Source organism: Ranitomeya imitator, chromosome 3, assembly GCF_032444005.1.
Source record: "Ranitomeya imitator isolate aRanImi1 chromosome 3, aRanImi1.pri, whole genome shotgun sequence".
In the NCBI taxonomy this organism is placed as follows: Eukaryota; Metazoa; Chordata; class Amphibia; order Anura; family Dendrobatidae; genus Ranitomeya; species Ranitomeya imitator.
This window is the reverse complement of record NC_091284.1, coordinates 44,258,583-44,546,940: the sequence shown is the minus strand read 5'-3', so window position 1 is coordinate 44,546,940 and position 288,358 is coordinate 44,258,583. Positions and strand designations below refer to the sequence as shown.

Here is a 288,358-nt window from a genome sequence, read left to right as displayed (position 1 = left end):
AACAGTCCTACAGGGGGAGCTGGGCCTACTGGCACTACAGAACCAGCCTTGACTACCAGTTCACGCAGCCCACATAGGAAGCTCCTAAACTGGAGGCACCCTGGAGTTGGCTAACCCGACAGCACCACGACGGGGCAAGCATAGGCGTCTCAGTGAGCTTGACACAACCCGGAAACAGCTGACGGTGCTGAAACCAGGCTTGGCACGAGGGAGTACCTGTGTCAAAAACACTGCCGAGAACCAGCTGGCGTTGCTGGAACCCAGATGCGTTGCCCCAGTGTGCAAGAGCCAATGGCACGACCGAGGACCAGCTGGCGGTGCTGGAACCCGGTTACTAAGCTGTAGGTGCCCGCGCTTAAAAGCACTACCAAGGACCGCCTGACGTTGGCGGAACTCGGATACCCAGGAGGAGGCACCTAAGCCAAAGGCTCGGCCTGGAACCAGCTGACGGTGCTGGAACCAGGTGGTGGACCCGAAGGTCCACAGGAGAGGAGAGAACAGCTAGGCCGCGAGGCAGCCGCAGTTACCGAACCCCAACAGTCCTACAGGGGGAGCTGGGCCTACTGGCACTACAGAACCAGCCTTGACTACCAGTTCACACAGCCCACATAGGAAGCTCCAAAACTGGAGGCACCCTGGAGTTGGCTAACCCGACCGCAACACGACGGGGCAAGCATAGGCGTCTCAGTGAGCTTGACACAACCCGGAAACAGCTGACGGTGCTGAAACCAGGCTTGGCACGAGGGAGTACCTGTGACAAGAACACTGCCGAGAACCAGCTGGCGGTGCTGGAACCCAGATGCGTTGCCCCAGTGTGCAAGAGCCAATGGCACGACCGAGGACCAGCTGGCGGTGCTGGAACCCGGTTACTAAGCTGTAGGTGCCCACGCGTAAAAGCACTACCAAGGACCGCCTGGCGTTGGCGGAACTCGGATACCCAGGAGGAGGCACCTAAGCCAAAGGCTCGGCCTGGAAACAGCTGACGGTGCTGGAACCAGGTGGTGGACCCGAAGGTCCACAGGAGAGGAGAGAACAGCTAGGCCGCGAGGCAGCCGCAGTTACAGAACCCCAACAGTCCTACAGGGGGAGCTGGGCCTACTGGCACTACCGAACCAGCCTTGACTACCAGTTCACGCAGCCCACATAGGAAGCTCCAAAACTGGAGGCACCCTGGAGTTGGCTAACCCGACCGCAACACGACGGGGCAAGCATAGGCGTCTCAGTGAGCTTGACACAACCCGGAAACAGCTGACGGTGCTGAAACCAGGCTTGGCACGAGGGAGTACCTGTGACAAGAACACTGCCGAGAACCAGCTGGCGGTGCTGGAACCAAGATGCGTTGCCCCAGTGTGCAAGAGCCAATGGCACCGAGGACCAGCTGGCGGTGCTGAAACCCGGTTACTAAGCTGTAGGTGCCCGCGCGTAAAAGCACTACCAAGGACCGCCTGGCGTTGGCGGAACTCGGATACCCAGGAGGAGGCACCTAAGCCAAAGGCTCGGCCTGGAACCCGCTGACGGTGCTGGAACCAGGTGGTGGACCGGAAGGTCCACAGGAGAGGAGAGAACAGCTAGGCCGCGAGGCAGCCGCAGTTACCGAACCCCAACAGTCCTACAGGGAGAGCTGGGCCTACTGGCACTACAGAACCAGCCTTGACTACCAGTTCACGCAGCCCACATAGGAAGCTCCTAAACTGGAGGCACCCTGGAGTTGGCTAACCCGACCGCAACACGACGGGGCAAGCATAGGCGTCTCAGTGAGCTTGACACAACCCGGAAACAGCTGACGGTGCTGAAACCAGGCTTGGCACGAGGGAGTACCTGTGACAAGAACACTGCCGAGAACCAGCTGGCGGTGCTGGAACCCAGATGCGTTGCCCCAGTGTGCAAGAGCCAATGGCACGACCGAGGACCAGCTGGCGGTACTGGAACCCGGCTACTAAGCTGTAGGTGCCCGCGCTTAAAAGCACTACCAAGGACCGCCTGACGTTGGCGGAACTCGGATACCCATTAGGAGGCACCTAAGCCAAAGGCTCGGCCTGGAACCAGCTGACGGTGCTGGAACCAGGTGGTGGACCCCAAGGCCCACAGGAGAGGAGAGAACAGCTAGGCCGCGAGGCAGCCGCAGTTACCGAACCCCAACAGTCCTACAGGGGGAGCTGGGCCTACTGGCACTACAGAACCAGCCTTGACTACCAGTTCACGCAGCCCACATAGGAAGCTCCTAAACTGGAGGCACCCTGGAGTTGGCTAACCCGACAGCACCACGACGGGGCAATCATAGGCGTCTCAGCGAGTTTGACACAACCCGGAAACAGCTGACGGTGCTAAAACCAGGTTTGGCACGAGGGAGTACCTGTGACAAAAACACTGCCGAGAACCAGCTGGCGGTGCTGGAACCCAGATGCGTTGCCCCAGTGTGCAAGAGCCAATGGCACGACCGAGGAACAGCTGGCGGTGCTGGAACCCGGTTACTAAGCTGTAGGTGCCCGCGCTTAAAAGCACTACCAAGGACCGCCTGACGTTGGCGGAACTCGGATACCCAGGAGGAGGCACCTAAGCCAAAGGCTCGGCCTGGAACCAGCTGACGGTGCTGGAACCAGGTGGTGGACCCCAAGGCCCACAGGAGAGGAGAGAACAGCTAGGCCGCGAGGCAGCCGCAGTTACCGAACCCCAACAGTCCTACAGGGGGAGCTGGGCCTACTGGCACTACAGAACCAGCCTTGACTACCAGTTCACGCAGCCCACATAGGAAGCTCCTAAACTGGAGGCACCCTGGAGTTGGCTAACCCGACCGCAACACGACGGGGCAAGCATAGGCGTCTCAGTGAGCCTGACACTACCCGGAAACAGCTGACGGTGCTGGAACCAGGTTTGGCACGAGGGAGTACCAGTGACAAAAACACTGCCGAGAACCAGCTGGCGGTGCTGGAACCCAGATGCGTTGCCTATTAAAGATTGTCTTCCTAGAGCCCCAACTAGCGGTGCTGGAGCAAAGGGTAAGCAGGGGGAGCAGAGTGTAGGCCGAAGCCTGCACTGGAGGCAGCTTTGTGTCAGCGTTGCGTTTGCAGGACACTTTGCCGGCTACACAGTGTGGGAACAGCTGGCGTTGCTGAACCCCACTAACACAATGGCGGGTGTTTTTCTCTGTGCAGCTAGCACTTGCGGGCAAAAACTTGCGATGTTAGAGCCCGTGGTGAAGCAGGAGGAGGAGGAGAGGAGCAGAGTGTAGGCCGAAGCCTAGTTGAACCAATTTCAAAGGAAACCTTTAACCCCCCCTCAGGTGTTACAAACTACAAGAGACACACCTTGTGCAGTATTAATGCTGCACAAGTGAAAGGTTGCTCTATTAATTTGTCTACTTGCACACGCTGAATGAAAGACGTACACAATTTAGCCCATTCTACAGTCAAACTGTAGTGGATGCGTGACTTGGCTTTTTAAGGAGACGCAGCACAGGTGTCCCAAATAACGCCTTGGTGCTTGGCGCAGCTTCCTGAGCGTTGTTATTTGCTGTACAGGAGTCTGCGCTCTTGTGTTATCCCTTGGCAATGCCCTGTTAGAGCTGCCCGTCTTATGACCTCATTTCATGTTGGCCGCTGCGGTTAACGATGGCCATAAATCCCAGACCCACAGTGCCTTTTCATAAAGTCACACTGCGGTGCTGGGATTCGTTGCCTTGAGCAGTAAATATTTTGGCCGCTCACACACGTCCTTACACCTGCTTCAGACTGGGCGGCCTCTGCTGATCCCTTCTCGCATGCCGCGGCCATGAGGCTGCACAGTCTGAAGAAGGCGGAAGGAGATGAGTTAAGACAGGCGAAGATATGCACTGCTCGTGCCCATCAAAACTAGTGGTGTTAGAGCCCAGGGTCAGCAGGAGGAGGAGATGAGCAGAGTGTAGTCCGAAGCCTCCACTGGTGGCAGCTTTTGGTTGGTTGTGCCAGCGTGGCTTGTGCTGGACACGATGCCGGCTACACAGCAGGGGAACAGCTGGCGGTGCTGAACCCCACTAACACATTGGCTGGTGTTTTTCTCTGTGCAGCTAGCACTTCCAGGCTACAACTGGCGGTGTTATAGCCCAGGGTCAGCAGGAGGAGGAGAGGAGCAGAGTGTAGGCCGAAGCCTAGTTGAACCAATTTCAAAGGTAACCTTTAACCCCCCCTCAGGTGTTGCAAGGTACAAGAGCCACACCTTGAACTGCATTAATGATGCACAAGTCAAAGGTTGCTCTCTTAATTTTGCTCCTTGCACACGCTGAATAAAACACGTACACTATTTAGCCCATTATACTGTCAAACAGTAGTGGAGGCGTGATTTGTCTTTTTAAGGAGACGCAGCACAGGTGTACAAATTTACACCTAGGTGCTGGGCGCAGATTCCTTACCGTTGTTATTTGCAGTACAGGAAACTGCGCTCTTGTGTTATCCCTTGGCAATACCCTGTTAGTGCAGGCCGTCTCAAGACCTCATTTCATGTTGGCCGGTGCGGTTAACGATGGCCATAAATCCCAGACCCACAGTGCCTTTTCCTAAAGTCACACTGCGGTGCTGGGATTCGTGGCCTTGTGCAGTAAATATGTCCGCCGCTCACACATGTCCTTACACCTGCTTCAGACTGGGCGGCCTCAGCTGATCCCTTATCGCATGCCGCGGCCATGAGGCCGCACAGTCAGAAGAAGGCGGAAGGAGGTGAGTGAAGACAGGGGAACATATGCACTGCTCGTGCCCATCAATCACACCCTCGCAGTCAAAATATATGAGACAACGAGGGGCGTTGTGTCGGGCAGGGCGGACGCACAGGCACAGCCAGCCAACCAATGATGTCAGAAGACGGGCAGCGCTAACAATGGGGGTGCTGCGTGTCATTAGAAAGGAAAGTCACACCTCAGGGACAGTGGAATGGTCTCTAATGAGACACATTTTGTACGTGTTGAGTTCCACGTGGGCAAGGAGAAAAAGTCAGCCACCTTGTACAAATGCAGCAGTACTGCTGTACAAGGTGGCTGTTATACATAGAAACACCAGGGGGGGGTGGGGCCAGGTTCCCTTTAATTTCAGTTCATGTGCCTGCGTGGCGTTTGCAGGTCACGTTGCCGGCTACACAGCAGGGGAACAGCTGGCGGTGCTGAACCCCACTGACACATTGGCTGGTGTTTTTCTCTGTGCAGCTAGCACTTCCGGGCAGAAACTGGAGGTGTTTGAGCCCAGGGTCAGCAGGAGGAGGAGAGGAGCAGAGTGTAGGCCGAAGCCTGCACTAGTGGCAGCTTTTGGTCGGTTGTGCCAGCGTGGCTTGTGCTGGACACGATGTCGGCTACACAGCAGGGGAACAGCTGGCGGTGCTGAACCCCACTAACACACTGGCTGGTGTTTTTCTCTGTGCAGCTAGCATGTCCGGGCAGAAACTGGCGGTGTTTGAGCCCAGGGTCAGCAGGAGGAGGAGAGGAGCAGAGTGTAGGCCGAAGCCTGCACTGGTGGCAGCTTTTGGTCGGTTGTGCCAGCGTGGCTTGTGCTGGACACGATGTCGGCTACACAGCAGGGGAACAGCTGGCGGTGCTGAACCCCACTAACACATTGGCTGGTGTTTTTCTCTGTGCAGCTAGCAGTTCCGGGCAAAAACTAGCGGTGTTTGAGCCCAGGGTCAGCAGGAGAGGAGCAGAGTGTAGGCCGAAGCCTAGTTGAACCAATTTCAAAGGTTACCTTTAACCCCCCCTCAGGTGTTGCAAGGTGCAAGAGCCACACCTTGTGCAGCATTAATGCTGCACAAGTAAAAGGTTGCTCTATTTAATTTGCTCCTTGCACATGCTGAATAAAACACGTACACTATTTAGCCCACTATACTGTCAAACAGTAGTGGAGGCGTGACTTGTCTTTTTAAGGAGATGCAGCACAGGTGTCAAAATTTACACCTAGCTGCTGGGCGCAGATTCCTGAGCGTTGTTATTTGCTGTACAGGAGTCTGCGCTATTGTGATCCCTTGGTCATGCGCTGTGAGCGCTTCCTGTCTTCTGACCTCATTTCATGTCGGCCGTTGCGGTTAGCGATGGACATGAATCCCAGACCCACAGTGTGTTTTCAAAAATTCACACTGCGTGTCTGGGATTCGTGGCCTTGTGCAGTAAATATGTTTGACACTCACACATGTCCTTACACCAGCTTCAGACTGGGCGACCTCATCTGATCCCTTATCGCCTGCCGCGGCCATGAGGACACCCAGTCTGAAGAAGGCGGAAGGAGATGAGTGAACACAGGCAAACATATGCACTGCACATGCCCATCAATCACACCCTCGCTGTCCAAAAAAATAAGACACCGAGGGGCGTTGTTTCGAGCAGGGCAGACGCACAGGCGCAGCCAGCTAACCAATGATGTCAAAAGACGGGCAGCGCTAACAAGGGTGGTGCTGCGTATCATTAGAAAGGAAAGTCACACCTCAGGGACAGTGGAATGGTCTCAATGAGACACATTTTGTACGTGTTGAGTTCCACGTGGGCAAGGAGAAAAAGTCAGCCACCTTGTACAAATGCAGCAGTACTGCTGCACAAGGTGGCTGTTATACATAGAAACACCTGGGGGTGGGGGGCAGGCTCCCTTCAATTTCAGTTCATGTGCCTGCGTGGCGTTTGCAGGTCACGTTGCAAGCTACACAGCAGGGGAACAGCTGGCGTTGCTGAACCCCACTGACACATTGACTGGTGTTTTTCTCTGTGCAGCTCGCATGTCCGGGCAAAAACTGGCGGTGTTAGAGCCCAGGGTCAGCAGGAGGAGGAGAGGAGCAATGTGTAGGCCGAAGCCTGCACTGTTGGCAGCTTTTGGTCGGTTGTGCCAGCGTGGCTTGTGCTGGACACGATGCAAGCTACACAGCAGGGGAACAGCTGGCGTTGCTGAACCCCACTGACACATTGACTGGTGTTTTTCTCTGTGCAGATCGCATGTCCGGGCAAAAACTGGCGGTGTTAGAGCCCAGGGTCAGCAGGAGGAGGAGAGGAGCAGAGTGTAGGCCGAAGCCTAGTTGAACCAATTTCAAAGGTTACCTTTAACCCCCCCTCAGGTGTTGCAAGGTACAAGAGCCACACCTTGTGCAGCATTAATGCTGCACAAGTAAAAGGTTGCTCTAATTAGTTTGCTCCTTGCACACGCTGAATAAAACACGTACACTATTTAGCCCATTATACTGTCAAACAGTTGTGGAGGCGTGACTTGTCTTTTTAAGGAGACGCAGCACAGGTGTCAAAATTTGCACCTAGGTACTGGGCGCAGATTCCTGAGCGTTGTTATTTGCTGTACAGGAGTCTGCGCTATTGTGATCCCTTGGCCATGCGCTGTGAGCGCTTCCTGTCTTCTGACCTCATTTCATGTCGGCCATTGCGGTTAGCGATGGACATGAATCCCAGACCCACAGTGTGTTTTCAAAAAATCACACTGCGTGGCTGGGATTCGTGGCCTTGTGCAGTAAATATGTTTGACACTCACACATGTCCTTACACCAGCTTCAGACTGGGCGACCTCATCTGATCCCTTATCGCCTGCCGCGGCCATGAGGACACCCAGTCTGAAGAAGGCGGAAGGAGATGAGTGAACACAGGCAAACATATGCACTGCACATGCCCATCAATCACACCCTCGCTGTCCAAAAAAATAAGACACCGAGGGGCGTTGTTTCGAGCAGGGCAGACGCACAGGCGCAGCCAGCTAACCAATGATGTCAAAAGACGGGCAGCGCTAACAAGGATGGTGCTGCGTATCATTAGAAAGGAAAGTCACACCTCAGGGACAGTGGAATGGTCTCAATGAGACACATTTTGTACGTGTTGAGTTCCACGTGGGCAAGGAGAAAAAGTCAGCCACCTTGTACAAATGCAGCAGTACTGCTGTACAAGGTGGCTGTTATACATAGAAACACCTTGGGGTGGGGGGCAGGCTCCCTTCAATTTCAGTTCATGTGCCTGCGTGGCATTTGCAGGTCACGTTGCAAGCTACACAGCAGGGGAACAGCTGGCGTTGCTGAACCCCACTGACACATTGACTGGTGTTTTTCTCTGTGCAGCTCACATGTCCGGGCAAAAACTGGCGGTGTTAGAGCCCAGGGTCAGCAGGAGGAGGAGAGGAGCAATGTGTAGGCCGAAGCCTGCACTGGTGGCAGCTTTTGGTTGGTTGTGCCAGCGTGGCTTGTGCTGGACACGATGCAAGCTACACAGCAGGGGAACAGCTGGCATTGCTGAACCCCACTGACACATTGACTGGTGTTTTTCTCTGTGCAGCTCGCATGTCCGGGCAAAAACTGGCGGTGTTAGAGCCCAGGGTCAGCAGGAGGAGGAGAGGAGCAATGTGTAGGCCGAAGCCTGCACTGGTGGCAGCTTTTGGTTGGTTGTGCCAGCGTGGCTTGTGCTGGACACGATGCAAGCTACACAGCAGGGGAACAGCTGGCGTTGCTGAACCCCACTGACACATTGACTGGTGTTTTTCTCTGTGCAGATCGCATGTCCGGGCAAAAACTGGCGGTGTTAGAGCCCAGGGTCAGCAGGAGGAGGAGAGGAGCAGAGTGTAGGCCGAAGCCTAGTTGAACCAATTTCAAAGGTTACCTTTAACCCCCCCTCAGGTGTTGCAAGGTACAAGAGCCACACCTTGTGCAGCATTAATGCTGCACAAGTAAAAGGTTGCTCTATTTAGTTTGCTCCTTGCACACGCTGAATAAAACACGTACACTATTTAGCCCATTATACTGTCAAACAGTTGTGGAGGCGTGACTTGTCTTTTTAAGGAGACGCAGCACAGTTGTCAAAATTTGCACCTAGGTACTGGGTGCAGATTCCTGAGCGTTGTTATTTGCTGTACAGGAGTCTGCGCTATTGTGATCCCTTGGCCATGCGCTGTGAGCGCTTCCTGTCTTCTGACCTCATTTCATGTCTGCCGTTGCGGTTAGCGATGGACATGAATCCCAGACCCACAGTGTGTTTTCAAAAAATCACACTGCGTGGCTGGGATTCGTGGCCTTGTGCAGTAAATAGGTTTGCCGCTCACACATGTTCTTACACCTGCTTCAGACTGGGCGGCCTCAGCTGATCCCTTATCACCTACCAAGGCCAGGAGGCCGCACAGTCTGAAGAAGGCGGAAGGAGATGAGTTAAGACAGGCGAACATATGCACTGCTCGTGCCCATAAACCACACCCTCGCTGACAAAATAAATATGACAACGAGGGGCGTTGTTTCTAGCAGGGCGGATGCACAGGCGCAGCCAGCTAACCATGATGACAAAAGACGGGAAACGCTACCAAGGGGGGTGCTGCGTATCATTAGAAAGGAAAGTCACACCTCAGGGACATTGGAATGGTCTCAATGAGACACATTTTGTACGTGTTGAGTTCCACGTGGGCAAGGAGAAAAAGTCAGCCACCTTGTACAAATGCAGCAGTACTGCTGTACAAGGTGGCTGTTATACATAGAAACACCTGGGGGGGTGGGGCCAGGTTCCCTTTAATTTCAGTTCATGTGCCTGCGTGGCGTTTGCAGGTCACGTTGCCGGCTACACAGCAGGGGAACAGCTGGCGGTGCTGAACCCCACTAACACATTGGCTGGTGTTTTTCTCTGTGCAGCTAGCACTTCCGGGCAAAAACTAGCGGTGTTTGAGCCCAGGGTCAGCAGGAGGAGGAGAGGAGCAGAGTGTAGGCCGAAGCCTGCACTGGTGGCAGCTTTTGTTCTGTTGTGCCAGCGTGGCTTGTGCTGGACACGTTGCCGACTACACAGCAGGGGAACAGCTGGCTGTGCTGAACCCCACTGACACATCACCTAGTGTTTTTTCTGTGTAGACAACACTTCCAGGTGGCAACTGACAGTGTTGAAACCCAGGAAATCAAAGAGGAGCAGAGTGTAGGCCGAAGCCTGCAGTGGAGCAAGTTGAAAGTGAACCTTTAACCCCCCCCCCAGGCATTTGTTGCTGAAAGAGCCATCTTGTACAGCAGTAATACTGCACATGGAAAATGGTGGCTCCGAAAATTATGCTCCTTGCAAACGCTGAAGTACACACTCATATAATGTGTCCCCTCACACCGTCAAACCATCCCGGAAGTGGGACTTTCCTTTGTAATGTGACACAGCACAGCCGTCATTCCAACCCCCTTGGTGCCGGGCGCCACCTCCTCAACGTTGTTTGGTTCTGTCACGGAGCCCGCGCTGTAATGTTATCCCTTGGCCATGCACAGTTAGCGGTGCCCGTCTTCTGACATCATGTAGGTGTCAGGCTGGCAGTGCCTGTGCGTCCAAGCTGCCCTAGATCCAACCTTGCAGTGTCATCTAATGTAGTCCCACTGCGGGCCAGGGATCCATGGGCATGCGAAGTGCATATCATCGCCTCTCACTCACCTCCTTCCTGCTTCTTCAGACTGTGCGGCGTCACGGCCGTGGCATGCTATTAGGGATCAGCTGACGCCGCCTAGTCTGAAGAAGCGTGAAGAAGGGGAGTGAGAGGCTAGTATATGCACTGCGCATGGCCATGGATACCAGGCCCACTGTGGGATCACATTAGACGACACTGCGAGGTGTGATTTCGGGCAGCGTGGACGCACAGGCGCAGCCAGGACGACAACAAATGATGTCAGAGGACGGGCAGCGCAAACTGTGCATGGCCAAGGGATAACATAATAGCGCAGGGTCCATGACGGAATCAAACAACGCTAAGGAGGCAGCGCACGGTGCCAAGGGGGTAGCAATGACGGCTGTGCTGCGTCACATTACAAAGGAAAGTCCCACCTCCGGGACGGTTGGACGGTGTGAGGGGACACATTACATGAGTGTGTAGTTCAGCGTTTGCAAGGAGCATAATTTCAAGAGCGACCTTTCCCTTGTGCAGTATTAGTGCTGCACATGGTGGCTCTTTCAGTAACAAACGCCTAGGGGGGGGGGGGACAGGTCCCCTTACATTTTAGTTGTGCCAGCGTGGCGGTCGCATGACACGTTGCTGGATACACAGCTGGGGATCAGCTGACGTTACTGAACCCCAATAACAGAGGAGCGGCTGTTGACTGTGCACACAGCACTTCCAGGCACCAACTGGCGGTGTTAGAGCCCAGGGACAGCAGGAGGAGCAGATTGGAGGTATTGCCGCACACACAGCTGGGGATCAGCTGACGTTACTGAACCCCAATAACAGAGGAGCGACTGTTGAATGTGCACACAGCACTTCCAGGCACCAACTGGCGGTGTTAGAGCCCAGGGACAGCAGGAGGAGCAGAGGAACAGAGTGTAGGCCGAAGCCTGATTGGAGCAAGTTGAAAGGGAACCTTTAACCCCCCCCCAAGACGTTTGTAGCTGAAATAGCCATCTTGTGCAGCACTAACGATGCAAAAGGAAAAGGTGGTTCTTTTAATTATGCTCCTTGCAAACACCGAAGTAAACACTAAAAATGTGTCCCCTTATACCGTTAAACCGTCCCGGAGGTGCGAATTTCCTTCGTAATGGGACACAGCACAGCTGACATTCCTATCCCCTTGGTGCCGTGCGCTGCCTCCTCAGCGTTGTTTTAAGCTGTCACGGAGCCTGCGCTGTTCTGTTAGCCCTTGGCCATGCCCAATTAGCGCTGCCTGTCTTCTGACATAATTTGGTGTCAGGCTGTTACTGCCTGTGCGTCCACGCTGCTCCAGATCCCACCTCGCAGTCTCGTCCAACGTAATCCCACTGCGGGCCTTGGAACCATGGACATGCACAGTGCATATCCTCGACTCTCACTCCCCTCCTTCCCTCTTCTTCAGACTGTGCGGTGTCACGGCCGTGGCATGCTATTAGGGATCAGCTGACGGCGCACAGTCTAAAGAAGGCGGAGGGAAATGAGCGAGAGCCCGAGGGGAAGATATGCACTGCGCATGGCCATGGATCCCAGGCCCGCAGTGTGACTCAATCAGAAGACACAGCGAGGCGGGATCTCGGGCAGCGCGGCCGCACAGGCGCAGCCAGCCTGACACCAAATTATGTCAGAAGACAGGCAGCGCAAATAGGGCATGCCCAAGGGATAACAGAACAGCGCAGGCTCCGTGACAGCTTAAAACAACGCTGAGGAGGCAGCGCATGGCACCAAGGGGGTAGGAATAACGGCTGTGCTGCGTCACATTGCGAAGGGAAGTCCCAGCTCCGGGACAGTATAACGGTATCAGTGAACACATTTTATAAGTGTTAAGTTCTGCGTGTGCAAGGAGCTAAAAAAAAAGAGCTACCTTTTCCTTGTGCAGCATTACTGCTGCACAAGATGGCTCTTTCAGTAACAAATGACGGGGGGGGGGGGACAGGTTCCCTTACATTTAGGTTGTTGTGCCAGCGTGGCGGTCGCAGGACACATTGCCGGCTACACAGCTGGGGATCAGCTGACGTTACTGAAACCCAATAACACTGGGTCGTATGTTTTTACTGTGCAGCCTGCACTTCTGAGCCGCAACTGGCGGTGTTGGAGCCCAGGAATAGCAGTTCAGGTGGTAGAAAGATGAACACAGCAGGAGACCTGGATGACACCCAATTACTTAATCAGGCAGAGGAGTGGCAAATTCCTGCGAGATCCAGGCCTGGTTCATTTTCAGGAAAGTAAGCCGGTCAACGTTATCGGAGGATAGTCGCATGCGACGGTCTGTTAGTACACCACCTGCGGCACTAAAGACACGTTCCGATAAGACACTAGCCGCAGGGCAAGCCAGCACCTCCAATGCATACTGGCTTAGCTCTGGCCATGTATCCAGCTTAGAGACCCAAAACTTGAACGGGGAAGAGCCGTCTGGGAGTACAGTAAGAGGGCAAGCCATGTAGTCTGTCACCATCTGACGGAACCGTTGCCTCCTGCTGACTGGAGCTGCCGGTGATGGTGTAGACATTTGGGGCGGGCACACAAAAGTGTGCCAGAGTTGTGCCATACTGGGCTTGCCTTGGGCAGAGGCACTGCTTCTGCTCCCTCTTTGGGCAGAGCCTCCCCCACTGCCTCGACGCACTGAGCTGCTTTGTTAAGCACTAGCAGCACTCCTCTCAGTTGGACAGGAGAAGATGATGGAATTCACCAGTGTGTCGTGGTACTCCCGCAATTTACGCTCCCGGGTCAACGCAGGGATGAGGTTTTGGACGTTGCCCGGTAGCGAGGATCGAGGAGGGTGAACACCCAATAATCAGGCATGTTGAGAATGTGGTCGATGCGGCGGTCGTTTCTCAGGCACTGCAGCATGAAATCCACCATGTGCTGCAGAGTGCCAACTGGCCCAGAAACGCTGTCCCCTGCTTGAGACATGATCTCTGCCCGCTCGTCATCACCCCACCCTCGCTGTACACACTGACCACTGGACAATTGTGTCGCTCCCTCCTCTGGACGGAGCTCTTCCTCCTCCATTGACTCCTCCTCATCCTCCTCACAAATTGGCCCCTGCGTACCCCTTTGTGAGGAACCACGTGGCGCTGACTCTCCAGAAGCTGATGGAAAAGGTGACTCCTCATCCTCCACCTCTTCCACAACATCATCCCTTAACCCTTGCAAAGTTTGCTGAAGCAGGCAGATAAGGGGGACAGTCATGCTGAGTAGTGCATCATCTGCACTTGCCATCCGCGTGGAATAATCAAAAGGACGCAAAACCTGGCAGACGTCCTTCATAGTGGCCCACTCTGTGGTTGTGAAGTCTGATCGGCGCTGACTGCGACTTCTTTGCGCCTGATGCAGCTGGTACTCCATAACTGCTTGCTGCTGCTCACACAACCGCTCCAACATATGTAACGTGGAATTCCACCGGGTAGGTAGGTCACATATGATACGGTGTTCCGGAAGGCGGAATCGGCGCTGCAGAGCAGCAATGCGGGATCTGGCCAAGCTGGAACGCCGCAAGTGAGCACACTCTAGGCGGACCTTGTGCAGCAGGGCATCAAGATCCGGATAGTCCCTCAGAAAACTCTGCACAACCAAATTGAGCACATGTGCCAGACATGGGATGTGAGTGAGGTTGCCAAGGGCCAAAGCTGCCACCAGATTTCGGCCATTGTCACACACTACCATGCCTGGCTGGAGATTCGCTGGCAGTAACCACACATCGCTCTCCTGCTTGATGGCATTCCAGAGCTCCTGCGCTGTGTGGCTTCGATGCCCCAATGAAACTAGTTTCAAGATGGCCTGCTGACGTTTGGCCACGGCTGTGCTCATGTCGGTCATAGGTAAATGTTCACGGGTCCATGTGGAGGTGGACTGTGACGGATCCTGCAGAGAGGAATCTGAGGAACTGGTGTAAGAGGAGGAGTCGATGCGTACAGACTGGATTCCTGCAATCCTTGGAGTGGGCAGGACACGTCCTGCGCCACTCGCACGATCTGTACCTGGCTCAACAACATTAACACAATGGGCAGTGAGGGAAACATATCGCCCCTGTCCATGCTGACTGGTCCACGCATCGGTGGTGAGGTGGAACTTGCTACTGACGGCGTTCAGTAGCGCATGTTTTATGTTTGCCTCAACATGCCTGTGCAGGGCAGGGACAGCCTGCCTGCTGAAGTAAAAGCGGCTGGGCACCTTGTACTGTGGGACTGCCAATGCCATCAAGTCACGGAAGCTGTCAGTCTCCACCAGCCTGAACGAGAGCATTTCCAGGGACAACAGTTTGGCAATGCCTGCATTCAGAGCCTGTGCTCGGGGGTGGTTGGCCGAGAATGCCCGCCTTTTCTCCCATGCCTGTACTACCGATGGCTGTAGAGTAGACTGGGAGTGTGAGGATGACTGGGAAGGTGGTGCTGTGGGTGGAATTACACTAGGTCTCTGGACAACAGTGGAGGAAGAGGCAACACGAGATGAAGAGGTGGTAGCTGCCGCTGTTGGTTGGCCTACGTCTTCACTGTGTTTCTGTAACTCCACCGCGTGCCTGGTCCGCACATGTTTCCACATATTTGTGGTATTGAGGTTGCTGACACTTTTACCTCTTTTTACTTTCTGATGACACAGCTTGCATTTGACAAAACAAATGTCATCTGCAACTGTGTCAAAAAAGGACCAGGCGCTGCAAGTCTTGGGAGCGCCCTTTTTGGCTTTGGAAAGAGACAGGCTCCTAACGGGTGCCAAAGTGGAGGCTACAGGCTCCGCAGTCTTCCCCCTCCCTCTCCCTCTTTGGCCCGTAAGGGGAAGCTCTTCCTCAGAGCTGCTCCCACCACCTTCCTGTTCCTCACGCCACGATGGGTCAAGGACCTCATCATCTCCACTACCCTCTGCCACCAACTGCTCCTCCTGGGTAGTCTCGGCAGCACAGTACGCATCAGAAAGCGGCACCTGAGTTTCATCATCAGATGTGTACTGCGCTGTGGTCACCGGAGGCACTGGCCCACCTGCCTCTTCAGAGTCAGAGAGAAAAAGCTGTTGGGCATCACTGCACACTGCCTCTTCTTCCATTTCTCCAATGCTGCTTGGCAGGCCCCCTGTTTCCAAGCCAAGAGATTCAGAGAACAGAAGTAGAGACGGCTCCTGTCCTGGGCTCTCTGACTGCCTGGCCAATTTGGCAGGTGGTGAAGAGACAGATGGCTGCTCTCCAGTGCTCTGTGCCTGAGAGGATGTGGCACTAACTGAAGTCGATGCCGAGGCGTTAGCTGCCATCCACCCGACAACGGCTTCAATTTGGTCTTCACGCAGCAGCGGTGCACGGCGCTCTCCGACAAAGCTGCGCATGAAGGACTGTTCCCTGCTGAAACTGAGTGACGACGAGTCACCGGCGCCTGCAGCAGGCACAGAATCACCACGTCCTCTCCCTGCTCCTCTCCCTGCTCCGCGCCCACGCCCACGTGCCTTACTCCCTGCCCTCTTCATCTTGGTTGACAGATAAAGATAAGCAGAAAAGTACTAAGGCCTTAGCGTGCTTATTCCTGAAATGCTCCTTCTAACAGGTGTAAGAAACACTAATGTTGTAAAGTGTGGACTAAACTTTATTATTTTTCAAATGTGGCCTACACAAGTGTTAAGTTGTGTTTGGTGAACTTTACTTTTTTTTTTGTGCAGATCGGGCTACAGAGCTAGTTTAAATCACACGGAGACCGTGCAGACAGCCGTAAACGGCGCTGCAAGGCCAAAAAACCCCCCTCTAGGTTATCCTATGTAGTGTTTTTCCACTATTTAGCTGGAGACGGGTGGAAAAACACTAATAGGGATTTTTTTTTTTTAATTTTAAACAGGCTGCACTATTTGAAAAAAAGGAAATTGTTTTTCAAGGTATGAGGCAGTAACGCACCCTGAGCTGAATCCAACCGGCTATGGCTGCACACAGACTACAGGGCGAGCTGCGCTCACACAGAGACCGTGCAGACAGCCGTAAACGGCGCTGCAAGGCCAAAAAACCCTCCTCTAGGTTATCCTATGTAGTGTTTTTCCACTATTTAGCTGGAGACGGGTGGAAAGACACTAATAGGAATTTTTTTTTTAAATTTTAAACAGGCTGCACTATTTGAAAAAAAGGAAATTGTTTTTCAAGGTATGAGGCAGTAACGCACCCTGAGCTGAATCCAACCGGCTATGGCTGCACACAGACTACAGGGCGAGCTGGGCTCACACGGAGACCGTGCAGACAGCCGTAAACGGCGCTGCAAGGCCCAAAAACCCCCCTCTAGGTTATCCTATGTAGTGTTTTTCCACTATTTAGCTGGAGACGGGTGGAAAAACACTAATAGGAAATTTGAGAAAAAATGTGCAGCAGGCTGCACTATGAGCAAAAAAGGACAACTGTGTGAGGCAGTGTGAACCCCCCCTGAGCTGAATACAACCGGGTATATGGCTGCACACAGACTACAGAGTGAGCTGCACACACACACACACAGAGACCTTGCAGAACACTGTTAAAACAGCGCTGCAAGGCAAGAGCAAGGTGAACAGTGAAGAACACACAGCGTTTTGCTAAATTAGCCTTTGGAAAGGAAAATAAAGCAATTAGCTAGCTCAACTGGCCCTCAGTTAGAACACAGCGTCCTGTCCCTAACTGAAATCACAGCAGAGTGAGCGCAAAATGGCGGCAGCGTTTTTTATAGTGCAGAGTGACATCATTTCAGCAGCCAATCACAGCCTTGCCAGTACTTACATGCCCACCATGCTAAACAGGATGTGCCCACACTTCCAATCATTCCTCATTGGCTGCTGCGTTCTGTTTGAATTCTGGGAACTTCCGATTCCGGTATCCGATACGCGGGAAGTATCGGAATTCGGTATCGGAATTCCGATACCGCAAATATCGGCCGATACTTGCGGTATCGGAATGCTCAACACTAGTAACGAGTAGTGGCGAGTACGTTCGCTCATCACTAATTATTATCACAAATGATTTTGATAATGAAATGAGATCTGGTGCCTGCACCAGACTATTATTCCAAACAATTTGGATTCTGAAATTAAGTCTGGTGCTTACAACACATTAGTAACACACAGGATTGATATTATGAAATGAAACATGGTGACTGCACCACAGAATTATCCCAAACAATTTTGATTATGAAATGAGGTCTGGTGCCTGCCCAGATTACTATTGCAAATGATTTGGATTATGAAATCAAGTCTGATGCCTGCATCAAATTTTTATCCCAAACGAATTGTATTATAAAATGTTGCCTGGTGCCTGTTTAAGTCTGTTATCCCACATGATTTGGATAATGAAATTACATTTTTTGCCTACGCCAGAGTATTATCTTAAATTATTTCAATTATGAAATGAGGCCTGGTGCCTTCACCTGAGTATTAGGCAAAATAATTTGGATTATGAAATGAGACCTGGTGCCTGCAATACATTATAAGCACAAATGATTTATAATATGAAATGAGGCCTAGTGCCTGCACCACAGTATTATCTAAAATGATTTAGATTATGAAATGATGTATGGTGCCTGCACCAGACTATTATCCCAAACTATTTGGATTATGAAATGAGGTCTGGTATCTGTATCACACTATTATCCCAAACAATTTTGATTATGAAATGAGGTCTTGTGCTGGCACCAGACTATTATTTCAAATGATTTGAATTATGATATGAGGTCTGGTGCCTGCGCCAGACTATTATTCCAAACAGTTTGGATTTTGAGGTCTAGTGCCTGCGCTTGAGTATTAGGTCAAACAATTTGGATTAACGAATTAAACCTGGTGCCTGCAACACATTATTAGCACAAAGGATTTATATTTTGAAATGAGGTCTGATGCGTGCACCAGAGTATTATCCCAAATTATTTCAATTATGAAATGAGGTCTCTTTCCTCTACCTGAGCATTAGACTAAGGGATTTGGTTGTTAAAATGAGGACTGGTGCCTGCAACACCTTATAAGTGGAGATTAGCAAATTTGATCGGGTCAGGGCTTATTCGGCAAGCTATAGTGCTTACTAAATAAGCTGCAGAGGAAACCCGGCTTCCAGGAATGCTCCGGCTTATCAGCTGTTCGGCTCCACAGCTGCATGTGTCGCAGCTGTATGACACTCATGACACATGCAAGCCTGTATGTTGGGACTATTATCCCAAATGATTTGAATTAAGAAATGAGGTTTGTTGCCTGCATCAGAGTAATATCTCAAACAATTTCAATTATTAAAAAATTAAACTCCGCTACTCCTCTTACCTAGACACACCTCCTCTCCTCACAAAACACATCCCCCTGCTCATCATACAGCACCACTATCCTAGACAAAGTGAAAACAAAAGCACTCATGGAAATGTGATCATTTACCAAACTGTGACTGAATTTTGCTGACTTGGAGGAAAAATGCTGAAGAAACCAAACTTGAATCCGAGTGTTCTACATTCGTGCTAAATTTGAGATTGGCGAATGTTTTCCATGTTCGCTCATCTATATAAATGGATAATAGCACCAGTAATAGGAATAAGATGATGTTTTTGTTACCATAGGCAATTTGACTGACCTTAAATTATGATGATGCAGGGATGGATGAAAGTTCAGGCATGTTCCATATATATGACCATTCTCATGGCTACCTCTATAGAAAACAATATGTATCTATCTACAAATTTAATTTATTTTAAATTGTTAAAAGTGATATTTGCATTGCCTGACTCAGTGTGGAGACTAAGATGATTCATAACATTGTGGCTCTACTTATTTTCTTGGTAATGTGAACCAACGAAACTGGATAGTGCATAGAACTCTGAAAGGCAGTAAAATTTTAGGCTTCACTGTCCTTTTTTGCTGTGGGGTATGTATACTTAATGAAAGCAATTTCATGCAGACAGTGTGAAACAGCAGGGGTTTAAGGCTATTTTAATTGCTAAGATAGAAAAAGACTGTTTTTATAGCTTTAAGTCTACATTTTGTGAAACTAGTTGTATAATCAACATGCATTTTTAAAAAGTCAATGATTGCTATGTTGGACACCACTGCTTCATAAACAGAAACATCTTGCTAAGAACTTTTGTATACTGTACACAAAATCTTTCCAAGGGCTTTAGACTTTGTAAAGAAGACACCACAATATGGCTGAACTAATTTGCCAATAATTTTGAGTTATTTGAATCCTATACATCTCATTGATGACTATGGCTTACAGCCAATGAAAACCCCAAAGTAATTATCTCAGTAAAATAGCATACTTTATAATACTAGCTTGAAAAATGATTTTAAAATCCAAAATGTTGACCTACTGAAATGTATGTTCAGTAAATGAATTCAATAATTGGTAAGGAATCCTTTTGCATCAATTGCTGCATCAGTGTGGTGTGGCATAGAGGCAATCAGCCTGTGGCACTGCTGAGGTGGTATGGAAGCCTAGGTTGCATTGATAGCAGACTCTTGCATTATTAACATTTTTGGTGACATTCCTTACTGGTTGGCGACACCTCTAGACCCACGCTACAAAAATAACTTTCAATCTCTTCTTCCAGAGGCAGACAGGTGTACTAAAATGGTGCACTACAAGAGGGCCATTGTTGTAGAATTGGTAATAAAATTCCCATCTCAAAATGATGGCGGCAGACATAACAGTTCGTTGGAAAACCAAGGAGTTCAGGTGAGAGAGAAACAACTCCAATCCAGCAGAGGCAGGAGAACACTGCCAAAGTTCTGGGGCAGTTTTCTCAGACTCTCGCATCGCCCTTGCCCTGAGGTGCGGGGTAATATCACAAGGAATGAAATGTTTTCTAAGATGGTGAGGGAGTACCTTGCTGACCATACCAAAATCCTCCGTGATTCCTCTGTGCCTTTTAATTATTGGGTATCCAAGCTCGACACATGGCATGAACTGTCCCTTTACACCTTGGAGGTCCTGGCCTGCCTTGCCGCTAGTGTTTTGTCAGAGGGGGGTTTTAGTGTCGCTGGTGGAATTATCACAGATAAGCGCATTCACCTGTCAACAGAAAATGCAGACAGGCTGACTCTTATGAAAATGAACAAGGGCTGAATGAGGCCAGACTTCTCTACACCACCAAATGACAGCAAAACATAACCTCCAATACAGTGTCTTTTTGTGAGATATATTCCCATGCAACTCTTCATAACCACACATGGGTATACGCTTCCTGATTTGGGCTATTTTGTGTACTCCTCCTCCTTCTCCTCATCGTCATCATCCATCACCACTCGAACGATGGGGTGAACGAGTTCTGTGATGCTACAGCCAGACTATTTTTTTGCAAGAGTGTCTTTGAGGTCCATAAAAATATTTTAAAAATGTACAACACATGGGTGAACGTGTTCTATGCTGCTACAGCCAGTCAATTTTTTTTGGCAAGGGTGTCTATGATTCCCATAGAAAAATATTTGGAATTGAGAGTCCTCAGTGGTTGATACCTTTTAATGGCTAACTAAAAAGATGGTAACAAATTGCAAGCTTTTGAGACTACTACACAGCACAGAAAAATGCCATAGATAACACAGGTGACGTGAAGCAGAATTACCATTATGTGAGTGATAACATAGTAACATAGTAACATAGTTAGTAAGGCCGAAAAAAGACATTTGTCCATCCAGTTCAGCCTATATTCCATCATAATAAATACCCAGATCTACGTCCTTCTACAGAACCTAATAATTGTATGATACAATATTGTTCTGCTCCAGGAAGACATCCAGGCCTCTCTTGAACCCCTCGACTGAGTTCGCCATCACCACCTCCTCAGGCAAGCAATTCCAGATTCTCACTGCCCTAACAGTAAAGAATCCTCTTCTATGTTGGTGGAAAAACCTTCTCTCCTCCAGACGCAAAGAATGCCCCCTTGTGCCCGTCACCTTCCTTGGTATAAACAGATCCTCAGCGAGATATTTGTATTGTCCCCTTATATACTTATACATGGTTATTAGATCGCCCCTCAGTCGTCTTTTTTCTAGACTAAATAATCCTAATTTCGCTAATCTATCTGGGTATTGTAGTTCTCCCATCCCCTTTATTAATTTTGTTGCCCTCCTTTGTACTCTCTCTAGTTCCATTATATCCTTCCTGAGCACCGGTGCCCAAAACTGGACACAGTACTCCATGTGCGGTCTAACTAGGGATTTGTACAGAGGCAGTATAATGCTCTCATCATGTGTATCCAGACCTCTTTTAATGCACCCCATGATCCTGTTTGCCTTGGCAGCTGCTGCCTGGCACTGGCTGCTCCAGGTAAGTTTATCATTAACTAGGATCCCCAAGTCCTTCTCCCTGTCAGATTTACCCAGTGATTTCCCATTCAGTGTGTAATGGTGATATTGATTCCCTCTTCCCATGTGTATAACCTTACATTTATCATTGTTAAACCTCATCTGCCACCTTTCAGCCCAAGTTTCCAACTTATCCAGATCCATCTGTAGCAGAATACTATCTTCTCTTGTATTAACTGCTTTACATAGTTTTGTATCATCTGCAAATATCGATATTTTACTGTGTAAACCTTCTACCAGATCATTAATGAATATGTTGAAGAGAACAGGTCCCAATACTGACCCCTGCGGTACCCCACTGGTCACAGCGACCCAGTTAGAGACTATATCATTTATAACCACCCTCTGCTTTCTATCACTAAGCCAGTTACTAACCCATTTACACACATTTTCCCCCAGACCAAGCATTCTCATTTTGTGTACCAACCTCTTGTGCGGCACGGTATCAAACGCTTTGGAAAGATCGAGATATACCACGTCCAATGACTCACCGTGGTCCAGTCTATAGCTTACCTCTTCATAAAAACTGATTAGATTGGTTTGACAGGAGCGATTTCTCATAAACCCATGCTGATATGGAGTTAAACAGTTATTCTCATTGAGATAATCCAGAATAACATCCCTCAGAAACCCTTCAAATATTTTACCAACAATAGAGGTTAGACTTACTGGCCTATAATTTCCAGGTTCACTTTTAGAGCCCTTTTTGAATATTGGCACCACATTTGCTATGCGCCAGTCCTGCGGAACAGACCCTGTCGCTATAGAGTCACTAAAAATAAGAAATAATGGTTTATCTATTACATTACTTAGTTCCCTTAGTACTCGTGGGTGTATGCCATCCGGACCCGGAGATTTATCTATTTTAATCTTATTTAGCCGATTTCGCACCTCTTCTTGGGTTAGATTGGTGACCCTTAATATAGGGTTTTCATTGTTTCTTGGGATTTCACCTAGCATTTCATTTTCCACCGTGAATACCGTGGAGAAGAAGGTGTTTAATATGTTAGCTTTTTCCTCGTCATCTACAACCATTCTTTCCTCACTATTTTTTAAGGGGCCTACATTTTCAGTTTTTATTCTTTTACTATTGATATAGTTGAAGAACAGTTTGGGATTAGTTTTACTCTCCTTAGCAATGTGCTTCTCTGTTTCCTTTTTGGCAGCTTTAATTAGTTTTTTAGATAAAGTATTTTTCTCCCTATAGTTTTTTAGAGCTTCAATGGTGCCATCCTGCTTTAGTAGTGCAAATGCTTTCTTTTTACTGTTAATTGCCTGTCTTACTTCTTTGTTTAGCCACATTGGGTTTTTCCTATTTCTAGTCCTTTTATTCCCACAAGGTATAAACCGCTTACACTGCCTATTTAGGATGTTCTTAAACATTTCCCATTTATTATCTGTATTCTCATTTCTGAGGATATTGTCCCAGTCTACCAGATTAAGGGCATCTCTAAGCTGTTCAAACTTTGCCTTCCTAAAGTTCAATGTTTTTGTGACTCCCTGACAAGTCCCCCTAGTGAAAGACAGGTGAAACTGCACAATATTGTGGTCGCTATTTCCTAAATGCCCAACCACCTGCAGATTTGTTATTCTGTCAGGTCTATTAGATAGTATTAGGTCTAAAAGTGCTGCTCCTCTGGTTGGATTTTGCACCAATTGTGAAAGATAATTTTTCTTGGTTATTAGCAGAAACCTGTTGCCTTTATGGGTTTCACAGGTTTCTGTTTCCCAGTTAATATCCGGGTAGTTAAAGTCCCCCATAACCAGGACCTCATTATGGGTTGCAGCTTCATCTATCTGCTTTAGAAGTAGACTTTCCATGCTTTCTGTTATATTTGGGGGTTTGTAACAGACCCCAATGAGAATTTTGTTACCATTTTTCCCTCCATGAATTTCAACCCATATGGACTCGACATCCTCATTCCCTTCGCTAATATCCTCCCTTAAAGTGGACTTTAGACAAGACTTTACATAGAGACAAACCCCTCCTCCTCTCCGATTTTTACGATCCTTTCTAAACAGACTGTAACCCTGTAAGTTAACTGCCCAGTCATAGCTTTCATCTAACCATGTCTCGGTTATTCCCACTATGTCAAAGTTACCTGTAGATATTTCTGCTTCTAGTTCTTCCATCTTGTTTGTCAGGCTTCTGGCGTTTGCGAGCATGCAGTTTAGAGGATTTTGTTTTGTTCCAATCTCCTCACTGTGGATTGTTTTAGAAATGTTCTTACCTCCCTTCTGATAAAAACAGTTATGTCCATAAATATTGGAACAGTTCATAGATAAGGAGTGTGAATGCTTTACTGTCCTCTGATTGGGGTCTGGTTGTATGTTATGATGCCCCCACATGGTCTGAGGAGCAAATTCTTTAATCGATGTAAAAAGACATAAATCTATGCGACACATTTATTCCTGCACTGAGAGTGTCTAACACTGTACCAAGATATATATATATATAAGATATGATCCCCATAAATTTTTTTTAAAAAAATTTACCCCCTATGGGGAAATGTTTGTCAGCCCATGCACTTAGTATATGGGCATTACAAGTATAGGAGACCTGCTCCTTTAAATTGGACTTATTTTTTAATGAGGCCTTCCTCCATGTCTAATCATCCACCTCCACTAGATCACCAGGGTTAACGTGTTCCATGCTGCTACAACCACCCTAGTTTTTTGCAAGGGTATTTATGATGCCCGTAAACAATTTTTTTTAAAAATTTACCCCCCATGGGGAAATGTTTGTCAGCCCATACATTTAGTGTACGGGCATTACAAGTCTAGGAGACCCGCTCCTTTAAATTGGGCCTATTTTTTAATGAGGTTTAACTTGTTCAATGCTGGAAATAAGGAGAAAAGAAAATAAACCACTTATCAAGTATGCACACCACCTGTAGTAATGTAGAAAAGGAAAACTTTATTGACAACAATGCTAAAAACAATTAAAAACAATGTATCAAGAACCCTCAAGAAACCTGCTTTTGTATACATCAATAATAGTGTAGACACTTATAACTGGATAAAGCGCATTGCAATCAAAATATAACATATGGTATTTAGTATGCAAAAACATGCAAACCATGGCCAGGCAAGATCAGCAATTGAGCATACAACAACACCCAACCAAAGATAAAGTGAAAGAATAGCCCCCAATGATATAGAGGTATTTGACTGTGGCCAGGGATGTAGTAAAGAGAGCCACAAGACAATGTACGTGCAAGCCAAAGATGGGGTTGCATGGTGGTTATCACTGATCTCAATGATCAAGATAAAAAAAAAATCAAACACCCCTTTATCACTCACTTAGGCAAAAGTAATAAAGTTTAAAAAAAGTATTTATTTCCATTTTTCCATTAGGGTTAGTTAAAGTGTTGGGGCTAGGGTTAGGGTTGGGGCTAGGTTATGGTTGGGGCTGGAGCTATGGTTAGGCTTGTGATAGAGTTAGGGTTGGTCTAGGATTAGGACTGGGGCTAGGCCGCTAGGGTTAGGGTTGGGGCAAGAGTTAGGGTAAGTCTCCTCCTAGCCTTATTTTTTGCAAGCTGAACTTTTCTAAATCCTGTAACCATTCCTTGTAGGACATACTTTGCAGTCTGTTCACCATCCTGGTAGCTCTTCTCTGAACTTGCTTCAGTTTTTCAATGTCTTTTTTAAAATGTGGTGCCCAAATTTGGACTCAGCATTCCAGATAAGGCCAGAATAATGAGAAGTAGAGGGGGATAATTACTTCACGTGATACTTCTCTTTATACATCCTTGGACTTTGTTTGCCTTTTTTGCTGCTGCATCACACTGACTCATGTGCAGTCTGTGATCTATTAGAATACTCAAGTCTATTTCACATGTGCTTTTGCTTAGTTCTGTTTCTCCCATTCTGTAAATGTAACTGCTGTTTTTCTTGCCCAGATGTAGAATCTTGCAATTCTCCCTGATAAATACTATTCGTAGTCACTGCACATTGTTCAACCTTATCTAGATCCTTCTGAATCCTTTCTCTGTCTTCTCTAGTGTTAAGGTACCGTTACACTAAGCGACGCTGCGGCGATATAGACATCGAGCCGATCGCTGCAGCGTCGCTGTTTAGGTCGCTAGGAGACGTCAAACACGGCAACAGCAGAGCGATCCAGTGACGTACTTATCGTTCTCGCTGGTTGTTAGCTCCATGAAAAAACATTGCAGGCATCGTTGCTTTTGCTGTCAAACATGACGAATCACGCCGACCTGACGACCAAATAAAGTTCCGGACTTCTAGCTCCGACCAGCGATGTCACAGCAGGATCCTGATCACTGCTGCGTGTCAAACACAGCGATATCACTATCCAGGACGCTGCAACGTCACGGATCGTTGTCATTCTCGTTGGAAAGTTGCTCAGTGTGAAGGTACCTTTAGCTATCCCTCAGTACTGCCACAGGCAGGAGAGTGCAGAGAACACACAGCAATTAAAGGCCTTACTCCCACAGGCGGGGTGAGGAATACAAATAGCAGCTTAAAGGAACAGTACTTCTACAGGTGGAGTGCTGTAGAGTAAGCACAGTGGCTTGAAGGCCATAACTCCCACAGCTGGGGAGTGCAGAGTTCACGCAGCAGCTTTTAGCACAGTACTTTCACAGATATGGGTTGCAAAATACACACTGTGTAATTTTTTTGCAGAGTGCGCAGTAAGAATCTGTCCCTCACTCCAGCTGTGTTCTATCCCTTCACTAATGAGAGAAATTCCAAAGACATACTGATAGGAATTCTAGATTGTGAGCCCAATCGGGGACAGTGATGATAATGTGTGTAAAGCGCTGCGGAATATGTTAGCGCTATATAAAAATAAAGATTATTATTATTGTTAATAATGGTGGTGGCACTCGTGATCCGGCTTTTATAAAGGCAGGGTCACGTGCTGCACCGACTAATCACAGCCTTGCCAATACTTGCCATGGCTGTGATATCTCAGAAGTTCTCACAGTCTGAAAGCATATTGATTGGGTGCACTGCTGCCTTTCAACAAGCTCTTAGGCCATGTTCACACAGTGCGTTTTTTACCGCGGAACCGCGGCGGTTTTGCCGCTGCGGTTCCGCAGCTGTTTTCCATGCAGGGTACAGTACACTGTACCCTATGGAAAACAGGACACACTGTGCACATGGTCCGGAAATTGTAAAAAAAAAGACGCGCTGAATAGCTCCCGGAAAAAAGAAGGAGCATGTCAATTCTTTTTCCGGAGCCGCAGCGGTTCTGCACCCATAGACCTCCATTGTGAGGTCCAAACCGCAGTAAAACCCGCAGATCAAAAATATATCTGCGGGTTTTACTGCGGTTTGATGTGCAGAACTGCTGCAGCAGGAAGTGCGGGGAGCGGGCGGAAGTGCGTGGGCGGAGTGTGGCTGCCCCCCCCGTGTTCCGATCCCGCCCCCCCGTGCTCCGATGCCCCCCCCCAGTGCTCCGATGCCCCCCCCAGTGCTCCGATGCCCCCCCCGTGCCCTAATCTCCCCCCCTTATACTCACCCGGCGTCCCGGTGTCCGTCCGGCCGTCTTCTCCCTGGGCGCCGCCATCTTGCAAAATGGCGGGCGCATGCGCAGTGCGCCCGCCGAATCAGATTCGTTCCAAAGTGCATTTTGATCACTGAGATATAATCTATCTCAGTGATCAAAATAAAAAAATAGTAAATGACACCCCCCCCCCCTTTGTCACCCCCATAGGTAGGGACAATAAAAAAAATAAAGAATTTTTTTTTTTTTTTTTCACTAAGGTTAGAATAGGGGTAGGGTTAGGGTTAGGGGTAGGGTTAGGGTTAGGGTTAGGGTTAGGGTTAGGGGTAGGGTTAGGGGTAGGGTTAGGGGTAGGGTTAGGGGTAGGGGTAGGGTTAGGGGTAGGGTTAGGGGTAGGGTTAGGGGTAGGGTTAGGGTATTTTCAGCCATTTTAACCCTAAAAAAATTCCTAGAAAACACACAGACTCTGGCTAGAAAACTGCATCAAAAAAACGCATCAAAAAACGCATCAAAAAACGCATCAAAAACGGACCAAAAAAGGACCAAAAAAAGGACCTGCGTTTTCTGCCAAGAGCTGCAGTTTTTTAAAAAACAGTCAGGAAAAAAAAAGGATGGAAATCCTGAACGTGTGAACATACCCTTAGACTGGCGAACTCAAACAGGAAAATAGACATACAGTAAAAAGTCCATGTTCAAGGTTCAGTAATGGACACTAGATGTATGGTACGGAACCCGAATTTTCCAGTTTTGGGTTCGGTCATCCCTAGTTTTTATCAAAATTATTTCTACTTTAGAGCCATTGAAATCTTTTTTCTAACTTCCAGGCAAAGTATAAAGATTCTCATAGCATTTGCCATCCCACTTCCAGACTTCCATCTCTCCAGACACACTTACTTGTCTCTTGTGTGTATACTATGATTATCTCTACTTCTTGTTTTATAATGATTTCTATGGAATTATATTCCACTATCCATCACATTTCTGGTCTCACAGGCATTGACCTATTTTACAAGTATTGAGAGATTAATTTTTAAATGCTAGAATTTGCTTCTCATTTTTCTTAAACATTTCTAGACTTATTTCTTTCATGAATGCTACATGGTTTTCAGGACATGTCACTGAATTAAATAAAATTAACCCACATTTTTAGATTGGAATTATTTTTACATTTTTAATATTGTTTGACCAACAAGGTCAAGTTGATGTGAATTTGCTCATGAGCTGTGTGAATTGCAATACATTTTAAGCATAATGTATTGTATGAAATAACGCCAAGAGACGATTCTTGTAGAATCTTGCAGAATACTCAAATCTATATTAATACATAGAGCTAAAATTTACACTATAATTCTTTCAATTAGGTATCTGGTAACTCATTGTTAAGCTAGATTGTGCGTCATGTTTCCTAAACAAAAAGATGTAACTTTAAGCTAATGTAAAATGACAAAAGACCAGAAGCAGAAAACGCTTCTCTGAGAATGAATTATAAAACTACTATAACATGTAAGAGACGTTCCCAAATAAGTCACAAAAGTTATAAGCAAACCTATTTTTTTAAATTTGATGTCACGACTAAGTGATATGGGCTTGGAGATTTCAATTTCACAGGAAATCCAACCAGATCAGGCTTGTGTCAAAGTGACTACAATAAGCAGCCTATACTACCATGCTGCAGTAGGTCTAAACTGCTCACCCTCTGCAACCCACCCTTAACAACAGCTTGATATGACTATAGTCTTGCAATAAGTGCACAAGTCACTTTGCAAGCAGCTATGTGCCTTCGTGGTTTTTCATGGCTCCTTCATCACTACTTTTCATGGAGTACAACCTTCTTTTTTCATAGCATCATCTCTCCGGGTCATGCAATATAAAATACTCTACAATTGGTTATTTTTCCATCTTTTCAAAAATCTTCTCTGGTCCCCATAGTGTCCTCCATTCAGGTCCACATATACTGATAAACAGGGCTGGCATCAGCACCTGAGAAAGTGCCGGGGCCCTGAGCAGGTGGGGGGCCCATTCAGTGTTGGGGCCCCAAATTTACTAGAATTTGGTACATTATAAGTATACAAGGAACATTGTAATTGCATGGGGATGAGAATAGTGACATTTAAAGTGTATAGGGGCCCAGAATGGAAACATTATACGTATATGGGGAGCTACAGTTAGGGCACATTATAAGCATATGAAAGCCAGAATGGAGGACATTATAGGTATATTGAGACCAGACTGGCTATTATTGTCAGATTATGTGAGACAAAATGGGTGACATAATTAGTGTATGGGGACACAATAGGGGACATCATTAGTACATGAGGCACATTGAAGGAAATTGTTAATGTATAGGATTACAGATGGGAACCTTATTTGAAGGTGCAATGAAGGAAGACATTAATGTATTAATAGTTTTACCCATTGTGACCCTAAACATTAATTTTGTCTTACATTGTGGCAATATAATTAATGTGCCCATTGTGGCTCTTTACCTTAAAGTACCATAATGCAGGTATTACAACTATAAAAGAAAATAAAAGATGGATGATATTACTGTATGAGAGCACTGAATTGGCGAAGAGATAGCCATTCTCTATTTTGGCATAAAGCCAGATATTACTAATATATAGGGAGTACAAAAAGGAAATGTATTATTGTTTGGTGGACAAAAAAGGGTGCAAGAGCATTAATACTGCATGGGGACCAAAGTGAAGGACATTTTTACTTTGAAAGAGTCACAAGGTAAGACATCATTAATGTGATATATTTTATTTTTCAGGATACTGTTAATTTGTAGGAAAAAAGTGAGATACTCTAACTGTGTAGGGCACCAGGACATCACTTTCACTTTTCTGTTTTTGGTCCGAAGTGGGGAAAATGGGCTAGATATGTTCAATAAGTGATCAGCCACAAATGTTTGTGTTATGTTTTTCAGAGATAAATCACTACTGGAAGAAGTCATATAATTTTTTGCTTGGTGAAGAAGAAAATGATTAACTGCAACTGGCGATGTCACTAGAGAATCATTTGATATACCTGTACTGCATAGACTATATCTATAATATAACGCTGGGAGCGTCACTCTGTCCGAAGCCTTAATAGACTGCGCAGGCGCGACGCTCCCAGCGTTACATTATAGATGCCGCCGAGAGCAGGGGGTCGGGAGTACGGGGAGATGCCGCCGAGAGCAGGGGGTCTGGAGCACGGGGGCGCCGTATGTGCGCCCGGCACAGAAAGTTTTTACTTACGCCAGTTCCGGCGCCATTGTCTTTCTCCTCCTGGTGCCGGAATCGGCGCCTGCGCAGTACGCGCTTTCCGGCGCCATTTTATTGAAGACACACTGCAGTGTCTTCAATAAAATGGTGCCGGAAAGCGCGTACTGCGCAGGCGCCGATTCCGGCACCAGGAGAAGCAAGACAATGGCGCCGGAACTGGCGTAAGTAACAAATTGCTGTGCCATGAGGCTGTGGCACTTCATGCCACAGCCATTTGTTACTTACGGCATTTCCGCCGCCATTCTCTTTCTCCTCCTGGTGCCGGAATCGGCGCCTGCGCAGTACGCGCTTTCCGGCAGTGTCTCCAATAAAATGGCGCCGGAAAGCGCGTACTGCGCAGGCGCCGATTCCTGCTGCCGAAATCGGCGCCTGCGCAGTCCGCGCTTTCCGGCGCCATTTTCTTGAAGACACACCTGCAGTGGAGCCGGATGATAGGTGAGTATGGTATTTTTTTTTTTTTATATGGCAGCAGCATACGGGGGCATATAATACAATAGTGGCGCAGGATGGGAGCAGCACATGACAGAACGGGCGCAGGATGGCAGCAGCACATGACAGAACGGGCGCAGGATGTCAGCAGCACATGACAGAACGGGCGCAGGATGGCAACAGAGCATGACAGAACGGGCGCAGGATGGCAGCAGCACATGACAGAACGGGCGCAGGATGGCAGCAGCACATGACGGAACGGGCGCAGGATGGCAGCAGCACATGACAGAACGGGCGCAGGATGGCAGCAGCGCATGACAGAACGGGCGCAGGATGGGAGCAGCACATGACAGAACGGGCGCAGGATGGCAGCTGCGCATGACAGAACAGGGGCGCAGGATGGGAGCAGCACATGACAGAACGGGCGCAGGATGGCAGCAGCACATGACAAAACGGGCGCAGGATGGCAGCAGCGCATGACAGAACGGGCGCAGGACGGCAGCAGCACATGACATAACGGGCGCAGGATGGGAGCAGCACATGACAGAACGGGCGCAGGATGGCAGCTGCGCATGACAGAACGGGGGCGCAGGATGGGAGCAGCACATGACAGAACGGGCGCAGGATGGCAGCAGCACATGACAAAACGGGCGCAGGATGGCAGCAGCGCATGACAGAACGGGCGCAGGATGGCAGCAGCACATGACAGAACGGGCGCAGGATGGCAGCAGCACATGACAGAACGGGCGCAGGATGGCAGCAGCACATGACAGAACGGGCGCAGGATGGCAGCAGCGCATGACATAACGGGCGCAGGATGGCAGCAGGATGGGAGCAGCACATGACAGAACGGGCGCAGGATGGCAGCAGCACATGACAAAACGGGCGCAGGATGGCAGCAGCGCATGACAGAACGGGCGCAGGACGGCAGCAGCACATGACATAACGGGCGCAGGATGGGAGCAGCACATGACAGAACGGGCGCAGGATGGCAGCTGCGCATGACAGAACGGGGGCGCAGGATGGGAGCAGCACATGACAGAACGGGCGCAGGATGGCAGCAGCACATGACAAAATGGGCGCAGGATGGCAGCAGCGCATGACAGAACGGGCGCAGGATGGCAGCAGCGCATGACAGAACGGGCGCAGGATGGCAGCAGCGCATGACAGAATGGGCGCAGGATGGCAGCAGCTCATGACAGAACGGGCGCAGGATGGCAGCAGCACATGACAGAACGGGCGCAGGATGGCAGCAGCACATGACAGAACGGGCGCAGGATGGCAGCAGCACATGACAGAACAGGCGCAGGATGGCAGCAGCACATGATGGAGACCATATACCAATATAAATGCTCGCCACCCGGGCGTAGAACGGGTTCAATAGCTAGTACTATATAAAGAGCTTTAGTGTATAATGTCACTGGGGATAGCTTAATTAACCCCTTCTCGACATGCGCCGTATATGTTTTGCGCAAGGTGTGTCTCTCCCTTTGATGTGGGCTCCGTCGTTGAGCCCACTTCTTTCCCGGCACATGTCAGCTGTTTTGAACAGGCACATATAATTTTTTTTATTTTCATGGCTCAACAGTATAAACTTCTGTGAAGCACCTGGAGTTTCAAGGTGCTCAATACACATTTAGATAAGTTCCCTGAGGGGTCTATTTTCCCAAATTGTGTCATTTGTTCGGGTTTCCACTGTTTAGGCACATCAGGTGCTCTCCAAACACGACATGGTGGCCGCTAATTATGGTGCTACTTCCCTTCTGAGCTCTGCTGTGTGCCCAAAAAGTAGTTTTATCTCATACTATAGGCATGCTCAAGAGCAATTGACAAAAGTAGTCATGTTGGAAATGTTACTGTATTTATTAACTATTTTGTGATGTGACTCTGTGATTTAAGGGCATATAAATTAAAAGTTTGAAAACTGCAAAATTTTCAATATTTTCGCCAAATTTTTGATTTTTCTCACAAGTAAATGCAAATCACATCAAAGAGATTTTACCACTATTATTAACCCCTTCATGACCCAGCCTATTTTGACATTAAAGACCTTGCCGTTTTTTGCAATTCTGACCAGTGTCCCTTTATGAGGTAATAACTCAGGAACGCTTCAACGGATCCTAGCGGTTCTGAGAATGTTTTTTCGTGACATATTGGGCTTCATGTTAGTGGTAAATTTAGGTCAATAAATTCTGCGTTTATTTGTGATAAAAACGGAAATTTGGCGAAAATTTTGAAAATTTCGCAATTTTCACAATTTGAATTTTTATTCTGTTAAACCAGAGAGATATGTGACACAAAATAGTTAATAAATAACATTTCCCACATGTTTACTTTACATCAGCACAATTTTGGAAACAACATTTTTTTTTGTTAGATAGTTATAAGGGTTAAAATTTGACCAGCGATTTGTCATTTTTACAACGAAATTTACAAAACCATTTTTTTTAGGGACCACCTCACATTTGAAGTCAGTTTGAGGGGTCTATATGGCTGAAAATACCCAAAAGTGACACCATTCTAAAAACTGCACCCCTCAAGGTACTCAAAACCACATTCAAGAAGTTTATTAACCCTTCAGGTGCTTCACAGCAGCAGAAGCAACATGGAAGGAAAAAATGAACATTTAACTTTATAGTCACAAAAACTATCTTTTAGCAACAATTTTTTTATTTTCCCAATGGTAAAAGGAGAAACTGAACCACGAAAGTTGTTGTCCAATTTGTCCTGAGTACGCTGATACCTCATGTGTGGGGGTAAACCACTGTTTGGGCGCACGGCAGGGCTTGGAAGGGAAGGAGCGCCATTTGACTTTTTGAATCAAAAATTGGCTGCACTCTTTAGCGGACACCATGTCACGTTTGGAGAGCCCCCGTGTGCCTAAAAATTGGAGCTCCCCCACAAGTGACCCCATTTTGGAAACTAGACGCCCCAAGGAACTTATCTAGATGCATAGTGAGCACTTTGAACCCCCAGGTGCTTCACAAATTGATCCGTAAAAATGAAAAAGTACTTTTTTTTCACAAAAAAATTCTTTTAGGCTCAATTTTTTCATTTTCACATGGGCAACAGGATAAAATGGATCCTAAAATGTGTTGGGCAATTTCTCCTGAGTACGCCGATACCTCATATGTGGGGGTAAACCACTGTTTGGGCACATGGTAAGGCTCGGAAGGGAAGGAGCGCCATTTGACTTTTTGAATGAAAAATTATTTCCATCGTTAGCGGACACCATGTCGCGTTTGGAGAGCTCCTGTGTGCCTAAAAATTGGAGCTCCCCCACAAGTGACCCCATTTTGGAAACTAGACCCCCCAAGGAACTTATTTAGATGCCTAGTGAGCACTTTAAACCCTCAGGTGCTTCACAAATTGATCTGTAAAAATGAAAAAGTACTTTTTTTTCACAAAAAAATTCTTTTCGCCTCAATTTTTTCATTTTCACATGGGCAGTAGGATAAAATGGATCATAACATTTGTTGGGCAATTTCTACCGAGTACGCCGATACCTCATTTGTGGGGGTAAACCACTGTTTGGGCACACGGCAGGGCTCGGAAGGGAAGGCGCGCCATTTGACTTTTTGAATGGAAAATTAGCTCCAATTGTTAGCGGACACCATGTCGCGTTTGGAGAGCCCCTGTGTGCCTATGCATTGGAGCTCCCCCACAAGTGACCCCATTTTAGAAACTAGACCCCCCAAGGAACTTATCTAGATGCATATTGAGCACTTTAAACCCCTAGGTGCTTCACAGAAGTTTATAACGCAGAGCCATGAAAATAAAAAATAATTTTTCTTTCCTCAAAAATGATCTTTTAGCCTGCAATTTTTTATTTTACAAAGGGTAACAGGAGAAATTTGACCCCAAAAGTTGTTGTCCAGTTTCTCCTGAGTACGCTGATACCCCATATTTGGGGGTAAACCACTGTTTGGGCACATGCCAGGGCTCGGAATTGAAGTAGTGACGTTTTGAAATGCAGACTTTGATGGAATGCTCTGGGGGCGTCACGTTGCGTTTGCAGAGCCCCTGATGTGCCTAAACAGTAGAAACCCCCCACAAGTGACCCCATTTTGGAAACTAGACCCCGAAAGGAACTTATCTAGATGTGTGGTGAGCACTTTGAACCCCCAAGTGCTTCATAGAAGTTTATAATGCAGAGCCGTGAAAATAATAAATAAGTTTTCTTTCCTCAAAAATAATTATTTAGCCCAGAATTTTTTATTTTCCCAAGGGTTACAGGAGAAATTGGACCCCAAAAGTTGTTGTCCAGTTTCTCCTGAGTACGCTGATACCCCATGTGTGGGGGTAAACCACTGTTTGGGCACACGTCGGGGCTCAGAAGGGAAGTAGTGACTTTTGAAATGCAGACTTTGATGGAATGGTCTGCGGGCGTCACATTGCGTTTGCAGAGCCCCTGGTGTGCCTAAACAGTAGAAACCCCCCACAAGTGACCCCATTTTAGAAACTAGACCCCCCAAGGAACATATCTAGATATGTGGTGAGCACTTTGAACCCCCAAGTGCTTCACAGACGTTTACAACGCAGAGCCGTGAAAATAAAAAATCATTTTTCTTTCCTCAAAAATGATGTTTTAGCAAGCATTTCTTTATTTTCACAAGGGTAACAGGAGAAATTGGACCCCAATAATTGTTGCGCAGTTTGTCCTGAGTATGCTGGTACCCCATATGTGGGGGTAAACCACTGTTTGGGTGCACGTCGGGGCTCGGAAGTGAGGGAGCACCATTTGACTTTTTGAATACAAGATTGGCTGGAATCAATGGTGGCGCCATGTTGCGTTTGGAGACCCCCTGATGTGCCTAAACAGTGGAAACCCCTCAATTCTAACTCCAACACACCCCTAACCCTTATCCCAACTGTAGCCGTAACCCAAATCACAACCCTAACCCCAACACACCCGTAACCCCAACACACCCCTAACCCTAACCACAACCCTAATTCCAACCCAACCCTAGCCCTAAGGCTATGTGCCAACGTTGCGGATTCGTATGAGATTTTTCAGCACCATTTTTGAAAAATCCGCGGGTAAAAGGCACTGCGTTTTACCTGCGGATTTACCGCGGATTGCCAGTGTTTTTTGTCCGGATTTCACCTGCGGATTCCTATTGAGGAACAGGTGTAAAACGCTGCGGAATCCGCACAAAGAATTGACATGCTGCGGAAAATACAACGCAGCGTTCCCGCGCGGTATTTTCCGCACCATGGGCACAGCGGATTTGGTTTTCCATATGTTTACATGGTACTGTAAACCTGATGGAACACTGCTGCGGATCCGCAGCCAAATTTGCACCGTGTGCACATAGCCTAATTCTAAAGGTATGTGCACACGCTGCGGAAAACGCTGCGGATCCGCAGCAGTTTCCCATGAGTTTACAGTTCAATGCAAACCTATGGAAAACAAAAATCGCTGTACACATGCTGCAGAAAAACTGAACGGAAACGCAGCGGTTTACATTCCGCAGCATGTCACTTCTTTCTGCGGATTCCGCAGCGGTTTTACAACTGCTCAAATAGAAAATCGCTGTTGTAAAACCGCATTGAAATGCGCAGAAAAAACATGGTAAATCCGCCATAAATCCGCAGCGGTTTAGCACTGTGGATTTATCAAATCCGCAGCGGAAAAATCCGCAGAGGACCAGAATATGTGTGCACATTCCTAACCCTACCCCTAACCCTAACCCTACCCCTAACCCTAACCCTACACCTAACCCTACCCCTAACCCTACCCCTAACCCTACCCCTAACCCTACCCCTAACCCTACCCCTAACCCTAACCCTACCCCTAACCCTACCCCTAACCCTAGTTCTTACCCCAACCTTAGTGGAAAAAAAAAAATATTTTTTTTATTGTCCCTACCTATGGGGGTGACAAGGGGGGGGGGTCATTTACTTTTTTTTTTATTTTGATCACTGAGATATAACCTATCTCAGTGATCAAAATTCACTCTGGAACGAATCTGCCGGCCGGCAGATTCGGCGGGCGCACTGCACATGCGCCCGCCATTTTGGAAGATGGCGGCGCCCAGGAAAGAAGACAGACAGTCCCCGGGAGGCCAGGTAAGTATAAGGGGGGGGAGATCAGGGCACGGGGGGGGCGTCGGAGCACGGGGGGTGGATCGGAACAAGGGGGGGTGGATTGGAGCACGGAGTGGGGGATCGCTGTGCGGGCAGGTGGATCGGAGCACGGGGGGGATCGCTGTGCGGGGTGGGGGGATCGCTGTGCGGGGGTGGGATCGGAGTGCGGGGGGTTTGTTTGGAGCACGGGGGTGTGATTGGAGCACGGGGGAGCGGGCAGGAGGACGGGGGAGCGGAGCACAGGACCGAGGGGAGCGGACCACAGATCGGGGGTCTGGGGGGGGCTATCGGAGGGGTGGGGTGGGTGCACATTAGTGTGTCCAGCCATGGCCGATGTTATTGCAGCATCGGCCATGGCTGGATTGTAATATTTCACCATTTTTTTAGGTGAAATATTACAAATCGCTCTGATTGGCAGTTTCACTTTCAACAGCCAATCAGAGCGATCGTAGCCACGAGGGGGTGAAGCCACCCCCCTGGGCTAAACTACCACTCCCCCTGTCCCTGCAGATCGGGTGAAATGAGAGTTAACCCTTTCACCTGGCCTGCAGGGACGCGATCTTTCCATGACGCATATGCTGCATCATGGGTCGGAATGGCACCGACTTTCATGACGCAGCGTATGCGTCAAAGGTCGGGAAGGGGTTAAGGAAAATAGTCATCCCCACTATCATCATGGGTGACTTCAACATCCCCATTGACACTTCCCTCTCAGCTGCCACTAAACTTCTAACTCTCACTTCCTCCTTCGGCCTCACTCAATGGTCTTCTGCAGCCACTCACAAAGATGCAGGGGCTGGCTGGCACTTTTCAGCCTGGGGGGCAATCACAAGGCAGTGGCCCTTCAGTTGCGGTGGCCCTCCTTTTCCCTGCTTACCTCTGGCCATTGCATTAAAGCAGCAGACATAACAGGCTTTAAAAACATGCTGGTACAGAGATATGGAAACAGAACTGAGCTTGCTGCATAGATATGGGAGCAGAACGGAGATTACTCCAGACATATGGGAGCAGAACGGAGCTTACTATGAGATATGGAAGCAGAACTGATCTTACTCCAGAGATAAGTGAGCAGAACAGAGCTTACTACAGAGATATGGGAGCAGAACGGAGCTTACTACAGAGATAAGGGAGCAGAACAGAGCTTACTACAGAGATATGGGAGCAGAACAGAGTTTACTGCAGAGATATGGGAGCAGAACAGAGCTTACTATGAGATATGGGAGCAGAACTGATCTTACTCCAGAGATATGGGAGCAGAACAGAGCTTACTACAGAGATATGGGAGCAGAACGGAGCTTACTACAGAGATATGGGAGCAGAACGGAGCTTACTACAGACATATGGGAACAGAACGGAGCTTACTACAGAGCAGTGGCGTAACTACTAAAGTTATGGGCCCCACTGCAAACTGTCAAATGGGGTCCCCCCATGCCAAAATATATAGATGAATTAGAAATGGCGACACACGCAAACGTCATCTGCATTAGTAATACATGCACCATTACATAATTAGTTGTAGGCTGGGTTCACAAGGTGAAGTTTACATTCTGTATACACACCACAACCTCCAGCCTAGCGGAGGGTATCCCTCCTGTAAACCCAGCCTGACGGGGTCAACCCCTTATAAATGGAAGTGTGCTCCTCTAAACCATGTAATCACTGCCAATCCTCCAACCGTAAGTGGTGAAATTCCAGAGCTGGGAAATGGGAGCTCAATATTAGAACACGTCAACTTGAGTTCCCATCCCGCCTCAAGGAAGTATGGCAGACAGGTGTGATAAGACTATTAGAAAAACTACTGCCACACACACAGCAGTACATACTGGCAGAAGTGTGAGGGCATTAGTGCCTGTGTATGGACATGTTAGTGCCTCTTAGCTTCTGGCAATGTTTTACCTCAGCTCACATTTGGCCATACCATTGTAAAACAGGTAGACACATTTACCCACTGACCCAACTATTCATAAGGAACTGCTGTCTACCCCTTAGTTGCCCACTGTATATAGTCAGGGTGGGAATGTGGGCTACAGAACAACACAGGGCGATGACACTGCTACCTGAACCCTTCAGCTGCCCTACTATGTGCAGGGAATAAAACCAGTACAAAGTAAGGCAGCCTCCCTGCAGAGCTGTCCAGGGCCGTACTGGAACAAAAAAGGAGCAATGCCACACAAACCCCACCAGCCCACAGACTATAACACTGCCCCCACACCCGATCAGTGGATTTTCCTATACTGTGTTGTGCCCTTCAACGCTCCTCTTAAAGGCATTATTTGAAGAGCTATGTGTGAATGCCGTCGCAGTGCGCACGATTGATCGCTTCCTTAGAGCGCCGCTTCTCGAGATCATGGGGGTCCCAGCGGTCGGACCCCAGCAACTACAAAGTTCTCGGGAAAGGGGATTACTTGGTATAATCCATTTAAATGTGTTTTCCAATATATATATATATATATATATATATATATATATATATATATTTATTTATTTATTTTTTTTTTTTCCCATAGTATTCCTGAAAATAATAAACCAATATTAACCCTCCCAAAGACCAATGTTGCCTATCCAAGAACAGGACAGGAGAAGTGGTACCGTGCATTGTATATATACAGGACAGCAGGAGTGGTACGATGCAGAGTGTATATATATATATATATATATATATATATATATATATATATACACAGGACAGGAGAAGTGGTACTGTGCATTGTATATATACAGGACAGGAGGAGTGGTACTGTGCAGTGTATATACAGGACAGGAGGAAGGGTACTGTGCAGTGTATATATACAGGACAGGAGGAGTGGTACTGTGCAGTGTATATATACAGGACAGGAGAAGTGGTACTGTGCCTTGTATATATACAGGACAGGAGGAGTGGTACTGTGCAGTGTATATATAGGACAGGATAAATGGTACTGTGCAGTGTATATACAGGACAGGAGGAAGGGTACTGTGCAGTGTATATATACAGGACAGGAGGAGTAGTACTGTGCAGTGTATATATACAGGACAGGAGAAGTGGTACTGTGCCTTGTATATATACAGGACAGGAGGAGTGGTACTGTGCAGTGTATATATAGAACAGGATAAATGGTACTGTGCAGTGTATATACAGGACAGGAGGAAGGGTACTGTGCAGTGTATATATACAGGACAGGAGGAGCGGTACTGTGCAGTGTATATATACAGGACAGGAGGAGTGGTACTGTGCAGTGTATATATACAGGACAGGAGGAGTGGTACTGTGCAGTGTATATATAGGACAGAATAAATGGTACTGTGCAGTGTATATATACAGGACAGGAGGAGTGGTACGATGCAGAGTGTGTATATATATATAGAAAGGAGAGGAGAAGTGGTACTGTGCAGTGTATATATAGGACAGGATAAATGGTACTGTGCAGTGTATATATACAGGACAGGAGAAGTGGTATTGTGCAGTGTATATATACAGGACAGGAGGAGTGGTACTGTGCAGTGTATATATACAGGACAGGAGGAGTGGTACGATGCAGAGTGTGTATATATATATAGAAAGGACAGGAGAAGTGGTACTGTGCAGTGTATATATAGGACAGGATAAATGGTACTGTGCAGTGTATATATACAGGACAGGAGAAGTGGTATTGTGCAGTGTATATATACAGGACAGGAGGAGTGGTACTGTGCAGTGTATATATACAGGACAGGAGGAGTGGTACTGTGCAGTGTATATATACAGGACAGGAGGAGTGGTACTGTGCAATGTATATATACAGATACTTAGATTTACACCATGCAGGCAATATATATCATAACTGAGCAGCACCAAATATTTAAAGGACCATTGTCACCCCTCTCCAGCGGTTATAAACTAAAAGAGCCACCTTGTGCAGCAGTAATGCTGCAGTCTAACAAGGTGACTCTTTTAGTTTTTGTTTCTGTTATTGCCCCAATAAATGTATTTATAATTCTGCTGAAATACCTATCTTTGTACCTGGAGGCGGGACTGAAGCCTCCTCTTAGAAGCGCCCAACTGCCGTCAGTCATCTGTTGGGTTGATATTTGCCGCCCCCTAAGCGCTATTATTGTGTGAAATCCGGTGCCTGCGCTCTGCTCTTCTGCCTTGCGCAGGCGCAAAGAGCATTATCCGTCCGAGCACTGGTGCCGGGTTCCTTTCTGCGCCTGTGCGGTCAGTGTGGTCATTGCGGCCAGCCTGTTACTGAATCCCCGCCCCGCACTGTGTTATGCAGTATGCACAGTGCGGGGCTGGGATTCCTGGGCATGCGCACTGCTGTTATGTTTGCTAATGACAGGTGTTATGAAGGCAATCCAGAAACACAGTGTGCTTAGCGATCAGAGCGCACACAGTGATCTGACAAATACCCAAAAATACAAGAACGAGCTCTGAGACGTGGAAACTCTGTAGACTGCACACCTGATCCTATCCTAAACACAACTAAAAGCGGCTGTGGATTGCGCCTAACAACTACCTAGGCAACTCGGCACAGCCTAAGAAACTAGCTAGCCTGAAGATAGAAAAATAGGACTGACTTGCCCCAGAGAAATTCCCCAAAGGAAAAGGCAGCCCCCCACATATAATGACTGTGAGTAAGATGAAAAGACAAAACGTAGGGATGAAATAGATTCAGCAAAGTGGGGCCCGATATTCTAGGACAGAGCGAGGACAGTAAAGCGAACTTTGCAGTCTACAAAAGACCCTAAAGCAAAACCACGCAAAGGGGGCAAAAAAAACCCACCATGCCGAACTAACGGCACGGCGGTACACCCTTTGCGTCTCAGAGCTTCCAGCAAAACAAAAGACAAGCTGGACAGAAAAAAAGCAACAAAAAAACAAAAAGCACTTAGCTATACAGAGCAGCAGGTCACAGGAACAATCAGGAGAAGCTCAGATCCAACACTGAAACATTGACAAGGAGCAAGGATAGCAGCATCAGGCGGAGTTAAGTAATGAAGCAGTTAACGAGCTCACCAGAACACCTGAGGGAGGAAGCTCAGAAGCTGCAGTACCACTTGTGACCACAGGAGTGAATTCAGCCACAGAATTCACAACAGTACCCCCCCCTTGAGGAGGGGTCACCGAACCCTCACCAGAGCCCCTAGGCCAACCAGGATGAGCCGCATGAAAGGCACGAACAAGATCGGAAGCATGAACATCAGAGGCAAAAACCCAGGAATTATCTTCCTGAGCATAACCCTTCCATTTAACCAGATACTGGAGTTTCCGTCTAGAAACACGAGAATCCAAAATCTTCTCCACAATATACTCCAATTCCCCCTCCACCAAAACCGGGGCAGGAGGCTCAACAGATGGAACCATAGGTGCCACGTATCTCCGCAACAACGACCTATGGAATACATTATGTATGGAAAAGGAGTCTGGGAGGGTCAAACGAAAAGACACAGGATTGAGAACCTCAGAAATCCTATACGGACCAATAAAACGAGGTTTAAATTTAGGAGAGGAAACCTTCATAGGAATATGACGAGAAGATAACCAAACCAGATCCCCAACACGAAGTCGGGGACCCACACGGCGTCTGCGATTAGCGAAAAGTTGAGCTTTCTCCTGGGACAAGATCAAATTGTCCACTACCTGAGTCCAGATCTGCTGCAACCTATCCACCACAGAATCCACACCAGGACAGTCCGAAGACTCAACCTGTCCTGAAGAGAAACGAGGATGGAACCCAGAATTGCAAAAAAATGGAGAAACCAAGGTAGCCGAGCTGGCCCGATTATTAAGGGCAAACTCAGCCAACGGCAAAAAGGACACCCAATCATCCTGGTCTGCAGAAACAAAACATCTCAGATATGTTTCCAAGGTCTGATTGGTTCGTTCGGTCTGGCCATTAGTCTGAGGATGGAAAGCCGAGGAAAAGGATAGGTCAATGCCCATCCTACCACAAAAGGCTCGCCAAAACCTCGAAACAAACTGGGAACCTCTGTCAGAAACAATATTCTCAGGAATGCCATGCAACCGAACCACATGCTGAAAGAACAAAGGTACCAAATCAGAGGAGGAAGGCAATTTAGCCAAGGGCACCAGATGGACCATTTTAGAAAAGCGATCACAGACCACCCAAATGACTGACATCTTTTGAGAAACGGGAAGGTCAGAAATGAAATCCATCGAAATATGTGTCCAAGGCCTCTTTGGGACCGGCAAGGGCAAAAGCAACCCACTGGCACGAGAACAGCAGGGCTTAGCCCTAGCACAAATCCCACAGGACTGCACAAAAGTACGTACATCCCGTGACAGAGATGGCCACCAGAAGGATCTAGCCACTAACTCTCTGGTACCAAAGATTCCAGGATGACCAGCCAACACCGAACAATGAAGTTCAGAGATAAGTTTATTAGTCCACCTATCAGGGACGAACAGTTTCTCTGCTGGACAGCGATCAGGTTTATTCGCCTGAAATTTTTGCAGCACCCGCCGCAAATCAGGGGAGATGGCAGACACAATGACTCCTTCCTTGAGGATACCCGCTGGCTCAGATAAACCCGGAGAGTCGGGCACAAAACTCCTAGACAGAGCATCCGCCTTCACATTTTTAGAGCCCGGAAGGTACGAAATCACAAAGTCGAAGCGGGCAAAAAATAACAACCAACGGGCCTGTCTAGGATTCAAGCGCTTGGCAGACTCGAGATAAGTCAAGTTCTTATGATCAGTCAATACCACCACGCGATGCTTAGCTCCTTCAAGCCAATGACGCCACTCCTCGAATGCCCACTTCATGGCCAGCAACTCTCGATTGCCCACATCATAATTACGCTCAGCGGGCGAAAACTTCCTGGAAAAGAAAGCACATGGTTTCATCACTGAGCAATCAGAACCTCTCTGTGACAAAACCGCCCCTGCTCCAATCTCAGAAGCATCAACCTCGACCTGGAACGGAAGAGAAACATCTGGCTGACACAACACAGGGGCAGAACAAAAACGACGCTTCAACTCCTGAAAAGCTTCCACAGCAGCAGAAGACCAATTAACCAAATCAGCACCCTTCTTGGTCAAATCGGTCAATGGTTTGGCAATGCTAGAAAAATTACAGATGAAGCGACGATAAAAATTAGCAAAGCCCAGGAACTTTTGCAGACTTTTCAGAGATGTCGGCTGAATCCAATCCTGGATGGCTTGGACCTTAACTGGATCCATCTCGATAGTAGAAGGGGTAAAGATGAACCCCAAAAATGAAACTTTCTGCACACCGAAGAGACACTTTGATCCCTTCACAAACAAAGAGTTAGCACGCAGGACCTGAAAATCCATTCTGACCTGCTTCACATGAGACTCCCAATCATCTGAGAAGATCAAAATGTCATCCAAGTAAACAATCAGGAATTTATCCAGATACTCACGGAAGATGTCATGCATAAAAGACTGAAACACAGATGGAGCATTGGCAAGTCCGAACGGCATCACTAGATACTCAAAATGACCCTCGGGCGTATTGAATGCAGTTTTCCATTCATCTCCTTGCCTGATTCTCACCAGATTATACGCACCACGAAGATCTATCTTAGTGAACCAACTAGCCCCCTTAATCCGAGCAAACAAGTCAGATAACAATGGCAAGGGATACTGAAATTTAACAGTGATCTTATTAAGAAGGCGGTAATCAATACACGGTCTCAGCGAACCATCCTTCTTGGCTACAAAGAAGAACCCTGCTCCCAGTGGTGATGACGATGGGCGAATATGTCCCTTCTCCAGGGATTCCTTCACATAACTGCGCATAGCGGCGTGTTCGGGCACGGATAAATTAAATAATCGACCTTTAGGGAATTTACTACCAGGAATCAACTTGATAGCACAATCACAATCCCTATGCGGAGGTAGAGCATCGGACTTGGGCTCTTCAAATACATCCTGATAATCAGACAAGAACTCTGGGACCTCAGAAGGGGTGGATGACGAAATCGACAAAAATGGAACATCACCATGTACCCCCTGACAACCCCAGCTGGATACCGACATGGAATTCCAATCCAATACTGGATTATGGGTTTGTAGCCATGGCAACCCCAACACGACCACATCATGCAGATTATGCAACACCAGAAAGCGAATAACTTCCTGATGTGCAGGAGCCATGCACATGGTCAGCTGGGCCCAGTATTGAGGTTTATTCTTGGCCAAAGGTGTAGCATCAATTCCTCTCAATGGAATAGGACACCGCAAAGGCTCCAAGAAAAACCCACAACGTTTAGCATAATCCAAATCCATCAGATTCAGGGCAGCGCCCGAATCCACAAACGCCATGACAGAAAACGACGACAAAGAGCATATCAAGGTAATGGACAGAAGGAATTTGGACTGTACAGTACCAATGACGGCAGACCTAGCGGACCGCTTAGTGCGCTTAGGACAATCAGAAATAGCATGAGTGGAATCACCACAGTAGAAACACAAACCATTCAGACGTCTGTATTCCTGCCGTTCAACTCTGGTCATAGTCCTATCGCACTGCATAGGCTCAGGTTTAACCTCAGGCAGTACCGCCAAATGGTGCACAGATTTACGCTCGCGCAAGCGTCGACCGATCTGAATGGCCAAAGACAAAGACTCATTCAAACCAGCAGGCATAGGAAATCCCACCATGACATCCTTAAGAGCCTCAGAGAGACCCTTTCTGAACAAAGCTGCCAGCGCAGATTCATTCCACTGAGTGAGTACTGACCATTTCCTAAATTTCTGACAATATACTTCTATATCATCCTGACCCTGGCACAAAGCCAGCAAATTTTTCTCAGCCTGATCCACTGAATTAGGCTCATCGTACAGCAATCCGAGCGCCAGGAAAAACGCATCGACACTACTCAATGCAGGGTCTCCTGGCGCAAGAGAAAATGCCCAGTCTTGAGGGTCGCCGCGCAAAAAAGAAATAATAATCAAAACCTGTTGAATAGGATTACCAGAAGAATGAGGTTTCAAGGCCAGAAATAGCTTACAATTATTTTTGAAACTTAGAAACTTAGTTCTATCTCCAAAAAACAAATCAGGAATAGGAATTCTTGGTTCTAACATAGATTTCTGATCAATAGTATCTTGAATTTTTTGTACATTTATAACGAGATTATCCATTGAAGAGCACAGACCCTGAATATCCATGTCCACACCTGTGTCCAGAATCACCCAAATGTCTAGGGGAAAAAAAAAATGAACACAGAGCAGAAAAAAAAAAAAAAATGATGTCAGAACTTTTTCTTTCCCTCTATTGAGAATCATTAGTTAGGCTCCTTGTACTGTTATGTTTGCTAATGACAGGTGTTATGAAGGCAATCCAGAAACACAGTGTGCTTAGCGATCAGAGCGCACACAGTGATCTGACAAATACCCAAAAATACAAGAACGAGCTCTGAGACGTGGAAACTCTGTAGACTGCACACCTGATCCTATCCTAAACACAACTAAAAGCGGCTGTGGATTGCGCCTAACAACTACCTGGGCAACTAGGCACAGCCTAAGAAACTAGCTAGCCTGAAGATAGAAAAATAGGCCTGACTTGACCCAGAGAAATTCCCCAAAGGAAAAGGCAGCCCCCCACATATAATGACTGTGAGTAAGATGAAAAGACAAAACGTAGGGATGAAATAGATTCAGCAAAGTGGGGCCCGATATTCTAGGACAGAGCGAGGACAGTAAAGCGAACTTTGCAGTCTACAAAAAACCCTAAAGCAAAACCACGCAAAGGGGGCAAAAAAAACCCACCGTGCCGAACTAACGGCATGGCGGTACACCCTTTGCGTCTCAGAGCTTCCAGCAAAACAAAAGACAAGCTGGACAGAAAAAAAGCAACAAAAAAACAAAAAGCACTTAGCTATACAGAGCAGCAGGTCACAGGAACAATCAGGAGAAGCTCAGATCCAACACTGAAACATTGACAAGGAGCAAGGATAGCAGCATCAGGCGGAGTTAAGTAATGAAGCAGTTAACGAGCTCACCAGAACACCTGAGGGAGGAAGCTCAGAAGCTGCAGTACCACTTGTGACCACAGGAGTGAATTCAGCCACAGAATTCACAACAGTCCCCTCTCTACCTCAGCAGCCGGCCGCACACAGGGAACAGGGGGCGTGTCTGCAGCTCCACTGTGAGGCAGCTGCCAGGACATAGAGAACACAGCGCCGGCCACCACAGCCCGAATCAGCTGCTGGGTGACCGGCCCGGGGGGCACATGCCCCTTTGCCACCTGGCCCAGCCCGCACCTGCAAAGATGGTCACACACTGGACCTCATCTTCACTCGCCTCTGCTCTCTATCTAACCTCTCTAACTCACCTCTTCCACTCTCTGACCACAACCTTCTCACATTCTCATCTCTTTCCACTCCATGCCTACAATCCCCACTCCACAAACTTTCACACCCTCGCAGAAATCTTAAACATCTTGATCTAGATTCATTCTCTGAATCCCTCCTCCCTCTCACAGACATAAGTTCCATACACAATGCGGATGACGCTGCCGCTCTATATAACACCACAATAGCTGTAGCTTTGGAATCTGCTGCCCCACTTACACATACCAAAGCTCTCAAAATCAACAGACAGCCCTGGTACACCAGCCTGACCAAAGAACTGAGGCGAGCTTCCAGGGCTGCTGAGCGCAGATGGAAAAGATCCCACTCCAACGAGCACTTCATCGCATTAAAACAGTCCCTCACTACTTTCAAGACCACACTCGCCACAGCTAAACAAACCTACTTCTCATCTCTCATATCCTATTTGTCTCACAACCCTAAACAGTTATTCAACACCTTCAATTCTCTCCTCCGTCCCCCAGCACCTCCTCCCTCCCCACTTATCTCCGCTGAAGACTTTGCCTCATTTTTCAAGCAGAAGATTGATAGCATCAGAGACAGTTTTGGTCAACAACCCCCAGAGCCCTTCCTCCCGACTTCCTAGCCCTCCACCTCCAAAACCAACTTCTCCACCATTACAGAAGATCAACTCTCCACTCTACTCTCAAGATCGCATCTCACCACCTGTGCACTTGATCCACTCCCATCCCACCTCATCCCAAACCTCACCACAGTCTTCATCCCAACCCTAACCCATCTCTTCAACCTATCACTAACAACTGGTGTTTTCCCCTCAAGCTTTAAACATGCCTCCATCACAACTATCCTCAAGACGCCCGCTCTTGACCCATCCTCTTTATCTAGCTATCGCCCTATATCACTTCTCCCTTATGCCCCCAAACTACTGGAACAACATGTTTACCTTGAACTGTCCTCCCATCTCTCTTCTTGCTCCCTCTTTGACCGCTTACAATCTGGCTTCCGGTCACACCATTCCACTGAAACTGCCCAAACTAAGGTCACCAATGACCTCTTAACTGCCAAGAGCAAGCAACACTACTCTGTCCTCCTCCTCCTGGACCTGTCGGCTGCCTTTGACACAGTGGACCATTCCCTATTATTACAGACCCTCTCATCCCTTGGCATCACAGACTTGGCCCTATCCTGGATCTCATCATACCTAACAAACCAGATATTCAGCGTCTCCCACTCACACACCACCTCCTCATCTCGCCCCCTATCTGTTGGAGTCCCACAAGGTTCAGTCCTAGGGCCCCTGCTCTTCTCCATTTACACCTTTGGCCTGGGACAGCTCATAGAATCTCATGGCTTTCAGTATCATCTCTATGCTGATGACACACAGATCTACATCTCTGGACCAGATATCACCACCCTACTAACCAGAATCCCTCAGTGTCTGTCCGCTATTTCAACCTTCTTCTCCGCTAGATTTCTGAAACTTAACATGGACAAAACAGAATTCATCATCTTTCCCGCATCTCACGCGACCCCCCCAACGAACCTATCCATTACAGTAAATGGCTGCTCACTCTCCCCAGTCCCACAAGCTTGCGGCCTCGGGGTAATCCTTGACGCTGATCTCTCCTTCAAACCACATATCCAAGCCCTTTCCACTTCCTGCCGACTTCAACTAAAAAATATTTCATGAATCCGTTCATTCCTCAACCACGAATCTGCAAAAACCCTAATCCATGCCCTCATCATCTTTCACCTTGACTACTGCAACCTCCTTCTCTGTGGCCTCCCCTCTAACACTCTCGCACCCCTCCAATCTATTCTAACCTCTGCTGCCCGACTAATCCACCTGTCCCCCCGCTATTCCCCAGCCTCTCCCCTCTGTCAATCCCTTCACTGGCTCCCCATTGCCCAGAGACTCCACTACAAAACCCTAACCATGACGTACAAAGCCATCCACAACCTGTCTCCTCCATACATCTGTGACCTCGTCTCCCGGTACTTACCTACATGCAACCTCCGATCCTCACAAGATCTCCTTCTCTACTCCCCTCTTATCTCCTCTTCCCACAATCGTATACAAGATTTCTCTCGCGTATCACCCCTACTCTGGAACCCTCTACCACAACACATCAGACTCTCGCCTACCATCGAAACCTTCAAAAAGAACCTGAAGACCCACCTCTTCCGACAAGCCTACAACCTGCAGTAACCACCGATCGACCAAACCGCTGCATGACCAGCTCTATCCTCACCTACTGTATTCTCACCCATCCCTTGTAGATTGTGAGCCTTCGTGGGCAGGGTCCTCACTCCTCCTTTACCAGTTATGACTTGTATTGTTTAAGATTATTGTACTTGGTTTTATTATGTATACCCCTCCTCGCATGTAAAGTGCCATGGAATGAATGGCGCTATAACAATAAATAATTATAATAATAATAATAATAATAAAAAAGAAAGAAATCTATTTCAGAATCAGTGGGATCCATTGAAGCATTCCAGAGTTCATAAAGTGACAGTGGTCAGAATTGAAAAAATTGGCCTGAAGATTAAAACAGTCTTTGGGGTGAACGGGTTAATTAATTAAATTGCATTTTATTGCATGAAATAAGTATTTCCTCATCTACTAACCAGCAAGAATTCTGGCTCTCACATAGATTTTCTTTAAGAACTCTCCTCTGTATTAATTACCTGTATTAATTGCACCAGTTTGAACTCATTTCCTGTATAAAAGAAACCAATCCACACACTCAATCAATCACACTCCAACCTCTTCACCATTGCCAAGACCAAAAATTAGTTTAAGGAAACCATGGACAAAATTGTAGACCTACACAAGGCTGGTATGAGCTACAGTACAATAGGCAAGCAGTTTGGTGAGAAGGAGTGTTGAGCGATACCTTCCGATACCCAGAAGTATCGGTATCGGATTGGATCGGCCGATATCCAAAAAATATCGGATATCGCCGATACCGATACCCGATACCAATGCAAGTCAATGGGACACAAATATTGGAATGTAAATAAGCCCTTTCTGTCCTTAAACATCCTGTTCCGAAGAGGGGAAGAGTGTGGGCGGTGCGTAGGCGGACACTGTGCGTGTGTGTGTGTGCAGGCGGAGTCTGTCTGGGCATGCCAGGGATGTGTACCTGCCCACCGGGGCTCTCTGGGGCTCTGCGCGGCGTGCAGGGTGTCTCTGTGCAGCGTTCAGGGTGTCTCTGCTGTGGGTGGGGTGTCTCTGCGGTGGGCAGGGTGTCTCTGCGGCAGGCCGGGTCTCTGTGCGGCGGGCGTGGTCTCTGTACGGTGGGCGGGGTCCCTGTGGGGTGTGCGGGGTGTCTCTGTGGGGCGTGCGGGGTGTCTGTGCGGCATGTCTCTGTGCGGGGTCTCTCTGTGGGATGTCTCTGTGTGACATGTCTCTGTGGGGTGTCTCTGTGTGGGGTCTCTGTGGGGTGTCTCTGTGCGGGGACTCTGCGGGGTGTCTCTGTGCGGGGTGTCTCTGTGCGGGGTGTCTCTGTGTGGGGTGTCTCTGTGCGGCGTGTCTCTGTGCGGGGTCTCTGCGGCGTGTCTTTGTGTGGGGTCTCTGCAGCATGTCTCTGTGTGGGATCTCTCTGCGGGGTGTCTCTGTGCGACATGTCTCTGTGGGGTGTCTCTGTGCGGGGTCTCTGCAGGGTGTCTCTGTGTGGGGTCTCTGTGGGGTGTCTCTGTGTGGGGAGTCTCTGTGCGGCATGTCTCTTTGCGGGGTCTCTGCGGCGTGTTTTTGTGTGGGGTCTCTGCCGGGTGTCTCTGTGCGGGGTCTCTGTGGCGTGCGGGGTGTCTCAGTGTGGTCATCGTCCAATGGGACTGCAAGTCCCATCGGACGATGCCTACTAGACTGACAGTGATTGACACATTAGCCAATGATGGGACAGTAGTAGTCCCATCATCCAGCTAATGTGTTGAATGAAAAAAAAATACTCTACATACTTCATACATACTCCATACATACTCCATACATACTCCACACAATACATTCATAAATTACATACATGACATACATATAGACATACAGTACATTAAACATAGAGTTCATACTCACCATTACTTGTCATTTTGATCCCCAAAGCCAGTGTCATCTGTAGGGTTGAGCGAAATGGGTCGGCCATTTTCAGAAGTCACCGACTTTTGGCAAAGTCGGGTTTCATGAAACCCGACCCCTGTGTGGGGTCGGCCATGAGGTCGGCGATCTTCTGAATCTGGTATCGGAATTCCGATACCAAGTTCCGATATGTTTGCAATATCGGAAATCGGTATCGGAATCCATATTTAAGTGTAAAATAAAGAATTAAAATAAAAAATATTGCTATACTTACCCTCTGACGCGCCCTGGTACTAACCGGCAGCCTTCCTTCCTTAGAATCAGCGCGTGAAGGACCTTAGATGACGTCGCGGCTTGTGATTGGTCGCGCGACCGCCCATGTGACCGCTCACGCGACCAATCACAAGCCGCTACGTCACCGAAGGTCCTTCAAGCGCTGATTCTTAGGAAGGAAGGCTGCCGGAAAGAAGCAGGGCACATCCGAGGGTGAGTATATACCTAATAGGAATATACTCACCCTCGGACGCGCCATGCTTCTTTACAGCAGCCTTCCTTCCTAAGAATCAGCGCTTGAAGGACCTTCGATGACGTCGCGCACAGAGACACGCTGCAGAGAGACACCCCGCACAGACAGACCCCGCACAGAGACACGCCACACAGAGACACCCCGCACGCCCCACAGAGATCCCGCCTTCTGCACAGATACCACGCCCACTGCACAGAGACCCTGCCCACCGTAGAGACACCCCGCCTGCCGCAGAGGCACCCCACCTGCCGCAGAGACACCTCGCCTGCCGCAGAGACACCCCGCACGCTCCACAGAGACCCCTCACGCCGCATAGAGCCCCAGCACACACGCAGAGAGCCCCATGGTCATGCACAGACACCGCCCGCACACACACACACACACACGCAGTCTCCCCTTGTTCACACTTGCACATATCCAGGCCAGTTTGAAGTTTGCCAATTGCCATCTGGATGATCCAGAGGAAGCATGAGACATCATTTGGTCAGATAAAGCCGTAATAGAGCTTTTTAGTATCAACTCCAGGTGCTGTGTTAGGAGGAAGAAGTATGAGTCCAACCCCAAGAAAACCAACCCAACCATGAGGCATTTTGGGGGAAACTACTTCATTCAGAAAGAGATTGAAGAAGTGTCATGGCTGGGTATTCTAGCATGTCAATAACCTGAAGCACGCCGCCAGGGCAACTAAGGAGTGGTTCTGTGAGAAGCATTTCAAGGTCCTGGAGCGGCCTCATCAGTCTACAGGCCTGAACCCAGTAGAAAATCTTTGGAGGAAGCTGATACTCAATGTTCCTCAGCGAATGCACCAAAACCTGAAAGATCTGGAGAAGATCTATATGGAGGAGTGGGACAAAATCCCTGTTGCAGTGTATTCAAATTTTGTCAAAAACTAGAGGAAAAGTCTAACCTCCGTAATTACAAACAACGGTTTCTGTAACAAATATTAAGTTCTGTTATAAAATATTTAATACATAATATATACTTATTTCATGCAATAAAATTTTGATCAATTATATAAAATCATGGAATGTGATTGTCCAGATTTTTTTTAGATTCTGTCTCTCACAGTTGAAGTGTACCTATGAAAAAAATTACTGATCTCTTCATTCTTTGTAGGATAGAAATCTTACAAAATCAGCATGATCAGTATGGTGGTATTCTTTAGACACCACTATATATGATGGAATTATGTTGACATGGTGTCATTTGACAATATTTGTCCCTTTCTTTGTGGTGTTATTGGTGTATTTGTCTTGATATAGTGGATTTGTTCAGTTACAAAAATGGTTGTTATATTCAAACACTATATGGTAGTAATACTGTATATGGGAATGGTGTGGCAGCTTTATTTTGCCCGTTGCTCAGGAACAGAATAGTGATGATAATATTTGTAATTTGTATCTATATACTGATATTTAGAAGTATTACATAAAATAAGATTTTATTACTACATTTTCTGTTACATTTTATCAGTTTTTTTTTTAATTTATGGAAGGGAGCTTGCATGCAGATGTGCTCAAAAGTTTACATATCCCGGCAGAATTTTTGCTTTCTTGGCCTTTTTTCAGAGAATATGAATGATAACACCAAAACTATTTCTCCACTCATGGTTAATTGTTGGGTGAAGTCATTTACTGTCAAATTACTGTGTTTTCTCTTTTCAAATCATAATGATAACCCAAAACATCCAAATGACCCTGATTAAAAGTTCACATACCCCATTTCTTAATACCATGTATTGCCCCCTCTAACATCAATGAGAGCTTGAAGACTTTTGTGGTAGTTGTGGATGAGGTTCTTTATTTTCTCAGATAGTAAAGCTGCCCTCTTTTCTTGGCAAAAAGCCTCCAGTTCCTGTAGAAGCCTGAGCTGTCTAGCATGAACTGCGTGCATGAGATCTCCCCAGAGTAGCTCAATGATATTAAGGTCAGGAGAACGAGATGGCCACTCCAGAACCTTCACTTTGTTCTGGTGTAGCCAGCGACAGGTCGACTTGGCCTTGTGTTTTGGAATAACACTAGAAATGGTGTTTCTTTCATCATTGGTCTTGTTAACCTCTCTCTAAATGTAACATTTATGGTTGTGGCCAAAAGTTACATTTTGGTCTCATCACTCCAAATTACCTTGTTCCAGATGTTTTCAGGCTTGTCTCTGTGCTGTTTTACTTATTGTATGTGAGATACTTTTTAGCATTTGCGCAGTAATGGCTTTCTTCTAGTGACTCGACTATGCAGCCCTTTTTTTAGTGCCTCCTTATTGTGCATCCTGACACAGCCACACCGCTAGTTTTCAGAGAGTCCAGTATTTCAGGTGATATTATTTGTGGGTTTTTCTTTGCATCCCGAACAATTTTCCTGGCAGTTGTGTATGAAATTTTTGCTGGTCTACCTGACCGTGGTTTTGTTTTTACAGAACTCCTGATTTTCCATTTTTTAATCACAATTTGAACACTGCTGACTGGCATTATCAATTCCTTGGATTTCTTTTTGTATCCCTTTCCTGTTTTATACAGTTCAACTACCTTTTCCCGTAGATCCGTTGACAATTCTTTTGCATTCCCATGACTCACAATCCAGTAACATCAGTGGCTGGATGAAAGATGGAAGAGTCTGTCTGGATCTCAGAAACTCACTCAGCTTTCATGCACACACACTTATTACAGGGAAACATGTCACCGGTGTGGATGTTACCTTTAGTAGCCATTCAAGCCCATTTGTGTCAAATTCTGTGCATGTTATCAGGCCAAAATTACCAGGGTATGTGAACTTTTGATCACGATCATTTGGATGTTTTGGGTTGTCATTATGATTTAAAAAGAGAAAACACAGTAGAATCATAGAATCATAGAATAGTAGAGTTGGAAAGGACCTCCTGGGTCATCTGGTCCAATCCCCTGCTCAAAGCAGGATTCACTAAATCTTCCCAGACAGATGTCTGGCCAGCCTCTGTTTGAAAACTTCCATTGAAGGAGAACTCACCACTCGTGGCAGCCTGTTCCACTCATTGATCACCCTAACTGTCAAAAAGTTTTTTTCTAATATCTCCTTCCATTCAGTTTCATCCCATTGCTTCTAGTCTTTCCTTATGCAAATGAGAATAAACAACCCTTGAGATATTTGTAGACAGCTATTAAGTCTCCTCTCAGTCTGCTTTTTTCCTCTCAGTCTTCTTTTTTTTTTACAATAAATGGCTTCACCCAACCATAACCATGAGTGTAGAAATAGTTTTGGTGTTATCATTCATATACTCTCAAAAAAGGCCAAGAAAGAAAAAATTCTGCTGGGGTATGTAAACTTTGGAGCACAACTGTATGTCTCTTTTGGCTCTGGCAATGCCATTGGGAGTCATGTGTTTGAGCAACATGCTGCAGTGGGGTCAATAATGCTTATGCCACTGCGAGAGACTGTTCATATCATGCTGGAATATGAGTGTATTACACAAATTTAATCTACTATTTCTTAGACCTCTTGTCTTACCCATCATTTGTTGTAGCATTACAAACTGCTTTTTAGAGACTGTTCACATTACACTGTAATCACTGCTGCAGACTCCTAAGGTTACTGCAACGCACATCTAAGTTCTGTTTCAGACCTACAATTTTCCCCTTTAACTGTTCTCTTGTGCTCATCTGCCCTTCTTGTTCTGTGACTTTTGGTGTGACATACTACACTTGATTGTCTAACGTCCAGTATAGCCAACCATTGCTGTTCAATGTGCTTATAAGCCTGCTGTACTAAAGGCCTTGGTGCATCTGTCCATCTTGACCTGTGGCTCTGTGAATCACCTCACTGATAAGCCCTAACTTTTATCTTCTACTATATAATTGTCTAAGGGTCACTTCCATCTTTCTGTCTGTCCTTCTTTCTGTCACGGATATTCATTGGTCGCGGCCTCTGTCTGTCATGGAAATCCAAGTCACTGATTGGTCGCGGCTAGTGTTGAGCGATACCTTCCGATATTCAAAGGTATCAGTATTGGATGGTATCGGCCGATATCCAAAAAATATCGGATATCGCCGATACCGATACCCGATACCAATGCAAGTCAATGGGACACAAATATCGGAAGGTATCCTGGATGGTTCCCAGGGTCTGAAGGAGAGGAAACTCTCCTTCAGGCCCTGGGATCCATATTCATGTAAAAAATAAAGAATTAACATAAAAAATATGGATATACTCACCCCTCCGACGAACCCTGGCTGTCACCGCTGCGAGCGTCTGCCTCCGTTCCTTAGAATGCACTGAGTGAAGGACCTTCGATGACATCGCGATCAGGTGTCTGGTCACCTGACCACTCCCATGACCGTGACGTCATCGAAGGTCCTTCACTCACTGTATTCTAAGGAACGGAGGCAGACGCTCGCAGCGGTGACAGCCAGGGTTCATCGGAGGGGTGAGTATATCCATATTTTTTATTTTTATTCTTTTTTTTTACATGAATATGGATCCCAGGGCCTGAAGGAGAGTTTCCTCTTCTTCAGACCCTGGGAACCATACGCACCACACACGCCGAAGATGACTGGGAACACTTCCGATTTCCGATATTGCAAAAATATCGGAACTCGGTATCGGAATTCCGATACAGCAAATATCGGCCGATACCTGATATTTGCAGTATCGGAATGCTCAACACTAGTCACGGCAAAACAGCCACAACCAATCAGCGACGGGTACAGTCCGGAAGAAAATGGCCGCTCTTTACTCCCTGCAGTCAGTGCCCGGCGCCCGCATACTCCCCTCAAGTCACCGCTCACACAGGGTTAATGCTGGTGGTAACGGACCCCGTTATGCTGCAGGCAACGCACTCCGTAACCGCTGCTATTAAACCTGTGTCCCCAACTTTTTACTATTGATGCTGCCTATGCGGCTCTTTTTTTTAGACTTTTAGGCTGTGTGCACACGTTGCTGATTTTTCACGTTTTTTTCACGTTTTTTCACAATAAAAATGCTATAAAACCACAAAAAAAGCATACAATATGCATCCCATCATTTAGAATGAATTCCGCATATTTTGTGCACATGACTCGTTTTTTTCCGTGAAAAAAATGCATTGCGGTAAAAAACACAGCATGTTCATTAATTTTGTGTTTTTTTGCGGATTTCTCACTATAAAATGTATTGGGAAATGTCTGGAAAAAAACGCATCAAAAACGCACCAAAAACGCATCAAAAACGCGGCAAAAACGTGCAAAAAAAGCCTGCAGATTTCTTGCAGATTTTTTGCAGAAAATTTCAGGTTTTTCTCAGGAATTTTCTGCAAGAAATCCTGAACGTGTGCACATAGCCTTAGAGATCATTTTCAAAGTGCTTAACTGTTCACACTAAAAATAATTTTGATCAAACATTTACATGTCACAGTATTTATATGTTATATACACAGGTGCTCAAAAAGTTAATTTATTAACTGCTGCTTAGATGCCAGAACTCATAGGGTATGTGCACACGTCCGGATTCTTAGCGGTTTTTTTGCAGAATTTCGCTATAAAAACGTTATAAATCCGGTAAAAAAACGCTAACATTATGCATCCTATCTTTTAGAATGCATTCCGCATTTTTGTGCATATGTTAGCGTTTTTTTCTGCAAAAAAAACGCATTCCGCAAAAAGAACGGACATGCTTATTCTTTTTGCGGATTTTTTGCAGATTCCCTATCAAAAAGGACATTCCGGAAAAAAAAAAATCTGCAAAAAATCCACGCAAAATCCACGCAAAAAACATGCAAATTCCGCGAGAAATCCGCACGAAAAAAGACACGGATTTCTGGCAGAATTCTCAGGATTTTTTCAGGAAAAAATCCTGACGTGTGCACATACCCATAGTATTTCCTAAAAAAAATTGTTTATTGGTCATATTAAAAACATGAGTGGTAAACAGCAGTAACCAAAATAATTAAAAATACATGTGACAAACTCATTTCTGGACAGTGCATTAAGTATGGCTCAGAAATTAGTTGATCGTCTCAGTAACTTCACAGGTAGAATTGTAATGACAGAAAGCAACTCAATTCACTGCTTCAATGATTATATGCCTTAATACATAAGAGAGGGTCATTTTCACTCTTTAGCTGCTGATGTGGATTTTCTGAAATAACAGAAAGCATGCATCTAGAATAGACCCAGTGACAAGAGTGAAAATTGCAAGATTTACTTTTATTTTTTTCTTATAGATTGTGATATATAAAATAAAAAAATTATTATTTTTTTTTTTACAAAATACAATGAACATAAAAGCCTGATTTAAACTGTAGGCCATTTTCTGATGATCCATTACATTTAACCCCTTTCTGACCTCGGACGGGATAGTACGTCCGAGGTCAGAAGCCCCGCTTTGATGCAGGGCTCCGCGGTGAGCCCGCATCAAAGCCGGGACATGTCAGCTGTTTTGAACAGCTGACATGTGCCCGTAATAGGCGCGGGCAGAATCGCGATCTGCCCGCACCTATTAACTAGTTAAATGCCGCTGTCAAATGTAGACAGCGGCATTTAACTACCGCTTCCGGCCGGGCAGCCGGAAATGACGTCATCGCCGACCCGCGTCACATGATCGGGGGTCGGCGATGCGTCAGGATGGTAACCATAGAGGTCCTAGAGACCTCTATGGTTACTGATCACCGGTGGCTGTGAGCGCCACCCTGTGGTTGGCGCTCACAGCACACCTCCATTTCTGCTACATAGCAGCGATCAGCAGATCGCTGCTATGTAGCAGAGGCGATCGAGTTGTGCCTGCTTCTAGCCTCCCATGGAGGCTTTTGAAGCATGGCAAAAGTAAAAAAAAAAAAAGTTAAAAAAAATGTGAAAAAAATATAAAAAATATAAAAGTTTAAATCACCCCCCTTTCGCCCCAATCAAAATAAATCAATAAAAAAAAACAAATCTACACATATTTGGTATCGCCGCGCTCAGAATCGCCCGATCTATCACATAAAAAAAGCATTAACCTGATCGCTAAACGGCGTAGCGAGAAAAAAATTCGAAACGCCAGAATTACGTTTTTAGGTCGCCGCGACATTGCATTAAAATGCTATAACGGCCGATCAAAAGAACGTACCTGCACCAAAATGCTATCATTAAAAACATCATCTCGGCACGCAAAAAATAAGCCCTCAACCGACCCCAGATCACGAAAAATGGAGACGCTACGAGTATCGGAAAATGGCGCAATTTATTTTTTTTTTTTTAGCAAAGTTTGGAATTTTTTTTTCACCACTTAGATAAAAAATAACCTAGTCATATTAGGTGTCTATGAACTCGTACTGACCTGGAGAATCATAATGTCAGGTCAGTTTTAGCATTTAGTGAACCTAGCAAAAAAGCCAAACAAAAAACAAGTGTGGGATTGCACTTTTTTTGCAATTTCACCGCACTTGGAATTTTTTCCCCGTTTTCTAGTACACGACATGCTAAAACCAATGATGTCGTTCAAAAGTACAACTCGTCCTGCAAAAAATAAGCCCTCACATGGCCAAATTAACGGAAAAATAAAAAAGTTATGGCTCTGGGAAGGAGGGGAGTGAAAAACGAACACGGAAAAACGAAAAATCCCAAGGTCATGAAGGGGTTAAAAGCCAACTTTTTATCTGGCTGCCAAACATCCTCACTTCAATTACAAGCAATACAGTAAAACACATGCCAAATGATGCACTAAGCCTCTGATTATTCTTAGCATATGCTTGTTTTAGCCTGTGGCTTGTTGTTAGTATTTCATAAATTAATGCAGCTTGTCCCCTCTACCATCATACCTTTTGCTTGAAGCTCAAAACACAAACAGCCAAAGGGTTTTAATGGTCGAAACCTCACAAACATTATTACACCTCTGCGCTTTGACACAGCTCCACAAACTTCTATTAAGAATTGCAGTGCATCCTGTTTTAGGCCTGGTGTAAAGGCATTGTTCTGGCATATTTTAATAGAATTATCTTTCAGAACAAATCCCACAAAGTTTTAACAGTGTCATTTTTCTTCTTAGTCTCTGCAGATACTATTCAGAATTTTAAAGAATACATTTACATGAGAATGCCTTCCCCGATGGTGTTGTAGTAATCATATGAATATTTTTCTGCAAATAAATCATAACAAAGTATTTCATAGTATGCTCGGCATGAATTGCAGTGTGTCCTTCTAAAGACAGGAGAGACAGCCATCTGTGTCATTTATTTGCTCAGAAAATATATATTTATTCTATCAATTAGGATATTTTTCATGAAATAACTGTAATTATAGTACATTGTTGACAATTACCAATCAGGAATCATTTCTTCCAGGTCTTCTGCTCCAAATAAAATCTGATTCATAAAATAGCTAGTTAATCATAGCTAGAGATGAGTTTATTATTTTTTCCCAAAAATTTGACTTGTGGTGAAACATTTTGCTTCGAATTTCAAGTATTGCAAAGACTCCACCAGACTCAACAGATATAGACAAGCGAAAAAAGAAGCATACAATTTTCCACCATCTTCATTGCTATTGCTGTGTTTGATTCTCCATGATTATAATCTGTGGGCTCGGGATGCTCATTAATCAGCAAGTATTTTTTTAATTCTTGAGCAGGACCTCAATTTCCCACCCTGCATGTTTAGCGCTTTTTAAAAACAGCCAATGAACATGTGGCGATCGCCGGCAAATTTTGCTGGCATTGTAATACTGTCTGAAATGTTTTGTTTTTTTTAACAGGGATATACAGTGGGGCAAAAAAGTATTTAGTCAGTCAGCAATAGTGCAAGTTCCACCACTTAAAAAGATGAGAGGCGTCTGTAATTTACATCATAGGTAGACCTCAACTATGGGAGACAAACTGAGAAAAAAAAATCCAGAAAATCACATTGTCTGTTTTTTTTTAGCAATCTATTTGCATATTATGGTGGAAAATAAGTATTTGGTCAGAAACAAACAATCAAGATTTCTGGCTCTCACAGACCTGTAACTTCTTCTTTAAGAGTCTCCTCTTTCCTCCACTCATTACCTGTAGTAATGACACCTGTTTAAACTTGTTATCAGTATAAAAAGACACCTGTGCACACCCTCAAACAGTCTGACTCCAAACTCCACTATGGTGAAGACCAAAGAGCTGTCAAAGGACACCAGAAACAAAATTGTAGCCCTGCACCAGGCTGGGAAGACTGAATCTGCAATAGCCAACCAGCTTGGAGTGAAGAAATCAACAGTGGGAGCAATAATTAGAAAATGGAAGACATACAAGACCACTGATAATCTCCCTCGATCTGGGGCTCCACGCAAAATCCCACCCTGTGGGGTCAGAATGATCACAAGAACGGTAAGCAAAAATCCCAGAACCACGCGGGGGGACCTAGTGAATGAACTGCAGAGAGCTGGGACCAATGTAACAAGGCCTACCATAAGTAACACACTACGCCACCATGGACTCAGATCCTGCAGTGCCAGACATGTCCCACTGCTTAAGCCAGTACATGTCCGGGCCTGTCTGAAGTTTGCTAGAGAGCATTTGGATGATCCAGAGGAGTTTTGGGAGAATGTCCTATGGTCTGATGAAACCAAACTGGAACTGTTTGGTAGAAACACAACTTGTCGTGTTTGGAGGAAAAAGAATACTGAGTTGCATCCATCAAACACCATACCTACTGTAAAGCATGGTGGTGGAAACATCATGCTTTGGGGCTGTTTCTCTGCAAAGGGGCCAGAACGACTGATCCGGGTACATGAAAGAATGAATGGGGCCATGTATCGTGAGATTTTGAGTGCAAACCTCCTTCCATCAGCAAGGGCATTGAAGATGAAACGTGGCTGGGTCTTTCAACATGACAATGATCCAAAGCACACTGCCAGGACAACGAAGGAGTGGCTTCGTAAGAAGCATTTCAAGGTCCTGGAGTGGCCTAGCCAGTCTCCAGATCTCAACCCTATAGAAAACCTTTGGAGGGAGTTCAAAGTCCGTGTTGCCAAGCGAAAAGCCAAAAACATCACTGCTCTAGAGGAGATCTGCATGGAGGAATGGGCCAACATACCAACAACAGTGTGTGGCAACCTTGTGAAGACTTACAGAAAACGTTTGACCTCTGTCATTGCCAACAAAGGATATATTACAAAGTATTGAGATGAAATTTTGTTTCTGACCAAATACTTATTTTCCACCATAATATGCAAATAAATTGTTAAAAAAACAGACAATGTGATTTTCTGGATTTTTTTTTCTCAGTTTGTCTCCCATAGTTGAGGTCTACCTATGATGTAAATTACAGACGCCTCTCATCTTTTTAAGTGGTGGAACTTGCACTATTGCTGACTGACTAAATACTTTTTTGCCCCACTGTATCATATGTAATTTAAAATGGGCACGGCACGTGTTAATGGACGAAGAAGTGGATCTGATACTGATGGTGAGCAAAGAGGCCAAGGCCGTGGGCAAGGTGAAACTGTGCCTGCTGTGGGAGAACAGCACACACATCATGTCAATCTAGCTTCTTGTCGTACTTTGTAGGGGAGCACTCGAAACACCACTCTTGAAGCTAAACCAGTGTGAAAAGGTTGTTGGATGGATAGCAGATAATGCTTCCTGTAACTATGCCGGCACCGTCCTGTCTACCACACGGTCCAGTCTCTAGCAAGTTGGTCTGGTAACATGAGCCCCCCTTGATCGCTCGAGATCATAAGAGGGCGCCCTCTGCTGGTTGTCCTCATATGAACTCGAGCCAGGGAGCTTTCTAGGAAAGTTCCCACGATCTAGGAACAGCCAGCAGAGGGCGCCTCACCGCAAATGAAGCTAAATATAGGTCATTGACCTACTTTACCTTCATTCGCTGGGGTTTTGCAGGCAGGAGTAGCGCTGCATTAGCAAAGCTCGTGGCTGCAAAATATTTTAACCCCTTCAGATGGATTTACATCGTTGGATCTTACAGATCCTCGGAAGGTATGTATATTCTTGGTTTATTATTTTTTTTTTATTTACAGATCGAGGGTCTTCAGTGAGTGGATTGAGAGTAGAATAAATTAATACAACAACCTTTGTGTTTTTTTCATTAAATTTATTTTTAATAATGTGTGTGTGTTTTTTTTTAACCCTTTACTAGTATTGGATTAATAATGGATAGGTGTCATAATTGACGCCTCTCCATTATTAATTTGGCTTAATGTCACCTTACAATAGCAAGGTGGCATTAACCCTTCATTACCCCATATCCCACCGCTACACGGGAATGGGAAGAGAGTGGCCAAGTGCCAGAATAGGCGCATCTTCCAGATGTTCCTTTTCTGGGGTGGCTGGGGGCAGATGTTTTTAGCCGGGGAGGGGCCAATAACCGTGGACCCTCTCCAGGCTATTAATATCTGCCCTCAGTCACTGGCTTTACTACTCTGGCGGAGAAAATTGTGCGGGAGCCCACGCCAATTTTTTCCGCCATTTAACCCCTTAATTTACTAGCTAGAACAGGCAAATTTTGCACATACACACTACTAACATTAGTAGTGTGGAATATGCAAAAAAAATGGGGATATGAGATGGTTTACTGTATGTAAATCATGTCTCAAATCATGTCGGGTTTAGGAAGGAGAAAGCAAAAGCCGGCAATTGAATTACCGGCTTTCTGCTATATCGCGCTGGATGAATTATTAATATATATACATATATGTGTCTCAATGACATATAAATCTATATATATATACATATACCTATTCTATGTGTACATATTTATTCTACCTATTCTACTGTAAGCTGTCAGTGTGATTTTACTGTACACCACACTGAATTGCCGGCTTTTCTCTCTAACACCGTTGCGTATTCCTCACAAGTCACACTGCTGGTCCGTGTGTAATCCGTATTTTTGGGGCTTCCATAGACTTTCATTGACGTTTTATTTGCGCAATACGGTGACAAACGCAGCATGCTGCGATTTTCTAAGGCCGTAGAAAGCCGTATAATACTGATCAGTTTAATACGGCAGATAGGAGCAGGGGCATAGAGAATAATTGTGCCGTATTTTTTGCGAGTTTTACGGACGTAGTTTCTGCGCTCTTACGTCCGTAAAACTCGCAAGTGTGACGCCGGCCTAAAGATGATAAGCTGTCCACAGTTCTTGAGCTGTGTGACTGTGATCACCAAGGCATATTATTTTAACCCTTTTACCCCCAAGGAGTGTTTACATGTTAATGACCAGGCCAATTTTTACAATTCTGATCACTGTCCATTTCTAACTCTGGAACACTTCAACGGATCCTGGTGATTCTGACATTATTTTCTCATACCATATTGTTCTTCATGATATTGGCAAAACTTATTTGATATGACGTGTTTTTTTGTGAAAAAAACTGGAAAAAATGTTGAAAATGTTGCAATTTTCCAACTTTGAATATACATGCCCTTCAGTCAAACAGATATGTCACACAAAATACTTGATAAGTAACATTTCCCACATGTCTACGTTACATCAGCACAATTTTGGAACCAATTTTTTTTTTATTAGGAAGTTATAAGGGTTAAAAGTTGACCAACAGTTTCTCATTTTTACAACACCTTTTTTTTAGGGACTGCATCACATTTGAAGTCACTTTGAGGGGTCTATATTATAGAAAATACCCAAAAGTGACACATTCTAAAAACTGCATTGCTCAAGGTATGCAAAACCACATTCAAGAAGTTTATTAACCCTTCTGGTGCTTCACAGGAATTTCTGGAAGGTTTAAAAAAAAAATTTAACTTTTTTCAAAATTTTTTTTATTCAGATCCATTTTTTTTTATTTTCCCCAGGGTAACAGGAGAAATTTGACCCCAAACGTTATTGTGAAATTTGTCCTGAGTATGCTGATACCTCATATGTGGGGGTAAACCACTGTTTGGGTGCATGGCAGAGCTCGGAAGGGAAGGAGCACAGTTTGACTTTTTCAATGCAGAATTGGCTGGAATTGAGATGCTATGTCGTGTTTGGAGAGCCCCTGATGTGCCTAAACAGGGGAAACCCACCAATTCTAACTCCAACCCTAACCCCAACACACACCTAACTCTAATCCAAACCCTAAACATAACCCTAACCACAAACCTAAACCTAGCAAACCCCTAACCCTAATCCCAACCCTAACCCTAATCCCAACCGTAACCGTAATTCTAACGTTAGCCCCAACCCTAACCCTAATTCTAATGGGAAAATGGAAAAAAAATATGTTTTTAACTTTATTATTTTTCCCTAACTAAGAAGGGGATAAAGGGTGGTTTGATTTACTATTTATAGTGGGTTTTTATAGCAGGTTTTTATGTTTGCCAGCTGTTACACACTAATAGATGCTTTTTAATGCAAAAAATAATTTTTGCCTCATATTTTGAGACCTGTAATTTTTCCATATTTTGCCCACAGAGTCATGTGAGGTTTTGTTTTTGTAGGATGAGTTGATTGGGATTTTTTGTACCATTTTTTGGGCACATAACATTTTTTGATCGCTTTTTATTAGATAGAAAGAAAAAAAACAGCAATTCATGAATTTCTTTTGGGGGGGTTATATCGTTCCACATCTGGCAAAATTGATAAAGGAGTTTTATTCTTTGGGTCAGTATGATGACAGCGATACTTTATTTATATCTTTTTTATGTTTTGGTGCTTTTATACAATAAAAACTATTTTACATAAAAAATAATTATTTTTGCATCACTTTATTCTGAGAGCTATAACTTTTCTATTTTTCCATTGATGGAGCTATGCAGCAGCTTCTTTTTTTGTTGGACAAGATAATGTTTTCAGTGGTACCACGTTTATTTGTATCCATCTTTTTGATCGTGTGTTATTCCACTTTTTGTTCATCGGTATGATGATAAAGCATTGCTTTTTTGCCTTGTGTTTTTTTTTTTTAATGGTGTTCACTAAAATGGTTAACTAGTGGGACAGTTTTATAGGTCGGGTCGTTAAGGACGCGGCTATACTAAATATGTGTACTTTTATTGTTTAGATTTTTTCATTCAAATATTTATTTATAGATGGAATAAATATAAATTTTTTATGATTATTTTTTATTGTTTTTTAAATATTTCTACAATTATTTTTTTTTTTAAATTAATTCTGACTTTTACACTTTTAATCATTTTTTGCAGGCTGATTTCTTATATGGCATGCACATCAGCATGCCATATAAGCTGTCAGCACTGCACTCTGTGCACACTGACCTCAGAGACTTCCTGACATGCACTGCGCATGACAGGAAGTCTCTTAGCTCTGGTAACCCAGATGTTGTAATGACGACATCGGGTTAACATGGGAGCGATTGGGACACGGCGTCATGCTGCAGGGTCTCTTATCCAAAGGCAGGGGGGTTAAAGTGCCGAGAGCGGCCCGTGACCACTCCTGGCACTTACAGTAGTGCAGGGTGTCAACTGTGAGAATCAGCTGACACCCAGCCGCGATCAGCCACGCTTCCTCCAGGAGAGCGGCTGATCGCATGTGAAGTGCTATTCCGTCCATGGGAATTAAGTCCCAGGTCACATGGACAGAATAGTATATCCAATGCCAGAAAGGGGTTAAACACTGTTTGATTGCAATGATCCCTGGCTATGCAGTAAAAGGTGGGGGGATTCTCACTGCACTGTTGGAACGCTTGTCTCATTAAGCGAGAGGATGAGAGTGCAGGTGGAGGTCCAAGAGAAGGTGTAGAGTGCAGAAATTCCAAATCCAGTATGTATCCAGAGACACCAGTGGGTCATTCACAGAGACGGACATGCGACGCATCTCTCCAGATCACTACATGTCAATTTTTCTTGTGGAGACTTTGCAAGAGAAATTTCGGGAATACAGTTTATTGGTCTTGGGAAATCCACAAGTTTCAGTAAAAACATGTGGATTCACCTGCGTTCAATAAAGGGCAGCGCTTTGAATGCAGCGAACATGCATCCAAAGTGTTGCCAGTTCAGGATAGTCAGCATATATCCATGCCCCTTACCAGTCTGAAAATACCAGCCCCCAGTTGTTTGCCTTAGGTTGGCTGGTTGTCAAAATGGAGGGACCCCGCTATTATGTAATTTTAATTTTAAATAGATAAAAAAAATGGTGTGGGACCCCTGTATTCTTGATAACCAGTTACGATAAAGCTGAAAGTTGAAGGTTGCAGGCTTAGGCTGATGGGAGCACTACTCTCTCATCAGCTGATGCATGTGACCGGAGGTTACCATTTTTCTGCCAGTCGCAGCTGATGGCTCTCCCTGTCATCTGACATCATGGGAATTGCAGTTCTCTAACCAGCACTAACAATCTAACTGCTTATCAGAGCCTGTGTTCACTGTGCTATCATGCAGTTGACAGAATAGTAAACAGCTGAGGTTACCATTTTTCCACCGGTAGCAGCTGATGGCTCGTACTGCCATCTGATAGCGTGGGAATTGCAGTTTTCAATCCAGCAGTAATGATCTAACTGCTGATCAGAACCTGTGTTCACTGTGCTGTCATGCAGATGTCAGAGTGGCAAACAACTGATGTTCGGGCCCCCCCATTCATCAGAATGTGGTCCAGGTTTGGGTACAGTTCTGTTACCCAAACCAAATTTTTCTTTAAATGTTCAGAAACCCCCACAAATGACACCATTTTAGAAATTAGACCACTCAAGGAACTTATCTAAATGTGTGCTGAGTACCTTGATCCCCCAGGTGCTTGAAAGAAGTTTATAACATTGAGCAGTGAAAATAAAAGATTACATTTTTTCCACAAAAATTATTTTTGGCCCCAATAATTTTATTTTCACAAGAGTAAAGAGAATAAATGGATTACAAAAATGTTTTGCAATTTCTCTGGAGTACGCTGATACTGCATATGTGGGGAAAAAACACTGGGTACACGGCATGTCTCGGAATTTAAAAAGCACTTTACTTTCTGAATGCAGCATTGTCTGCAAACAAGACCCGAAGTCATGACGCGTTTTTAGAGCCCTTGATGTGCCTAAACAGTGGAAATCCCCACAACTGACCCCATCTTGGAAACTAGATTCCCCCAAGGAATTTTGCTAGATGTGTGGTTTTCACCTTTATCCCCCAGGTGTTTAACAGAAAAGTATAACATTGAGTCGTGAAAATAAGAAAAATCAAATTTTTTCAATAAAAATGTTATTTTAGCCCTCAAATTGTACATTTTCACAAGGGTAACAAGAGAAAATGGACCACAAAATTTGTAGTGCAATTTTTCCTGAGTATGCTGATACCCCATATTTAGGAGAAAATTACTGTTTTGGCACATGTCAGGGCTCAGAAAGGAAGTAGTAATGTTCTGGGATGCAGTCTTTGATGGAATGGTTTGCGAGTGTCATGATGGATTTTAAGAGTCCCTGATGTGCCTAAACAGTGGAAGCCTCCCTCATGTGACCCCATTTTGGAAACTAGACCCCTTTACAAATACATCTAGATGTGTTGGTGAGCATCTTGACTCCACAGGTGCTTCACAGAATTTTGTAACGCTGAACTGTGGAAATGAAAAATGTTATTTTAGTCTCAATTTATTACCTTTTCCACAAGGATTGCAGGAGAAAATGGCCCTTAAAATTGTTTGATCATTTTTCTCCTGTGTACACAGATACCCATATGTGGTTAAAAACTACTTTTAAGGCAAAATGCAAAGCTCAGAAGGGAAGAAGCACCAAATGGGAGATCAGATTTTGCTGCACAGGATTGAGGGTGGCATTTCCAGCACGTTGTTGTGCCCAGTACATTGTAGTGACCAGTACATGAGAGTGCCCAGCTCATGCTTTTGGAGACATGCAGCCATAAATTAAGCTGGTTGTCATCACTACAGAAGTGCCAAACATATGGATGCTAAATGTGGTTTAGGCATACTGAAGCTAAAGGTACCTTCACACATAACGATATCGTTAACGATATCGTTGCTTTTTGTGACGTAGCAACGATATCGTTAAGGAAATCGTTATGTGTGACAGCGACCAACGATCAGGCCCCTGCTGGGAGATCGTTGGTCGCTGAACAAAGTCCAGAACTTTAATTCGTCGCTGGATCTCCCGTGGACATCGCTGGATCGGCATGTGTGACACCGATCCAGCGATGTCTTCACTGGTAACCAGGGTAAAGATCGGGTTACTAAGCGCAGGGCCGCGCTTAGTAACCCGATGTTTACCCTGGTTACCAGCGTAAAAGTATAAAAAAACAAACACTACATACTTACCTACCGCTGTCTGTCCCCGGCGCTGTGCTCTGCACTCCTCCTGTACTGGCTGTGAGCGTCGGGCAGCCGGAAAGCAGAGCGGTGATGTCACCGCTCTGCTTTCCGGCCGCTGTGCTCACAGCCAGACCAGAGAAGCAGAGCGCCGGGGACAGACAGTGGTAGGTAAGTATGTAGTGTTTGTTTTTTTTAACTTTTACGCTGGTAACCAGGGTAAACATCGGGTTACTAAGCGCGGCCCTGCGCTTAGTTACCCGATGTTTACCCTGGTTACCCGGCGACTTCGGGATCGTTGGTCGCTGGGGAGCTGTCTGTGTGACAGCTCTCCAGCGACCAAACAGCGACGCTGCAGCGATCCGGATCGTTGTCGGTATCGCTGCAGCATCGCTTAATGTGAAGGGGCCTTAAGAAGGGAGTGAGGGAAATTGGATTAGGGAGTGCAGAATTTGCAGAATTTTTCTGGAGGGATGAGGAGCCATGTCAACTTTCTAGAGCCTTTGTACTGCCAGTAATGTGGAAGCCTTCTCTATTTCTGCTAACAGATGATGGCATTAATGGGGGCATTTTTGGGAATTGATGCTTTTATTGGAACCATTTTACATTACATTTTGAATCACATTTATCTGGCGCTCTACGCTAAGCACTAACATCAGGTTTGCATCTAAATTGACACGATTCAGAATAATTTCCTGGGGTATCCATTTACTAAAGTGAGACGGAAGAGTTATTTTGGACTCTGTATGACCACTGTTTAGCGGATCCCTTTTCAGATTTGCACCAAACTGTGGTGGACTATGCTTTAATGTGCTCCTAAAAGGACAGACACCACCAGATAAAAAGCCAGACAGAGCCCACAGTGCCTTCATCTGCCTCACTATAGGCAGTCTTCCAATGGGTGTTCCGTCAAAATCATGTATTTCAGAGATTTACACAGAAATTCCGGCGTAAGCGCTTAGCTCCAGGGGTAAGGCTAAGTACAGCCTAGTCCTTGCAGATACTGGGCTGCATGTACAGATCCAACAGTCCAACAATTTTTGTCCTTCCACGTCCTTTATAAGAAGAGCATGATGTTGAATAAGTATGTTGTCCCTGTCAACATTTAAAAAGTTTATCCAGTGTCTCTGCAGAGTGCAATATTCTGGCCACTGCCAGCAAGGTGATTAGGACAACAGTCATTCTGCTGGTGAAAAGATCTTTTTGCATTGACTGGCATGGATCCAGGTGGGCTTTCCCTCAGGTTTCACTCAGGTGAATGTGGTCAGCTGGACTGGGCCGTCAAGCCGTGCATCTAGGCTCCTTCTCGCGTGTCTGTGTATGACCACCCAATCACCTGGATTCAGCAGATGTACATCTGCACTGGCATTAGGTTCTGGAAGGGATCAGAACACATGTTTATGTACCACATTAAGTTTTTTCTGCAAGGCCTGGACATAGGCTGTCATAGCACTGTGTTGCATTTGTAGCACCTGTGGGAAGTACAGACCAGTCTTTGGGGCACTACCAAACAGGACTTCAAAAGGAGACAACCTTATCTTCCTATTGAGAGTATATCTGACCGAAAAGAGTGCAAGAAGCAAGCACTCTACTCCGTCCTTTCCTGTGTCTGCCATGGCCTTAGAATTTCCAGTTAAAGTGTCCCATGTAGTCTTTCCACTTTCCCACTACTTTGTGGTCTACATAGTGTATGAAATGCCTGCTGCATTCTGAGGGCCTGCATGACTTCACTCATTATTTCTCCCGTGAAGTGTGTACCCCTATCGCATTCTATGGTTGCAGATCAGTTTTTTTTTTTAATTTTTAGAAAGTTTTTTTGGGGGAATTTTTTTTAGAACTTTTTTTGTATCTTTTTTTTTTGTTTTGCTTTTTAATGGGATGAATTGATTCATGTAGAGACGATAGTAGCATTTTTTTTATAAAGCATTTGAGTGAATTATACTGTATTTATAATTATATTTATACTTATACCTAAACTTATTGTTACGTTTGTTCACAAAAATGTAACTCCATGTATTTAAAAGCTCATTTTGGATAGAATTCAAGTACTATACTGTTATTTTATTTATATATAAGAAAAATGAGTCTCTTTAGACTCTACCATGTAGATATGAGTCAAGGAGGAGACCCTGATTTCATGTCCCGCCCTACTAATCCCTTCTAGGAACCCTCATAAGGCCGGAGTCACACTACAGTGAGATACAGCCGAGTCTTGCAGGTTAAAAACAAGCTCTGGCACCAACACTCCGGAGTGGAGCGTGCGGCTCCATGTATTGCTATGCGGCCGCACGCTCTGCTCCGGAGTGTCGCTGCCAGAGCTTGGTTTTAACCTGCAAGATTCGACCGTATATCGCTGTGTGTGTGATCCCAGCCTAAATAAGGAAACTTGCAAGTTGCAACAACACTTTATAGTGTTTTTGTATGTTTGTTTGTTTTTTTGTTTGTTACCTGATGAAGGCTGCACTGTAAAAATAGCAGCCGAAACGCGTTGTACTGTATTTTAAAAATATTTTAAAAATATTTTATTCTTTTTTTGTTTGTTTTGAGAAAATAAATTAAATTTAGGATTTTTTTTTTCTAGTTATGCCATTCAGCGTGTGATAAAATTGATAAAACTATTTTTATAGAAAAAAATACTTTATTCTGCGAACTAGAACTTTTACTTTTTGCTGATGGAGTTTTATGGTGGCTTGTGCTTTTGCAGGACAAGATGTTGTTTTCAGGTAAACCATATTTTTTTACATTAGTCTTTTTGATCGCATTTGTTCCACTTGTTGTTCTGCAGTTTGATGATAAAACATCATTTTTGCCTCGTTTTTTCTTTTTTGACGTTCATTAAAGGGGTTAACTAGTGGTACAGTTTTTATAGATCAGGTCATTCCAGACGTGGCTTTAGCAAACATGCATATTTTTTAATTTATGTTTTCTTAAAAATATTTATTTATAATGCATATTCTATTTTGTGATTTTTTTTTTTTCAATTTTACATTTTTTCACTTTTTTGCTTAGTCCCCCTATGGGACTTTCACTTTTTGCAGTCTGATTGCTTATAAAGCATGGCAATGATTTGCTATGCTTTTTAACCTGTCAGTGCTGCATTGACGCACAAGCTTGACACACCATGCTCTGAGCATGGTGTTACCAGCATGCTAGCTCTGGTGACCCAGATTGTCATCATGACAATATCGGATCTTCATGGCAATTCTTAGGCACCCACAAAGACGTCGCGGGGACACCGATTGGAGGGCTAAAGGGGCTCATTCCCTCTGATGACTTCAAAATACTATGACTGATATCGATTTCAGCATTTAGTGGGTTAAATTGGCAGGTGTCAGCTGTCAGAATCAGCTGGCACTCAGCAGTGATCGCCAGCGCACATCCTCCTGTGTGCGGGTGATTGTCATGATGTATATATACTGAATTGGTTGGTAACTCCTTCCTGAGCATGGCATATATATACTGCAAATGTTGTGAAGTTTTAATGTTGGGCAATTATATTAACCATGACAACATACAAATTAGTATGTCTTTAAACCCTTAAGCCCAAGGGTGGTTTGCACGTTAATGACCGGGCCAATTTTTAGAATTCTAACCACTGTCCATTTATGAGGTTATAACTCTGGAATACTTCAAAGGATCCTGATGATTCTGACAATATTTTCTTGTGACAAACGGATAAACGCACACAATGGGAGGAATACCTCATAATCACTCAACGTAACTACCACTGTAATAAGTTAGAGGCACTCTCACCTACGTTATAGGACAATAAGGACCCACCAAGAACTAGATACAACCACAGAGATAGAGGTGGAAAAAATGTCCACAATTACAAAAGTAGAAACAACTTTATTAATAAAAACTACATACAAAGGTATCAGACAGGGACAAGACTGAAACAGGCAGCAAAGCTCATCACCACATAGTTAGCGAGAGCCCACACATTGGGGTAAGGATAGGTCATAAACGCAAGTGCGCAGCAAAGTCATATAGAGGCATAAAGACATAGTGTAAACCTACCCAGTAGTATATAAACCCGGCAAGTGTGGGCTCCCGCCCTCCCCGACGTGCATTTCGGAAGCGCGAGACTTCCTTCCTCAGGGGGCGTGCCATACAGGACGGCCGAGCGGTATAAGAGCACCCGCGACCGGAAGTTATCACGCCTGTGCGACGCCGATGATCCATACCCCCGCCTCCATACACTGACGTCACCGCTGCCGCAGGATCACATGGGGCCCCATGTGATCAAGACAACAAGCGGCGAGCAGCGACGGGCAAGGGGAGGGACCCTCACAGCGCCACAGCAAACAGCGGCCATATTAACTCTGGGAAACATGCCAGCACCTTACTGCAAAATGCAGATAGGTGCTGCACCGCCATCCAGGGGAACAGGATACATAACAAAAGAAAAACCACATACTAAAAAATACAAAGCAACCCCAAACACAAAGTGACGGAGATGTGAAGCAAATAAAACACACACCACATTAACCCAAACAACTATACAGTACGATGGATGCATAAGCGCAAAAATATACGATTAATCTATACTGTACATCAATCGGCCAACATGGCTCAATACAAGATAACATCATAATTAGAAGATGAGTGGTAATTAGTGTTGAGCATTCCGATACCGCAAGTATCGGGTATCGGCCGATACTTGCGGTATCGGAATTCCGATACCGAGATCCGATACTTTTGTGGTATCGGGTATCGGTATCGGATACATAGAGATGTGTAAAATAAAGAATTAAAATAAAAAATATTGATATATTTACCTCTCCGGCGGCCCCTGGTGAGTCCGCGGGTAACCGGCTGGCTTCGTTGTTCAAAATCAGCGCTTTTAGGACCTGAGAAACACGTCCCGGCTTCTGATTGGTCGCGGGCCGCCCATGTGACCGCCACGCGACCAATCACAAGCCGCGACGTCACCGCAAGCTATTAGCGCGCTCATTTTTGAAAAATGAGCGCGTTAATGACTTTCAAAGACGTAGCGGCTTGTGATTGGTCGCGGCCACGCGACCAATCACAAGCCGCGACGTCACCGCAAGCTATTAACGCGCTCATTTTTAAAAATGAGCGCGTTAATGGCTTTCAAAGACGTAGCGGGTTGTGATTGGTCGCGGCCGCGACCAATCACAAGCCGCGACGTCACCGCAAGCTATTAATGCGCTCATTTTTAAAAATGAGCGCGTTAATGGCTTTCAAAGACGTAGCGGGTTGTGATTGGTCGCGGCCGCGACCAATCACAAGCCGCGACGTCACCGCAAGCTATTGACGCGCTCATTTTTAAAAATGAGCGCGTTAATGGCTTTGTAAGACATAGCGGCTTGTGATTGGTCGCGTGGCCGCGACCAATCACAAGCCGCGACGTCACCGCAAGCTATTGACGCGCTCATTTTTAAAAATGAGCGCGTTAATGGCTTTGAAAGACATAGCGGCTTGTGATTGGTCGCGTGGCCGCGACCAATCACAAGCCGCTACGTCTTTGAAAGTCATTAACGCGCTCATTTTTCAAAAATGAGCGCGCTAATAGCTTGCGGTGACGTCGCGGCTTGTGATTGGTCGCGGCCACGTGACCAATCACAAGCCGCTATGTCTTTCAAAGCCATTAACGCGCTCATTTTTAAAAATGAGCGCGTCAATAGCTTGCGGTGACGTCGCGGCTTGTGATTGGTCGCGGCCACGCGACCAATCACAAGCCGCTATGTCTTTCAAAGCCATTAACGCGCTCATTTTTAAAAATGAGCGCGTCAATAGCTTGCGGTGACGTCGCGGCTTGTGATTGGTCGCGGCCGCGACCAATCACAACCCGCTACGTCTTTGAAAGCCATTAACGCGCTCATTTTTAAAAATGAGCGCGTTAATAGCTTGCGGCGACGTCGCGGCTTGTGATTGGTCGCGTGGCCGCGACCAATCACAAGCCGCTACGTCTTTGAAAGTCATTAACGCGCTCATTTTTCAAAAATGAGCGCGCTAATAGCTTGCGGTGACGTCGCGGCTTGTGATTGGTCGCGTGGCGGTCACATGGGCGGCCCGCGACCAATCAGAAGCCGGGACGTGTTTCTCAGGTCCTAAAAGCGCTGATTTTGAACAACGAAGCCTGCCGGTTACCCGCGCTGAGTTCAGGGGCCGCCGGAGAGGTAAATATATCAATATTTTTTATTTGTATTCTTTATTTTACACCTCCCTATGGATCCCAGGGCCTGAAGGAGAGTATAATATACATTATAACCGCTCCGTACATAAATGAGACAACAACTAAATGCATAAGGTAAGTAGCATATAGATATCCAAGCAGATGCATATACGAAAATTTGCACGGAATGCACCCCATCTTCATCTTGATAGCTCAACAATCCTTCAGAGGCACCACAATAACGAACAGAAGATCACTAAAAAATAAGACACAATTAATAAAACAAACTAAAAACATATAGGTAAATGTACAATGCAACCCGCAATATACATCAACAGGGGGACGCCAGGAAAGGGACAAACGAGAGACACTCATTTAGCCCATTGGGATGAACAGTGTTCAGAGCCCAAATCCATCTTGTCTCAAGCTGAGACAGACGTTTAGATAATCCACCACCACGAATGTTTATATTCAAAGACTCAATACCACGTACCCTCAACAGCGTACCATCGCAATTGTGGAAATCCTTGAAATGACGTGGTATTGTTTTTAAGGTGGAGGCGTCCGCGTGACCGACTGCCGCATGAATACCCAATACGTGTTCCCTTATTCTGACCTTGAGCTGGCGAGTAGTCAGCCCAACATAAATAAGGTTACACGGGCACGTAGCATAGTAAATAACGTATCTTGTGGTGCATGTGATACGGTACAGACACTGGTTTTCTTTTGTATGGATGGTAGGCATGGTAGACAAATCTCGAAAAATCAACAGACGATCTGGTTAAGAGAATACAAAACACTCAAAAGACCAAATATACGAGAGATCTTAAAGACTATCAATCTAAAAATGTCTATTTATGGAGGAAAAAGAATAACTCCATTTTACAGAGGAGTGGCTCGAACCTCTCTATTTCATCCCTGAGTGGCCAGTCAGATATGTCATCTGTTTCGGGAACAATGGTTGAAAGCTCTGGGGCTGTGAGACTTCGAGATCATGCCTACCATCCATACAAAAGAAATCCAGTGTCTGTACCGTACAAAGACAACAAGGTGATTAATTTGACCCAACATGTATTGTCTGCCACTGACCTATCTTTACTCGGGAGAGGCCTGTCCTTCGCGCCCACCTCGGGTTTCAATTTATTTTCCACTATCAAGGATTTGCACATTTTCGCGAGGTCATTGCTGTTCAAAAGGTATTTTAAAACCAATAACCTTAACTCTCTTTTTCCCACAGAAGAGGAACAGGAGGCCCTAAGGATACTCGAGGAGTTGGCTAGTGAGCATATTGGTGAAGGAGGTAAGATTCCGCCTTCCATTCGTCCACGGTCCACGAAGTTCCCTCCACTGTCATCGTGTTAAAGTATCGATTTGTTTGTCCGGGTGGTGATGGAGGACTTATATAAAATACCACAGTTTCGTGTCAATGATAATCTTACAAGGGAGGAGAGGTTGAGGTTGAGTTTTCGACAGGAACTTCCAAATACAGTGATTAAACCTGCTGATAAAGGTGGCAATGTCGTCCTGTGGCCCACCAATATGTATGAGAGGGAGGCATATCGTCAATTAACAATACGACCTGTTATAGACGTTTGACATATAACCCCCTCTCGGCATATTGTGGTCAATTAGATAAGATTCTTAAATGGGCCCTCCAGGACGGCATTGTCACCAAAGAGCTTGTATCGGCTTTGGTGGTCCCTGAGCCAACTGTGGCTACTCTATACCTTCTCCCTAAGATACACAAAAATACCTCCACACCGCCCGGCAGACCTATTGTGTCTGGTAGAGGGAACTTCCTGGACCATATCAATAAGTGGATTGATTACCATCTCCAACCTCTTGTGACGAGCCTCCCTTCCTTTCTGCGGGATACGGGTGATCTCTTGCGCAGGGTCGACGGGTTGTGTTTGGAGGGTGATTCTCTTTTGGTTTCAGCGGATGTTAAATCGTTATATACTAACATTAGGCATAAGGACGGCATTGCGGCCGTACGCTATTTTTTAGGTACATCATCATTACCATTTGGCCTACGAGAACTTCTGCTGGAACTTTTGGAGTTCACCCTCGCCCATAATTTTTTTGTATTTAAGGGGTCCTTCTACCTACAGCTCCAGGGGACCGCTATGGGTGCGGCCTTTGCGCCCGCCTATGCCGGTCTTTTCCTGGGGCTGTGGGAGAGGGACCTTTTCCTGTCTAATGAACAGGGGTTAATGGACCGTGTCCCCTTTTGGACACGGTACATTGACGATATATTCTTCATTTGGCAGGGCACCCCCGTCGACCTTGGGCAATTGATGCAGACCCTGAACAGCAATGACCTCAATGTGCATTTGACTTTTGTTTTTGATTATCAGTCACTTGATTTTTTGGATGTCACCATCAGACGAGATAATTCTGGCTGTTTACAAACGGATATTTTTAGAAAGGAGACGGCTACCAATACACTACTTTTTGCCTCCTCGGGTCATCCTAAGCACATGATTCGCTCTGTGCCAGTGGGGCAATTTCTCCATCTTCGCAGAATATGCTCGTCTGATGGTGACTCCGAGATTCGAGCTGAGGAGCTTAGGCAGCGCTTCTACGCACGAGGTTATAGTCATAGGATGGTTAAGATGGCATACCATCGAGCTAAACATGCTTCTCGCCACAACCTCCTATACAATAACACACCTAGGCAGAAGGCGGATGATACTGTGAGATTTGTAACTACTTTTAGTTCCCGTGCTGATATGGTTCGCTCCAGTTTGCAAAGGGCATGGCCGATTCTAAAGGTTGATCCTGTTTTGAAAAAATTGATTCCACCGGCACCAATGATGTCCTTTAGGAGGGCAAAGAATTTGAAAGATCATTTGGTCTCTAGTCACTATTCCGAACAAGTGATGCCTACTTTTTTGGATAGATTTCCAATTCGTGGTGGGTGCGTTCCGTGTGGCCGATGTGTCGCCTGTCCCAATGTGGTGCGATGTGATAGGTTTTTGAACGCTGATGGTACTAAATCGTTTACCATTCGTCAGCGTATCACATGCACCACAAGATACGTTATTTACTATGCTACGTGCCCGTGTAACCTTATTTATGTTGGGCTGACTACTCGCCAGCTCAAGGTCAGAATAAGGGAACACGTATTGGGTATTCATGCGGCAGTCGGTCACGCGGACGCCTCCACCTTAAAAACAATACCACGTCATTTCAAGGATTTCCACAATTGCGATGGTACGCTGTTGAGGGTACGTGGTATTGAGTCTTTGAATATAAACATTCGTGGTGGTGGATTATCTAAACGTCTGTCTCAGCTTGAGACAAGATGGATTTGGGCTCTGAACACTGTTCATCCCAATGGGCTAAATGAGTGTCTCTCATTACATTTACCTATATGTTTTTAGTTTGTTTTATTAATTGTGTCTTATTTTTTAATGATCTTCTGTTCGTTATTGTGGTGCCTCGGAAGGATTGTTGAGCTATCAAGATGAAGATGGGGTGCATTCCGTGCAAATTTTCGTATATGCATCTGCTTGGATATCTATATGCTACTTACCTTATGCATTTAGTTGTTGTCTCATTTATGTACGGAGCGGTTATAATGTATATTGATATATAATGATGCATAATTATGTATTACCACTCATCTTCTAATTATGATGTTATCTTGTATTGAGCCATGTTGGCCGATTGATGTACAGTATAGATTAATCGTATATTTTTGCGCTTATGCATACATCGTACTGTATAGTTGTTTGGGTTAATGTGGTGTGTGTTTTATTTGCTTCACATCTCCGTCACTTTGTGTTTGGGGTTGCTTTGTATTTTTTAGTATGTGGTTTTTCTTTTGTTATGTATCCTGTTCCCCTGGATGGCGGTGCAGCACCTATCTGCATTTTGCAGTAAGGTGCTGGCATGTTTCCCAGAGTTAATATGGCCGCTGTTTGCTGTGGCGCTGTGAGGGTCCCTCCCCTTGCCCGTCGCTGCTCGCCGCTTGTTGTCTTGATCACATGGGGCCCCATGTGATCCTGCGGCAGCGGTGACGTCAGTGTATGGAGGCGGGGGTATGGATCATCGGCGTCGCACAGGCGTGATAACTTCCGGTCGCGGGTGCTCTTATACCGCTCGGCCGTCCTGTATGGCACGCCCCCTGAGGAAGGAAGTCTCGCGCTTCCGAAACGCACGTCGGGGAGGGCGGGAGCCCACACTTGCCGGGTTTATATACTACTGGGTAGGTTTACACTATGTCTTTATGCCTCTATATGACTTTGCTGCGCACTTGCGTTTATGACCTATCCTTACCCCAATGTGTGGGCTCTCGCTAACTATGTGGTGATGAGCTTTGCTGCCTGTTTCAGTCTTGTCCCCGTCTGATACCTTTGTATGTAGTTTTTATTAATAAAGTTGTTTCTACTTTTGTAATTGTGGACATTTTTTCCACCTCTATCTCTGTGGTTGTATGTAATATTTTCTTGTGACATATTGCACTTCATGGCAGTCATAAAAATTATTTGATATTACCTGAATTTATTTGTGAAAAACCAGAAATTTGGCAAAAAAATTTAAATTTTCGCAATTTTCCAAATTTGAATTTTTATGCCCTTATATCACAAAGATATGTCACACAAAATACTTAATTAGTAACATTTTCCACATGTCTAAAGTTGACCAGCAATTTCTCATTTTTACAACACCATTTTTAGGGACCACATCACATTTGAAGTCATTTTGAGGGGTCTATATGATAGAAAATAACCAAGTGTGACACCATTCTAAAAACTGCACCCCTCGAGGTGCTCAAAACTGCATTCAAGAAGTTTATTAACCATCCTGGTGTTTCACAGGAATTTTTGGAATGTTTAAAAAAAAATTAACATTTAAGTTTTTTCACAAAAAAATTATTTCAGCTCCAATTTGTTTTATTTTACCAAGGGTAACAGGAGAAAATGGACCCCAAAAGTTGTTTTACAATTTGTCCTGAGTACCATTTTGGAAAGTAGACCCCCTAAGGAACTAATCTAGATGTATGTTTTGCACTTTGAAGCCCTTGGTACTTCAAATAAGTTTATAACGTAGAGCCGTAAAAAAAAAAAAAAAACATTTTTTTCACAAAAATGATTTTTCACCCCAAATTTTTTATTTTCTCCTTAGTAACAGGACAAATTGTACCCCCAAATTTGTTGCTCAATTCGTCCTGAGTACGCTGATACCCCATAAATGGGGGTACACTGTTATGATCTGGTGATTAAGGAGCGACATGCGTCTAGCTCTGAGCAGGTGGCAACTATACTGACCGCAGTCCCTAAGCTCAACACAACACTAGAAGTAACGTGGAATGCTCCTAACTCTGCCTAGGCATCTCGTCACAGCCTAAGAGCTAACTACCCCTAAAGATAGAAGCAGGAAAACTATCTTGCCTCAGAGAAAATTCCCAAAGGATAGATTAGCCCCCCACAAATAATGACTGTGAGAGGAGAAGGAAATGACATACGTAGTATGAAACAAGATTTAGCACAGGACGCCACTTCTAGCTAGATAGAAATAGTACAGAACAGAACGCTGTGCGGTCAGTAATAAAAACTAGAAAAAGTCCACCGCAAAGAAATGCAAAAATCTCCACACCTGACTAAAGGTGTGGAGGGCAAACTCTACTGCCCAGAGCTTCCAGCTTAACTAAATAGATCCGTGCTGAAAAGCTGGACAAATGAACAAAAACAAAGAAAGAGCTGAACAACAAAGTCCACAACAAGAGAACCGCAAAAGGACAAGCAAGGACTTAGCTTTGATGAACTAGTCAGAGTGTCAGGAAAGTCCTAAGAGCAATGACTCCAGGCAGGAACAATTGACAACTGGCATTGAATGAGGGATAAGGCCAGACTAATATAGCCGAGCCAGAAAGACGATCAGTGAAAACAGCTGCTGAAGCTAAATCCAAAAAGCAGCCATACCACTCACAACCACAGGAGGGAGCCAAAGAGCAGAACTCACAAAAATGCTACTTACAACCACTGGAGGGAGCCCAAGAGCGGAATTCACAACAGTACCCCCTCCTTAAGGAGGGGTCACCGAACCCTCACTAAAGCCCCCAGGCTGATCAGGATGAGCCAAATGAAAAGCACGAACCAAATTGGCGACATGAACATCGGAGGCAACAACCCAAGAATTATCCTCCTGGCCATAACCCTTCCACTTGACAAGATACTGAAGCTTCCGCCTCGAAAAACGAGAATCCAAAATTTTCTCAACCACATATTCCAACTCCCCCTCAACCAACACCGGGGCAGGAGGATCAACAGATGGAACAACGGGCACCACATATCTCCGCAACAAAGATCTATGTAAAACTTTGTGGATGGCAAAAGATGCTGGAAGGGCCAAACGAAAAGACACAGGATTGATAATCTCAGAAATCTCATAAGGACCAATAAACTGAGGCTTGAACTTAGGGGAAGAAACCTTCATAGGAACATGACGAGAGGACAACCAAACCAAATCCCCCACACGAAGCCGAGGACCAACACACCGACGGCGGTTAGCAAAACGCTGAACCTTTTCCTGGGACAACGTCAAATTGTCTACCACATGAGTCCAAATCTGCTGTAACCTGTCCATCACAGAATCAACACCAGGACTATCAGAAGGCTCACCTGCCCTGAAGAAAAACAAGGATGGAAACCAAAATTACAAAAGAAAGGCGAAACCAAAGTAGCTGAATTTGCCCGATTATTAAGGGCAAACTTGGCCAATGGCAAGAAAGTCACCCAATCATCCTGATCAGCAGACACAAAGCATCTCAAATAGGTTTCCAAGGTCTGATTAGTTCGCTCAGTTTGGCCATTGGTCTGAGGATGGAATGCCGAAGAAAAAGACAAATCAATACACATCCTAGCACAAAAGGCCCGCCAAAACCTGGAAACAAACTGGGAACCTCTGTCAGACACAATATTCTCAGGAATGCCATGCAAATGAACCACATGCTGAAAAAACAATGGAACCAAATCAGAGGAGGAAGGCAATTTAGGCAAAGGTACCAAATGGACCATTTTAGAGAACCGGTCACAAACCACCCAGATAACAGACATCCTCTGGGACACAGGAAGATCTGAAATAAAATCCATGGAAATATGCGTCCAAGGCCTCTCCGGGACGGGCAAAGGCAAAAGCAACCCACTAGCGCGGGAACAGCAAGGCTTGGCTCGGGCGCAAGTCCCACAGGACTGCACAAAAGCACGGACATCGCGCGACAAGGAAGGCCACCAAAAGGACCTAGCAACCAAATCTCTGGTACCAAAAATCCCAGGATGACCAGCCAACACTGAACAATGGACCTCAGAAATCACCTTACTCGTCCATCTATCAGGAACAAACAGTTTCCCCACAGGACAGTGGTCAGGCCTATCAGCCTGAAATTCCTGAAGCACCCGCCGCAAATCAGGGGAGATGGCAGAGAGAATCACCCCTTCCTTAAGAATGCCAACCGGCTCAAGGACTCCAGGAGAATCCGGCAAAAAACTCCTAGAGAGGGCATCCACCTTAACATTCTTAGATCCTGGAAGATATGAGACCACAAAATCAAAACGGGAGAAAAACAGGGACCACCGAGCTTGTCTAGGGTTCAGCCGCTTGGCCGACTCAAGGTAAATCAAATTCATATGATCGGTCAAGACCACAATGCGGTGCTTGGCTCCCTCAAGCCAATGTCGCCACTCCTCAAATGCCCACTTCATAGCCAACAACTCCCGATTGCCGACATCATAATTGCGTTCCGCATGCGAAAACTTTCGGGAAAAGAAGGCACATGGCTTCATCAAGGAACCATCAGAATGCCTCTGTGACAAAACGGCCCCTGCCCCAATCTCAGAAGCGTCAACCTCAACCTGAAAAGGAAGAGAAACATCCGGTTGACGCAACACAGGGGCAGAAGCAAATCGGCGTTTAAGCTCCTGAAAGGCCTCAACAGCCTCAGAGGACCAATTAGTCACATCAGCGTCTTTATTCGTCAAATCGGTCAGGGGTTTAACCACACTAGAGAAGTTGGCAATGGAACGGCGATAAAAATTAGCAAAGCCCAAAAATTTCTGAAGGCTCTTCACAGATGTGGGTCGAATCCAGTCATGAATGGCTTGGACCTTAACAGGATCCATTTCTATAGACGAAGGAGAAAAAATAAACCCCAAAAAAGAGACCTTCTGAACTCCAAATAGGCACTTAGACCCCTTCACAAATAGAGCATTATCACAAAGGATCTGGAATACCATCCTGACCTGCTTCACATGAGACTCCCAATCATCGGAAAAAATCAAAATATCATCCAAATACACAATCAAGAATTTGTCAAGATATTTGCGGAAAATATCATGCATGAAAGACTGGAACACAGATGGAGCATTAGAGAGCCCAAATGGCATCACAAGGTATTCAAAATGGCCTTCGGGCGTATTAAATGCAGTCTTCCATTCGTCACCCTGTTTAATACGAACAAGATTATATGCGCCTCGAAGGTCAATCTTGGTAAACCAACTAGCCCCCTTAATCCTAGCAAACAAATCAGAGAGAAAAGGTAAAGGGTATTGGAATTTGACCGTGATCTTATTAAGAAGGCGATAATCAATACAGGGTCTTAAGGAGCCATCCTTCTTAGCAACAAAAAAGAATCCCGCTCCCAATGGTGACGAAGACGGCCGAATATGCCCCTTCTCTAAAGACTCCTTAACATAGCTCCGCATGGCGGCATGCTCTGGCACAGACAAGTTGAAAAGTCATCCCTTAGGGAACTTACAGCCAGGAATCAAGTCAATAGCACAATCACAGTCCCTATGTGGAGGAAGGGAACTGGACTTGGGCTCCTCGAATACATCCTGGAAATCTAACAAAAATTCAGGAACATCAGAAGAGGGGGAAGAGGAAATTGACATCAAAGGAATGTCACTATGTACCCCTTGACAACCCCAACTAGTCACAGACATTGATTTCCAATCCAGCACTGGATTGTGTACTTGTAACCATGGAAAACCCAGTACAACAACATCATGTAAATTATGCAACACCAGAAAACGGCAATGTTCCTGATGTGCAGGAGCCGTGTACATAGTCATCTGCGTCCAGTACTGAGGTTGATTCTTGGCCAATGGTGTAGCATCAATACCCCTCAAGGGTATGGGACTCTGCAAAGGCTGCAAAGAAAAACCACAGCGCCTAGCGAATTCTAAGTCTATTAAGTTCAGAGCAGCGCCTGAATCCACAAATGCCATGACAGAAAAATATTACAATGAGCAAATCAGGGTCACAGACAAGAGAAACTTAGGCTGCACAGTACTAATGGTAACAGATCTAGCGACCCTCTTAATACGCTTAGGGCAATCAGAAATAGTATGAGCAGAATCACCACAGTAAAAACACAGCCCATTCTGACGTCTGTATCCCCTCTGTTCCGCTCTAGTCAAAATCCTATCACATTGCATGGGCTCAGGACTTTGCTCAGAGGACACTGCCATATGGTGCACCACTTTGCGTTCGCGCAGGCGCCGATCAATCTGAATGGCCAGAGACATAGATTCGCTCAAACCAACAGGCGTGGGAAATCCCACCATAACATGTTTAAGGGCTTCAGAAAGACCCTTTCTGAAAATTGCTGCCAGAGCGTCCTCATTCCATTTAATGAGCACAGACCATTTTCTAAATTTCTGGCAGTATAATTCTGCCGCTTCCTGACCCTGACACATGGCCAACAGTGTTTTCTCAGCATGCTCTACAGAGTTAGGTTCGTCATACAATAATCCGAGCGATCGAAAAAATGCATCTACATTAAGCAATGCCGGATTCCCTGACTCAAGTGAGAATGCCCAGTCCTGAGGGTCGCCACGCAGTAGAGAAATAACTATCTTTACTTGCTGAATGGGGTCACCAGAGGAACGGGGTTTCAGAGCAAAAAACAATTTGCAGTTATTTTTAAAGTTCAAAAACTTAGATCTATCCCCGTAAAACAAATCCGGAGTAGGAATTCTAGGCTCTAAGGCCAGAGTCTGAACCACATAATCTTGAATACTCTGTACTCTTGCAGCAAGCTGATCCACACGAGAAAACAAACCCTGAACATCCATGCCTGCATTCAAATCCCGAATCACCCAGAGATCAAGAGGAAGGAAAAAGACAAAACAAACTAAAGAAAAAAAAATGGCTCAGAACTCTTTTTCTCTTCCTTCTTTTGAGAGGCATTCTGCTCATTTTTGGCCAGTTGTACTGTTATGATCTGGTGATTAAGGAGCGACATGCGTCTAGCTCTGAGCAGGTGGCAACTATACTGACCGCAGTCCCTAAGCTCAACACAACACTAGAAGTAGCCGTGGAATGCTCCTAACTCTGCCTAGGCATCTCGTCACAGCCTAAGAGCTAACTACCCCTAAAGATAGAAGCAGGAAAACTATCTTGCCTCAGAGAAAATTCCCAAAGGATAGATTAGCCCCCCACAAATAATGACTGTGAGAGGAGAAGGAAATGACATACGTAGTATGAAACAAGATTTAGCACAGGACGCCACTTCTAGCTAGATAGAAATAGTACAGAACAGAACGCTGTGCGGTCAGTAATAAAAACTAGAAAAAGTCCACCGCAGAGAAATGCAAAAATCTCCACACCTGACTAAAGGTGTGGAGGGCAAACTCTACTGCCCAGAGCTTCCAGCTTAACTGAATAGATCCATACTGAAAAGCTGGACAAATGAACAAAAACAAAGAAAGAGCTGAACAACAAAGTCCACAACAAGAGAACCGCAAATGGACAAGCAAGGACTTAGCTTTGATGAACTGGTCAGAGTGTCAGGAAAGTCCTAAGAGCAATGACTCCAGGCAGGAACAATTGACAACTGGCATTGAATGAGGGATAAGGCCAGACTAATATAGCCGAGCCAGAAAGACGATCAGTGAAAACAGCTGCTGAAGCTAAATCCAAGAAGCAGCCATACCACTCGAAACCACAGGAGGGAGCCACAGAGCAGAACTCACAAAAATGCTACTTACAACCACCGGAGGGAGCACAAGAGCGGAATTCACAACAGTACACCACTGTTTGAGCGCATGGCAGAGCTCGGAAGGGAAGGAGTGCCATTTGACTTTTCAATGCAAAATTGGCTGGAATTGAGATCAGAAGAACCCATGTCACATTTGGAGAGCCCCTGATGTGTCTAAACAGTGGAAACACCCACAAGTGACCCCATTTTGGAAAGAAGACACCCTAAGAAACTTATGTAGATGTGTGGTGAGCACTTTTATCCCCCAATTGTTTCACGAAAGTTTAGAATATAGAGCCGTGAAAATTAAAAAATCATTTTTTCTATCCACAAAATGATCTTGTAGCCCGCAATTTTGTTTCCCAAGGGTAACAGGAGAAATTGGACAGCAAAAGTTGTTGTTCAATATGTCCTGAGTATGCTGATACCCCATATGTGGGGGGAACCACTGTTTGGGCGCACGGCAGAGCTCGGAAGGGAAGGAGTGCCGTTTGGAATGCAGACTTTGATGGATTGATAGAGAGAAAATGTAACCGGCACTGAACCGCTCTCCCAATTCCTAGACTGGTTATTAAAACCGTTGCTCTCAAAAATTCCTTATTTTGTAAAAGATTCAGGGGACTTTCTATTGGCTCTGAAAGATTTTCAGTGGCAACCGACCTTTGCGCTAGCCTCCATTGATATAGTCAATCTCTACACAAGAATTCCACAGAAAAAGGGACTAGAGGCAATTCATCGGATCTTGGCAAATACGGAAAAAGATCATGATTTCATTTAGTTCGTAATGGACGGATTAGAGTTTGTACTTTCGCACAATGCGTTCAAATTTTTAGACAGATTGTACCTCCAAAAGACCAGTACTGCAATGGGTACTCCGGTGGCATGCGTTTTCGCGAACCTGTTTTTGGCAGCGTTCGAGGAAAGGCATGTCACCGGACCCCAAAACCTGTATCTTAGTGTACGTTCACATTAGCGTTACGCTAATGTGCGTCGCTGTTGCGTCGGCGACGCAGCGGCGACGCGCCCCTATGTTTAACATAGGGGACGCATGCGTTTTTTTTGGTCGCGTTTTTCGACACGTGCGTCGTTTCCGACGCTAGCGTCGGATGCAATAAAATGCAACAAGTTGCATTTTTCGTGCGTCCGATTTTCGTCAAAAAACGACGCACGCGTCGCAAAACGCAGCGTTTTTGCACGCGTTTTGCACGCGTTTTTTGTGCGTCGTGCGTTGCGTCGCCGACGCACCGGCGCGCAACGCAAATGTGAACGTAGCTTTAAACATATACGGCTATACCTACGATTTGCCGACGATATTTTTTTCTAATATGGGATGGAGGAGAGCAGACTTTCAATGAATTTATATAGTTTTTAAACAAGAACAACAATGAAAACATGAAATTTACGGCGGTTTTCGGTTAAAACCAATTGGAATTTTTAGACGTGAAGGTTGAAATCAAAGAGGAATTAATTAAAACAAGTGGTCACAGAAAAACAACCGCTACGAATAATATTTTACATTTTCAGAGCGCCCACCCCAGCCACACCAAACAAAGTATCCCGTACAGCCAGATGGTAAGGCTGAGAAAATCAATAATGATGAGGTCAGTTATAAAAAACAAATTAAAGAATTAAAAACACGACTCACTAATAGAGGGTACCCTGATCATATCCTGCAACAGGCGGAACGTCGCGCAGGGAATTTATCCCAGACAAAACTCTTGGAGAAAGGCAAAAAAGTAAAAATAAAAATAAAATAAAAAATACCGCAGAAAATAGGGTGGAGAATCCGAGTAACAACGGGCGTTTTACCTTTACATTTAAACAGAGCCCAATGGACAGGGAAATCCACGTGGCCATACGAAGAAATTGGCATGTACTTCAAAGAGATGCGGATTTCAGCAATCTAACTGCATCAGCTCCTTTATTTGCCTATAAATGTTCGAGAAATATAGGTGACTTGGTAGTTAAAAATCACCTCTCCCAGATTGATAATAATTGGATTAAAAAAACATCGCCACACGGTAACTTTAAATGTGGTATTGTAGTTTCTGCCACTTGCATAAAACTGACAATCCCCTAAAATTGGGATCTACAGAGCACTTATAACGTGCAAAAGTAAATTCATTGTATACATTATTTTTTGCCCATGCAACCGGTTTTATATCGGTAAAACCATAAGACCTTTAATGGTCCGGTTTCACGAACACTTTAATTCGGTGTCCACTGGGAAGGGGTGGGTGTGTTTTGTGAAGCACATGCAGGAGGAACACTGCGGTGACCCCAATCTCCTACGGTTTGCTGGGCTTGAGATGGTTAATTTCCCTGAGCAGGGGGGTAATCATGGCAAGTTTTTTTTGCAGCGTGAAGCTAAGTGGATTCTAAAGACTAATGCGCAAGGTCCCATAGGACTAAATGATAAGCTAGACATGGCGATCTTTATCTAACTCGTGTGTAGAAAGCAGTCTGTAATTAGAGTTTGTTGTTTTTAACATTGTATATTAAAAAAAAAATAAATTGTGGTGAGTCTGTTTCTATAAAAGGAAATGACATCACCGTTGCAACACACATGGACCCGTAGAAGCGCCTGTGCGCGAAACGGCCGTCATCCTCTCCTGTCACTCCCCCGCTTCCTCGTATACTCCTGCCGATGCTGCATCATATTTGTGAAGGCTTAAGTGCTAAATAAAGGGCATTTTTAGCTGAAGACAGATGGTGAGTGCCGCATTTCTTTCTTATACCTGTTCACTTTGATGGATTGGTCTGCAGGCGTCACATTGCATTTGCAGAGCCCCTGATGTACCTAAACAGTAGAAACCCCCACAAGTGACCCCATATTAGAAACTACACCCCCCAAGCAACTTATCTAGATGTGTTGTGAGACCTTTTAACTCCCAAGTGTTTCACTACAGTTTATAACGCAGAGCCGTGAAAATAAAAAATATATTTTTTTCCATGAAAATTATATTTTAGCCCCCAAATTTTTATTTTCCCAAGGGTAACAGGAAAAGTTGGACCCCAAAAGTTGTTGTCCAATTTGTCCTGAGTATGCTGATACCCCATATGTGGGGGAAACCACTGTTTGGGCGCACAGCAGAGCTCAGAAGGGAAGGAGCGCCGTTTGGATTGCAGACTTAGATGGATTGGTCTGCAGGCGTCACGTTGCATTTGCGAGCCCCTGATGTACCTAAACAGTAGAAACCCCCCACAAGTGACCATATATTGGAAACTAGATCCACCAAGGAACTTAACTAGATGCGATGTGAAAACTTTGAACCCTCAAGTGTTTTACTACAGTTTATAACGCAGAGCCATGAAAGTAAAAAATCTTTTTTTTTTCACAAAAATTATTTTTTAGACCCCGGTTTTGTATTTTCCCAAGGGTAACAGGAGAAATTTGACCCCAAAATTTGTTGTTCAATTTATCTTGAGTACGCTGATACTCCTTATATGGGGTAAACCCCTGTTTGGGCGCTCGGGAGAGCTCAGAAGGGAAGGAGCACTGTTTTAGTTTTTCAATGCAGAATTGGCTGGAATTGAGATCGGACGCCTTGCCACGTTTGGAGAGCCCCAGATGTGCCAAAACAGTGGAAACCCCCCAATTCTAACTGAAACCTCAACCCAAACACACCCCTAACCCTAATACCAACCATAACCCTAACCACACCTCTCGAGGCATGTGTAGGTGGTTGCTGCTAGACATCCGCCATCTATCTAGATATAAAAACACTGATTATTTGGTTTGGTGCATGAATCAATCAAAATTTTGTAGAACCTCTGGCCCGCAGCCTGAGCTCACTGGGAATTGTGCACAGATACCGTGCAAGACTCCAAGCATATGACTCCTCACCATCACCATTTACAGTGTGTGATAGATAATCCAGTGTCTATTTGGCGCCTGTTAGGCTACTTTCACACTAGCGATTTCTGCAATCCGTCACAATGCGTCGTTTTGCAGAAAAAACGCATCCTGTAAAAGTGCTTGCAGGATGCGTTTTTTCCCCATAGACTTGTATTGACGACGGATTGCCACACGTCGCATCCGTCGTGCGACGGATGCGTCATGCTTCTGCGGACCGTCGGGAGCAAAAAACGCTACATGTAACGTTTTTTGCTCCTGACGGACCGCTTTTTCCGACCGCGCATGCGCGGCCGGAACTCCGCCCCCACCTCCCCGCACCTTACAATGGGGCAGCGGATGCGCCGGAGAAATGCATCCGCTGCCTCCATTGTGCAATGCGCTAAACGCTAGCGTCGGAATCTCTCCCCGACGCACTGCGACGGGGAGATTCCGACGCTAGTGTGAAAGAAGCCTTACTGGCTTTTGTAAGCTCCCTCCTACATCGGCCCCGGCGAGGGATGGCTGCAGCCTGGGGTGAAGAATCCAGGGGTAGAGTAGGACTACTACATTGTCCACAATCATCTTTTTCTTGATTGGTCTCACTTCCTGCAGAACATTGTGTTGGTAATGGTGGTTGGTTTGTTGATGCTGCTGCAGATGAAGGTCCAGCCACCTCTTCAACATCCACAACAGTGCCCAAGTTGACTTCGGAGTCAGATGCTGTTTCTCGTTCTGTAAGGTTGGAGTCAGTTCTGTTTATTTATGCAAAGTTCAAAAATAAATATTAATCTTGGATGTTAAGGCCATGGGGAAAATGTGGGCTCACGCATGCACTTACAAACGTAGATCCATAATGGAAGCAAGGAAATTCAATCTGTCATAACAGATATATTTTCGCTTTTTAGTGGCCGCTGCATCACTCTTGCTCCGCTGCTGACACGGCACTGGTCATGGCAGCTGAGCCACCGTCTAGTGACATCACACACTGCAAAGTAACACAACATATTTTTAAAAATTTGAGCACCGTGTTTGCATTTCAAAATATAGGTTATATTTTAAAGTGGCATGCTGCTTCGCAAGTGTAGAGGGAGAAACATGCCGGATATTACAGAGAACATCATGTATGATGATGTTATTATGTTAATTTGTTGCCTCCTTATTACTAAATAAAAACTGTGTTTTTTTTCTTTTACTTACTAATTTCCTGCTGCACCTTATGTGGGCTTTCCTCATGGCCTCACAAGGCCCATTCATACAATAAATAGACTCGACAAACCATTAGTGGAAAGAAATGGCCGTGTTATTTATTTTTGAGTTACTTGAAAATTCCATAACATACATTTTTAATCTTAAAATTTAACTCTTCAAATAACCAAAAGTTTAACCATCATCATCACAACCAATCCACCCATAAGGGCGATTTCCCACACGCCAGGGTTCAAAGAAGCCTGGCCCCCCCACTACCACACAGCCATCTTTCCACCATCGTTTGAAGATTTAAATTGTCTAAACCTTTAAAAATGTCTAAACCTATATCCAAAAGGTGAACTAAATCACGCCTGTAAAAACCTGGCAAAAAACCTTCCAAGTCTTCATGCCTGAAGGAAAACCCGTTAATTATTGGGAGAAATTTTGACATCGCACGGTTGACCCTTTTCCGAATCTTTTCTAAAAAGGAAAGTTCCAAATTCTTCCATAATAACCTAGGAATGATCTCGGAAAAAACAAGCTGGGAAAGAGGAGAAAACTGCTTGAAATAAACCAAATCTGATCTCAACAGAGCCAACAATTCCAAGGTCTTGGTTTTTCCGAGATCATTCCCTCCCAAATGAAATATTACTAAATCGGGAGAGGGAAATTTATAAAAACATTTATTAAACTCTAACGAAAGATTAAACTAAGACATTCCTCTGACGCTATGCCAGAAAACTTGAACACAATCCTGGCTGAAAGAAAGGTTTTCAGAATAGGAACGTTGCTTAGCCCTCTTCTGAGCCCAGAACACATAGGAATGTCCTACGATCCAAACAACCTTGCAATCTGAAATAGAATCAAAATCAATTATCATATACAGTTAGGGCCAGAAATATTTGGACAGTGACACAAGTTTTGTTATTTTAGCTGTTTACAAAAACATGTTCAGAAATACAATTATATATATATAATATGGGCTGAAAGTGCACACTCCCAGCTGCAATATGATAGTTTCCACATCCAAATCAGAGAAAGGGTTTAGGAATCATAGCTCTGTAATGCATAGCGTCCTCTTTTTCAAGGGACCAAAAGTAATTGGACAATGGACTCTAAGGGCTGCAATTAACTCTGAAGGCGTCTCCCTCGTTAACCTGTAATCAATGAAGTAGTTAAAAGATCAGGGGTGGATTCCAGGTGTGTGGTTTTGCATTTGGAAGCTGTTGCTGTGAGCAGACAACATGCGGTCAAAGGAACTCTCAATTGAGGTGAAGCAGAACATCCTGAGGCTGAAAAAAAAGAAAAAATCCATCAGAGAGATAGCAGACATGCTTGGAGTAGCAAAATCAACAGTTGGGTACATTCTGAGAAAAAAGGAATTGACTGGTGAGCTTGGGAACTCAAAAAGGCCTGGGCGTCCACGGATGACAACAGTGGTGGATGATCGCCGCATACTTAATTTGGTGAAGAAGAACCTGTTCACAACATCAACTGAAGTCCAGAACACTCTCAGTGAAGTAGGTGTATCTGTCTCTAAGTCAACAGTAAAGAGAAGACTCCATGACAGTAAATACAAAGGGTTCACATCTAGATGCAAACCATTCATCAATACCAAAAATAGACAGGCCAGAGTTAAATTTGCAGAAAAACACCTCAAGAAGCCAGCTCAGTTCTGGAAAAGTATTCTATGGACAGATGAGACAAAGATCAACCTGTACCAGAATGATGGGAAGAAAAAAGTTTGGAGAAGAAAGGGAACGGCACATGATCCAAGGCACACCACGTCCTCTGTAAAACATGGTGGAGGCAACGTGATGACATAGGCATGCATGGCTTTCAATGGCACTGGGTCACTTGTGTTTATTGATGACATAAGAGCAGACAAGAGTAGCCGGATGAATTCTGAAGTGTACCGGGATATACTTTCAGCCCAGATTCAGCCAAATGCTGCAAAGTTGATTGGACGGCGCTTCATAGTACAGATGGACAATGACCCCAAGCATACAGCCAAAGCTACCCAGGAGTTCATGAGTGCCAAAAAGTGGCACATTCTGCAATGGCCAAGTCAATCTCCAGATCTAAACCCAATTGAGCATGCATTTCACTTGCTCAAATCCAGACTAAAGACGGAAAGACCCACAAACAAGAAAGACCTGAAGGCTGCGGCTGTAAAGGCCTGGCAAAGCATTAAGAAGGAGGAAACCCAGCGTTTGGTGATGTCCATGGGTTCCAGACTTAAGGCAGTGATTGCCTCCAAAGGATTTGCAACAAAATATTGAAAATAAAAATATTTTGTTTGGGTTATGTTTATTTGTCCAATTACTTTTGACCTCCTAAAATGTGGAGTGTTTGTAAAGAAATATGTACAATTCCTACATTTTCTATCAGATATTTTTGTTCAACCCTTCAAATTAAACGTTACAATCTGCACTTGAATTCTGTTGTAGAGGTTTCATTTCAAATCCAATGTGGTGGCATGCAGAGCCCAACTCGTGAAAATTGTGTCACTGTCCAAATATTTCTGGCCCTAACTGTAAATCATGTCTTACATAAAGCTTGAATCTACCCGATTCCCATCTGCTCATACGCATAATCTGAGAATCTTGCACACCGGCTCTAGCCGCCTCCGTTGCCGCTCCTATACGAATGGAATGAGAGGTAATTCTCAAATGATCTTTGTTTAATAACCGTAAACACTTTTTTAATACTGGATTAAATTGAAAAATGGTTGCTGGGATGCCATCCGAATGAATAAACAAAAGCCCTGACAAATTAGGCCTAACCCGCAACCAGTTTCTCAGATTAGAAACTGGGCAAAAAATTTTTTCTGGAATAGAATCAATTTTTAATCTGAAGCCTCGGCCTAACTGATCTGTTTTTGATCTTCTTATAAATAAAATTAAATGAGAATCGAAAAGAGAAACATCAGAAACCATAATACCCGAGAAAACATCCTTTTTAGCCGAAACTAATTCCCCGACCCTAAGAGCTCCAAAAAATGCTAAGGAAAAAGCCGAAGAAAATAAAGAGGACTCAAAAGAATTACTACAAACATTTGAAAGAGATAGACAAAGGTCGTTTAACAGCGGGAGGGAAATAGGGCGCCTAGAGTCCGGTTTGAAGTTGATTCTCTTAAACCCCTTTAAAAATTGCTTGATAGGGAATAGACCAGTTAACGGAACCCTACCAAACAATTTCAAAAAGAACTACACCCAATGATTTCGCAACTGCCGAATATGACAATCCTTTGCTACATAAAAATTCCGCAAACCTCAAACCAGAAATGGGACTAGACACATTAAAATCAAAATCATTCAACCTACAAAAATTGATCCACTGTTGCCATGCGGCTGAATAATCAGCCCATGATCGCGCCGACAATGAATTCTCAATAAACTGTGGAATTAACTCAGAATTATGTCCCAAAGTTCACGTGGGCAAGGCGTTGGATCCGGATCTGCAGAAGGTACCTGTTGGCGAAAAATTTCCCGTTGTTGAAAGCACAAAGAATCCGTAACTGCTTGCAGCCTATTTACTCCTGATTTGGCTCTCAGCCAAATATTTAAATTTAAACAAAGCAGAACTAATTGCCTAAGAATACTCATAGCCCATACATTTTTTGAAGAAAGTGTGTTAATCCCGAGAATGACGCCTTTATTATTGGACAAGATTAGAATTCTTTTATCCCTCATTTGGTGACCCCACAGGTAAAGACCTAAAAAAATTGAAAACAATTCCAAGACCATAGAATTACCAACTACGCCATTATGGCACCAAGAATCAGGCCATTTGTGAGATATCCAATGAGGAGAACACAAAATACCGAGACCTATCTCAGAATTGTTAGAAAAAGAAAAATTAAGCGCCTCTGCTGAAACAAAAGCAGATTGCCAACAGGATTTGCCATTGTAACTCGCCAAAAAGGCCTGCCAAATCTTGGCATCCTCTTTCAAATCCAATGAGACTCTGATATGAGATTCAGCAGAAGAAACTCCAATGGTGGAATTATAAAGTCGCCTAGAAAAAATCCTGCCCATTGGGATCACCCTTAACGCAAAGTTCAAAAGTCCAAGCAGAGATTGCATGTCTTTCAAAGTCACTTTTTTGCTAGACAAGAATTTATTAAAGCAATTACTCAATTTCAAAATTTTTTCCACTGGCAGTCTACACTCCATTTTAACTGAATCAAGGGTTATGCCCAAAAATTCGATAACATTCGTAGGTAAGCAGGTTTTATCATGAGCCAACGGGACCCCGAATTTATCACATAAGGATATAAAACTGTTTAAAGTATCCAAACAAGAGTCAGAAGACGGAGGACTGATAAAAAGGAAATCGTCTAAGTAATGTAGAATTCCAGTGTTCTGACAGCTGGATTCCAAAACCCAATGGAGAAAAGAAGAGAAACTTTCAAAGTAAAAGCAGGATAGGGAAAAACCCATGGGTAAACACATATCGAAGAAAAATTGATCTTCGAAGTGAAAACCCAAAGAGTTAAAGCCGGAAGGATTAACCGGAAGCAACCTGAAAGCCGATTTAATGTCAGATTTTGACATTAATGAAAACCTACCGAATTTCCTCAAAATGTCAATAGCAGAATCGAACGAAGAATAAGAAACCGAACATAGGGATTTATCCACTTCATCATCTAATGAGGAACCTGAAGGGTATGATAGATGATGAATCATTTGAAAACTACCTACTTCTTTCTTGGGTACAATCCCGAGAGGAGAAATTCGAAAATTAACAAATGGTGGAGAAGAAAAGGGGCCCGCAATTCTACCCAGGCCCAATTCTTCCCAGATATTTTGCCTAGCTACATCCTGATGCAGATATAAAGATGCCAAATTTTTAACTATAACACAACCTGGGCCTTTAAATTGAGGAACGTCAAACCCATAACAAAACCCTTAAACAGTAAATTACTGCTCGCTTGGTTTGGGTAAATGCTTAACCACCATAGCATTTCTGAGAGTTTCACCGGAGTCTGTGCTCTTTGAAACTTTGCTCTCTGGTAGATGACTGAGTTGATTGTTTACAAAAACACTTAAACATGGAGTGTGAGTTCCCGCAAAATGAGCATTCATGCCGAAACCTGCATGAATTACCCCATTTGCATGATGACTCATTAAATGAAAAACATACCCCTTTTCTCGGGAAGTTAGAAACTGGCTGTCTATTAGCATACTGTCGTTGTGGGAGCATCAAATTAATCCATAAACCCAGGTCCTTAACACCCCATGAGATGTCGGGATGAACTGCCAATTTTTGCCTAAAGGCTTCGTCGTAATGGAGCCACGCAACGCCTCCAAAATTGCGAAAAGCTTCCAGAATAATGTCTATATGTTGGAACAGCCTACTACACAGGCTGGGAGATTTCTCCCCCAATACTGCTGCGTAAATTGAAAAAGCCTGCAGCCAATTATTAAAAGACTTTCCAGCGCCGCGTTTAAGATCGTCATCAGATTTAGCGTCCTTGTCGGACCTAATAGCGTTGTCTTTGCAGGGAAGTAAAGAAAATATATCGACATAATTATTATTCCAAATGAGTTCTTTCACTGAAGAGCTCAAGTGGAATCCAAGGGGCGTAAGTTCACAAGTTAAAGCCTCCTTGTAGGGATTCTGTGGTGCTGGATTAGCCTCTGCAATAGTGGATGGGGCAATTGTGACACCACAAGAATCACCCAAAGATTCAGCTAACACACTCTTAATCATATCCCTAAGCTGGTTAGGATGCACAGACAGGGGCACATTGCTTATCTCACCCCCTCTGGAAGATCCTCCTCTGGTCATCTGCTCTGACAGCAAGGTAACGCTCGAGTTCAGCATTGAAGGCGAGCGCAGCTGTGGATTCTGCGGTGCTGACGCGGTCAGCTCTTCATCCGATTCTTCAAGCTGTAAACTGCTCGTGGACACTGTCTTCTGAGGGCCGGCAACACCAGCTGTAGAAGCCGCCGCAACCCGGCGGGATGATGCTGCCACAGCTCTTTTACGGCTGCTGGCAGCAGGGGACCTGCCGACGGCTTGTGACGTCGATGGCGCCGCTTGATAATGGCGCTGGCAGTCTTGTACCGGGCTTCGGGACTTGCTAGTAGATGGGCATTGCGTCTTCTTGCGCACATCCGGTGCGCGGCTACTGGGACATGGAGGCGGAAGGGGCGGTAATACCGACCTCTGTGGTGTCTTCCTCCTTGAACGTCTAGCCGGATTCTCCGTCGCACACGGCTCCTGTACCAACGGTTGAACCGAAGTGCTCTGCATAGCAGCGGGAGGAACGGCGTCAGAAGCTGCAGGTAACAATTCAGCAGCCAAGCAGCTCTTCAGCCAGTCCACCCCGTCCTCTCTGCTGGCTCTCGATAAGAGTTGCTGAAATAGATCTTCCATCCTTAATAGCCGTATCTTCAATTCCTCAGGATATGTGATGACTGAGGAGAAAATTCAAATACTGGGCTTTTTATAGCCCGCAAAAAGCCCGCCAAAAACCAACTGTCCAATGAGGAGCTGTTGCTATGCCAGTTAAAACCCTTCCAGCAAACAGCTCCCCCCGCTTCTGGCACGAAACAGCCAAAGCTTACCCAAATACAAATAGCTCCACAACCTTAACAAATAACTTTAATAAATTTCCTTCCTGGCCTGTGAAGCCATGAGACCCCCCCTATAATTTCAATATTATGGGCGGGGGAGGGCTAACATTATTTGGGAGCATCTGGCTGCATATTCGCCACCAAGCTGCATCCTTTCGATGACGGTCCGTATAATGGGCATCACGTTGGTCCCATATTTCCAGCCTCTCCTGCACCAGAACTGTAAGCATCTCCACATTAATGTGTCTGGCCCTGTTGCCGGTATCCATGGAGGCATGTTCCGGACTTGAAAAGGTTGCCAGGGAAATTTGCATGCTAAAGCATCCTGATAATGGATAAGGCAATTTCTTGTCACCTGGAACATGGATTCGTATTTCTCACAAGCAACATTGATGGTCCGTGCGGTGTCAGATTTTTTTATCGCACCCATAGATTTGCATTGTCGAGACTCTGGCAATATACGAGTACAATCGCAGCATTCTGAATACGCCCGAGAAAAAAAAAAGTGATGTGAGTGGCCCCATAGATTAACAGTGGTCCGAGTGCTATTTTTTCTCGCATAGCACTTGTCTGTATTCTACGCCAGTGTGACCCCGGCCTTAGTCAAATATTATACTCAAAAATCTCTGCTATGTGCCCGTCAATGGTTTCCAGGACATCTTTTGTCTTTCTGAGGCTTTCAGGCCCTCTGCTACCTGTCAGCAGTACCTTTGCTACCAGTCATCGGTATCCAGGACATCTCTTGTCAGTCTGTGGCTTCCAGTTCCCCTGCTGCCTATCTGTGGTCTCCAGAAACGCAGCCATCTGTTTGCAGTACCTTTGCTACCTGTCTGTGATCCCCAGTATGTGTCCTGTCTGCTTGCGACTTGCAGTACCTCTGCTGCCTGTCTCCAGTACCTCTGTTACCTATCTGTCTGTGGTCACCAGGCCATTCATTGTCTGCCTGCGACTTCCAGTACCTCAGCCACCTGTTCCCAATCTCTTGTACCTCTGCTGTCTCACGCATGCCTCACCTGCCTGTTGCACTGAAGCCCTTGGCTCATGAGCCCACGCACCCATACCTTTGGCTTGGAGGATCCACCTCACCAGGTAAGCCTAACATTGTGGAATGACATTACCACCAAGAAAAGAGATGACTATTGGATAGCTGTGTTTTTAGATACTCGCTAAAGTAAAATGGGGTATTTTTTTTTACCTGGCTTCGGTTTATTGTCCAAAATAGCTTAGTAACCAAGATAAGATATGTTGCTTGCTCTGATAATCTTTTTCTGAATGGACTTTTGCTGACTGCATAAATGACCAGCAGACCTCTATACAATCTTAGTTGTCCCAATGCTCCCTCACCTGTACCAGCGTAAGCCCTACAACAAATAGCCAAGGCAGCAACAACAGCTTCATTGTCTTTAACATGATGCACTAGATGTTTTATCTGCCATTACAGATGTCTTATCTGCCATTGCAACAACCTGACACAATTCAGCAAACAGTGAAGTACTTGTTAGACAGCCAAGTTCAGGCATAGATTGTGTCATTTCTTAGATCTATACTCTCAGCCCCAATCCCATAGACTGTTGTGTCAGAAGATTGGACAAGTGGCAAGAACTGGTCCAGTTTGCAATCCGCATACTGTTTAGCCTCTATAATAGTGTCATAGAAGGAACTCAGCACATCTGGTGTTTTGTAGCACATATATGGACCTGGTTATACTCTGTGAGCTCGGAAAATAATTAATTTATCACAATAAATCAGACATGGATCAGTGCTGAGTTTTATTCACCTACAACTTATGTCAATAATTAAATCGGCCAGCCAATGTGCCTGACTGATTGTCTGTTGTTTGTTTCATACATCTTTCTGCCTCCAGTGCCAATGGCTCACATAAATTCTCTTTCCATCATAACCTTTATATTGTAATACTGATGCTGTGGTGTTGCCATTGCTGGTCCAACAGTGCCATATACCACCTTTCTGCCACTGTCCAATCTTCTGGCTGTCCATTGTGTTTTATAGTGCTAAAATACATAGTAACATAGTAACATAGTTAGTAAGGCCGAAAAAAGACATTTGTCCATCCAGTTCAGCCTATATTCCATCATAATAAATCCCCAGATCTACGTCCTTCTACAGAACCTAATAATTGTATGATACAATATTGTTCTGCTCCAGGAAGACATACAGGCCTCTCTTGAACCCCTCGACTGAGTTCGCCATCACCACCTCCTCAGGCAAGCAATTCCAGATTCTCACCGCCCTAACAGTAAAGAATCCTCTTCTATGTTGGTGGAAAAACCTTCTCTCCTCCAGACGCAAAGAATGCCCCCTTGTGCCCGTCACCTTCCTTGGTATAAACAGATCCTCAGCGAGATATTTGTATTGTCCCCTTATATACTTATACATGGTTATTAGATCGCCCCTTGGTCGTCTTTTTTCTAGACTAAATAATCCTAATTTCGCTAATCTATCTGGGTATTGTAGTTCTCCCATCCCCTTTACTAATTTTGTTGCCCTCCTTTGTACTCTCTCTAGTTCCATTATATCCTTCCTGAGCACCGGTGCCCAAAACTGGACACAGTACTCCATGTGTATTGGCATTGCTGCCTTTTAAGGCTCTACACTTCTAGACATCTCTATGCTTGCTCCATACTAATTTTCAACCATGTGACTTTTGATGCCCACACTACACAGCCACACCAGCCACACATTGCTTGACTGCATTCCCAATGAGTTTTACAATGAGTCCTCGTGCATCAGTCATTATTAGTACCAGTTTGAAACCTAGGTCCACTAATGTGATACTGGTATCATAGCCATTTAATATTTTTTCATATTTTAATAAGTGAAATACCATCCCTTGATGATCTTGAATGGAAGAAATGTGTCAGGAGACACATAGGGCGAGAGTAGGGCCATGTCTGCTTAGGGAAAGTCATGGACTGCCCTTATAAGAACACTACTTTTGGGGGTATTTAGGGCATATTTAGTGTTATGAGGGCTCAATTAGGTTTTCCTCCAAGCCCTGCTCTTCAGGATTGATTAGTCTTTGCAATGGTGACTGACGTGCAAGTACTCTCTCTCCTTTGGACTCGATAGATGGGTGAAGCAGTTCCATTAATTTATCAATACCTTCTTCTAAGTCACTAATGGTGTACTAGACAGCAAACTTTGGGCCCTTCTTTAATATTTGGACTCGGTATGGTATTATGATATGCTAACCATTGTCCGTGTTTATCTGTCTTGGTATCTACTATATAATTGTCTAAGGGTCACTTCCGTCTTTCTGTCTTTCTGTCTGTCTGTCACGGATATTCATTGGTCGCGGCCTCTGTCTGTCATGGAAATCCAAGTCGCTGATTGGTCACGGCAGAACAGCCATGACCAATCAGCGACGGGCATAGTCCGGAAGAAAATGGCCGCTCCTTACTCCCTGGAATCAGTGCCCGGTGCCCGCATACTCCCCTCCAGTCACTGCTCACACTGGGTTAATGCTGGCGGTAACGGACCGCGTTATGCTGCAGGTAATGCACTCCGTAACCGCTGCTATTAACTATGTGTGTCCCCAACTTTTTACTATTGATGCTGCCTATGCAGCATCAATAGTAAAAAAAAGTAATGTTAAAAATAATAAAAAAAACAAATAACCTGCTATTCTCACCCTCTGTAGTCCGCTAAGCCGCTCGCGCCTGCCGCCATCTTCCGTTCCCGGCGATGCATTGCGAAATTACCCAGAACACTTACCGGTATCGCGAGACCGCTAAGTCATCTGGGTAATTTCGCAGTGCATCCTGGGAATGGAAGATGGCGGCAGCCGCAAGCATATCGCCGGAGCTCCGCTGGATCCCAGGGGTGAGTATATCACAATTTTTTATTTTAAATATTTTTTTAACAGGGATATGGTGCCCACACTGCTGTATATTTTGTGGGCTGTGTTAGATACCGCGTTGCTCTGTGCTGTATACTACATCGCTGTGCAATATACTACGTGGCTGGGCAATATACTACGTAACTGGGCAATATACTGCGTGGATGGGCAATATACTATGTGACTGTGCAATATACTACGTGGCTGGGCAATATACTATGTGGGCTGTGCAATATGCTACGTGACTGGACAAATTACTACGTGACTGGGCAATATACTACGTGACTGGGCAATATACTACGTGGCTGGGCAATATACTACGTGGGCTGTGCAATATACTACGTCACTGGGTAATATACTACGTGGGCTGGGCAATATACCATGTGACTAGGCAGTATACTATGTGTCTGTGCTGTATACTACTTGGCTCTGTGCTGTATACTACGTCGCTGTGCAATATACTACGTAGCTGGGCAATATACTATGTGGCTGGGCAATATACTACGTGGCTGGGCAATATACTACGTGGCTGGGCAATATACTACGTGACTGGGCAATATACTACGTGACTGGGCAATATACTACGTGACTGGGCAATATACTATGTGGCTGGGCAATATACTATGTGGCTGGGCAATATACTATGTGGCTGGGCAATATACTAAGTGGCTGGGCAATATACTATGCGGCTGGGCAATATACTTTGTGGCTGGGCAATATACTATGTGACTGGGCAATATACTAAGTGGCTGGGCAATATACTATGTGGCTGGGCAATATACTTTGTGGCTGGGCAATATACTACTATGTGGCTAGTGTAGCATGGCTAAAGGTTGTATAGTCGAAGGGAGGTATGTATCACAGAGAAGGCTTGTAGCTGTGATGTAACCCGGAGTGTTTTTTTTTAATACACATAAAGCAATAAGGAATTGTTTAGTATATTTGGGTCCGGGTTGCGGGTAGCTGTGAGAGATGGGAGGGTCTGGCTACCCATATACCTCACCCCTGGGTAAGGGGCATAAACATGCCTATCTATGTTTGTTTCAGGACCTGTGGTGATGTCATAACCACATGTCTAATCATGTGACCTTACCTCACCAATGCGTGTGGTTTCAGGCTACATAATGGAGGTGTGTAGCACATGGTGAGAGTGTTTTGGGAGTCTGTCAGGGTGGACAGACTTTCATGTGTCCTGGCTGGACACTGCAGAGTGGCCTGTGTGTTGGACAGTTCCACATGGGGACAGACGTCCTGAACAGCACACAGAGACCATATTTAGGCTGGAGAGCCTACGTGCTGGACATAGCACAGTCTGTGCGCCCACAGACCTGAAAGAGCGGAGCTCTACTATGGACATTGATGATTCATCTGTCTGATGTAAGACTGTTTACCTGTTGTTCCTGTTGCTATGTGGTTTATGGAGTAATAAACCTGTGAACTTTTAATGGAACGTGTCTCCAGAGTGATATCCGCCGCATCTGAATGAGTACAACCCCTACACTAGGCAAAATACTACGTCGCTGGACAATACACTATGTAGTTGTGCAATATACTATGTGGCTGTGCAATATACTACGTGGACATGCATATTCTAGAATATTCGATGCGTTAGAATCGGGCCACCATCTAGTATTTATATAAGATGCCATCTTTCATACCTCTTTTCATTACTGTGGATTAGACATTTGGGCTTTTTGTGTGTTTTTATGGGCATTTTTATTATGTGTGAATTATCTTTTTAATAATTATGTAAGTTATGTCTTAATCTTTAGTAAAACTTGAGCTATAATGAGCTATTGGGGAGTTTAATTGGAAACAGCACTGTACGCTTCTCTCTGCATTTGCTTCTATATATATATATGCTCCAACTGGCAGCTTTAAATTCCACTATGTTGCAACATTATAAATCAGCTGGTGCCCATGCAGATCATTCTATCTTTCAATTCCTGGAAGCCATGCTTTGTCATGTAAGAACATTTGAAATGTAAAGAACAGATGAAATGCAATGATCATCACCTTCTTCATGCAGATATATATTTTTTAAAAAACATTTTGCACTAAATTTATGACCATGCATAGTTGCTGTTTATGAGGGGTGCCATTCAGCATGAATGTTGCTGCTTGATGTCTAAACGCATCTCTTCTTTTACAACTCTTTTGTTGCCAGTACTCATAAACTTTAATAGCTCAGAAGTGCTTAGGTTTGCTAGAATGCTTGAACTTAAGGGCAGAGAGTGGAGAGTGGATTGATATTGTGTGTTTGTGACCTGTTGCTGTTGGGTTTAAAGTGACAACTAGGGTTGAGCGACCTTGACCTTTTTAGAGTCGAGCCGTGTTTCGCGAAACCCGACTATCTTAGAAGTCGAGTCGAGTGGAATCGGCCGATTATCGCGAAAAGTCGGGTATCGACCGAAACACGAAACCCAATGCAAGTCACTGGGGGAGCATAGTCGGCAGTGAGTGGAGGCCAGGAAAACACCTACACTGCCCGTTTTAATGGCAAAAACATCCATTCTTGTTACAGAAGCTTGTCAATCGTAATTTACCTTATAATAATTGGAAGGCATTTGAAATTGGGGGTCATTTGGCTAAAGTTGTGGGGGGTAGGGCTGGTTCAAGTAATTAGTGGGCCCAGGAAATCTGGAACACGTCACGGCAGTGGAGCAGGGAGAGGTAAGTATTTAAACTTTGCAAGTGCTGTGATCCTGAGCAAGCAGGGGGGGCCCACTCGTTGGCATTGGCACTGGCACAGGGCCCCTCAAAGTACAGCGGTGTGTTTGCATGGCGGGGGCGCCTCCCACCGGCAGCAACACTTTTGCGTACTATGAGAGGCCCTGTGCCAGTGACGTCGCCAACTAGTATTCCTCCCCCCACCTGATGAAGGAACCTGCACTTTCATCTGCACCTTCCTCTTTGTCCCCGTGTAAGGTGGTATGGTATGCGGGAAGAGGAACCTGACTTTCAGCAGGGTCACAATCTTGTTGTGTAGCATGCACGGGGAATGTTGCGTTATGGGTCAATGTACCAGCAGACTCATCTATCACTGCCTGGGCAATGGGCAGGATGAGGAGGAAACACAGATATAGGCCCAAAGAATAAAGTTGGCTAAATGCAGTTCAAAATTGGTAACACAGGACTAACCAGGGGGCATTGCAGTGGAGGACAACTGGAATGAGAGGCTGACACAGAGAGTAGGCCCAAATCAGTAAGTAGTCGAAATGCAGTTCAAAATTGGCAACCGTAGTAAACAGGCGGCACAGCTTTGTTCAGTGGAGGAGAACAGCAAGGAGTGGCAGACACCGATAGTAGGCCCCAACCCAACTAGTAGGCCAAATGCAGTCTAACATTAACAACTACTTAACGAGAGCCTGAAAATGGAATTTCAGGACAGGAAACCAGGAGAACAGCAAGGAGCGGCAGACACTGTTAGTAGGCCCCAAACCAACTAGTACGCCAAATGCAGTTGTTCCATTTAACCACTATTTAACAAGAGCCTGAAGATAGAAGCTCAGGAAAGGCAACCTGGAGAACACCTTGGAGTGGAAGATACCGTCTCCACACCCCATACCCAATTTCTAGGCCTAATGCAGTGTAGTTTCCAACAACTACTAAACGAGAGCATTAAGATTGAAGCAATGGAGAGAAAACCTGGGGAACACCTTGGAGTGGAACACACCGTCTCTACACCCCATACCCAATTTGTAGGCCTTATGCAGTGTAGTTTTCACCAACTACTAAATGAGAGTAGGAAGATCGAAGCAATGTGGACGAAACCTGGGGAACACCTTGGAGTGTAACACACCGTCTCTCTACACCCCATACCCAATTTGTAGGCCTAATGCAGTGTAGTTTCCAACAACTACTAAACGAGAGCATTAAGATTGAAGCAATGGAGAGGAAACCTGGGGAACACCTTGGAGTGGAACACACCGTCTCTCTCCACCCCATACCCAATTTGTAGGCCTAATGCAGTGTAGTTTCCAACAACTACTAAACGAGAGCATTAAGATTGAAGCAATGGAGAGGAAACCTGGGGAACACCTTGGAGTGGAACACACCGTCTCTCTACACCCCATACCCAATTTGTAGGCCTAATGCAGTGTAGTTTCCAACAACTACTAAACGAGAGCATTAAGATTGAAGCAATGGAGAGGAAATCTGGGGAACACCTTGGAGTGGAACACACCGTCTCTACACCCCATACCCAATTTGTAGGCCTAATGCAGTGTAGTTTCCAACAACTGCTAAACGAGAGCATTAAGATTGAAGCAATGGAGAGGAAACCTGGGGAACACCTTGGAGTGGAACACACCGTCTCTCTACACCCCATACCCAATTTGTAGGCCTAATGCAGTGTAGTTTCCAACAACTACTAAACGAGAGCATTAAGATTGAAGCAATGGAGAGGAAACCTGGGGAACACCTTGGAGTGGAACACACCGTCTCTACACCCCATACCAAACTTGTAGGCCTAATGCAGTGTAGTTTGCAACAACTACTAAACGAGAGTAGGAAGATCGAAGCAATGTGGACGAAACCTGGGGCACACCTTGGGGCGGCAGACACCGTTAGTAGGCCCTACCAAAGTTGTAGCCCCAATGCAGTTTTAAAATTCCTAGAGGCTGAAAACAAGACTATTGACGCTCAGCTTTTTTCAAAGGAACACAGCTGTATTGAGTGGCGCAGACAGACACAGGTAGTAGGCCTTAAACCAAAAATGTGGCTCACTGCAGCTTAAAAAAGGTTACAGGGGTACACAGGCAGCATTGCTCTGGGCAGTGGAGGACAATTTCAATAGTGGACCGCAGACAGACTTTGTACGCCTACTATTAAAAAAAGGATGCTCTATGCAATTAAAAATAGGTTCCAGGGGTACACGGGCAGCAGTGGTCTGGTCAGTGTAGGAGTAGTAGAAAGAACGGGCCACAGACAGGCTTCGAAGGCCTAACATAATAAAATATTGGGCTGTAGGCACTTTTAAATAGGTTCCAGGGGTACACAGGCAGCAGTAGACTGGTCAGTGTAGTAGTAGTAGAAAGAACGGGCCGCAGACAGGCTTCGAAGGCCTAACATAAAAAAAATTGGGCTGTAGGCACTTTTAAATAGGTTCCAGAGGTACACAGGCAGCAGTGGTCTGGTCAGTATAGGAGTAGTAGAAAGAACGGGCCGCAGACAGGCTTCGAAGGCCTAACATAAAAAAATATTGGGCTGTAGGCACTTTTAAATAGGTTCCAGGGGTACACGGGCAGCAGTGGTCTGGTCAGTGTAGGAGTAGTAAAAAGAACGGGCCACAGACAGGCTTCGAAGGCCTAACATAAAAAAATATTGGGCTGTAGGCACTTTTAAATAGGTTCCAGGGGTACACGGGCAGCAGTAGACTGGTCAGTGTAGTAGTAGTAGAAAGAACGGGCCGCAGACAGGCTTCGAAGGCCTAACATAAAAAAATATTGGGCTGTAGGCACCAGGGGTACACAGGCAGCAGTGGTCTGGTCAGTGCAGGAGTAGTAGAAAGAACGGGCCGCAGACAGGCTTCGAAGGCCTAACATAATAAAATTGGACAGGCTGTAGGCACTTTATAATTGGTTCCAGGGGTACACGGGCAGCAGTAGACAGGTCAGTGGAGGCCTAGTGGAAGGAGGGACCGCAGACAGGCTTCGAAGGCCTAACATAATAAATTGGGCTAGCTGTAGGCAATTTAAAATTGGTTCCAGGGGTACACGGGCAGCAGTGGTCTGGTCAGTGGAGGCCTAGTGGAAGGAGGGACCGCAGACAGGCTTCGAAGGCCTAACATAATAAAATTGGACAGGCTGTAGGCACTTTATAATTGGTTCCAGGGGTACACGGGCAGCAGTAGACAGGTCAGTGGAGGCCTAGTGGAAGGAGGGACCGCAGACAGGCTTCGAAGGCCTAACATAATAAATTGGGCTGGCTGTAGGCAATTTAAAATTGGTTCCAGGAGTACACGGGCAGCAGTGGTCTGGTCAGTGGAGGCCTAGTGGAAGGAGGGACCGCAGACAGGCTTCGAAGGCCTAACATAATAAAATTGGACAGGCTGTAGGCACTTTATAATTGGTTCCAGGGGTACACGGGCAGCAGTAGACAGGTCAGTGGAGGCCTAGTGGAAGGAGGGACCGCAGACAGGCTTCGAAGGCCTAACATAATAAATTGGACAGGCTGTAGGCAATTTAAAATTGGTTCCAGGGGTACATGGGCAGCAGTGGTCTGGTCAGTGGAGGCCTAGTGGAAGGAGGGACCGCAGACAGGCTTCGAAGGCCTAACATAATAAAATTGGACAGGCTGTAGGCACTTTATAATTGGTTCCAGGGGTACACGGGCAGCAGTGGTCTGGTCAGTGGAGGCCTAGTGGAAGGAGGGACCGCAGACAGGCTTCAAAGGCCTAACATAATAAAATTGGACAGGCTGTAGGCACTTTATAATTGGTTCCAGGGGTACATGGGCAGCAGTGGTCTGGTCAGTGGAGGCCTAGTGGAAGGAGGGACCGCAGACAGGCTTCGAAGGCCTAACATAATAAATTGGGCTGGCCGTAGGCAATTTAAAATTGGTTCCAGGGGTACACGGGCAGCAGTGGTCTGGTCAGCGGAGGCCGATTGTAATGAGTGTCTGCCAGTTAGTAGTCCAAAACAATAAATAAATGTGAATGTCTCGCATTAAAACAAAACGAAAACACTAAAGGATGCAATCATTAGGTACAGGGGTGGGATCCTCTGCGTAGTTTCAGACCTACTAATTTAGCGCAAAGTATTTACTGTGGTAAATAGAGGACATTGCCCCTGACTATGTTAAGTACCATCATACATGTCAACACAATGGTATTGTCAGTGGCAGGAATGGAAGGATGTCAGCGCATAGACTAAACATTGGTGGAGGTGTAAGGCATAATCCGCCATGTGGGCCAAAGTTCCAGTTGTCAAATCTGCGGTTGTGATTGGTTGAGGGGCAGTTTCAGGCAAATCTACGTCACTTGTGTCCCTCAAAAAAACCAGAACCCGGCCTTGCCACGCAACCAATTTCCAGTGCCCCCGGGAAAGCTTCCTCATTAAAAATATACTCATCCCCATCATCCTCCTCGTCCTCCACCTCCTCTTCGCCCGCTAACTCGTCCTGTACACTGCCCTGACCAGACAATGGCTGACTGTCATCAAGGCTTTCCTCTTCCTCTGCTGCAGACGCCTGATCCTTTATGTGCGTCAAACTTTGCATCAGCAGACACATTAGGGGGATGCTCATGCTTATTATGGCGTTGTCTGCACTAACCAGCCGTTTGCATTCCTCAAAACACTGAAGGACTTGACACATGTCTTGTATCTTCGACCACTGCACACCTGACAACTCCATGTCTGCCATCCTACTGCCTGCCCGTGTATGTGTATCCTCCCACAAAAACATAACAGCCCGCCTCTGTTCGCACAGTCTCTGAAGAATGTGCAGTGTTGAGTTCCACCTTGTTGCAACGTCTATGATTAGGCGATGCTGGGGAAAGTTCAAAGACCGCTGATAGGTCTGCATACGGCTGGAGTGTACAGGCGAACGGCGGATATGTGAGCAAAGTCCACGCACTTTGAGGAGCAGGTCGGAGAACCCAGGATAAGTTTTCAATAAGCACTGCACCACCAGGTTTAAGGTGTGAGCTAGGCAAGGAATGTGTTTCAGTTGGGAAAGGGAGATGGCAGCCATGAAATTCCTTCCGTTATCACTCACTACCTTGCCTGCCTCAAGATCTAGCAGCCACGACTGCGTTTCTTCCTGCAAGAACTCAGACAAAACTTCTGTGGTGTGTCTGTTGTCGCCCAAACACTTCATAGCCAATACAGCCTGCTGACGCTTGCCAGTAGCTGGCCCATAATGGGACAACTGGTGTGCAACAGTGTCAGCTGCCGATGAAGTGGTTGGGCGACTGCGGTCTGTGGAAGAGCTCTCGCTTCTGCAGGAGGACGAGGAGGAGGAGGAGGGGGTGCGAACGCCTACAGCCAACAGTTTCCTAGACCGTGGGCTAGGCACAACTGTCCCGAAATTGATGTCCCCTGTGGACCCTGCATCAACCACATTCACCCAGTGTGCCGTGATGGACACGTAACGTCCCTGGCCATGCCTACTGGTCCATGCATCTGTAGTCAGGTGCACCTTTGTACTCACAGATTGCCTGAGTGCATGGACGATGCGCTGTTTAACATGCTGGTGCAGGGCTGGGATGGCTTTTCTGGAAAAAAGTGTCGACTGGGTAGCTCGTAGCGTGGTTCAGCGTACTCCATCAGGGCTTTGAAAGCTTCGCTTTCAACTCACCGGTAGGGCATCATCTCTAACGAGATTAGTCTAGCTATGTGGGCGTTAAAACCCTGTGTACGCGGATGCGAGGCTAAGTACTTCCTTTTTCTAACCATAGTCTCATGTAGGGTGAGCTGGACTGGAGAGCTGGAGATCGTGGAACTAGCGGGGGTGCCGGTGGACATGGCAGACTGAGAGACAGTGGGAGATGGTATTGTTTCCGCCGGTGCCCTAGATGCAGTATTTCCTCCTACAAAACTGGTGATTCCCTGACCCTGACTGCTTTGGGCTGGCAAAGAAACCTGCACAGATACTACCGGTGGTGCGGAAAATGGTGGCTTTACAGTGACGGAAGGGATATTGCGTTGCTGACTAGCTTCATTGGCCGAGGGTGCTACAACCTTAAGGGATGTTTGGTAGTTAGTCCAGGCTTGCAAATGCACGGTGGTTAAATGTCTACGCATGCAACTTGTATTGAGACTTTTCAGATTCTGACCTCTGCTTAAGCTAGTTGAACATTTTTGACAGATGACTTTGCGCTGATCAATTGGATGTTGTTTAAAAAAATGCCAGACTGCACTCTTCCTAGCATCGGATCCCTTTTCAGGAATTGCAGACTGAGCTTTAACCGGATGGCCACGCTGTCCTCCAACAGGTTTTGGCTTTGCCACGCGTTTTGGGCCAGATACGGGCCCGGCAGATGGAACCTGTTGCGATGTTGATGCCTGCTGCGTCCCCTCCTCGACCTCCGCTTCAGAACTACTGCCGCCTGCACCCTGTTCCCCCAATGGCTGCCAATCGGGGTCAACAACTGGGTCATCTATAACCTCCTCTTCTAGCTCGTGTGCAACTTCGTCTTTGTCACCGTGTCGGTCGGTGGTATAGCGTTCGTGACGGGGCAACATAGTCTCATCAGGGTCTGATTGTGGATCAGTACCCTGAGAGGGCAATGTTGTGGTCTGAGTCAAAGGACCAGCATAGTAGTCTGGCTGTGGCTGTGCATCAGTGCACTCCATGTCAGAATCTACTTGTAGTGGGCATGGCCTGTTAACTGTTTCACTTTCTAAGCCAGGGACGGTATGTGTAAAGAGCTCCATGGAGTAACCCGTTGTGTCACCTGCTGCATCCTTCTCTCTTGTTGTTGTTTTTGCTGAAGAGGACAAGGAAGCAACTTGTCCCTGACCGTGAACATCCACAAACGACGCGCTGCTTTTACATTTACCAGTTTCAGAAGAGGAGGCAAAAGAGCTAGAGGCTGAGTCAGCAAGGTAAGCCAAAACTTGCTGTTGCTGCTCCGGCTTTAAAAGCGGTTTTCCTACTCCCAGAAAAGAGAGCGTTAGAGGCCTTGTGTAGCCAGACGACGAACCTGGCTCCACAGCTCCAGACTTAGGTGGAATATTTTTTTTCCCACGACCACCTGATGCTCCACTGCCACTACCATCATTACCAGCTGACAATGAACGCCCACGGCCACGACCTCTTGCACCAGACTTCCTCATTGTTTTAAAAACTTAACCAAAGTAACTTTATTTGTTGCTGTAAAACAACTTACACGGTGAGCTATAGCTTCAGTATGATTTCGATATCCCTTTACAGGTTGGTGAGACCGCAAGGAAAATCAGGCACAATGTTACACACTCTGTTTTCTGTGGCACCAAATCACAGAGATGCCACACACGCAGGACTATCACTCAAGCACAAATGTCAATATTAATCTCCCATTTTATTTATTTTTTTTTCAGGGAGACTTTAGAAACAAATTAAAATAAAATGATTTTTTCAGGGAGAATTTAGAAAACAAATAAAACAAAAAAAGGCTTTCTATGGCCCACTGAGTGAGAGATGACGCACACAGGAGTCAGGAGTGGCACACAAGCCCAGAGGCCAATATTTATCTCCCACTGATTGATTTAGTGATTTTTTCAGGTAGAATTTAGAACCCAAATCAACCAAAAAAAAAATAGGCTTTCTATGGCCCACTGAGTGAGAGATGGCACACACAGGAGTCAGGAGTGGCACACAAGCCCAGAGGCCAAAATTTATCTCCCACTGATTGATTTAGTGATTTTTTCAGGTAGAATTTAGAACCCAAATCAACCAAAAAAATAAATAGGCTTTCTATGGCCCACTGAGTGAGAGAAGGCACACACAGGAGTCAGGAGTGGCACACAAGCCCAGAGGCCAATATTTACCTCCCACTGATTGATTTATTGATTTTTTCAGGTAGAATTTAGAACCCAAATCAACCAAAAGAATAAATAGGCTTTCTATGGCCCACTATCTGAGAGAGAGAGATGGCACACCCAGGAGTCAAGACTGGCACACAAGCAGAAAGGGCAATATTAATCTCCCGCTGATTTTTTTTTTTTTTTCAGGGAGACTTTAGAAACCAAATAAAATAAAATGATTTTTTCAGGAGGAATTTAGAAACCAAATAAAATAAAATTATTTTTTCAGGGAGAATTTAGAAACCAAATAAAAAAATAAATAGGCTTTCTATGGCCCACTGAGTGAGAGATGGCACACACAGGGATGGCACTCTAGCAGAAATGCCGTTCTTAATCTCCCACAAAAAAATAAAAAACAGGGACTGTCCTACAATTACTATCTCCCTGCAGTAATCTCAGCCAGGTATGGCAGGCAGCAATAAGGAGTGGACTGTTGCACAAATTAAATAAAAAGTGTGGACAAACAAACAAGATAGCTGTGCAGAAGGGAAGGAACAACAGGATTTGTGCTTTGAAAAAAGCAGTTGGTTTGCACAGCGGCGTACACACAGCAATGCAGCTATCAGGGAGCCTTCTAGGGCAGCCCAATGAGCTACAAAAAATGTAGCTTCCACTATCCCTGCACACCGAAGGTGGTGTTGGACAGTGGAAATCGATACAGGACATGAAACCCGACTTTGCCAAAAGTCGGCGACTTTTGAAAATGAACGATCCGTTTCGCTCAACCCTAGTGACAACCACTAAGGATGATGCAGAAGAAGTGTAGGAGGAGGTGGATAAGCACTGCCTAGTGTTGGAACAATATTTAGTACAAAACCATGGAGTCTTCATCACTTGTCCTGTCACGTTGGTACATCGCTATCACTCAGAACAATGATCAATGGGTAACAAAAGACATGTACGTACTGTTACTGTCTTTGTCTGTAATTGCTACTCCAAGTGATGATAATGCAGAACAATTTTGAGCTGAATGCTAAATCCATTGACAGCACAGAGAAGGCACCCCTTGCTGTGAGACATAACGGTGCATGGTTATCATTACATTCAATACATCAACTGTAAAAATTAGTTTCGACCTAGCCCTATGGATGTCTTGGTCAAGAAACTGGATTAGTGGCAAAAGCATTTATGTCCTGCAACAGTGCGATGTCAAAAAGAGTGCCTATCATGGCTGATGGATTTTTAACACCAAAGTGGACCAAGTTATCTATATATATATATATATATATATATATATATATATATAAAAACGAGTATATGTGTGTATGTGTGTGTGTGTATCGACAATGATGTTGTAATGGTTGCCATTGCGAGGACGATATCCTAAAAGTTGCCATGGCGAAGATGATGTCATAATGGTTGCCATGGCGATGATTTCATAATAGGTTGTAGTGGTGACAGTTATGTCATAATGGTTGCCATGGCAATGATGACTTCATAATAGGTTGCCATGGCGATGATGATTTCAGAATGGTTGCCATGGCGAAGATGTCATAATGGGTATATAGGCACAGGACTATGAGATGGAGGATATGTATGATGGGAATATGGGCATTGGACTATGGGATGAGGATGTGTGATGGGTATATGGACACAAGACTTTGAGTTAGAGGATATGTATGATGAGTATATGGGCACGGGACTATGGATAGAGGATGTGTATGATGGGTATATGGGCATGGGTCTATGGGATGGAGGTTATGTATGATGGGCATATGAGCACGGGACTGTGAGATGGAGGATGTGTTTGATGGGTATATGGGCACGGGACTATGGGATGAGGACAATCATTATAATTTTTTATAACTAACCACAGTCAGTTACTATGCCCGGGCAATGCCGGGCTCTTCAGCTAGTCTGTTATAACAGTGAAAGATCTGTTATCTATTAAAATAAATCAGCATAAATTAGTGTAAACATTCCTGAACCTGGCTGATGCTGCTGATTAAATCAGCTGTACCATCTGTCTGCCTGTCTGTCTGCTGATTATCACCTACAACTGAAACAGTCCTATATACTTGAATATATACACCTTTTCATGTAGCAAAATGTGAATCTCTTTGTACACCTCAAACAGAGAAAATTGTTGCACTCAACTTGTAGGAAAATGGCGTAGGTTCTTCTATTTGTACTGCCTGTCATTTGAACATTAAAAAGGCTGTGTTTACATTACGGAACTCAAAGTTGAGCTCATGGTGTACTGGTGTACTGCACTTATTTTTCTGGCGATTAGTCTTTTTAGTTATGTGACTCACGTGATTTTATTCACCACAAATCTTTTTTTACGAAATTCGGCAGTCAGCAAATACGAATGTGTAAAGATTCACTCATCTCTATAATACACTGTATTTATCTTGGATTTTCTAGATTATATTAGAAAGCAAAATGTATAATTCCATATAAAAATACTTTTGTTCAGCCTCTATTATATTCCTTTCTGTTCATACTAGCTTCATTCATAACCAACTCATTGATCTTAGATAAACCTTGTACCTAGCATGTGCTGAATGTGCAATTACATAAATTGGCAGTGTCCAATTTCATTGTTAGACCTAGAAGAAATATCATTGTATCTTTATGTAAATGACTCTGCAGGTCTACTGGTAAATACAATTTTTGTAGGACATGAAGGTTAAGAGAAGTAATAGAGTTCCCAATGGGCCCATTAGGTAAAATGTCAAATGAATATAGAGAGCACAGTGCAACAAACCAACTTTATTTTAACTGTAAATGTTATCCGCGATACCTATTAAAAGAACATTAACATTTTGGAGAGCCATGAATGATTTTTATTATGTAAAATGACCCTTTTCCGTTACGTTTTTATGCTAAACAGAATGACATGCCAAGCTGTGCTCCACTGAATACACTAAGCTTGGTCATGTTAAAAAGTATTGCTCACAAAAACTCTAAAAGTTACCAGTTACCTCTGCTTAAATGTACATTTTAATTTTCATTGATATTCAACAATTCCAAAATTGCTGCATAAATAGCTTTTACTACTGCTGAACTAAAACATCGCATTGCAGACTGACAAATGTTATTCAATGAGGAAGTGCTCATCTGCGATTTTTTTTTTTCCTCAGCTCTAATAGAACTGAAAAAATAATCAGACTATGCTTTGATAGAATCGGATGGGTGAGAGAAAAGAAATCAGAAGGGACATGGACCATGCTTGAGCCGTCCCATTTTTACGCACGCATTTCAAAGGATCCACAAAATTTCATAAACCAAGAAAGATAGATAGAATAGATAGATATTCTGTAAATATATAATTTCACAAGTCTCCTGCATATATTAAACTTGCACCATTTATTGCCTTTCATGTGGCACGAAAGGGTGGTTCGCTTTGTGTAACTAAATAAATAATTTTTAAAAAATGACGTGGGGTCTGCCCCTATTTTATGAAACCAGCAAATGAGACAGCTTTGCGCTGATAGTATCAGGATGAAAAGGTCCATGGCTATTGGACCCCTCCCAGCATAAAAATACCAGCCCGCAGCCACCCCAGAAGTGGTTCAACCCCATCTACCATTATCCCGATTGCCAGAGATTAGAACATTCGGAAAAAGCCCGGCAAAGTGCCAGAATTGGCATATTTTATGTGATGCACCACTTTAGGCACGGCTGCAGGCTTGTATTTTTATGTTATGAAGGGATCAATATCCATGTACCTTCCCACCCTGATAACATCAGCCCACAGCTGTCTGGTAATCAATAATATTGGGAACCAAGCCATTTTTAATTTAATTATTAGATTATTCAAATCTTAACACCCCTTAGTGCCACATGAAAGCCACTAAAGGGTGCAAGTTTATTATATGTAGGAGGGCTTGTTAAATGATATATCTACAGGACTTCTAGCTCTTCTATCTATGCACTTATCTATCATTTTCCTATCTATATTGTTACACTACTGTATATAAGATTGCTTTATTACATAGAGAATTACAGTATGTTAAAGATGATCTTAAAAAGGCATTGCATACGGATTGCATACGAACAGTATATGGATGGCATACGCAATGCATGTGAGAAAAGTAATCGCATACTTGGATTACACTCACATTACATTCGCAATAACATATATATTTCACTCTGAGCCAGTAGCATAGCTACGGGGGGGGGGGGGGAGAGGGGGCAGTAGCCCAGGGACCTGCACTCTGAGAGGGCCCACCCAGAGCTACGCTACTGTAACTGTATCAGCATGCACATTGCGCCTATACAGTTACATTCTGTGGTAGATCAGAGAGAATCGATCTCCCTGCTCTGCCATCCGGCCGATATGGGGCCCCTGAGGAGGTGGTGAGGGGCCCTGGTTCCAGCAGTGGGCCCCCCGCTCATCATCGCTAGATGCCGATACAGCTGACTGGCTTGATGAGAGAAGGAGCGTTATGCTCCCTCTCCCATTATCCCCCTGTCAGCGTCTGACATCGCCGACAGTGACGCGGACAGTGGGCGCCTGCAGTCAGAGATGAGCAGGGGCAGAGATCAGCACAGGAACCAGGAGGAAGAGAGGTGAGTATTTATTTTATGGGGCTGCATAACATTACAGAGGCTGCCTATGGGGGTGCATTACACTATAGAGGTTGCCTATGGGGGTACATTACACTATAGAGGATGTCTATGGGGCTGCATTACACTGTAGAAGCTTGCAATGGGGGTGCATTATGCTATATAGGCTGCTATGGGGGTGCATTATGCCATAGAGGCTGGCTATGGGGGTGCATTATGCCATAGAGGCTGGCTATGGGGGTGATTATATTATAGAGGCTGCCTATGGGGAGTGCAGTATACTATATGGAGACCTATAGGGAGTGCATTATACTATATTGAGGACTATCTGGTTTTATGGAACTGCAACACAGGACTAGGGTAGAAGGGGGAAAACTGACCCTGTACTATGACTAGGCTGATACCCTACGATGGGGCGATCCATTCCTTGAGATGACCTATAGATAAGGGGAAGGGGTTCCCTAAAAGATCTAAGGACTCGGTATAAAACCGGGTCACCTCCTAATAGAAAACACAGATAATGCTGCAGATACCAACTGAAAACAGAAACTAAGACAAGCAGAACCAGATATCCCAGTACTGCACAAACTATGCACACAGAAAACAAAGCAAAGCACCAAGCCAGAACAAAAGCTGATTAACACTGTTGTCCAACAAGACAAACCCAGCACCAGAGGGAAAAGACCAGCAACCGGAACACCACAAGAAAATGGCGGATCATCACAAACTAAACAGATTCTAACATCTGGTGTATTATGTTATATGGAGGCTTTCTAGGGGGCATGATGCAGTGTGGAGATTATAGTGAGGGGGCCATCATACACCATTAAACAGTTGGGGTGATTTAAAGTAGTCAGTATATATACAGTGAAGAGGTATTGTACTGTGTATAAGAGAGCATTATACTGTGTATAGGGGAGCTGTACGGGGGAGACATGGGACATTATTAAATGTAACGTGGGCACTTATTGTTATAGGGGAATTTAGGTTACTGTGACTATCAAAGGGGCACACAGAGGGCATTCTTACTTTTTAGGGGACAAAATGTGGGCACTGTTTTCTAGGGCACTGGCACCCAGCATTACTATGTTCCAGATGGCTGCTTTAGAATTTAGAAGGCACTTAGTACCACACAGCAGATGCAGTAATGGGGACACATATGGCAGCAGCGGCTCAGTATTGTGGTATCAGCAGGATGAGGAGTTTGTGCAGGTTGGGAATAGTCCCATTGGGGACAGTGCTGAAAATATAAGATGTGAAATGTCTTTGTTGTAATCTCCGTAGCCTAGTCCTGGCTGGAAGTTGTCATGTCGGTCTTGGCCAGATGGAAAAGACGGGAAAAGTAAAGGATTTCATCAGAAAGAATGTCAGCAGTAAGTCATTATCTGTAACTCTGCTGTAGTCTTAAATGTTCTGCAGGACTGGTATCTACCACTGACCATATGGCGGTAATATCAATATTGGTCTTTACATAGAGATTATCTTCAGTAACAGAGCGGTCATCTGCAGAGGTTCTCCTCCACTATTTCGATGCATCACCCAGTTATAATCAATGTTATGTGGTTAGGGGCTCACTCTGAAGTTTAGCCCCCCAGAACCAAAACCCTACCTATGCCTCTGCTTGGAGCAAAATTAAAATCGGAGTAATTTTTTATACGATCGTGTGACTCCAACCTTAAAGGGAAACTGTCATTAGGAACAATGATTTTAAGCCATCTAAATGGTAATTCAGGTCATTTGAAGTTGAATAAAATGCTTCCTTAATATCTGAAATCATGGAAACTCTTTTAACACTTAAAAATAATCTAAGTAGAAAAGAGTATTATGTGTTTTTTCCAACTTTTCATGTTTTGTTATTTAATTCTAGATGTGTTGAAAATAATACGATAAGGCAGCGTTCAGACAGGTGCAGTTCATTATCTGTATATGGATAATACACAGACTGACTTCAGGTCTCCAAACCTGCATTCAGTGGTACATATAGGTCTCAGAGGCTGTATGTTTGGGTCGAGAGAACTGTGGTCCATGTAGGCTTTGTGGTCTTTGAAAAATGCCTAACTCCACCAGATTTTGAGTTCAATTGGTAAATTTTGCAGTAAAACCATAATTTATCTGCAGACAAAATTGATGTGGTGCAAACAAAAATATCTGCACTCCAGGTCAACTTCTGCAATGAAAAACACTGCAGCACGGAATTATGATTTTTAAATTCTCAGACAAAACGACACGTAGCAAATTACTTGTAATTTTCTTCAACATGTCTACATTAGAGATGAGCGATATGTGTTTGGAAAATGTTTACCAAGCTTAAAGTCGGCACGAAAGTAGCACATTCGGTTTCGTGTTCGCTTTCACAAGCATTTATACTCAAAGTAGGCATAAGTTGGTCATGGTTTGGTAAATCATCACATTTCCACTAGTGACTTTGACTAGGATATTGGTGCTGTATGATGATCTGGGGAGACAGGGAAACATGTATGAGGGGAGGGGATGTGAAAAGGTTAAAAGAGCATCTGAAGAGATTACGGTAGCAGAGCTAATTTTTTTTTTCACTTAACTTTATCTGTGCTGAATCCAGAGTACAAACAGGGTGCAGAAACCAGCCACAGTGTCATGACACAAGATCTTCTGTGATTGGCTGTCAAAATCACATGTCTATATAAAAAGTGGACATCTTGTTTTGCTGGAGCAACTTGCTCAGTGTCACAGTGCAGAGAGGTCGCTCCTGCACTAATGCTGGTGCTAAAAGTGAACTTGTCAGTGAAATAGATAGGATCCTATTCCGTGTGATATTGAACTTCCAGAAATTAAGTAGATGGTGCAATAACTGTGTGACAGTCTCAGGAAGCCAAATGGTTTATGCTAAAACTGTGTTTCAGTGGCAAATCAGAAGGCCAGATTTCCACTTAAAAATCGGTAGGCCTAATTTAGTGTTGCAGCCACAAGGCCCAATTAGCTATTTCAAATCATTTGTACTAAAACTGTGTTCTAGTGACAAATCAAAAGGCCGGATTTCCACAAAAAAATTGTTAGGCCTAATATAGTGTTGCAGCCATGAGATCCAATTAGGTACTCCAAATCGTTTGTGCTAAAACTATGTTTCCGTGGCAAATTAGAAGGCTAGATTTCCACTTAAAAATTGCTATGCCTACTATAGTGGTGCAGCCACAAGGCCCAATTAGCTACTCCAAATCAATTTATCTATGAAAAAAATTGAAGATGATGTATTGGATTTCCAAAAATCCAACAACAAGAAATGATGAAAGAATTGTTCCAAGATGCTATCTTCAACCTAGAAAAGAATTTGGAGAAATGGGAAAAAACAATTAGTGCCGACAAAATAAAGAAATTTGAACGTGATATGTCTAACTTCGCCATGGAAAAAAATTTCCAATGGCAAACAAGGAAAACTTCAATTAAAAGAAATTTTTCAAGAAGTTCATCTATTCAATCAGTATCATCAATCAGTGACAATGGAAGTCAGATTTCAGAACCAGAATGTGGTCATAGAAACAGACAATTTGGGAAGAGAAACCAACATGATACTCCTCATAATAAAAATCTGGGGTAGAGAGACTGGACTCTATCACCGCCATGGCATGCCACTGATTCGGGTAAAAAAAAACTCCATTTATTGCTTATTTCTCCTTATGCTATTCTGAGTCTCTCCTTTCTAGCTTTATCCCCACAATTGGTTTTTGACAATGTTTCTCTTGATAAATAATACTGACACACGCTAAGTCACCTTTATTATTTATCAAGAGAGTCCCTTTTGGCATGTTTTGGGCTTTGAATTGAATTGCCTTGCTATGGAATTGACTGTCTATCCATGATGGTTTGAGAATAATGACAGTGATTGGTGGACTGGAATATTGGTTGACATTATTGGGCATCATATGTGCATTATATGCGGCATGTTGGGAATGCTGTTATAGTATTTGGAGGCACTTGGTAAGGTCTATATGATGATTTATCTGTCCATTTATATTTGACTCTTTCTTTCACCACTGCTCTTAGCTATGTTGTTTTCCCACCTTTATTGAGAGGGACATCATAGGGAAGAGAGGGACAGCCTGCGTTGAGTGGGGGCACCAAAAATCGTTTCTTAGGGTCCTAAGGCAGGTGTGAGTGATAGGTTTATCTAGGACCTTATGATTTACCTTAGTGATATTTTTTTCATATATGGTATCTAAACTAAGCTCTTTTTATACTGGGTCTGGGTTTTATATTGATCTGAATTAAAAGTAAAGGTTTAAGGGATTGTATGTACATATATTTGATTTTTTGATTTCTATATATATTTTGTTTTGAGTATTCCTCTGAATGTATGTATTAACCTGTTCAATAGCCAGATATTCTGAATGAATAACATAAAGTGATGATATAGGATACAAATCTTATCTGCTGTCATGCAAAATTATGAATTAAACAATTTCTGCACAGCAAAGTATTTTTCGGATATAATTGATTACACTCTAATGTTTTCATTTACATTTATTGGCACTGTTTGTGCACTTTATATTTGTGTTTTTTTCCATTTATAGTATACATTGCTAAGATTTAATGCATGATTATGTTCCAAAAATATGCCATTGCATAATTATTGAAGTATTTTTGACCTGTCTTGCAAATTTTACTTTGTAAGTCCCTGTCTCTCCTTCATATCATCCACCTTTCTTATTTTAATTACCTTTTATTAAATTATTAATATTTCTTTTTAAATAATATTGAAACACTTCTTTCTACCTGTGGATAATATGTACCTGGCTTGATACTTTGCATTGATGGCCTTTACAAATTGTTATCCCATTAATATAAGATCATTGTATTGCTGGGACATTAAACTGCATAATTATTAACGTGTTCCAACAATGCAGATAAAATCTCACCCACCTCTGTACTGTGCAGTGATGGCTCACAGCAATCAGGCAGTGATTAAATCAATATGCCTTGGAGATAGCAGTCACTCAACTCAAGAGTTGTGAACAGGTATTCAGGCCGAGTTAAAGCAATGGCTGTCTCCTGGACCCAGGGAATGCTGTGTGCGATAACAGTGTAAACCTAGTGGTGACCTTATGCCATAGCAACCTCACACACGTGCATTGCATGGCTAACATCCTCAACCTGGTGGTGCAGCAATTTTTCCATCACTATCCCGGCCTGGATGTGGTGCTTCAGAAAGCACGGTCGCTGTGTGATCACTTCTGACGATCGTACCCCGTACGTCCTTGACTTGCATCGCTACAGAGGTCTTTCGACCTACCAGTTAACTATTTGATTAATGATGTTTCGACAAGTTTGAATTACACTCTGCACATGTTGCAAAGGCTGTGTGTATGTCTTTTTGTATAGTCTGGATCAATGCAGTATGGACGTTGTGCAAATCACACTTGTGGAGTCGACACAGGTTAGGACCTCTGCACCATTTTGAAATGGCTACTAAGATGTTTAGAGCTGACAAAGCCATCACAGTATCACTATTCCGGTCATCTACTTGCTGGGGCACACTTTGATTAGTCTGTGAAAGAAGGATGTGGAAGAAATAACAATATCTCAAATTTCCAGACTGTTGTTGCACAGGTGTTTGCCATGGTAAGGTGGCTTACAGTAATCAAGAGGGGTTTATGGTACTAGACAAACTGCTAGTGAAGATGCAAGAGCCAAGGTCTAATTGAGGAGGACGAGGTGATGGACAAGCAACAGTTAAGAGATGAAAAGGATAATGATATCTCTCTGTTGTTCGTGGATGGAGGAAGCAACCTTGAGTGCTACCCCACCACCAACACAGCATGGACTTTGACCTCATGGAAGTGCCCGACACACGAGTGCCTTCTTGTGGCACATCTTCTACATGATGCCTGTAGTCTTAGGGTTAGAAATAGTCCTGCCGGCTGGGCTGCCACTCTGTTAGATTCACGGTACAAGAGTAAATTTAGCCAGATGCTTCCCCCTGGAAAGGGATGCATGGAAGCTGGAGTATCAAAATGTGCATGTAGACAATCTTACGAGTGGTTCTCCCCAAGACAGCAAAGAGGCACCTCAGTTGTAGACGTCTAACCCCGGGAATGTCAAGGCATCATCGCCAAAATATTAGCAGCAGCAGAAGTGTAAGTGGCATAAGCAATTTCTGTGAATCATTTAACACATTTTTTAGACGAGCCTGTGCACCATCAGAACAGTGTACAAGTCTGATACGTTGTGAACGACTGGAAAGGATGGTGCAGGAGTATCTGGAGCTTAATAACAATGCTATCAGGGTGGTTGGAGCCTTTTACATTTTCATCTTCAAAAATGGAAGAGTGACTTGAGTTTGCCTGTCAAACCATGGAGCTTTTGTCATGCCTGGAAGCCAGCATCCTCTCAGAATGTGTCTTCAGCACTGCTGATGGTGTCCTGATAGATAAACTCACCTGACAGTCTACTCAAAAAGTAGACTGCCTAACTTTCATCAAAATAAACAAGTCATGGATCTCCGATGAATTTTGCACCCCAGTCACAAATTGGGCAGACTAGGCGATGGTGTCGTTTTTAGTGTCATGTATTGATCTCACGTTATTGCAGTCTGTGCCATCTTTGTGTTGTCTTCTGAGCCTGCTGTTGCTACTGTTGCTGATGTTACAAACATTTTTTTGAAATGTGGAGACTCGAAGTTGGGTCTCCATCTGGTGGGTTCCCTGTAGTAGAAAGTATGTCAGAGGCGGTTTATACAGTTGCTACACTGTCAAAATTGATGGCACTTTAGTGGTTTGTGACAATTTATTTTTAGAAATGTAGAGACTCAAAGTTGTGTCTTGATCTGATGGGTTGCCCATGTAAGTAGGGCTCCCAGACAGGCAGGCCTGCACTTACTTTCAGTCAACTATCATGTTACTATTTTTACATGTTTCTAGCAAAAGTAGTCTATCAAACTGATGTTTGTGCCATTTGAGAGTGACTGTAATTAATAAAAAGAAAAAATGGCAGATGTTGCATGAGGTGCGAGGTCTCTCAGCTAAGAAGGCTTACACCGCTACCATAAACACCAGGTCCTCATTAAATCTTTAATTCAAAGCTGTAAATGCTGGGCCAAACCTTGATACCTCATGGCTGATTGCTTGAGAGCCATTATAACAGGGTTTACTGTGGGTCTTTTAGATCAGTCAACTACTTGTGTTACTATTCTTAAATTATTTTATCAATAGTAGTCAATAGTAGTATGGCTGGAATAAAAAAAAAATTGAAGATGTTGCATGAGGTGTGAGCTCTGCCAGCTACGAAGGCTTACACTGTTCCCTTAACCTCCAGGTTCTCATTGAAACTTCAATTCCAAGCTGTAAATGCTGAACCAGGCACTGATACCTTCTGCGTTGCCCATGGCTGACTGCTGCTGTGCCATTCAGTGAACTGTTTGGAGAATAGCGGTCCGTTCTGTGAATCTGAACCCATCAAAACCTTGAAAGGTTTGCTCATCTTTAATCTACATTGAAATTGAAGTGCTTTTGCAGCATGTTCACAGAAAAATCAGTATGTCTTATATTTTTCTTTTAGTCCAATGCGTTGCAAAGGGTAAAATCTCCTATAGATATTCTCAGAAGGAATTGAAATGTTGCTAACTTCAAATTCCACACTACAGATCAGTTTACATGAATTAAAAATTTTTTTTGCAACATATAGGTGAGACTTTTCAAATCTCAAGCAGCTGGTATTCAATACACTGCAGATTTCCTATGTTAACCTATATGTAAAAAATGTGCACTAGCTGTGCACCATGTGCATTTACACTGACAGTATACACGATTAGAAGACTGAAAAACCTTCTCAATAAACTTTAAATCCCAATACGGAACCTTTGTTTAAGTAAAAACATTTAGTAAACAACAGTTATTTGAACCAGCCATTAAATTACATAATTATTACCATTCATTCTAAATACAGCTCAATAATTAGAGCTTATTATTTTAGAGTCCGCTGCTTGGAAAAAATGTTCCTACTTTTATTACACTGACTAAAATAAACTGGAACTTTCACTCAAAGCTGACGTCAATCTGAGCAACCGAGCTGTAATAAAGAGCAGAAAAAGGAGACAGACATTATTTTAATAATATATGTACCGTAAATATTCAATTCAACTTGAATTTGCTAGAGAGAACAGGTGCACAGGACACAATTACGACAATAGGAAACAAATATTACACTTTTTAATATAAAAATGGCAGTGAAAATGAAAACAGGTGTTCTACAAATGGTGTAAGCCATTAAATGACTAAAGGTATAATAAACTGCACTCATACAGAAAACGACTAAATCGCTAATGGCTATCTATTTCAGCCCTTCTTTAATAGAAACCTTAGCAATAGCCACAGATCTTCTGGAAGCCAATTTGTCTGAGTGACAAAATATTGTTGTAACCTAAAATAAAGAAAATAATATAATATATGAATCCATATTATGTAGTTCACGTAAAAATCACATGACTTATAGAGGAAATGTATGAAACAGCGAGCTACCTTTATTTAATCCAGTATTGGTACATCTCACTAAGGTCTCACTCACATGTCTGATGTTCTCCTACAAGTGCTCTCCGTGGTTGTCACAGATTGCACTCTATGGCACCATTCATATGTCCCTCAGATGTCTGATTTTGTTCTGAGCTTTGGATCAAATTTGGCAATGCAAGTCTTGGATAACCTCCAAGTGGGGTCCAATCATAGACTGTCACAGGAGAAGGTGGAGAAACTTTTTTTCTCTCCTTGTACGAGAAAAACTGATGACACTTGGACCACACTATGAATAAGCTCTAATGAACGCCTGATGAGAAAAATCATTCAGTTTTACACGTATATGGAAAATTCTGATGTAAATTAAGCCTTAGGCTATGTGCCCACGTTCAGGATTTTTCGCAGAAAATTCCTGAGAAAAACTGGACATTTTCTGCAAGAAATCCACAAGAAAACCGCATGCGTTTTTGCCGCGGTTTTGACGTGTTTTTGCCGTGGTTTTGATGCGTTTTTGCCGTGGTTTTTTCCAGACACTTCCCAATGCATTTTGTAGTGGGAAATCCGCCAAAAATAAACGCAAAATTAATGAACATGCTGCGGTTTTTACCGCGATGCGGTTTTTTCACGGAAAAAAACGCATCATGTGCACAAAACATGCGGAATTCATTCTAAATGATGGGATGCTTATTGTATGCGTTTTTTTGCGGTTTTATAGCGTTTTTATTGGGAAAAACCGCAAAAAAAATGCAACGTGTGCACACAGCCTTACTGTGTTTCCCTACAGTTAAAAAGAACATTGTGACAATCATGTTTGCTAAATGATCATTTCCACAACAGAATGTTATGCCCCGAACAATGTATAGTATTTTCAGATCCCACCAACGGAGCCATGACATCCCCTTTCATATGTATAGTAATGTTGACCACCTTTCCACAAAAAAACAGCAGTGCCTCTTTCTCAAGATACATGTGGATCTCATCTATAAGATCCGTATATGCTACCCATTATGTAATATCAATTGATATAGCCTACATGTACAAGATCGGAATACCCCTTTAAGCATGAGTTTAGACATGATAGAATTGTTATTGATTCCACACAACACATTTAGTGGGGCTTATATCACAGTCCATGTGAGTTAGGTCATTTCATAGTAGAGACAATACTGTGAAGAAAGCTGAAATTATTTTCTTAGGATTTAAGAAAATGGGCTCCTGCCTTCACTCTTTTTAGGAAACTGGGTAAAAAAAATCAATGTGGTTGGGGCACCAAAGGGCAGTTTTGCCCACGGCGCTTGTAAGAGGAAGTGCTCTAGGTTGTACTTCTTTATGTGTATTTGCATGCTAGTCATACATGCAACACGGCATCCAGGTATGATTTTGCCTTTTGCTGCTTTTCACTTTTTTTTCGCACACTACGTATGGTGAGGGGTTAAGCTAATTTGTTATAATGGGCTGGCTTTTATTTGGACATCCATAGAACAGATGGGAGGATGTCCACCATATCTCCATGCCAGGGTGTGGTTTGGGGCTTAAATAGCTGGACTCCAGAGACAGTCTTGGTTCAGCAGGGCTAGCAAGAGCATCTCCACTGGTTTGTGTCCTGAGGAGGAAAGACTGAACCTGTGTTGCTCCATACCGGGCAGCTCCCTGCATATGTATGGACTGTGTTACAGCATTGTGTTGTTTTATTTCTGTTGTTTTCATGTTTTGCCTGAAGGGTCATGTTTTAATTTTCCCTTCATTTTGGTTTATGCCGCTATATAATAAACCAACAGAAGAATTAAAGAGACAGTGTTCCTGCTTTCTACCTCCGCATACTGCTGAGTGAGTTGCACTGCCACTATATATATCCCCATGTTCCCTCAAATTAAAATATTGTCTACCTTTATAATGTCCCCCACAGGTGGCAATGTCCCCTCCATATGTCATGTAGACATGCCAGGACAAAAATGTCTGCATGTCAACAGACGATGGACAGATGTCCATCTGTTGTCTGTGGCTATTTGCTGGCATGGTTACCATGTCATGAAATAGCCACACTGCCAGGACAAAAGGATCAAAGAAATCCTTTCTTCTGACCGCAGCTGCTGCCTGTGGGAGTCTGGATGCCAGAACTTATATAATCATATCAGTGCAGGAGCCTGGCACGTCAAAGCACCCTACCACTGTGCCAGGGTCTGTATGTGCTTGGCAATGACATCTTATGCACCGTGACTGTGCTCACACCGTGCTTGCACACTTACAGGAGCCGGGCGGGGTGCATGGCCAAAGGGAAGTGCCAGCCTCAACCCTAATCTGCTACTGTCAGCCCTTTTCCCATTGCAGTTCTCTCTGTGTGAAGCCACCTGCACAGCCCCCTCCTGACTCACATGGCCCCTGCAACTAGAGCTGAGCAAATTTTACTTTTTTCGGATCGAGTCAGGTTTCGCGAAACCCGACTTTGTCAAAAGTCGGGTCGGGTGAAATCAGCCGATTATTGCGAAAAGTTGGGGGCCGACTGAAACACGAAACCCAGTGCAAGTCAATGGGGAATCAAAGTAGCAGTGAGTGGAGGACAGGAAACACCTACAGTACCCATTTTAATGCCAAAAACATCTATTCATAGTACGACGGAGTGTTTGTTGGCGGGTGGCGCCTCCCACTGGCAGAGACACTTTTGCATACTATGAGGGGCCCTGTACCAGTGACATCGCCAACGAGTATGCCCCCACACCTGATGAAGGAACCTGCACTTTCATCTGCACCTTCCTCTTTGTCCCCGTGTAAGGTGGTGTAGTATGCGGGAAGGGGAACCTGACTTTCAGCAGGGTCAGATTCTGGCTGTGTAGTGTGCAAGGGGAATGTAGTGGTCTGTGTCAATGCACCAGCAGACTCATCTAGCAGTGGCTGGGCAATGGGCAGGATGAGGAGGAAACACAGATACAGGCCAAATAATGAAGTAGGCTAAATGCAGTTCAAAATTGGTAACAGGACTAAACAGGGGGCATTGCTTTGTTCAGTGGAGGACAACTGTAATGAGTGGCAGACACAGTTAGTAGGCCCAAATAATAAAGTAGGCTAAATGCAGTTCAAAATTGGTAACAGGACTAAACAGGCGGCATTGTTTTGTTCAGTGGAGGACAACTGTAATGAGTGGCAGACACAGTTAGTAGGCCCAAATAATAAAGTAGGCTAAATGCAGTTCAAAATTGGTAACAGGACTAAACAGGTGGCATAGCTAGGTACAGGGGTAGGCTCCTCTGCTGAGTAGCAGACAGTGGTAGTAGGCGCAAAGTATTAACTGGTCTAAATGGAGGCCAGGGCCCCTGTATATTTTAACTATCATCTATAATTTCAACAAATTTGTATTGACAGTGCCATTGAAGGATTTAACAGCACAGACTACACAGTGGTGGAGCAGGGAGAGGTAAGTATTGCAAGTGGTAGAGCACTATTCGAGCTGGGGGGGAACACTCTCGTGGGCGGCGGTACTGGCACAGGGCCCCTCATATTGCAATGGTGTGTCTGACGTTGGTTGTGCATCACCACCATCAGAGACACTTCATTGTACTATGAGGGACCCTGTGCCAGTGCCGTCACCCAAGAGTGGGCCCACCCACCTGACCAGGCAAACAGCACTCGCACGGGTGCTTGCGCCAGGTGGTGATCACGGCCCTGTGGGGGGAGTCAGCCAATTTAGCGAGGTATAAAAATGGAACTTTCTGAAGAGGAGGCGAAAGAGCTAGAGGCTGAGTCAGCAAGGAAAGCCAAAACTTTTTTCTGCTGCTCCGGCTTTAAAAGCTGTTTTCCTACTCCCAGATAAGGGAGCCTCCGAAACCTTGTGTAGCCAGACAATGATGCTGGCTCAACACCTCCAGCCTTAGGTGATATTGTGCATTTACCACTACCACCAGATGCACCACCACCATCAGTACCAGCTGGCTACCACCGCCCACGGGCTCTTCCACCAGATTTCCTCATATTTTGGAAAATCTAACCAAAATAGCAACCGTTATATGGTACTGTAAAACAAGGTAGAAGGTGAATATAATCTTGTTGAGAATTTAAATCTCCCTTTTTTTGGCTGGAGACTGAACCAAAACTCAGGCCCAGTGTATATAACAACGCAATCTAAGTGGCACAAAGTGGCTGGCTGATATACGACAAACTAACAGGACTGAATTATATCTACTTTGTGAGAATTGGAATCTCTCTTTTTTGGGGGGAGACTGAACCAAAACTCAGGCCCAGTGTACAAAACAACACAATGTAAGTGGCAGAAAGTGGCTGGCTGATATACGACAAACTAACAGAACTGAAGTATATCCACTTTGTGAGAATTTGAATCTCACTATTTTTTGGGGAGACTGAACCAAAACTCTGGCCCAGTGTATAAAACAACACAATGTAAGTGGCAGAACGTGGCTGGAAAATATATGAAAATATACAAGGACTGTAGTACAATTTCAATCTCCCTACAATGATCTCAGGAAAAGTATGGCAGCAATAAAAAAGGACTGCTGCACACAAAAGTGTGGACAAATAAGATAACTGTGCAGAAAGGAGCAACAGGATGTTTGCTTTTAAAAAAGCAGTTGGTTTGCACAGCAGCGTGCAAACAGCAATGCAGCTATCAGGGAGCCTTATAAGGCAGCCTAATAAGCTACAGAGATGATGCACAAAAATATAGGCTCCACTGTCCCTGCAAAAAAATGGTGGTGTTGGACAGTGGAAATCGCTACAGCACAAGCAGTTTGGGGGTTAATCTTCCCTCCCTAACTATATCCCTTCTTCTGATAAAGCTGCAGCAACCTCTCCCTATGCTAAGATCGGCAGAAGTAAGACGGCGGTCGGTGTGCATGCCCCTTTATAGCCCCTGTGACGCTGCAGAAAGTAAGCCAATCACTGTCATACCCTTCTCTAAGATGCTCGGGACTGAGACCTATGTCATCACGCTGCCCACACTCTGCGTCCTCCTTCATTGGCTGAAAAATGGCGCTGAAAGCATCATATGAAACGCGACTTTTGCACGCAGATCGCCGACCTCATGGCCAATCTCACACTAGGATCGGGTCAGGTTTCATGAAACTTGACTTTGCCGAAAGTCGGCGATTGTTTTTTTTAATTTGTCCGATCCGTTTCGATCAACCCTACCTGCGACCCCTGTGGCTGCAGTTTCCTTCTAGCAGGATCTTAAGGCTCACTGTACTATTGTGTGTATGTGTTTAGGTAAGTGGGTGGAAAGAATAATTAGGCTATTGTGGGAGTAATTGGAGTGCCCCCGCGGGCAGTGGGGTATTTGGCACCGGGTCCTTCGGTTCAAGGGGAGATGTCACGGTGGCTGACCTGGTCCGTGGCCCGTGGGACGTCCGTGTAAAAGGGAAAGGTGTTTAAAGGGATATGTTCATGACACCACCTGTGGTGTTCAGTCAGGGTGACCGACGCTGCTTTAAGTGGTCCGCTGGGGTGATGTTATGGCAGCTGGATGGTATACCTTCCCACAGGTGAAGTGTATCCCCAGGGCTTCCCAGTGTGGAAGGTGGATGGTGTGAGGCACAGTGAAGAACGAGGACACAAGGTTGCAGTCTCTTTACCTTTTACTGAAGGCTTCAGCGTCCACAGTCCAGAGCACAGACAACGGGGCAGGCAGAGTCCGGCCGGTTTGGCAAATCCAGAGTCCCCTTATCCAGATAGAAATCAGCAGCTTTCCTCTAGCACCTTGGTGTTGTAGTACCTTACTGCTAAGCCTCTCATAAGGTCCTCACAGATGTTGTAGATGCTATTGATGTTATCTCTCTCTCACTCTGTCCCCCAGATGGATAGGACAAACCCATATGACCGGTGGCTTGAGGCTTTTTACAGGGACTCTATCATGCCCCGGCCTCTCGTGGGTGCCATCTTGCCTCCTGGGTATAGGGCAGATCAGTAACTTGCAATTAGCTGTCCTACTGATCTCTGGAGCAAAGCATAAAGGACTGTTGCTCCCTCGGTGTTCCGGCTACCGGGATCCTGTGCCTCAGAAGGAGGCAGCCTGTGTAGGGCAGAACTCCTTCTGGTATCCACTCCTTTGCTATGACTTCTTTACCCTCTCTACAATACAGCTCTTTTCGTGTCCTTTCTTAGGAACTACCGCACTTAGGGCAGGCGCAGCTCCATGACCTTCCATCTAGGCCTCTGACAGGCTTCCACCACTGTCAGGGACCAACAAACCTGAGCAAAGCTCAGCCAACAACTGCCTAACTTCCTCTCCAGGCCACCAGTTTTACCTAAATGTGAAGAGTGGCCTAATAACTAGGAGCATAGCTCCCCCTGGTGGACTGGAGTATGAAATGTCTTGTATGTTTGTGGTACCTGGTAAAGAGATCTCCTTCATTGCCTTCAAACGTAATATCACTCACCCCTAGAGGAAAATGACATGACTGCAACGACAAGGACCCTGGGACACAGCATAATTACAGTACATATCAGTAATGTGTGATATTATTGTATACTGTGTTAGTGTGTTTATTTAGTCTTATTTTATTGATTCACTGGTTTGCCTCAGACGCCATTCGTATAGTAAATTGTAAAGGAATCATTGTAGCAACAGGTGAGGTATTAGCCTCACACTCTCTTGGAAAAAGCTTAAATGTGACATTCGCGTCAAGGGTGCCACAGTCCTTTAAAGGTACAGTACTTATTTATTTTATTTTCATCCCTAAGGTTTTCTATCACTGTTCCTTAGTATCATGCCCCCTTCTTATGGATTTTTTTGCTGCATATGTCACAATTAGGCACTAATTGAAAACTTTTTCATACTTTTTTTTGGCTAAATCATGTGGTGGCAGTTACTGTTATATAGATTGACAATGGAATATATATAAGGATGTTACAAACACTATAATGGGTGTTGTGAATTCTGTTATCGAACTCCCTCCTGTGATCATGAATGGTACTTCGGCGAGTTCTGTCCATGGACTCCCTCTGGTGGCTGTGAGTGGAGTTGCTGGTTCTGATGTTCCTTCCACAGGTGACCCAGGTTATTTTTAGGCTGGCTTCTCTATTTAACTCCACTCAGATCGTTACTCCATGCCAGCTGTCAATGTTCCTGTACTGGTTCAGTTCGCTCTTGGATCTTTCTGGTGATCTGTCTGTTCCTGCAAGAAGCTAAGTCCCCGATTGTTATTTTCTGTTCTTAGTTTTCTTGTCCAGCTTGCTTTCATGATTTTGCTTTGCTAGCTGGAAGCTCTGGGATGCAGAGTGGCACCTCCGCACCGTGAGTCGGTGCGGAGGTCTTTTTGCACACTCTGCATGGTCTTTTGTAGTTTTTTGTGCTGACCGCACAGATACCTTTCCTATCCTCTGTCTGTTTAGTTAATCTGGCCTCCCTTTGCTAAAACCTGTTTCATTTCTGTGTTTGTGACTACTGTTATGGACCTGGTGGTTAGGAGCACCCGAAATGACCTGATGGTTAAACCGATACAGGACAAGCGCTGGGAAGTGGGAACTCTGCTGACTGCAATCCCTAATCCTATCACACACACTAGAATTAGCCGTGGAGCGTACCTGACATGGCCTAGACGCCTCGACACAGCCTAAGAACTAGCTAGCCCTAGAGATAGAAAATAAAGCCTACCTTGCCTCAGAGAAATTTCCCCAAAGGAAAAGGCAGCCCCCCACAAATATTAACTGTGAGTTAAGATGAAAGTCACAAACACAGAAATGAAACAGGTTTTAACAAAGGGAATTTGTGTACCTTTTTTAGCTGTTTTTTGCATATTGTTGTCCCCATACTAACTGGTTTTACTTTTAATCTTTTAATGTTGTATCAATACAAGTTTTTGTTTCATTTTATGGCATATAGCTTCCCGTCTATTTTTTGATCTTTTTAAATCATATTGACAACCCAAAACATCCAAATGACCCTGATCAAAAGTCCACACACCCCATTTCCTAATACCGTTTTTTACCCACTCTAACATCAATGACAGCTTGAAATATTTTGTGATAGTTATGGATGAGGCTCTTTATTTTTGTGAAATGGCAAAAAGCCTCCAGTTCCTGTAATTTCCTGGCTGTCAAGAATGAACTGCGCGCTTGAGATCTCCCCTGAGTGTCTCAATGATATTGACTATTAGAACAAACACGGCACTCTGTGGCGATATAGAAGTTGGTTCTCAAGTAGGGTATCCAACCCCAATAGCAAATATCAAAAATAACTTGGCACTCAATCATTTGCGAAGAAAAAAATGTTCAATTTATTTTGCGTCCAGACACAGAAACAATAGTTGTTGAACGTTTTCGGTCCTAAGTGGACCTTCCTCAGAACAGTTCAGTTTATCTAATACAGAGATGTGTACAAAATAAAAAATCAAAAAACTATGAGTGAAATAAGAACAATACAAAGTTGAAAAAACCACAGTGCTTGTCTGATGTCACATGGTACACAATGTGTTAATTAACTAGATATGGTCTATGCATGTCAAAATTTAGTAACATATAGATAGCTATAGCAGCCTCAAACATAACCAAGGTACAGGTACTGCTTTAATCATCATACAATTTGAAAACAAGATTCAAGAAGCCATCGCAATAAGAGCTTAAAGAAAGGGAAGCTGTAATAGAAAAAGGATACACGTGCTCCATAGGGAAAGAGGTGGGGCTTCCTTGTAGGCATAGTTCGGTGCTGTGGGCGGTTTATTGCTTATAAAGTAAATATATTAGTGCATATTATAGCGTGCCTAAGGAGAAAAATGCAATTATGATATTTAGCCATGCAAAAAGTGATGAACCCCCATGTCCAGGAGAAAAAATTATAGCCTTGTAGTGGTGTTGATGTACATTGTGATTTACATTATAAGGCAGAGGGTGGTGGGTGGTACAATATACAATATCAACAAACCATGTGTCTCAGTGAATAAACGTTATCATCTCATTATAGGCCCCAAATGATGGTTCGGGGTACTAGTATTATGTTCACCTGGATTGCTGGGTCAATATGTATAGTCAGTAAATTGGTCTCCCTGATAATATGGGTTGTTACCAAAACAGTGGGATGTAATGATTAAGGAGGCAAAGTGTCAGTGAAACAAAATGGGAAAAGTAGGAAAGCAACCACATGTATTCACAGTATCGCTTACCAATATGCAGGTTTGGGGTTGTTTGGCATTCCAAGCGGCTTAAGGATATGGTAACCCACACTGTGTATAGTGAAAAAAGACATATAGGTGATATGTCCCACGTCATGAGAACACCGCTGTGGACATAGGAAGTCCGCTTGCCAGTGTAGAGCTCCAGCGCTGCTGGCATCCTATGTCGCCGGTGAACAGCTTGCTGTGTTCCCAGCATGCACTTCCGGGTTTAAACATCCGGGAGCCTGTGTCACGTGATGCCACGCGTCATCGCGGCCATGTGTGCGAGCAGATGCGCACCGCCGTGCGCGGCCATTGGAAGTCCTGGCAGCCTGCCCTTAAGATAGGTGTATATGGGACATATAGGTCGCAAGTACCATGGAAAATATAATGTGTCAGCGGTATATGGCACACCAACTCAATATGTGGTGAAAAAGTACAATGCATGTGATCTACCTAGTCTGTATAAGGGGAACCCCTGTTTAAATGAATATGTCAAAACCAGGGATTCAAGCTTCAGGAGGCTAATTTGCATATTCCAGGTGCCTTCTGGGAGAAGCGAAGTCTCCCTAAGCTAGAAGATCGTTGGGTACAGCCGGGACCAGCTGCTTCGAAAGCATCACCAAACCAGGGATTCAAGCTTCAGGAGGCTAATTTGCATATTCCAGGTGCCTTCTGGGAGAAGCGAAGTCTCCCTAAGCTAGAAGATCGTTGGGTACAGCCGGGACCAGCTGCTTCGAAAGCATCACCAAACCAGGGATTCAAGCTTCAGGAGGCTAATTTGCATATTCCAGGTGCCTTCTGGGAGAAGCGAAGTCTCCCTAAGCTAGAAGATCGTTGGGTACAGCCGGGACCAGCTGCTTCGAAAGCATCACCAAACCAGGGATTCAAGCTTCAGGAGGCTAATTTGCATATTCCAGGAGCCTTCTGGGAGAAGCGAAGTCTCCCTAAGCTAGAAGATCGTTGCGTACAGCCGGGACCAGCTGCTTCGAAAGCATCACCAAACCAGGGATTCAAGCTTCAGGAGGCTAATTTGCATATTCCAGGAGCCTTCTGGGAGAAGCGAAGTCTCCCTAAGCTAGAAGATCGTTGGGTACAGCCGGGACCAGCTGCTTCGAAAGCATCACCAAACCAGGGATTCAAGCTTCAGGAGGCTAATTTGCATATTCCAGGTGCCTTCTGGGAGAAGCGAAGTCTCCCTAAGCTAGAAGATCGTTGGGTACAGCCGGGACCAGCTGCTTCGAAAGCATCACCAAACCAGGGATTCAAGCTTCAGGAGGCTAATTTGCATATTCCAGGTGCCTTCTGGGAGAAGCGAAGTCTCCCTAAGCTAGAAGATCGTTGGGTACAGCCGGGACCAGCTGCTTCGAAAGCATCACCAAACCAGGGATTCAAGCTTCAGGAGGCTAATTTGCATATTCCAGGTGCCTTCTGGGAGAAGCGAAGTCTCCCTAAGCTAGAAGATCGTTGGGTACAGCCGGGACCAGCTGCTTCGAAAGCATCACCAAACCAGGGATTCAAGCTTCAGGAGGCTAATTTGCATATTCCAGGTGCCTTCTGGGAGAAGCGAAGTCTCCCTAAGCTAGAAGATCGTTGGGTACAGCCGGGACCAGCTGCTTCGAAAGCATCACCAAACCAGGGATTCAAGCTTCAGGAGGCTAATTTGCATATTCCAGGAGCCTTCTGGGAGAAGCGAAGTCTCCCTAAGCTAGAAGATCGTTGGGTACAGCCGGGACCAGCTGCTTCGAAAGCATCACCAAACCAGGGATTCAAGCTTCAGGAGGCTAATTTGCATATTCCAGGAGCCTTCTGGGAGAAGCGAAGTCTCCCTAAGCTAGAAGATCGTTGGGTACAGCCGGGACCAGCTGCTTCGAAAGCATCACCAAACCAGGGATTCAAGCTTCAGGAGGCTAATTTGCATATTCCAGGAGCCTTCTGGGAGAAGCGAAGTCTCCCTAAGCTAGAAGATCGTTGGGTACAGCCGGGACCAGCTGCTTCGAAAGCATCACCAAACCAGGGATTCAAGCTTCAGGAGGCTAATTTGCATATTCCAGGTGCCTTCTGGGAGAAGCGAAGTCTCCCTAAGCTAGAAGATCGTTGGGTACAGCCGGGACCAGCTGCTTCGAAAGCATCACCAAACCAGGGATTCAAGCTTCAGGAGGCTAATTTGCATATTCCAGGTGCCTTCTGGGAGAAGCGAAGTCTCCCTAAGCTAGAAGATCGTTGGGTACAGCCGGGACCAGCTGCTTCGAAAGCATCACCAAACCAGGGATTCAAGCTTCAGGAGGCTAATTTGCATATTCCAGGTGCCTTCTGGGAGAAGCGAAGTCTCCCTAAGCTAGAAGATCGTTGGGTACAGCCGGGACCAGCTGCTTCGAAAGCATCACCAAACCAGGGATTCAAGCTTCAGGAGGCTAATTTGCATATTCCAGGTGCCTTCTGGGAGAAGCGAAGTCTCCCTAAGCTAGAAGATCGTTGGGTACAGCCGGGACCAGCTGCTTCGAAAGCATCACCAAACCAGGGATTCAAGCTTCAGGAGGCTAATTTGCATATTCCAGGTGCCTTCTGGGAGAAGCGAAGTCTCCCTAAGCTAGAAGATCGTTGGGTACAGCCGGGACCAGCTGCTTCGAAAGCATCACCAAACCAGGGATTCAAGCTTCAGGAGGCTAATTTGCATATTCCAGGTGCCTTCTGGGAGAAGCGAAGTCTCCCTAAGCTAGAAGATCGTTGGGTACAGCCGGGACCAGCTGCTTCGAAAGCATCACCAAACCAGGGATTCAAGCTTCAGGAGGCTAATTTGCATATTCCAGGTGCCTTCTGGGAGAAGCGAAGTCTCCCTAAGCTAGAAGATCGTTGGGTACAGCCGGGACCAGCTGCTTCGAAAGCATCACCAAACCAGGGATTCAAGCTTCAGGAGGCTAATTTGCATATTCCAGGTGCCTTCTGGGAGAAGCGAAGTCTCCCTAAGCTAGAAGATCGTTGGGTACAGCCGGGACCAGCTGCTTCGAAAGCATCACCAAACCAGGGATTCAAGCTTCAGGAGGCTAATTTGCATATTCCAGGTGCCTTCTGGGAGAAGCGAAGTCTCCCTAAGCTAGAAGATCGTTGGGTACAGCCGGGACCAGCTGCTTCGAAAGCATCACCAAACCAGGGATTCAAGCTTCAGGAGGCTAATTTGCATATTCCAGGTGCCTTCTGGGAGAAGCGAAGTCTCCCTAAGCTAGAAGATCGTTGGGTACAGCCGGGACCAGCTGCTTCGAAAGCATCACCAAACCAGGGATTCAAGCTTCAGGAGGCTAATTTGCATATTCCAGGTGCCTTCTGGGAGAAGCGAAGTCTCCCTAAGCTAGAAGATCGTTGGGTACAGCCGGGACCAGCTGCTTCGAAAGCATCACCAAACCAGGGATTCAAGCTTCAGGAGGCTAATTTGCATATTCCAGGTGCCTTCTGGGAGAAGCGAAGTCTCCCTAAGCTAGAAGATCGTTGGGTACAGCCGGGACCAGCTGCTTCGAAAGCATCACCAAACCAGGGATTCAAGCTTCAGGAGGCTAATTTGCATATTCCAGGTGCCTTCTGGGAGAAGCGAAGTCTCCCTAAGCTAGAAGATCGTTGGGTACAGCCGGGACCAGCTGCTTCGAAAGCATCACCAAACCAGGGATTCAAGCTTCAGGAGGCTAATTTGCATATTCCAGGTGCCTTCTGGGAGAAGCGAAGTCTCCCTAAGCTAGAAGATCGTTGGGTACAGCCGGGACCAGCTGCTTCGAAAGCATCACCAAACCAGGGATTCAAGCTTCAGGAGGCTAATTTGCATATTCCAGGTGCCTTCTGGGAGAAGCGAAGTCTCCCTAAGCTAGAAGATCGTTGGGTACAGCCGGGACCAGCTGCTTCGAAAGCATCACCAAACCAGGGATTCAAGCTTCAGGAGGCTAATTTGCATATTCCAGGTGCCTTCTGGGAGAAGCGAAGTCTCCCTAAGCTAGAAGATCGTTGGGTACAGCCGGGACCAGCTGCTTCGAAAGCATCACCAAACCAGGGATTCAAGCTTCAGGAGGCTAATTTGCATATTCCAGGTGCCTTCTGGGAGAAGCGAAGTCTCCCTAAGCTAGAAGATCGTTGGGTACAGCCGGGACCAGCTGCTTCGAAAGCATCACCAAACCAGGGATTCAAGCTTCAGGAGGCTAATTTGCATATTCCAGGTGCCTTCTGGGAGAAGCGAAGTCTCCCTAAGCTAGAAGATCGTTGGGTACAGCCGGGACCAGCTGCTTCGAAAGCATCACCAAACCAGGGATTCAAGCTTCAGGAGGCTAATTTGCATATTCCAGGTGCCTTCTGGGAGAAGCGAAGTCTCCCTAAGCTAGAAGATCGTTGGGTACAGCCGGGACCAGCTGCTTCGAAAGCATCACCAAACCAGGGATTCAAGCTTCAGGAGGCTAATTTGCATATTCCAGGTGCCTTCTGGGAGAAGCGAAGTCTCCCTAAGCTAGAAGATCGTTGGGTACAGCCGGGACCAGCTGCTTCGAAAGCATCACCAAACCAGGGATTCAAGCTTCAGGAGGCTAATTTGCATATTCCAGGTGCCTTCTGGGAGAAGCGAAGTCTCCCTAAGCTAGAAGATCGTTGGGTACAGCCGGGACCAGCGGCTTCGAAAGCATCACCAAACCAGGGATTCAAGCTTCAGGAGGCTAATTTGCATATTCCAGGTGCCTTCTGGGAGAAGCGAAGTCTCCCTAAGCTAGAAGATCGTTGGGTACAGCCGGGACCAGCGGCTTCGAAAGCATCACCAAACCAGGGATTCAAGCTTCAGGAGGCTAATTTGCATATTCCAGGTGCCTTCTGGGAGAAGCGAAGTCTCCCTAAGCTAGAAGATCGTTGGGTACAGCCGGGACCAGCGGCTTCGAAAGCATCACCAAACCAGGGATTCAAGCTTCAGGAGGCTAATTTGCATATTCCAGGTGCCTTCTGGGAGAAGCGAAGTCTCCCTAAGCTAGAAGATCGTTGGGTACAGCCGGGACCAGCGGCTTCGAAAGCATCACCAAACCAGGGATTCAAGCTTCAGGAGGCTAATTTGCATATTCCAGGTGCCTTCTGGGAGAAGCGAAGTCTCCCTAAGCTAGAAGATCGTTGGGTACAGCCGGGACCAGCGGCTTCGAAAGCATCACCAAACCAGGGATTCAAGCTTCAGGAGGCTAATTTGCATATTCCAGGTGCCTTCTGGGAGAAGCGAAGTCTCCCTAAGCTAGAAGATCGTTGGGTACAGCCGGGACCAGCGGCTTCGAAAGCATCACCAAACCAGGGATTCAAGCTTCAGGAGGCTAATTTGCATATTCCAGGTGCCTTCTGGGAGAAGCGAAGTCTCCCTAAGCTAGAAGATCGTTGGGTACAGCCGGGACCAGCGGCTTCGAAAGCATCACCAAACCAGGGATTCAAGCTTCAGGAGGCTAATTTGCATATTCCAGGTGCCTTCTGGGAGAAGCGAAGTCTCCCTAAGCTAGAAGATCGTTGGGTACAGCCGGGACCAGCGGCTTCGAAAGCATCACCAAACCAGGGATTCAAGCTTCAGGAGGCTAATTTGCATATTCCAGGTGCCTTCTGGGAGAAGCGAAGTCTCCCTAAGCTAGAAGATCGTTGGGTACAGCCGGGACCAGCGGCTTCGAAAGCATCACCAAACCAGGGATTCAAGCTTCAGGAGGCTAATTTGCATATTCCAGGTGCCTTCTGGGAGAAGCGAAGTCTCCCTAAGCTAGAAGATCGTTGGGTACAGCCGGGACCAGCGGCTTCGAAAGCATCACCAAACCAGGGATTCAAGCTTCAGGAGGCTAATTTGCATATTCCAGGTGCCTTCTGGGAGAAGCGAAGTCTCCCTAAGCTAGAAGATCGTTGGGTACAGCCGGGACCAGCGGCTTCGAAAGCATCACCAAACCAGGGATTCAAGCTTCAGGAGGCTAATTTGCATATTCCAGGTGCCTTCTGGGAGAAGCGAAGTCTCCCTAAGCTAGAAGATCGTTGGGTACAGCCGGGACCAGCGGCTTCGAAAGCATCACCAAACCAGGGATTCAAGCTTCAGGAGGCTAATTTGCATATTCCAGGTGCCTTCTGGGAGAAGCGAAGTCTCCCTAAGCTAGAAGATCGTTGGGTACAGCCGGGACCAGCGGCTTCGAAAGCATCACCAAACCAGGGATTCAAGCTTCAGGAGGCTAATTTGCATATTCCAGGTGCCTTCTGGGAGAAGCGAAGTCTCCCTAAGCTAGAAGATCGTTGGGTACAGCCGGGACCAGCGGCTTCGAAAGCATCACCAAACCAGGGATTCAAGCTTCAGGAGGCTAATTTGCATATTCCAGGTGCCTTCTGGGAGAAGCGAAGTCTCCCTAAGCTAGAAGATCGTTGGGTACAGCCGGGACCAGCGGCTTCGAAAGCATCACCAAACCAGGGATTCAAGCTTCAGGAGGCTAATTTGCATATTCCAGGTGCCTTCTGGGAGAAGCGAAGTCTCCCTAAGCTAGAAGATCGTTGGGTACAGCCGGGACCAGCGGCTTCGAAAGCATCACCAAACCAGGGATTCAAGCTTCAGGAGGCTAATTTGCATATTCCAGGTGCCTTCTGGGAGAAGCGAAGTCTCCCTAAGCTAGAAGATCGTTGGGTACAGCCGGGACCAGCGGCTTCGAAAGCATCACCAAACCAGGGATTCAAGCTTCAGGAGGCTAATTTGCATATTCCAGGTGCCTTCTGGGAGAAGCGAAGTCTCCCTAAGCTAGAAGATCGTTGGGTACAGCCGGGACCAGCGGCTTCGAAAGCATCACCAAACCAGGGATTCAAGCTTCAGGAGGCTAATTTGCATATTCCAGGTGCCTTCTGGGAGAAGCGAAGTCTCCCTAAGCTAGAAGATCGTTGGGTACAGCCGGGACCAGCGGCTTCGAAAGCATCACCAAACCAGGGATTCAAGCTTCAGGAGGCTAATTTGCATATTCCAGGTGCCTTCTGGGAGAAGCGAAGTCTCCCTAAGCTAGAAGATCGTTGGGTACAGCCGGGACCAGCGGCTTCGAAAGCATCACCAAACCAGGGATTCAAGCTTCAGGAGGCTAATTTGCATATTCCAGGTGCCTTCTGGGAGAAGCGAAGTCTCCCTAAGCTAGAAGATCGTTGGGTACAGCCGGGACCAGCGGCTTCGAAGCATCACCAAACCAGGGATTCAAGCTTCAGGAGGCTAATTTGCATATTCCAGGTGCCTTCTGGGAGAAGCGAAGTCTCCCTAAGCTAGAAGATCGTTGGGTACAGCCGGGACCAGCGGCTTCGAAAGCATCACCAAACCAGGGATTCAAGCTTCAGGAGGCTAATTTGCATATTCCAGGTGCCTTCTGGGAGAAGCGAAGTCTCCCTAAGCTAGAAGATCGTTGGGTACAGCCGGGACCAGCGGCTTCGAAAGCATCACCAAACCAGGGATTCAAGCTTCAGGAGGCTAATTTGCATATTCCAGGAGCCTTCTGGGAGAAGCGAAGTCTCCCTAAGCTAGAAGATCGTTGGGTACAGCCGGACCAGCGGCTTCGAAAGCATCACCAAACCAGGGATTCAAGCTTCAGGAGGCTAATTTTGCATATTCCAGGAGCCTTCTGGGAGAAGCGAAGTCTCCCTAAGCTAGAAGATCGTTGGGTACAGCCGGGACCAGCTGCTTCGAAAGCATCACCAAACCAGGGATTCAAGCTTCAGGAGGCTAATTTGCATATTCCAGGAGCCTTCTGGGAGAAGCGAAGTCTCCCTAAGCTAGAAGATCGTTGGGTACAGCCGGGACGCAGCTGCTTTCGAAAGCATCACCAAACCAGGGATTCAAGCTTCAGGAGGCTAATTTGCATATTCCAGGAGCCTTCTGGAGAAGCGAAGTCTCCCTAAGCTAGAAGATCGTTGGGTACAGCCGGGACCAGCTGCTTCGAAAGCATCACCAAACCAGGGATTCAAGCTTCAGGAGGCTAATTTGCATATTCCAGGAGCCTTCTGGGAGAAGCGAAGTCTCCCTAAGCTAGAAGATCGTTGGGTACAGCCGGGACCAGCTGCTTCGAAAGCATCACCAAACCAGGGATTCAAGCTTCAGGAGGCTAATTTGCATATTCCAGGTGCCTTCTGGGAGAAGCGAAGTCTCCCTAAGCTAGAAGATCGTTGGGTACAGCCGGGACCAGCTGCTTCGAAAGCATCACCAAACCAGGGATTCAAGCTTCAGGAGGCTAATTTGCATATTCCAGGTGCCTTCTGGGAGAAGCGAAGTCTCCCTAAGCTAGAAGATCGTTGGGTACAGCCGGGACCAGCTGCTTCGAAAGCATCACCAAACAGGGATTCAAGCTTCAGGAGGCTAATTTGCATATTCCAGGTGCCTTCTGGGAGAAGCGAAGTCTCCCTAAGCTAGAAGATCGTTGGGTACAGCCGGGACCAGCTGCTTCGAAAGCATCACCAAACCAGGGATTCAAGCTTCAGGAGGCTAATTTGCATATTCCAGGTGCCTTCTGGGAGAAGCGAAGTCTCCCTAAGCTAGAAGATCGTTGGGTACAGCCGGGACCAGCTGCTTTCGAAAGCATCACCAAACCAGGGATTCAAGCTTCAGGAGGCTAATTTGCATATTCCAGGTGCCTTCTGGGAGAAGCGAAGTCTCCCTAAGCTAGAAGATCGTTGGGTACAGCCGGGACCAGCTGCTTCGAAAGCATCACCAAACCAGGGATTCAAGCTTCAGGAGGCTAATTTGCATATTCCAGGTGCCTTCTGGAGAAGCGAAAGTCTCCCTAAGCTAGAAGATCGTTGGGTACAGCCGGGGACCAGCTGCTTCGAAAGCATCACCAAACCAGGGATTCAAGCTTCAGGAGGCTAATTTGCATATTCCAGGTGCCTTCTGGGAGAAGCGAAGTCTCCCTAAGCTAGAAGATCGTTGGGTACAGCCGGGACCAGCTGCTTCGAAAGCATCACCAAACCAGGGATTCAAGCTTCAGGAGGCTAATTTGCATATTCCAGGTGCCTTCTGGGAGAAGCGAAGTCTCCCTAAGCTAGAAGATCGTTGGTACAGCCGGGACCAGCTGCTTCGAAAGCATCACCAAACCAGGGATTCAAGCTTCAGGAGGCTAATTTGCATATTCCAGGTGCCTTCTGGGAGAAGCGAAGTCTCCCTAAGCTAGAAGATCGTTGGGTACAGCGGGACCAGCTGCTTCGAAAGCATCACCAAACAGGGATTCAAGCTTCAGGAGGCTAATTTGCATATTCCAGGTGCCTTCTGGGAGAAGCGAAGTCTCCCTAAGCTAGAAGATCGTTGGGTACAGCCGGGACCAGCTGCTTCGAAAGCATCACCAAACCAGGGATTCAAGCTTCAGGAGGCTAATTTGCATATTCCAGGTGCCTTCTGGGAGAAGCGAAGTCTCCCTAAGCTAGAAGATCGTTGGGTACAGCCGGGACCAGCGGCTTCGAAAGCATCACCAAACCAGGGATTCAAGCTTCAGGAGGCTAATTTGCATATTCCAGGTGCCTTCTGGGAGAAGCGAAGTCTCCCTAAGCTAGAAGATCGTTGGGTACAGCCGGGACCAGCGGCTTCGAAAGCATCACCAAACCAGGGATTCAAGCTTCAGGAGGCTAATTTGCATATTCCAGGTGCCTTCTGGGAGAAGCGAAGTCTCCCTAAGCTAGAAGATCGTTGGGTACAGCCGGGACCAGCGGCTTCGAAAGCATCACCAAACCAGGGATTCAAGCTTCAGGAGGCTAATTTGCATATTCCAGGTGCCTTCTGGGAGAAGCGACAGTCTCCCTAAGCTAGAAGATCGTTGGGTACAGCCGGGACCAGCGCTTCGAAAGCATCACCAAACCAGGGATTCAAGCTTCAGGAGGCTAATTTGCATATTCCAGGTGCCTTCTGGGAGAAGCGAAGTCTCCCTAAGCTAGAAGATCGTTGGGTACAGCCGGGACCAGCGGCTTCGAAAGCATCACCAAACCAGGGATTCAAGCTTCAGGAGCTAATTTGCATATTCCAGGTGCCTTCTGGAGAAGCGAAGTCTCCCTAAGCTAGAAGATCGTTGGGTACAGCCGGACCAGCGGCTTCGAAAGCATCACCAAACCAGGGATTCAAGCTTCAGGAGGCTAATTTGCATATTCCAGGTGCCTTCTGGAGAAGCGAAGTCCTCCCTAAGCTAGAAGATCGTTGGGTACAGCCGGGACCAGCGGCTTCGAAAGCATCACCAAACCAGGGATTCAAGCTTCAGGAGGCTAATTTGCATATTCCAGGTGCCTTCTGGGAGAAGCGAAGTCTCCCCTAAGCTAGAAGATCGTTGGGTACAGCCGGGACCAGCGGCTTCGAAAGCATCACCAAACCAGGGATTCAAGCTTCAGGAGGCTAATTTTTTGCATATTCCAGGTGCCTTCTGGGAGAAGCGAAGTCTCCCTAAGCTAGAAGATCGTTGGGTACAGCGGGACCAGCTGCTTCGAAAGCATCACCAAACCAGGGATTCAAGCTTCAGGAGGCTAATTTGCATATTCCAGGTGCCTTCTGGGAGAAGCGAAGTCTCCCTAAGCTAGAAGATCGTTGGGTACAGCCGGGACCAGCTGCTTCGAAAGCATCACCAAACCAGGGATTCAAGCTTCAGGAGGCTAATTTGCATATTCCAGGTGCCTTCTGGGAGAAGCGAAGTCTCCCTAAGCTAGAAGATCGTTGGGTACAGCCCGGGACCAGCTGCTTCGAAAGCATCACCAAACCAGGATTCAAGCTTCAGGAGGCTAATTTGCATATTCCAGGTGCCTTCTGGGAGAAGCGAAGTCTCCTAAGCTAGAAGATCGTTGGGTGCAGCCGGGACCAGCTGCTTCGAAAGCATCACCAAACCAGGGATTCAAGCTTCAGGAGGCTAATTTGCATATTCCAGGTGCCTTCTGGGAGAAGCGAAGTCTCCCTAAGCTAGAAGATCGTTGGGTGCAGCCGGGACCAGCTGCTTCGAAAGCATCACCAAACCAGGGATTCAAGCTTCAGGAGGCTAATTTGCATATTCCAGGTGCCTTCTGGGAGAAGCGAAGTCTCCCCTAAGCTAGAAGATCGTTGGGTAGCAGCCGGGACCAGCTGCTTCGAAAGCATCACCAAACCAGGGATTCAAGCTTCAGGAGGCTAATTTGCATATTCCAGGTGCCTTCTGGGAGAAGCGAAGTCTCCCTAAGCTAGAAGATCGTTGGGTGCAGCCGGGACCAGCTGCTTCGAAAGCATCACCAAACCAGGGATTCAAGCTTCAGGAGGCTAATTTGCATATTCCAGGTGCCTTCTGGGAGAAGCGAAGTCTCCCTAAGCTAGAAGATCGTTGGGTGCAGCCGGGACCAGCTGCTTCGAAAGCATCACCAAACCAGGGATTCACGCTTCAGGAGGCTAATTTGCATATTCCAGGTGCCTTCTGGAGAAGCGAAGTCTCCCTAAGCTAGAAGATCGTGGGTGCAGCCGGGACCCAGCTGCTTCGAAAGCATCACCAAACCAGGGATTCAAGCTTCAGGAGGCTAATTTGCATATTCCAGGTGCCTTCTGGAGAAGCGAAGTCTCCCTAAGCTAGAAGATCGTTGGGTGCAGCCGGGACCAGCTGCTTCGAAAGCATCACCAAACCAGGGATTCAAGCTTCAGGAGGCTAATTTGCATATCCAGGAGCTTCTGGGAGAAGCGAAGTCTCCCTAAGCTAGAAGATCGTTGGGTGCAGCCGGGACCAGCTGCTTCGAAAGCATCACCAAACCAGGGATTCAAGCTTCAGGAGGCTAATTTGCATATTCCAGGTGCCTTCTGGGAGAAGCGAAGTCTCCCTAAGCTAGAAGATCGTTGGGTGCAGCCGGGACCAGCTGCTTCGAAAGCATCACCAAACCCAGGGATTCAAGCTTCAGGAGGCTAATTTGCATATTCCAGGTGCCTTCTGGGAGAAGCGAAGTCTCCCTAAGCTAGAAGATCGTTGGGTGCAGCCGGGACCAGCTGCTTCGAAAGCATCACCAAACCAGGGATTCAAGCTTCAGGAGGCTAATTTGCATATTCCAGGTGCCTTCTGGGAGAAGCGAAGTCTCCCTAAGCTAGAAGATCGTTGGGTGCAGCCGGGACCAGCTGCTTCGAAAGCATCACCAAACCAGGGATTCAAGCTTCAGGAGGCTAATTTGCATATTCCAGGTGCCTTCTGGGAGAAGCGAAGTCTCCCTAAGCTAGAAGATCGTTGGGTGCAGCCGGGACCAGCTGCTTCGAAAGCATCACCAAACCAGGGATTCAAGCTTCAGGAGGCTAATTTGCATATTCCAGGTGCCTTCTGGAGAAGCGAAGTCTCCCTAAGCTAGAAGATCGTTGGGTGCAGCCGGGACCAGCTGCTTCGAAAGCATCACCAAACCAGGGATTCAAGCTTCAGGAGGCTAATTTGCATATTCCAGGTGCCTTCTGGGAGAAGCGAAGTCTCCCTAAGCTAGAAGATCGTTGGGTGCAGCCGGGACCAGCTGCTTCGAAAGCATCACCAAACCAGGGATTCAAGCTTCAGGAGGCTAATTTGCATATTCCAGGTGCCTTCTGGAGAAGCGAAGTCTCCCTAAGCTAGAAGATCGTTGGGTGCAGCCGGGACCAGCTGCTTCGAAAGCATCACCAAACCAGGGATTCAAGCTTCAGGAGGCTAATTTGCATATTCCAGGTGCCTTCTGGGAGAAGCGAAGTCTCCCTAAGCTAGAAGATCGTTGGGTGCAGCCGGGACCAGCTGCTTCGAAAGCATCACCAAACCAGGGATTCAAGCTTCAGGAGGCTAATTTGCATATTCCAGGTGCCTTCTGGGAGAAGCGAAGTCTCCCTAAGCTAGAAGATCGTTGGGTGCAGCCGGGACCAGCTGCTTCGAAAGCATCACCAAACCAGGGATTCAAGCTTCAGGAGGCTAATTTGCATATTCCAGGTGCCTTCTGGGAGAAGCGAAGTCTCCCTAAGCTAGAAGATCGTGGGTGCAGCCGGGACCAGCTGCTTCGAAAGCATCACCAAACCAGGGATTCAAGCTTCAGGAGGCTAATTTGCATATTCCAGGTGCCTTCTGGAGAAGCGAAGTCTCCCTAAGCTAGAAGATCGTTGGGTGCAGCCGGGACCAGCTGCTTCGAAAGCATCACCAAACCAGGGATTCAAGCTTCAGGAGGCTAATTTGCATATTCCAGGTGCCTTCTGGGAGAAGCGAAGTCTCCCTAAGCTAGAAGATCGTTGGGTGCAGCCGGGACCAGCTGCTTCGAAAGCATCACCAAACCAGGGATTCAAGCTTCAGGAGGCTAATTTGCATATTCCAGGTGCCTTCTGGGAGAAGCGAAGTCTCCCTAAGCTAGAAGATCGTTGGGTGCAGCCGGGACCAGCTGCTTCGAAAGCATCACCAAACCAGGGATTCAAGCTTCAGGAGGCTAATTTGCATATTCCAGGTGCCTTCTGGGAGAAGCGAAGTCTCCCTAAGCTAGAAGATCGTTGGGTGCAGCCGGGACCAGCTGCTTCGAAAGCATCACCAAACCAGGGATTCAAGCTTCAGGAGGCTAATTTGCATATTCCAGGTGCCTTCTGGAGAAGCGAAGTCTCCCTAAGCTAGAAGATCGTTGGGTGCAGCCGGGACCAGCTGCTTCGAAAGCATCACCAAACCAGGGATTCAAGCTTCAGGAGGCTAATTTGCATATTCCAGGTGCCTTCTGGGAGAAGCGAAGTCTCCCTAAGCTAGAAGATCGTTGGGTGCAGCCGGGACCAGCTGCTTCGAAAGCATCACCAAACCAGGGATTCAAGCTTCAGGAGGCTAATTTGCATATTCCAGGTGCCTTCTGGGAGAAGCGAAGTCTCCCTAAGCTAGAAGATCGTTGGGTACAGCCGGACCAGCTGCTTCGAAAGCATCACCAAACCAGGGATTCAAGCTTCAGGAGGCTAATTTGCATATCCAGGTGCCTTCTGGGAGAAGCGAAGTCTCCCTAAGCTAGAAAGATCGTTGGGTGCAGCCGGGACCCAGCTGCTTCGAAAGCATCACCAAACCAGGGATTCAAGCTTCAGGAGGCTAATTTGCATATTCCAGGTGCCTTCTGGGAGAAGCGAAGTCTCCCTAAGCTAGAAGATCGTTGGGTGCAGCCGGGACCAGCTGCTTCGTAAGCATCACCAAACCAGGGATTCAAGCTTCAGGAGGCTAATTTGCATATTCCAGGAGCCTTCTGGGAGAAGCGAAGTCTCCCTAAGCTAGAAGATCGTTGGGTGCAGCCGGGACCAGCTGCTTCGAAAGCATCACCAAACCAGGGATTCAAGCTTCAGGAGGCTAATTTGCATATTCCAGGTGCCTTCTGGGAGAAGCGAAGTCTCCCTAAGCTAGAAGATCGTTGGGTGCAGCCGGACCAGCTGCTTCGAAAGCATCACCAAACCAGGGATTCAAGCTTCAGGAGGCTAATTTGCATATTCCAGGTGCCTTCTGGGAGAAGCGAAGTCTCCCTAAGCTAGAAGATCGTTGGGGTGCAAGCCGGGGACCAGCTGCTTCGAAGCATCACCAAACCAGGGATTCAAGCTTCAGGAGGCTAATTTGCATATTCCAGGTGCCTTCTGGGAGAGCGAAGTCTCCCTAAGCTAGAAGATCGTGGGTGCAGCCGGGACCAGCTGCTTCGAAAGCATCACCAACCAGGGATTCAAGCTTCAGGAGGCTAATTTGCATATTCCAGGTGCCTTCTGGGAGAAGCGAAGTCTCCCTAAGCTAGAAGATCGTTGGGTGCAGCCGGGACCAGCTGCTTCGAAAGCATCACCAAACCAGGGATTCAAGCTTCAGGAGGCTAATTTGCATATTCCAGGTGCCTTCTGGGAGAAGCGAAGTCTCCCTAAGCTAGAAGATCGTTGGGTGCAGCCGGGACCAGCTGCTTCGAAAGCATCACCAAACCAGGGATTCAAGCTTCAGGAGGCTAATTTGCATATTCCAGGTGCCTTCTGGGAGAAGCGAAGTCTCCCTAAGCTAGAAGATCGTTGGGTGCAGCCGGGGACCAGCTGCTTCGAAAGCATCACCCAAACCAGGGATTCAAGCTTCAGGAGGCTAATTTGCTATTCCAGGTGCCTTCTGGGAGAAGCGAAGTCTCCCTAAGCTAGAAGATCGTTGGTGCAGCCGGGACCAGCTGCTTCGAAAGCATCACCAAACCAGGGATTCAAGCTTCAGGAGGCTAATTTGCATATTCCAGGTGCCTTCTGGGAGAAGCGAAGTCTTCCCTAAGCTAGAAGATCGTTGGGTGCAGCCGGGACCAGCTGCTTCGAAAGCATCACCAAACCAGGGATTCAAGCTTCAGGAGGCTAATTTGCATATTCCAGGTGCCTTCTGGGAGAAGCGAAGTCTCCCTAAGCTAGAAGATCGTTGGGTGCAGCCGGGACCAGCTGCTTCGAAAGCATCACCAAACCAGGGATTCAAGCTTCAGGAGGCTAATTTGCATATTCCAGGTGCCTTCTGGGAGAAGCGAAGTCTCCCTAAGCTAGAAGATCGTTGGGTGCAGCCGGGACCAGCTGCTTCGAAAGCATCACCAAACCAGGGATTCAAGCTTCAGGAGGCTAATTTGCATATTCCAGGTGCTTCTGGGAGAAGCGAAGTCTCCCTAAGCTAGAAGATCGTTGGGTACAGCCGGGACCAGCTGCTTCGAAAAGCATCACCAAACCAGGGATTCAAGCTTCAGGAGGCTAATTTGCATATTCCAGGTGCCTTCTGGGAGAAGCGAAGTCTCCCTAAGCTAGAAGATCGTTGGGTACAGCCGGGACCAGCTGCTTCGAAAGCATCACCAAACCAGGGATTCAAGCTTCAGGAGGCTAATTTGCATATTCCAGGTGCCTTCTGGGAGAAGCGAAGTCTCCCTAAGCTAGAAGATCGTTGGGTACAGCCGGGACCAGCTGCTTCGAAAGCATCACCAAACCAGGGATTCAAGCTTCAGGAGGCTAATTTGCATATTCCAGGTGCCTTCTGGGAGAAGCGAAGTCTCCCTAAGCTAGAAGATCGTTGGGTACAGCCGGGACCAGCTGCTTCGAAAGCATCACCAAACCAGGGATTCAAGCTTCAGGAGGCTAATTTGCATATTCCAGGTGCCTTCTGGGAGAAGCGAAGTCTCCCTAAGCTAGAAGATCGTTGGGTACAGCCGGGACCAGCTGCTTCGAAAGCATCACCAAACCAGGGATTCAAGCTTCAGGAGGCTAATTTGCATATTCCAGGTGCCTTCTGGGAGAAGCGAAGTCTCCCTAAGCTAGAAGATCGTTGGGTACAGCCGGGACCAGCTGCTTCGAAAGCATCACCAAACCAGGGATTCAAGCTTCAGGAGGCTAATTTGCATATTCCAGGTGCCTTCTGGGAGAAGCGAAGTCTCCCTAAGCTAGAAGATCGTTGGGTACAGCCGGGACCAGCTGCTTCGAAAGCATCACCAAACCAGGGATTCAAGCTTCAGGAGGCTAATTTGCATATTCCAGGTGCCTTCTGGGAGAAGCGAAGTCTCCCTAAGCTAGAAGATCGTTGGGTACAGCCGGGACCAGCTGCTTCGAAAGCATCACCAAACCAGGGATTCAAGCTTCAGGAGGCTAATTTGCATATTCCAGGTGCCTTCTGGGAGAAGCGAAGTCTCCCTAAGCTAGAAGATCGTTGGGTACAGCCGGGACCAGCTGCTTCGAAAGCATCACCAAACCAGGGATTCAAGCTTCAGGAGGCTAATTTGCATATTCCAGGTGCCTTCTGGGAGAAGCGAAGTCTCCCTAAGCTAGAAGATCGTTGGGTACAGCCGGGACCAGCTGCTTCGAAAGCATCACCAAACCAGGGATTCAAGCTTCAGGAGGCTAATTTGCATATTCCAGGTGCCTTCTGGGAGAAGCGAAGTCTCCCTAAGCTAGAAGATCGTTGGGTACAGCCGGGACCAGCTGCTTCGAAAGCATCACCAAACCAGGGATTCAAGCTTCAGGAGGCTAATTTGCATATTCCAGGTGCCTTCTGGGAGAAGCGAAGTCTCCCTAAGCTAGAAGATCGTTGGGTACAGCCGGGACCAGCTGCTTCGAAAGCATCACCAAACCAGGGATTCAAGCTTCAGGAGGCTAATTTGCATATTCCAGGTGCCTTCTGGGAGAAGCGAAGTCTCCCTAAGCTAGAAGATCGTTGGGTACAGCCGGGACCAGCTGCTTCGAAAGCATCACCAAACCAGGGATTCAAGCTTCAGGAGGCTAATTTGCATATTCCAGGTGCCTTCTGGGAGAAGCGAAGTCTCCCTAAGCTAGAAGATCGTTGGGTACAGCCGGGACCAGCTGCTTCGAAAGCATCACCAAACCAGGGATTCAAGCTTCAGGAGGCTAATTTGCATATTCCAGGTGCCTTCTGGGAGAAGCGAAGTCTCCCTAAGCTAGAAGATCGTTGGGTACAGCCGGGACCAGCTGCTTCGAAAGCATCACCAAACCAGGGATTCAAGCTTCAGGAGGCTAATTTGCATATTCCAGGTGCCTTCTGGGAGAAGCGAAGTCTCCCTAAGCTAGAAGATCGTTGGGTACAGCCGGGACCAGCTGCTTCGAAAGCATCACCAAACCAGGGATTCAAGCTTCAGGAGGCTAATTTGCATATTCCAGGTGCCTTCTGGGAGAAGCGAAGTCTCCCTAAGCTAGAAGATCGTTGGGTACAGCCGGGACCAGCTGCTTCGAAAGCATCACCAAACCAGGGATTCAAGCTTCAGGAGGCTAATTTGCATATTCCAGGTGCCTTCTGGGAGAAGCGAAGTCTCCCTAAGCTAGAAGATCGTTGGGTACAGCCGGGACCAGCTGCTTCGAAAGCATCACCAAACCAGGGATTCAAGCTTCAGGAGGCTAATTTGCATATTCCAGGTGCCTTCTGGGAGAAGCGAAGTCTCCCTAAGCTAGAAGATCGTTGGGTACAGCCGGGACCAGCTGCTTCGAAAGCATCACCAAACCAGGGATTCAAGCTTCAGGAGGCTAATTTGCATATTCCAGGTGCCTTCTGGGAGAAGCGAAGTCTCCCTAAGCTAGAAGATCGTTGGGTACAGCCGGGACCAGCTGCTTCGAAAGCATCACCAAACCAGGGATTCAAGCTTCAGGAGGCTAATTTGCATATTCCAGGTGCCTTCTGGGAGAAGCGAAGTCTCCCTAAGCTAGAAGATCGTTGGGTACAGCCGGGACCAGCTGCTTCGAAAGCATCACCAAACCAGGGATTCAAGCTTCAGGAGGCTAATTTGCATATTCCAGGTGCCTTCTGGGAGAAGCGAAGTCTCCCTAAGCTAGAAGATCGTTGGGTACAGCCGGGACCAGCTGCTTCGAAAGCATCACCAAACCAGGGATTCAAGCTTCAGGAGGCTAATTTGCATATTTTTGCCTGTAGGACATTATTGCAAGAGAGCTTGGCTGAGTAGATTACACAAGAAGGAAAACACACAGCAAGTCAGCAGGATCTAGGAGCAACATGGCAGATGTGACAACCTACATGGTGAGCTGCAGCATGTGCTACATGTTCACAGATCGACCAGAAGAAGAATCCAATTTCACCTGTCAGAAGTGTAGACTAGTGGCCCTTTTAGAAGAAAAGGTGCGGGGTCTGGAAGAAAGAATAGCAACTTTGAAACTCATCAAAGAGAATGAAGACTTTCTAGACAGAACAGAAGCATCTCTACTGGTCACAGAAGGTGCAAAAAGTGTCAGAGAACCTCCAAAAGCAGATGAGTGGAAGCATGTGACCAAAAGAAGCAAGAAGACCATGGAGAAATCACCAACCACACAACTGAAGAACCGATATCAAATCTTTGTAGAGGATGAAGATGGCACACCTAAGAATGAAGCAATACCAGCAAGCAAAAAAGAAAAGGGCACACAGCAACAAGTGACAGCAAAAAGTACAGCCAAGAAGCAACGAAGAGTGGTGGTGGTGGGAGACTCACTACTGAGAGGCACCGAAGCAGCCATCTGCAGACCGGACATAACTGCAAGAGAAGTATGCTGCCTTCCAGGTGCGATGATCAAGGATGTGACCGATAGGATACCAAAGCTCTTCAGCTCCAAGGACGTCCACCCATTTCTTCTGATACATGTTGGCACCAATGACACGGCAAGGAAGGACCTACCGACAATCTGCAAGGACTTTGAAGAGTTGGGGAAGAAAGTAAAGGAACTGGATGCACAGGTAGTTTTTTCTTCTATCCTTCCAGTAGACGGGCATGGCACCAGGAGATGGAACAGGATCCTTGATGCAAACAACTGGCTAAGACGATGGTGCAGACAACAAGGATTTGGATTCCTGGACCACGGTGTGAATTACTGGTATGATGGACTCCTCGCCAGAGACGGACTACACCTCAACAAACCTGGGAAACACACATTCGCCAGAAGACTCGCTACACTCATCAGGAGGGCGTTAAACTAGAAGAAGAGGGGACGGGAAGAAAAACATTAGACTCGAACAAAGACGACCCAGGAAAACATACTCAGAAGGGAGGTAAGAACATTTCTAAAACAATCCACAGTGAGGAGATTGGAACAAAACAAAATCCTCTAAACTGCATGCTCGCAAACGCCAGAAGCCTGACAAACAAGATGGAAGAACTAGAAGCAGAAATATCTACAGGTAACTTTGACATAGTGGGAATAACCGAGACATGGTTAGATGAAAGCTATGACTGGGCAGTTAACTTACAGGGTTACAGTCTGTTTAGAAAGGATCGTAAAAATCGGAGAGGAGGAGGGGTTTGTCTCTATGTAAAGTCTTGTCTAAAGTCCACTTTAAGGGAGGATATTAGCGAAGGGAATGAGGATGTCGAGTCCATATGGGTTGAAATTCATGGAGGGAAAAATGGTAACAAAATTCTCATTGGGGTCTGTTACAAACCCCCAAATATAACAGAAAGCATGGAAAGTCTACTTCTAAAGCAGATAGATGAAGCTGCAACCCATAATGAGGTCCTGGTTATGGGGGACTTTAACTACCCGGATATTAACTGGGAAACAGAAACCTGTGAAACCCATAAAGGCAACAGGTTTCTGCTAATAACCAAGAAAAATTATCTTTCACAATTGGTGCAGAATCCAACCAGAGGAGCAGCACTTTTAGACCTAATACTATCTAATAGACCTGACAGAATAACAAATCTGCAGGTGGTTGGGCATTTAGGAAATAGCGACCACAATATTGTGCAGTTTCACCTGTCTTTCACTAGGGGGACTTGTCAGGGAGTCACAAAAACATTGAACTTTAGGAAGGCAAAGTTTGAACAGCTTAGAGATGCCCTTAATCTGGTAGACTGGGACAATATCCTCAGAAATGAGAATACAGATAATAAATGGGAAATGTTTAAGAACATCCTAAATAGGCAGTGTAAGCGGTTTATACCTTGTGGGAATAAAAGGACTAGAAATAGGAAAAACCCAATGTGGCTAAACAAAGAAGTAAGACAGGCAATTAACAGTAAAAAGAAAGCATTTGCACTACTAAAGCAGGATGGCACCATTGAAGCTCTAAAAAACTATAGGGAGAAAAATACTTTATCTAAAAAACTAATTAAAGCTGCCAAAAAGGAAACAGAGAAGCACATTGCTAAGGAGAGTAAAACTAATCCCAAACTGTTCTTCAACTATATCAATAGTAAAAGAATAAAAACTGAAAATGTAGGCCCCTTAAAAAATAGTGAGGAAAGAATGGTTGTAGATGACGAGGAAAAAGCTAACATATTAAACACCTTCTTCTCCACGGTATTCACGGTGGAAAATGAAATGCTAGGTGAAATCCCAAGAAACAATGAAAACCCTATATTAAGGGTCACCAATCTAACCCAAGAAGAGGTGCGAAACCGGCTAAATAAGATTAAAATAGATAAATCTCCGGGTCCGGATGGCATACACCCACGAGTACTAAGAGAACTAAGTAATGTAATAGATAAACCATTATTTCTTATTTTTAGTGACTCTATAGCGACAGGGTCTGTTCCGCAGGACTGGCGCATAGCAAATGTGGTGCCAATATTCAAAAAGGGCTCTAAAAGTGAACCTGGAAATTATAGGCCAGTAAGTCTAACCTCTATTGTTGGTAAAATATTTGAAGGGTTTCTGAGGGATGTTATTCTGGATTATCTCAATGAGAATAACTGTTTAACTCCATATCAGCATGGGTTTATGAGAAATCGCTACTGTCAAACCAATCTAATCAGTTTTTATGAAGAGGTAAGCCATAGGCTGGACCACGGTGAGTCATTGGACGTGGTATATCTCGATTTTTCCAAAGCGTTTGATACCGTGCCGCACAAGAGGTTGGTACACAAAATGAGAATGCTTGGTCTGGGGGAAAATGTGTGTAAATGGGTTAGTAACTGGCTTAGTGATAGAAAGCAGAGGGTGGTTATAAATGGTATAGTCTCTAACTGGGTCGCTGTGACCAGTGGGGTACCGCAGGGGTCAGTATTGGGACCTGTTCTCTTCAACATATTCATTAATGATCTGGTAGAAGGTTTACACAGTAAAATATCGATATTTGCAGATGATACAAAACTATGTAAAGCAGTTAATACAAGAGAAGATAGTATTCTGCTACAGATGGATCTGGATAAGTTGGAAACTTGGGCTGAAAGGTGGCAGATGAGGTTTAACAATGATAAATGTAAGGTTATACACATGGGAAAAGGGAATCAATATCACCATTACACACTGAACGGGAAACCACTGGGTAAATCTGACAGGGAGAAGGACTTGGGGATCCTAGTTAATGATAAACTTACCTGGAGCAGCCAGTGCCAGGCAGCAGCTGCCAAGGCAAACAGGATCATGGGGTGCATTAAAAGAGGTCTGGATACACATGATGAGAGCATTATACTGCCTCTGTACAAATCCCTAGTTAGACCGCACATGGAGTACTGTGTCCAGTTTTGGGCACCGGTGCTCAGGAAGGATATAATGGAACTAGAGAGAGTACAAAGGAGGGCAACAAAATTAATAAAGGGGATGGGAGAACTACAATACCCAGATAGATTAGCGAAATTAGGATTATTTAGTCTAGAAAAAAGACGACTGAGGGGCGATCTAATAACCATGTATAAGTATATAAGGGGACAATACAAATATCTCGCTGAGGATCTGTTTATACCAAGGAAGGTGACGGGCACAAGGGGGCATGCTTTGCGTCTGGAGGAGAGAAGGTTTTTCCACCAACATAGAAGAGGATTCTTTACTGTTAGGGCAGTGAGAATCTGGAATTGCTTGCCTGAGGAGGTGGTGATGGCGAACTCAGTCGAGGGGTTCAAGAGAGGCCTGGATGTCTTCCTGGAGCAGAACAATATTGTATCATACAATTATTAGGTTCTGTAGAAGGACGTAGATCTGGGTATTTATTATGATGGAATATAGGCTGAACTGGATGGACAAATGTCTTTTTTCGGCCTTACTAACTATGTTACTATGTTACTATGTTACTATGATTTGCTCTCTGTCGTCCTATTCTGTTATGGCATTTGTGGATTCAGGCGCTGCCCTGAATTTGATGGACTTGGAGCTTGCCAGACGCTGTGGTTTTTTCTTGGAGCCCTTGCAGTATCCTATTCCATTGAGAGGAATTGATGCTACGCCTTTGGCCAAGAATAAGCCTCAGTACTGGACTCAATTGACCATGTGCATGGCTCCTGCACATCAGGAGGATATTCGGTTTTTGGTGTTGCATAATCTGCGTGATGTGGTCGTTTTGGGGTTGCCATGGCTACAGGTCCATAATCCAGTTTTGGATTGGAAATCTATGTCTGTGTCCGGCTGGGGTTGTCAGGGGGTACATGGTGATGTTCCATTGCTGTCAATTTTGCCTTCCACTCCTTCTGAAGTCCCTGAGTTTTTGTCAGATTACCGGGATGTATTTGAAGAGCCCAAATCCGGTGCCTTACCTCCTCATAGGGATTGCGATTGTGCTATTAATTTGATTCCTGGTAGTAAGTTTCCTAAGGGCCGACTGTTTAATTTATCTGTGCCAGAGCACACCGCTATGCGGAGTTATATAAAGGAATCCTTGGAGAAAGGTCATATTCGCCCGTCGTCATCACCGTTGGGAGCAGGGTTCTTTTTTGTGGCCAAGAAGGATGGCTCTTTGAGACCTTGTATTGATTACCGCCTTCTTAATAAGATCACAGTCAAATTTCAGTACCCTTTGCCGCTGCTGTCTGATTTGTTTGCTCGGATTAAGGGGGCTAGTTGGTTCACCAAGGTAGATCTTCGAGGGGCGTATAATCTTGTGCGAATTAAACAGGGTGATGAATGGAAAACAGCATTTAATATGCCCGAGGGCCATTTTGAGTACCTGGTTATGCCATTCGGGCTTTCTAATGCTCCATCAGTGTTTCAGTCCTTTATGCATGACATCTTCCGAGAGTACCTGGATAGATTCATGATTGTATATTTGGATGATATTTTGGTCTTTTCGGATGATTGGGAGTCTCATGTGAAGCAGGTCAGAATGGAGTTCCAGGTCCTTCGTGCGAATTCCTTGTTTGTGAAGGGGTCGAAATGTCTCTTTGGGGTTCAGAAGGTTTCATTTTTGGGTTTCATTTTTTCCCCTTCTACTATCGAGATAGACCCTGTTAAAGTTCAGGCCATTTATGATTGGACTCAGCCGACATCTGTGAAGAGCCTGCAGAAGATCCTGGGCTTTGCTAATTTTTACCGTCGCTTCATCGCTAATTTTTCTAGTGTTGCTAAACTGTTGACTGATTTGACCAAGAAAGGTGCTGATGTGGTCAATTGGTCCTCGGCGGCTGTAGAGGCTTTTCAGGAGTTGAAGCGTCGTTTTTCTTCTGCCCCTGTGTTGTGCCAGCCAGATGTTTCGCTCCCGTTTCAGGTTGAGGTTGATGCTTCTGAGATTGGAGCAGGGGCTGTTTTGTCGCAAAGAAGTTCTGATGGCTCGGTGAAGAAACCATGTGCCTTCTTTTCTAGAAAATTCTCGCCTGCTGAGCGCAATTATGATGTTGGCAATCGAGAGTTGTTGGCCATGAAGTGGGCATTCAAGGAGTGGCGACATTGGCTTGAAGGAGCCAAGCATCGCGTGGTGGTCTTGACGGATCACAAGAATTTGACTTATCTCGAGTCTGCCAAACGGTTGAATCCTAGACAGGCTCGATGGTCGCTGTTTTTCTCCCGTTTTGATTTTGTGGTTGCGTACCTTCCGGGCTCTAAGAATGTGAAGGTTGATGCCCTGTCAAGGAGCTTTGTGCCTGACTCTCCGGGTGTTCCTGAGCCGGCGGGTATTCTCAAAGAGGGGGTAATTTTGTCTGCCATCTCCCCTGATTTGCGGCGTGTGGTGCAGAAGTTTCAGGCTGATAGACCTGACCGTTGTCCAGTGGAGAAACTGTTTGTCCCTGATAGATGGACTAGTAGAGTTATCTTTGAGGTTCATTGTTCGGTGTTGGCGGGTCATCCTGGAATCTTTGGTACCAGAGATTTGGTGGCTAGATCCTTTTGGTGGCCTTCTTTGTCACGGGATGTGCGTTCTTTTGTGCAGTCCTGTGGGACTTGTGTTCGGGCTAAGCCCTGCTGTTCTCGTGCCAGTGGGTTGCTTTTGCCCTTGCCGGTCCCGAAGAGGCCCTGGACGCATATTTCCATGGATTTTATTTCAGATCTCCCTGTCTCTCAAAGGATGTCGGTCATTTAGGTGGTTTGTGATCACTTCTCTAAGATGGTTCATTTGGTACCCTTGTATAAATTGCCTTCCTCCTCTGATTTGGTGCCATTGTTTTTCCAGCATGTGGTTCGTTTGCATGGCATTCCGGAGAACATCGTCTCGGACAGAGGTTCCCAGTTTATTTCGAGGTTTTGGTGGTTCTTTTGTGCTAAGATGGGCATTGATTTGTCTTTTTCTTCGGCTTTCCATCCTCAGACAAATGGCCAAACCGAACGAACTAATCAGACTTTGGAGACATATCTGAGACTAGATTGTGGCCCGATTCTAACGCATCGGGTATTCTAGAATATGCATGTCCCCGTAGTATATGGACAATGATTATTCCAGAATTCGCGGCAGATTGTGCCCGTCGCTGATTGGTCGAGGCAACCTTTATGACATCATCGTCGCCATGTCAACCATTATGACATCTACGTCGATACTGTGCTCGTCGCTGAATCAGAGACGCGGGATCTCTACGTCCTTTATGACATCATCGTCGCTGTGCCCGTCGCTGATTGGTCGAGGCCTGGCGGCCTCGACCAATCAGAGACGTGGGATTTCCAGGACAGACAGACAGACAGAAAGACAGACAGACAGACGGAAAAACCCTTAGACAATTATATACAGTGGGGCAAAAAAGTATTTAGTCAGTCAGCAATAGTGCAAGTTCCACCACTTAAAAAGATGAGAGGCGTCTGTAATTTAAATCATAGGTAGACCTCAACTATGGGAGACAAACTGAGAAAAAAAAATCCAGAAAATCACATTGTCTGTTTTTTTTAACATTTTATTTGCATATTATGGTGGAAAATAAGTATTTGGTCAGAAACAAAATTTCATCTCAATACTTTGTAATATATCCTTTGTTGGCAATGACAGAGGTCAAACGTTTTCTGTAAGTCTTCACAAGGTTGCCACACACTGTTGTTGGTATGTTGGCCCATTCCTCCATGCAGATCTCCTCTAGAGCAGTGATGTTTTTGGCTTTTCGCTTGGCAACACGGACTTTCAACTCCCTCCAAAGGTTTTCTATAGGGTTGAGATCTGGAGACTGGCTAGACCACTCCAGGACCTTGAAATGCTTCTTACGAAGGCACTCCTTTGTTGCCCTGGCGGTGTGCTTTGGATCATTGTCATGTTGAAAGACCCAGCCACGTTTCATCTTCAATGCCCTTGCTGATGGAAGGAGGTTTGCACTCAAAATCTCACGATACATGGCCCCATTCATTCTTTCATGTACCCGGATCAGTCGTCCTGGCCCCTCTGCAGAGAAACAGCCCCAAAGCATGATGTTTCCACCACCATGCTTTATAGTAGGCATGGTGTTTGATGGATGCAACTCAGTATTCTTTTTCCTCCAAACACGACAAGTTGTGTTTCTACCAAACAGTTCCAGTTTGGTTTCATCAGACCATAGGACATTCTCCCAAACTCCTCTGGATCATCCAAATGCTCTCTAGCAAACTTCAGACGGGCCCGGACATGTACTGGCTTAAGCAGTGGGACACGTCTGGCACTGCAGGATCTGAGTCCATGGTGGCGTAGTGTGTTACTTATGGTAGGCCTTGTTACATTGGTCCCAGCTCTCTGCAGTTCATTCACTAGGTCCCCCCGCGTGGTTCTGGGATTTTTGCTCACCGTTCTTGTGATCATTCTGACCCCACGGGGTGGGATTTTGCGTGGAGCCCCAGATCGAGGGAGATTATCAGTGGTCTTGTATGTCTTCCATTTTTTAATTATTGCTCCCACTGTTGATTTCTTCACTCCAAGCTGGTTGGCTATTGCAGATTCAGTCTTCCCAGCCTGGTGCAGGGCTACAATTTTGTTTCTGGTGTCCTTTGACAGCTCTTTGGTCTTCACCATAGTGGAGTTTGGAGTCAGACTGTTTGAGGGTGTGCACAGGTGTCTTTTTATACTGATAACAAGTTTAAACAGGTGCCATTACTACAGGTAATGAGTGGAGGAAAGAGGAGACTCTTAAAGAAGAAGTTACAGGTCTGTGAGAGCCAGAAATCTTGATTGTTTGTTTCTGATCAAATACTTATTTTCCACCATAATATGCAAATAAAATGTTAAAAAAACAGACATTGTGATTTTCTGGATTTTTTTTTCTCAGTTTGTCTCCCATAGTTGAGGTCTACCTATGATGTAAATTACAGAAGCCTCTCATCTTTTTAAGTGGTGGAACTTGCACTATTGCTGACTGACTAAATACTTTTTTGCCCCACTGTATATAGATGCTTTGTTTCTGCTGATCAGGATGATTGGGTGTCCTTCTTGCCTTTGGCTGAGTTCGCCCTTAATAATCGGGCCAGCTCGGCTACTTTGGTTTCGCCTTTTTTCTGTAATTCTGGTTTCCATCCTCGTTTCTCTTCAGGGCAGGTTGAGCCTTCGGACTGTCCTGGTGTGGATACGGTGGTGGACAGCTTGCAGCAGATTTGGACTCATGTGGTGGACAATTTGACATTGTCCCAGGAGAAGGCTCAACGTTTCGCTAACCGCCGGCGCTGTGTTGGTCCCCGACTTCGTGTTGGGGATTTGGTTTGGTTGTCATCTCGTCATGTTCCTATGAAGGTTTCCTCTCCTAAGTTTAAGCCTCGTTTCATTGGTCCGTATAAGATTTCTGAGGTTATCAATCCTGTGTCATTTCGTTTGGCCCTTCCAGCTTCTTTTGCCATCCATAATGTGTTCCATAGGTCGTTATTGCGGAGATACGTGGCGCCTATGGTTCCCTCCGTTGATCCTCCTGCCCCGGTGTTGGTCGAGGGGGAGTTGGAGTATGTGGTAGAGAAGATTTTGGATTCTCGTATTTCGAGACGGAAACTCCAGTACCTGGTCAAGTGGAAGGGTTATGGTCAGGAAGATAATTCCTGGGTTTTTGCCTCTGATGTTCATGCTGCCGATCTAGTTCGTGCCTTTCATTTGGCTCTTCCTGATCGGCCTGGGGGCTCTGGTGATGGTTCGGTGACCCCTCCTCAAGGGGGGGGGGTACTGTTGTGAATTCTGTTTTTGAACTCCCTCCTGTGGTCATGAATGGTACTTCGGCGAGTTCTGTCCATGGACTCCCTCTGGTGGCTGTGAGTGGAGCTGCTGCTTCTGAGGTTCCTTCCACAGGTGACGTAGTTTATTCTTTGGCTGGCTGTTCTATTTAACTCCACTCAGATCGTTACTCCATGCCAGCTGTCAATGTTCTTGTACTGGTTCAGTTCGCTCTTGGATCTTTCTGGTGACCTGTCTACTCCAGCAGAAGCTAAGTCCCTGCTAGTTAATTATTTGTTCATTGTTTCCTTGTCCAGTTGGCTATCATGATTTTGCCTTGCTAGCTGGAAGCTCTGGGATGCAGAGTGGCACCTCCGCACCGTGAGTCGGTGCGGAGGTCTTTTTGCACACTCTGCGTGGTCTTTTGTAGTTTTTTGTGCTGACCGCAAAGATACCTTTCCTATCCTCAGTCTGTTTAGTAAGTCTGGCCTCCCTTTCCTGAAACCTGTTTCATTTCTGTGTTTGTGACTTTCATCTTAACTCGCGGTCGGTATATGTGGGGGGCTGCCTTTTCCTTTGGGGAGTTTCTCTGAGGCAAGGTAGGCTTTATTTTCTATCTTTGGGGCTAGTTAGCTCTTGGGCTGTGAAGAGGCGTCTGGGTCGTGTTAGGTACGCTCCACGGCTGTTTTTGGTTGTGTGATGGGATTGGGGGTTGCGGTCAGCAGAGCTCCCACTTCCCAGAGCTTGTCCTGTGTGAGTTTAACCATCAGGTCGTTCCGGGTGCTCCTAACCACCAGGTCCATAACAGGGGAGGCTATGGGGCTCTTATTCTGGGCATGGGGAGGCAATGGGGCTCTTATTCTGGACATGGGGAGGCTATGGTGCTGTCATGCTGGACATGGAGAGGTTGTGGGGCTCTCATGCAGTATGTAGGGAGGCTGTCTGGGGCTCATGCTGTATATGGGGATGTTGTGTGGGGCTCATGCTGTATATGGGGAAGCTGTGTTGGGCTCTTGCTGTATATAGAGAGGCTGTGTGGACTTATGCTGGACATGGGGAGGTTGTGTGGGGGTCATGTAGCATATAGGGAGGCTGTGTGGGGCTCATGCTGCATATGGGGAGGCTGTGTGGGGCTCATGCTGTATATAGGGAGACTGTTTTCCATTTTCCCATTTTTGTCTGCCTATCGCATTCTGAATTGGGTTTTATATGTTCACCCTTCACCACACTTCCTTGCTTGCTATTTTTCTAAGTGGGAATGGGTTTAGGAGTTCCAGTCCTTAAGCTAAGGCAGACCTGAGGAAAGAGCGGTCTGAGATAGCCAAGGGGCTGGTAAACAGTGGTCTCCAAACCTTCCCATCCCCACTGTTGTCTCCGCCGTTTCCATCCATGCTGACTTCATTGGTGGATTGGGGCCTCCGGCCACTTCCTTCACCAATCAGTTGACGCTATGATGACATTTCATTCCATACATATACAGCTGTGTACTGCGGAGAGTCTGCGTACCGAAGACAGGAGCAGAGCGCCGAGGAACAGGACCGAAGTGAGTATATGGTTTTCTTTTTTTTCACATTTATGGGTTGTCTGGTTGGACATGGGGAGGCTGCGGGGGTCTCATCCTGGACATAGGAAGGCTATGGAGATCTCATGCTGGACATGGGGAAGATATAGGGCTCTCATCCTGGATATGGAGAGGCTGTGGGGCTCTTATGCTGGACATGGGGAGGCTATGGGGCTCTCATGCTGGACATGGAGAGGTTGTGGAGCTCCCATGCAGTATATAGAGACACTGTGTGGGGCTTATGCTGCATATGGGGAGGCTGTGTGGGCATCATGCTGTATACGGAAAGGCTGTGTGGGGCTCATGCTGTCAATGGGGAGGAGTGTGGAGCTCATGTTGTATATTGGGAGGTTGTGTGAAGCTCATGCTGTATATAGGAAGGCTGTGTGGGGCTCATGCGGTATATAGGGAGGCTGTGTGGGGCTCATGCTGTATATGGGGAGGCTGTGTGGCTCTCATTCTTTATATGGAGAGGCTGTGTGGGGCTCATTCTTTATATGGGGAGGCTGCGTGGGGCTCATGCTGTATATGGGGAGGCTGTGTTGGGCTCATGCTGTATATAGGGAGGCTGTGTGGCTCTCATTCTTTATATGGGGAGGCTGTGTGGGGCTCATTCTTTATATGGGGAGGCTGCGTGGGGCTCATGCTGTATATGGGGAGGCTGTGTGGGGCTCATGCTGTATATAGGGAGGCTGTGTGGCTCTCATTCGTTATATGGGGAGGCTGTGTGGGGCTCATTCTTTATATGGGGAGGCTGCGTGGGGCTCATGCTCTATATGGGGAGGCTGTATGGGGCTAATGTTGTATATGGGGAGGCTATGCGGCTCTCATTCTTTATATGGGGAGGCTTTGTGGGGCTCATTCTTTATATGGGGAGGCTGTGTGGGGCTCATGCTGTATATAGGAAGGCTGCGTGGGGATCATTGTGTATATAGGAAGGCTATGTGTGGGGCTCAAGCTGTATATGGTGAGGCTGTGTGGGGCTCATGCTGTATATAGGGGGGCTGTGTGGGGGCTCTTACAGTGTATATAATTGGTTGTGGGGGGTTCATACGATAGATGGAAGGTGGTGTATTTGGGTTCGAACTATATATAGGGGAATGTCAGCATTCTTAATTCTGTTCAATATTAAGTGATACAATTAATATTAATATAATTATCAATAATGTAATAATTATAATTAATATATTCATATTAATATTGAGAAGAATTAATTTCAGCCTATTGGTTTGTTCCTTTACAGCAGTCACGGTCTCTCATGTGGCCCCTCAGGAAAATTAATTGCTCACCCGAGCTAAGGTGTTTACCTTGTATGGAAAACACCAGTTGATTTCCTGCAGTGAGTCTGTTTCTCGGAGGTCACACTGTTTCATACTTTTTCCATTTACTTTTGACTATCCCTCTCTAACCTCTATGGACATGTTTTAATTTTCTCACCCTGGATTTTGTATCTTAGGCTACGTTCACATTAGCGTTGTGTGCCGCTGCGTCGGCGACACAACGCACAACGCACGCAACAACGCAGCAAAACGCTGCGTTTTGCGACGCATGCGTCGGATTTTGCCGAAATTTGGACGCAAGAAAAATGCAACTTGTTGCGTTTTCTTGGTCCGATGCTAGCGGCAAAAACGACGCTTGCGTCGCACAACGCAACTAAAAAAAACGCATGCGTCCCCCATGTTAAGTATAGGGGCGCATGACGCTTGTGTCGCCGCTGCGTCGCTGTTGCGTCGCCGACGCAAACCCGACGCACATTAGCGTAACGCTAATGTGAACGTAGCCTAACTGCAATCTTTCCTCTCCTCTTGTTTGTAGTGTGTTGCAGCCTCCCTTCTGATTGCTCTGGAGGTACAAGAAACCCCTCAATGCCCTTTTAGGTAGCCAGGTCTGATGTGGTGTTTTTGAGTTGTGCGGCTAAGGTCTTTCTAGTCTGTACAGGGACAGATGGCTGTGGGTGTCTCATCTCCCTAAAGTAGATTTTCCCTTTTTCCGTTACCCGTGAGTGAGTGTATTCTGTCCCCGGGGCCTGTGGCTGCAAATATGGCTCTGTGAGATGCTGAATCTCTTCACCCTACTTACAATTGGTGACGTTCGCAGGTAGCTTAACTCAGCTGCAGGCACACATGTTATGAAGAATCCAGAAGAGACCTTGATTTCTTTAAGAATTCTTGTTGAATGCATACAAACAGCAGCAGGTAAAAAAGATTTTCTTGAGATAAGCTGAAAGCACATGGGCCTCTAATGAAGCCAAGATGGAGACTGAGACACAGGGAGAAGAAGAAGAAGGAAGTGACATGACACCCAGCAGAGGGAGACAGTGAGACAGAAGGGACAAACTTCATGGAAAGGGAGGATTTCAGCTATGCAAAACACATAGCAACAATAAACAGTATGAGAAACTGCAATACAGCATGTAAAATGTACAGGACAGTCTGTAAAATGTCTCATTCATGGGACATAACACTCCCCGTTTGAAATCTTTAGATTTCATAATTCTTATGATGTCCTCTGGGGATGTCACTGTAGACCTGAAAAACAAAAGGAAAACAAGCATGCAAGTAACAACAACAGCAGTTGTAGTCCAATTGGCATGGTCCAATATTCAGTTGGAGGCATGAAGTCCTCAACAGCGGGATAATCCGAGTCCAAACGTAAACCCATCTTCAGATTGGGGAAGCCGCAACGTGCAAACACTTCCATCAACCCAACAATCCGCTGGAGAAAGTTCAAATGTTCAAATGCTCCAACACAGCTGGAGGAATATATGCCGGGAGGCTCCCCACCATGAGCTGTGTCCATAAACAATGACTTTCATGTAATGTCCTCCTTTGGTAAAAGTAGCACAAGCTTAGTGACTGGACGGAAGAAAATACGAGTTGAACCGCCTTTCGTAACCTTGACTTCTACCTTATGGATCTTCCCGTCATTGCTTGGTGTAACCTTGGTGATAAGACCCATTGGCCAGTTGTTGCAATGAGCTTCTTTATCTTTAAGGAGGCCGAGGTCTCCCTCTTGGAGATTAGGTTTTGCAGTCTGCCATTTGTGACGGCTTTGAAGCAAGTGCAAGTATTCAGTTTTCCAGCAGTGCCAAAAGGCATTGGACAAGTGTTGTACCTGTTTCCACTGACGTCTGTAAATGTCCCAGTCCACAAACTTCCCTGGAGGGATTGCTGCAGCTCCAACCTTGTGGGTTAGAAGTGTAGCGGTACCCCTTTACTGTCCGTGTAGAAGGTAAATGAAGCAATAGTAATGTCCATTTCGTCCTTTATAGCTTCAGCTAACTCCACTGTCAGAACGGCGGCACAAAGTTCGAATCTTGGAACAGAGTGAGCAGGTTTCGGGGTTAGTTTTGCCTTACCGAGGATGAATGCACAACGCACCTTGTTATCTTCTTCCAAAGTCTTAAGGTAGGCTACGGCAGCTATAGCTTCTGTAGAAGCGTCGGAGAAAATGTGGACTTCTCTTCTGATGGTGGCTGAAAGGGTGCCTAGGGAATAACAAAGTGGGACTTGGAAAAGCTCTAAGACCTTGAGACTTCTTCCACGCCTCCCACCTTTGTTGTTTCTGGGATAGTTGTGGAGTGTCCCAATCCGTACTCTCGGCGGTCAACTGTCTCAACAGTATCTTGCCTTGAATGGTGATGGGTCGGATAAACCCAAGAGGATTATAGATGCTGTTCACAACAGATAAGACTCCTCGTTTAGTGAAAGGTTTATCACAAGCTGACACCTGGAAAGTGAATGTGTCCTGCTTAATATCCCAAAGCACACCGAGGCTGCGTTGCATGGGAGGAACGTCAGAACTCAGAACAAGATCCCTTACACCAGCAGCGTAATCCTCAGATGGAAATGCTTTCATTACCTTTTTACTGTTGGAGATGATCTTGTGGAGTCTAAGGTTTGCTGTTGACAGCATTTCCTGAGTCCTAGAGAGCAGATCGATTGTCTCTTCACTTGTGGGAAGAGACTTAAGTCCATCATCTACATAAAAGTTTCTTTCCACAAATAGACGAGCATCAGACCCATACTCCCTCTCACCTTCCTGTGCTGTCCGTCTTAGTCCATAAATGGCCACTGCAGGTGAGGGGCTGTTCCCGAAGACGTGCACCTTCATCCTGTAGTCTATGACCTTGTTACCGATGTCGTTGTCTTTGTGCCATAGGAATCTGAGGTAGTTTCTGCTGTCTTCTCTCACGATAAAACAATGAAACATTTGTTGAATGTCGGCCATTACTGCGACAGGTTCTTGCCTGAAGTGAATCAGTACTCCTATAAGGCTGTTGTTTAGATTAGGCCCAGTGAGCAGCAGGCTATTTAGGGAGATGCCTTCATACTGAGCACTTGAGTCAAACACCACTCTAATTTGGTCAGGTTTGCGAGGATGGTAGACACCAAAGGATGGGAGATACCAGCATTCTTCACCTTCTTTTAGCGGGGGTGCGGGTTCTGCGTGACCTCTGTCGAAGATATTCTGCATGAAGTCGACAAAATGTTTCTCCATCTCTGGCCTTCTCTTTAAGGTGCGTTTTAGGGATGAAAACCTTGCCGTTGATTGTTGCAGATTATCAGGTAGCCTTGTTCTTGGAGAACGAACAGGTAAAGGTGCTACCCAGCTATTTGAATCGTCTTGGGCGAATTCCTTTTCCATAATCTTTATGAACTCTTTGTCCTCCCTTGCAGGTGCTAGCTGGTTGTCTTCTCTTGTAGAGTTGAAAACTGTTGACCCGAGGTCATCATTGTGGGACAGGAATATGTTTGTGTAGTCAGAGGTTTCTTTCTTCCACTTGTTATCGCTTATCTTCTCTTTCACCCAGTAATGATGTGGGCATGGTTGAAAGTAAGTGCTGCAACCATTTGGTAGGACGTGAGTCTTAAATGAGGAAATCCTTGTGGGTCTCTTCATCTTTCCTATAGACCTCGCCTATGATAACCCAGCCTAGGTCAAAGCATTGAGCAAATGGAGCATTCTGTGGCCCGTTGATTTGCTGACGTATCTTGTGTAGTCGCAGAATGTCTCTGCCAAGTAAGATCAGAATGTTTGTGCTGTTGTTGAGAGCTAGTATCTTGCCTGCCAAAGTCCTTAGATGAGGGTGAAGGAGTGCAGCCTCTGGAGTTAGAATTTCCTCTCTGTTGGATGGTATCTGGTTGCATTCGACCAGAGTGGGTAAGTGTATCTCCACATTGTTCTCAAGAGAAGACACCATGAGTCCATTTGCTCTTCTCCCAGAGACCTCCGTAACACCACTGCAGGTGCCCAGGGTGTAGGGGTGAGATTTTCCCTTTAAGTCAAACATATCAAAGAGCTCTGACCTTGCAAGTGATCGGTTGCTTTGATCGTCCAGGATAACATACACCCTTGCAGTTTTCTCTGGTCGACCCTTGGGATACACATTCACCAGGCATATCTTCGCACACGACTTGTCCCAGAGGCCTTCTCCGCAGACTTCTGTGCATGAAGAAGATATTGTGATAGAACTCGCTGTTTGATCAGCATCCTCTCCGCCTTGCCTTGTGGTGGGGTAAGGCGTAGGCTGTGCAGTGTTAGATTGGGATGGATGGAATGCTTGCACATGCTCCTTACTGTCGCACTCCAAACACTTAATAGATATTTTACAGTCCTTAGCGAATTGTTCAGTAGAAGCGCAGCATCTGTAACATATCCCAAAGTTCTTCAGAAGCTCTTTGCTTTCCTGGAGTGGTTTCTTTCTGAAGCCGATGCACTTCTTTAAAGGGTGAGGTTTCTTGTGAAAGGGACACATACGATTAGGATTCTCAACCTTCTCAATTTTGCTGCTCTTATCTTGTGATACTGTAGGTGTGGGAAGAACATCAGTCTTCTTGACGGACATTGGAGCTTTGCGGTCCCCGTAGTTAAGACGTGGACTGTCTTGTTTAGGAGATGAAACAGAGTCGCTGTGCTCTCCATAGGAAAAACTTGGATCAGTCTTACACTCTGCAATATTTTCGATGAACTCGCAGATGTAGGAAAATGGAGGGAAGGAGACTTGGTTTTCCCTTTTGTATTTTGGTCCAAGCATGGCCCACTTATTTTGGATATTGGACGGCAGCTTGGAAACTATTGGGGTTACCCCATGAGCAGTGTGACACTGTTTCTTTGGCTCCCACTGATGGCTTGTTCCAGGACCTTTAACCTTGCCATGGCTGTGGCGTGTTTCCATTCCTTCTCTAGGGCCTCTATTTCTGCCTTTCTTTTCTTCTCTAGGGCCTTTGTTTCTGCCTTTCTTTTCCTCTCTAGGGCCTCTGTTTCTGTCTTTCTTTTCATCTCTAGAGCCTCTATTTCTGCATCTTTTCAACTCTAGGGCCTCTATTTCTGCATTTCTGCGCACTGCTTCAGCTGCCTCTATTTCCATCTCAGTTTTCTTTTGAGCGAAGGCAGCTTGTATTTTAGTGGCCTCAGCTTCTGCACGTGCTCTTACGAGCTGTTCGCTGAGGGTTGAGGATTTTGAAGAGCGTGACTTAGATGATCGCTTTGACTGTCTGGCTGAGCCGGAAATACAAGATGACATCTCGGCTATTAGCGCGATTCTTGCCTCTGTCTTGGCTATTATGTCACGCACCATGCATTCTCTCTCAGAGTTAAGTTGTTGGAAAGCTTGCAGCTCTTTGCAGGGAGCTGACGGGTTAAGTCTCTGTAAGACGGAGATGTAATGATCTGCCTTTTCTGCATACAGTTGATAATCTGAACACAGTTGTGCAAGGGTTCCCTCTCGTGGTCGTTCGAGAGAAGCAGGCTGAGACATGCTGTCTATGTGACTCAGCAGTTTTTGCCATAGCTCTGCTATAGCACGGAGAAGATCACATTTACTGGATTCTAGATTCTCCCTTACTTTCCATGTGGGCTTTGTGGGACGTCTAGCCTTCTCACTAGATGGTGGATCAAGTTCTATGCACTCTTCCTCTAACAATGGGTCTGGCAGAGACCGTGTAGTCATTCCTTCAGCCATCCTGATTCACAGGGAGAAGGGGAGCTGTATAGTCTCTTATATGCTGAGAGCGGATGCTCTGCAGGAAGTTCCGTAGCTTTATAGAAGCTGTGGGTGGATTTACAGCTGAATCTGGTAAGTCTTTTTTACTATTCTGTCCCCGGGGCCTGTGGCTGCAAATATGGCTCTGTGAGATGCTGAATCTCTTCACCCTACTTACAATTGGCGACGTTCGCAGATAGCTTAACTCAGCTGCAGGCACACATGTTATAAAGAATCCGGAAGAGACTTTGATTTCTTTAAGAGTTCTTGTTGAATGCAAACAGCAGCAGGTAAAAAAATACTTTCTTGAGACAAGCTGAAAGCACATGTGCCTCTAATGAAGCCAAGATGGAGACTGAGACACAGGGAGAAGAAGGAGGAAGTGACATGACATCCAGCAGAGGGAGACAGGGAGACAGGAGGGACAAACTTCATGGAAAGGGAGGATTTCAGCTATGCAAAACACAGGAACATATAGCAACAATAAATAATATGAGAAACTGCAATACAGCATGTAAAATGTACAGGACAGTTTGTAAAATGTCTCATTCATGGGACATAACAGAGTGTGTGTTATGTTCATAAGTCTAGAGTTTCAGTACCAAGACACAGGTGTAGGTCTAAATGCTTCTTATGTCACTGATCCACTCCAGGCAACCTACAAAATCCGACATGGAGCACAACAGTGGGCAGCGGACCCAGGGGAAGGAGGTGGAGCCCAGGATACATAGGACAGGTGTGTAACAGGACCAAAATCTAGGTATTGCAAAGCATGGCATTTTGTCAGCCTGCAGACTGAATTTTCTCATGTCCCAGTCTCCAAATATCCTCAGGGGAAAAGTAACACACTGAATTTGACTCATGTCTGAATACTTCATTTATTTCAGTAGAGCACATTATTTTGCTCGGTACATAAACTCTGGTATAAATTGATATTACACAGTGTGTAATATGCTGTCATTAGGGATTATTTTGTTAGTAGTGGTGGTGAGTCTACTTCACAAAACAAAATCAGTCTACCGTAGACTGGAAGGAGTACAATGAGATGCTCATCGAGGCAATGTCCAGCAATGCGTAAATATCAGAAATCTTAAAGGGACACTATCAATTATTGAAATGCCGGGTCCAAATGTCTTCAAACTTTTCATGTGGATGTCACTGGGAGTCCTACCTTTCCTTAAAGCTAACTGAATGAGAAATGCAAGTAAATGTGAAATGTAAATGTGGCCATACCAGGCCTGGTCAATCCATAAAGCTTGTTCGGTGTATGTGCAAATATCAAGCAAGTCTGACACTTATGACATAGGGAGCTTTGGCCAGATCAGATAATATAGTCATATGAAATTATTGTGCATATTCAGCTAGCAAAAACCTTAAAACAGGAGAAAATCCCGGAGGAGATTTAGTGCCTCCCGGTATTTTATTAAGCAAATTTCTCAGTGATGAACTTAATTAATTTAATTGTTTGTTCTTAATCTCTTTGGGGCAAACAAATCCAGTAAACTATCCTTATTATTCTTCTTTTCATGCTTTCCTAGTGAGGAAGAGATTCCAGGGGCATAAAAAGATTTACCACATACTAAATGTATTTTCTATTGATAACATTTTGGGATATGTGCAATGTTTTGATCATTTTTTAATTAATTTTTGGAGGGAGGTGGAGTGGAAAAAAAGGTAATTCAGGCTTTTTGATTTTCTTTTCCCTTAAGATATGGGTTGATAATTTTCATATGTTCGTACATTGGACATTAACAAACAATTGTTTTATACTAAAGTATTGCAATATATTTTAAAAATCACAATTGCCACAGACTGGACATCATGGGCAATCTAAGATGGTAGATGAGGGAGCCTTAAGCAGGTCTCAAAGAGGTTTGGTGACTCACTGGCATCAAAGGGGTTGTTTAAGGTGGATGGGTGCTGGAATGGACAACCTACTGGCACCATACCACTTAAATGCCACGGTCAGAGGTAGACAGTGGTGATTAAGTGGTTAAACAGCAGCGATCAGAGCACTGCTGGCTGTATAACACAGCTAGCACCTGTCTGGTATGAAATGGGCTCAGGTCCATACACCCACATCCAACATAGGACATTCTGGTAGGGTTTACAAGACAAGACAAATGATGCCAAAAACGGGTATTGTTTGGATGCAATTAGCTAATGAATAGGTGTTTGATCGTTCATCACCTGAATGCTGCCATATTTCCACAGGAAAACGAGCAGGAATCAACATTCTTATGAATTATTGCCTGTTTGTAAAAAGAAAAAAAGATAAATAAAGTAATGCCAGCTCAACATTGGGAAAAATAAGGGTCCATTATGCACGGAACCACGAGCCGACCACTCATGTTGTCAAATGTCGAAAAAAAAAGGGCTTTTACGCCACTTCCAAAGTTCAACAGTCATGGTAAAATTCAATTAAAATAAAATACATGTTCTAAACAAAAAAACGACTAAAACATTTCCAGAATCTCCTATCCATAGATATAAGCCGTACAATTCCTTGACATCAGATATTCTGGAAAGTCTTTCTAGCACAGAGCTTCAGAATTTCACCAAACAGATCATAGAGAATTTATTAGAAAATTGTCTTTGACTTCCCGATAATCTGGATCCTATTAAATGCTATTGATGCTGTAATAAAGACATTAAAAAAAAACTCAGTTTTTTTCTATACATTGTTGACAATGTCCCTTTAAATCAAGTACATTCTCTTTGGGGTGTGACTTTTCCCTTTTGTGTTCACGCCATTAAAAACACACAAAATACACAGATACTGAGCTTAGTAAACTTCTCAGCTCCATTATTATATGCTGCTTATAGTTCCTTTATATTACGGGGTTATTTACTCGTTCAAATTAGGACCGAATGGTGATGATGGCTTAGCATTTAGGCTCGTTTAGGAAAGCGTATTTTTGGTCCATGTGCCAAAATGTCGGCAAACAGACAGCATACGGGCCAGTGTGAGTGAATATTATTACCTGCTAAACACTTTATACAGTACGTGGTATATAGTAGTCATGTATGTATCCTATCGTAGCTTAGTTTACCTTATAACACTGCAAAATAAATATGTTTATGGTTAAATCAATGGACTTTCATGTAGCCGCAGTACTCTAAGGGGTTAATGAGATTAGACAAATAGGGCCTGACTTTTTCCAGAAACAGAGCCACTCTTGTTCACAGGCTGCATCTGTTATTGCAACTCAGCCTCATTCAAGTAAATGGTAAATAGTCACTATTTTAATTTCTCTATCATCCATGTCATCCTATTATTTACTGTACCTAAGAGTTTGGAATGTCTGAGTGATGATCAACTTTTTTTATCGGACAGCACTTGGACCCATAGAGTGATCACAATAGGACACACTCAGTGGATCCCTGTGCTGATGATAAAAAATCAGGCAGCATATGACATTCAAAAGAATTGCAGGGCTGTCCTACAAAATTCAACAAAGATAGTGGATTTCATGAAAATTTGAGTAATTCTTGGAATTTTCTGAGTTTTTAGAAGTTGAACTGGGTGAGCTTGAGATTTGGAATTTAAAGAGAACCTGTCTGCAGGATTTTGCTAAGTAAATTACAGACACTGTCAGGTTAGTGCTGTTACACTAATTAAAATGATACCTGGGGTAAAGAAATCCGTCTTGTGGTTCTTGTGTAATCAGTGTTAGAAGTTTTCAGTTAATGAGATGCTCGTGATCCGGGGTGGGACTGTAGGCAGAGTCTTGTCTTCCTGCTCTAAGCCAGAGACACCAAGGAAAGACCTGCCCACAGGCCGCCCCGAAACACAAGCATGTCCCTCATCATAGAAACAGACTGTTTGTGCTTCAGGGCGGCGTGTGGGCAGGTCTTTCCTTGGTTTCTCTGGCTTAGAGCAGGAAGATAAGACTCTGCCTACAGTCCTGCCCCGAAGCATGAGAATCTCATTAACTGAAAGCTTCTACCACTGATTAAACAAGAACCACAAGACAAATTTCTTCACGCCAGGTATCATTTTAATCAGTTTAACACTTCCAACCTGACAATGCCTGTAGTTTACTTAGCAAAATCCTGCTGACAGGTTCACTTTAAATGCTTGATATGCTGATACGTTTTCTATAGTTTACTACACCACATTATGGAATGAAGTACACTATTATATGAGTACTCAGAACACCATTTGGTGGCAAATGAAAAACAAAACAAAAAAAAAGCAACAGTTTTCTTGGAGCTCAAGACAATTTTAGATAAACTACATTTTAAAGTGGCTCTGTTTCAGGGCATTGTGTGATAGATGTGAGATGCTAGGCTCAGGAATATATAGTTTTCTATGACTTGCTTCAGTATTTTCATGTAAAAAGTTGACAAAAAGACTGTAAGATCTGCTTATTACACCCACTCATACAGAAAGCCTTTATGTCCTGCTTATTCCACCCACTCATATAGTAATTCTGTGAGTGCTGCTGATTCCACCCACTCATATAGTAATTCTGTGAGTCCTGCTTATTTTACCCACTCATACAGAAATTCTGGGAGTACTGCTTATTCCACCCACTAATACAGAAAGTCTGTGAGTCCTGTTTAATCCAACTACTCATACAGAAAGTCTGTGAGTCCTGCTTCCCCGCCCACTCATACAGAAAGCCTGTGAGTCCTGCTTATTCCACCTACTCATACAGAATGTCTGTGAGTCCTGCTTATTCCACCTACTCATACAGAATGTCTGTGAGTCCTGCTTATTCCACCTACTCATACAGAAAGTCTGTGAGTCCTGCTTATTCCACCTACTCATACAGAAAGTCTGTGAGTCCTGCCTAGTCCATCTACTCATACAGAAAGTCTGTGAGTCCTGCTTATTGCACCCACTAATACAGAAAGACTGTGAGTCCTGTTTATTCCAACTACTCATACAGAAAATCTGTGAGTCCTGCTTCCCCGCCGACTCATACAGAAAGCCTGTGAGTCCTGCTTATTCCACCCACTCATACAGAAAGCCTGTGAGTCCTGCTTATTCCACCTACTCATACAGAAAGCCTGTGAGTCCTGCTTATACCACCTACTCATACAGAAAGTCTGTAAGTCCTGCTTATTCCACCTACTCATACAGAATGTCTGTGAGTCCTGCTTATTCCACCTACTCATACAGAATGTCTGTGAGTCCTGCTTATTTTACCACTCATACAGAAAGCAAGTCCAACTTCCTTTTCCCACAAGTAGAAAAAGCCTGTGACAGACAGGCTTTATCTATTAGTGACGGGTGGATACATGACTCATAGATTTTATTCATTAGAGGGGGTGGATTTATCTATCAATGAGTGGTGGAAGCAGGACTCACAGACTTTATTAATGGGTGGTGTAGGCAGGACTTGACAGCTTTCATTATTAATGGGAAGAGGAAGCAGGACTCACAGACTTTGTCTATTGGAGGGTTGTGCAAGCAGGATTCACAGACTTTATTAATGAGTGGTGGAAGAAAGAATCACAGGCTTAATTTATTAATTGGTTGTGGAAGCAGGACACACAGGCTTTATAAATGATAGAGTAAGCAGGACACAAATATTTTATCTATTAATAGTAGAGGAAGCTGGACTCACAGACTGTATCTATTAGTGGGTGGTGGACATTGGACTCACAGGTTTTATCTATTAATGAGTAATGAAAGTAGGACACACATGCTTTACCTATTAATGGTGAAGGAAGGAGGACACACAGCTTTTATCTATTAATGTAAAGGAAGCTGGACTCACAGACTTTATCTATTAGTGGGTGGTAGACATAGGACTCACAGGCTTTATCTATTAGTGGGTGGTAGACATAGGACTCACAGGCTTTATCTTATTAATGGGTGGTGGAAGCAGGACACACATGCTTTATGTATTAATGGTGAAGGAAGCTGAACTCAGGCTTTATCTATTAAAGGGTGGTGGAAGCTGTACTCAGGCTTTATCTATTAAAGGGTGGTGGAAGCTGTACTCACAGACTTTATTTACTAAATGGTGATGGAAGCAGGACTTCCAGGGTTTATCTATTAGAGGGTGGTGGAAGCTAGACTCAGAGGCTTTATCTACTATTGGGCAGAGGAAGAAGGACTTTCTGGCTTTAATTATTAATGGGAAGAGGATGGAGGATTCACAGACTTTATCTATTAGAGGGTGGTGGAAGCAAGACTCACATGCTTTGTTTATTAATATGTGGTAGATGCAGGACTCAAAGATTTAATCTATTAGTGAGTGATGGACACAGCACTCACAGGCTTTATCTATTGGTGGTCGTGGAAGCTGGACTCACCGGCTTTACCTAATAGTGGACGAGAAAAGCTGGACTCACAAGCTTTACCTATTAGTGGGCGAGGGAAGATGGACTCACAGCCTTTATCTATTAGTGGGCAAGGGAAGTTGGACCCACAGGCCTCATATTATAGTGGATGAGGGAACCTGGACTCACAGGCTTTACATAATAGTGGATGAGGGAAGCTGGACTTACAGGCTTTATCTAATAGTTGACGAGGGAGGCTGGACTCACAGGCTTTCACAACTTTTTAAATTAAAATATTGAATCAAATCATAGCACACTACCTATCCCTGAGCTCACCACGTCCTCGTTTGTCATATGTTGCCCTCAGATAAGACATCTACCAAATCCAATTTAAGATTGACATGATCGCCAGGACAAAATTCCCCTCTGGGTGATAATTCCTGTTAATTTAGATATTAAAAAAAGTAGAATGTTCTATTTCTTACAGAATAAGATTCTTTCCTTCTTTGTATATCTCTGAATAATTTTACATTGATAAATATAAATCTGTAGAAAAATATAAAGAAGCTCTTATGTCTCCATTGTTAAAAATGATAATTCTGTTCTTTCCTTCTTTATAAAATGTATAATACACTTCCCTTCATAGAAGAGTTATATCAGATTTTGGTGGCTCACCAGTGATTGTGGAGAGGTATACTGATAGCGGAGTATAGACCCACAGCTACACCGGTTAGACCCCCACTGTCCCTAGGATTCATACTAAAACTTATTAAAAAAATGGCATTGTAAGTTGGCTAGGAGGAATGTCCAGTCCACTGTTCAACCAGATTTCATTAATGATTTGTTCTCTGCGTTCTATGCGTTCTGCGAGGTCTGCAGCGTCTTCTGTGCAATGGACGGGACGAGGAGTTTTGCTTAACTCGCGTAACTCTTGAGAAAAGTGAGACTTTGTTGAAGCTTCATCCCCTCCTTCATCTTCCTCACTGCTTCCCCCATCTGTCTCTTCATAACCTGTTTTATGAACAATTTGTCCGTTCACTTTCTGGAATTTTCGCCAGTCCTTCCTACAAGATATGTTGATCACTAAAGCAAAAAGTGTGACGATCAAACCAATGCAAAGACTGCATACAAAGAATAAGGCTGCTCTTTCTTGGTGACCTACAGAGACAAAGGAGAGAAGGATATGGGATATATGTTAAGTCATGGTGCATGTTGGGACAGCATGTTCCATCATGAGTGCATATAGGGCTGCCACTAGCAATTTCCGGCCAACATACTGGCAAAATTTTCGGGGGCCTCTAGAGACTCCGCTCAGCCTCGACCCCAGCTCTGCCTCCAACCTTCCACAGTCCCACCGCCAACTCATGGAAAAACTCCACATCTGCATCACACTCTCACCAAGCACAAATATAGCCATCAGCTTTTGTTTTGGCTAAAACATTTTTGTTAAGCCGCCACCACGGCTAGGTAGACTCTTTTTGCCAGACCCTACACTACCCTAACCTATTAAATATTTGTTAAAATATCCAATACTCTTTTTATGCATATTTTTATTTATGTTTCTTTAAGGGAATGTGTCATATACAATTTTTAAAATGAACAATATCACCACATACGATCACATCATAACCATACCACATATTACCACCACATAGTGACCAAACGATACCACATATAAGGCACAAATACTGACAGAACATGGCCGGACCACATATTACAACCACATAGTGACCAAATACTACAATACTGATCATTAATAAAAAAATACAAATTTTACCATAAGCGCCATGATACACAGGAGATTTGTGTATAGTGTCAGCGTACACATAATAGAGGCATCACAAGTGACATTATACACAGGAGCTTTGCATACTGTGTCAGTGTACAGATAACGCAGGGATCACCAGTGACATTATACACAGGAGCTCTGTATATATTGTCAGTGTACAGATAATACAGTGATCACTGGTGACATTTTACACAGGAGCTCCATATATAATGTCAGTGTACAGGTAATATACAGTGATCACCAGTGACATACACAGGAAATCAGTATATAGTGTCAGTGTACAGATAATATACAGTGATCACAAGTGATATTATACACAGGAACTCTGTATATAGTATACAGTATAGCGTCAGTGTACAGGTAACACACTAACTCACCGGTGACGTCTCTAGTTGAAGTCCTTCATCTTCGCTTTTCATCTTCATCCAGCGCACACCGCCATCACTTCTTCCAGCCAGGACTCGTCTCTGCAGAAAATAACACAGTTATCTAAGAGCATATTACCCAATTTTTCCCCAATCTCTACACAATGCCAGATGTGAAAACAGTATCCTCAAAAAATAATATCCTTTAATTAGCCCCTACAATAATAATATCCCACATTATGGACCCCACATTTTATCCCATTCTGGACTTCACGTATCCTCCCATTCTGCCTCATGTGTCTCTAAACTTCCCCATGTCTCTCCATATTGCCCCCATAATCATCCATAATAGTATAATGTACCCCGTAGTCATATATAGCAGAGTAATGCACCCCCATAGTAGTATAATGTACCCCATAGGCATATATAGTATAATGCACTGCCATAGTAGCATAATGCACCCCCAGTCATGTATAGTATAATGCAGCCCCATACCAGTATAGTGCATCCCCATACCAGTATAATGCAGCCCCATAGTGGTATAAGGCACCCCATAGTGGTATAGTGCACCCCATAGCGGTATAATACAGCCCCATGGCGGTATAATGGAGCCCCCCATGGCGATATAATACAGTCTCATGGCGGTATAATGCAACCCCATGGTGGTGTAATGCACCCCCATAGTCATATATAAGATAATGCACCCTCATAGTAGTATAATGCACCCCCTTGTCATTTATAAAGTATAATGCACCCCATAGTATAATGCACCCCAATAGTATAATGCAGCCCCTTGTCACATATAGTATAATGCACCCCCATACTATAATTGACCTTCAAACTGCAGCTTTAGAAAAAAAAGAGTTTCTCCTTACCTGGCTTTGGTCCAGCGGTTTCCTCCCCTACGATGCAGCTTAAGAGAGCAGCATCGTTCCGGCGTATGACAGTGATGCCATACGTCGGCAACATGATGTCAGCTACTGGCATGTGATGGGCTGGCGGCTGTTAATTGTTGCCGAGCAGGAGGAATCTCCTGTACGGCAACAGATTTGAACTGATCATGCATCTGAAGACGCACGATCAGTTACTGAAACGGCTGCCCCCTCTGCTCATCGGGCCCCATACACCAGTAAGGGCAGTAATGCCTTGAGTGCATATAGTCATAGAAAGGTCTCACTGTAATGACTAAGATGTTGCCACGTGCTCGCAGGGCATTTGATATAGCTGCTAAAAAACACAACTTCAGTTCACTATTTGGATGCAGGTATTAAACAACAAACTTTTTCTTGAATTTTATTTTTATTGAAAAAGCAGAAAAGGCACTGAAAAATGTGTCGGAAGTCACAAAAAAAATGCGAGCAAGACAAAGTTCGTTATGGTCGGTCCCTTCCTTGAGAAGAGGGACTCCAATAAACCATCCCTGTCCCTCTGAACCACAATGCCACAGTGAGGATCAAGGATCTTGTTTTGCCTAGCTACCTAGCTAAAGTCTGGGGAAAGCCGTGGCCATGTACCCAGCGTCATCCAGGCTTTCGCCCCAGTGGAGATTTGTCAGCCCAAAGCTGACCAAGGGTTTTAAAAATTGCCCTTTCTGGCTCAGAAAGAATAAAGGCAAGGTGCGTGCAAGGTGCATGCTAAAGTGCTTGAGACTCAACTGGGGTCACACACCCAGTTAGTCCAACTAATGTGGCTACTCTTGGGGACATTGCACCAATAGCCATTAAACTTACTCTTTCTAGTAGCTTTGATCCTAGGGCCAGTCAGAGTAATCTGGCTGGGTGGCTACATGAGCCTCCCAGCCTAGACCCCAACCTTTCCACCCAGTGTGCATATGTATCTGTCTACTAATCATGGCCCCAGACCTAACCATCCATTCGAACATATACTCCACTTGATCTTAGCCTAAAGGCATTGTTGCCCCAGGTGAACAAACACCAAACTTAAACTTTAGCTATTGTAGAGAGTTGACTTAGAATACAGTTTTGCAGCATCTTGGCCAAGCTATGGTTGCTTGGCCAATGGTTTTCGTGATTTTATAAAACTTGGCTAAGAGTAAAAAATGTTTTAAATCCCAACCCATTTAGTAGTGCTGAAATGCTGTACATCATTCAAGTGTCCGTGCTTCAGCCGGTGACTTTTGCATGTATAGAATGTGACCACTGATTGTTTCCAAAGTCACTTCTAAAGGAACTTTGCATTTCTGGAGCCACTACGTAGTGAATCCTTTGGTTGCAAGCAATGTCTTTTGTCTTCTAAGAGGAATGGCTGGTGATCCAACAGTCATGGCGAAACACCAATTGCCAAATCTCCATCTAGTTCTAGCCATAAGAAATGCTCTATATCGACTATTCTATAATGGCTTCTCATCACAGACCTTGACATATCAGCACCCCTTTATTCCAACATATGACTATGGTAAACTGAGCCAAGTCTCTCTCTTTGGATATACAAATGCATACATACTCCTACATGCAGGAAAATGGTAACACTCTCTATTTTTTGTAATGTTTTTATGCTTTTTATTCACACTTGCCAAATCATTTGGAGTAACTGGAAGTCTTACAAATAAAAGAGGAGACCTCGCAGACTCCCAGTGGGCCAAGCTTACATCTGTCCTCTATGGAGAGAGTGGAGTAAGCCCCATCTGCCTGGAAGGAAATATCCCAATCCTTATCTTCCCCGATATTATTTATATTAGAGTTGGAAGGCAACTGTACAGATAATGTTGACGTAATTTACCAAAACTGGCTTATTTGGATAATAATAATAATAATTTTTATTTATATAGCGCCAACATATTCCACAGCGCTTTACAAATTATAGAGGGGACTTGTACAGACAATAGACATTACAGCATAACAGAAATTACAGCATAACAGAAATACAGTTCAAAACAGATACCAGGAGGAATGAGGGCCCTGCTCGCAAGCTTACAAACTATGAGGAAAAGGGGAGACACGAGAGGTGGATGGTAACAATTGCTTTAGTTATTCGGACCGGCCATAGTGTAAGGCTCGGGTGTTCATGTAAAGCTGCATGAACCAGTTAACTGCCTAAGTATGTATCAGTACAGATACAGAGGGCTATTAACTGCATAAAGTGAATGAGAACATAATGCGAGGAACCTGATTTTTTTTTTTTTTTTTTAAATAGGCCACACAGGGATCATTAGGTTAATGCATTGAGGCGGTAGGCCAGTCTGAACAAATGAGTTTTTAGGGTATGCTTAAAACTGTGGAGATTGGGGATTAGTCGTATTAACCTAGGTAGTGCATTCCAAAGAATTGGCGCAGCACGTGTAAAGTCTTGGAGATGGGAGTGGGAGATTCTGATTATTGAGGATGCTAACCTGAGGTCATTAGCGGAGCGGAGGGCACGGGTAGGGTGGTAGACTGAGACCAGAGAGGAGATGTAGGGTGGTGCTGAGCCATGGAGTGCTTTGTGGATGAGGGTAGTAGTTTTGTACTGGATTCTGGAGTGGATGGGTAACCAGTGTAATGACTGGCACAGGGTAGAGGCATCGGTGTAACGGTTGGTGAGGAATATGATCCTGGCTGCAGCATTCAGGACAGATTGGAGCGGGGAGAGTTTGGTAAGAGGGAGGCCGATTAGTAGAGAGTTACAATAGTCCAGACGAGAATGAATAAGTGAAACAGTAAGAGTTTTTGCAGTGTCGAAAGTAAGAAAAGGGCGAATTCTAGAAATGTTTTTGAGATGCAGGTAAGAAGAGCGAGCCAGTGATCAGATGTGGGGGGTGAATGAAAGCTCGGAATCAAGGATGACCCCAAGGCAGCGGGCATGTTGCTTTGGAGTAATGGTGGAACCGCACACGGAGATGGCAAGGTCAGGCAAAGGTAGGTTAGTAGAGGGAGAGAACACGAGGAGTTCAGTTTTTGACAGGTTTAGTTTCAGATAGAGGGAGGACATGATGTTAGAGACAGCGGTAAGACAATCACTGGTGTTTTCTAATAAGGCAGGCGAGATATCAGGAGCAGAAGTGTATAATTGGGTGTCGTCAGCATAGAGATGGTACTGGAAACCAAATCTACTGATTGTTTGTCCAATAGGGGCAGTATACAAAGAGAAGAGGAGGGGGCCTAGGACTGATCCTTGAGGAACCCCAACAGTAAGGGGAAGGTGAGAGGAGGAGGAACCAGCAAAACATACAGTGAAGGATCGGTCAGAGAGATAGGAGGAGAACCAGGAGAGAACGGTGTCCTTGAGGCCGATGGAGCAGAGCATAGTGAGGAGGAGCTGATGGTCCACAGTATCGAATGCTGCAGAGAGATCCAAGAGAATTAGCATGGAGTAGTGACCATTAGATTTAGCTGTTAGTAGGTCATTAGAGACTTTAGTGAGGGCAGTTTCAGTAGAGTGTAAAGAGCGGAAGCCAGATTGAAGAGGGTCGAGAAGAGAGTTATCTGAGAGATAGCGGGTAAGACGGGAGTGGACCAGGCGTTCGAGGAGTTTAGAGATGAAGGGAAGATTAGAGACAGGTCTATAATTAGCGGCACAGTTTTGATCGAGGGATGGTTTTTTAAGTAATGGATGTATGATGGCATGCTTAAATGAGGAGGGAAAAATACCAGAAGTGAGGGAAAGGTTGAATATTTTTGTTAGGTGAGAGGTGACAGCTGGGGAAAGGGACTGGAGGAGATGTGACGGAATGGGGTCACTGGTGCAAGTGGTCGGGCGAGAAGATGCAAGGAGCCTGCTTACTTCTTCTTCTGTAACTGCTTCAAAGTCAGAGAGTGAACTAGATGCAGTGGGGGAGGGAGGACAGTGCATGGTATGAAGAGATTGGGAGATGATTTCCTGTCGAATGTGGTCAATTTTTTCTTTGAAGTAATTGGCCAGATCGTCAGCACGGAGATCCGTGGTTGGGGCCTGCTCTCTTGGGTTGAGTAGGGACTGGAACATGTCAAAGAGACGTTTAGGGTTATTGGACAGGGAGGTGATGAGGGTGTTGAAGTAGGTTTGTTTGGAGAGGTGAAGGGCAGAATTGTATGTCTTTAGCATGAACTTATAATGGATGAAATCTTCGGGTAGATTAGATTTTCTCCACAGACGTTCTGCGCACCTGGAGCACCGCTGCAGGAAACGTGTTTGCAGCATGTGCCACGGTTGTTGCCGTCTGTGCCGAGTTGTTTTATGTATAGGAGGAGCAGCTTCATCCAGAGCACTTTGCAGGGTTTCATTGTAATGCTTCAGAGCAGAATCAGGACATGAGATGGAGAAGATTGGGGCCAATGAGGACTGCAAGTTCTTCATAAGTTTCTGGGTGTTAATGGCCTGTATGTTTCTATAAGTGTGGAAAGTGGGGGTGACCTGAGCGGGATGGCAGTTCTTGATAGAGAATGAAAGAAGGTTGTGGTCAGAGAGTGGGAGAGGGGAGTTTGTGAAATCATCCACTGAGCAAAGCCGGGAGAAGACCAAGTCAAGGGAGTTTCCATCTTCATGTGTTGGAGAGTTAGTATGCTGCGAGAGGCCGAAAGAGGAGGATAGAGATAAAAGCTGAGAAGCAGATGGGGAGAGGGGAGAGGCAATGGGGATGTTGAAATCACCTATGATAAGGGTGGGGGTGTCACAGGAGAGAAAGTGTGGAAGCCAGGTGGCAAAGTGATCCAGGAACTGATGAGAGGGGCCGGGAGGACGATACACCACCGCTACTCGCATGGAGAAGGGGACGTAGAGTCTGACCACATGGACCTCAAAGGAAGGGAAGACAAGTGAGGGTACTTGGGGGATAACTTGGAAAGTACATTTGGGTGAAAGGAGCAGACCAACGCCTCCACCTGCTCTGTTGTCCGATCTTGGGGTATGAGAAAAATGTAGTCCACCATATGAAAGAGCAGCAGCAGCGGTGGTGTCTGACTGCTGGATCCAGGTTTCAGTAAGAGCCAGAAGATTAAGAGAATTAGAAAGGAATAAGTCATGAATGAAGGAGAGTTTATTACACACAGAGCGAGAATTCCAAAGGGCACAATTCAAAGAGACAGAAGGCATGCAGGGAATATTAATAAGGTTAGGGGGGTTTCTGGGTGTAGCAATTGGGAGGTTTGACTGGCTATAACATGGGGGGCCGGGGTTTGGAGAGATGTTTCCAGCGACTAGGAGAAGGAGGATAGAAAGAGTAAGCAGATGGTTAAGTGATTTGTGAGAGTGTCTCTTATGTTGGATGGTGGGACTGAATGGATCTGTGCTGTTAAGCAATGTGAACAGAGTATGAGTGCTATACATAGGAGAGGCAAGGACAGAGGGGCCGATATGGATGGAGTATAGAGAGTTAATGCAAGGGTGGTGAATGTGAGTGAATGCAGCAGCCAGGATATAGATTATACAAATAAATATGGTGAGTATTTGTGCTATTTCAAGTGAATATGGATTAGATTTATCTTGTCTTACCTGTCTGCTCCCCTGTCTAACTGCCATGTTATAACTGCCGAGTACTTAGAAAAAAAGTACTTTGAATAAAAATACACGAATACTAGTGCACGAATGCACCCCTGCACGAATGCATCCCCAAGCTAAGTCTACATTTATACAAGGCTAGCCCTTAGATCTCCCTTTTTTTTTTTTTTTTTTTGGTGTTAAAGCTCGTTAGCAATCAATCTAACTCAGATTTTTATCTAATGCATAAGAGGCGAAAGAGTCATTGGAGCCTCAGATTGGTCCTTCAACTGCATTGTGAATTACTACAGGACTTTACACAACTTCTTGATCCCTTTTTTGAAAAAAATATTTCTCCTTTCTGGCTTATAGAGAGGGTCCTAAGAGGGTGTTGTAGTGAGACAATCCGTCTGAACCTACTTGCACCAATAGTCAATTCTCTTGAAGCACCCTCACCTGTTACATAGGAATACGCTGCAAGAAGGTCACTGAAGAAGAGTCCGTTTCTGCTCGGAAGCCGAGATTCTGAGAGGTCGGGCTTGCTATCTATATTAAAAGATAAAGTTAGAAAATCACAGGAAATTCAGTTAATTCTAAAAGCATAAGCATCCTCTAGAGCCAAAATAGATGGATAGAATGTTTTATACCCAAATTATACATAATCCGTGAAATGAGGCGCAACAGTCTGAAGACAATAGAATGGAAAACACATTCTGATCATACTTCAGCACCAGAAGCATGTAAATAGGGGAGAGGTGGTAACTTGTAAGCGCTAGTGACGGGTAACGCAAGCTAAGCATGTGATATGTACACATCACATCTAGCCAGTATGGGGTTAGTAAACCATGTGTCCCATATACTTAATCAAAACAGACCTTGGATAGAGAAGAAAAAGTCAAGAAGTGCATGTAGGCGATGTAATACAATCAATTCTTTATTAATTATTCAAATAAAACAAAATTAAAATAAGATGCCTCGTGTCAGAAAGGCACGCAGCAAAATGCATATCATATGATTGAAAACACAAATGAATAGATTGCATCTATATGTCAATATGGAATACTCAAGCAAACTGTAAAGATCAGTGTTCAGTACATTTATGTGGGAGATAAATATAGAATGTATATCCAATAAATTAAAAATATTATAAAGCTAAGTGTAATATATCAACTGTTCACATGCATTCTAACAAAATAATATCATCGCAATCATGAAAGCACAGTGGGACGTAGCTAAAGTATCTCCGCAGGGTCAAGTACACTGTGCTTAATGCTAATTATCAAAAGTGATGTGCATATAATCTAGATAATGATGTGTATAAATCCTCTTCACCATCAGAATGCAGTTGGATGTCATTCATCTATATCCACAGAACAACGCAGGATTACAGAAAAAAAGTACATGCAAGCAATAAGTTTCAATGCAGGGAAATAGATGCCATAGAAGCCGGAATATCCAAGGTGTCCCTCACCCCGACGCGCGTTTCGTCTATCTTCTTCCATGTGCCTATAACAGCCATGGGTGGAGCAGAGCTCCACCCACTCCTGTTAGTCTATTTAACAAGAGCCGGCAGGGGCGCTCGTCAGTCCACTCACCCCTCGGTGCGCCTGTGACGTAATGGGTCGTTATGACAGCTTGGGTGTCTGCTGAAGAACCCGTTCCTGTCATTACAATTCTCCTGTGAAAGACAGCTTTTAGCTGCCATTCATAGGAGATCGTGCTTTTCTCTATACATAGTGGTGATGATGCACAGGCAATCGGAGGATCGCATCTTCAAGTCCCTTAATGGGTTTATTGAATACAGTAAAAATAAAAAAAAAGTTTTTAAAAAATAAAAAAACACAAGTTCAAATCACCCCTCTTGTTAAAAAAAAAGAATAAAAAATAAACACATTTGGTATTTCTGCATTCGGAAAAGTCAGATCTATTAAACTAAAATGACAGAGTTTATTTTATAGGAAAGGGGAATTTACCCATGTGAGATGTATAATGACAGCCTGCTCTACTGATCTAAGGTACATGTCTCACACTAGTAATGTCCCAGCTCATTTACTTATTAAGAAAAATGGCGATTTCTCTGAAATAAGACATCAGATAGCAGATTACGAGGTATCATGTTATTAATGTTCCTTTGACCTACATGCCCTTATAGATGGTTTAATAGGTTGATTCTACTGACAGATTCCCTTTTACGATTATTTCTTATTTTAATTCTTTTATAGATTTTTTTATTTTTAGCTCTTCAGGAAAAGGAGAAATTACTAACATCTAAATACAGCTGAAAAATTGCCAAATCTTGCATCATGACATGCACAATATCTGGCTCTGCACGCAGCATGCAAACTACAGCTGCATCTGAGCAAAATTATAAGGCACAACACAAATCATAAAGTTTATATCCACATGTAATAGAAAGTGAGTTTGTAAATACTTTGCTCCTTGGGTTTTGTACAAATGTACTGTCTCGGGGTTACCGTCACAGTGTGGAGCCAGAAGACAGCTGTGTCTGATTGCTCCTTATCCAGCGCTGAGAAGAAGCACTTCTCCTTCATTTTAATGGTGTTTAATTTTATTCCTTCTGGGGGTTAACAGGGTTAATCGGCCATGTTGGAAATCTCTGAGCTCAGTTACCCACTCCTTTCCCCTTCATAATCTGGGCTCTAATGCAAATCCTTGTCAGTGCTAGCATTTGTTGCATGGCTTCAGGAAGGTGAAGTGTTCAAATTAGAAGGAGTGTTAGAGGAGTTATCTGTGACTGTTGCTTGGTTTGTAAGTGTGGTAATTCCCTATCCTCTATTTTGGTTTATTTCCCTACCTCCACTCCCCGATGCATTCCACTATTATATGTGAGTGAATATTTTGTATTCCTGGAGTTTTCTGTTAACCCTTGTTTGTGTTGCCTTGTTTGTCGGGTTGGTGTACTCCTGAGCACAGTAGCGCCACTCTTCCCTGGGTGGTGGAAGAGAACAAATGGAGGGCTGACTCAGGAGATAAGGCAAGGGTGGAGGCTCCGGCATCATCACCTTCAGAAGTATCCCTGGGAATAGGGTGTGCTAGGGCACCCCCTATAGTTAGGGACAGGGAAGGAGCCCCTGGTCCCGGGTCACCCAACAGCTGTGTGTTGTGTTTTTTTTTTTCATTTATATATAGATTGCTGATTTTAAGATGATAATTGCTACCCCTGGAAATAGTCAGTAGTTTATCTGTTGTATCTGTCTGACATAGTACTTCAGTCTACTTCTGAGAACATCCTGGAAGCTCTCATAACTTCAGAAAACCAGCAAATTTCCAAATGAACAATGGAGGCAAAAATATGTAACCTAACCTGATAACGACTATGTTACATACAGGTACGTCCATCACAACAGAAGGATGCTTGTACCTGTCTCTGGGACTCTTATCTATGCCCAAGTTACAGGGGGAAACCTACAAAATTAAAATACAAAATAAAATTTAACTCAACGGGTGATGTGCGAGAACCATTAGATAGTGGTGACCTTTGTGCTGTCTGGATATCGGGGGGCTGCATGGGCAGAACAGTCAGTGGTGATCCTGAGGGGGGGGGCAGATAACTGTCAGAGGTGATGAGAGATCCATATAATGGTATAAAATAGAACTCCGTTTTGATGTAAATTTCCAAATTGAAACAATGGAAAATTATAAATCAATTACATAAACAAGTTCTTCTCACTGAATTAGAATATCATCAACAAGTTAATTTATTTCAGTTCTTCAATACAAAAAGTGAAAGTCATATATTATATAGAGTCATTCCAAACAGAGTGATCTACTGTATTTCAAGCGTTTATTTCTGTTAATGTTGATGATTATGTCTTACAGCTCAATTTTTGTTTTTTTGTGTGTGTGTTTTTTTCACTGTACTAAAAGGTGTCTGATCATTTAGCAGCAAGACTTTTTGATCATTAAGGAGGTTAAAATGAATAGAGCAATGTATTTACATGGTTTCCCAACATTTTATATAGATTTTAAAAAAACAAGCTCAGAGGTTCCCTGTAGGCACAAAATAATGGACCTCATTTATAAAAGTTGTCATAGAGAAAACATGGCCTTGTTGCCATAGGAAAAAATTAGAATTTAGGTTTCACTTTCTCTACTGTACTGTATTAATGTAAAGTGGACATGACTGGTTGCTATGGGCAACTAGGCCATTTATTTCCTCTAAGTTCTTACATGAAGCCACATTATAGTGATTACAACAATATTGTGTCTGCCAAAAACATGAAAATGCAGCAATGGAAAACTTTTCTAATGCTAGCCCTTGTTTCAAGCCTAATAGGGGCCAGTATCTGCACCCGGTGACCTTGGACAAGTGCCGGAGCCCACAGTGCCTTGGGGGTTCACTATCATTTGTGACACTGGCATTTAAGATGTTGGAAATCAGAGAAGTTGTCTCTTCCAAAGCCCAATGACCCCTCCCCACCACATGATTGTGGGGTGCCGATGTTATAGTAACAGCAGCCATGGGGGGACTACTTAAGGCCATGTTTGCAGACCTATGAAGCCCAGCTTGTGGCTGGGCTTCATACACGATAGGTAGTATTAAATTATAATCTACAAGCCCTCACGTGTTCGCAAGTTCAAGTCACCAGGGGGACTAATAAATTAAATAAAATATATATATATTTAATGAAAAAATATAAATGTTCATATTAAACCCCCACTCCACCCCTTTTCCCAGAATGGAAATATTTTAAAAATTACCTTTTTGGTATTGCCACATGCATAACTGTATAAACTAATAAAATATATTTATCCCATACTGAACATCAAAACTGAAAAAAAAAATCAAAATGGCAGAATCAGGTTTTTTTTTTGTTACTTAGCCTTCCCAAAAAATAGGTACAAAATTGGAATAAAAGAGATTAGAAAGTCATATGTACCCTAAAATAGTAATAATAAAAATGGCAGCTTTTACTGCAAAAGAAAAATAAAGCCCTAATACATCGCTATTGACCGAAAAATAGAAACGTTATAGCTCTTGGAAGATGAGGAGAAAAATGGAAAGCGAAGAGGGGCCTACTGGGACTCACTCTGGTGACCCAAGGTCAACATAAACTTGGAGCTTGCCCCACCATCCATGACCAGAGAGTGTGGGTTTTCTTGACAAGCTACATATCATAAGATCACCATTGACTGATAAGTGTCATTTGCTATTCAGTAAGCTCCTAAGTGCCCACTTTTTGTGGCCACCATCTTGGTCATGCATTCCTTCCATCTGTATTGATATGATTCCTCTCTCCTTTGACTTCATTTTATTGGTCTAGGCTCAAGAGATTGTTGTGTCTGACTATTGTTAGAACTCAACTACATGAGTTCGCCTTGTCTTGGATGCATACATGTGTACCGCAACTCAGACCCACTTAGCTCCTCTTGCTGGTGTGCCGCACCTGGCACAGATACAGGACCTCAGATACAGGACCTTTCGAAGAGTCTTTGAAAACCCCTTCAAAGGACATCATTCACATGAAAATTGTTTAGTGCAGAGACGACCAATCGTTCATGTAAAAAAGTCCTGGAGAACAGACGATATTGACCCTTCCATAATGCAGAATTTGTATAATTCAGAGAAGAAAAGAGACGGCAGAGTTGCAGCAGCTCTTATATGGAAATATTATTACATACTCCAATCTATGGTCCAAAACACAAAATATAAGTGAAGCAGAGATAATCTGAGATAATTACCATATTTACCATCGTTCAGCTTCGTAGGGGGCATTACATAAGAAACCTTGGGGTCAACCTCTTTCAGTATGATTTTTGGAACTATAAATGAAAAAGAAACAATGTCTATTGTCTACCACAAGTTCTCACCATTTTCAGGAGATGTAGTATTTTTCCATTTCATTTAATAAGTAATATAGCGCAACATCGACTCATGGTTAGACTGGTCCATAGGAGGACCAGAAATCCTCCAAAAGGTCCAGGTGACCCACCACCCACCATGGGTTTTCATTTTTTTTTTTTAGAGAGATTACTGCACAAGTAATCCACTAATGCTTATTCCTGCAATACCGGCATAGTATACAGCACAATTAAAGGGGACATGCACCTTTCCTTACCACAAGAATAATTTACAGTAAGATATTTGACGACTCCAGGTAGACAAGGACTTCCGAAATGTTTGTCGTGGACGACCATTCTGCATCTCTGTTTCCCATAACATCGTTGTGCTAGCACATCTAGGGCAGAGTATGATATACAGTCTGGAAAACAGAAGAGTTCGTTAGTAGGTCCAATTTTGCAAGAATTATCTAAAGGAAGAAGTGAAACCCGAAATGTTTTTCTCACTTCAAAGAGAATATCAGTTGGATTTGCCATAATCCCCCCTCTGGGAACCTCATCAATTCATAGAGCACAGTACCTCTCATAGTCTAGGACCAATTCTCCGTGACAGTTTAGGGTGAGTGCTGCGCTATATCAGCAAATGGTGATCAGATTGGTGGGGATTAGAGATGAGAAAAATTATTTTCACTATTCTGGTCTCTTGACCAATATGGTCCTCTGTGACAACTTTAGCACTGTTATCCTGGGTGCCACTGGTGTCTACTAGGCATTGCAATGTCATGACATTGCAGCATGACGCACATGACAACATCAAAGGAAGCTGAGTTGAAGTGTGAGCCTCGTGTAAAGACTGCCCTGGTCTGACTGCCTCTGATGACCGAACTAGAAGATGGACCAGGGCAGCGCAAATCTTTTTGCTCAAATTTAGTGGGTGTTGAACCATTGTGTCTTCATTTGCTGCCGCCTCACCACCACCCGAGCTGCCGCCTCACCACCACCTGAGCTGCTGCCTCACCACCACCCGAGCTGCCGCCTCACCACCACCCAAGCTGCCGCCTCACCACCACCCAAGCTGCCGCCTCACCACCACCCAAGCTGCTGCGTCACCAGCACCAGAGCTGCCGCCTCGCCACCACCAGAGCTGCCGCCTCACCACCACCAGAGCTGCTGCCTCACCACCACCAGAGCTGTCGCCTCACCACCACCAGAGCTGCCGCCTCACCACCACTAGAGCTGCCGCCTCACCACCACCCAAGCTGCCGCCTCACCACCACCCGAGCTGCTGCGTCACCAGCACCAGAGCTGCCGCCTCGCCACCACCAGAGCTGCCGCCTCACCACCACCAGAGCTGCTGCCTCACCACCACCAGAGCTGCCGCCTCAACACCACCAGAGCTGCCGCAACCCCGACCTTCTGTCTCTTCCCCATTATCCCATAGAATGTAGGTCCACAAGGACGGGGTCCCCTCCCCTCTGTACCAGTCTGTCATTGTAAATTTGTTTATTGTAAACGATATCTATAACCCTGTACGTAACCCCTTTCTCATGTACAGCACCATGGAATTAATGGTGCTATATAAATAAATAAGTAATAATAATAATAATAAATTGCTACTAAATAGTTATCGGGTAGTTATTTTGGGTAGACAATAGCATGAAATAGATGGATGCCTTCTTATCACACAAGTCTAGCGAATTGGTGTGGAGATGGCGAACTGAGCTGTGCTGTAGGACTACACTGTGCAGCTCTCTCCTCCCCTCTCACAGCAAATAAGCGTCACATACTGACTCAGGCTGCACCTGCGCCCCTTCCTACCCCTACCACATCTACTGTCTTCTTAGTGACTGAAGAAGTTTGTGGACATTACATAGAGCCCACAGGCAGGAAATGGATACTACAAACTGCTGGGAAGAGAGGTTGACGTCACTTTCTCTTAAAAAGATATATTACAAAATGTCCTACTGATATGTGCAAAATTATAGTGATATAGTAGGTACAGTATGTCCATGGATGAAGAAAGAAACAAATAAGGATGAATATCTCCTAATCAAAGGTTCATGCATCATTTATTTTCCCATCAATTACTTCAAGTTTTTAAAGGTGTGGTCCAGAAAAACATGACTGCTTTTCCTCCAAAACAGTGCCACACCTGTCCATTCATAGCTCATCCCCATTCACTTTGTCAAAGCAGAGCTACAATATCAGACTTATACGGGGTTATTCCTATCTCCATGATCCTATCTCAGTATGTAGCAGGCGTAATAATAATAGTAGCAAATATCTCAAATTTGAAATTTATGTATAGTTTTTCTGATTAGCTATGCCACTTACCCCATGTGCAGGGCATTGTAGTAGCTAAATATCCATGGTTACGACCTCTCATAGCGACTTGTTACTGTTTGCAACCATGGATATCTAAGCTACTGCAATGCCCTTCACATGGGGTAAACGACATAGCTAATCAGAAGAACTATACTATATTTTTAATTAGATGTATTTGCTAGTATTCTTATGATTATACCTACTACATATTGGGATAGAATCTTGGAGATAGGAATTTCACTTTTAACCATGTGTAGATCATTTTCTGGAAACGAGCACCCATGTTTTCCTTTTCCAGCACAGCCCCTTTAAGTTTATACACTCTGATGCGCCCGATTAATTTTAGCCACATGTTCCTAAATCATATCCTTATATGCTCACCATATGGGGTCCCTTTGTCCAGGTCAGTGGTACAAGGGTTCTTTTCATCAGCAAATCTGCCGTAGATGGCGGAGTAGATGTTGAGTAACTTGGGCTCTTTGCAGTGAAGCTTCAGCTCGCGGTTTTCACAAACGGAAGTCGATTTGTACTCAGCTGAAAACGGAAGCATAAACTAAATAAACAGTCGGCACAAGTGTCAACACTGTGCATCCACCGTGCGGCATGGCAGGCGGGGGGTTCACAATGGTTATTCCGAAGATACAAGCCATCTACACAAACTTTACTGGGGACTGAATCTCTGATGATGACACTCAACAACCCGTGACCCGTTAACCTTCTTCCCATCCAGTAGACACAAATCCTTTAGACGTTCTGTACATTTATATACATTTAAAGGGATTGTCCTAAATCTGCACTATTCTGCCTGATAAGGCTACATTAGAAGCTATAAACAAATGTTTATGCCCAAGGGAGGCAAATCCACACGTACACACATAGACACACACCTGAGAAAGTTTTGTCTTATAGTGCTGTAGATTCTTTTTTTTATCTTTTTAATAGCTGAAACATTAAAGCAGAAAGAACAAAGTAAAATAAAAAATATAAAGGAGGAGCGCTGAAAGATTAATAATTTGTGGTTTTTACGTAATGTCATAGACACGGTGCACTGCACGGTGGTGCAGTGGTTAGCACAGCAGCCTTGCAGCGCTGGGGTCCTGGGTTCTAATCCCACCCAGGACAACATCTGCAAAGAGTTTGTATGTTCTCTCCGTGTTTGCGTGGGTTTCCTCCGGGCACTCCGGTTTCCTCCCACATTCCAAAGACATACAGATAGGGATTCTAGATTGTGAGCCCCATCGGGGACAGCGATGATAATGTGTGCAAACTGTAAAGCGCTGCGGAATATGTTAGCGCTATATAAAGATTATTATTATTATTATTATAGATCCCACCGCTGCCACCAATTTATCAGGGGACGCAACTCCGCAGCCTCCATCCATCAGAACAGTTGCATAATTGACTGATGAGTGATTGACGGGGTTGCAACTGTTTCCACGATCAAGGTTACGCCCACATACCTCCCCTTTGGTGAGATCATTTGGGGGCTGGTTCTGTGATGTGCTGGGTGTTTTGGAAGTTTATGAGATCCTCAACTTTCAGGATATCTTTGCCCCTGGAGGTCTCAGGCGGGAGATATTATTGTCATGTTTCCTATCACAATTTTACCTTTCTATAGAGATGAAACATGGCATTGATAGTATAATCCATCTCTCTGATTATTAAGTTGGAGGTGTTCGACAGGTCTTATGGTCATGCAAGCTAATACGACACCGAAAAAATATCTCCCATCAATGTCAGATCATTGCAAACCCCAATATTCATTACTTTCTACTGACTCCAGAGAGTCTGAGATAATTCCTTTGAATTGAGGAAACTCTAGCCTCGGGAATGGTTCTTCTCTGCCTCTGATTATATGAATCCTAGACTTAGTGGCTGCCTCTCAGCAGATCCCTTATAGCAATTACATGCTCATGGCAGGAGGTCCTACTTCAATGGAGGTTGAAGTGTCAGCTCGTTTTCACTTTCCCAGTTATAATTAACCCCATATGTTTAATGTGAGGGTGATATGTCCTCTCTCTGGAGATTACTTTATGTATTTTACAATTTTTTGCACTGTCGAATTTGGCTCCAAATCCATTAAAATGGTGCACAATGTTGGATGAATTTGATGCCTATTTTTTGCCTTTTGCTTTATTTCCATCTTTATTGGGTAAAATGTTCTACAATCTTTTAAAAATGTTTTTACAGGGGTGGCTCATCTTTTGTGTTCAGGAGCACACCGTTCCCCAGCCTCTTTCCTGAATGTTTCACAGTTCAGACCAGCAGCATGGTTGTGCCACTGACCTAAAATGTGCGCTCTCCCATGCTGGAAGAAGAGGCAGCTTTTCCTCGGCAGCATCTGAGGAGCACTTGCAAGCTTTAAAGCAATCAGGTTGCAAGCCCGCTCTCCTTGCTAGGAAAATGGCCACCCCTATAGTAAACTATAAAATTAAACGTTCTGTTTACGAGAATGAAAAGGATTTTTAACAAGAGGTAAATTACAAGGTTGCTTGTTTTTACAAGCACTTAGCAATTTTGCCCATTTAACATGAGACAAAACACCTTTAATATGTTCCATGTTAGTCTTCAGCTGCACAAAAAAACAAATTAGACACTAGTGTACTAGAGTACAATAGCGGAAAAAGGTAGCAACATTTGGAAAAATCTCAGGTGACAAATTAGCCCCCCAAAAAACCATCTACAAATTTAAAACCAAGGCCACAGTATCACGCCAACCTAAAACATGATGAGAACTCCAAAAAAACTATCAGAAAAAGTGCAAACTTTACTCCCAATTAAAGGCTCAAAAAGAATGATGAATTGGGGCAATAGTTTATGAGATGAGTATTGATAAGGAAACTACACTTCCCACCACTTTCTGTCTCTTTGCAGCCTGTCAGTCAGTGCAGATAGGGGCGGAGGGAGTGCTCCTCTTATGAATACACTGGATTCATTACTAGAGTCAGTGTGAATTTATTCTCATGTTCCCTTTCATCGGCCATGACAGTGGTCTGTAGCTGGTGGACGGTAGAGGGACTACAACTTCGTACCTGGCGGCATCTGCATCTGTATTTTGGATTAGCCGGTCTGGTGTGATGTCACACATGTGATATGACATATACATCAGGAGAGCCCTAAACTAGAGCAATATGGGATGGGAAATACGCAACCAAAATAAGTATGCAGCTAATGAATTCTGTTGAAAACCCTGGTATTAGACTTGAAAATAAGGAACAAAGACAACATATTCTGAATAAAAATAGAGGAGCAAGAGAAACTGACTACAATCTAAGATGTGTCTACACAAGTGCACATAGCATGGGAAAGAAACATGGAGAATTGGAGCTGCTAATACAAGAAAAGAATTATGATGGCATAGGGTCATAGAGCACTAAAATGTAGCGAGATGATACACATGATTGTAATACAAACCTTGAAGGCTACAACTTATTTATTAGAAACAGGCTGTTAGGAGTTGAGTTCCCGCAGCTGCACAGGGGGAATCTCGAACCATGTCTGCTGCGGTCTCCCATTCTGCATCGGCCGCAGTGGAGCCTGCTCAGCGGAGACGTCGGTCCCAGTGTCTCACTGAATCTGATGCTGTGCAAAGGGTTACTGCTGCCTATCCAGGCTCTGCTGTTGTACCCTGCACTGATCTGCGGTGAGCAGGCTTTTCTGAGACTAAGTCCTGCTTTGCACACACTGAGCATGCCCAGGGCAAGATCTCTCAGTGGAGATCAAAGGTCACATGCTCAGGTACTGCAGCAACTTCCATTGGTCTTTCTTGGAAGGTCCTGTAGGTATTAGGACAAAGTCCTGCTTTGCACACACTGAGCATGCCCAGGGCAAGATCTCTCAGTGGAGATCTAGGGTCACATGCTCAGGTACGGCAGCAACTTCCATTGGTTCTTCTTGGAAGGTCCTGTAGGTGCTACAACTATAAAAGGTTCTCATGACCGCACGGCCATGCGCTAGTATCAATTTATGAATGAGCTCAGCGCCAGTGTGGTCATGTTTTTTATGCAGTCAGGGACCCGGCTGAAATAAGCCCCTAGAATGCTGGCACCTCCGGCGAGGAGTTTTGTGTGTGTGTATTCAGTGACCCAGCTGAAATAAGCCCCTAGAATGCTGGCACCTCCGGCGAGGAGTGTTATGTTTGCATTTGACTGCATGACCACCATCTGCTCTATTGAGTAGCTGTGTGCCTCTGTGAGCCAAACAGGGCACAGCGTTATCTTTGCTACAGACTCTGTGAAGTAACAGAGTCTGTTTATACCACTATATAGTACCGCCATACCTAGCTGCAGGTGCTTTCCTGCACGGTGGATCCCGGGTTGCGAACGCACTAACTGCCTCTAATAAATATATATTCGGTGCGTTCCGCCAACCCTAACACAGGCTTAACAAGAGGGGATGAGGTGTTGCATTGTATGTTAGTAAAGCGTGTATCTCCACAGAGATCCAAGCTTCAGAGAATGGTAGCTCTGTAGAAACTGTTTGGGTAAGAATACAAGGAGAGAACAGAAAGGACACTATCGTAGGTGTTTACTATAGGCCACCTGGGCAGCCTTAAGGTATGGATAAACTCTTTTTACATCAGATATCTTTTTTCTAAAAAAAAAAAAAATACGACATAGTGATTATGGGAGATTTTAATTATCCAGATATTTGTTGGGAATCTCTTTCAGGCAAAATTAATGGGTCCAGAAAATACCTATTTGCTCTCACTGACAATTTTATCTTTCAAAAGGTAGAAGAGACAACAAGAACATCTGCCATCTTGGACCTAATTCTCAAAAACAGGGAGGAAATGGTTGAGGAAGTAAAGGTGGCTGGTATTTTAGGAGGAAGCGATCATGCCATCCTTGAATTTTGGATTACATGAGAAGGAAGACCTGCGAGGACTCAGACTTTAAGGTTGGACTTCAGAAAGGCAGATTTTATTTATTGACTCAGGAAGAGGATAGGAAAGGTCCAATAGCTGGATGTTGTAAAGGACAGAAATGTTCAAGAAGGATGGGAGATTTTACTTAATTAAATTTTCACTGCACAATCAGTAACAATCTCAAAAAGAAGGAAGAATTGTAAGCATTTAAAGAGACCAGGATGATTGCACATACAATTATAAGAGTGTTTCAAGTGCAGTACCATAAGGCTCTGTCTTCGCCCCAGTGTTGTTCAACATTTTTATAAATGATCTAGATAAGGGAACTGAAGGTAAACTAATCAAATTTGCAGATAATGCAAAGCTAGGAGGGATAGCTAACATTGGAGAAGACAGAGAAAGGATTCAGAAGGATCTAGATAAGCTAAGAAATGGGCATCGAGTAATAGAAAGGTATTTAGGGAGAAATGCAAGATTCTACATCTGGGCAAGAAAAAATAAAATTACATCTACAGAATAGGCGGAATAGAACTAAGCAACAGCACGTGTGAAACAGACTTAGGTATACTAATAGATCACAGACTGCACATGAGTCAACAGTGTGATGCAGCAGAAAAAAAAATGCAAACACAGTTCTAGAATGTATAAAGAGAAGCATAGAGTGTAGATCACGCAAAGTCATTATTGACCTCTACTCCTCCTTGGTCAGACCTCATCTGGAATACTGTGTCCAGTTCTGGGCATCACATTCTAAAAAAGACATGAACAAACTGGAGCAAGTTCAGAGAAGAGCGACCAAGATGGTAATCATCTGCAAACAATGACATATGAGGAAGGGTTAGAGGATTTGGCAATGTATAACTTGCAAAGGAGAAGACTGAGAGGAGACTTAATAGCTGTCTACAAATATCTCAAGGGCTGTCACAGTGTAGGGGGATCATTGTTATTCCCATTTACACGTGGAAACATGAGAAGCAATGGGATGAAATTAGAGGGAGAAGAAACAGGTTAGATATTAGAAAAGACTTTTTGACAGTGAAGGTGATCAACAAGTGAAACAGGCGGCCACGAGAGGTGGTGAGTTCTCCTTCAATGGAAGTCTTCAAACAGAGGTTGGACAGACATCTGTCTAAGATGGTTTAGTGAATCCTGCATTGAGCAAAGGGTTGGACACAATGCCCCTGGAGGACCCTTCCAACTCTACCTTTCTTTGGTTCTATGATCTGCAGGTTAATAGCGTTTTTTCTGGTGGCAAGTTCCCTTTAAGCAGCCAAATAGGGATTTGTCAAAGTGTGGTGCGCTGCTCACAAGAGGTTTAGAGTTGAAAAATTGGCAACTAAATTTACTTGGCAAAGTCTCCCGTCCAGAGCCCAAAACCGGTTTGTGATCTATCAGTCTGTGGAATCTAATAAACATAATTCTATTTGCCAGCTACTCAACTATAAACCTTTATTTGGGAAGAGCATCACGCTTTGCCGAATTCCTACCTTATTTTAACCCACTCAACTAGAGAGCGCATTCTGCTTGGATGCTGTCTCCCACTATAACATATTACTGCAAAATCAGACTACACAGGATTTGTTTGTAGTCTGTCACCATGGAGACCCATACAGTATATCTGCATAGCAACCGTGTACATTTTGCCTATTGGAGACCGAGCTGGTGCAGACAGTAGAGATGGTGATGAGCTGGTTGTAACATTTTCAGGTGGTTGATAAGCGACTGTAATCTCCCACAAGCATCGGGCTCAGGGAAACGAGTCGCTGGTCAATTGCCAGAGACAGTTTTTGAAAAAGAAAAATCTCTTTCTACTGTTGTAAAATAAGCCTCTTCCACACTGGCAGAGAGCGCACACTTGTTTAATAGGATTATTCCCTCCATTCAAGCAGAAAACAAAGTCCTTTTCTATGTACTGTAATCAGCACAGTAAGTTGGAAAACATCTCCAGTAAAGATGTAGCCCTACAGGGCGGACGCTGGGTAACAGTTCAGTGCGTGACATCAGAAAATACACAGAGAGGCAGAAACGTGCCTTCAGAGGGGAAAAGTAGGCTGTAAGGAGCTATAGGGGTCTGAGTGGTGAAAAACAACATAATTTACATAGGATTATTTTCTAAAATGCCCCTCAAAGTAAATATATAGGTAAGTATAATGTAGACGCTGTATGGGGGTATTGTTTAGGCATTGTAAGGCGGTAATATTAGCAACTGTATCATAAAATTCAATAGCAAGCCATGAAGGAGTCATATAATTTGGATACTGTATAGGGCTATTATATAGTGGTATTATTTAGATATGGTATAGATATGGTATAGTGGTATTATTTATGCATTATTTGAACGGTATTATTTTATATACAGTGGGGCAAAAAAGTATTTAGTCAGTCAGCAATAGTGCAAGTTCCACCACTTAAAAAGATGAGAGGCGTCTGTAATTTACATCATAGGTAGACCTCAACTATGGGAGACAAACTGAGAAAAAAAAATCCAGAAAATCACATTGTCTGTTTTTTTTATCATTTTATTTGCATATTATGGTGGAAAATAAGTATTTGGTCAGAAACAAACAATCAAGATTTCTGGCTCTCACAGACCTGTAACTTCTTTTTTAAGAGTCTCCTCTTTCCTCCACTCATTACCTGTAGTAATGGCACCTGTTTAAACTTGTTATCAGTATAAAAAGACACCTGTGCACACCCTCAAAAAGTCTGACTCCAAACTCCACTATGGTGAAGACCAAAGAGCTGTCAAAGGACACCAGAAACAAAATTGTAGCCCTGCACCAGGCTGGGAAGACTGAATCTGCAATAGCCAACCAGCTTGGAGTGAAGAAATCATCAGTGGGAGCAATAATTAGAAAATGGAAGACATACAAGACCACTGATAATCTCCCTCGATCTGGGGCTCCACGCAAAATCCCACCCCGTGGGGTCAGAATGATCACAAGAACGGTGAGCAAAAATCCCAGAACCACGCGGGGGGACCTAGTGAATGAACTGCAGAGAGCTGGGACCAATGTAACAAGGCCTACCATAAGTAACACACTACGCCACCATGGACTCAGATCCTGCAGTGCCAGACGTGTCCCACTGCTTAAGCCAGTACATGTCCGGGCCCGTCTGAAGTTTGCTAGAGAGCATTTGGATGATCCAGAGGAGTTTTGGGAGAATGTCCTATGGTCTGATGAAACCAAACTGGAACTGTTTGGTAGAAACACAACTTGTCATGTTTGGAGGAAAAAGAATACTGAGTTGCATCCATCAAACACCATACCTACTGTAAAGCATGGTGGTGGAAACATCATGCTTTGGGGCTGTTTCTCTGCAAAGGGGCCAGGACGACTGATCCGGGTACATGAAAGAATGAATGGGGCCATATATCGTGAGATTTTGAGTGCAAACCTCCTTCCATCAGCAAGGGCATTGAAGATGAAACGTGGCTGGGTCTTTCAACATGACAATGATCCAAAGCACACCGCCAGGGCAACGAAGGAGTGGCTTCGTAAGAAGCATTTCAAGGTCCTGGAGTGGCCTAGCCAGTCTCCAGATCTCAACCCTATAGAAAACCTTTGGAGGGAGTTGAAAGTCCGTGTTGCCAAGCGAAAAGCCAAAAACATCACTGCTCTAGAGGAGATCTGCATGGAGGAGTGGGCCAACATACCCACAACAGTGTGTGTCAACCTTGTGAAGACTTACAGAAAACGTTTGACCTCTGTCATTGCCAACAAAGGATATATTACAAAGTATTGAGATGAAATTTTGTTTCTGACCAAATACTTATTTTCCACCATAATATGCAAATAAAATGTTAAAAAAACAGACAATGTGATTCTCTGGATTTTTTTTTCTCAGTTTGTCTCCCATAGTTGAGGTCTACCTATGATGTAAATTACAGACGCCTCTCATCTTTTTAAGTGGTGGAACTTGCACTATTGCTGACTGACTAAATACTTTTTTGCCCCACTGTATATATTAAACACCTTCTTCTCCACGGTATTCACGGTGGAAAATGAAATGCTAGGTGAAATCCCAAGAAACAATGAAAACCCTATATTAAGGGTCACCAATCTAACCCAAGAAGAGGTCCGAAACCAGCTAAATAAGATTAAAATAGAGAAATCTCCGGGTCCGGATGGCGTACACCCACAAGTACTAAGAGAACTAAGTAAAGACAGGCTGGAGCGAGCCGCCCGCCCCCCTCCCCCGGGCGGCATACGAGGAAGCCGCCATGACAGGGGGTTTGGAGCAGAGAAGAGGGGGCGTGGGGTTCGTTACAGGAGGAGGGATATTGCCGGCGAGGGGTATGGTGGGAACGGGGGAGGAGCATTGCACTTCCCGCTCTGTAGAATCGAGAGCAGTCCCGCCCGCCCTCCCCTTTTTTGTCATGATTTAAGGGTGTGGTTTGTTTTCTGTTCGGGTCATAGTGGCTGTAGGCGGGGGGAGGGGTCCTTGGAGTTGGTGCTAAATTGGCCTGGGGGGTCCGTCGGGATACGGATTCTCCAGTTGGTTTGAGTTTTGGTTGCGGGTCTGGTGATCTGGGGGAATCTTGGTAATGGTGGGCCAGATTCCTAAGTTCAAAGTGGACAACGGTAACCCTTCGGGGTATTTTGGTGCTCTCGAGCCTGTGGGGTAACGGCTGAGAGTAATCTACGGTTGGTCTCTTGTCCACTTGGGTATACTATGGGTGACACCAGATTTTTAGCTTCAAGGACCCCTTCCCAGCTCATTTATGGTTATATGTTTTGTTTGTTATAATAAAGGCCGCTGTGGCCAATTATATCCAACTTGAGACTCATGTCGTTATTCGGAGGTGGGGAGGAAAAGGGGTCGGTGATCCCTTGGGAAGGTAATTAAGCATGGTAGTCGACAATACCAATGTCATGTTCTTTCTTATTTTTAGGGACTCTATAGCGACGGGGTCTGTTCCGCAGGACTGGCGCATAGCAAATGTGGTGCCAATATTCAAAAAGGGCTCTAAAAGTGAACCTGGAAATTATAGGCCAGTAAGTCTAACCTCTATTGTTGGTAAAATATTTGAAGGGTTTCTGAGGGATGTTATTCTGGATTATCTCAATGAGAATAACTGTTTAACTCCATATCAGCATGGGTTTATGAGAAATCACTCCTGTCAAACGAATCTAATCAGTTTTTATGAAGAGGTAAGCTATAGACTGGACCACGGTGAGTCATTGGACGTGGTATATCTCGATTTTTCCAAAGCGTTTGATACCGTGCCGCACAAGAGGTTGGTACACAAAATGAGAATGCTTGGTCTGGGGGAAAATGTGTGTAAATGGGTTAGTAACTGGCTTAGTGATAGAAAGCAGAGGGTGGTTATAAATGGTATAGTCTCTAACTGGGTCGCTGTGACCAGTGGGGTACCGCAGGGGTCGGTATTGGGACCTGTTCTCTTCAACATATTCATTAATGATCTCGTAGAAGGTTTACACAGTAAAATATCGATATTTGCAGATGATACAAAACTATGTAAAGCAGTTAATACAAGAGAAGATACTATTCTGCTACAGATGGATCTGGATAAGTTGGAAACTTGGGCTGAAAGGTGGCAGATGAGGTTTAACAATGATAAATGTAAGGTTATACACATGGGAAGAAGGAATCAATATCACCATTACACACTGAACGGGAAACCACTGGGTAAATCTGACAGGGAGAAGGACTTGGGGATCCTAGTTAATGATAAACTTACCTGGAGCAGCCAGTGCCAGGCAGCAGCTGCCAAGGCAAACAGGATCATGGGGTGCATTAAAAGAGGTCTGGATACACATGATGAGAGCATTATACTGCCTCTGTACAAATCCCTAGTTAGACCGCACATGGAGTACTGTGTCCAGTTTTGGGCACCGGTGCTCAGGAAGGATATAATGGAGCTAGAGAGAGTACAAAGGAGGGCAACAAAATTAATAAAGGGGATGGGAGAACTACAATACCCAGATAGATTAGCGAAATTAGGATTTAGTCTAGAAAAAAGACGACTGAGGGGCGATCTAATAACCATGTATAAGTATATAAGGGGACAATATAAATATCTCGCTGAGGATCTGTTTATACCAAGGAAGGTGACGGCCACAAGGGGGCATTCTTTGCGTCTGGAGGAGAGAAGGTTTTTCCACCAACATAGAAGAGGATTCTTTACTGTTAGGGCAGTGAGAATCTGGAATTGCTTGCCTGAGGAGGTGGTGATGGCGAACTCAGTCGAGGGGTTCAAGAGAGGCCTGGATGTCTTCCTGGAGCAGAACAATATTGTATCATGCAATTATTAGGTTCTGTAGAAGGACGTAGATCTGGGGATTTATTATGATGGAATATAGGCTGAACTGGATGGACAAATGTATTTTTTCGGCCTTACTAACTATGTTACTATGTATATACAGTATGTAACTTTTGAAATAATGAGAAACACTGGCAGCATGATATTGTTCTTGGCTTGTTTTCTGGTTCCTTTGAGTACTAAGAGAAGTGTTGCTTAATTAAAAAGGGTTTGTCACATGATTAAATATTATATTTACCTTTAAGATCCCAAAGCTAATCATAGGAGGGAATAAAAAGAACAGAGGGGGTACCATATAGTAAGCTTGTTGATTATAGGTTAGTGTCTTTCATTGATTGTTTTAAGGACAGGTGATCAGATTTTGGCAGGGACGTAATTATAGTTTGAGGGGTGGTTGCATTCGAACCAGGCCCCTCAAGCCTAAAAATGCCCAAATGGTCTTTTGGGCTCATATGATATCAATACTATTAAAGAGTCAAGACCCATGATAGTTGGGGGACCTGTTAGAAATTTTCCAAGCTACAACTTACACCAGTGGCTATAGGGAGTGTAGAGGTGGTAATGACACCCAAAAAACTGCCTGAGGACTGCCTGGTTTCTACTGGGTTTCTGCATTTCTGTTCTTTAGTAGCGTGAATATTCTGAAACTCAATAGAATGGAGTCTCAGTAGTGTGAGAATCCAGCCCAATCCATGGCAAAACCACAGAAACCATGTTAAAACCCAATGGACCCAAATTTCAATAAATCTGGGGCTACATGGCAACAAAGGCTGTGACACATGTCACATGGCCAAAGACCACTGCATGTTGCTGCTACATCGCAACATAGTGCAAGTGAATACAGCTACTGCAACAAGCAAGTAGCAAAAAATCTAAATGGTTACAAACTTTTTGAAAATTTCTTGACGTGGTACCTTACGGGTCACATTGCGACCCCATTTACCTGCATTATGCTGCAATGTAGACAACCTGGCACTTGCCTAGATGTGAACAGAGCCATGACCAAATTGGCATCAATCTTCCACCATCCCCCTTTACTGTTACATGCCAGGAGAACAATATAATATAATAAATTATATAAAACTATATAAAATGCACGTACTAGGTTTGCACTTGTACGACACCAAAAGATATTTAGTAATTCCCGGACATGGGTCTATCCCAAAAACACGACTATTCACAAGGAGCAGGCAGGATCTCAGATTCTGGCATTCATCCAGGACTTTCTAAAAGGAAACATAAAATCCTTGTGAATATTGTATCACCCGATAACAATGTATACAGTATATGTTCAAACAATGGTACGGTATCACGTGGCTCTATACATAGCCGACATCTGTAATCACTTCATCTTATCTGGTGCTGTGTGACTATAATATGAGTATTACGTTATATGGTTAAAAGGAAGGAAATCCAGTCCCCTGTACTTTCCTGTTCTACATCTTATCTACATACTTAGTCATGGTAAGTGTTTCTAATCTACATATGAAAAGACGATATATTAAATAATATCCGTTTTGCTGAAAGCGACCCTACTGGGAAATGGAATATACTTCTATTAATCTATAGGTTTAATTTGGGAAGTTTCCTGGGAATATTCCATTTATAATGTTCTCCACTTTCATTCGTTTTTAGAGAAATCTGATCAGCAATGCAGGCGGAGTCATTCCATAATAAACGAGGTCAGTAAAAATAAAAAGTCCCCGAGTCTTGACTGATACATTAACAGGAACAATGAGAATCCATATTATTCTAACTTCACCATATACAGTTGTAGATTTACATCTCTGGAGCCTGTAGACTATCTGACGCCATCATGAAGGCCGTACTTAAGACACTTATGGCGCTATAATGCTTGCTGGCAAATAACAGCATTATACGCTTTTGTAGTTTGCTGTGTGATAATACTCTGAAGAACGCCTGATATCTGGGCATGATTTGGCGATATTATTGCTTATGTTAGTGCTTGTGTAAGGGCAGAAACAGACTGCCGTATTTCTCGTGCCAGAATCGCATCGCATTGCACTTACTAGCCGGCACCTCTCCTGACCTGAGCAAGACAGTGTGATGGATTTCTATGCAGCTGTCAAGCTCAGGTCAGGTTAGCCGTCAGCCAGTACAAGGTTTACGATGCGATTCTCCCAGGAGAAATACGGCAGTCTTGTTCCTTGACTGAAAAAGTGAGTATACGTTACATATTTAAAAGGGTTGAGGCCATTTTTTAATTTTCTTTCATTTAAATGATTAAGTAATTAAGGCTAAAAATAATTTTTGCTATTACGGTTCATTAAAAATGTTGCACTGTTTAACTTTTACAGGCTGTTTGTTGCCCAACACATGCAATTTTCATGTGGTCAAAAATCAGCTTAGAGGAGCTCAGAAAAAGGGCTCAATCAAATTTCAGATATTTTCGCATAGAAAAATGGTCCGGGTTTCATCAGTGTTTTTTATCAGTTTTTTTTTCCAGTTGGGAAGCAAAAAAAAACTTTTTCCAATTTCTTCTATAAAACAGTCCGTGAAAAACAGATAGCTCACGGATGACATCCAAGTGCTGCCCAATTTTTTCACGGATCCATAGGCATGCATTGCATCTGAGCTGTCCAAGCTCTGAGTATAGAGCCTAGCACCTCAAAAACTCACTCCCCTGAGAAAAATGGTCTCCTGTCAGAGACATGCATAAGGTCTCTTATACCACCTCCATTTCTCATTTAACAACCGTTAAAACCTCTGTCCTCTGTGCGCAGTCAGTCAGTGAGGAGATCTATATCTTCTTATGTCACAGACCTGCTTTGGCACCTCACTGATATATGTCTATTTATGATACTACTCCTCTGACATTTGAGACACAGGTCACGGGAGCAGTGTTCCTTCATACTGAAAACCAACTAGACGTGTAATTTTATCACATTCTTGGAGAATCCCATAAGTATATCCATAAGTTACAAGACTAGTGTGGGTTTGACGACCACCAACCTACTGATTAGCTGAAATCTGCTCCGAGAGGTGATGGAACTAAGCGATGTATGGGATGGAACATAGCTGCCCCGCATATTACTGTAGAGTTCAGCTAATTGGTGGTGTGCTGGGTGTCAGACCCCCACTGATCTCATATCGATGACCTATCTTATGGATGCACCATCGTTATGTCAATCCTGGACAACCCTTTTCATGACGCAAGACAAAGTTGAGTACCATGGGAGCATGCCTTTCTACGACCCACTTCGAATCAACAGATCCTACTTCAGATTCTAAACCAAATCTATTTTGGAGAAAGGCTGCTTCCTCCTTTGCAAATTACTGACTTATATTCAATATATGGGGGACGTATTTGTCACCACTGACACTCACCTGAAGTGCAGTTTGTGCGAGGCACTTGTGGTGAGGGCTGTGCATGGTTTCTTGTGATAATGTGGCACACATTGGAGGGAGATGTGATGGACGCCCATAAATCGCTGACTGGATGCTGATGGTGGAATGACGAGGACACTGGAGCGTCAGATGTTCCCCGTCACAGGCAGATACAGTGTGATTCTGCAGCAGCCTTGTCAGATACCCTGCGATAAATACAACACAAAAAATTACTAATTAAGTTGTAACGAAGATAACTCCAAGTAGACCTCAACCATCCCTTTAATAATTTTTTGGGTTCTTTGAGATTCACACCAATCATTAAGAACAGTTCGATAGAGGACACAGGGTCAGGGGGCTGACACATAATTATGTGTACAGGAGCATCTGATTTATCTATATCCCAGGCACAAAAATATTAGGATCAATATCACTGGAAGCCATTAACACTTGTTTTGTTTTTTTTTGAAAGCAGAAGAATGCAGAGGTTGGCGGACTCATAAGGAGAACATATAAATTTGAGACTTGAGATGTTTTTGTATGGACCCATTATTGTGTCAGAGCTAATGCCCTCCGGATGTTCATCTAGTAGTCAGTCTGACCTTGTACGCTTGTCTGAAATGCATTAAGTATATTACTGTACCTCTATCCTTTCGTATTCATGATATAATACTAGTCTCTCATATCACCTAGAATACAGTCATGGCCAAAAGTTTTGAGAATGACACCAAAATTATATTTTCACATGATCTGCTGCCCTCTGGTTTTTATTAGTGTTTGTCTGATGTTTATATCACATACAGAAATATAATTGCAATCATATTATGAGTACCAATAGGTTATATTGACAGTTAGAATGAGTTAATGCAGCAAGTCAATATTTGCAGTGTTGACCCTTCTTCTTCAAGACCTCTGCAATTCTCCCTGGCATGCTCTCAATCAACTTCTGGACCAAATCCTGACTGATAGCAGTCCATTCTTGCATAATCAATGCTTGCATTTTGCCAGAATTTGTTGGTTTTTGTTTGTTCACCCGTCTCTTGAAGATTGACCACAAGTTCTCAATGCGATTAAGATCTGGGGAGTTTCCAGGCCATGGACCCAAAATCTCTATGTTTTGTTCCATGAGCCATTTAGTTAGCACCTTTGCTTTATGGCAAGGTGCTCCGTCATGCTGGAAAAGGCATTGTTGGGCGCCAAACTGCTCTTGGACGGTTGGGAAAAGTTGCTCTTGGAGGACATTCTGGTACCATTCTTTATTCATGGCTGTGTTTTTAGGCAAGACTGTGAGTGAGCCGATTCCCTTGGCTGAGAAGCAACCCCACACATGAATGGTTTCAGGATGTTTTACAGTTGGCATGAGACAAGACTGGTGGTAGTGCTCACCTCTTCTTCTCCGAATAAGCTGTTTTCCAGATGTCCCAAACAATCGAAAAGGGGATTCATCAGAGAAAATGACTTTGCCCCAGTCCTCAGCAGTCCACTCCCTGTACCTTTTACAGAATATCAGTCGGTCCCTGATGTTTTTCTGGAGAGAAGTGGCTTCTTTGCTGCCCTCCTTGAAACCAGGCCTTGCTCAAAGAGTCTCCGCCTCACAGTGCGTGCAGAAGCACTCACACCAGCCTGCTGCCATTCCTGAGCAAGCTCGGCACTGCTGGTAGTCCGATCCCGCAGCTGAAACAGTTTTAATATACGGTCCTGGCGCTTGCTGGTCTTTCTTGGGCGCCCTGGAGCCTTTTTGACAACAATGGAAGCTCTCTCCTTGAAGTTCTTGATGATGCGATAGATTGTTGACTGAGGTGCAATCTTTGTAGCTGCGATACTCTTCCCTGTTAGGCCATTTTTGTGCAGTGCAATGATGGCAGCACGTGTTTCTTTAGAGATAACCATGGTTAACTGAAGAGAAACAATGATACCAAGCACCAGCCTCCTTTTAAAGTGTCCAGTGATGTCGTTCTTACTTAATCATGACTGATTGATCGCCAGCCCTGTCCTCATCAACACCCACACCTGTGTTAATGGATCAATCACTAAAACGATGTTAGCTGCTCCTTTTAAGGCAGGACTGCAATGATGTTGAAATGTGTTTTGGGGGTTAAAGTTCATTTTCTGGGCAAATATTGACTTTGCAAGTACAGTAATTGCTGTTAAGCTGATCACTCTGATATTCAGGAGTATATGCAAATTGCCATTAGAAAAAATGAAGCAGTAGACTTTGGAAAAATTAATATTTGTCTCATTCTCAAAATTTTTGTCCATGACTGTACATAGGGGTAGTGTCCACCATATTGCAAGAGTTCAACAGATAAGAAAAGCATCATTATGAATATAGCAACAGTGGTACAATGCATGGGAGGTCCATGAGGGAAGGAGGCCCAGTGAGGAAGCTCATCAGTGGCGAAACACGAGCTTATAGCAATCACAGCACAGTGCAGAGTTGCTTCTTACTCAGGACACTATGTGTGTGTTCAGTCTTGTCCCAGTATAGATTCTCATCTAATGACACTAAATACTTGTTTTTATATATTTACTAATTTATTTGCTTTTTTTGTATTTTATTTTTTCCCAGGAGACCAACTCCGGACCATTGCTATTGGAGGCGGTAACATTCCCTGTGAGCCTCAGACTGCTCTGTTGTTATCTTTGAGAAAATTTTCTTTGCCTAAATTAATTTTTCTTCTTTGCAAAAATATTGTACCAATACATATAGATAGAACTCTACGTGCCAGTACATTATGAATAAAAAAAATGCTGAAAATGAAAACTTTATTTTTATCCATTCAGTTACTAAAAAATAACAATGCAAAAGCAATTACAATAGTCACACTTTTTACTATGCATTTTTTTTAATTAAACCAGTATAAAAACCAGTAAATGACAGGGGCATATTTGGTATTCCTGTATTTGTAATAATCCATACAGCACAGTCAATATTTTATTCATGGCGATTGTTGATTGTCATTATAAAAGGAAGCAATTTGATTTTACTTCTCTATTTAAAGGGACTCTGTCACCTGAATTTGGAGGGAACAATCTTCAGCCATAGGGGCTGGGTTTTCGGGTGTTTGATTCATCCTTTCCTTACCCGCTGGCTGCATGCTGGCTGCAATATTGGATTGAAGTTCATTCTCTGTCCTCCATAGTACACGCCTGCGCAAGGCAAGATTACACCTTGTGCAGGCGTGTACTACGGAGGACAGAGAATGAACTTCAATCCAATATTGCAGCCAGCATGCAGCCAGCGGGTAAGGAAAGGGTGAATCAAAGACCCGAAAACCCCGCCCCTATGGCTGAAGATCATGCTGGCAATTCTCCTACTTCTTGTGACATCACGGTTCAGAATAACAGAGCGAAGAGTCGGCCGTCAATCAATATTACGTCTGCAGTGACATCTCATCAACAGAGCAGAGCAGAAGAAGAACTGCTCTGTCAACATGACATCACAGGAAGTAGGAAAATCATCAACAGGAGCAATCTGTGACCTCTCTGAGCCTGGAACAGTTGTCACAGGGCAGCACAGGTAGGTAGTTAGCAACTACCTTCTGATAACTGCTACCTAGACCAATGGGAAAAAAGAAAAAAAGGTCCAGTTAGCACCTTTAATATAAATATAATTCTTACATATGGTTACACCTGGGCTCTGCTCCCTTCTCCTGGGTCCGCTGCCCTCTGTTGTGCTCCACGTCAGGTTTTGTAGGTTTCCCAGCGTAGATCAATGACAAAATCTCCCTAGACCTATGTAAGGCCCATTGACACACATTAGTGTCTTGGGATTGAGACTCTTGTGTTCCTTGTTTGGTTTGCTTCTTTATATGTACTATTGTGTTTTAACTAGCATCCTTCCCTGCTGGGGTCCACTCCCATTTGTCTGTCTGCTCCTAGTCTCCATGATTCCACATGTCCTCTGAAAGCTGCACCAACACCTGGGGTCAGTGTGCCCACCCGGACCATAGGCTTAGGGGATCCACCTCACCTGGTGAGCCCGTACTCATATGTGTATGGTCAGATGGAACCTAAAAAAATACAGATCATTTTGTCAAAAAACAAGATGCCACAGACTGAGTAAACTTTACAAAAAAAAAAAAATTCTACCTGTCTAAAGTGTCAAAACAAAATTTCGCTGTGTATATTGCATGTTATGTGTAAGTGCGGATGGCGTGTGTGCGAGCACTTATATATGTGTGTATAGTATGTAAATATGTGTGTAATGTATATACATTGTATATTATATATACTGGTATGTGGTCGAATTAATACTCCAGAAGGGCATGACACATGGGAGGCTGAGACACATGACCGGCCCCGGGGGGCTCTTTGCTGTCTGTGTCGTCCACCCCTGGTACAATGTACTGTATTGTGTCCCTATATTAATATATTATACTTCTCCCTCATTATAATGTGTCTCGACCCTGAACTCTGAAGTGTTGCCTAACCACCAACATGCTAGGAGTTGTAGTTTTGCAATGATAGCAGATCACTGATGTAGAGATGGCAGCACTTTTTATGGTGACGCTACAAAAATAACAGAATGATGAAGAATTTGTAAAATCTGCGTTGTTGCCGCCATCTATGAGCCCCCGTGTTATTAGGTATGCAGTGAGAGCATACCCTGGTATTTCATGTTATGGGACGGCCCAATTACTTCTTCAAGAAGGTGTGATGATGCATTCAGAGATGTCAAAATGCCGGTGATTTACAGATTGTGATCCAAGTGGAGCCAGGATCTCCTGTCCAGGGTGAATCACCAGTCCAGTCCTCATACCTGTCCAGAGATGGAGGCCTATGGCTGACTGGTTACACACCCTAAGCAATTCCGTGTAGGTGGAATTCCTGGCTGAACATCTTATTTTTTTCCAACTAATTGCATTTTATAATTTCGTAGTTTCTCACTCCTAAAGTTTCCAAACTTTTCCAAACTTTCCATTTCATTTTTGTAATAATCCATACAGTACAGTCAACATTTTATTTATGGCGATTGGTTATTGACATTTAAAAATGGAGCAATCGTATTTTTTTTCTCGATTTAAGCTACAACAAAAGTACATAGAAATATAATGCTTATATAAGAGCCGGAGCTTCATGAACTCTATGGACTGGATTTTTTTAGGCGGGACGATACATTGGTTGGAGTCCTGTGTGGATCCTTTTATTGGTGCATCCATCATAATAGTTTACTATACAATGTACAATAACAATTTCAATCAGATCCTAATTATCAAGATATGTTCACACGTGTCATTTCTGTACCTTTTTTTACTGCGTTTTTTTCTGCATATAAAACGCTGTGTTTTACAGCACCAGCAAAAATCTCATGCGCACACTTTTTGCTTTCCTTGTGTTTTTTTGTGATTTTGTTTTGTCAATTCTTTCAGCTTTTTTTGTACCATTTTTTTACACAGTCAAATAAAAGGGACAAAAACACGTAAAATGCTGCAAAAACGCACATAAATATGTGCATAATATACTCAACATTTTTAACGCCACCACTCTGGTATTTGATGCTGGAAAAACCCTACGTGTGAACATATCCTTATACAGTAGCTGTCATACTGTATGGTGCCCACATAGAAGAGTCGTATGTTGGTGGATTATTAACACTTCCATGCAGTAGCAAAAAAACAAACATTGATATACAGTGACAACATTGAAATTATATCCAGTACAAGCTTGAGCGCATTTTAAGAAGAAAATATCAGAAATGCTTATGCAAATGCAGCGCCCCAGGGTCCTGGTCATTGCAGTAATATAATTCTCCTCTAGGGGGGAGTGATGTTACGTTTGGAGGCAATAAAGGAGATCTCTTTAACAGGTAACACAAACATACAACACATTTCATACCCCAGTCCACCAGGGGGAGCTATGCTCCTATTTATTAGGGCACTCTTCACATTTAGGTAAAACTGGTGGCCTGGAGAAGAAGTTAGGCAGTTTCTTTCTGAGCTTGGCTCAGGTAGTTGGTCCCTGACAGGGGTGGGAGCCTGTCAGAGGCCTAGACAGAAGGTCACGGAGCTGCGCCTGCCCCACGTGCGGCAGTTCCTAAGAAAGAACACGAAAAGAGAACTGTATTGTAGAGAAGGTGAAGAAGTCATAGCAAAAGGAGAGGATACCAGAAGGAGTTCTGCCATGCACAGGCTGCCTCCTTCTGAGGCAAGGATCCCGGTAGCCGGAACACAGAGGGAGCAACAGTCCTTTATGCCTTGCTCCAGAGACCGGCAGAACAGCTAATTGCAAGTTACTGATCCGACCCACACCCAGGAGGCAAGGTGGCACCCACGAGAGGCCGGGGCATGATAGAGTCCCTGTTAAAAGCCTCACACTACCGGTCATACGGGTTTGTCCTATCCATCTGGGGGACAGAGAGAGACATAACATCAATAACATTTACAACATCTGTGAGGACCTTATGAGAGGCTCAGCAGTAAGGTACTACAGCACCAAGGCACTAGAGGAAGGCTACTGATTTCCACCTGGATAAGGGGACTCTGGATTTGCCTCCAAACCGGCCGGACTCTGCCAGCCCTGTGATCTGGTGCTCTGGACTGTGGATGCTGAAGTCTTCAGTAAAAGGTAAAGAGACTGCAACCTTGTGTCCTCGTTCTTCACTGCTCCTCACACCATCTACCATCTACACACTGGGAAGCCCTGGGGACATACTTCACCTGTGGGAAGTTATTCCATCTAGCTGCCATAACATCACCCCAGCGGACCCCCTTAGCAGCGTTGGTCACCCTGACCGAATACCACAGGTGGCATCACAAACTATCCCTTTAAAGACCTTTCCCTTTTACACGGATGTCCTGAGGGCCACGGACCGGGTCAGCCACCATGACATCCCCCCGAGAACTGAAGGACCCGGTACTGAGTAACCCACTGCCCATGGGGCGCTCCATAAATGTTTAAAGGTCTTTTCTGAATGTTTGGTCTAGTAGATCGGTAATTGGGTTCAGGAGGGAAAAATAAGCACTTTTGGGGTGGACTGGATGATGCAGTGTAGTTGTGCATGGTCCCATTCTCTTCGTCTTTTTTCCCACAGACATTTGTCTTCTTTTTTTTTACCATAATGTGGTGTCATACAATGTGTAAATACCACCGTAAAGTGCTTGTATAGTACAAACATACCGTGACCAAATAAAAGAATCTAATAACGACATTACACAATGTCTCAATAATACTGTGGTACAACTAATATTGAGATTCATTATGGCAACACACACTGGCGACTGCACTTGTTTTATATTCCTAAATCTAGCCCTGCTTACAAGAATATATTCTTGTCTTGGGGTCTGGTTTATACCCATGCTCAGCTTTAGGAGGATGTTTTCATGGCCTTACCCATAATAAGACAATATGAACCATTCACTGCAATGGCCAAAGGTTCAAGGAGGTAGACTCAACTAAATTAGGCACATGACCATGTCCTTTTTGCAATCCATACTCCCTAGAGTATCTTACATTTTCCTTTTTACGGTCTCTTTGCACCTCAACCACACCCTATAAATGTGCTTTAGTAGCTTTAGAGATCCCTTCTGGGAGTCTGGGTGGCATTCACTTTTTCAAGTAGTCTCCTAGAAGTTGGCAAGTATGTCTACAACTCTGATTGAGGTCAACTGGATATGTATACATCTGAATACAAAGAGGTCCCCCTAGTGTTGGCTGCAGGTAGAAGGAATTTTAGCATTTGCTCAACATCTGCATGAAGAGCAGCAGAGGATTTGTGTCATGCCTCGGGATTCGACCCGGCAGGCCTGTGCTCTTCTGTCAACTTTTGCCGGTGATAGTCTTTAGTGAATTCTGCTATGAGTTCTCCTCCTACTTCTGATAATCTAGATCAGTCAAATAAGTGTTCTGCTGGCCTGGGGTTTCCATCATACTCTGCATTCTCCCTCGGTTCCCTAGAAGGTAAGAGATACCCTCGATGGCCTTTCAGGAAGCCAGGTCCGAGTGGTCATCTTTAGTATTACCTGCAGGATTTATCCAAGTTGCTTTGAAGGCCTGTGTTCCAGGAAGGTTTAGTCTGTACAGGAACAGGGTGGAATTTGTGCAGTTTATTTATAGTTAGATCCTTATACCCCATGTTTATTACCACGTATGCATAACAATTTCGATGTCCTACCATTATAAAGATCATTTATATAGCTATACCGTAATAACTTTTCAATTTTCATGGAAAATCCAAATATAGAAATGACTCCAATAATCAACTTCAAAACTAGAGTTTTGCCGTATTATCAGCTTTGCCAGACCATTAGATGTCACGGAAATAGGACAGAAAATATCATTCAGGATTTTTTTTTGCTTGAACTATCTGGGATAAGATGTTCTGTATTAAAAGGAATTCTACTGTATTGATGATGGAAATGTCCGAAGGAAGACGGAGAAGCCTCCTACCTGAAACTCATTGTCTCCCATTCCACGTCGCTTTCATCAAGTCCCAACAAACCTCCAGACGGCCATGTCTGACATAACTTGCAGGACGATTTCCCTGGTGTGTAAACAGCTGCCTGCGACCTGACGTCACACGGAAATCTTCAATAAAAGAATGTTCCTGCTTTATTTGTACTTGTTCCGAGCGGCCTTTGTTGTACTTGGTGCATCCGTGTGGTGGGTGGTAATTCTGCACAAACTGTTCCTACTTTTTTTTTTCGAAGGCTGTAAATCTTAACAGAGTTGTCTCAAGTTCCTAAACGGTTAAAATTGCAAATCGCTTGTAAAAAAAAATCAATTTTGCAATTTCCCCACTTCTTAAAAATACTGTATGTGCTGAAGAAAGGAGGGATTTTTAATTTGGATAGTTTACATCTCATTGTTTAGGGTAACGGCCACGCTACAGTCTCAGAGTGGTCTGTTACTTAGGCAAGGAGAGCGTGACACTCGTGGCTTTATCCTTTAGGGCTCGTGCACACCACATCATTGCAGACCAGTGCTATCTGTGGATTTCATGGATAGCACTCGTTCCCATGATATTCTATGGTGCTGTGCACATGTCTGATTTCTTCCTTGGACTCAGAGGTCCAAGAAAAAAAAAATCGGAGACATGTCCAATTTTGATCCGAATTCAAGATCAAGAATTGCAATGCCAAATCTATGGGTCCATGATATACAACCAAGCGCACTCGAATGACATCCAAGTGTTGTCCAATTTTCACAGACTGACAGAAGGGAGAGGGTGGAGAAACTTTTTTTTTCTCCACCTCTGACAAACGATTTTCTCACTCTAGGATATAAATCGGATGAGCGCAATCTGATGAAAAATCGAATTGCACTCGGACCCATGAAGCAGTGCAGATCAGCGTAGTTTTCCTCAGCTGTAGGAAAAAAATTGCAGCATACTTCATTTTGACTCTGAAATCGGATTGGATGCCATACAGACCATCAATGGTGTCCAATTTTTACAGATACATTACAATTCTGTAGCATGGGGAACTGTTAATGGTCCTGTGAATGATTGAGATCCATTTTTAAGGATGAGAATGGGACCAATTTTGGGGGGCTTGTGTGACCCCAGCCAAAAAACTGATGCCACCCTGATCAAACTCTGAAGAGACTAATCAGACCACTTTTCTCGGATGTAGAGAATATGTTGGCGTGCAATTACCGAGTGTGTAAGCGTTGCTCTAAAGGTGGTCAGACTGCTGAGTCACCCAGCTCCTGTGTCCTTGCTCTTCTCCAATGCTGTAAAGGTTCCCTTTTCTAGCACCCTGGGAAAACACTCAGTTCGGGCCAGTAATGCCACTGGTCCAAGATGTCAACCTTCAGGAGCACAATGCTGTATGACTATGGTGAGTACGCCATGAGCTACACACTAGGGCGGTTTCACGCTTTCAAGAAAATTGATGTGTTTTTGCCCAGGCAGTCATGATGGCCAGTCGGAGAACTTGCGACCATCTTGGATGGAGATGTCTCTTTGGAAATAGCTTGCCTGCTGTGAAGATGGGAGTGGGGAACCGATGGGCACTCAAAGAATTTGATATTGTAATCTGTACCTTCAGTTTTCCACCGTTTGGTACCATCACAACGTACAGGCATCGAGGGACAAGTAAAATATTGCTACACTGCTCCCTGGTTCATCTGTGTGAGAGCAGGAAGGATCCTTTGTGTGTCACTACGACATGCCGCACATCCACAAGTGGGGTTTTGGTTAGACCATCAATACAGAAATCTCCAAAGATCAGTTTGTCCTGCCAATTTCAATTTTACACACAGTCCCTGGGGTGCGACCGTGGATGGAATAAAATGCTAGCTCTCTCAGCGGGGGCAAATGTGCTCATGTTCCCTACAGCTCCCCAGACAATACCAGCCCCCCACAACAAGCTGAGAATCTGAATAGATCATGGAAACAATTTATTTCAATCTGAGGATCCGCATCATAATAGCAATGCAGAAAATAACAAAATAAACTGATGTCTGAGAAAGGACATCTGCTATTGTGCATCAAATGTTCTCATAATCTCACTATTATAACTCTCTTGTCGTAACTTAGTGGAGACCAAACAGAAGAAAATGGGAACAAAAGAACATAAAAAATGTTTCTCAAATAGAATGTATCTTCAGAAAATAAATATATTTACATATTTTGTATCTATATAAAAAGATTGAAAAAATAAATAAAATTCTATATCAATTTTACATATATGCTAGCCACCTTAGGGAGAGACCCAAGTTGGGCTAAATGTAGCGGGACGAAAGAGACCGAAAAGCCCTCTACTTAAAGGAAATACATAGTGGATGCTTTCCTGAAACGGAAAGTACTTGCAAGCAGCATAATACAAAGAATAGCAGGTTTACCCAGAATCCTTTGCAGTAGGCGGAGCTATGCAAATCATCTCTTTCCACCCCAGTCTAATCCACAGCGCTTGGAACCGCCAAGCGTGCAATGCTGCGGATTAGTTTCTAAATTTATATCAATTTTAATAACTTTCCTGTTTTCTTTTTACCAAAGCTCCAGTGATGTTCTTGATCCACCCTCGGTCCCTGGTACAACCCTCTGCTTGAGGTAAGATAGCTCATTTTAATAGCTAAGCTATCCCCCTTCTCTGTCTATGCATTGCTTCTGACAAAAATGGGGCTGACTTGTGAATGAAATGAATTGAAATAAGCAGTCAGCCAGCCCCCTTCACACACTGACATGCCCACAGGACTGGAAGTGAAACTGGGGAAAACAGTGATATTGTTGGAGTTTCTGTAGCAGAAGTGCATTAATGAACTGTATCTAATATATACAGTGCCTTGCGAAAGTATTCTGCTCCCTTGAACTTTTCAAGCTTTTCCCACATATCATGCTTCAAACATAAAGATACCAAATGTAAATTTTTGGAGAAGAATCAACAACAAGTGGAACACAATTGTGAAGTTGAGCGAAATTTATTGGTAATTTTACATTTTTGTGGAAATTCAAAAACTGAAAAGTGGGTCGTGCAATATTATTCGGCCCCTTTAACTTAATACTTTGTTGCGCCACCTTTTGCTGCGATTACAGCTGCCAGTCGCTTGGGGTCTGTCTCTATCAGTTTTGTACATCGAGAGACTGAAATTCTTGCCCATTCTTCCTTGGCAAACAACTCGAGCTCAGTGAGGTTTGATCGTTTGTGAACAGCAGTTTTCTGCTCTTTCCACAGATTCTCGATTGGATTGAGGTCTGGACTTTGACTTGGCCATTCTAACACCTGGATATGTTTATTTGTGAACCATTCCATTGCAGATTTTGCTTTATGTTTGGGATCATTGTCTTGTTGGAAGACAAATCTCTGTCCCAGTCTCAGGTCTTTTGCAGACTCGAACAGGTTTTCTTCAAGAATGGTCCTGTATTTGGCTCGATCCATCCTCCCATCAATTTTAACCATCTTCCCTGTCCCTGCTGAAGAAAAGCAGGCCAAAACTATGATGCTGCCACCACCATGTTTGACAGTGGGGATGGTGTGTTCAGGGTGATGAGCTGTGTTGCCTGTACACCAAACATATCATTTGGCATCGTTGCCAAAAAGTTCGATTTTGGTTTCATCTGACCAGAGCACCTTCTTCCACATGTTTGGTGTCTCCCAGGTGGCTCGTTGCAAACTTTAAACCACACTTTTTATGGATATCTTTGAGAAATGGCTTTCTTCTTGCCACTCTTCCATAAAGGCCAGATTTGTGCAGTGTACGACTGATTGTTGTCCTATGGACAGACTGTCCCACCTCAGCTGTAGATCTCTGCAGTTCATCCAGAGTGATCATGGGCCTCTTGGCTGCATCTCTGATCAGTCTGATCCTTGTTTGAGATGAAAGTTTAGAGGGACGGCCGGGTCTTGGTAGATTTGCAGTGGTACGATACTCCTTCCATTTCAATATGATCGCTTGCACAGTGCTCCTTGGGATGTTTAAAGTTTTGGAAATCATTTTGCATCCAAATCCGGCTTTAAACTTCTCCACAACAGTATCACGGACCTGCCTGTTGTGTTCCTTGGTCTTCATGATGCTCTCTGTGCTTCACACAGAACCCTGAGACTGTCACAGAGCAGGTGCATTTATACGGAGACTTGATTACACACAGGTGGATTCTATTTATCATCATTAGGCATTTAGGACAACATTGGATCATTCAGAGATCCACAATGAACTTCTGGAGTGAGTTTGCTGCACTGAAAGTAAAGGGGCTGAATAATATTGCACGTCCCACTTTTCAGTTTTTGATTTTCCACAAAAATGTCAAATAACCAAGTGGAACACAATTGTGAAGTTGAATGAAATTTCATTCAACTTCACAATTGTGTTCCACTTGTTGTTGATTCTTCACCAAAAATGTACACTTGGTATCGTTATGTTTGAAGCATGATATGTGGGAAAAGGTTGAAAAGTTCCAGGGGGCCAAATACTTTCACAAGGCACAGATGAAATAAGTATCGAACAAGTCACTATTTTTTTAAGGAAAAATGTTTCTAAAGGTGCTATTGATGTGAAATTCTCATGCAACCCACACAGGCAAAGATATCAAACCATAAATGTCAATAAATTAAGTTATGTGTAATAATGAGAAATAACACAGGGAAAAAGAATTGAACATGATTGCTGAAATGTAATACTTTGTACAAAAGCCTTTGTTGGTGATGACAGCATCAAGACGCCTCCTGTATGGAGAAACTAGTCGCAGGTATTGCTCGGGTGTGATTTTGGCCCATTCTTCCACAAACACTCTTCACATCCTGAAGGTTCTGTGGGCTCCTTCTTTGAACTCTCAGCTCTAGCTCTTCCATAAATTCCTTCCCGCTGTATAGATTATTTCTTTCATGATAATAAATGTTATGTGCTATCAGAAAGTGACCTAATCACATATTCTTACAAATATTTTGGTATTTTGAAATCTTGCACTTCTTACCCCCCGGGGCTAGTTTAGACTCTAACATCCTGTCGTTTCAGGAAATCAACATGAACATTAGCAGCAATAGACTGACTCAGACCCGATCTTTTGTACTGAAGCAACAAATCAGTGTGTGAAAAGGTCATTGTAATGTGCACAAAGACAATGCGCTCTGATCAATAGTAACTAGCCGGCAACAGAGCGCAGTGTCAGTGTGTGTTGTGAGACGAATACCCGGAGTCCAGAGACCAGCGCTGCACCCGCAGTTGATATCACTAAGTCTAATGCTGGTCATAGATTTGATAAAAATATTTTTTTGCTTGTAATGAGCCATTGAGGAGCTGTCAGTTCCATTATTTCCAGAAGGGTTTCCTAAAAAATAAATGTGAGTCACAATACTAAATCTCCAGCAAACAGTAGTAATCTGTGTGGGAACCCAACAATAAATGCTCAGTTCCCCTGCAATAGAACTAATAAAGAAAAGACATGTTGTAAAGGAGATCGACAGGACTAAATGGTAGCAAAATATCAAAAATGTTTTATTATATTAACAGTCTAGTAAGCAAACAACACATTTAAAACCAATTAAAAACACAAAAAATGCCCATAATGACGAGGGATACAGAGCATAGCCCACAGACAAAGATGTAATTAATAAATGTTGGCACCTGAAAGAGCTGGAAATAATCACAGGGCGCACCCAAGAAAAGGAGCGATCATGACAATTGTAATACCCAAAAATACATGTATGTACATAACAATAAAATAACATAACATAACACAATTGCACCTGTCCCAGCTAACAAAAAGCAGACTAGGACCACATTTAGAAATGTATATACCCAAACGAAAAGCTACCAACCCATAAGTGGTGAGGGTATAGCCACCCAAATACCATATCCTAAAGAGAGAGCCGCTACAGGTTCGATAGAATGACCCAACCAATATATGGAAATTCTCGTGGGAAGAATCTGATATATAAATATACTGAAAGATGAGAGATACTAACGGCTCATTCAGGGTGGTAGCTAATAGGTCATAAGTCCAGGTCACAGGTCCAGTCCGTATCGTCGGTCAGGATACCAGTCAGGATGTCACATAGAGTCTGTGGGGCTATGTAGCCCTACGCGTGTCGCTGCATGAGAGCAGCTTCATCAGGGGCAAGTATGTCCGCTTACACCAAACTAAGCCTAATATATAACTCACATAATACCAGGATTGATCTCAGCTGGGAATAGAGCTCCGGGTCTAGGACCGGAAATGATGACGGCGTTGTTGCCGGTATGCTGCGCAGGCGCCAGAAGAACAACTGACGTCACTGCTGTGGGCGTACCATGCAGCAGGGGATTGCCGTGATAAGAAGCGACCTTATTAACCCGATGCATCGGGTCTAAGCACAGAGAGGGTGGCAGCATTGTTACAAATAGACTGCGCAGACGCCACTAGCAGGTGAAGCAAAGCATTGCAGATTCTCTATTGAAATGAATAGATTGCTTGTACCATGCATGGTCCTCCAGAGTGAGAGAAGCTTTTAGTGGCTGCTCTCTACTCAGTTACCTCCGCTTTATTAATTCCAAAGTCCCTCAAAGCATTTGCATTGATTGCATCACTGATTGTAACAGTAGGAGTGACGGAAAATACTCTTTAAATGCTCACACTTACTATATGACTGCTACATTAATGGTGATCGTTCCTCCATAGTTATAAACCTAATGTTTCTCCCTTCCTCTGTCCCGACATTCTCAGTTCTCACACACCCTCATCTTTTCCAATGCTGATTACTTCCCCCGAGTTTTTTTGTTGTAAAGTACCTTCTTGTCACCTTCGCCCCTCTCATTCTCACACCAGCGCTCGCTCACTGCCAACTGAGGATATCAAATTTCCCTTCCTCAATTCAGCAGTCTTCTACGTTTCCTCGCATTGTTTCCTCATATTCTGGACTTCTTGTAGTTTTTCTATTCATTGCTAGAAGTATCTAGCAGAACCATGATGTTTTTTAGAGTCGTCTACCAGAAAGTATATTGCACGATTCAGCATGAAAATTCAGAGATAGTGACTGAGGGAAGATAGGCCGAAGGGGCGGACATATCATTAGTACAACCTGTGCAGCCGTACTGGGGCCCAAGAGGTAAGGGGGCCACGTCTACCTCCAAAGTCGGTGGAATTGTGTATTATGTGAAGCTATCGGACTGTAAAAGGCCCAAATATTGTTCCTGCACAGGGGCCTCTCCTGTCTATGTCCACCGGTGGAACGATTATTGACTAAAAACTAAAATTATGCTTGCACCAAACCTCTGCAGTCTTCTCTTTATCTGTGATTGAATATTATACATACATATACATACATATTCATACATATTATACATACATTATACCACTACATGTCTCTAACATTGTAAAAAAAAAACTATAAGCAAATACCTTGCAGTAAGTACATACAGTGGGGCAAAAAAGTATTTAGTCAGTCAGCAATAGTGCAAGTTCCACCACTTAAAAAGATGAGAGGCGTCTGTAATTTACATCATAGGTAGACCTCAACTATGGGAGACAAACTGAGAAAAAAAAATCCAGAAAATCACATTGTCTGTTTTTTTAACAATTTATTTGCATATTATGGTGGAAAATAAGTATTTGGTCAGAAACAAACAGTCAAGATTTCTGGCTCTCACAGACCTGTAACTTCTTCTTTAAGAGTCTCCTCTTTCCTCCACTCATTACCTGTAGTAATGGCACCTGTTTAAACTTGTTATCAGTATAAAAAGACACCTGTGCACACCCTCAAACAGTCTGACTCCAAACTCCACTATGGTGAAGACCAAAGAGCTGTCAAAGGACACCAGAAACAAAATTGTAGCCCTGCACCAGGCTGGGAAGACTGAATCTGCAATAGCCAACCAGCTTGGAGTGAAGAAATCAACAGTGGGAGCAATAATTAGAAAATGGAAGACATACAAGACCACTGATAATCTCCCTTGATCTGGGGCTCCACGCAAAATCCCACCCCGTGGGGTCAGAATGATCACAAGAACGGTGAGCAAAAATCCCAGAACCACACGGGGGGACCTAGTGAATGAGCTGCAGAGAGCTGGGACCAATGTAACAAGGCCTACCATAAGTAACACACTACGCCACCATGGACTCAGATCCTGCAGTGCCAGACATGTCCCACTGCTTAAGCCAGTACATGTCCGGACCCGTCTGAAGTTTGCTAGAGAGCATTTGGATGATCCAGAGGAGTTTTGGGAGAATGTCCTATGGTCTGATGAAACCAAACTGGAACTGTTTGGTAGAAACACAACTTGTCGTGTTTGGAGGAAAAAGAATACTGAGTTGCATCCATCAAACACCATACCTACTGTAAAGCATGGTGGTGGAAACATCATGTTTTGGGGCTGTTTCTCTGCAAAGGGGCCAGGACGACTGATCCGGGTACATGAAAGAATGAATGGGGCCATGTATCGTGAGATTTTGAGTGCAAACCTCCTTCCATCAGCAAGGGCATTGAAGATGAAACGTGGCTGGGTCTTTCAACATGACAATGATTCAAAGCACACCGCCATGGCAACGAAGGAGTGGCTTCGTAAGAAGCATTTCAAGGTCCTGGAGTGACCTAGCCAGTCTCAAGATCTCAACCCTATAGAAAACCTTTGGAGGGAGTTGAAAGTCCGTGTTGCCAAGCGAAAAGCCAAAAACATCACTGCTCTAGAGGAGATCTGCATGGAGGAATGGGCCAACATACCAATAACAGTGTGTGGCAACCTTGTGAAGACTTACAGAAAACGTTTCACCTCTGTCATTGCCAACAAAGGATATATTACAAAGTATTGAGATGAAATTTTGTTTCTGACCAAATACTTATTTTCCACCATAATATGCAAATAAAATGATAAAAAAAACAGACAATGTGATTTTCTGGATTTTTTTTTCTCAGTTTGTCTCCCATAGTTGAGGGCTACCTATGATGTAAATTACAGACGCCTCTCATCTTTTTAAGTGGTGGAACTTGCACTATTGCTGACTGACTAAATACTTTTTTGCCCCACTGTATATAGTAGTGGTACATGTACCTAAAAAATAAAAAAGTGTAAAAGCCATCCCTCCTCAACAAGGTGTACTAATAGCCATCCCTCCTCAACAAGGTGTACCCAATCAGGATGGTCACTAACTCTAATAGCATAATACCCTATGTTGTATGTTATGTACGCTAAGTGCCCAACTAAGTACCCTATGTTATGTACGCTATTTACCCAACTATGTACCCTATTTTATGTGTTATGTACGCTAAGTGCCCAACTAACTACCCTGTTATATGTTATGTACGCTAAGTACCCAACTAAGTACCCTATGTTATATGTAATGTACGCTAATTACCCAATTAGGTACCCTATGTTATATGTTATGTATGCTAAGTACCCAACTAACTACCCTGTTATATGTTATGTACGCCAAGTACCCAACTAAGTACCCTATGTTATATGTAATGTACGCTAATTATCCAACTAAGTACCCTATGTTATATGTTGTGTACGCTAATTACCCAACTAAGTACTCTATGTTATATGTTTTGGACGCTAAGTACCCATCTAAGTACCCTACGTTATATGTAATGTACGCTAAGTACCCAACTATGTACCCTACGTTATATGTTATGTACGCTAAGTACCCAACTAGGTACCCTACGTTATATGTTGTGCACTATTACTATTTACTTACTGCAGTGTATTTGCTCCTTGTTTTAATCCCCTGGTTTCTCTGTTAATGGTAATGTAAAGTAGTCGGCACTCCAAATTTTCAGTCAGATGAGAAACGTGAACAGCGCAACCCTCACTCGAGCGCCACATTGAGTGCCGAATTTCAATTTTTATTAGTTTCTCTGTTAATGTGAATGTGCGAATGTGCATCTACACTTTGCACTTATATCAAACATATGTGCCGGCCCATTTCATTTAGTTTTTAGTAGTCTTCCAGAATGCCACACATCTACTGTATACTAAGCAGTAATCTCTGATTTATGTCTGGTCCATTTGTCCATAAAAAAGGACATATTTTGATCCTTGTGATAAATCATTTTTCATCTGTTTGCTTTCCGTATGTCCATTGACCGTCTGTGTGGAACACATTATTTGAAAATGTAAAAAAAAAAATCAGAATCCAGGTTTTACAAACTTCTTTTTGAAAATCATCGATACCAGCCACCTGTTGTATTTTTCTCATGGACCCATTCACTTGAATGGTTAAGTTCTGTCTGTAAACTGAACCATGGTAGGACATTTTTTTTTGTGAGCCTTAGAATAAAATGAGGAAATGTATCAAGTTAAAAGAGCCAGAATTCTGGCAAAAATTGATTTAGAAAAATGTTCATGATTTACACTATATTGATTATATGGTTTAACAGCCAGGCTGGGGTTACCAGCTCACCAGTAACACTGACTGAGGGCCCATTGTTCAACTACATGCAAATATTACTTATCCCCAGTAACAAATTATTCTATACTGTGGGTAGTTTGCTAAATGATGAATTGCTGCTTTTGTCTGCACATAGTGAATTAAGTGTATGGTGCCAACTATTTCTCATATAAGGGGATGGGGCCCACCGGAAGATTTACCTGTTCACCTGTGGGCCAGTCTGTGTTTTAGACACGTTCTGCATGACTTTGCTGAAAATGAGTGCAAGGGGAAGTGGTCTAACCTGTGACACCGAGAGCCCAAAAAATGCACCAAAGTTTGGTGCAAATTTCTGCCACACATTTTGTTCATGTAAACTTTGAGTAAATAGCCTAAGATGTATCGGTGTTATCAAATAGCATGAACCACTATGAAAAATCTGGTGCATTTTAGGGCTGTCTGATCTTAGTTTGCACTGTCTACGAATTAGACAGCATTGATAAGGATACAGCATAGTGTAATAACATTGACAGCTGACTGCCTTCATATTAGGAGATATCAGTGCAGGACTTTGTAGATGACAAGTACAAGGCCAGATTTACCCACAGACACAGCAGGGCCTTGGTGGAAGGATAAATCATGTACATGCGAATATAATGAAATCTGCAATGGTAGTGATGCTGCTTGGCTCAGTTGTTGGGTCGGGCACATGTTTAGTAAGTTATATCTGCAAAAAATATTTTGGATTGAGGCTGCGGCAGAAAACATGTCCGCTTGGAAAAGAGTTTGTCCCTGCGAACTCCTTCCCCTAGGTAGTTAAGTGTTCCATAGCGCCACCGTCTAGCAATGCCAATATCACCCATTGGAAGTATCTCCAAGTGCATCTCTTAATACATCTTGAGGGTGTAATAATAGTACATATTTATAATAGAATGTTGTGGTCCTCTGCAAACACCCATCAGACTTCCTAGTTTCAAAAACTTGACATGCTGCTCCAAAACACAAAATTATGTGGAGGCAAAAAGTACATTTTGTGACCAATCCATTGCATAAAACAATTGACGCTATTGTCACGGGTTTACCCCAACAGAGAGGAGCCAGAAGACCACAGTGTACTCCTGCACTGATTAGAAGCACTTCACCTTCGTATTAAATGGTGTAAATTTCTTTTAGCATTGCAGGGGTTAATCTGCTCAGTTGAGAGCTCCTGGAAGCTTTCCTGCATTAAGGCTCTCAGCTGTTCACTGTTAGCCATTCACTCGTTGTCAGAGCAGCTAATGCTGCATGGCTGGATGTGGCTGTTGATGGTTATTGGAGAAGGCGTTTGGTGGATTTATGTGTGATTGTTGCTAGGTTTTAAGTGTGTGATAATTCCTTTTCTTCTTAACCCCAGCCTCCACGCCCCGAAGTTTACCTCTGTTGTTTATGTGAATATATTTGTATGATTGGTATTTTTATTTATCCCTGTTCGTATTATCTTGTTAGTCTGATTGGTGTATTACGGTACACTACAACTCCCCTTTTCTAGGTGGGGGAAGAATAGAGACTGAGTGTGTACTCAGGAGCTAAGGCAACGAACATGGTCCTGGCGTCTTCACCATCAGAAGTAATCCGGGGAACATGGTGAGCTATGGCGCCCCTAGCATTAGGGACAGGGAAGGAACCCCTGGTCCTGGAACATCCTACAACAGAGTCGTGACAACTATGATACTAGAGGGTTTGTTCAGTGAAGATTCATAGAATAGGTGATAACTTATACCTTAGTGAGGGTCTGACCATTAGGACCCCCATTGATCAGCAGAATGGGGCACTTTTTTTCCATTAGAATGGATCGGCTGTGCACATACTCGACCACTGTTACATTCATTCCCTATGGAGCTGCCAGACAACGCCGAGTGCTGTGTTCGATATTCCCTTAGGAAATTAATGGAGCGTTGGTCAGGCACGTGAACTGTTGATCCATTCTAACAGGGATTAAAGTGCCTCCGTGGTGATCAAAACGCCCCATCAGGAATAATAGCGCCTGGGTCTGTTGATTGGTGCAGGTCCCTGTAGTCAGACCCGCTCCGATCTACAAATGATCACCTATCCCATAGATACATGATAACTTATCTTCACTAGACAATCCTGTTAATTTAGGAGACACATATTTAATCTAGGAACTAAAGTGAATTTTATGTCATTCATCCCTTGTAATGTATAGTCACAAAACACATCCCATATACAAACAGGAACATCTGCAGGCTCTTTTGTAGCCATAGTGTCACAGGCTAAATGTCAATTTTGTGAGGCACATCAAGACTCAGATTATCATGTTGTGGTCTAGAATAAAGGGTCTCTACAGCGCCTCTCACTGCTATATTGGGAGATGTGCGGTGCTGATGATATTGCATTGACTTGTGCCTGCTACACTGCCAATAACTACTGGCCATGCATGCATTCTGGTAGGTTCCAGTCCGCGCAACATCATCATTGGAAGTTGGCTATCACCTCCGTGTGCAGAAGTGAGAGAAGTGAGTGGTAGCAGAAAACCTATTTCATATCTTGGAGGATTACTATTATCCGAACTAAGGAGATTAAACAAAAATAAAATTGTAGAGCCATGGACAAGTTGTCCACGGAAAAAATCAGAGACATGTCCCATTTTGATAGAAGGAGTTGGATCAAAATTGGCAATGCAAGTTTATGGGTCTGTTGAAAAAAAAATCAGTCCAATTTTCATGGACTGACGGGAAGGAGAAGGTGGAGAAACCTTTTTTTTCTCCAATTATGAGAAAAACTGATCGGAAGCCGGGAGTAAGTACAGTAAGCAACAAGGACAGCGCCACATGTTCAGGCTGAGTGGACATTGTTTCTAAACCACAAGTTAATATAGCCGAGACCTGTGGTCAGATAAACACATTCCTGCAGATTGTTATCATAGTAACCACTGACAACAATGTCATTTTCTCACAATTACTTCTAAACCCTAACATGATTCTTGGTAATTGTTTGCTCCAGTGGTGAAATATAGAGTTCTTAAAGAGGTATTCCAATCTCCAAGATCCTCTCCCAATATGTAGTAGGTGTAATAATAATAATATTAGAAAATGCCTCCAATGAGAAATGGAGTATAGTTCTTCAGATTCACTATGTCGCTTACCCCATGTCCAGGGCATTGCAGTAGCTTAGGTATCCATGGTTACGACCACTCATATCATGACCTGGACATGGGGTAAATGACATAGGGAATCTGAAAATCTATACTACATTTTTAATTGGTGGTATTTTCTGATATTATTATTACAACCTTCTACATACAGTATTGGAATAGGATTTTGGAGATGGAAATACCCATTTAAGTCTACATAAAAAATAGGCCCTGTATTCTTGGCAAATTATTATGTGACAGTATATGCTTGTTCCTGCTCAGTCTCGTTATATGGACATTCTTCATGTTAATGGGGTTAATGGGGGTGGCCACTACTCAAACAACCCCTTCTCAACTCCTATGTTTTCCCCAGTAAAATATTAACACTTACACTCAGCTCTGATGCCGAGGCCGTTCCAGCGTGATTGACATCTAGAAGAAGTGAGAGGGTAGCCTCAGCTTTCACTTCCTCCGGATGTCTAGATTTGTCTGAAGGAGAGGAGAGTGTAGCCAGCTGACTGGCCACTGGGATTGTGTGACATAATAATGTCACGTAATCCCCGAGAGAGCCAGTGCCAACACCACTGGAATGGGAACAGAGGTGGGTACAAGTTTTATTATTTTATTGGGACCAAATAATAAAGATGTTGTTTAAGTACTAGACAACCCCTTTAAAGAACTAGACCCTTTACAAATATGGTTGTTTTTTTATACTTGAATCCATGTATTTTGGTCCAAAAAATATTTGTTTGTAATTGGGTTTAATTCAAATTTTACTCTGTTTGAGAGACTAAGTAGCGGCAAAATTTTGGGCATTCCCTTACCACACCATGTAACCAAACCCAATTTACCATTTCTTTCTACCCCGTCAAGAGGAGATGTCAGAGGGATCAGTGGCGGTGAGGAACAGACGTCAGACATGCTACACAGCAGGGCGTAAACCCAAATCCATGACTGTCCCGCTTTGTCCAGGATGAATAGAAACTATATTTTGATCATTCGTTCATTCATAGTTGTAGCGGCAATAACTTTCTCATTTTTACGCATCGTCTCTATATGAAGTCTTGCTATTTTTAGCGAGACGAGCTGTACTGGACACCTGCAGAAAACGTGTAGATAAAAAGCAGCAGAAAAAAATGTAGCATTGACACTATGTGTGAGCACAGCCTCTGCGTTACATTTTTATTAAAAACAAGTATAGGTTTAATAGGGAAAAAAATCAATCACGCCATTTTCTAACTGATCACATCTGTTCACTGTATTGTATGGATTGCTACAATTACAGGGATACCGAATATGTGTTATTTGCTGATTTGTTATATTTATTTTAAAAATGTGCATTAATAATGTGATTTTCATAATTGTTTTATATTTTTGTTTTAGTAAATTTACAGGAAATAGGAAATTAAGAGGAAGAAAAAAATCTCAATATTTTCTTTAGAATACAGGTGTTTCAAAATGCACTGTTATATAGAGACTAGATGGTGGTCCGATTCTAACGCATCGGGTATTCTAGAATATGCATGCCCACGTAGTACATTGCCCAGCCACGTAGTATATTGCCCAGCCACGTAGTATATTGCCCAGTCACATAGTATTTTGCCCAGTCACGTATTACATTGCCCAGTCACGTAGTATATTGCCCAGCCACGTAGTATATTGCCCAGTCACATAGTATATTGCCCAGTCACGTATTACATTGCCCAGTCACGTAGTATATTGCACAGCCACGTAGTATATTGCCCAGTCACGTATTATATTGCCCAGCAACGTAGTATATTGCACAGCCATGTAGTATATTGCCCAGTCACGTAGTATATTGCCCAGCCACGTATTATATTGCCCAGCCACGTAGTATATTGCCCAGTCACGTATTACATTGCCCAGTCACGTATTACATTGCCCAGCCATGTAGTATATTGCACAGCCACGTAGTATATTGCCCAGTCACGTATTATATTGCCCAGTCACGTATTATATTGCCCAGCAACGTAGTATGTTGCCCAGCCACTTAGTATATTGCCCAGCCACGTAGTATTCAGCACAGAGCCACGTAGTATATTGCCCAGTCACATAGTGGAGCGCCCCCAAGGGCTGTGGGGTACTCGGATCCGGGCCCTTCGGTTCTCAGTGGGGATGTCACGGTGGCGGACCCGGTCCGTGGCCCTCGGGAGGTCCGTTGAAGTTGTGGGGGAAAGGTCTTTAAAGGGATCATGTTCGTGACGCCACCTGTGGTATTCGGTCAGGATGACCGACGCTGCTTAGGGGTCCGCTGGGGTGATGCTATGGCAGCTAGATGGTATACCTTCCCACAGGTGAAGTATGTCCCCAGGGCTTCCCAGAGTGTAGATGGTCAATGGTGGATGATGTAAGGCGCAGTAAATAACGAGGACACAAGGTTGCAGTCTCTTTACCTTTACTGAAGGCTTCAGCATCCACAGTCCAGGGTAGGGACCACAGGGCAGGCAGAGTCCGGCCGGTCTGAAGGCAAATCCAGAGTCCCCTTATCCAGGTGGAATTCAATAGCCTTCCTCTAGCGCCTGGGCATTGTAGTACCTCCCTGCTGAGCAACTCGGTAAGGTCCTCACAACTATTGCAGATGCAATGTCTCTTCTCTCTGTCCCTCTGACGGATAGGACAAACCCGTATGACTGTTGGCCTGAGGCTTTTTATAGGAACTCTAGAGACGCCCCGGCCCCCACAAGTTGCCACCCTGCCTCCTGGGTATATGGTCGGGCAGCTAACGTGGAATTAACTGTCCTTCCAGTCTCTGAAGTAACGGCATAGAGATCCTTACTCCCTCGGTGTTCTGGCTACCGGTACTGCGCTTCAGAAAGAGGCAGCCTGCTTCTAGCTGGTCTCCCGCTGATGTTCCTCTCCTTTTGCTATGACTTCGTTGCTCACTCACTGCAACACAATTCCTTTCGTGTCCTTTCTTAGGATGCTGCCGCATGGGATGCAGGCGCAGCTCCGTGTACCCTCATCTTCCACAGGCCGCAGTCTGGAGCTGGGTGGAATCCACTCCAACCAGCCTCTGGCAAACTTGGTCGGGACTCACTGACTATCTCCTACTCCCTCCAGTCAGCTTCTGTCTGGGTCGATGCCCAGTCAGCTTCTGTCTAACTTCCTAACCAACCCACCAGTTTTACCCAAGTGTGTCGGGGACACTGACTGCGGGGAGTATGGAGCGGGCGCCGGGGACACTGACTGCGGGGAGTATGGAGCGGGCGCCGGGGACACTGACTACGGGGAGTATGGAGCGGGCACTGTGGCTGCAGGGGAGTAGGGGAGGGACTAATAGGACTGTGGCCGTCGCTGATTGGTCGTGGCATCCATGACAGGTAGCTGGCGAGACCAATCAGCGACTTGGATTCCATGACAGACACAGGCCGCGACCAATGAATATCTGTGACAGACAGAAAGACAGAAGGACAGAAAGACGGAAGTGACCCTTAGAAAATTATATAGTAGATGTAGCACTATGTACCAGTACAGTGTGCCTGTAATGAAGAATACTAGTCACATCCAAGCAAAGAAAATTGTCCTATACTTGACATTGCCACCTTTCAATAATGGCTACAGCTGCAGACTGCTATGCAAGAGGTTGGGTGTTTGAATTCTGGACTTCAAGAAAAGTAAAGAATGAGTTAATTAAATTAATGTACAGAGTGCAGACAGATGCCGACCCATCCTCCGGAAGACAAAGAGGGGGAACAACTAAGCAATGAACTCCTCAGTAACACATCCAGTGAGCCTGCAGGTCAAGGAAAAGACCCATTGTAGACACAGAGTAAAAGTAGGGACATAACCATAACCTCCCAGGTTGTGGTCATAAATCAGCTGAGAAGAGTTCAGAAAAAGATCGATAAAAAAGTTACAAACTCTATCACAACGGGCTGAGGCTGGTTTCACACTTGCGTTTTAAAACGCATGCGTTTAAAAAAAATGCATGGTGGAAAAACGCGTGAAAACGCTGCGTTTTTTTAGACGCATGCGTTTTTGGATGTGGTGAAAAAAAACACGGCGTTTTGACGCGTTTACATGCGTTTTTTCATGCGTTTGCGTTTTTTAAACGCATGATGAGAAGTGTGTGACAGCTGCCAATCATCAAAATCAAGTAAAAATCCCACTATAAACAGAAAAAGCTAGGGTTAGGGGTAGGGATCCTAGCCCTAATGGGATCCTAACCCTAACGCTAACCTTACCCCTAACCCTAGGGATCCTAACCCTAACCCTACCCCTAACCCTACCCCTAAAAGGATCCTAACCCTAACCCTTAGGGTTAGGGTTAGGATCCCTAGGGTTAGGGGTAGGGTTAGCGTTAGGGTTAGGATCCCTAGGGTTAGGGTTAGGGGTAGGGTTAGGATCCCTATGGTTAGGGTTAGGGGTAGGGTTAGGATCCCTTTAGGGTTAGGGTTAGGATCCCTTTAGGGTTAGGGTTAGGGGTAGGGTTAGGATCCCTTTATCACCTTTATGGTGGGGGGTGGCATATCAGTGTGTTTTCTGTTTTTTTTCTATAAAAACGCATGCGTTTTTAACGCAACCCAACGCATGTGCTTAGAAACGCAAGCGTTTCCATTGACTCCAATGCATTTTTTGTCGCAAAAAACGCATACGAACGAATGCGTTTTTTTTTGCGTCAAAAAAAGCCTCTGAAAATTACTACATGTTGCATTTCTGCAAAAGAACGCATGCAGCAAAAAAACGCATGCGTTCAAAAACGCAACCAAACGCGTATAAAAAAACGTGCGTTTTTTTCCTATGTTTAACTTTAAAAACGCGTGCTTCTTTTGCGGTACAAACGCTGCAGATAAAAACGCAAGTGTGAAACCAGCCTTAGTGAAGGATTCTCAGTCAAATGGTTATTCCATATCTTCATAGGACAGTCCTATGAAAAAAATTCCAATTTACTGTTAATTAAAAATGTTCATCTATTCTTGAGATATTAACACTTTTCTTTTGTTTACAGTTTGTTGCCTTGGAGACCTCTGCTAGACCACAGAATAAGCGCATGTGCTTATATACTCTTTGCTATTGAGTTTGTAAGCACTGTTTAGAAGCTGGATTATCTTACTGGAGCGCGCTGTTACCTCCTAAGCCTTGCCAGCTTAAGCACAGCGCTTACAAGCTAGACAACAGCAGTGGTCAGTCTCCTAGGCAACGCTCTGTATACAAAATACAAAAGAACATAAAGGTATTAATATCTCAAGTAAGGCTGTGAATTGTAATAAGCAGCGAAATGCAAAAGTTGCTATTCCACAATATCCATCTATGAAGATGGAAATTAATCTGCAGCCAGCGACAAGGATGGTAACAAAGAGACTGGAAAGGAGCTAAACGGTGCAAAATGTCTATTCAAACACAAATGGAAAAATTATCTTTAGCAAAAAATAAATGCATTTAAGAAAAAGAAAAAAAGGCCCTACTGATGTCCATATCTTTTGACACTAATTATTCCCATGATTTATACCAGAACACTTTTTGACCAGTTAGCTGTACCAGATTAGCAGGTAATCAACAGGTAAAGAGCAGAGAGGGTAATTAAACTTGGCTCAAAGGTGGGTGTTGTGGGGCGTACTGAGGATGTTACAGAGAAAAAAGTTGTGTGACTTATTACAGTGGGTACGGAAAGTATTCAGACCCCTTTAAATTTTTCACTCTTTGATCCATTGCAGCCATTTGGTTCATTCAAAAAAGTTCATTTTTCTCATTAATGTGCACTCTGCACCCCATATTGACTGAAAAAGAAAAAAAGAAATGTAGAAATTTATTAAAAAAGAAAAACTGAAATATGACATGGTCATAAGTATTCAGACCCTTTGCTCAGTATTGAGTAGAATCACCGTTTGAGCTAGTACAGCCATGAGTCTTCTTGGGAATATGAAGCAACAAGTTTTTCACGCCTGGATTTGGGGATCCTCTGCCATTGTTCCTTGCAGATCCTTTCCAGTTCCGTCAGGATGGATGGTGAACGTTGGTGGACAGCCATTTTCAGGTCTCTCCAGAGATGCTCAGTTGGGCTTAGGTCAGGGCTCTGGCTGGGCCGGTCAAGAATGGTCACAGAGTTGTTCTGAAGCCACTCCTTTGTTATTTTAGCTGTGTGCTTAGCGTCATTGTCTTGTTGGAAGGTGAACCTTAAGCCAAGTCGGAGGTCTAGATCACTCTGGGAGAGGTTTTCATTAAGGATATCGCTGTACTTGGCCGAATTCATATTTCCTTCAATAACAACCAGTCAACCTGTCCCTGCAGCTGAAAAACACCCCCATAGCATGATGCTGCCACCACCATGTTTCACTGTTGGGATTGTATTGGGCAGGTAATGAGCAGAGCCTGGTTTTCTCCACACATACCGCTTAGAATTATCACCAAAAAGGTCTATCTTCATCTCATGAGACCAGAGAATCTTATTTCTCATAGTCTGGGAGTCCTTCATGTGTTTTTTTTAGTAAACTCTATGCAGGCTTTCATATGTCTTGCACTGAGAAGAGGCTTTCATCGGGCCACTCTGCCATAAAGGGCAGATTGGTTGAGGGCTGCCGTGATAGTTGACTTTGTGGAACTTTCTCCCATTTCTCAACTGCATCTCTGGAGCTCAGCCATAGTGATCTTGGGGTTCTTCTAAACCTCTCTCACCGAGGCTCTTCTCCCACAATAGCTCAGTTTGGCTGGACAGCCAGGTCTAGGAAGACTTCTAGTGGTCCCAAACATCTTCCATTTAAGGATTATGGAGGCCACTGTGAATAAGGAACCCCGAGTACTGCAGAAATTCTGTTGTAACCTTGGCCAGATCTGTGCCTTGCCACAATTCTGTCTCTGAGCTCCTTGGCCAGTTCCTTTGACCACATGATTCTCATTTGGTCTGACATGCACTGTGAGCTGAGAGGTCTTATATAGACAGGTGTGCGCCTTTCCAAATCAAGTCCTAATCAGTTTAATTAAACACAGCTGGCCTCCAATGAAGGAGTAGAACCATCTCAAGGAGGATCACAAGGAAATGGATAGCATGTGACTTACATATGTGTCTAAGCAAAGGGTCTGAATACTTATGACCATGTGATATTTCAGCTTTTCTTTTTTAATAAATTTGTAAAAATTTACTACATTTCTGTTTATTTTTCAGTCAAGATGGTGTTCAGAGTGTATATCAATGAGAAAAAAATGAACATTTTTGAATTTACCAAATGGCTGCAATTAAACAAAGAGTGAAAAATTTAAAGGGGTCTGAATACTTTCCGTACCCACTGTATACCTCCCCAGATATGTTGGCATCTATGATATAATTTTTGTTATATGGACTATGGCCGAGCCAGGTTGGACAGGGTTAAATCCTAGCTCCGCATAGTTTAATTAGATACACCTGCCTAGTTTTTTACTAGAACCAGTGCCTGTGTTGACTAAGTGTGTGAGTCTGCTGGATGGAGTAGAGTCGAGTGTGCTGCTGGTGAGTGACCAGCCAAAATCTGAGCTGTGCCTGAGAGAGACATGCCATGGTCTGTCTGAATGGAGACTGCATGGGTCAGCTAGGAAAGCTGAGCAGTCTGTGTGCAGGAGCTGTAGAGAACCATGTGGAAATTGCAGCCTGTTCAGTGTGAACTGTGCCCAGAGTTGAACACTTCCGTTTTATGCAGGAAGTTGCTGGAGCTCAGGCTGACATGAGGACCAAAGCGAGCCTTAGATATTGGAGGCATCCCCTTGCCAAAGTTTGGTGTGAGACTGTTTTAATCCTGGTCTGCCACCCCCAGGGAACTGAGTGATCAGTGTAGTTCAACTCTCCTCCCAAGGGAGAAGAATCAGGAAGTTATAGGGAGGGCAAAACCTAATTATCACACACATCTCTAGACCATTCAAGAGGGAACTCATAAGGGTGCATAATCTCGAAAAATCCTTATGACAGATAAATAATGAAAAATTATCACAAATAATAAATTAAAGTAATGAATGGGCCTACATATACACTATTGGCAGAGACAGAAACAGAAATCACAGGCTCATATGTATATACAATGGGCCCCATTCTCGAAGTGTTGTTTTTCCTTATGGGAAGCAAACATCAACTGCCCAAAAAAACCTAGATTGGTTTCTACACATTTTTCTCTTCTGGGGCCTGATGAGTGGGAACGGTTACACAGATTTACTAGAATTTATTCCTATTTCAATACTAAGTTGCTTGTCTTAATTTGTTGCAGCATACAACAGCACTATTCAGTTTAGGACTGGCAAATAAAAGACCAATCTTATAGAATCATTCACTTTTCTCCCAATAAGTAAAGTTAGCACTTATCCACACTATAGTTGATAACTTATGGATCGAGAGGAGTCCCATATCTGGAAGCCTCGTATATCTCAAGAATGGGTTTGAAAATTCCCCTTCGACATGGAGTTTTGGCCACAAATGGACTCTAGTGAATGAATCAATGACTGTGGGACTGGTTGAGAAAATGGGTGCTGGACTATCTGCGGTGCCCAAGGGTCCTGGTCATCGTAGTAGTGTCGCTTTCCTCCCGGGGAGAATGATGCTACGTTCAGAGGCAAGGGAGGATAACTGCATCCAGGTATCACAAATATGCAACACATTTCACACTCCAGGCCACCAGGGGGAGATTCTGATCCTATTTATTAGGTGACTCCCCATATATAAAGTAGTTTTTTAGGGAAAGTCAGTCAGTTCCTATCAGAGAGACAGAGGGGAAGGAAGCAGAAAGATGTGCTAGAGAGATGTGCTGCAGCTTCTGGCAGAAAGAAGAAACTGAGAAGGAAAGAACATGAGCAGAGAAAGTTCCAGACATCCGTCTGAGGAGGACAGAGGGTCCACGGAACTGTGCATACCCTCAGAGCTGCAGCTCCCAGAAAGAGACATTTTGAAGGCAGAATTGTATTGCAGCGAGCGTGAAGGAAGGCAAAGCAAAGGAGAGGATACCAGAAGGGGACCAGTTCCGAACAAACTGCCTCCTTCTGAGGCGCAGAACACCGGTAGCCGGAACATCGAGGAAGTAAGGACCTCTACGGCTTACTCCAGAGACCGTCAGGACAGCTAATTGCACGTTACCTGTCCGCACCTACACCCAGGAGGCACGGTGACACCCCACAGAGCCGGGTTATCTAAGAGACCCTATAAACAGGCTCAAGTCACCAGTCATACGGGTTTTGTCCTATCCTATATGGGGGACAGAGAGAGAGACACTACATCTGTGAGGACCTTACTTGAAGCTTACGCAGTAAGGGACTACACCACCACAGTGCAAGGGAAGGCTATTGATTTCCACCTGGACAAGAGGACTCTGGAATTGCCTCTGAACCGGCCGGACTCTGCCTGCCCTGTGGTCTGGTGCCCTGGACTGTGGATGCTGAAGTCTTCTGTAAAGGTAAAGAGACTGCAACCTTGCGTCCTCATTCTTCACTGCACCATTCACCATTCACGATCTACATACTGGTAAGCCCAGGGGATATACTTCACCTGTGGGAAGGTATACCATCTAGCTGCCATAACATCACCCCAGCGGACCTCTTAAAGCAGCGTCGGTCACCCTGACCGAATACCACAGGTGGCGTCACGAACATACAATTTATCCTTTTAAAGACCTTTCCCTTTTATACGGACGTCCCAGGGCCACGGACCGGGTCAGCCACCGTGACATCCCCCTGTGAACTGCAGGACCCGGTACCAAGTAACTCCTTGCCCTGACGCGGTGCTCCATATCTCCAATAATCCCATACAGAAAGATTTCCTCCTTTAGACCTCATTCCTCATAGATACTCAGACCTGTCATAGTCTATGGGGCCATTCACATGTCTGCGGAAAATCGAGGAGACATGTCCGATTTTGATCAAAGATCAAAACTGGCAATGAAAGTCTATGAGTTCAGGAAAACATTGAGCTGCATTCAGGTGACGTCCCAAGTGAGGTCTGATTTTCATGGACTGTCAAAAAGGAGAAGGTGGAGAAAACTTTTCTTCTCCACACACAAGCAACCTGATGACAAGCTGAACAAATTCTGACCAAAATAATTGATCTGTTTTTTAGTCCTTACAGAACAGTTGTGGGTGCGTACACCGTGCACAGAACCTGTCCTGTGCTGTAGTTCCAGTCCATGTACAGATGCTATGCATTGCTGGATGTCGCTAGCCAGGGTTGCATGTTCTTGTTACTGTTGTGGGTTTCGCTGGTGATTTTGGATAAACCACCTCCTGCGACAGAGACTGATGGCAGGCATCACAGATAGCATTGTTCTCTGTGCTCACGAGCAGTCCGACTATTTTAGTACTTTCACATACAGTCTCAGCAGATATTAATAGTCCTGAAAGTAGAGGGGCTGCTGCTGGGAGACAGTGATAAGTGAAGCGGTGACATCCGGCAATGCTAGACAACTCCCTGAAATGAGGTCCCAGACTGCCCCCGATCCCGATCATATCAGCCTTCTTGTTTTACTCTGAGCGGAAACTTAAAGGACAACTTATCTCCATTACTAGGAGAGCGCCATGGATTTGTGCAGGAACTAATCTATATTTACCAATAACCTTTCCTCCTACACAACAGCGACGTCACCTCGTAGAAGAAAACAATATTAGTTAAAGGGCAAATATTAAGTGCAGAAAAACTGAAACGTAAACGTGGAGCACAAATAAACTGATATTCTGTAAATTGTAAGGAGCGAGACTGGGTGATTTTGGGACAGTTCAGACCTTAACCCTTTATAAGTAAGATGCTCATTTGGCAAAAAAAAAAATTGTACAAACGAAGATCGCATGAACAACTTTGTTTCAGCAAACTTTGTCTAAATTAACAGTACAGAAACTTTGTACTATATTTTTTTCAGAGAAATGTGCAGCTTTCTCCACTTATGAGCCCCTTCTTCTTCTCCTCCTGTCTCCTAAACTCTTCATTTGAGCTAATAAATACTGCTAAAATCTGTCTTGATCAAAAGAAGGACTGCCAATTCACGATGGGATCCAATTACCGCTGTCTATTGAAGTCTATGTAGAAGGGAGGGGCAAGATGTTTATCTCACCCAGTGCTAGTTTCACAGCTACACTGCTCAGTACAATCCACTAGCTCCAGGACAACTGGAAATTTGAGATATAGCCTACAGAGTAGGAAACTGGTGAAAAATGCTGGATACAAACTATACATTGGACAGAAATATTGTTATTCCTCATGTGTACACACACACAAGCTTATTCTGAAAAGTCACCTGTAATCACTGGATATACAGTACAGACCAAAAGTGTGGACACACCTTCTCAGTGAAAGATTTTTCTGTATTTTCATGACTATGAAAATTGTACATTCGCACTGAAGGCATCAAAACTATGAATTAACACATGTGGAATTATATACAGTTAGGTCCATATATATTTGGACAGAGACAACATTTTTCTAATTTTGGTTATAGACATTACCACAATGAATTTTAAACAAAACAGTTCAGATGCAGTTGAAGTTCAGACTTTCAGCTTTCATTTGAGGGTATCCACATTAAAATTGGATGAAGGGTTTAGGAATTTCAGCTCCTAAACATGTGCCACCCTGTTTTTAAAGGGACCAAAAGTAATTGGACAGATTCAATCATTTTAAATAAAAATGTTCATTTTTAGTACTTGGTTGAAAACCCTTTGTTGGCAATGACTGCCTGAAGTCTTGAACTCATGGACATCACCAGACGCTGTGTTTCCTCCTTTTTGATGCTCTGTCAGGCCTTCACTGCGGTGGTTTTCAGTTGCTGTTTGTTTGTGGGCCTTCCTGTCTGAAGTTTAGTCTTTAACAAGAGAAATGAATGCTCAATTGGGTTGAGATCAGGTGACTGACTTGGCCATTCAAGAATATTCCACTTCTTTAATTTAATAAACTCCTGGGTTGCTTTGGCTTTATGTTTTGGTTCATTGTCCATCTGTAGTATGAAACGACGACCAATCAGTTTGGCTGCATCTGGCTGGATCTGAGCTCACAGAATGGCTCTGAATACCTCAGAATTCATTCGGCTGCTTTTGTCTTGTGTCACATCATCAATAAACACTAGTGACCCAGTGCTACTGGCAGCTATGCATGCCCAAGCCATCACACTGCCTCCGCCATGTTATACAGATGATGTGGTATGCTTTGGATCATGAGCTGTACCACGCCTTCGCCATACTTTTCTCTTTCCATCATTCTGGTAGAGGTTGATCTTGGTTTCATCTGTCCAAAGAATGTTCTTCCAGAACTGTGCTGGCTTTTTTAGATGTTTTTTAGCAAAGTCCAGTGTTATAAAAGGCAATTCAGTTCCACAATGGACATAGCGGTCAGAGCACATGCAGTGATCTGACAATAACCCAAAATCATAGAACGAGCTCTGAGACGTGGGAACTCTGCAGACCGCAATCCCTAATCCTCTCCAAACAACACTAGAGGCAGCCGTGGATTGCGCCTAACTCTGCCTATGCAACTCGGCACAGCCTGAGAAACTAACTAGCCTGAAGATAGAAAATAAGCCTACCTTGCCTCAGAGAAATACCTCAAAGGAAAAGGAAGCCCCCCACATATAATGACTGTGAGTTAAGATGAAAAGACAAACGTAGAGATGAAATAGATTCAGCAAAGTGAGGCCCGACTTTCTTAACAGAGCGAGGATAGGAAAGGTAACTTTGCGGTCTACACAAAACCCTAAAGAAAACCACGCAAAGGGGGCAAAAAGACCCTCCGTACCGAACTAACGGCACGGAGGTACACCCTTTGCGTCCCAGAGCTTCCAGCAAAACAATTAGACAAGCTGGACAGAAAAAATAGCAAACAAATAGCAAAGAAGAACTTAGCTATGCAGAGCAGCAGGCCACAGGAATGATCCAGGGAAAAACAAGTCCAACACTGGAACATTGACAGGAAGCCAGGATCAAAGCATTAGGTGGAGTTAAGTAGAGAAGCACCTAACGACCTCACCACATCACCCGAGGGAGGAAACTCAGAAGCCGCAGTACCACTTTCCTCCACCAACGGAAGCTCACAGAGAGAATCAGCCGAAGTACCACTTGTGACCACAGGAGGGAGCTCTGCCACAGAATTCACAACAGTACCCCCCCTTGAGGAGGGGTCACCGAACCCTCACCAGAGCCCCCAGGCCGACCAGGATGAGCCACATGAAAGGCACGAACAAGATCGGGAGCATGGACATCAGAGGCAAAAACCCAGGAATTATCTTCCTGAGCATAACCCTTCCATTTAACCAGATACTGGAGTTTCCGTCTTGAAACGCGAGAATCCAAAATCTTCTCCACAATATACTCCAACTCCCCCTCCACCAAAACCGGGGCAGGAGGGTCAACAGATGGAACCATAGGTGCCACGTATCTCCGCAACAATGACCTATGGAATACGTTATGTATGGAAAAAGAATCTGGAAGGGTCAGACGAAAAGACACAGGATTAAGAACCTCAGAAATCCTATACGGACCAATGAAACGAGGTTTAAACTTAGGAGAGGAAACCTTCATAGGAATATGACGAGAAGATAACCAAACCAGATCCCCAACACGAAGTCGGGGACCCACACGGCGTCTGCGATTAGCGAAACGTTGAGCCTTCTCCTGGGACAAGGTCAAATTGTCCACTACATGAGTCCAAATCTGCTGCAACCTGTCCACCACAGTATCCACACCAGGACAGTCCGAAGACTCAACCTGTCCTGAAGAGAAACGAGGATGGAACCCAGAATTGCAGAAAAATGGCGAAACCAAGGTAGCCGAGCTGGCCGATTATTAAGGGCGAACTCAGCCAAAGGCAAAAAGGACACCCAGTCATCCTGATCAACAGAAACAAAGCATCTCAGATATGTTTCCAAGGTCTGATTGGTTCGTTCGGTCTGGCCATTAGTCTGAGGATGGAAAGCCGAGGAAAAAGACAAGTCAATGCCCATCCTACCACAAAAGGCTCGCCAAAACCTCGAAACAAACTGGGAACCTCTGTCAGAAACGATATTCTCTGGAATGCCATGTAAACGAACCACATGCTGGAAGAACAATGGCACCAAATCAGAGGAGGAAGGCAATTTAGACAAGGGTACCAGATGGACCATCTTAGAAAAGCGATCACAGACCACCCAAATGACTGATATCTTTTGAGAAACGGGAAGATCTGAAATAAAATCCATAGAGATATGTGTCCAAGGCCTCTTCGGGACCGGCAAGGGCAAAAGCAACCCACTGGCACGAGAACAGCAGGGCTTAGCCCGAGCACAAATCCCACAGGACTGCCAAAAGTACGCACATCCCGCGACAGAGATGGCCACCAAAAGGATCTAGCCACTAACTCTCTGGTACCAAAGATTCCAGGATGACCAGCCAACACCGAACAATGAACCTCAGAGATAACTTTATTCGTCCACCTATCAGGGACAAACAGTTTCTCCGCTGGACAACGATCAGGTTTATTAGCCTGAAATTTTTGCAGCACCCGCCGCAAATCAGGGGAGATGGCAGACACAATTACTCCTTCCTTGAGGATACCCGCCGGCTCAGACAAACCCGGAGAGCCGGGCACAAAACTCCTAGACAGAGCATCCGCCTTCACATTTTTAGAGCCCGGAAGGTACGAAATCACAAAGTCAAAACGGGCAAAAAACAGCGACCAACAAGCCTGTCTAGGATTCAACCGCTTAGCAGACTCGAGATAAGTCAAGTTCTTATGATCAGTCAATACCACCACGCGATGCTTAGCTCCTTCAAGCCAATGACGCCACTCCTCGAATGCCCACTTCATGGCCAGCAACTCTCGGTTGCCCACATCATAATTTCGCTCAGCAGGCGAAAACTTCCTAGAAAAAAAAGCGCATGGTTTCATCACTGAGCAATCAGAAACTCTCTGCGACAAAACAGCCCCTGCTCCAATCTCAGAAGCATCCACCTCGACCTGGAACGGAAGAGAAACATCTGGTTGACACAACACAGGGGCAGAAGAAAAACGACGCTTCAACTCTTGAAAAGCCTCCACAGCAGCAGAAGACCAATTGACCACATCAGCACCCTTCTTGGTCAAATCGGTCAATGGTTTGGCAATACTAGAAAAATTGCAGATGAAGCGACGATAAAAATTAGCAAAGCCCAGGAACTTTTGCAGACTTTTCAGAGATGTCGGCTGAGTCCAATCATGGATGGCTTGGACCTTAACAGGATCCATCTCGATAGTAGAAGGGGAAAAGATGAACCCCAAAAATGAAACCTTCTGCACACCAAAGAGACACTTTGATCCCTTCACAAACAAAGAATTAGCACGCAGGACCTGAAAAACCGTTCTGACCTGCTTCACATGAGACTCCCAATCATCCGAGAAGATCAAAATGTCATCCAAGTAAACAATCAGGAATTTATCCAGGTACTCTCGGAAGATGTCATGCATAAAGGACTGAAACACTGATGGAGCATTGGCAAGTCCGAATGGCATCACTAGATACTCAAAATGACCCTCGGGCGTATTAAATGCAGTTTTCCATTCATCGCCTCGCCTGATTCGCACCAGATTATACGCACCACGAAGATCTATCTTGGTGAACCAACTAGCCCCCTTAATCCGAGCAAAGAAATCAGATAACAATGGCAAGGGGTACTGAAATTTAACCGTGATCTTATTTAGAAGGCGGTAATCAATACACGGTCTCAGCGAACCATCCTTCTTGGCTACAAAAAAGAACCCTGCTCCTAATGGCGACGATGACGGGCGAATATGCCCCTTCTCCAGGGATTCCTTCACATAACTGCGCATAGCGGCGTGCTCAGCACGGATAAATTAAACAGTCGACCTTTTGGGAATTTACTACCAGGAATCAAATTGATAGCACAATCACAATCCCTATGCGGAGGTAGGGTATCGGACTTGGGCTCATCAAATACATCCCGGTAATCAGACAAGAACTCTGGAACCTCAGAAGGGGTGGATGACGAAATTGACAGAAATGGAACATCACCATGTACCCCCTGACAACCCCAGCTGGACACCGACATGGATTTCCAATCTAATACTGGATTATGGGCTTGTAGCCATGGCAACCCCAACACGACCACATCATGCAGATTATGCAACACCAGAAAGCGAATAACCTCCTGATGTGCAGGAGCCATGCACATGGTCAGCTGGGTCCAGTACTGAGGCTTATTCTTGGCCAAAGGCGTAGCATCAATTCCTCTCAATGGAATAGGACACTGCAAGGGCTCCAAGAAAAACCTACAACGCCTAGCATACTCCAAGTCCATCAAATTCAGGGCAGCGCCTGAATCCACAAATGCCATGACAGAATACGATGACAAAGAGCAGATCAAGGTAACGGACAGAAGAAATTTTGACTGTACCGTACCAATGGTGGCAGACCTAGCGAACCGCTTAGTGCGCTTAGGACAATCAGAGATAGCATGAGTGGAATCACCACAGTAGAAACACAGCCCATTCAGACGTCTGTGTTCTTGCCGTTCAACTCTGGTCAAAGTCCTATCGCACTGCATAGGCTCAGGTAATGCCGCCAAATGGTGCACAGATTTACGCTCACGCAAGCGTCGACCGATCTGAATGGCCAAAGACATAGACTCATTCAAACCAGCAGCCATAGGAAATCCCACCATGACATCCTTAAGGGCTTCAGAGAGACCCTTTCTGAACATAGCTGCCAGCGCAGATTCATTCCATTGAGTGAGCACGGACCACTTTCTAAATTTCTGACAATATACCTCTATCTCATCCTGAGCCTGACAAAGAGCCAGCAAATTTTTTTCTGCCTGATCCACTGAATTAGGCTCATCGTACAGCAATCCAAGCGCCAGGAAAAACGCATTAATATTACTTAATGCAGGATCTCCTGACGCAAGAGAAAATGCCCAGTCCTGAGGGTCGCCACGCAAAAAAGAAATGACGATCCTAACCTGTTGAACTGGGTCACCAGAGGAGCGAGGTTTCAAAGCCAGAAATAGTTAACAATTATTTTTGAAACTCAGAAATTTAGTTCTATCTCCAAAAAACAAATCTGGAATAGGAATTCTCGGTTCTAACAAAGAATTCTGAACCACAAAATCTTGAATATTTTGAACTCTTGCCGTGAGCTGATCCACACATGAAGACAGACCTTTAATGTCCATTGCTACACCTGTGTCCTGAACCACCCAAATGTCTAGGGGAAAAAAAGGCAAAACACAGTGCAAAGAAAAAAAAATGGTCTCAGAACTTCTTTTTTCCCTCTATTGAGAATCATTAGCACCTTTGGCTTCCTGTACTGTTATAAAAGGCAATTCAGTTCCACAATGGACATAGCGGTCAGAGCACATACAGTGATCTGACAATAACCCAAAATCATAGAACGAGCTCTGAGACGTGGGAACTCTGCAGACCGCAATCCCTAATCCTCTCCAAACAACACTAGAGGCAGCCGTGGATTGCGCCTAACTCTGCCTATGCAACTCGGCACAGCCTGAGAAACTAACTAGCCTGAAGATAGAAAATAAGCCTACCTTGCCTCAGAGAAATACCTCAAAGGAAAAGGAAGCCCCCCACATATAATGACTGTGCGTTAAGATGAAAAGACAAACGTAGAGATGAAATAGATTCAGCAAAGTGAGGCCCGACTTTCTTAACAGAGCGAGGATAGGAATGGTAACTTTGTGGTCTACACAAAACCCTAAAGAAAACCACGCAAAGGGGGCAAAAAGACCCTCCGTACCGAACTAAATGCACGGAGGTACACCCTTTGCGTCCCAGAGCTTCCAGCAAAACAATTAGACAAGCTGGACAGAAAAAATAGCAAACAAATAGCAAAGAAGAACTTAGCTATGCAGAGCAGCAGGCCACAGGAATGATCCAGGGAAAAACAAGTCCAACACTGGAACATTGACAGGAAGCCAGGATCAAAGCATTAGGTGGAGTTAAGTAGAGAAGCACCTAACGACCTCACCACATCACCTGAGGGAGGAAACTCAGAAGCCGCAGTACCACTTTCCTCCACCAACGGAAGCTCACAGAGAGAATCAGCCGAAGTACCACTTGTGACCACAGGAGGGAGCTCTGCCACAGAATTCACAACAGTCCAGTCTAGCCTTTTTATTCTTGATTCTTATGAGTGGCTCGCACCGTGCAGTGAACCCTCTGTATTTACCATCATGCAGTCTTCTCTTTATGGTAGATTTGGATATTGATACGCCGACCTCCTGGAGAGTGTTGGTCACTTGGTTGGCTGTTGTGAAGGGGTTTCTCTTCATCATAGAGATTATTCTGCGATCATCCACCACTGTTGTCTTCCGTGGGCGTCCAGGTCTTTTTTCATTGATGAGTTCACCAGTGCTTTCTTTCTTTCTCAGGATGTAGATTTTGCCACTCCTAATATTGTAGGAATTTCTCGGATGGTTTTTTTTTCTGTTTTCGCAGCTTAAGAATAGCTTGTTTCACCTGCATGGAGAGCTCCTTTGACCGCATGTTTACTTCACAGTAAAACCTTCCAAATGCAAGCACCACACCTCAAATCAACTCCAGGCCTTTTATCTACTTAATTGAGAATAACAAAACGAAGGGATCACCCACACCTGTCCATGAAATAGCCTTGGAGTCAATTGTCCAATTACTTTTGATCCCTTTAAAAACAGGGTGGCACATGTTAAGGAGCTGAAACTCCTAAACCCTTCATCCAATTTTAATGTGGATACCCTCAAATGAAAGCTGAAAGTCTGAACTTCAACTGCATCTGAATTGTTTTGTTTAAAATTCCTTGTGGTAATGTCTATAACAAAAATTTGAAAAATGTTGTCTCTGTCCAAATATATATGGACCTAACTGTACTTAACAAAAAAGTGTGAAACAACTGAAATTATGTCTTATATTCTAGGTTCTTCAAAGTAGCCACCTTTGCTTTGATGACTGCTTTGCACACTCTTGACACTCTCTTGATGAGCTTCAAGAGGTAGTCACCGGGAATGGGTTTCACTTCACAGGTGTGCCCTGTCAGGTTTAATAAGTGGGATTTCTTGCCTTATAAATGGGGTTTGGACCATCAGTTGTGTTGTGCAGAAGTCTGGTGGATACATAGCCTATAGTCCTACTGAATAGACTGTTAGAATTTGTATTATGGCAAGAAAAAAGCAGCTAAGTAAAGAAAAAAGAGTGGCCATCATTACTTTAAGAAATGAAGGTCAGTCAGTCTGAAAAATCGGGAAAACTTTGAAAGTGTCCCCATGTGCAGTGGCAAAAACCATCAAGCGGTACCAAGAAACTGGCTCACATGAGGACCACCACAGGAAAGGAAGACCAAGAGTCACCTCTGCTTCTGAGGATAAGTTTATCCGAGTCACCAGCCTCAGAAATCGCAGGTTAACAGCAGCTCAGATTAGAGACCAGGTCAATGCCACACACAGTTCTAGCAGCAGACACATCTCTACAACAGCTGTTAAGAGGAGACTTTGTGCAGCAGGCCTTCATGGTAAAATAGCTGCTAGGAAACCACTGCTAAAGACAGGCAACAAGCAGGAGAGACTTGTTTGGGCTAAAGAACACAAGGAATGGACATTAGACCAGTGGAAATCTGTGCTTTGGTCTGATGAGTCCAAATTTGAGATCTTTGGTTCCAACTACGATGCAGAAAAGGTGAACGGATGGACTCTACATGCCTGGTTCCCACCGTGAAGCATGGAGGAGGAGGTGTGATGGTGTGGGGGTGCTTTGCTGGTGACACTGTTGGGGATTTATTCAAAATTGAAGGCATACTGAACCAACATGGCTACCACAGCATCTTGCAGCGGCATGTTATTCCATCCGGTTTGTGTTTAGCTAGACCATCATTTATTTTTCAACAGGACAATGACCCCAAACACCTTCAGGCTGTATAAAGGCTATTTGACCAAGAAGGAGAGTGATGGGGTGCTACGCCAGATGACCTGGCCTCCACAGTCACCAGACCTGAACCCAATCGAGATGGTTTGGGGTGAGCTGGACCGCAGAGTGAAGGCAAAAGGGCCAACAAGTGCTAAGCATCTCTGGGAACGCCTTCAAGATTGTTAGAAGACCATTCCCGGTGACTACCTCTTGAAGCTCATCAAGAGAATGCCAAGAGTGTGCAAAGCAGTCATCAAAGCAAAAGGTGGCTACTTTGGAGAACCTAGAATATAAGACATAATTTCAGTTGTTTCACACTTTTTTGTTAAGAATATAATTCCACATGTGTTAATTCATAGTTTTGATGCCTTCAGTGTGAATGTGCAATTTTCATAGTCGTGAAAATACAGAAAAATCAGAAGGTGTGTCCAAACTTTTGGTCTGTACTGTACATTAAACTCAATGACAACACAGTATACTGTGAACTCCGAAACTCTCTCTATTGGTGGTTGCAGACAGTCTACATGTTATCCTTTAACCCCTTCACTCAGAGGGACCCACCACGAGCAGCTTTTATAATCTGACAGCAGCATGATGTAGGGACAGAGACCCTGATTCCAGCGATGTGTTACTTAGTGTACTTGATGCAGTTATGATAGAATCAAAGTTTTTTCTGCTGCAGATCTAGCAGAGCTAAGTCTGGAGCAATGTTTAACCTCACCAACACCACAGTTTTCTGTGTACATCGTATAGTAGAGAAAGCTGCTAATCAGTGCTGGGGGTGGAGTTGGACTAGGATGCACAAGGCCAGTTTTCCTGTAGTAATAATCTGCTGATAAAATAGTGACTATTGAAACAGCAAAACATAGCCTAGTAATATCAACCACTGGATAATCAGAGGCTGGCAGCTGACGATAGAGTGCCAGCGCAAGCAGCATAAGATGTCACTGCCCTCCTTTGCCCCAGCTGTGCAGGAGGAAGAGGACGCTGTTTGTTGAGGAAACGAAATCCATGGAGAAGGATCTTTTTTATGTGTATGTGAAGAGTGGCAGAATGGGGGACATTACTACAAGAAAGGGACCAAGAGGGTGGTGACATCACTACAAGATGGGGACCATGAGGGTGTGGACATTACTACAAGATGGGGACCATGAGGGTGTGGACATTACTACAAGATGGGGACCAGTATGGGGACATTACTACAAGACGGGGACCAGCATGGGGACAATACTACAGGATTGGGACGTTATTACAAGATGGGGTCCAGGATGGAGAAATATTACTACAGGATAAGGACAAGGATGGGTACATTACTCCAAGATGGGGACACTACTAAAAGATGAGGGCCAGGATGGGGATATTACTACAAGATGGGGACCAGGATAAGGATATTACTACAAGATGGGGACCAGGATGGGACATTACTACAAGATAGGATAATTTCTTCAAGATGGGGACCAGGTTTGGGGACATTGCTACAAGATGGGGACCAGGATGGGGAAAGCAGCGCTAGTTTAGCGCGATTGCTGGCAGAGTGGGTCAGTGCAGTTTGGATTTATGGATTAGCATTATTTTGCAGGTAATTCAGTCATTTGCGGTATTCCCTATAGAATAATACATGATGGGCACAGATAGCAGACGCAGTAACCCCAGCATGGTGCTCACACTACCCCTGTATCTCTTACTCAGAGCTCTGTATTAAAATCACCATTTAGAGCTTACATCAAATGCAAAGAAAATCATGCCAAAAGCGTTTATCAGATAGAGAAATGTCATCGGCACAATGAAAAGCCCAGAGCGAAGGAATTTCTCTGTTTCAGTTCCAAATGTCTACTAATGATGGTATCTGGCATTCCTGCCACATTCTCTGCCCTGCTATAATCTACTCTACATCATGTAAATCCCGAGTGCAGAACAGATGTGCAACATCACCAAGAAGATGTCAGAGAGTTCCCAGTATGTGATCCCCGCTCTGCGCTCCAAGATACACTCATCACTCAGGGCCGGGGCTTCTCCACTGCTGATCATGGAAAGCAACAGCCAAAATATACAAAACGTTCCTCCTACATGAAAGAGCACATTGTACAAGCAGGTGCCCTGTATATACTCACACTGTACACTTCTTACACTATATAAAGAGAATTTGTCATCTCGCCTTCATCTCTCCTGACATGTCTGTGCATGCAGCTGTTCCTCTGTTATTCCTCCAGGAAAGGTATCAATAAATTGACAATTGACCATTCCCCTGTCATTAAAAGCCTACAGCGTATAGATATAGGTACGGATATTAGGCACATAGATAGATAATAGATAGAATCAGATAGATAGTGTCACAACTCTGTTGTCGGGTGCCCCAGGACCAGGGGCTACTTCTTTCTATCTAACTAGCTAGAGGTGTCCTAGCTCGCCTTGTTCCCCAGATTACTTCTGATGGTGAAGATGCGGGGGCCACATACCTTGCCTTAGCTCCTGAATCCGCCCTCAGTCTGTACCCTTCCCCCTACCCAGGGAAGAGGGGAGTAGTAGTGTACCGTAATACACCAACCAGACTAACAAGGTAATACAAACAGGGATAAAGGAAAATACCAAACATACAAATGAACACACTGTAGTGCTGCAATAGCACCGTATGCAGTGACCCGCAAAGTTCAAGCACAAAAGTCTCTTTTAACCCCTTAATTCCATATGACGTACTATCCCGTCAAGGTGACCTGGGACTTAATTCCCAGTGACGGGATAGTACGTCATATGCGATCGGCCGCTCTCACCGGGGGAGCGCGGCCGATCGCGGTTGGGTGTCAGCTGCCTATCGCAGCTGACATCCGGCACTATGATGATCGCGGTGTGCCGGCGGTGCAGGGAAGCATCGCACAGGGAGGGGGCTCCCTGCTTCCCTGAGACGATCACCGTGTACCGAGCGTCTTCTCCCTGCAGGCCCCGGATCCAAAATGGCCGCGGGGCTGCATCCGGGTCCTGCAGGGAACACTTCCGGGTCAGGATCAGGCTGCAGCTCTAATCCTGCCTTGCTGTATGTCAGATCACCGATCTGACAGAGTGCTGTGCACACTGTCAGATCGGTGATCTGTGATGTCCCCCCCGGGACAAAGTGAAAAAGTAAAAAAAAAATTTCCACACGTGTTAAAAAAAAAAAAAAAAATTCCTAAATAAAGAAGAAAAAAAAATATTATTCCCATAAATACATTTCTTTATCTAAAAAAAACAAAAAAACAATAAAAGTACACATATTTAGTATCGCCGCGTCTGTAACAACCCAACCTATAAAACTGGCCCACTAGTTAACCCCTTCAGTGAATACCGTAAGAAAAAAAAAAAAAAAACGAGCCAAAAAACAACGCTTTATTATCATAACGCTGAACAAAAAGTGGAATAACACGCGATCAAAAAGACAGATATAACTAACCATGGTACCTCTGAAAACGTCATCTTGTCCCGCAAAAAATCGAACCGCCATATAGCATCATAACCAAAAAAATAAAAAAGTTATAGTCCTCAGAATAAAGCGATGCCAAAATAATTATTTTTTCTATAAAATAGCTTTTATCGTATAAAAGCGCCAAAACATTAAAAAAATGATATAAATGAGGTATCGCTCTAATCGTACTGACCCGAAGAATAAAACTGCTTCATCAATTTTACCAAACGCGGAACGGTATAAACGCCTCCCCCAAAAGAAATTCATGAATAGCTGGTTTTTGGTCATTCTGCCTCACAAAAAATCGGAATAAAAAGCGATCAAAAACTGTCACGTGTCCGAACATGTTACCAATAAAAATGTCAACTCGTCCCGCAAAAAACAAGACCTCACATGACTCTGTGGACCAAAATATGGAAAAATTATAGCTCTCAAAATGTGGAGACGCAAAAACTTTTTTGCTATAAAAAGCGTCTTTTAGTGTGTGACGGCTGCCAATCATAAAAATCCGCTATAAAAAACGCTATAAAAGTAAATCAAACCCCCCTTCATCACCCCCTTAGTTAGGCTAGGTTCACATTGCGTTAATGGGTTAACGCTAACGGACAGCGTTGCACGGCGAAAATGTCACAATTAACGCCGTGCAACGGGTCCGTTAGCACACCCATTGACAGCAATGTGATTTTCGGGTGTAGCGCATCGCTAGAGCGTGCCATTTTCGGCTCGCGCTAGCAAGGTGCCGTTCTTTTGTGGCGCGCCTCGGACGCTGCTTGCAGCGTCCGCGGTGCGCCCGAGGTCCGATCCCCGATCTTCCAGAGCGGGGACGTTAACGCGACCACTAAACGCAACACCTAAAAAGACATTGCGTTAGCGCAATCCGCTAGCGCTAAACGGATTTCCCTAACGCAATGTGAACCTAGCCTTAGGGAAAAATAATAAAATTTAAAAAAATGTATTTATTTCGATTTTCCCATTAGGGTTAGGGTTTGGATTACATTTACGGTTGGGATTAGGGTTGGGATTAGAATTAGGGGTGTGTCAGGGTTAGGTGTGTGGTTAGGGTTACAGTTGGGATTAGGGTTAGGGGAGCATTTGGATTAGGGTTTCAGGTAGAATTGGGGGGTTTCCACTGTTCAGGCACATCAGGGGCTCTCCAAACGCGACATGGTGTCCGATCTCAATTCCAGCCAATTCTGCATTGAAAAAGTAAAACAGTGGTCCTTCACTTCCGAGCTCTCCCGTGCGCCCAAACAGGGGTTTACCCCAACATATGGGGTATCAGCGTACTCGAGACAAATTGGACAACAACTTTTTGGGTCCAAGTTCTCTTGTTATCCTTGGGAAAATAAAAATTTGGGGGGCTAAAAATCATTTTTGTGGGAAAAAAAAAGGATTTTTTATTTTCACGGCTCGGCGTTGTAAACTGTAGTGAAACACTTGGGGGTTCAAAGTTTTCACAACACATCTAGATAAGTTCCGTGGGAGGTCTAGTTTCCAATATGAGGTCACTTGTGGGGGGGTTGTACTGTTTGGGTACATCAGGGGCTCTGCAAATGCAACGTGACGCCTGCAGACCAATCCATCTAAGTCTGCATTCCAAATGGCGCTCCTTCCCTTCCGAGCTCTGCCATGCGCCCAAACAGTGGTTCCCCCCCACATATTGGGTATCAGCGTACTCAGGACAAATTGGACAACAACTTATGGGGTCCAATTTATTCTGTTACCCTTGTGAAAATACAAAACTGGGGGCTAAAAAATAATTTTTGCAAAAAAGAGAAAAATTATTTTCACGGCTCTGCGTTATAAACTGTAGTGAAATACTTGGGGGTTCAAAGCTCTCAAAACACATCTAGATAAGTTCCTTAGGGGGTCTAGTTTCCAAAATGGTGTCACTTGTGGGGGGTTTTAATGTTTAGGCACATCAGGGGCTCTCCAAACCAACATGGCGTCCCATCTTAATTCCAGTCAATTTTGCATTGAAAAGTAAAATGGCGCTCCTTCCCTTCCGAGCTCTGCCATACGCCCAAACAATGGTTTACACCCATATATGGGGTATCAGCGTACTCAGGACAAATTGGACAACAATTTTTGAGGTCCAATTTCTTCTCTTACTCTTGGGAAAATAAAAAATTGGGGGCGAAAATATCATTTTTGTGAAAAAATATGACTTTTTTATTTTTACGGCTCTGCATTATAAACTTCTGCGAAGCAATTGGTGGGTAAAAGTGGTCACCACACATCTAGATAAGTTCCTTAGGGGGTCTACTTTCCAAAATGGTGTCACTTGTGGGGGGTTTCAATGTTTAGGCACATGAGGGACTCTCCAAACGCAACATGGCGTCCCATCTGAATTCCTGTCAATTTTGCATTGAAAAGTCAAATGGCGCTCCTTTCCTTCCGAGCTCTGCCATGCGCCCAAACAGTGGTTTACCCCCACATATGGGGTATCAGCGTACTCAGGACAGGTTGTACAACAATGTTTGGCATCCATTTTATCCTGTTACCCTTGGTAAAATAAAACAAATTGGAACTGAAATAAATTTTGTGTGAAAAAAAGTTAAATATTCATTTTTATTTAAACATTCCAAAAATTCCTGTGAAACCCCTGAAGGGTTAATAAACTTTTTGAATGTGGTTTTGAGCACCTTGAGGGGTGCAGTTTTTAGAATGGTGTCACACTTGGTTATTTTCTATCATATAGACCCATCAAAATGACTTCAAATGTGATGTGGTCCCTAAAAAAAAAATGGTGTTGTAAAAATGAGAAATTGCTGGTCAACTTTTAACCCTTATAACTCCCTAACAAAAAAAAATTTTGGTTCCAAAATTGTGCTGATGTAAAGTAGACATGTGGGAAATGTTACTTATTAAGTATTTTGCATGACATATCTCTGTGATTTAAGGGCATAAAACTTTAAAGTTGGAAAATTGCGAAATTTTCGCCAAATTTCCGTTTTTTTCACAAATAAACGCAAGTTATATCGAATAAATTTTACCACTACCATGAAGTACAATATGTCACGAGAAAATAATGTCAGAATCACCGGGATCCGTTAAAGCGTTCCAGAGTTATAACCTCATAAAGGGACAGTGGTCAGAATTGTAAAAATTGGCCCGGTCATTAACGTGCAAACCACCCTCGGGGCTTAAGGGGTTAATGTGTTACTTCACTCATAAAAGTAAATTTCACACAAGTGCATCTTAGTTAATTCAGAGCACTACATAGTACACGGCTTCAAATCACAGTCCCTAAACACGCCGGACCTCCCTGTGTCCAGTTTCCGTGGGGAAGTAACATTGACTGTGCGGGCCCACTTTTCGCCAGCATACAAATATTACACTACCCTCGTTCACAAATTTATTTATATCTCTATATAATAATAAACTGGGTAGTTTGGTTAATGAAAGATGATATGCTGCTTTTTATGTACATAGTGAATCAATTGAATTATGCCAAATAATGCCCATATAGTGGGGTTGGGAGCCCAGATCTGAACAGGAGCCCACCGAGGAATTCCCCTGTTACCCTATGGGCCAGTCCGAGCCTGCCCGTGCGTATCCTGTACCTCTGTATCACAGTCCCTTTACTCACACAGCCGTACACAGTCCATCATATCCTCCCGTTTGCAGTCGTTACACACGCCAGTCCTTCCTTTGGGCACAGGACATCCACCTCCGGTTCACCTTCAGGCACAGGACATCCACATCCGAGACCAGTTACCGTGGACGACTTGCATCGCTGTGTACGCTGCCGATGCCAGGCTATTCAGCTGCCCTGGCTGCTGACTCTGCTGGCCTGTGCTGCTTGACACACACAGCCAGCGCTCTGCAGGCCTCTGCTCTGCACAACAGCACACACCAGAATGACACTGATGTTACACTTGACACTGACACACCCATACCCTTTCCTGCAGGACTTTTAACACAGAGAACTGTGGCCTTCAGCCACATGGAAAATCCGGACCAGAAATGAAATGGACTGCACCACTAACATACTGCAGTCAGTTTCAAAACACAAACCGAGAGCAGGTTTTCCTTAAATCTGTCTTGGACACTAGCATGTCCAAGACTACTTATTTCTATCATTTCTTGTCTGCATTGCAGTCACTGCTACGCCCGTGACTGCCATGCACACCTATGGCCTTCATATGCCTCCATGCACAACCTGGGGAAAACACACACAAAAAGAGACCCCTACCTGTGACACGGGTCACTGCCTCAGAACACACATAACACAGGAATGCAGTGGGGAGTGGAGATGGGGTTAAACCAAAGTAGGAGAAGAAAGAATTATCACACACTTAAAAACCTAGCAATAGTCACAGATAAATCCACTAAACGCCTTCTCAAAGAAATAACAACCACCAACAACCTCCAGCCATGCAGCATAAGCTACTCTGACAATGAGTGCTAGTCAGGGTCCAGATTATATAGGAGATGGGAGTGGCTAACAGTGAACAGCTGAGAGCCTTAATGCAGGAAAGCTTCCAGGAAAACCTGCATCGTTTAATATGAAGGTGAAGTGCTTCTAATCAGTGCAGGAGTAGGAGAAATCAGATGCTGCGGTCTTCTGGCTTCTCTCTGTCACAATAAATTTGTGACAGATAGGTAGATAGATGATAGATACATAGATAGATAGATAGATAAATAAATAGGATAGATGATAGACCGATAGGCGGATAGATAGACAGATAGATAGGAGATAGATAGAAAGGTAATAGAGAGATAGATACATGATCTGCATAGGAATCAGCAGCCGTGACTTAGATGATAAAGCATGTTGGTTACTAATTCTGCTTTTTGACCATTGGGCCAGCACTCACTCTGCCAATTTGCTTCTCCAAGAAGTGGCATTTGCCGTAGTACTCATTGCATTTTGGATCCTCTTGAATCATTTGACAGTGAGGTGGGTGCTGAAAATATTGCGTCCCCATAGAAGTTGGCGTCCATGTGACCCACCTCCTCCCTCCATGCTATGTCACTGGACCAGAAACAGCCATATAAAAACACATATTGATAGATAGTGAGTGCACAGAAGACGTATAATTAATTATGACACATAAAATAAATGGCTGTTTACTGGCACTTCAGGGAAGGACGGAGGATTAGGGACACTAAATGTTACAGGACCGAAGCGGCCCCTTCACCAGGATGAAGAGCAACAGTACCACAACAGTAACACCTTTTTTCTATAAACTTTTTTAGAATTGGACACTTTTGGCGCCGTATCGATAGTCTCCATTCTTCCCAGGTTGCTGGCACTGTCCTAGAAGTGATGATTTATGAATTGTGAGAGGAATTCCCCCATCGTGTATAATCCTCCTCCTCTAGAGGAGTGAAGATGTAAGTGAGAAGTATTTATTTTGTGGAGAGATGGAGTCTGAGCTCCATTATCTCCTGGCTCTGAACCATCCATGTTTCCTCTGGTATGCATCCATCTGACATCCACGGATCTGCCTCCTGGTAACATTTCCTTATAGAAAGCCATTAACCACAGTCAATTAGGTAGAACAAGTTGTTATTACGCACTAGATGGATGATGGATCACATTGCGGGAGCTTACTGAGGTCACTCCCAGGTGGTTTGGTGGTGACTTGTTTTTTTCTAGAATTATCAAACACCAATAATTCGGTATGGAATTTTTTTTTTCATCAAAATTAGTCCAGTTTAGAAAACTTTCTTATACCTGTCGGCAAGAGGGGAGAGACATTATAGAAGTGTCTCTCTCCCGGAGGACCTGTCCATTACTCAGACAATTTAATGATATGAATGGGCACTGTGTAATGCTTCATTTCTCCTGTGGAGGCGCTACAGGGAAATTGTACACTTACTACCAGGTTTCCCCACAGATCGCTGCTGATTTGCTGGGGATCACAGCTGTGGGACACTTTTGTGATCATAATATTGTTATGGGGCTCTTCTAGGGAATGTCCAAAGGTGAGAAACCATTTAACCACTTAAAGTGAACCTGTCAGCAGGATTGTGCTCGGTAAACTACAGACAGTGTAAGGTTGGCACCATTATACAGATAACAATGATACCTTGGTTGATGAAATCCGTTTTGTGGTTGTCGTCTAATCTTTCAGTTAACAAGATTTTCGTGCTCCGAGGTGGCATGTGGGCGGGGCTGTGGGAGGGGCTATAGGAGGGGCTGTGGGCGGGGCTTTATGTGGTGCTCTGCTTAGATATTCATACTGATGGATTATGACCTGTCATTGATCCCTCAGTGACCGGCCCCCTGTTTTACATACTGAATATATTATTGTTTGCAAAAAAAATAAAAAAATAAAATTCCTCACACAGGAGGCACAGGCGATACCTGCGCAGTAGTATGATATGATGAGTAGTATGCATATATTCATTTTACTTACGCATTTTGTTTGGTTGTAAAAAAGAAAAAAAAAATCATCTTAATCAAAATGATGCCAGAATCTATTGCGTACTGATAGATTTTACTGCAAAGGTGCCATTTTGCTAGAGAAAAAAAATTAGGTTCCATCAAGATGACGCCGACAGCACCTGTGCAGTGGCATCTATCAGAACGCAATACACGCTACTGTGCAGGTGCGGCGGTTGGTGCCATTTTGATTAAGATAATTTTTAAAAAAAATTTTGTACTGCAGATTAAACAACAACCACAAGACAGATTTCATCAACCCAGGTATCATTGTAATCAGTATAACAGCGCCAGTCTGACAGTGTCTGTAGTTTACTGAGCACAATCCTGCTGACAGGTTTATTTTACTTTTGTCCAGGACTTTAATATTGATGGCATATCCTTAGAATATATCAGTTGTGGTGCGACACCCGGCAGCCCCACCGATCAGCTGTTTCCAAAACTGCTCAGTTGAGGAGCTGAACAGCCAAGCTCCGTCGAAGGAATACCAACCGTGGCCAGGTGCTGCACATCCAGCCGCTATTGATTTAAATAGGCCCCGGATGTGCAGCACCCAGCCGCAGCCACTATGAAGTCGACGGAGCTTTGCTGTACAGCTCTGCAACAGAGCAGTTTCGGCTACAACCCACAGCAGGAACAGCTGATCGGCCGGGGTGCCGGGTGTCGCACCCCCACCAATCAGACATTGATCACCTACCCTAAGGATAAGCCATCAATATCACAGTTCTCGGACAACCCTTTTAATGATTCAGACCATTTTTTTGTCTTTGCGCTTCTATTTTTTTTCCAATAGCCATAACTTATTTTTTTATGTCTTCATGGACACAGCAGTATAAGGGCTTGTTTTTTTTGCAGAACGAGTTGCAGTTTTGAGTGACACCATTTAGTTTACCATATAAAGTACTGAAAAATGGGGAACATTTTCCAGTTTTGGTAAAATGGTAAAAGGATCATAATGCCGACATTTTCTTTTGGGCTTCATTTTTCATGGCGTTCGTTGTGTCGCACAAATTACCAACTAATAACATAATTATCCAGATTAGTATGATTACAAACTTGTATTTTTACTACTTAAATTAATTCAGAAAAATATTTGGCTTGTGTCCCTATTTTTTAAGACCTACAACTTTTTATTTTTCTCTGTCAATAGAACCGTATGACGGTCTGCTATTTTTCCCTTTTTACTTATAGAATTTTGGGGTAAATATGACATTTCAATAACTTTTATTGCATTTTTTGTGCTACCAAAATCTGTCAATTTTGCCTTTCACATTATATTTTCTTTGCAATGTTTATTCAGTGGGTTAAACATTTAGATTTTTTCATAGATCAGACATTTATGGATACTGTAATGCCAAATATGTTTATTTTTTTATTGTCTTAAGTTCTTTACTTTTAACTTGGAGAAAGCGGAATGATTTGAATCTTTATGTTTTTCATTTTAATATTTTTTAAAACTTTTTTTTACTTTCTACTTTATTTTTTATTTGCCCTTTAGGAACTTAAACCATTGATCGCTTGTTCTTTAGATTGCAATATTAGACAAGACAGTATTACAGTATTCAGGGGAAATCACTGATCCAGTAAAGCCATGGTCATCGTGGCAACGACAGATACCTTCATCAGCACCATGCGAACACATCATAGGGGTGAATGAAAAACTGCAATTCTGACGTTTCAATATTTGTTTTTTCTTTACAAATTTTATTGTACGGGTTAAATAATTTTATATGTTGATAGAATACCAAATATATAAATACAGTAATAAAATAATGAGATGACTCTGCTGAATTTGTCCTAGTCTATACAGCAAAGCTGAAAAGTGAACTGCAGAGAAAACCTATAGTGTCTTCACCAGTAGTTAATGGGAGTAGTGTATAATAGCCATGTCTCGTCAAACTCAATCTGACAGGTGCCCCGCCCCTATCAAAGTGTATCAAAATGTGTAACCCCTCCCCTCCCCTTGTCTGACGGCTGGTATCCAGCTGTCCCTCCTTGTTTGATTCCCCCTTTTGATATAGTTTAATATAGTTTAATTTGTTGTAGTTTTGATATTATTCCCGTATTTTGTGGAATAACACATGTTTATAATTATAGCCTAGTCGTGTATTTATTTTACACGTGGTTTATAACACCTTTTTCATTTGTTTTATAATAGATTTTATACGTAGCCCCGAGTTTGATTCTGTAAGCTTTTGTTTTATTCACAGTGTATCCATATAGTGAATAGGGCTGATGTTTCTGTATGCAATCCTACAGCCTGTTATGTGAAAAGTATTCTCAAACACTAACTAAATGGTAAACATTACCTAAATTAGGTTAACTGTGGGTCAGAGGCTTATAGCACCTAGGTCAAGCAATTGTTGTTGTATTTGCGTACCCCATAAATGTTTATTCTCACAAACAGAAAAGTTATTGTGTCCTGAAGATGGCATCTGAGGTTATTTGTTTTTTGTATTAGCTTTCTCAGAAAACAGCTGTGTTATCTGAGGGTCAGATATTTTTGTACAAACTCATGCTGTTTGGTGATCTTTGTGAAGCAGAACTTTGTTTTATAACACATTTGTACTTGTATTGTACCTGAATTGATATTTGCTTTCTCTTTTTTGTGTCCTGAAGATGGCATCTGCAAAGTTATTTGTTATCTACTGAGGCCATTGCAAGTTGTGTTTATTCACATTGTAGCAGGTTTTATCCTTGTGGCTGCCTTATATACACAGAAGAGATATGCACCAATGTCACAACACAAGTTATAATATGACCCAATGTTACAACACAAGTAAGAAGCGTCGTGTTTTATACGAATAAAAGTCATTTAGGACTTATGTTATCATGTTTTTGCACTTTATTAATATGCTGACCACATAGGTCAGTGATTTTTGCACTTTATTAATATGCAGGCCACATAGGTCAGTGATTTTTGCACTTTATTAACATACAACACACAAGAAATAGACATTTAGAACTTATTTATGATTAATATGCGATTATTAGGCATTTAGGACTTATGTTATCATGTTTTTGCACTTTATTAATATGCTGACCACATAGGTCAAGGATTTTTGCACTTTATTAATATGCGGTCCACATAGGTCAGTGATTTTTGCACTTTATTAACATACCACACAAGAAATAGACATTTAGAACTTATTTATGATTAATATGCGATTATTAGGCATTTAGGACTTATGTTATCATGTTTTTGCACTTTATTAATATGCGGTTATTAGTCATTTAGGACTTATGTTATCATGTTTTTGCACTTTATTAATATGCTGACCACATAGGTCAGGGATTTTTTGTACTTTATTAATATGCGGACCACAAACACTTCTGCACCCACGGGCACTTCTCAACCAACCATGCATCCGGTACTCATCAGTCACTGTGAAATAATGCAAAAATACATCTGTGCGCGGCTGTCGGCATCAACATTGTGCTATTATAAGTTTATGGTTCTGTAAAGAACACACAACACATACAGAACTCACACACACACACAAATACACACAGCACACAACACGCACACATTTCTCAAAATGCCATACACTTCAGAATATATTTGCAATTCACTACGCATGTAACACATATTTCTTCGCCCCACACGCATTTAACAGTCTTTCATATGTATCGCAGAAAGATTTTAGTTCCAACTGCGGGTCAGCGGCTTAAAGAAAAGTTATTGTGGCCTTGATTCTGGGGTAACACATGTTTATAAATATAACCTAGTCGTGTATTTATTTTACACATGGTTTATAACACATTTCATTTGTTTTTGTTGTTTGATTGTCATGTAAGAAGCGTTGTGTTTTATACGAATATAAAAGTGACACATTCCCATATATTATTACAGCTTTCATTAATTCTACATTATTTTAGCACATATTAATTTTACACTATTAATTTTACAGGAGCCTGTGCTGCCTATAATTTGACTCCTTTTTATACAAAGACATCTAACATATACAGACTTTTAATATTTTTGTGTAAAATCGCGGTCAGACAGGCACAAACACACACACACACAAATACACACAGCACACAACACGCACACATTTCTCAAAATGCCATACACTTCAGAATATATTTGCAATTCACTACGCATGTAACACATATTTCTTCGCCCCACACGCATTTAACAGTCTTTCATATGTATCGCAGAAAGATTTTAGTTCCAACTGCGGGTCAGCGGCTTAAAGAAAAGTTATTGTGGCCTTGATTCTGGGGTAACACATGTTTATAAATATAGCCTAGTCGTGTATTTATTTTACACATGGTTTATAACACATTTCATTTGTTTTTTGTTGTTTGATTGTCATGTAAGAAGCGTTGTGTTTTATACGAATATAAAAGTGACACATTCCCATATATTATTACAGCTTTCATTAATTCTACATTATTTTAGCACATATTAATTTTACACTATTAATTTTACAGGAGCCTGTGCTGCCTATAATTTGACTCCTTTTTATACAAAGACATCTAACATATACAGACTTTTAATATTTTTGTGTAAAATCGCGGTCAGACAGGCACAAACACACACACACACACACACACACGCACACAACACAGAACCACACACAACAAACACACAGAACCCACACACACACACACACACACAAGAAATAGACATTTAGGACTTATTTATGTTATTATCTTTATGCACTTTGAATGTGCTGTCTATAATTTGACTCTATCCTTGTTTTGTTGAAAATAACTGGACATACATAAGAAACCGGGCAATATATCTTTATAGAAATAACACTTCTGCACTCTTTGTGTATTTCTATCAGTTTTATTCAGGCATTTATAACACAACATGTTTGATATTGGTAATTTGATTCTGGGAACACATTTTAAGTTACTGCTGCACATGTATTACTGTTTTTCTTGTTTTTTTGTGTAAAATTTCGTTGTTGGCTTACAAAGACATTTCTTTGAGAAATGTGTAGCATAACCAATTACCCATCACGGCCACTAGATGGCAGAATATCATATTAATTATTCTGGGATAACATTTCTCTTTGGGCATTTCTATCAGTTTTATTTATGCTTTTATAACACAACATGTCTGCTATTGTTAATTTGATTCGGGGATAACACATGTTTATAAAAATAACGCTATAGCAAGCGGTAATGTCAAATTCTGAAAATAGCCATTTTATATTGAATTACTAACATTTTTCTATTTTAGCGCTGACACAGCCACATATATTATTCCAGCTTTCTTTAATTCTGCATTATTTTATCACATGATGAAAATAGTCATTTTATATTGAATTACTGCAGCTCGCGGCGCGTTACCACTGGACTCGTTTCTCAATTAATTTCCCAGCTGACGACGCTATCTATAATTCTGCGTATACCTTAGGCGTGTATTTACATGACAGTGTAATTATTTCTCACAATAAAACAACAGCTCAAATTTTAAGTTAGCTAACAGCATAATGATGACAAATGCATCTTTGCGGAATCTGATAACGACACGCTGAACAAAGGACGGAGCCTGACAAATACACACAACACACAACACGCACATATTATGAAAAATGACAACCATTGTATGTGATTTAAAAGACTTTAGTTAGATTTATCAGGGGTGATTTAGTTTGAAAGCACGCAACTCCTCGGTAATGTCATGTGTTGGACACGCATTTAACAGTCTTTCATATGTATCGCAGAAAGATTTTAGTTCCATCTGTGCGAGTTTGCTTTGAGCGTACTGCGCAGACATGTCAGTAAACATTTTGACATGGTCAGCATCCCACGAAGGACGACCTGTGTAAGGTGTATGTACAGCAACTTTCTGCTTTCTACCTACACGGCGTCGGGATACGGTTCGTTTCTTTAGAGGTAATACAGGGGCAAAAACGCTAGAAAAGTCTGCAAGAGCAGTATCTGCAGATTGCACAGTCTGGCACACAGGTATATTGAGGGGCTCTGTGGGTGACCACATACCCTCGGAGAGCTGTTCAATTTCTCTGTTTTCAGGCGTAACTTGGGGTATGGCGCTTGTGCTATTGGCGGGCCGAGTTATGCGGGGCCTAGCGTTCGGCGCTGCACGTTTCTCTCTTGAAACGTTCGTATATTTCTGATGTGAAATCTTGGGGCTTGGATTCCCGGGTTGTTTTGGTGCAGCGTAGCATTCATCACGATCCACAACACAGATGGGCGAGAGAGATGTTGTTCGCACCGCCGTATTAGCTCTTTGTGGTTGATTCTCTTCAGTGTCGTAATTACGCCGGTGCAAAACTCGTTGTTGAAGAGGCGACGTATCTAAAAGAAAAGATACAAGTGGCGGTTAGCCGCGAAACGGCGCAAAATTGGAAAAGCTAAACGGCGACGCATAGCTATGATCATACGTAATATTTGAAAAGTTAATGGGGACAGGTAGCCATGAAATCATTGTAACAATATTTACATAAACCTGTATAGAGCAGTCCAGATATATACTTACAAGTATGAAGCGGGAATTGTCCCACATCAGCTCCTGGTTTAACGGGAGGCGCAATGCTCAAACTCGCAGAGGCGGGAATATTCTCTTTTTCAAGCTGTATTTTCCGGGCAACTAGATTAGCGGGTGTAAGTAAAAATATAACGATTAGCGAACACAGAATTGATTTTCTACACAAAACTGCAGCGGTGAGAAGAATATATATATATATATATATATATATATATATATATTCAAAAATGAATTTTCTGACAGTTAGCTAGCAGCTGTAAGTAAATATGAGTATTACACAAAAGTGAGAATCGACTGTATTTCAAGTGAACAGATACCTTTTCTATTCTTGAAACATCGGCGTAACGAGTTGCCGCGTCTTTTAGGCGCATCGGGTTTCGCTGAAGTTGCAGGGTTCTTGACATCTATGATCTCCACGTCTGAACCCAGCGTATCGCGTGGTTCGGGAACACACCAGTTTTCAGCCATAGCGTCAGATGTCTCCGTGTCAGTATCTGTATGAGAAATTGCGCGTAGTTCGTGTTTACATACAAAGGATTAAAGCAACTGATATAGTATAATATAGTTTTACGGTATAAACATATTTGCGGTGTAAATTAATATAGCAAGACTTATGCCGCTATATATTAATAATTCAGTATTATATTGATGGCTACCGCTATTATTTGTTTTATTAATTTAATCATATATTTATTATGCCATAATTTGTGTAATACAATAGTTAATAGATGCTATAGTTTTACGCCATAAACAGTATATATTAACATAGATAATATATATATATATATATATATTTAGCTTTCTTACATGTGATACATGAAAGATAAATATCTTTGTACCGTGTTACAATGACATTTTTCCCTATCTAAAAGCAAAAAGGTGCTCCTAATTACCCATGATGAGATGAAGAGCAGGCCCATTATCGGCTATCGGCGCCACGGCTTCAATGCGCGCATAATTCTGCGTTATGAAATTATTGCGCCAATCGGGCGACATACACGGCTCTTAAATAAGAAAGAATGCATGAATATATAATTAATATAATTTACTTATAATATAATGACACAATCAGAATGAGTCAATACTCTGTACATTATACGCGTATAATACCTAATTGTGTGCTTGCAAGAAGGGGGCTGCATTGCTCGCGAGGGTATTGGGCTTCCATCTTAAATAAATAGGGGATAAGTTTTATCTATAACTGCGCCGCCAATAAATACAGTTTAAAACTACGTTACAAAAATATGCTTTACAGGCATTGATAATATTAGACCGCAAATAAAACAGTAAACACCTACTTTTCAGAGAGTAGCGCAACTGTTCAGAGAGAAATTACCACCCACCGTGAACACACCTACAGGAAACAGCATTATACGGCACCCGTGACTAATTGCGCGCACATGTCAGATAACAATGGTTGTTATGCCCCATCCATAAGCCTTTCTATATTAATTATGTCCCACAAATATTGCTTATACAGTAAAAAACTATATTATACATCGCTACTAAATATGCAGTTAGCTGCCAGTATAACACTAACTTATTAAACAAATAACAGCCTTAATTATGGTTTAGAGATGCATAGTTAAATATAATTATGCATTTGCGAATAATAACACAACTGTCTTATATACTTACATTTAGAATAGCTCTGCTTTTTATCCTAGTCGGACTTCTGGTGGATGTCTGTTGTACTGTAGTGGGACAGGCAGCTGTATTTATCCTGAGTGTCAGAAAGCAACTCAGGTGTTAACACCCAGAAACACACCCAGTTACGCCACATCACACGCCTTCTGTTAACACCCAGAACACAGTCATACATGCAATTAATGCATGTATTAACTCGGTATTATACGCGTATAATGTACAGAGTATTGACTCATTCTGATTGTGTCATTATATTATAAGTAAATTATATTAATTATATATTCATGCATTCTTTCTTATTTAAGAGCCGTGTATGTCGCCCGATTGGCGCAATAATTTCATAACGCAGAATTATGCGCGCATTGAAGCCGTGGCGCCGATAGCCGATAATGGGCCTGCTCTTCATCTCATCATGGGTAATTAGGAGCACCTTTTTGCTTTTAGATAGGGAAAAATGTCATTGTAACACGGTACAAAGATATTTATCTTTCATGTATCACATGTAAGAAAGCTAAATATATATATATATATATATATTATCTATGTTAATATATACTGTTTATGGCGTAAAACTATAGCATCTATTAACTATTGTATTACACAAATTATGGCATAATAAATATATGATTAAATTAATAAAACAAATAATAGCGGTAGCCATCAATATAATACTGAATTATTAATATATAGCGGCATAAGTCTTGCTATATTAATTTACACCGCAAATATGTTTATACCGTAAAACTATATTATACTATATCAGTTGCTTTAATCCTTTGTATGTAAACACGAACTACGCGCAATTTCTCATACAGATACTGACACGGAGACATCTGACGCTATGGCTGAAAACTGGTGTGTTCCCGAACCACGCGATACGCTGGGTTCAGACGTGGAGATCATAGATGTCAAGAACCCTGCAACTTCAGCGAAACCCGATGCGCCTAAAAGACGCGGCAACTCGTTACGCCGATGTTTCAAGAATAGAAAAGGTATCTGTTCACTTGAAATACAGTCGATTCTCACTTTTGTGTAATACTCATATTTACTTACAGCTGCTAGCTAACTGTCAGAAAATTCATTTTTGAATATATATATATATATATATATATATATATATATATATTCTTCTCACCGCTGCAGTTTTGTGTAGAAAATCAATTCTGTGTTCGCTAATCGTTATATTTTTACTTACACCCGCTAATCTAGTTGCCCGGAAAATACAGCTTGAAAAAGAGAATATTCCCGCCTCTGCGAGTTTGAGCATTGCGCCTCCCGTTAAACCAGGAGCTGATGTGGGACAATTCCCGCTTCATACTTGTAAGTATATATCTGGACTGCTCTATACAGGTTTATGTAAATATTGTTACAATGATTTCATGGCTACCTGTCCCCATTAACTTTTCAAATATTACGTATGATCATAGCTATGCGTCGCCGTTTAGCTTTTCCAATTTTGCGCCGTTTCGCGGCTAACCGCCACTTGTATCTTTTCTTTTAGATACGTCGCCTCTTCAACAACGAGTTTTGCACCGGCGTAATTACGACACTGAAGAGAATCAACCACAAAGAGCTAATACGGCGGTGCGAACAACATCTCTCTCGCCCATCTGTGTTGTGGATCGTGATGAATGCTACGCTGCACCAAAACAACCCGGGAATCCAAGCCCCAAGATTTCACATCAGAAATATACGAACGTTTCAAGAGAGAAACGTGCAGCGCCGAACGCTAGGCCCCGCATAACTCGGCCCGCCAATAGCACAAGCGCCATACCCCAAGTTACGCCTGAAAACAGAGAAATTGAACAGCTCTCCGAGGGTATGTGGTCACCCACAGAGCCCCTCAATATACCTGTGTGCCAGACTGTGCAATCTGCAGATACTGCTCTTGCAGACTTTTCTAGCGTTTTTGCCCCTGTATTACCTCTAAAGAAACGAACCGTATCCCGACGCCGTGTAGGTAGAAAGCAGAAAGTTGCTGTACATACACCTTACACAGGTCGTCCTTCGTGGGATGCTGACCATGTCAAAATGTTTACTGACATGTCTGCGCAGTACGCTCAAAGCAAACTCGCACAGATGGAACTAAAATCTTTCTGCGATACATATGAAAGACTGTTAAATGCGTGTCCAACACATGACATTACCGAGGAGTTGCGTGCTTTCAAACTAAATCACCCCTGATAAATCTAACTAAAGTCTTTTAAATCACATACAATGGTTGTCATTTTTCATAATATGTGCGTGTTGTGTGTTGTGTGTATTTGTCAGGCTCCGTCCTTTGTTCAGCGTGTCGTTATCAGATTCCGCAAAGATGCATTTGTCATCATTATGCTGTTAGCTAACTTAAAATTTGAGCTGTTGTTTTATTGTGAGAAATAATTACACTGTCATGTAAATACACGCCTAAGGTATACGCAGAATTATAGATAGCGTCGTCAGCTGGGAAATTAATTGAGAAACGAGTCCAGTGGTAACGCGCCGCGAGCTGCAGTAATTCAATATAAAATGACTATTTTCATCATGTGATAAAATAATGCAGAATTAAAGAAAGCTGGAATAATATATGTGGCTGTGTCAGCGCTAAAATAGAAAAATGTTAGTAATTCAATATAAAATGGCTATTTTCAGAATTTGACATTACCGCTTGCTATAGCGTTATTTTTATAAACATGTGTTATCCCCGAATCAAATTAACAATAGCAGACATGTTGTGTTATAAAAGCATAAATAAAACTGATAGAAATGCCCAAAGAGAAATGTTATCCCAGAATAATTAATATGATATTCTGCCATCTAGTGGCCGTGATGGGTAATTGGTTATGCTACACATTTCTCAAAGAAATGTCTTTGTAAGCCAACAACGAAATTTTACACAAAAAAACAAGAAAAACAGTAATACATGTGCAGCAGTAACTTAAAATGTGTTCCCAGAATCAAATTACCAATATCAAACATGTTGTGTTATAAATGCCTGAATAAAACTGATAGAAATACACAAAGAGTGCAGAAGTGTTATTTCTATAAAGATATATTGCCCGGTTTCTTATGTATGTCCAGTTATTTTCAACAAAACAAGGATAGAGTCAAATTATAGACAGCACATTCAAAGTGCATAAAGATAATAACATAAATAAGTCCTAAATGTCTATTTCTTGTGTGTGTGTGTGTGTGTGTGGGTTCTGTGTGTTTGTTGTGTGTGGTTCTGTGTTGTGTGCGTGTGTGTGTGTGTGTGTGTGTGTTTGTGCCTGTCTGACCGCGATTTTACACAAAAATATTAAAAGTCTGTATATGTTAGATGTCTTTGTATAAAAAGGAGTCAAATTATAGGCAGCACAGGCTCCTGTAAAATTAATAGTGTAAAATTAATATGTGCTAAAATAATGTAGAATTAATGAAAGCTGTAATAATATATGGGAATGTGTCACTTTTATATTCGTATAAAACACAACGCTTCTTACATGACAATCAAACAACAAAAAACAAATGAAATGTGTTATAAACCATGTGTAAAATAAATACACGACTAGGCTATATTTATAAACATGTGTTACCCCAGAATCAAGGCCACAATAACTTTTCTTTAAGCCGCTGACCCGCAGTTGGAACTAAAATCTTTCTGCGATACATATGAAAGACTGTTAAATGCGTGTGGGGCGAAGAAATATGTGTTACATGCGTAGTGAATTGCAAATATATTCTGAAGTGTATGGCATTTTGAGAAATGTGTGCGTGTTGTGTGCTGTGTGTATTTGTGTGTGTGTGTGTTTGTGCCTGTCTGACCGCGATTTTACACAAAAATATTAAAAGTCTGTATATGTTAGATGTCTTTGTATAAAAAGGAGTCAAATTATAGGCAGCACAGGCTCCTGTAAAATTAATAGTGTAAAATTAATATGTGCTAAAATAATGTAGAATTAATGAAAGCTGTAATAATATATGGGAATGTGTCACTTTTATATTCGTATAAAACACAACGCTTCTTACATGACAATCAAACAACAAAAACAAATGAAATGTGTTATAAACCATGTGTAAAATAAATACACGACTAGGTTATATTTATAAACATGTGTTACCCCAGAATCAAGGCCACAATAACTTTTCTTTAAGCCGCTGACCCGCAGTTGGAACTAAAATCTTTCTGCGATACATATGAAAGACTGTTAAATGCGTGTGGGGCGAAGAAATATGTGTTACATGCGTAGTGAATTGCAAATATATTCTGAAGTGTATGGCATTTTGAGAAATGTGTGCGTGTTGTGTGCTGTGTGTATTTGTGTGTGTGTGTGAGTTCTGTATGTGTTGTGTGTTCTTTACAGAACCATAAACTTATAATAGCACAATGTTGATGCCGACAGCCGCGCACAGATGTATTTTTGCATTATTTCACAGTGACTGATGAGTACCGGATGCATGGTTGGTTGAGAAGTGCCCGTGGGTGCAGAAGTGTTTGTGGTCCGCATATTAATAAAGTACAAAAAATCCCTGACCTATGTGGTCAGCATATTAATAAAGTGCAAAAACATGATAACATAAGTCCTAAATGACTAATAACCGCATATTAATAAAGTGCAAAAACATGATAACATAAGTCCTAAATGCCTAATAATCGCATATTAATCATAAATAAGTTCTAAATGTCTATTTCTTGTGTGGTATGTTAATAAAGTGCAAAAATCACTGACCTATGTGGACCGCATATTAATAAAGTGCAAAAATCCTTGACCTATGTGGTCAGCATATTAATAAAGTGCAAAAACATGATAACATAAGTCCTAAATGCCTAATAATCGCATATTAATCATAAATAAGTTCTAAATGTCTATTTCTTGTGTGTTGTATGTTAATAAAGTGCAAAAATCACTGACCTATGTGGCCTGCATATTAATAAAGTGCAAAAATCACTGACCTATGTGGTCAGCATATTAATAAAGTGCAAAAACATGATAACATAAGTCCTAAATGACTTTTATTCGTATAAAACACGACGCTTCTTACTTGTGTTGTAACATTGGGTCATATTATAACTTGTGTTGTGACATTGGTGCATATCTCTTCTGTGTATATAAGGCAGCCACAAGGATAAAACCTGCTACAATGTGAATAAACACAACTTGCAATGGCCTCAGTAGATAACAAATAACTTTGCAGATGCCATCTTCAGGACACAAAAAAGAGAAAGCAAATATCAATTCAGGTACAATACAAGTACAAATGTGTTATAAAACAAAGTTCTGCTTCACAAAGATCACCAAACAGCATGAGTTTGTACAAAAATATCTGACCCTCAGATAACACAGCTGTTTTCTGAGAAAGCTAATACAAAAAACAAATAACCTCAGATGCCATCTTCAGGACACAATAACTTTTCTGTTTGTGAGAATAAACATTTATGGGGTACGCAAATACAACAACAATTGCTTGACCTAGGTGCTATAAGCCTCTGACCCACAGTTAACCTAATTTAGGTAATGTTTACCATTTAGTTAGTGTTTGAGAATACTTTTCACATAACAGGCTGTAGGATTGCATACAGAAACATCAGCCCTATTCACTATATGGATACACTGTGAATAAAACAAAAGCTTACAGAATCAAACTCGGGGCTACGTATAAAATCTATTATAAAACAAATGAAAAAGGTGTTATAAACCACGTGTAAAATAAATACACGACTAGGCTATAATTATAAACATGTGTTATTCCACAAAATACGGGAATAATATCAAAACTACAACAAATTAAACTATATTAAACTATATCAAAAGGGGGAATCAAACAAGGAGGGACAGCTGGATACCAGCCGTCAGACAAGGGGAGGGGAGGGGTTACACATTTTGATACACTTTGATAGGGGCGGGGCACCTGTCAGATTGAGTTTGACGAGACATGGCTATTATACACTACTAATGGGAAAAATGCTTTTTTTTTAACTATGCTCACATGAAATTAAAAACGGCACCACCAATTTATAAAAAATACTGTACATTTATAATAAAACCTTGATTTATAATAGTAAGTAATTTTCTTGATATCCAATGCATGCCATTGCCAGGTCCCTTGCTGAAGTAATATTCCCCACATCCTGATCGGATAATTCCCATCTTCCGGCCTTGCTGTTTGACCCTCATAGCACAGTAAATGGACAGTGTAACGGGACCAGTCTGTGCTGCTCCCTACCCAAGGTGTTATTTCATCCGAGCACCGTACTTGCGGCCAGCACATCGTCTCCAAATATCTGAGACGTCTTTGTTGTTGGTGCAGATACTGTGACTAATGTGGTCATATTGACCGAGCGAGGATTAGAATCACATTTCATGTGTGTTTATTAGTCATTTAACTCATTATTGCCTCACAATCTAAACCGCATAAATAAGATTGTATGATTCCTTTGTACCTAAGAAGATCCACTTTTGGGGAGTGAGGATTGTTGACCAAGTCAAAGGGCAATTCTAGGTTGGTGGTCACCAAAGCTAGGAATGTTGTCCTTAAAACAATCTTAGCTTTGCATCATATGGTCATAATATAGTCACATTAAAGGGTCGGTATTATGCCACTGCACCCAAACCCAATCCATGTTACCCTCAGAACACAATACTTGCCAATTTTGAAGCATCTGATCTTGGAGATACAGGCTCATGTTCACAACCCCCTTTTTAAAAATATGCCTCTTCTATAGCACAGCCATTCTCCAACCACTCTATGCCCCGTAGTGATACACAAGAAACCTTCTGAAAGTGCTACAGGGATTTTTCGAGATATATTTTCCAACTATTCAGGGACTCTGAAAGGTTTAGCCATTTTCTGGAAGCCTCCTAAAAGGTCATAACCACAAAAAAACTCCTTACACTGCCTAGATTAATAATACCATACACTGTCCAGACTGCCATACTCGGCCCAGACCAGGTGTTACTGTCCAGAACAATAGCGCCACACACTGTCCATGCTCATACCACTGGCGCTAAGTACTGCCTAGACCATTAGTGCTATACACGACCAAGAACAGTAATGTCATACACTGCCCAAACTCATACCGTACCTCACAACTCTTACAGAACAGAACGATGTGTGGCACCCCTAGGGGTATTTGCCACAAAAATAGTTACTGACAGTAAATGCAAATACTAAAATAGCAAGACTGCACTACCACCTCCGGCCAGAAGGGGGAGCTCCAGAGACTCCCCTTGATCCATTCTGGTCTGAGAGAAGAACTGGCAGTTGGGCTAAGGAGCTGAAAGTGAGAGGTCATACAGTTGAATCTCTAACAGCCCTGTGACTGTTACCAGGCCTAAATCACCGGCCTGAGGAGAAGAGGGATAGAGAAAAAGGACATTGTGAGAACCGGGTAGCATTAATCACTACCCAGAACAGGCGCAAAGACGGATACCGGATCCGTGGCTGTATTCATTACATATAATACAGCAACCGGAAAAACGTGAGGTGATATCAGCTTCACTAGGGTCGGACGCAGCAACAGACACAGAGTTCAGCGGTACTCCTGGAGGGGGTAAGCCGATAAAAGGACTCGGGTTGCCCGTCGAACCAGGACCCGGAGGGGACAGATTGGGCCGGCAGCCAGTTCACATACAGCAGCAGGGCCACACAGATATTGCGTACAATAAGAGGCGAAGACCCCGGCAGGGTCAAAGTAACTCAGAGTTCCCATACAGACTCCGGTGACAGGACTGGTTGTAAATCCTTTTTTGTTAAAGTAAACTGGTTAAACGTTTCAGTGCCTCAGTCTTTCATTTGGACAATAGCCATCTATCCAGGATTGGGATCATCACCGCTGGGAGAACCTGCTGCTGATCAAGTAAGTGCCTGTTCCCTCACGATACCCTTTACACTGTGCATTGCCTGAGGCCACAGCACCGGGTCAAGCCACCCGTGACACCCCCCTCAACAGACAGACCCCATTGGTCCGGTGCTGGGTACCCCGGTCTCTTGGGCGTCACAGATGCGTGGCGCACATGTTGACCATGCCCCTAGTCACACATATATAACAATTCTTTCTAGATTGACAAGAGGAGATGTCAGGGGGGCGGTGGTACTGAGGTACATTCAGCAGACGCCCGGTAATGAAGGGCGTAGACCCAGATCCGGGACTGTCCCGCTGTATACGGATGGTTGGAACTAGAGATGAGCTGATTAATTCACAAGACTACGGTACAGAGTCCAGATCAGTGGTACTCGGTGGCCGCACAGAAGGCCTACAAATCTTCTACTTTCTGGCGTCCCCGGTTTTTGATTAGCCAGGCTTAGCGTGACATCATTAGTGCGTCCTACTCTTCTCTAATTAGGACCTATGGATTTATGTTTTTTTGTTCATTCATTCATTTTTGGAAAAAAACATTTTGACAATGAGGGTGATCAATGAGTATAACAGGTGGTGGTGAAGTCTCCTTCAATGGAAGTCTTAACAGAGGCTGGACAGACATCTGTCTGAGATGGTCTAGTGACTCCTGCATTGAGCAGGGGGCTGGACACAATGACCCTGGAGGTCCCGTCCAACTCTAACATTCTGTGATAGTCGTAGTAGCTAGAGCAGAACCTTCTCATTTGTATGCAAGCTTCACTATGACATCTGGCTTTTTGGTCTCTGTAAGGCCGTGTTCACACATTGCATAAATACTGTTTTTTGTTTTCTGCAGGTGTCCGCACCAAACTAAGCAATAACAATCTTCTCTGGTTATTCATTTTTCCTGCATTTTTTTCTGCATTTTCCCTGTTATTTTATATTTTATACATTAGTGCAGACGTGAAGCCGCATTTTTAAAGTGTTTTTTTTAATAGTGCAGAAAACTTTGATTTTTCACTTTTTAAGCAACTGCAGCTTTTTACATGCATTTTTTTCAGGCTGCACATAGACGTGTATAGAGAAAGAAAAGCACCAAAACGCACAGTTCAGCGGTGTCTTTAGGCCACAGGGGGCGCAGTTTTCATGACATTACATCCACTTTGCTTGGACAGATCAACACAGCAGAATTTCTGTCCAAAAAAAGTGACAGAATAAAGTGCCACATTTACCCTACACGTACGTGAACACGACCTAAATGTCCAGGCAAAGTAGATGTGATTTCATTAAATCTACCCCTCGGTGCGTCTAAAGACGCTGCTGAACTCTGCTGTTTTGGTGCTTTTTTATGTACAGTAGAGCCTGATAAAAAAATACATGTAAAAGACGCTGTTGCAGAATCAAAGTTTTTCTGAATTATTAAAAAAGAAAACTGCTTCAAATCTGCAGAAAAATGCATCAAATAGGGAGGAAAAGGCATAAAATAACACATCAAACACACACATAATCAGAGAAGATCACTATTGCGTCATATGATGTGGACACTTGCTGAAAGCATGCAGATACAATGCAGTAAAAAAAAATGCAGCATTTACTCTACGTGTGAACAATCATTTTGTATGAGTTTAATGGAGAAAATAAAATCAATCACGCCATTTTCTTATGCCATTTACCGATCACTGTAAATAATCTGATCATTTTGTTGTACGGGTTGTAACATCTACATGGATTTGTGAGGTTTATTTTTTTAAAGTAGTTTAAAAATTAGATTATTGTAATTGGCTTATAGTTATATAGTGGCTATATAGTATTTTTTAGTTATTTTATAGGAAGAAAAAAAATCTGAGTCTTATTTTCCCTCTAGAATACAGAGACATAGAAATACAATGTTATATATGATATAGCTCTATGGCCCAGTACAATCTGCCTCTGAGTTCAGAGCCTATAATGCACATTCACATAGAGCAAATTCTCCAATTTTTGTTAGTGTAGGCTGTGGCTCACACCTTTTGCTGTTGCTTTCAATGTTACAGGTTGGGAGTATGAATCAGATCTCAAGAAAGGAGAAAAATTGTTTATTTCATTCAATGTATGAGCAGAGTAGTGAGATGCCGTACCCACCCCAGATGAGAAGTAAGGCCCCTTTCACACGTCCGTGTCTCCTGACACGTGCACACGGAGAACACAGTTTAATGTCCTCCGTATGACACGCACGGCCACCGGGGAAGAAGCACTACAGTAAGCGCTGTTCCCCAGCGGCTGGAGCTGAAGCCGGCTCTCATCATTCTCCCCTACTCTGCCGGTGAGCAGAGGAGAATGATGAGCGTTATGTTAAATTCTGAGTGACAGCAGGTGGTGGCTTTTGGGACTCTTACCCCCCTCATCCGACACCTGATAACAGTGACACTAGGTGCGGAGGATGGGGGTATTCCACAGCCGCCGGCTGCGATTGTTCACAAATAAATGAATGAAAAACCCGACGTGGGTTCCCCCTTATTTTATTGAACCAACTAGACAAAACTCACAGTTGGGGGCTGCAACCCCAAGTGGTCAGTGTCTGCAAAGCTTGGTTATCAAGAATACAGGGGTCCCACGCTGCTTTTTTAAATTATTTAAATAAATAATTTAAAAAAACGGCGTGGGGTCCCCCCCCCTTTTTGACAACCAGCCTCACTAAAGCTCACAGCTGGGGGCTGCTATTCTCAGACTGATAAGGGGCCATTGATATAGGCCCCCCCCAGCCTAAAAACAGCAACCCGCAGCTGCCTTTTCTGCCGCTTTGCCCGGCTCTTCCCACTCAATGTGACGACAAGAGTGCAAACAATAACAAACAACATGGGTGGCGGCACACACTCAGTGCTGGACCTGGGGAGGGTGAGTAAAGTAAAGTTTGCTTTTTCAAAACAAACTGCAGCTGAAGGATTAGTCACTTTCAGCTCTGATCAGATGCTTATAAGACTAACTGACCTTGTCAGGCACAAATCAGATAAAGACCTGCCAGGACCCATGATAAAGCACATAAAATTGTTTGCGAAAGTATTCACCCCTTGGCTTTTCACTATTTTGTTACATTACAATCAGTGTTTGAATATTTTTGTAATCTGATTTGTGTGTGATGCTTCAGCACTAAATAGTCTAGTTGGTGAAGTGAAAAAAATACAGGTATAAATTAAATTTATGGGATAAAATAACTAAAACTTGGCATGTGCATATGTATTCACCCCTTCTGCTATGAAACCCCTACAAAATTCTGAAGCAAGCAATTACCTTCACAAGTCACATACCTAGTGACAGGACGTCCCCTGTGTGCAATCTAAGTGTCACATCTGTCAGTAGATACACTTTACCTTTTCTGAAAGGCCACAAAGGCTGCAACACTATTAACAAGAGGCAACACTAACCAAACACCATGAAGACCAAGGAGATCTCCAAACAACACCATGAAGACCAAGGAGATCCCCAAACACCATGAAGACCAAGGAGATCTCCAAAAAACACCATGAAGACCAAGGAGATATCAAAACAACACCATGAAGACCAAGGAGATCTCGAAACAACACCATGAAGACCAAGGAGATCTCGAAACAACACCACGAAGACCAAGGAGATCTCCAAACAACACCATGAAGACCAAGGAGATCTCCAAACACCATGAAGACCAAGGAGATCTCCAAAAAACACCATGAAGACCAAGGAGATCTCCAAACAACACCATGAAGACCAAGGAGATCTCGAAACAACACCATGAAGACCAAAGAGATCTCGAAACAACACCATGAAGACCAAGGAGATCTCCAAACAACACCATGAAGACCAAGGAGATCCCCAAACACCATGAAGACCAAGGAGATCTCCAAAAAACACCATGAAGACCAAGGAGATATCAAAACAACACCATGAAGACCAAGGAGATCTCGAAACAACACCATGAAGACCAAGGAGATCTCGAATCAACACCACGAAGACCAGGGAGATCTCCAAACAACACCATGAAGACCAAGGAGATCCCCAAACACCATGAAGACCAAGGAGATCTCCAAAAAACACCATGAAGACCAAGGAGATCTCCAAACAACACCATGAAGACCAAGGAGATCTCAAAACAACGCCATGAAGACCAAAGAGATCTCGAAACAACACCATGAAGACCAAGGAGATCTCCAAACAACACCATGAAGACCAAGGAGATCTCCAAATAAGTTAGTGCAAGCCACTGTAGCTGAAGATCAGGGCAGATGGAGTCACTGTGTGCTTTTTGTGGCCTTGAATTTTGGCAGTGTTTGCCTATTTTAGGAGAGAAAAACATGGTCGACCACGCTAATGATTGAGCCCACCTCAGAAAGATGGACATTGACAAAATGGAGGAAAAAAAGAGAACACAGTGACACCATCTACCTCAAGTCAAGGGCCGGTCTTGGATTATGCTCAAATCCCATTTTTCAGGATTTCAGATAGAAGCCTGGATGGAGCTTCTGACATGTGGACCAAACACAACGTGAACATACAATTAGAACATGTCAGTTACTTACTTATATATAACTACTTAGAACTTGGCGCTGATAATACGTTTCCACGTTGCACCAAGCATTGCCAGCACATACATGTATTTACATGGTTTCCCGATGAAATTACTGCTCAGGAAAATGGCTTTACAGCACATAACTGAAGCTCTTTATAGATCTATAGTGAAATGTTACAACACGCAGGCCTAAGCTAATTACACCCACTCCCAGAGTACATCGTTAACACTTAGCAGGATTTTATTTCTACAAATAGCCGTATTTAAAAAAAAAAAGTGATTAAAATAAATGAAAACATTCTTACATAGAGAGATGGCCACTAAATATAATATTCAATGAAGCAAACTGGTCAATATAAGAAAGATTAAATGAGAAGCTGCAGTTGCATCCCCCTCCTCCCTCTGATTTTCTGTATTTTTGGAAACTGAGGTTTGTGAATATTTTACATGGTTTCTGCAGGCAAGACAATAGTGCAAGCTGGATAACATTTGGATAGAAAAGCCAGACACCTTTGTACTCTATGTATTGTTTGGCAGAGAAGGGGTGTCAATCAGGGGCAAGGCTAGTTTTAGAAAATGTGGGGCCCTGGGCAAAAGTTTAAAGTGGGACCCCAAATACTAATATATTGCACTATCAGGCAGAAATATTTTAGTTGCATTTACATGCATTGAGTTCAGGCCACTAAACGAATGTGATCGAGAATATTGAAGTCGATCGATGATTGTTCCCGGGTCTCTTTTCACCGGTTGAGGAACAATTATAGTGACAGAATGATCACTAGTAGATCAATCTGTCCCCTTAAGGTACTGTCACACTCAGCGACGCTGCAGCGATATAGACAACGAGCCGATCGCTGCAGCGTCGCTGTTTAGGTCGCTGTAGAGACGTCAAACACAGCAACTCCAGAACGACACAGGAGCGATCCAGTGACATAACGGCGACTCACTTCTCGTTCTCGCTGGTTGTTAGCTGCATGTAAAAACATTGCTGGCATCGTTGCTTTTGCTGTCAAACATGGAGATACACGCCGACCTGACGACCCAATAAAGTTCTGGACTTCTAGCTCCGACCAGCGATGGCACAGCGGGATCCAGATCGCTGCTGCGTGTCAAACACAACGAGATCGCTATCCAGGACGCTGCAACGTCACAGATCGTTGTCGTTCTCGTTGTAAAGTTGCTGAGTGTGAAGGTACCTTTACAGTATCATGTTATCAGCAGCATAGCTGCAGTTTTCTCCGGTCGATGTGCTGCTGAGAACAATGTTTTTTGTTCGGCTTAAACAATCCAATCACTCAAAGAATAGACAGCATTTTGCTTGTTTAGTATAATACACCCCATAGTCCTCGACATGGTATAATGCACCCCACAGTCCTTCATATACTATAATGTGCTCCATAATACTCCATAGAGTATAATGTGTCCCACAGATCTCCCATAGATCTCCATATAGAATAATGCACTCCCCATAGTCCTTCATATAATATAATATGCCCCACAGTCCTCTATATAGTATAATATGCACCATAGTCCTCCATATAATATCATGTGCACTATAGTCCTCCATATAGTATAATACACTGCCCATAGACCTCAATATAGTACAATACACTCCCCATAGTCCTTCATATAGTATACTACACTCCCTATAGTCATCCATATAGCATAATACACTCCTCGCAGTATTCCATATTGTATAAGGTACCCCCATAGTCCTCCATGTATTACAATGCACTCCCCATAGTATAATGCACCCCATAGTTGTTCATATACCATATAGTACATATAGTATAATGTACTCCCCCTATTGCATAATGCACCCCATAGTACTAGATAGAGTATAATGCAGCCACTCTCAGAGTATGAGGCCCCCTTTAGAGTATAATGCAGCCACGCCATAGAGTATAATGCAGACACCCCATAGAGTATAATTCAGCCACCCCATAGAGTATCATGCAGCCCCTCATGGCGTATAATGTAGCCCCCATAGAGTATAATGCAGTCCCTGATAGAATATAATGCAGGAGTATTATAATGCATGGAGTATAATGCAGAACCCTCATAGAGTATAATGCAGCACCCTTATGAAGTATAATGAAGCCCCCTCATAGAGTAAGATGCAGCTCCTCATAGAGTATAATGCAGCCACCCCATAGAATGTAATGGAGCCACCCCATAGAGTATAATGCAGCCCCCCATAGAGTATAATGCATATTCCCACAGAATATAATGCAGCCCCCCCCATAGAGTATAATGCAGCTCCCTTGGGAGTATAATGCAGTCATCCATAGAGTATAATGCAGCAGCATCTATGATGCTGATACAGTTGAATGCGTCGAGGGGAGGGTGGTGCTGGCACTGGGCCCCGACTCAAGGTTCCCCTAGCGGTGATGTTGTGTGCCGCACTGCCGCTATTACTGGCACTCCACTGGCTGGGGGCCCCTGGGGGAGCAGGGGTCCTTGGCACATGCCTATTCTGTTTGCCATTAATGCTGGCCCTGATCAAGGGCAGAACAAAAAGAGCATGGGTCTCATAGCAAACTATTAAATTGTATGTTCTCCGCTTAACACCCCTGCACTTCACCGCCATGCCCTCGTCCAGTGCTGCCTGATCTGATACCCATCTACCTGCTCATCTGGGTTGAGCTGCTTCTCAGTGCCATCCACTCTGACAACACTTGTACTTGTACAGTGGGTGGCACTACAAAAGGATCCAGCGGAGATTGCCCTGTGTAGGGAGGGGATCATGAGAACCACACAGAAGACCTGATTAGCTAATCTGTTGGTTGCAAGAAGAGCGATGTACAAGTTTAGTTACCCTTTAAATATTGGATAATACCTTAGACCAATTGGCATTAACCACTAGGCCAGTCTAGACCTCCAGGGACAGTACAGTCATACTAAACCACTCTGGTAAGATGTGTATCATGTAGAAAGTTAGCAATGTGAGTATAATTGGACACCAAGGGCGAAGGAGGTAAATTTTGTTATCCCTGGAAACCCCTCATTATAAAATTCTTAATTTCCTTCAAATGCACCACCAAGGCCTAGACATTTCTGATATTTCTCCTTCAACCCCACCGAAACTCGAAAGTGGACAGTAGCTACTGTACAGGTGACATCGTATGAAACCTTTTTTTAATTTAGCCGCCATGTTAAATTCCTACTGTGAATAAGAAAAGTGAAAAGCTGGAAAAGAAAAGCCAGAACTCATTGTAAGATTTCCTCCTGCACGCTGGCTGTGAGTGTGAGAACTTGTAAATGTGCAGGATAGGGAAGGCCAAGGAGGCCAAACGTAATGTTGTTTTATGCATTCCCTCACAGCAGGCATGGAAGTGATTAGAGAACATGCAGTGAAGGATAAGAGAAGGCAGGGAGATAGCTAAAGGAGAGATCTGACCCTACAGATGACACCGAGCGGAAAATCCAATGACCCAAGAAAGAATTCCCTACAATAATCCCACCACTGCAAATGTACAATCTCCAAGGAAGACGAATGTTCTTAGTCATGGCAAGAACCAACTTTAATGTGCCTACAATTCCTACCAAGCCGAAGCCACCTAATACTAGGCTGTTGGAGGTCACTAGTCAGCACACTCTACCGGCAAACTGATGTCTACAAGGACAATCGGTGTATTTCAAGTCTCGATATGTTAGATTTTAACAAGTCATTAGTTTTTCATTGTACATATAAGCAAAGCCAGTGCTATGTGGTGACTGCTAATAGCCATCTTCCCATACCAATAAAAATATACCGTTGGATGAGTTACTGGAGAATGATATAAGTAAAAAAGAAATTCAAGGTGATACCCCCCAGAATACCAAGGTGGTGCTCTATCAATATTGCTGCCAGTCCTAGCCCTATACAGCAGGACATCTCCTTCAGTCCCATCATACCCCATACTGTGTGGTTGCTGCACCTACCATGGCTGATAGATGGTCACGCATCTCTTGCTTGTATGATGTCTTAAATAGCCATACTATCGCTGTCACACATCTTATGCCTGTGTAACATCTCCTATAGCTATACTGTACTGCTGCTACCAGCGCTGGCCTGATACAACCATAAATCTCCTTGCCTGGTCCATCATATTGTATATTGTGTGGCTGCACCACTGCCGGTAGGCAGCTACATATCTCCTGCCTGTCCATTGTGTTATATACGTAAAGTAGTGTACATCTGCTGAGAACTCTATTCTGTGCAGAGATATGAAAACCTGAAATAGCTGCCAAATGGATAATTTTTGGACACCGTTTGTTATTGTTTCCAAACAGTAAACCAGTTGTTGATCGCAAAAAGGAATGAGTTTTGATCTTATTTGTTAATTGCTTCAAATAGCAGATTTTTGACTGGCTTGTTAAAAAGGCTATAATTTATTCTTGATTTTTCAAACAACAAACCTGCTGCTACTCACCAAAAAGTGATAATTTTTGGACCGACAATTGTCAAAAAGCCCTGGCTTCTTCCATGTACCCTGCCTGTGGATAAAAACTGGCACTGCTGGCATCTGCCCCCCAAAGAGATACCGGTAATTTGGGAATATTTTTTACATTTTAAAAAACATCAGCCCAAAGTCCATCAGTGCAGTGTGTTATTAAACAGGTGTTTAGTTACCACCGGTTATTATCTATTTATAAAAAGTTGAGCACAGCACTCAGCAGCCCCATAGGGAATGAATGGAGGGCAGGTAGAGGATGCACTTTGCCGTTCCATACTGATGGGGATAACATTTTCCCACTCTGTGAATCGGTGTGGATTCCAGCCATCGGACCCTCACCACTAAACAAGTTGTCACCTATTCTTTGTATATGGCGACGTGTCGTGTGACAGCACTTCTCAAAAAAGCCACATGATAAAAAATATCTGTGCAACTGAGTCCTAATTTATTATTTTAGATAATCAGTTTGCTGTAAAAAAGAAAAAAATATCCAAATTGCAAATAAGTCGCCCAAATTCTGTTTTGAGGGGGGGTTTACACGAAAGTCCTGATGGGACCACTGAACGTGGGCAAGAATGCAGTGTGAAAGCACCCCTACAAAGATGACACCTGTCCTGCGTGGAGCGGGCTCAGCTCCCGAGTCTGCTCCTGACAACTGCATCCGGCATGTGTCATTGGTAAGGGTTGGAGAGGTAGTTGCACAGCAGACATTTATGGCACACAGCCTCTCCGCATTCACTTCTAAGGGAGTCACTGTCACTGCCGTCAGGCACCAGTTGGAATGGACCCTGTTCTTAGGAATAGGAGGAACATGGATCTATTGGATATTTAAACCCCTTTAAGCAGGGAGAGAACTGAGTGCTTTCACAGTTGAAGTATTAGAAGCAGGAAAAATGTTCAATAAAGAACTCAGTACCCCTGAATGGGGCCGGATTGTGATCACTAGACGACTCGGTCAGAGAGTCTCCATAATGGAAGGATTTTTGCGTTGCTCCTGGTAGGTAATGGTGGCTAATATCTGCCAACTAAAAAACAACCAGGGTTTCCAACCATCCAGAAATTCCATAGAAAAATAGAGCACTTTGTTCTCCTCTTCATAAAAAATGTGATGCCTCAGTGATTTGCCTTTTAAAGCTGAAGAAAGTTGTACAGGCCTTTATTATTTTAATTCTTAACATTTTATAGGTCACGGTGAACGGTTCTCATGTCTTTATATCAGAATCAAAGGTTGCAGAAATGTATATAATGATTTATTTTTAATTTATTTATTCTATTTTTAGTATTATTATTATTTATTTATTTTTAATTTATTTATTCTATTTTTACTATTATTATTTATTTATTTTTAATTTATTTATTTTTAATGTATTTATTCTATTTTTACTATTATTTATTTGTAATTTATTTATTTTATTTTTACCGTTATTATTAGTTATTTATTTTTAATGTATTTATTCTATTTTTACTATTATTATTTATTTATTTTTAATTTATTTATTCAGGTTTTTTTTTTTAAAACCTGACTGCAAGTATTTGGGGCTAATAAAACCTTTTTTTTGCCATTGGGTTTCGTTAACCATTTTGCACCCTTTGCCTTATATATCCTCTGTGTTGCACTGTCTATTGCTGGCTACAGTATGTATTAACTGAGAATCTGTCAGTGAGCTCATTGTAACAGTAGGACATCTCTTTTATCTGTCTATCATTGTGCTCCTCTCAGCCGATTTAAGACAACTTCAAGGTTGACTGTGCTGGGAAACAAAGCGCCTGTCAAAGTCAAATGGGCTAAAATGTTTAATAAAACCGCATTTCAAAAAATAATTTTTAGCTCAAAATAGTTGTGCTTAATAAAAAAAGTGTCCCATTTAAATGATCTATAATAGTTTTCCTATGTGTCCGTAAAAAATGTTGGATGTTCGTGATTTTTTATTAAATGGAGAGCTACGTTGGCAAACCTGAAGGATCGGCAACCACGTTATGGTCGCCCAGAGCCACTAGAGAGTGAAGGTTAGCCGATTTGGCCCAATTCTTCAGATGACCAGAAATTGTTAACAAAAGTTACTGCTGGTTATGATAGAAAAAAAAGTAGCTGCTATTAATGATATAACGTAACCTAATAATATTCTGCGTCATCACAAGGTCTCTCCATTAGGGACGACTCACCTGAGAAATCCGCCAGGGCAGAGACCTCTGTGGTCCAGAGCAAGAAGATGCAAAGGGCAATGCTGGTGCGGATCACTGGCTTCACCTGTCTCCCTTCATACCCATCTCGATTGATCATGATGTGGAGCTCCTGCCTGGGGACTCACATGATCTGATCATCTATCCAGCCAGTCCTGGGAAACAAGAGGTCTTGTCTCAAGGACCTGTAGATCCAAGCTGTCAGGGGTCTTCATATACAATATGACTCAGGGCTCATTCTTCGTTGACTATGTGCTGTCCTTCACACACCCCCTTTCTGGATCTGTTCTTGCGTGTCCTTATAGCTCTTACATCATTCCAGAAGGGGCAGCCAGGTAATCCAAGGGGGCACAGGAGCGCCCTAAGAGTGGTTGGCCCCAGGGCCGGTTGCGTATTAGTAAAAGGGTCCAGCTTCCTTTTCAGTAGTCTGGGCCATCATCAGTGATCAGGGGGAATAAACAGAGGAGCCCTCCCTGCTTCGGCTGCACGTGGAATGTTTGGTGACCCAGACATATCCTCCCACTTACACAACTTCTTCTGTTTGGGAGTCAATGGGGCTTGGGAACATGTGCAACTGAAGCCATCTAGTGGCAAGCTGCTACGCAAATGTTATTTGTGTTTTTGGGAAACGCATGCCAATCAGAAATAATACCCGCTCTGCACTGGAGAATAACTGGGAAATCATCCTGTCCCTTACTGGGATGATCCCATAATATTCACAAGATGTAAAGAATGAAAGCTGCTAAGAAATGGATGTGGCGACTTGAGCAGAACAATGTCATGCTGCTTAATTTTCCCACAGAATTTTCACGCATCACTGCTCATAATTTCTATTGTCTTTGTGGGAAGAGACTGTTTATTTTACAGCAAATGTTTTATCAAGGTACAAATGTAAACTACATGGAGAAAAGTATTGGGACACAAGTCTTAATTATTGAATGCAAGTTTTTCCTTCAGTCAAATTGCCCCCAGTGTATGACATATGGGCCCTCACCCCTTGTGTATGAGATCCAGGTCTTTGCCCACAGTGTATAACATCCGGGCCCTTTTCACCTGTGTATGAAATCCAGACCCTCGCCCCCTGTGTATAAGACCCAGGCCCTCGTTCCCAGTGTATAACATCCGGCCCCTCACCCCCTGTGTATAATAGCCAGGCCCTCGTCCCCAGTGTATAACATCCGGGCCCTCGCCCCCTGTGTATAAGATTCAGGCCCTCACCCCCAGTGTATAACATCTGGCCCCTCGCCCCCTGGGTATAAGATCCAAGCCCTCGTCCCCAGTGTATAACATACGGGCCCTCACCCCCTGTGTATAAGATCCAGGCCCTTGCCCCCAGTGTATAACATTCGGGCCCACGCCCCCTGTGTATAACATCTGGCCCCTTGGCATGGCTGGGGGAATTTTTTGTGGAAGACCTTGACTGGCCGCCCAGAGTCCTGATGTCAACCCCATCTAACACCTTTGGAATGAACTAAGACGAAGACTGTTAGAGCAGCTGTTTCCCCAAACATCTGTGTCTGACCTCATAAATGCTCTTTTGGATAAATGGCAAAAATTTCCAGACACCTCCAAAATCTTGCATGGAGACAGAAAAGTTGGAGTTATTATAACTGCAAAGGGACCAATTCCCTATTAATTTTTATGTAGGGGTATAACTGCGGGGTAGTCGAGAAATTGCTCTGGGCACAGTCAGCAGAGGTAGTCAGGTCGCCTAATATGGTGGTTCTAGGTGTCTCTCAGGTGGCAGCATTTTGATGCCCATGAGTAGGATTCGGCCGTTCTCCGAGCCAGTTGTCAAACTGACTGCTGGCTGAGAGAACATATACAAGGCCGATTCCCTTCATTCAATTGTACTGAATCGAGTACAATTGAAGCCCTGAACACCTGCACTTCTGATGTCAGGGCAACATCAGCAGCCTGATTAGGTAACCTTATCAGGCTGCTGATATTCCTTCTGCGCTGCACGGGATGATTACAGTTGTCAATAAGGTAAGATCTCCAATGGAGCCAAAGATACAAAGAAGTTTTATTGGGGCAGTGAGACAGTATGGTGAGAGAAATGTGAGGGGACAGTAAGAAGAGAAAAGTGTGAGAATACATTATGGGGGATGAATGAGGGGACAGTAAAAGTGAGGGCTCTTTATGGGCAAAAAGTGTAGGGAGACAGTATGGAGGGAAATGGGGTGAGAAGACAGTATACAGTGGAAAAGTGTTACAGTATGAGATGGTGGTGAGGGAGCAGTATAGGAGAAAAGTGT

At 44.2% G+C, this 288,358-nt stretch overlaps 2 protein-coding genes across 2 annotated transcripts; both read right to left on the bottom strand.

Moving 5' to 3' along the window:
- Positions 1–174,167: 174,167 nt before the first annotated feature.
- On the bottom strand, positions 174,168–286,593 carry EVA1C (eva-1 homolog C). The gene is made up of 8 exons (XM_069760847.1): positions 286,083–286,593; positions 207,569–207,774; positions 205,323–205,446; positions 193,446–193,598; positions 191,018–191,161; positions 190,641–190,721; positions 185,394–185,483; positions 174,168–177,551 (listed from the first exon to the last, which is right to left on the bottom strand). Exons 1-8 carry the CDS (start codon positions 286,198–286,200, stop codon positions 177,163–177,165), a joined length of 1,305 nt encoding a protein of 434 aa, XP_069616948.1. The 5' UTR covers positions 286,201–286,593; the 3' UTR covers positions 174,168–177,162.
- Positions 263,951–267,235, bottom strand: LOC138671911 (uncharacterized). The gene is made up of 6 exons (XM_069760036.1): positions 267,155–267,235; positions 266,627–266,684; positions 266,410–266,520; positions 265,834–266,010; positions 265,508–265,618; positions 263,951–265,326 (listed from the first exon to the last, which is right to left on the bottom strand). Exons 2-6 carry the CDS (start codon positions 266,682–266,684, stop codon positions 264,644–264,646), a joined length of 1,140 nt encoding a protein of 379 aa, XP_069616137.1. The 5' UTR covers positions 267,155–267,235; the 3' UTR covers positions 263,951–264,643.
- Positions 286,594–288,358: the final 1,765 nt, after the last annotated feature.

What these genes read in the sequence shown, in the direction of transcription:
- LOC138671911 (XM_069760036.1), bottom strand. Translation starts at nt 266,684, where the DNA reads ATGGAAGCCCAATACCCTCGCGAGCAATGCAGCCCCCTTCTTGCAAGC. An exon ending in TCTTGCAAGCACACAATTAG is followed by an intron (nt 266,521 to 266,626) that starts GTATTATACGCG and finishes TTCTTATTTAAG; the next exon opens with AGCCGTGTATGTCGCCCGAT. An exon ending in ACAATTCCCGCTTCATACTT is followed by an intron (nt 265,327 to 265,507) that starts GTAAGTATATAT and finishes CTTTTCTTTTAG; the next exon opens with ATACGTCGCCTCTTCAACAA.
- EVA1C (XM_069760847.1), bottom strand. Translation starts at nt 286,200, where the DNA reads ATGATCAATCGAGATGGGTATGAAGGGAGACAGGTGAAGCCAGTGATC. An exon ending in GGACAAAGGGACCCCATATG is followed by an intron (nt 191,162 to 193,445) that starts GTGAGCATATAA and finishes TCTGTTTTCCAG; the next exon opens with ACTGTATATCATACTCTGCC. An exon ending in AGCGTATTCCTATGTAACAG is followed by an intron (nt 177,552 to 185,393) that starts GTGAGGGTGCTT and finishes TTGTCTCTGTAG; the next exon opens with GTCACCAAGAAAGAGCAGCC.